Here is a 288358-nt window from a genome sequence, read left to right as displayed (position 1 = left end):
TATACACAGTGACACTGCACACAGACCTATACACAGTGACACTGCACACACAGACCTATACACAGTGACACTGCACACACAGACCTATACACAGTGACACCGCACACACACTGCACAAAGACCTATACACAGTGACACCGCACACACACTGCACACAGACCTATACACAGTGACACCACACACTACACACAGACCTATACACAGTGAAACCACACACTGCAAACACAGAACTATACACAGTGACACTGCACACACAGACCTATACACAGTGACGCTGCACACAGACCTATACACAGTCACACCACACACTGCACACAGCCCTGTACACAGTGATACTGCACACACAGACCTATACACAGTGATACTACACACACAGACCTATACACAGTGACACCGCACACACGCTGCACACAGACCTATACACAGTGAAACCGCACACACTGCACACAGACCTATACACAGTGACACCACATACTGCACACAGCCCTATACACAGTGACACCGCACACAGCCCTGTACACACAGTGACACCGCACACACGCTGCACACAGACCTATACACAGTGACACCACACACAGCCCTATACACAGTGACAACGCACACAGCCCTGTACAAAGTGACACCACACACACTGCACACACACCTATACACAGTGACACCGCACACAGCCCTGTACACACAGTGACACCACACGCACACCTATACACAGTGACACCACACACAGCCCTATACACAGTGACACTGCACACAGACCTATACACAGTGCCACCGCGCACACACTCCTATACACAGTGCCACCGCGCACACACTCCTATACACAGTGCCACCGCGCACACACCTATACACAGTGCCACCGCGCACACACCTATACACAGTGACACTGCACACACACCTATACACAGTGACACTGCACACACACCTATACACAGTGACACTGCACACACACCTATACACAGTGACACCGCACACAGACCTATACACAGTGACACCGCACACAGACCTATACACAGTGACACTGCACACAGACCTATACACAGTGACACTGCACACAGACCTATACACAGTGACACTGAACACTGCACACAGTCCTATACACAGTGACACAGCACACAGCCCCATACACAGTGACACCAAACACAGCCCTGTACACACAGTGACACCACACACACACCTATACACAGTGACACCACACACAGCCCTATACACAGTGACACAGCACACAGCCCCATACACAGTGACACCACACACAGCCCTATACACAGTGACACTGCACACAGCCCTATACACAGTGACACTGCACACAGACCTATACACAGTGACACCGCACACAGCCCTATACACAGTGACACTGCACACAGACCTATAAACAGTGACACCGCACACTGCAAACAGCCCTATACACAGTGAAACCGCACACACTGCACACAGACCTATACACAGTGACACCACACACTGCACACAGCCCTATACACAGTGACACCGCACACAGCCCTATACACAGTGACACCGCACACACACTGCACACAGCCCTATACACAGTGACACCACACACAGCCCTATACACAGTGACACTGCACACTGCACACAGCCCTATACACAGTGACACCGCACACAGCCCCATACACATTGACACCACACACAGTGACACCACACACAGCCCTGTACACACAGTGACACCACACACAGCCCTGTACACACAGTGACACCACACACAGCCCTATACACAGTGACACTGCACACAGACCTATACACAGTGACACTGCACACAGACCTATACACAGTGCCACCGTGCACACACCTATACACAGTGACACTGCACACAGACCTTTAAACAGTGACACCGCACACAGCCCTATACACAGTGACACCACACACTGCACACAGCCCTATACACAGTGACACCGCACCCAGCCCTGTACACACAGTGACACCACACACAGCCCTATACACAGTGACAACGCACACAGCCCTGTACACAGTGACACTGCACACAGCCCTGTACACAGTGACACTGCACACAGCCCTGTACACAGTGACACTGCACACAGCCCTGTACACAGTGACACTGCACACAGCCCTATACACAGTGACAACGCACACAGCCCTGTTCAAAGTGACACCACACACACCTATACACAGTGACACCGCACACAGCCCTGTACACACAGTGACACCACACGCACACCTATACACAGTGACACCACACACAGCCCTATACACAGTGACACCACACACAGCCCTATACACAGTGACACTGCACACAGCCCTATACACAGTGACACTGCACACAGCCCTATACACAGTGACACTGCACACAGCCCTATACACAGTGACACTGCACACAGACCTATACAGTGACACTGCACACACACCTATACACAGTGACACTGCACACACACCTATACACAGTGACACCGCACACAGACCTATACACAGTGACACTGCACACAGACCTATACACAGTGACACTGCACACAGACCTATACACAGTGACACTGAACACTGCACACAGCCCTATACACAGTGACACAGCACACAGCCCCATACACAGTGACACCACACACACACCTATACACAGTGACACCGCACACAGCCCTATACACAGTGACACTGCACACAGCCCTATACACAGTGACACTGCACACAGACCTATACACAGTGACACTGCACACAGACCTATACACAGTGACACTGCACACACTCCTATACACAGTGACACTGCACACACTCCTATACACAGTGCCACCGTGCACACACCTATACACAGTGACACTGCACACAGACCTATAAACAGTGACACCGCACACTGCAAACAGCCCTATACACAGTGAAACCGCACACACTGCACACAGACCTATACACAGTGACACCACACACTGCACACAGCCCTATACACAGTGACACCGCACACAGCCCTATACACACAGTGACACCGCACACACACTGCACACAGACCTATACACAGTGACACCACACACAGCCCTATACACAGTGACAACGCACACAGCCCTGTACAAAGTGACACCACACACACTGCACACACACCTATACACAGTGACACCGCACACAGCCCTGTACACACAGTGACACCACACGCACACCTATACACAGTGACACCACACACAGCCCTATACACAGTGACACTGCACACAGCCCTATACACAGTGACACTGCACACAGCCCTATACACAGTGACACTGCACACAGCCCTATACACAGTGACACTGTACACAGCCCTATACACAGTGACACTGTACACAGCCCTATACACAGTGACACTGCACACCGCCCTATACACAGTGACACTGCACACCGCCCTATACACAGTGACACTGCACACACACCTATACACAGTGACACTGCACACACACCTATACACAGTGACACTGCACACAGACCTATACACAGTGACACTGCACACAGACCTATACACAGTGACACTGCACACAGACCTATACACAGTGACACTGCACACACCTATACACAGTGACACTGCACACACACCTATACACAGTGACACTGAACACAGCCCTATACACAGTGACACTGCACACAGCCCTGTACACAGTGACACTGCACACAGCCCTGTACACAGTGACACTGCACACAGCCCTGTACACAGTGACACTGCACACACACCTATACACAGTGACACTGCACACACACCTATACACAGTGACACCGCACACACACTGCACACAGACCTATACACAGTGACACTGCACACAGACCTATACACAGTGACACTGAACACTGCACACAGTCCTATACACAGTGACACAGCACACAGCCCCATACACAGTGACACCAAACACAGCCCTGTACACACAGTGACAGCACACACACACCTATACACAGTGACACCACACACAGCCCTATACACAGTGACACCGCACACAGCCCTATACACAGTGACACTGCACACAGACCTATAAACAGTGACACCGCACACTGCAAACAGCCCTATACACAGTGAAACCGCACACACTGCACACAGACCTATACACAGTGACACCACACACTGCACACAGCCCTATACACAGTGACACCGCACACAGCCCTATACACAGTGACACCGCACACACACTGCACACAGCCCTATACACAGTGACACCACACACAGCCCTATACACAGTGACACCACACACAGCCCTATACACAGTGACACTGCACACTGCACACAGCCCTATACACAGTGACACCGCACACAGCCCCATACACAGTGACACCACACACAGCCCTGTACACACAGTGACACCACACACAGCCCTGTACACACAGTGACACCACACACAGCCCTGTACACACAGTGACACCACACACAGCCCTATACACAGTGACACTGCACACAGACCTATACACAGTGACACTGCACACAGACCTATACACAGTGCCACCGTGCACACACCTATACACAGTGACACTGCACACAGACCTATAAACAGTGACACCGCACACAGCCCTATTCACAGTGAAACCGCACACACTGCACACAGACCTATACACAGTGACACCACACACTGCACACAGCCCTATACACAGTGACACCGCACACAGCCCTGTACACACAGTGACACCGCACACAGACCTATACACAGTGACACCACACACAGCCCTATACACAGTGACAACGCACACAGCCCTGTTCAAAGTGACACCACACACACCTATACACAGTGACACCGCACACAGCCCTGTACACACAGTGACACCACACGCACACCTATACACAGTGACACCACACACAGCCCTATACACAGTGACACTGCACACAGACCTATACACAGTGACACTGCACACAGCCCTATACACAGTGACACTGCACACAGACCTATACAGTGACACTGCACACACACCTATACACAGTGACACCGCACACAGACCTATACACAGTGACACTGCACACACACTGCACACAGACCTATACACAGTGACACCGCACACACACTGCACAAAGACCTATACACAGTGACACCGCACACACACTGCACAAAGACCTATACACAGTGACACCGCACACACACTGCACACAGACCTATACACAGTGACACCACACACTACACACAGACCTATACACAGTGACACCACACACTGCACACACAGACCTATACACAGTGACACTGCACACACAGACCTATACACAGTGACACTGCACACAGACCTATACACAGTCACACCACACACTGCACACAGCCCTGTACACAGTGATACTGCACACACAGACCTATACACAGTGATACTGCACACACAGACCTATACACAGTGACACCGCACACACGCTGCACACAGACCTATACACAGTGACACTGCACACACAGACCTATACACAGTGACACTGCACACAGACCTATACACAGTGACACTGCACACACAGACCTATACACAGTGACACTGCACACACAGACCTATACACAGTGACACCGCACACACACTGCACAAAGACCTATACACAGTGACACCGCACACACACTGCACACAGACCTATACACAGTGACACCACACACTACACACAGACCTATACACAGTGAAACCACACACTGCAAACACAGAACTATACACAGTGACACTGCACACACAGACCTATACACAGTGACGCTGCACACAGACCTATACACAGTCACACCACACACTGCACACAGCCCTGTACACAGTGATACTGCACACACAGACCTATACACAGTGATACTGCACACACAGACCTATACACAGTGACACCGCACACACGCTGCACACAGACCTATACACAGTGACACTGCACACACAGACCTATACACAGTGACACTGCACACAGACCTATACACAGTGACACTGCACACACAGACCTATACACAGTGACACTGCACACACAGACCTATACACAGTGACACCGCACACACACTGCACAAAGACCTATACACAGTGACACCGCACACACACTGCACACAGACCTATACACAGTGACACCACACACTACACACAGACCTATACACAGTGAAACCACACACTGCAAACACAGAACTATACACAGTGACACTGCACACACAGACCTATACACAGTGACGCTGCACACAGACCTATACACAGTCACACCACACACTGCACACAGCCCTGTACACAGTGATACTGCACACACAGACCTATACACAGTGATACTACACACACAGACCTATACACAGTGACACCGCACACACGCTGCACACAGACCTATACACAGTGAAACCGCACACACTGCACACAGACCTATACACAGTGACACCACATACTGCACACAGCCCTATACACAGTGACACCGCACACAGCCCTGTACACACAGTGACACCGCACACACGCTGCACACAGACCTATACACAGTGACACCACACACAGCCCTATACACAGTGACAACGCACACAGCCCTGTACAAAGTGACACCACACACACTGCACACACACCTATACACAGTGACACCGCACACAGCCCTGTACACACAGTGACACCACACGCACACCTATACACAGTGACACCACACACAGCCCTATACACAGTGACACTGCACACAGACCTATACACAGTGCCACCGCGCACACACTCCTATACACAGTGCCACCGCGCACACACTCCTATACACAGTGCCACCGCGCACACACCTATACACAGTGCCACCGCGCACACACCTATACACAGTGACACTGCACACACACCTATACACAGTGACACTGCACACACACCTATACACAGTGACACTGCACACACACCTATACACAGTGACACCGCACACAGACCTATACACAGTGACACCGCACACAGACCTATACACAGTGACACTGCACACAGACCTATACACAGTGACACTGCACACAGACCTATACACAGTGACACTGAACACTGCACACAGTCCTATACACAGTGACACAGCACACAGCCCCATACACAGTGACACCAAACACAGCCCTGTACACACAGTGACACCACACACACACCTATACACAGTGACACCACACACAGCCCTATACACAGTGACACAGCACACAGCCCCATACACAGTGACACCACACACAGCCCTATACACAGTGACACTGCACACAGCCCTATACACAGTGACACTGCACACAGACCTATACACAGTGACACCGCACACAGCCCTATACACAGTGACACTGCACACAGACCTATAAACAGTGACACCGCACACTGCAAACAGCCCTATACACAGTGAAACCGCACACACTGCACACAGACCTATACACAGTGACACCACACACTGCACACAGCCCTATACACAGTGACACCGCACACAGCCCTATACACAGTGACACCGCACACACACTGCACACAGCCCTATACACAGTGACACCACACACAGCCCTATACACAGTGACACTGCACACTGCACACAGCCCTATACACAGTGACACCGCACACAGCCCCATACACATTGACACCACACACAGTGACACCACACACAGCCCTGTACACACAGTGACACCACACACAGCCCTGTACACACAGTGACACCACACACAGCCCTATACACAGTGACACTGCACACAGACCTATACACAGTGACACTGCACACAGACCTATACACAGTGCCACCGTGCACACACCTATACACAGTGACACTGCACACAGACCTTTAAACAGTGACACCGCACACAGCCCTATACACAGTGACACCACACACTGCACACAGCCCTATACACAGTGACACCGCACCCAGCCCTGTACACACAGTGACACCACACACAGCCCTATACACAGTGACAACGCACACAGCCCTGTACACAGTGACACTGCACACAGCCCTGTACACAGTGACACTGCACACAGCCCTGTACACAGTGACACTGCACACAGCCCTATACACAGTGACAACGCACACAGCCCTGTTCAAAGTGACACCACACACACCTATACACAGTGACACCGCACACAGCCCTGTACACACAGTGACACCACACGCACACCTATACACAGTGACACCACACACAGCCCTATACACAGTGACACCACACACAGCCCTATACACAGTGACACTGCACACAGCCCTATACACAGTGACACTGCACACAGCCCTATACACAGTGACACTGCACACAGCCCTATACACAGTGACACTGCACACAGACCTATACAGTGACACTGCACACACACCTATACACAGTGACACCGCACACAGACCTATACACAGTGACACTGCACACAGACCTATACACAGTGACACTGCACACAGACCTATACACAGTGACACTGAACACTGCACACAGCCCTATACACAGTGACACAGCACACAGCCCCATACACAGTGACACCACACACACACCTATACACAGTGACACCGCACACAGCCCTATACACAGTGACACTGCACACAGCCCTATACACAGTGACACTGCACACAGACCTATACACAGTGACACTGCACACACTCCTATACACAGTGACACTGCACACACTCCTATACACAGTGCCACCGTGCACACACCTATACACAGTGACACTGCACACAGACCTATAAACAGTGACACCGCACACTGCAAACAGCCCTATACACAGTGAAACCGCACACACTGCACACAGACCTATACACAGTGACACCACACACTGCACACAGCCCTATACACAGTGACACCGCACACAGCCCTATACACACAGTGACACCGCACACACACTGCACACAGACCTATACACAGTGACACCACACACAGCCCTATACACAGTGACAACGCACACAGCCCTGTACAAAGTGACACCACACACACTGCACACACACCTATACACAGTGACACCGCACACAGCCCTGTACACACAGTGACACCACACGCACACCTATACACAGTGACACCACACACAGCCCTATACACAGTGACACTGCACACAGCCCTATACACAGTGACACTGCACACAGCCCTATACACAGTGACACTGCACACAGCCCTATACACAGTGACACTGCACACAGCCCTATACACAGTGACACTGTACACAGCCCTATACACAGTGACACTGCACACCGCCCTATACACAGTGACACTGCACACCGCCCTATACACAGTGACACTGCACACACACCTATACACAGTGACACTGCACACACACCTATACACAGTGACACTGCACACACACCTATACACAGTGACACTGCACACAGACCTATACACAGTGACACTGCACACAGACCTATACACAGTGACACTGCACACACCTATACACAGTGACACTGAACACAGCCCTATACACAGTGACACTGCACACAGCCCTGTACACAGTGACACTGCACACAGCCCTGTACACAGTGACACTGCACACAGCCCTGTACACAGTGACACTGCACACACACCTATACACAGTGACACTGCACACACACCTATACACAGTGACACCGCACACACACTGCACACAGACCTATACACAGTGACACTGCACACAGACCTATACACAGTGACACTGAACACTGCACACAGTCCTATACACAGTGACACAGCACACAGCCCCATACACAGTGACACCAAACACAGCCCTGTACACACAGTGACAGCACACACACACCTATACACAGTGACACCACACACAGCCCTATACACAGTGACACCGCACACAGCCCTATACACAGTGACACTGCACACAGACCTATAAACAGTGACACCGCACACTGCAAACAGCCCTATACACAGTGAAACCGCACACACTGCACACAGACCTATACACAGTGACACCACACACTGCACACAGCCCTATACACAGTGACACCGCACACAGCCCTATACACAGTGACACCGCACACACACTGCACACAGCCCTATACACAGTGACACCACACACAGCCCTATACACAGTGACACCACACACAGCCCTATACACAGTGACACTGCACACTGCACACAGCCCTATACACAGTGACACCGCACACAGCCCCATACACAGTGACACCACACACAGCCCTGTACACACAGTGACACCACACACAGCCCTGTACACACAGTGACACCACACACAGCCCTGTACACACAGTGACACCACACACAGCCCTGTACACACAGTGACACCACACACAGCCCTATACACAGTGACACTGCACACAGACCTATACACAGTGACACTGCACACAGACCTATACACAGTGCCACCGTGCACACACCTATACACAGTGACACTGCACACAGACCTATAAACAGTGACACCGCACACAGCCCTATTCACAGTGAAACCGCACACACTGCACACAGACCTATACACAGTGACACCACACACTGCACACAGCCCTATACACAGTGACACCGCACACAGCCCTGTACACACAGTGACACCGCACACAGACCTATACACAGTGACACCACACACAGCCCTATACACAGTGACAACACACACAGCCCTGTTCAAAGTGACACCACACACACCTATACACAGTGACACCGCACACAGCCCTGTACACACAGTGACACCACACGCACACCTATACACAGTGACACCACACACAGCCCTATACACAGTGACACTGCACACAGACCTATACACAGTGACACTGCACACAGCCCTATACACAGTGACACTGCACACAGACCTATACAGTGACACTGCACACACACCTATACACAGTGACACCGCACACAGACCTATACACAGTGACACTGCACACACACTGCACACAGACCTATACACAGTGACACCACACACTGCACACAGCCCTATACACAGTGACACCGCACACAGCCCTATACACACAGTGACACCGCACACACACTGCACACAGACCTATACACAGTGACACCACACACAGCCCTATACACAGTGACAACGCACACAGCCCTGTACAAAGTGACACCACACACACTGCACACACACCTATACACAGTGACACCGCACACAGCCCTGTACACACAGTGACACCACACGCACACCTATACACAGTGACACCACACACAGCCCTATACACAGTGACACTGCACACAGCCCTATACACAGTGACACTGCACACAGCCCTATACACAGTGACACTGCACACAGCCCTATACACAGTGACACTGCACACAGCCCTATACACAGTGACACTGTACACAGCCCTATACACAGTGACACTGTACACAGCCCTATACACAGTGACACTGCACACCGCCCTATACACAGTGACACTGCACACCGCCCTATACACAGTGACACTGCACACACACCTATACACAGTGACACTGCACACACACCTATACACAGTGACACTGCACACACACCTATACACAGTGACACTGCACACACACCTATACACAGTGACACTGCACACAGACCTATACACAGTGACACTGCACACAGACCTATACACAGTGACACTGCACACAGACCTATACACAGTGACACTGCACACACCTATACACAGTGACACTGAACACAGCCCTATACACAGTGACACTGCACACAGCCCTGTACACAGTGACACTGCACACAGCCCTGTACACAGTGACACTGCACACAGCCCTGTACACAGTGACACTGCACACAGACCTATAAACAGTGACACCGCACACAGCCCTATACACACAGTGACACCGCACACACACTGCACACAGACCTATACACAGTGACACCACACACAGCCCTATACACAGTGACAACGCACACAGCCCTGTACAAAGTGACACCACACACACTGCACACACACCTATACACAGTGACACCGCACACAGCCCTGTACACACAGTGACACCACACGCACACCTATACACAGTGACACCACACACAGCCCTATACACAGTGACACTGCACACAGCCCTATACACAGTGACACTGCACACAGCCCTATACACAGTGACACTGCACACAGCCCTATACACAGTGACACTGCACACAGCCCTATACACAGTGACACTGCACACAGCCCTATACACAGTGACACTGTACACAGCCCTATACACAGTGACACTGTACACAGCCCTATACACAGTGACACTGCACACCGCCCTATACACAGTGACACTGCACACCGCCCTATACACAGTGACACTGCACACACACCTATACACAGTGACACTGCACACACACCTATACACAGTGACACTGCACACACACCTATACACAGTGACACTGCACACAGACCTATACACAGTGACACTGCACACAGACCTATACACAGTGACACTGCACACAGACCTATACACAGTGACACTGCACACACCTATACACAGTGACACTGAACACAGCCCTATACACAGTGACACTGAACACAGCCCTATACACAGTGACACTGCACACAGCCCTGTACACAGTGACACTGCACACAGCCCTGTACACAGTGACACTGCACACAGCCCTGTACACAGTGACACTGCACACACACCTATACACAGTGACACTGCACACACACCTATACACAGTGACACCGCACACACACTGCACACAGACCTATACACAGTGACACTGCACACAGACCTATACACAGTGACACTGAACACTGCACACAGTCCTATACACAGTGACACAGCACACAGCCCCATACACAGTGACACCAAACACAGCCCTGTACACACAGTGACAGCACACACACACCTATACACAGTGACACCACACACAGCCCTATACACAGTGACACCGCACACAGCCCTATACACAGTGACACTGCACACAGACCTATAAACAGTGACACCGCACACTGCAAACAGCCCTATACACAGTGAAACCGCACACACTGCACACAGACCTATACACAGTGACACCACACACTGCACACAGCCCTATACACAGTGACACCGCACACAGCCCTATACACAGTGACACCGCACACACACTGCACACAGCCCTATACACAGTGACACCACACACAGCCCTATACACAGTGACACCACACACAGCCCTATACACAGTGACACTGCACACTGCACACAGCCCTATACACAGTGACACCGCACACAGCCCCATACACAGTGACACCACACACAGCCCTGTACACACAGTGACACCACACACAGCCCTGTACACACAGTGACACCACACACAGCCCTGTACACACAGTGACACCACACACAGCCCTATACACAGTGACACTGCACACAGACCTATACACAGTGACACTGCACACAGACCTATACACAGTGCCACCGTGCACACACCTATACACAGTGACACTGCACACAGACCTATAAACAGTGACACCGCACACAGCCCTATTCACAGTGAAACCGCACACACTGCACACAGACCTATACACAGTGACACCACACACTGCACACAGCCCTATACACAGTGACACCGCACACAGCCCTGTACACACAGTGACACCGCACACAGACCTATACACAGTGACACCACACACAGCCCTATACACAGTGACAACGCACACAGCCCTGTTCAAAGTGACACCACACACACCTATACACAGTGACACCGCACACAGCCCTGTACACACAGTGACACCACACGCACACCTATACACAGTGACACCACACACAGCCCTATACACAGTGACACTGCACACAGACCTATACACAGTGACACTGCACACAGCCCTATACACAGTGACACTGCACACAGACCTATACAGTGACACTGCACACACACCTATACACAGTGACACCGCACACAGACCTATACACAGTGACACTGCACACACACTGCACACAGACCTATACACAGTGACACTGCACACAGACCTATACACAGTGACACTGAACACTGCACACAGCCCTATACACAGTGACACAGCACACAGCCCCATACACAGTGACACCACACACAGCCCTGTACACACAGTGACACCACACACACACCTATACACAGTGACACCGCACACTGCAGACAGCCCTATACACAGTGAAACCGCACACACTGCAGACAGCCCTATACACAGTGAAACCGCACACACTGCACACAGCCCTATACACAGTGACACCGCACACAGCCCTATACACACAGTGACACCGCACACACACTGCACACAGACCTATACACAGTGACACCACACACAGCCCTATACACAGTGACAACGCACACAGCCCTGTACAAAGTGACACCACACACACTGCACACACACCTATACACAGTGACACCGCACACAGCCCTGTACACACAGTGACACCACACGCACACCTATACACAGTGACACCACACACAGCCCTATACACAGTGACACTGCACACAGCCCTATACACAGTGACACTGCACACAGCCCTATACACAGTGACACTGCACACAGCCCTATACACAGTGACACTGTACACAGCCCTATACACAGTGACACTGTACACAGCCCTATACACAGTGACACTGCACACAGACCTATACAGTGACACTGCACACCGCCCTATACACAGTGACACTGCACACCGCCCTATACACAGTGACACTGCACACCGCCCTATACACAGTGACACTGCACACACACCTATACACAGTGACACCGCACACAGACCTATACACAGTGACACTGCACACACACCTATACACAGTGACACTGCACACACACCTATACACAGTGACACCGAACACAGCCCTGTACACAGTGACACCGCACACAGCCCTGTACACAGTGACACTGCACACAGCCCTGTACACAGTGACACTGCACACAGCCCTGTACACAGTGACACTGCACACAGCCCTGTACACAGTGACACTGCACACAGCCCTGTACACAGTGACACTGCACACAGCCCTGTACACAGTGACACTGCACACAGCCCTGTACACAGTGACACTGCACACAGCCCTGTACACAGTGACACTGCACACAGCCCTGTACACAGTGACACTGCACACAGCCCTGTACACAGTGACACTGCACACAGCCCTGTACACAGTGACACTGCACACAGCCCTGTACACAGTGACACTGCACACAGCCCTGTACACAGTGACACTGCACACAGCCCTGTACACAGTGACACTGCACACAGCCCTGTACACAGTGACACTGCACACAGCCCTGTACACAGTGACACTGCACACAGCCCTGTACACAGTGACACTGCACACAGCCCTGTACACAGTGACACTGCACACAGCCCTGTACACAGTGACACTGCACACAGCCCTGTACACAGTGACACTGCACACAGCCCTGTACACAGTGACACTGCACACAGCCCTGTACACAGTGACACTGCACACAGCCCTGTACACAGTGACACTGCACACAGCCCTGTACACAGTGACACTGCACACAGCCCTGTACACAGTGACACTGCACACAGCCCTATACACAGTGACACTGCACACACACCTATACACAGTGACACTGCACACACACCTATACACAGTGACACCGCACACAGACCTATACACAGTGACACTGCACACACACTGCACACAGCCCTATACACAGTGACACTGCACACAGCCCTGTACACACAGTGACACCACACGCACACCTATACACAGTGACACCGCACACAGCCCTATACACAGTGACACCGCACACACTGCACACAGACCTATACACAGACACCACACACAGCCCTATACACACAGTGACACTGCACACACACTGCACACAGACCTATAGTGACACCACACACAGCCCTATACACAGTGACAACGCACACAGCCCTGTACACACAGTGACACCACACACACACCTATACACAGTGACACCACACACACTGCACACAGCCCTATACACAGTGACACTGCACACAGCCCTGTACACAGTGACACCACACGCACACCTATACACAGTGACACCGCACACAGCCCTATACACAGTGACACCGCACACACTGCACACAGACCTATACACAGTGACACCACACACAGCCCTATACACACAGTGACACTGCACACACACTGCACACAGACCTATACAGTGACACCATACACAGCCCTATACACAGTGACAACGCACACAGCCCTGTACACACAGTGACACCACACACACTGCACACACACCTATACACAGTGACACCACACACACACACCTATACACAGTGACACCACACACACACACCTATACACAGTGACACCACACACACACCTATACACAGTGACACCACACACACACCTATACACAGTGACACCACACACACACACCAATACCATACCCTCCAACTATACCGTTTTAGCCGGGACAGTACCGTTTTCTAATGGTCTGTACTGGCAAATGGAGCTGTACCATTTTGTACTGGGTTGGTACTCTCACCAGATTTGTTAAGCAGCGCTGCTGGGTGACAGCCGACCTCCATGCTTCTCTGCCCTGACCGCCAGCGCTGGTATACAGGACATGCAGTATATTACTGCAAGAACTAAACTTGCCAGCGCCCGATGCCTCCAGCCCCCATGGACACGCCCCTTTATGCATGACCACGCCCTTTTATAATGCGGCCACCCCCCCAGGTTCTTACTGGGAAATGTTGTAGGGAATGCTATACACAGTGACACTGCGTACACAGACCTATACACAGTGACACCGCACACAGCCCTGTACACACAGTGGCACAGCACACAGCCCTGTACACAGTGACACCGCACACAAGGCCTGATTCAGACCCGCTCGCGAGCGCTGGGCGTTCGCAAGCGGGTCGATGTTGGCCAAGTGCGCATGCGCACGAGGGAGCAGGCTCCGTTGTGCGCATGCGCGAGACCCGCATAGTGACTGGCAAGTCGTCGCTATGGGTCTCGTTACAAAGGGGGCGTGCTGTCGATGTTGAGTGACAGCACGCCCCCTTTGGTGGGTGTGCCGGGGGCGTTGCTGCCCAGACAGAGGCGTTCCCATGGGAACGCCTAACGTCTGGGGCCGGCTCCACTGACATCACAAATGATGTCAGTGGGAGTGCTTTCGGCTCTGATAGAGCCAAAAGCACACGAGGGCTTGCGGCAACGAGACCCTACCGCAAGGGTCTCGTCGCAAGCCCGATGGTCGCCATTGTCTTGACCATCGTGACCATCTCTTTGGCCGCTCGCTATAGCTGTGGGCTGCTCTAAAAAAAGAGAGGGACGGCCCTGATTCAGAGCGAGCGCTCTGAAAGAGCGTCTGGCTCTGAATCAGGCCCACAGCCCTATACACAGTGACACTGCACACACACTGCACACAGCCCTATACACACAGTGACATGGCACACACCCCTATACACAGTGACACCGCACACACCCCTATACACATATACACTATATGCCTGATCTCTGACGCGTGCTCTGCATCACCATCAGTGCCTGATCTCAGAGGTCGCAGGCTGGGATCACCATCGTGACCACTGGTGGTCAATGGTCGCAATGGTGGGTGGGGCCGGGCACCCGGCCAGCTGAGTACGCCTCAGCTTACTGAGGCTGGCCAGCTTGCGAACCCAGGACACTGAATTGATCAATGTTACATCCTGGCTGGCCGCTCCTGGAAAATGGGGTGGACCACGCCCCTGTTTCCGGGAACGCCGGCCAACCAAGCCCCGTTCCTTAAATGCCTCTGCCTGTCAACCAGGGAGAGGCATTCAAGGGTCTGCATGCATCTAAGCAGAAGCCAAGTTAGAACATTGGGCCAACCATCGATACTTTTACATAGACGACTAACTATAGAAACCGAAGATTTACTAACAAATGGTTTTGAAATCAACCTCAAATAATATTTTTAACTGACAAGGTGTGCTTAACTTCTAAACCAGCCTCTATTGGGCCAAACTTCATTATGATGCCTATAAAAAGCGACACAACCTTGTGGTGCACTGTGACTGTAGGAAAAATGCAATTACAAGGCTCTGGTCTGCACTCTCCTGCGCTATACACATCACCACCTGACGGAGAGGACCCAGGAGCTTAAATCAGAGGAACAACAGCATCTTATTGTGGTACTGCAGAGCCTACGCAGGCCTAGGTTTCTACATGCACAGTAACATCTCAATGTATTGTCTCCTGTCGGTCATGCAGATGTTCTGCCTCAATTGCTCCAACATTATGATGCTGTATGACCTCATCAAGACTCATCTTGAGCCAGATACTACAAGGTAACGTGCTGTATCAGGCCTGCACAAGTTGCTGTGTGCTCTGCATTATTTTGCTACTCTCACCTTTCATTTAGTTTCTGGGAAAGTGGTAGGAATATTGCAGGCTACTTTTAGCAGGCACCTCACACAGGTTATGGAGGCACTCCTCCCGGTCTGTAAAACCTACATCTGCTTTACAGCCAGGAGTCACAGTTGCGTGAACTATCAGTAGCCTTCTATAGTATTGCAGGCATGCTTGATACCTGGGAGCTGTAGCCTGCACACACATAGGGCTGAGACCACCTAGGAATAATGCATTTATTTACATCAATAGGCACCACATCTATTCTATGAATGTTCAGGTGGTGGATGCAAATAAAAAAATTGAGAGAAATATTTGGGTATCCTGGTTCTTCTCACGATGCCTACATCCTCAGTACATTATCCCTCTATGTAAAGTTTGAGGCAGACCAAATACACAGGAAGTGGCTGCTGGGAAAGTAAAGTATATAATCTTGTAAATACATATTTATTGAAATTATATTTGTTAATGGTATGTTTGTATGTGTTTTATGTCTATACAGGGGATTCAGGCTATGGCTGTTCCTTCTGGCTTCTGACTCCATTGTTGCAACCACAGACTCCTGCTGAGGAGGCACATATAGCCACCAGAGCAGTGATAGAATGTACATTTGGGCTATAAAAATACTAGGATCTGTTGTCTTGATAAGTCTGGAGGAATTTTGCTTTATTCATCATCTAAAGTGTCCAATATTGTGCTATGCTGCTATCTATTGCAAAATCTGGCGTTCCATCAACTACCACCATCTGAATACGCCATAGGCAGTGAGCAGGCAAAGGGTCTTTTACCATCAAGCGACTCTGTGACCACAGACAGGGGAAGGCAGGTTAGGCAAACACTGATAAACATTTTCTTTACATGTAAGTATTCACCTTAATGAGCCACATATAGGACTGTAGTTTTCTGTATATGTGTAATAACAAGTGACTAACATTATTTTACTGCGGTTGGTATACGTTATAAAGTTGGTACAGTCTGCTTGTGTAACTTGTTTTCATAAGCAACTGTCAAATTTAATGTATCAGCTAGGATTCCTCACCCTTCCCTTTACCGTCATGATATTTTCTTAGTTCTGGGATGTAAATATAACATGTGGTAGGTTTTGGCCAAAAGGAATGCAAAATCCGGTTTGAGGTTGATTTTAGGGCAAAATGTACTAACAAAATTAACCAACTGTTATGGATCACCCCTGTATATGTATAAGACCCCTAGAGCAGAGGTGGCCAACCAGTGAACAGCAAAGAGCCCAAAAATATCTGCAGGTATATAAAAGAGCTGAGATCATGCCCAAACCAAAGGCACCCTTGCAAAGAGGGGCGTGGTCAGCGAGGCTGATGTTATGATGTTTGCAGGAGCATGTAAAAGTGCATTCACAGTCACTGTGGAGGTGATTGAGAAAGAAAAAGCCGGAACAATATAAAAAACATTGACAAAAACAGATCCACATAAAATACACTAAAACAAGCTAGATCCACAGCCACAAATAATACACTGAAAAAAAAAACAGGTTTGCATAATACAATCCAACCCCCCTGGTGTCACTCCAGTCCCCCTCATGTGTCACTCCAGTCCCCCTCATGTGTCACTCCAGTCCCCCTCATGTGTCACTCCAGTCCCCCTCATGTGTCACTCCAGCCCTCCATGTGTCACTCCAGTCCCCCTCATATGTCACATCAATAGCTCATTTGTCACTTTAGCAGCCCCTTGTGTCACAACAGCAGCTCCTCATGTGCCACTCCAGCCCCCCCAGTTCAGCCACCTTCCCCCACACTCCATGGGCCATTCCAGCCCCCCCCCCCACATGTGACAAATAAAATGAAAAAAACCCAACAAGCCACAGCTCTTATCTTGTTGCAACTGTCTGTGTCACGTAGGTAGGCTCCAGCATCTGTGACGAGTCACAAGTTGAGCGCCGCCTTTTGTTTGCAGCATGACACCACCACATCGCCCATACATGGCTCCGGAGCAGAGACTGCTGCAACAAAGGACGAGCCTCCTCTGAACAGCTGCGCGCCTATCAGAGGAGGCAGTCAGTGTCAGTCAGGGGAGGCGCATCCGAACAACGGAAGTGCTGCATGTGACTCAAGAGCCACAGATTGGACTCTGCTGTCCTAGAGCCTCCTACTGAGATCTTCTGCCTATAACAACCCATTGTTCCCATAGAATTGAATACACTCATCGGTACTTAGGCTGTCGCAAGGTCTTAAGCTCAGGCAGTAAGTGCTTATACAATACAATGGCAGGATATTGGCTGGAGTAGATACAGATACATTAAAGGGTCAGGGTAATTGCAGAACCAGCATCAACAGGGTTAATTATCCACAATAGCAAGACTTGTAGGTGTAATGCTCCATACACACGGATCGATGCCTCCGATCAGAGGATCATTGTCTAATCGTCCTGCATGGGCTGCATGTTCGATGTTGAACATCCAGCGCATGCAGCAACCCCCACAATGACTATAATGACCCGCGATTAACGACCGCGGGTCCCTATAGTAACCAGGCCAACCTGGTCGATATCAATCAGGTTGGCCTGCATGCACAGGCGCCGGTTGATATCGATCATCCATGCCCGCGCATCGACCATCGTTTGAAGGGGCCAAAAACTGGACGATTTGAATGCTAATGAGGTGAACAATATCGTTATAGTACAAATCGACTATCTGACCATGTGTATGCACCATTACGGTAACACAGAATCCAACACAGTATATATTGAATAGCAGAGGTACTATAGCTCATAGTTGGTAATTAGGTTTATAGCATTCACTGAGGCTTTGTATTTGCAGAGAGAAACAGTGTGGAAATATATACATTTGTGCAAGGCAGATAGTTGTATTTCCAGAAACAACAGCGGAGATTTAAGTCACTATGTAGGTCTGGTGGTACTTGCAGAGATTATAGTCACTGTGTAGGTTTGGTGGTACTTGCAGAGATTATAGTCACTATGTAGGTTTGGTAGTACATGCAGAGATTATAGTCACTATGTAGGTTTGGTGGTACTTGCAGAGATTATAGTCACTATGAAGGTTTGGTGGTACTTGCAGAGATTATAGTCACTGTGTAGGTTTGGTGGTACTTGCAGAGATTATAGTCACTGTGTAGGTTTGGTGGTACTTGCAGAGATTATAGTCACTGTGTAGGTTTGGTGATACTTGCAGAGATTATAGTCACTGTGTGGGTTTGGTGATACTTGCAGAGATTATAGTCACTGTGTGGGTTTGGTGGTACTTGCAGAGATTATAGTCACTGTGTAGGTTTGGTGGTACTTGCAGAGATTATAGTCACCGTGCAGGTTTAGTGGTACTTGCAGAGATTATAGTTACTGTGTAGGTTTGGTGGTACTTGCAGAGATTATAGTTACTGTGTAGGTTTGGTGGTATTTGCAGTTGGTAGAAACAATAATTGAAGTTCCACAAGAATATAGTAAACTGGACACAGACATGGCTGGTCATATGCAGAGCAGGAGACCGGATCAGCGATACACATGGAATGGACCCGGTATCAGCACTGAGGTATAAGCTATCACCGGCGTGGAAGTGCAGCACTGCTGGGTAATACCAAGAGTATGAACCAATCACCAGCTGAGGAGAGGACCAGCCCCTCTAATGATATATCAATAGCAGCTGTGCGAAGGCACATACAGCCAGGCCCTGCCTGTCACGTTAATTCAGACCCAGAGATCTCTGTGGCCACCTGGTGTCTCAGTGACTCAGCAACTGGCGGTACCAGCCGACAGCCCCCTGTAGTGGTGCCCATATGCAGTGGCCCTTGTGCCCCAGGAGAGGTCCCCCTTATGCAGGCCCCCAGTAGTGATCCCCCCCTATGCAGTGCCCCTTATACAGTTCCCCCAGTAGTGGTCCCCCCCTGTGCAGTGCCCCCAGTAGTAAGCCCCTTATATTGTGCCCCGAGTAGTGGTACCCCCTATGCAGTGCCCCTTATATAGTGCCCCCTATGCAGTGCCCCCAATAGTGGTAACCCTTATGCAATGGCCTTTAAATAGTAGTCCCCCCAGTATTGCCTTTTATATAGAGCCCTCAGTATTGGTCCCCCGATGCAGTGCCCCCAGTGGTAGTTCCCCTCCCCTTGTAGTGACCCCAGCAGGGATCCCCCCAGCAGTGACCCCCCCTTGTAGTGCCCCCAGCAGTGATCCCCCTTGTAGTGACCCCAGTAGTGATCCCCTCCTTGTAGTACCCCCAGTAGTGATCCCCTCCTTGTAGTGCCCCTAGTGGTAGTGCCCCAAGTAGTGGTCCCCCCCTTGTAGTGGCCCTAGTAGTTGCCCCCTCTTGTGGTCCCCCCTAGTAGTAGCCCCCTCTTGTGGTCCCCCCTAGTAGTAGCCCCCTCTTGTAGTGCCCCTAGTAGTAGCCCCCTCTTGTAGAGCCCCCAGTAGTGGTCCCCCTTGTAGTGATCCACCCCTTGTAGTGCCCCTAGTAGTAGCCCCCTCTTGTAGTGCCCCCAGTAGTGGTCCCCCCTTGTAGTGGTCCACCCCTTGTAGTGCCCCTAGTAGTAGCCCCCCTTGTAGTGGTCCACCCCTTGTAGTGCCCCTAGTAGTAGCCCCCTCTTGTAGTGCCTCCAGTAGTGGCCCCCCTTGTAGTGGTCCACCCCTAGTAGTAGCCCCCTCTTGTAGTGGCCCCCCCTTGTAGTGGTCCACCCCTTGTAGTGCCCCTAGTAGTAGCCCCCTCTTGTAGTGCCTCCAGTAGTGGCCCCCCCTTGTAGTGGTCCACCCCTAGTAGTAGCCCCCTCTTGTAGTGGCCCCCCCTTGTAGTGGTCCACCCCTTGTAGTGCCCCTAGTAGTAGCCCCCTCTTGTAGTGCCCCTAGTAGTAGCCCCCCTTGTAGTGGTCCACCCCTTGTAGTGCCCCTAGTAGTAGCCCCCTCTTGTAGTGCCCCCAGTAGTGGTCCCCCCTTGTAGTGGTCCACCCCTTGTAGTGCCCCTAGTAGTAGCCCCCTCTTGTAGTGCCTCCAGTAGTGGTCCACCCCTTGTAGTGCCCCTAGTTGTAGCCCCCTCTTGTAGTGCCCCCAGTAGTGGCCCCCCCTTGTAGTGGCCCCCCCTTGTAGTGGTCCACCCCTTGTAGTGCCCCTAGTAGTAGCCCCCTCTTGTAGTGCCCCTAGTAGTAGCCCCCTCTTGTAGTGCCCCCAGTAGTGGTCCACCCCTTGTAGTGCCCCTAGTAGTAGCCCCCTCTTGTAGTGCCCCCAGTAGTGGTCCCCCCTTGTAGTGGTCCACCCCTTGTAGTGCCCCTAGTAGTAGCCCCCTCTTGTAGTGCCTCCAGTAGTGGTCCCCCCTTGTAGTGGTCCACCCCTTGTAGTGCCCCTAGTAGTAGCCCCCTCTTGTAGTGCCTAGAGTAGTGGTCCCCCCCTGTAGTGGCCACCCCTTGTAGTGCCCCTAGTAGTAGCCCCCCTTGTAGTGGTCCACCCCTTGTAGTGCCCCTAGTAGTAGCCCCCTCTTGTAGTGCCTCCAGTAGTGGCCCCCCTTGTAGTGGTCCACCCCTTGTAGTGCCCCTAGTAGTAGCCCCCTCTTGTAGTGCCCCCAGTAGTGGCCCCCCTTGTAGTGGTCCACCCCTTGTAGTGCCCCTAGTAGTAGCCCCCTCTTGTAGTGCCCCTAGTAGTAGCCCCCCTTGTAGTGGTCCACCCCTTGTAGTGCCCCTAGTAGTAGCCCCCTCTTGTAGTGCCCCCAGTAGTGGTCCCCCCTTGTAGTGGTCCACCCCTTGTAGTGCCCCTAGTAGTAGCCCCCTCTTGTAGTGCCTCCAGTAGTGGTCCACCCCTTGTAGTGCCCCTAGTAGTAGCCCCCTCTTGTAGTGCCCCCAGTAGTGGTCCACCCCTTGTAGTGCCCCTAGTAGTAGCCCCCTCTTGTAGTGCCCCCAGTAGTGGTCCACCCCTTGTAGTGCCCCTAGTAGTAGCCCCCTCTTGTAGTGCCTCCAGTAGTGGTCCCCCCTTGTAGTGGTCCACCCCTTGTAGTGCCCCTAGTAGTAGCCCCCTCTTGTAGTGCCTCCAGTAGTGGTCCCCCCTTGTAGTGGTCCACCCCCAGTAACACACGTAATAATTAAACAAAAAACACACTTGCCTGAATCCCCGCCGCCGCCATCCGCTCTTCCTTCCGTCTGTCCTCTCGGGCCGGTCCGCTCTCCATTATAGGGGAGACATCATAACATCTCTCCCATTACCCAGTGCAGGAGCCGGAAGATGGAGCTCATGAGTGAGCTCCAGCTCAGCTTCGGCAGTGGGCGCAGCAGCCAATGAGAGTCTGACAGACTCTCATTGGCTGCTAATTAAAACACACAGCTGCCGGCGTCGGCGGCTGTGTGTTTGTCACTGTGTAGTGCTGAGCGAACTCCGTCCGGTCAGCACTATACGCGCGGTGCAGCTGTGTCACAGAGACACAGTCTGCCCGCGGCCCGTGTGTCGCTGCGGCCCGGGGGGCACATGGCACCCTGCCCCCCAGCCCGCCTCTGCCCAGCAGACTTTCAGCTTAGACAGCTGCCGGGTGCACAGTGGGCGGTGCCTTCAGTGCCTGGAGCTTGCGCTCCACTGGAACCGCCCTCCCTATGCCCCGGCATACACCCCTGTACAGACAGTGACACTGCATACACACCCCTGTACACACAGTGACACTGCATACACCCCTGTACACACAGTGACACTGCATACATGCCTACACACCCCTGTACACACAGTGACACTGCATACACCCCTGTACACAGTGACACTGCGCACACCCCTGTACACACAGTGACACTGCACACACCCCTGTACACAGTGACACTGCACACACCCCTGTACACACAGTGACACTGCACACACCCCTGTACACACAGTGACACTGCATACACCCCTGTGCACACACCCCTGTACAAACAGTGACACTGTACACACAGTGACACTGCATACACGCCTACACACAGTGACACTGTATACACCCCTGTATACAGTGACACTACATACACCCCTGTACACACAGTGACACTGCACACACCCCTGTACACAGTGACACTACATACACCCCTGTACACACAGTGACACTGTATACACCCCTGTATACAGTGACACTACATACACAGCTATACGCATACAGGAAAGTGTGTGGACTTTTCTTAAGTTCATCAATACCATAAACCAGCCTGGTGTAAAGTCACAAAGTACTGTAATGAGGGGTACATGAGGCAATAAACTGGGGTCTCTGGTGTCACTGTCATCGCAGATGGCACCTAATAAATCAGATACTTTCTATAAGGGGGGGAGCGGCGGCAACACTTTTCACAATGTCGCCAATATCGTAAACCAGCCTGGTCCAAAAATGATGCATCATTGGGGGTTCAAGCCGAGCGGTTACACATGGCGCTTCTATATTTTTGGTCACTGAGGGGTATATTTACTAAAGTGCATGTTTTCAGAAGTGGAGATGTTGCCCATAGCAACCAATCAGATTCTAGCTATTATCTTCTAGAAGGTGCTAGATACATATGGTAAGTAGAATCTGGTTGCTATGGGCAACATCTCCACTTCTGAAAACATGCACTATAGTAAATTTACCCCTAAGACTCTAGAGAAGAGACTTTGCTTCTAACAATGGATAAACATTAGGTGATATGTCGCCCAATCCGGGCGACATATCATCAACATCAGCAATAGTGTGCCCACTATGGACCACCATGCTCGCTCCCGCAGGTCGTCCATTCTGAACAACCCAGCTGCTGACGCCAGGCAGGAGAATGGAGCCGGTGCCCGACCGCTCGATATGTCGTGTAATGTGCATCGGCTTCCTGACATGTCAGTCTGTTGGGCGTAGATGTGTTTCCAGCTTTAGAATTAGAAGCTGGGTCCCAATAATCTCAGCCAGGGCTCCTGATGATGTCACCACCAAACAGTTCATACTCAGCGAGAGCGGGGACGTCACCATTTTCACAAACCGCGACTGCATAGAAGCCTGTGTAGTGTTTTTCTTTTACCAGGACTATTTCTAGATCCAGCTCATAATTTTCAAAAGGGTAAAATATCTATTTTTCAATGTCATTAATATCATAAATACACCTGGGGCAACATCATAAGTTAGTAACAGGAGGTCTATGCAGGGATTCCAGCCACGGCGCACACCGGGTCTCCCAGTAGATATTTTCACCATTAGTGCACGGAGCTGGCTCATATATTTACCAAGAGGAGAAATGTTTTGTGATGTGTCATCAGTAAGGTACTAAGAGGAAGCATGCATGGGGCTTCTCACACAGGAAACCATCACAGCCCGGGACGCTCCTGACCACTCTCCTCATCAATGTTATAAGCCAGCCTGTTACATGGCAGGGTACTAAAGTCATGGGCACATGGACAACTACACACGATGACGACATACAGTATGAGGCTACAGGTCTGGCACACGCCTCGAGTCCAGTGCGAGAATTTTCTTAATGCCATCAACATGGTAAAGCCGACTTGTTACATCCCAAATAACTGAAGCTTGTACAGGTAACAAGAACCAGGCTTCTCCGGTCATTGCCAGTGGGGGAACGAACTACTGCACTTACATGCATACTTTACTTTAAGGGAAGTTTTTATGTTTCTACCCTGCCAAGAAGATAGAAACATCTTTACTAAGTTTGTCTTTGTTAAGAAATAAAGTCTGGGTCTTGTAATCAGATGTAAGCGCTGCTGCTGATGGGTCTTGTAATCAGGTGTAAGCGCTGCTGCTGATGGGTCTTGTAATCAGGTGTAAGCGCTGCTGCTGATGGGTCTTGGAATCAGGTGTAAGCGCTGCTGCTGATGGGTCTTGTAATCGGGTGTAAGCGCTGCTGCTGATGGGTCTTGTAATCGGGTGTAAGCGCTGCTGCTGATGGGTCGTGTAAGCGCTGCTGCTGATGGGTCTTGTAATCGGGTGTAAGCGCTGCTGCTGATGGGTCTTGTAATCGGGTGTAAGCGCTGCTGCTGATGGGTCGTGTAAGCGCTGCTGCTGATGGGTCTTGTAATCGGGTGTAAGCGCTGCTGCTGATGGGTCTTGTAATCGGGTGTAAGCGCTGCTGATGGGTCTTGTAATCAGGTGTAAGTGCTGCTGATGGGTCTTGTAATCAGGTGTAAGTGCTGCTGATGGGTCTTGTAATCAGGTGTAAGTGCTGCTGCTGATGGGTCTTGTAATCAGGTGTAAGTGCTGCTGCTGATGGGTCTTGTAATCAGGTGTAAGCGCTGCTGCTGATGGGTCTTGTAATCAGGTGTAAGTGCTGATGGGTCTTGTAATCAGGTGTAAGCGCTGCTGCTGATGGGTCTTGTAATCAGGTGTAAGCGCTGCTGCTGATGGGTCTTGTAATCAGGTGTAAGCGCTGCTGCTGATGGGTCTTGTAATCAGGTGTAAGCGCTGCTGCTGATGGGTCTTGTAATCAGGTGTAAGCGCTGCTGCTGATGGGTCTTGTAATCAGGTGTAAGCGCTGCTGCTGATGGGTCTTGTAATCAGGTGTAAGCGCTGCTGCTGATGGGTCTTGTAATCAGGTGTAAGCGCTGCTGCTGATGGGTCTTGTAATCAGGTGTAAGCGCTGCTGCTGATGGGTCTTGGAATCAGGTGTAAGCGCTGCTGCTGATGGGTCTTGGAATCAGGTGTAAGGACTGCTGCTGATGGGTCTTGGAATCAGGTGTAAGCGCTGCTGCTGATGGGTCTTGGAATCAGGTGTAAGCGCTGCTGCTGATGGGTCTTGTAATCAGGTGTAAGTGCTGCTGCTGGGTCTTGTAATCGGGTGTAAGCGCTGCTGCTGATGGGTCTTGTAATCGGGTGTAAGCGCTGCTGCTGATGGGTCTTGTAATCGGGTGTAAGCGCTGCTGCTGATGGGTCTTGTAATCGGGTGTAAGTGCTGCTGCTGATGGGTCTTGTAATCAGATGTAAGTGCTGCTGCTGATGGGTCTTGTAATCAGGTGTAAGTGCTGCTGCTGATGGGTCTTGTAATCAGATGTAAGTGCTGCTGCTGATGGGTCTTGTAATCGGGTGTAAGTGCTGCTGCTGATGGGTCTTGTAATCGGGTGTAAGTGCTGCTGCTGATGGGTCTTGTAATCGGGTGTAAGTGCTGCTGCTGATGGGTCTTGTAATCGGGTGTAAGTGCTGCTGCTGATGGGTCTTGTAATCGGGTGTAAGTGCTGCTGCTGATGGGTCTTGTAATCAGATGTAAGTGCTGCTGCTGATGGGTCTTGATAATGGCCATTGGCCGAAGCACATTGAAGATACATAACAGACTACCTCCACCCGACCACCCACATCTACTGCATTAACCTCACAGCAACAGTAACTCATCTCAACAACATAGACTGTTGCTTGTGAGATGCATCTGTTGTGATCTTCACCTTTGAGAATCAATCACCAAACGTCAGCAAGTAGCACAGGATTACACTGAGATCCACCAGCTGTGCCCTCCTACCGCAGGGTCACCAGTAAGCAGGGTCACACAGGACACTCAGAGCATAACTGCTCCAGGTTCTATGAACTGTGGACAACCTACCACCGGCACCAGTCAGTAAGTACTTTACACTGCACCATCCCTCCCACACTGTGTATCCTTCACAAAAGGAGCCCTCACCTAAACTACATAGTAACATTCACAGGAGGACTTATGGCAGACTTCATGCTCCATAAAGGAGACATCTACCCTCCTACGTGACATAAAACAGTGGGCAGCCCTAAGCACCCTGACTCACCTATACAATGAGGTACCATATCACCTCCAATTCCAGTGACATCGGGATACACCATCTGCTTTAGAGGTGACTCTACAGCAATTATTAATTCTCACTAAATTTGAATTCACCAGTTATGTATCATTGGTTCCATTCACAACGCACAGTCACCATACATACCATGGGGATGTCGTTATGAGATCGGCGGCCGCGATGCCGCTGGTTTGAATCCCGACTCTGAAAGTCCGACACAGAACTTGAGATAGGTGTCAAAATACCGACGCCTATCTTAATCCCGACGCGGGTACACAGAAGGACGCCAACCCAAATGAGGTAAGTCCAGGGATCCCTTAGTGTTAGCTGTGGGGGGGAGGGTTAGGTTTAGATAGCATAGCGGGGCGTTAGGTTTTGGGGAGGTTTGGATGAGGCACCCTTAGGGGGGAGGGTTAGGCACCACTGGGTGGGGAGTTAGGTTTAGGCATGAAGGGGGAGGGTTAGGCTACCAGAAGGGTGGGTTAGGGGGAGAAGGGGGGAGGGTAAGTATATTTACCCAACCTGTCTGGTTAGCAACCATCGGGAATGCCGCTGTCAGTATTTTGACAAGAGGCCCCCCGACAGCCGGCATTACATACCCATTCCATACCATGCTACTTACATGACACACACAGGTGTAGTGCTCAAGCTCAGGACACCTCCAGCACGAGCATCTTTCGACAAGACACCCCCTGTCACCTGTGACCGGATAACCTCACCCAGCTATCACAGGTACCTTTCCATCACACTGGATCTTGGGGTATTAAAGGGTTCCCTCTTACCGTCAGTAACTGCCCATTACTGATTTCATCCACTGCGCCGTGGACGGGTAACACACTGCCACCACCAAACTCCTACCATCGGCACTTAGAACTACTTACTCCCACCCAGGCTCCTACAATGGCACCTGGACAGACCTCTCAGGCTCCTACGTCAGTACCTGGAACCACTTACTTCTGGGTGTGGGCACGGTGTTGCAACACTTCCTGGATAGTGTTGGCTAACTGCCACTGGTCCATAGTGAGACCAGGCCCTGCAGGGTAGCTGACAGAGGGCTTTAGCTCAGAGACACTGGGCTCAATCCAGAACAGCTGGAGAATGGAGTAGCGGGTTGTCCTATTCTGGAGGTCACAGGAAACAGGCGTCTTAAAGGCAAGATGTTTATTGCTCAATGTCTTGGAAAAGACAATTCCTTCACAGCATACAGGTGATCGTAAGAAGTACTGACCTCTCTGAGGGGTAAATTTACTAAGATGGGAGTTCTATTTAAGAAGTGATGTTGCCCATAGCAACCAATCAGATTCTACATTTCATTTATCTAGCACCTTCTAGAACAGGGGTAGCCAACCTCGGTCCTCGTGAGCTACCAACAGTTCATGTTTTCAACACGACCTAGCAGGTGCACAGATGTATTCATTACTAACTAACACATTTGAAAAGATCCACAGGTGGAGCTAATTATATCACTTGTGATTCTGGGAGGAGACCTGCAAAACATGCACCGTTGGTAGCTCTTGAGGACCAGGGATGGCTACCACTGTTCTAGAAGATAATACCTAGAATCTGATTGGTTGCTATGGGCAACATCACTTCTTATTAGAACTCCCATCTTAGTATATTTACCCCTGAGAGTCAGAGGATATCTAGTTTTAGAGCAAGCAGGCCTGTCTTTCATCTGGGTCAACTACACAATACCACAGGGGCTAAGACCTCCGAGAGTCCCTCAACCAATCATACTCTCACAAAAATAATTATATCTTGCATTTCAAAGGAGCTAACAAATTTCCTCCTTTTTAATATCTACCACTCAAAACCAGTTGGCTTTCCTAAAACACAAACTTAATTAGCATATAGTATAACTGTCTGTTAAAATGTAAATATACAGTAGCTCACATTTCACAGGGACTGGTAAATTACATTCATCCTTTCAAATATATATGAATCAAACCAGTGTGGCTTTCCCAGTCTTATCACCTTCAATTCTTAGGAAGTTCCACAATAAGGAAATTCAAACAAACAAATTATTTACATAGAGATACACAGGAGATTTCCTAGTGCGTATTTTAAAGAAAAAGCTTGTTCAGGTCGGGTTGGGTACAGGATGCCGGTGTTCAGAACCCCAACGCCGGCATCCAACCCTCTCCCTATCCACTGCCTAAACCTAACCTCCCCTCCCGCACCCTAACCCTCCCCTTAGTGCCCAACCCTCCCCCTAGTGCCTAAACCAACCCGACTCTAACCCTCCCCTAGTGCCTAAACCAACCCGACTCTAACCCTCCCCTAGTGCCTAAACCAACCCCTGACTCTAACCCTCCCCCTAGTGCCTAAACCAACCCCTGACTCTAACCCTCCCCCTAGTGCCTAAACCAACCCGACTCTAACCCTCCCCCTAGTGCCTAAACCAACCCCTGACTCTAACCCTCCCCCTAGTTTCTAAACCAACCCCTGACTCTAACCCTCCCCCTAGTGTCTAAACCAACCCGACTCTAACCCTTCCCCTAGTGCCTAAACCAACCCGACTATAACCCTCCCCCTAGTGTCTAAACCAACCCGACTCTAACCCTCCCCTTAGTGCCTAAACCAACTCCTGACTCTAACCCTCCCCTTAGTGCCTAAACCAACTCCTGACTCTAACCCTCCCCCTAGTGTCTAAATCAACCCCTGACTCTAACCCTCCCCCTATCCCCAGTACATACCATTGGGAAGCCAGCACCGTGATTCTGAAAGGAGTCAGGATTTTGCCGCTGGCATCCCGCCTGTCAGTATAACTACATCCCGTCCAGTCACCACAAAACGCCCACTGCTAGGCTTAGGCCAATTACCACATCACTTCCTATATGACAAATGTCCTATGAACAATTGGTTTCCAAATGTCAATGCTTTGTACAACAAAGTCGATTTTAAACCTTCCTATAAGGGCATAGTGCCTGCATTAAAACATGCGTTTCCACAAATGCGCATAGCGCATTCAATATAACATGTCAAATACATCATTACATATACATTTACAGTACATGGCGCCGAGCTCCAATAGTTCATATGAGAATGGCGCTGCAGTACAAGGAATTAACCCTCAGTGCCACAGCCGCCATCTTGGCCATGTAGGCATGTCTCCGGCCACATCCCCATCGCTTCTCCTTTCATTCCTACTCGATACCCTCTATTCATTCACCACAATGCACCACTTTGGGCGCAGAACCCCAAACCGGTCTAACCTCTCTAGATGTGGAGAAGGGTATGAAACCAGCCAATTGAAGTACACTTAAACCTGGGATTATCTGGGATAATTAAAGTTATGGTATAAACATACCTCAGTTAACTTTTTCTTCGAGGTCCATAGGGTCTACCTTGGGGTATGTAGTTGGAGAGATCCATTGCACCAAACAGCTTTGAAGCTCCCAGCATGCACTGGTCCTCCCTATTATTGATACCCCTTAATCGCTATACCTAAATGTCGCTATTTAGCGCTACAAGTCACATAAGAAGTAATTGCTTTCCAATCCATTTGTGGTTCCAAAGCACAAAGTTATATTATTCAATGAAAAGTATAACGCGCTGTGATCTAGACAATTAGTGCAAAAAGCAAGTAAATACAAAGGTACAAGCCGATACATACGCGTGCGCACTGGTCCAGTATGCAGTATTTCAATACTGAATCTGCGGTCACCGTCACCCAAAGATATGGAGAAATGACTGACTACTGCCCCAGCTCACAAGCTTATATTCGGTACAGGTTTCAGAGACCACAAAGGCACAGAATAACAGATGCTCATTGGTTCTTTCTTCAGGTCACGCCATTCATTGGTTAGTTCATATGGTGTCATCAGAGGTATGGATCAGCTTTCCAACAGCTTCTTTGTGTAGGTTTCCCGCCGAATAACTGGTTTAAAACAGCCAAAAGACACTACATACAGAGGTATACATTCTAATCCCTAATTCCCTATAATTCATAACTTGCAGACGCATGATGCGATCTCCTTGCCGATAGAACCAGAGATCTGCAAATAGACAGGGATTTAGAATGGTACCAAATATGACATGTCTACTAGTGTCTGTACCTTAAATATCATATACATACATTTCACAACATAATTATTAGCTAATAAAACCTCTAATATTAAGCTTAATGTGAGGGAAAATTTTTATAAGTGCGTGCATGTTTGAGATAGTTGTGTAAATTCACTGGTATGCATTGTGCATATTTTTATTTATGTATATCTTGTGTATAACGCAAATGTGCGTAGTGCGTGTGTATGTTTGTGAATACACATACGAGCGTCTATGTGTGAGCATATAAGTCTATGTATGTGCATTATGTGAATCAGTGTATGTGTAATATATATATTTAATATTTGGTTTGCCTAAACCAAATTCCAAGGTGTAAGGGTGTTCTTCTTAGAAGTGACCAGCAGACCTTTGCTGGGGTCTTGAGGTCTGCTAGCTCATCAAAGGCTTTACCATGCTTGTTTAAAGTGCAAATATCAGTTCCTTTAACTACAGTAGCATTGAACAAAAGGCATGCAATTGCTGTAGATATGCAGGTTTCTGACAATGGCTTTTAACTCTGCATTCAGAACACTTCCTCTGAGCATATCAGTCTCTGTGTTACACTTCAATTGCCACAGACATATTGTATCTCTATGCGGAGTTTCTCAATATATATATGCAAATACACACAAACATACGCGTGGAACCTGTTTCTCACACACTTGACTAAACCTTGAATGTTATATATATATACGCTTCTGTGCGCATCGGACTGCGCTGACGCAAAGCATGCAAAGAGGGAATCAGTGATACAAAAAGGCCAAGAACAGATTCCAACTAAGGCCATCTGCGTCAGGGGTGGGTGTCCTGTGGACTCTATGGATCTCGAAGAAAAAGAGTTAACTGAGGTATGTTATACCATAGGGTCCACAGGATCTACCTTGTAGACATCCTAAAGCAGTTCCCTTAAGGGTGGGGACGCTCCTGAGCAGAGAGCAGCATCCACCGCCCAAAGGAAGCATCCTGGGAGGTAAAAGTATCAAATGCATAGAATTTGATAAAGGTATGGACGGAAGACCAAGTGGCTGCCTTGCACAGCTGTTCAGCCAAGGCGCCATGTCTAACCGCCCACAACGGTCCGACAGACCGAGTAGAATGTGCTGTCACCTTGTTAGGAACAGGGAGATCAGCCTGTATATAGACCTGAGAAATAGTCGTACGCAGCCAGCGAGCCAAAGTCTGTTTGTTTGCTGGCCAGCCTTGTTTGTGAAACCCATATAACACAAAGAGCAAATCTGATTTCCTGATGGAGCAGGTACAATCCACATAGATATGAAGGGCTCTAACCACATCCAGGGAAGCTTCACCTGTAGACAGGTTTGAAGACTGAAAGGCCGGGACTACAATTTCCTCATTCATATGGAAACGGCATACCACTTTGGAAGGTAACCCGCCTTAGTACGAAGGACCGCTCTATTTTGATGAAAAAAAACAAATATGGAGAGCAACATGACAGCGCTTCCAAGTCAGAAACTCTACGAGCTGAGGAGATAACGAGGAGAAAAAGTGTCTTTGCTATCAACCATCTTAAGTCCACCTTATCCAAGAGTTCAAAGGGGGGAGTTTGCAGCGCCCTGAGAACCAAGGATAAATCCCATGGTGCCACCGGAGGGACAAACAGAGGTTGCAGTCATAGGACCCCCTGCAAAAATGTTCTTACATCTGCCAGGGGCGCAATTCTGCGCAGAAACAAAAAACTGACAAAGCAGAAACCTGAACCCTCAAGGTAGCAAGTACTCTTGAAACCTTGAAAACCTTAGGTTCATATATTGTTTGGGAACACTAACGAAAATATGAATGACAAATCCTGTGATAGCTGCGGACTGAAGCAGGCTTCCTTGCTATCATCATCGATATCGATCATCCAGCACACCACCTACTCACCGACAACTTGATCTTGGATCCCTATAGTAACTTGCTCGATATCGAGCAAGTTGACCTGCATGCACGGGCGATGGATGATATCACTATCGTCCATACGTGGCCGCTCATCACTAGTTGGTGAGTTTGTAGGGACCTAAAAAATATGAGATATGGTTAGAACTTACCCTTGTTATATCTATTTCTACGAAGTCTATAGGGTTCCACAGGATACCTTGGGTATAGGTGATGACGTCAGGCATCGGGCACCACAGAATTAAGTTTTTCATCCTCCCAGGATGCACTGGGGTCCCTCTCCTATACCCCGCCCCGGAGCCTCAGGCACTCAGTTACATCACAAGCCATCGGCCGGAGGAGAAAAGAGAGAGAAGAAAGTCTGGAACACACAAGAAATCACATTTTCAACAGAAGGAGACGGAAAAAACGGTGACCAGATCAAAGCCCATCTGCAGTACAGGTGCGACAGGGCGGGAGTCCTGTGGAACCCTATGGACTTCATAGAAATAGAGATAACAAGGGTAAGTTCTTACCATATCTCATATTTTCTACTTCAGGGTCCATAGGGTATCCACAGGATACCTTGGGGATGTCCCAAAGCAGTATCCTTTAAGGGTGGGGACGCTCCTGTGCTGTAGGGAGAATCCGCCGCCTGAAGGAAGCATTCTGAGAGGCGAAGGTATCAAAAGCATAGTACCTTACGGAAGTATGGACATATGACCACGTGGCTGCCTTGCACAGCTGAACTGCTGAGGCACCACATCGAGCTGCCCACAAAGGACCCACAGACCTAGTGGAATGAGCCGTAACTGAAGATGGAACAGGAAGACCTTCATGAACATAAGCTTCAGAAATAGCCATGCGAATCTATCCTGCCAATGCTTGCTTAGTGGCAGGCCAACCCTTCTTCCGGAAGCCATAAAGGACAAACAAAGAGCCCGACTTCCTAAAAGAAATGATGCGGTCAACATAAATCTTCAAGGCCCGCACCACATCCAAAGTGGCTTCACCAACCGAAAGGTCTGGTGAATTAAAGACCGGCACAATAATTTCCTCGTTGATGTGGAAACTAGATACCACCTTTCGGGAGAAAACTAGGGCGAGTACGAAGCACCGCCCTGTCCCTATGAAAGATGAGATAGGGAGGCCGACATGAGAGAGCCCCCAATTCTGAAACCCTTCTGGCCGAAGCAATGGCCAGAAGGAAAACTGTTTTAGATGTAAGCCATTTCAAATCCACTGAGCCCAGTGGTTCAAATGGCGGTCCTTGGAGAGCCCTAAGGACCACAGCCAAATCCCAAGGAGCTACAGGTGGAACAAAGGGAGGTTGAATACAAAGCACACCTTACATAAAGGTGCGGACACCAGGAAGCGTAGCAATTCTACGATGAAACCACACTGACAGGGCAGAGACCTGCACCCTCAGAGAAGCAAGGCGAAGACTGTGATGCAAGCCAACCTGTAGGAAAGCCAACACTCTAGAAATCCGGAACACCCGAGGAGCATAGTCTCTAGGGCGATACCACTGAAAGAAAGTATGCCATACTCGATGGCAAATTCTTGCAGACGACGGCTTCCGAGCTCTTAACATGGTGTTAACCACAGAGGTGGAAAAACCCCTGGACCTCAAGAAGGCAGTCTCAACAGTCACACCGTCAAAGACAGACGACCCAGGTCCGGGTGATGGCAAGGACCTTGAAACAACAGGTCCGGACGTTGAGGCAACAGCATCGGAGAGTCTACGGAGAGACTCCGAAGGTCTGAGTACCAGTGCCAGTATCGGGGCCACACTGGAGCTACCAGCAGGAGTGTGCCGCCTTCTTGCTTGAACTTGCGTATCATTCAAGGAAGGGAGAACGGAGGGAAGAGGTACGCAAACTGGAAGGTCCACCTGACCGACAGTGCTTCCACCAGAAGTGTCTCTGCATCTCTTGTTCTTGACCCATACACAGGTAGCTTGTTGTTGTGTCGGGAGGCCATGAGGTCTATCTCTAGAAGGCCCCACTTTTTCACCAGTCGCTGAAATGCCTCCTGTTGAAGAGACCACTCTCCTGGATGCACGTCTTGATGGCTGAGAAAGTCTGCTTCCCAGTTGAGGACTCCTGGTATGAACACTGCCGATATTGCAGGGAGATTGCCTTCCGTCCAAACTAGAACGCGGGACACCTCTGTCAGAGCTGCCTGACTGCAGGTCTCTCCTTGGCGGTTTATGTAGGCCACTGTGGTGGCGTTGTCTGACTGTACCTGCATGGGTTTTCCGTGCAGGACATGTCTTGCTTGCTGGAGAGCTTTGAATACTGCCTGAAGTTCCAAAATGTTTATTGGAAGAGCATATTCTGCTGGCGTCCACCATCCTTGGAAGAAGTGTGGACCCGTCACTGCTCACCAGCCCCAGAGACTGGCGTCCGTTGTTAGAAGGACCCAGTCCGCAATCCAAAACGGGTGCCCCTTGTTTAGGTGAGCAGTCTGCAGCCACCAGGTCAGAGCCAGACGAACCTCCGGGGAAAGCACCATTGTCTATGTCTTTATCTGATGGGGCAACCCATTCCATCTGGAGAGGATCAACTTCTGCAGAAGCCTGGAGTGAAGCTGGGCATATTCCACCATGTCGAACATCGACACCATGGAACCCAGTAACCTCATCGCCGAGTGAATAGACACCCGACGACTCCGTAGGCAATTGCGTACTTTTGCCTGCAATACAGAGATCTTTCCCTCTGTCACAAAGATCCTCTGATGTTGGGAGTCCAACAGGGCTCCAAGATGGATCATCCTCTGTGAAGGAACCAGGGAGGATTTCTTCCAATTTATCAGCCAGCCGTGATTCTGCAACACAGAGACTGTCAGTTGCAGATGGCGCTGAAGTTTCTCTGGAGACACTGCCAACAACAGAAGGCCATCCAGATAGGGTAACAAGCGAACCCCCTGCATCCGCAGGTGAGCTGCCATAACTTTGGTAAACACTCGAGGTGCTGTGGCCAGACCAAAAGGCAGTGCCTGAAACTGGAAGTGGTCATTGACCACTGCAAACTTGAGGAAAAGCTGGTGCGCTTAGACAATAGGGATATGCAGGTAAGCATCCTGAATATCTAATGACACCATGAAATCCCCAGGTTCCATCGCCAAAATGATGGTATGCAGGGTCTCCATCCTGCACTGAGGAACCCTCAAAAATGTGTTGAGGGATTTGAGGTTGAGGATTGGCCGATAGGACCCATTGGGTTTCCATACCAGAAAAAGATTGGAGTAATACCCCAATCCCCTCTGAGACAAAGGAACTGGCACTATGACCCCAGCTTGGATCATAGAGTGTAATACCTTGTGGAACTCCAGGGCCTTGTCCTGATTGGACTGAAGACCTGTGGTGAAAAACCGTCTGGGAGGCCTCCGCCGGAAAGAGAGGGCGTACCCCTGAGAGACTACTTCTCTTACCCAAGTGTCCGAGGTGGTCAGACACCAACACTGGGCAAATTGAAGAAGTCGGCCTCCCACTTTGGGGTCCCCCAAAGAGAGGCCCGTCCCGTCAGGCTGAAGGCTTGTTGTCCAACTTCGGAGCAGGATGTCTAGTACTCCAAGCCTGCTTCTTGGGCTTCGCAGATTTCTTGGCTCCTGCCTGTCTCGGAAAGGACTGTACCTTGGACTTACCCTGGGTTCTGTAAGGCCGAAAGGACGATGAACCCGACTGTAGCTGATGGCAGGCACGCAGACTTAGCAGCTGCCAAAGTAGCCACAATTTTGTCCAGATCAGGACCAAAGAGGACTTGTCCATTAAAAAGCAAGCATTCCAAACCCTTCTTGAAATCTGCGTCCCCTTTCCAAAAGCGTAACCATAAGGTGCGGCCACTGCTGCCGAAGAGATTCTGGAAGTGAGGAGACCTATATCCAAGGCTGCAAAGGGGTATGCAACAGCCAAACGTTTTTGAGGCTGGTACCGCTTACCCGTTTTTTTTCACGCCTACTCTAAATGATCCACTAACTGACCAGATAGAGGAAATACAGTGGCATCACCCTTAACATCCTTAAAGAAGGCGTATTCGGATATAGTCATGGGGGGATCCTCATCTTCAATAACCAACGCCGTACGGACTGCCCGTATATATACCTTAACTTGGACTCTGCCTCCTTTTGTACGAGGGGCTCTTGGTCCGAATAGTCAAAAATCTCCCGTCATCAGACGACACATCATCCTCATCATACTGAGGCGTCTGAGACACCAATGACCGCTTAGGTGGCCGTAAGGAGGATTCTCCTTGCAATACGGTCGTCAGGTGCTGTACCATATTGGACAATGAATTAACCCACGAAGGCTCCTGAGAGACCTGGGGGGGGTGACAGCGGGAGACACTGGGGTATCATTAACTGCCGTGGAAACCCCTGAAGTTGGGATGAACCCACCGACTGCTGCGTTAACCCCATCTGGGGGAACGCAGGGGGAGGAGTTAACTGGCCAACAAGGGTTGTAAGTGCCTTAGCAAAACAAGCCCAGGGAGGTTCCTGCACAGGCATAGTTAAAGAGATAGGGCGTGATATCAAATAACAGGCCCTACACATTCCCTCAGCATTCCCATCTCCCTCCGTAAATGGTACATTACATTTAGTACACTTTAGCAGGAGAGGAAAATCACTCTCAGACATAATGAGTGACAGAGTGTATGTGACTCCCCACACAGAAAAACAATAATGTTCACTGTGAGGTAATAAACACCTGCAACACCGCACCGCAAGGGCTTTAGCAGAGGATGAATAGGGATAGTAAAATGGCTGACAGTAGAAAGTGAAAGTACAGGCAGCAGCGCTAGCATGAAGTCACATACAATGCAGAAGTAAACCCTGCACTATCAGCGCTGAGCTCAACTACGCAGACACAGTCTGGTAGGAAACAGCGCTGCATACACTGACCTTCATACCGGAGGAGAGGTATGCAGGGGGGACCCGGACCACGATGCCACCGTTTCATGGTCCAGCAGCACTTGCCCTTGAGAAGATGGCCGCCGAGGAGCAGGAGGCGGGCCCGGGGAAGGAGCGACTACAGACAGGCACAGACCGCTGTGGAGAGGCCGTGTGCAGCGGGGGAGGCGCGCTCCCCTGGCCTGCATTTAACCCCAGGACGCCGGACGTGTCCGCACCGCCGCGGCCCGCTGTCCCAGGGGGGTAGTAGAAGCGCAGGTTAGTAACTGGCTCCACGCTGCAGCCCCTGCCTGGGAACTTAGGACTGTGTTCCCGGCGGGGACCCGCCACTTACCTGCTCCCCGTACATCCGGCCACAGTCCATGGTAACCGGGGTCACCGCTAGCTGTGACCCCAGTTACCCACCAGCCTCCCCGGATCGTTATCGGTGTTCTGGTACCGGCGGGGTGAAGGAGTGACAGCATGGATGTCACTACCGACTGTCCATGCTGTACACTCAGATGTGCAGCCACAGCTGCCAAAAGCAACTTCAGGGGCCATAACAGCCCCCCTTCTGTTACAGGTGCTATCGACTCCGAGCCGGGCACTGACTAAAGCTGAGTGCCTGAGGTTTGGGGGCGGGGTATAGGAGAGGGACCCCAGTGCAGCCTGGGAGGATGAAAAACTTAACTCTGTGGTGCCCGATGCCTGACATCGCCTATACCCAAGGTATCCTGTGGATACCCTATGGACCCTGAAGTAGAAATGAATGATTTAAACGATAACGTTATCGTTCAACTCGCTCATTTAAACCGCTACGTGTACGAACCATTTAAAACTCATCTCCTCCCAATACTCCAACCCATGGCATCTCTTCACCACATCTAACTCCTTTCTCTCCCTTACCTGTCTACTCCTGTACTTATCCCTCTCCGCACTTAATTATTCCACCCACTTTTCCTCCAAAATCAATTAGACATCTCCTCCTTGTAGACTCCCCCCCCCCCCCCACAAACATACACACACCCAGTGCCAAACTTGTCTCCCCCCTCCCCCCCGTCAAGTGCTGAAGTCCATGACCTGCTCCTTTCTTCTTCTTACTCCACTCCCACTGGAGCCTCTTCCTGACTCCTGCTCCCTCACGCCAACCTACTCAACCTATCCCTCTCCTCAGGTCCCTTCCCTTCTTCTGATGTGCAGTGGTCTCCCTGATTCTTAATGAACCAACACCTAACTTATTCCCTCTCCAACAACCTCCCCATCTCTCTTCATCCCTAGGGATTCCAAACGTCTTGAGCAGGTTGTTTACAACAGACTCCTCTAATTCCTCCACACCCAAGCTCTCCTTGACCCACTCCAATCTGTTCTTAGACCTCTCCCTTCTACCCAAAGTGAGTATTGACAGCCTATCTGCTAAATCCAAGGGTCACTTTTCTATACTGATCCTGTCCACCCCCTCCTCCATTAAATCCTCTATTCTGTTGGTTTCCATGACATGGCTCTCATCCTGGGTGGGATGTATTAATGCTTACCGCTGCGGTCTAGGCTCTCAATTTGCAGCGGCGACTTCATCGGGCTTCTTTAAATAAAAACGTGAAAAAAAAAAAATTTGAATAGCGTCATTGAACTCCCGCGATGCTACATGCACAGCTGATGGGACAAGCGGCTGCGCGTATGTAACAAGGGAGGTATCGGGAGTGCGGAGGAACTTTTCTCCCCCGATGAGGTCACCGCTGCAAATTCAGAGCCTAGACCGCGGCGGTAAGCATTAATACATCCCGCCCCCCTGTCTGTCCAAGAACCATTCCTCACACCGTATCCCCTCCTTTCCACTTAACTACGAATGGCCCTTAAAGCTCTGTCCTTGGCCCACTCTCTTCTCTCTACACCTCTGCCCTTTGTGGGCATCAGCTCCTTCATCATGCAATTTCATCTGTACGCCAGTGACACCAAAATGTACCTCTTCCCCTGACCACTTCCCTCCTATCCTCTCCCGTAACACTCGTTCCTCTTCGATGTCGCACCACTTCTTAATTACTCATCCTCTTTAAAACGTGTTATTGTATCACTCCCCCCTTTCATCTCCATTTACAATATCTCCCTTTCCTCTGTTCCAAGTCTGATGTATAGGTGTCATACTTCTCTCCATGCAGTCACTCCCTCTTCCAATCAGGCCATTTCTTTCTCTGCATATTTCCAGGATCACGTACCTTCTTACTCTGGAAGCCACTAAAACCTTCATCATTGCCCCCATCATCTCTCTCCTTGATAACTAATATGTACTCACCCACTGCCTACATATCTATTCCCCTTCAGTGTCTTTTTACCTCTGCTGTCCGACTTATTTTCCTCTCACTGATCCACCTGCTTTTTCAAATACTTCTGAAATACTGGTTAAGGTGGTCAGTGCCCCATTCCGCCACCTGGAGCGGCTGGCTAGGGAGGTCAATGCCCCCATTCCGGAACAGCTGGATAAGGTGGTAAGAGCAACATTCCCGTGCCTGGAACGGCAATGTAAGGTGGTCTGCACCACGTTCCGGCACCCTGGATGGCTATCTAAGCTGGTCAGCTCCACATTCCGGCACCCTGGATGGCTGGCTAAGCTGGTCAGCTCCACATTCCGGCACCCTGGATGGCTATCTAAGCTGGTCAGCTCCACATTCCGGCACCCTGGATGGCTATCTAAGCTGGTCAGCTCCACATTCCGGCACCCTGGATGGCTGGCTAAGCTGGTCAGCTCCACATTCCGGCACCCTGGATGGCTATCTAAGCTGGTCAGCTCCACATTCCGGCACCCTGGATGGCTGGCTAAGCTGGTCAGCTCCACATACCGGTACCCTGAACACTTGGTAAGGTGGTCTGCATGCCATTACAGCTCCTGGAACGGCTGGCTAGCGTAGTCTGTGCCCTGTTCCAACACCCGAAACAGCTAAGGTGACCAACACCCCATTCCAGCACCCAGAATACAGTATACTATTGTTAGTGCCGATAGCAAAAGTTTTTCTGTTTTGTATACATTTATGGCAATAATATTGCCACGCTGCTGGTACCATGTATGATATGGGTAAAACCGAGCGCGGGCATATTTATTTTCTGTTGTTTCGAAATTTTGCCCCGTTGTGGCTCCGGGGGCGGCTATCTGAGGAGGTCTGTGCCCCGTTGTGGCTCCTGGGGCAGCTATCTAAGGAGGTCTGTACCCCATTCTGGCTCCTGGGGCGACTATCTGAGGAGGTCTGTGCCCCGTTCTGGCTCCTGGGGCAGCTGAGGTCTGTGCCCCGTTCTGGCTCCTGGGGCAGCTATCTAAGGAGGTCTGTGCCCCGTTGTGGCTCCTGGGGCGGCTATCTGAGGAGGTCTGGGCCCAGTTCTGGCTCCTGGGGCGGCTATCTGAGGAGATCTGGGCCCAGTTCTGGCTCCTGGGGCGGCTATCTGAGGAGGTCTGTGCCCCGTTGTGGCTCCTGGGGCGGCTATCTGAGGTCTGTGCCCCGTTCTGCCTCCTGGGGCAGCTATCTGAGGTCTGTGCCCCGTTGTGGCTCCTGGGGCGGCTATCTGAGGAGGTCTGCGCCCCGTTGTGGCTCCTGGGGCGGCTATCTGAGGTCTGTGCCCTGTTCTGGCTCCTGGGGCGGCTATCTGAGGTCTGTGCCCCGTTCTGGCTCCTGGGGCAGCTATCTGAGGAGGTCTGTGCCCTGTTCTGGCTCCTGGGGCGGCTATCTGAGGAGGTCTGTGCCCCGTTCTGGCTCCTGGGGCAGCTATTTGAGGTCTGTGCCCCATTCTGGCTCCTGGGCCGGCTATCTGAGGTCTGTGCCCCGTTCTGGCTCCTGGGGCGGCTATCTGAGGAGGTCTGGGCCCAGTTCAGGCTCCTGGGGCGGCTATCTGAGGAGGTCTGGCTCCTGGGGCAGCTGAGGTCTGTGCCCCATTGTGGCTCCTGGGCCAGCTATCTGAGGTCTGTGCCCCGTTGTGGCTCCTGAGGTCTGTGCCCCGTTCTAACTCCTGGGGCGGCTATCTGAGGTCTGTGCCCCGTTGTGGCTCCTGGGGCGGCTATCTGAGGAGGTCTGCGCCCCGTTCTGGCTCCTGGGGCGGCTATCTGAGGTCTGTGCCCTGTTCTGGCTCCTGGGGCGGCTATCTGAGGTCTGTGCCCCGTTCTGGCTCCTGGGGCAGCTATCTGAGGAGGTCTGTGCCCTGTTCTGGCTCCTGGGGCGGCTATCTGAGGAGGTCTGTGCCCCGTTCTGGCTCCTGGGGCAGCTATTTGAGGTCTGTGCCCCATTCTGGCTCCTGGGCCGGCTATCTGAGGTCTGTGCCCCGTTCTGGCTCCTGGGGCGGCTATCTGAGGAGGTCTGGGCCCAGTTCAGGCTCCTGGGGCGGCTATCTGAGGAGGTCTGGCTCCTGGGGCAGCTGAGGTCTGTGCCCCATTGTGGCTCCTGGGCCAGCTATCTGAGGTCTGTGCCCCGTTGTGGCGCCTGAGGTCTGTGCCCCGTTCTAACTCCTGGGGCGGCTATCTGAGGTCTGTGCCCCGTTCTGGCTCCTGGGGCGGCTGTCTGAGGTCTGTGCCCCGTTCTGGCTCCTGGGGCGGCTGTCTGAGGTCTGTGCCCCGTTGTGGCTCCTGGGGCAGCTATCTGAGGAGGTCTGGGCCCAGTTCTGGCTCCTGGGGCGGCTATCTGAGGAGGTCTGTGCCCCGTTGTGGCTCCTGGGGCGGCTATCTGAGGAGGTCTGTGCCCCGTTCTGCCTCCTGGGGCAGCTATCTGAGGTCTGTGCCCCGTTCTGGCTCCTGGGGCGGCTATCTGAGGTCTGTGCCCCGTTCTGGCTCCTGGGGCGGCTATCTGAGGTCTGTGCCCCGTTCTGGCTCCCGGGGCGGCTGAGGTCTGTGCCCCGTTCTGGCTCCCGGGGCGGCTGAGGTCTGTGCCCCGTTCTGGCTCCCGGGGCGGCTGAGGTCTGTGCCCCGTTCTGGCTCCCGGGACGGCTGAGGTCTGTGCCCCGTTCTGGCTCCCGGGGCGGCTGAGGTCTGTGCCCCGTTCTGGCTCCCGGGGCGGCTGAGGTCTGTGCCCCGTTCTGGCTCCCGGGGCGGCTGAGGTCTGTGCCCCGTTCTGGCTCCTGGGGCGGCTGTCTGAGGTCTGTGCCCCGTTGTGGCTCCTGGGGCGGCTATCTGAGGAGGTCTGCCCCCCGTTCTGGCTCCTGGGGCGGCTATCTGAGGTCTGTGCCCCGTTCTAGCTCCCGGGGCGGCTGAGGTCTGTGCCCCGTTCTGGCTCCTGGGGCGGCTATCTGAGGAGGTCTGTGCCCCGTTCTGGCTCCCGGGGCGGCTGAGGTCTGTGCCCCGTTCTGGCTCCCGGGGCGGCTGAGGTCTGTGCCCCGTTCTGGCTCCCGGGGCGGCTGAGGTCTGTGCCCCGTTCTGGCTCCCGGGGCGGCTGAGGTCTGTGCCCTGTTCTGGCTCCTGGGGCGGCTATCTGAGGAGGTCTGTACCCCATTCTGGCTCCCGGGGCGGCTATTCGGTGGTAAGAGCACCGTTCAGGAACCCAGACTGGCTATGTAAGGTACCTGCACCCGTTCCGGCTATTCCCAGTCACTCAGGGTTACACCACCTACCAGCCCAGCAATAACAATGGGCAAGTGGTAATGTATTATATATAATATTATATACAGAGCACCTGCCCCTCTCTCCCCCCTGTGTGCAGCATTAGCTGTAGCCCCAGCAGCCGGCACGGTGCCCGGGGGCAGAGGGTGGGCAGCGGGTGTGTCCGGGGTTACTGTGCGGGTCTCCGGTCACTCCGGCAGCAGCTTGCCGCCTGTGGTCCCCCCGGTGCCAGCGCATTACACAGCGGGGAGCCGGCACCTCATCCCTATTATTAGGAGGTGTAGAGGGCGGGGGAGGCATGAGGTGCCGGAGGCCGCCATCTTCCCGGACCCGCCCCGGCTGCCCGTAGTTTCGGTTTCGGTCTGTGCGGCCTCTGTGACACCCGGAGGTCTCTCAGCCTGGGCGGCGCCGCTGCTGCCGGGACATCCGAGCACTTCCCCCGCCCGGAGACACGATGCGGAGCCCTGGCCTCATCTTCTGCCTCCTGAGCCGCTGTGTCCTGTGCTGGGGTGAGTCCGGGTCACAGCGACCCCCGGGGGGAGGGGAGGAGGGGGCTCTGCTGCTGCTGGACCCTGCACTACACTATTATATATCTTATTACCTTACACCCATACCATCCATATATACTTATATTATATACACTACCAGACCCTCCACCAGCTACACACAGTGCTCTGCTCCTGCCCCCTCCCCATGTGTGACTGCAGCCCCCTCCCCATGTGTGACTGCAGCCCCCTGTGTAGCACTAGGCACATGATGAGACGGGTGTTTCCCCCCAGGTGGCTGCAGGCATACATGGTGGGGGGGGGGGGGGGGACACACTGTGTACCTGATGGGAGGGGTCATGTTAGAGGGTCCGCACGTTATATACATCTGTTATATACACTGTACACCAGGAGTTCCCAAACTTATTAGAACCATGGCGCCCTAGTGTATCAGCATCGTTATCACGGCCAGGGCCGTAGCTAGGGTAGTGCGGCCGGTGCCATCGCACAGGGCACCACAGGGCAGGGGGCGCTGTTTGGGCCTGTCACATTTCTGTTTATTATCATTCTTGCTTGTAGCTTCCTCTTATTTCATCCCCAGCATCTCCTGGCCTCCACTATCTCTCCCCTGGCCCTTCCCCATGAGGCCATGGCCCTCTCTCAGGTGCACTATATTATGTCCCTATTTGTCCCCAGCATCCCCTGGCCTCCCCTATCTCTTCCCTGGCCCTTCCCCATGAGGCCAGGACCCTCTCTCAGGTGCACTATATTATGTCCCTATTTGTCCCCAGCATCCCCTGGCCTCCCCTATCTCTTCCCTGGCCCTTCCCCATGAGGCCAGGACCCTCTCTCAGGTGCACTATATTATGTCCCTATTTATCCCCAGCATCTCCTGGCCTCCCCTATCTCTTCCCTGGCCCTTCCCCATGAGGCCATGGCCCTCTCTCAGGTGCAGTATATTATGTCCCTATTTATCCCCAGCATCTCCTGGCCTCCCTATCTCTTCCCTGGTCCATCCCCATGAGGCCAGGACCCTCTCTCAGGTGCACTATATTATGTCCTTATTTATCCACAGCATCTCCTGGCCTCCCCTATCTCTTCCCTGGCCCTTCCCCATGAGGCCATTGCCCTCTCTCAGGTGCACTATATTATGTCCCTATTTATCCCCAGCATCTCCTGGCCTCCCCTATCTCTTCCCTGGCCCTTCCCCATGAGGCCATGGCCCTCTCTCAGGTGCACTATATTATGTCCCTATTTATCCCCGGCATCTCCTGGCCTCCCCTATCTCTTCCCTGCCCCTTCCCCATGAGGCCATGGCCCTCTCTCAGGTGCACTATATTATCTCCCTATTTATCCCCAGCATCTCCTGGCCTCCCCTATCTCTTCCCTGGTCCATCCCCATGAGGCCATGGCCCTCTCTCAGGTGCACTATATTATGTCCCTATTTATCCCCAGCATCTCCTGGCCTCCCCTATCTCTTCCCTGGCCCTTCCCCATGAGGCCATGGCCCTCTCTCAGGTGCACTATATTATGTCCCTATTTGTCCCCAGCATCCCCTGGCCTCCCCTATCTCTTCCCTGGCCCTTCCCCATGAGGCCAGGACCCTCTCTCAGGTGCACTATATTATGTCCCTATTTATCCCCAGCATCTCCTGGCCTCCCCTATCTCTTCCCTGGCCCTTCCCCATGAGGCCATGGCCCTCTCTCAGGTGCAGTATATTATGTCCCTATTTATCCCCAGCATCTCCTGGCCTCCCTATCTCTTCCCTGGTCCATCCCCATGAGGCCAGGACCCTCTCTCAGGTGCACTATATTATGTCCTTATTTATCCACAGCATCTCCTGGCCTCCCCTATCTCTTCCCTGGCCTCCCCCATGAGGCCATTGCCCTCTCTCAGGTGCACTATATTATGTCCCTATTTATCCCCAGCATCTCCTGGCCTCCCCTATCTCTTCCCTGGCCCTTCCCCATGAGGCCATGGCCCTCTCTCAGGTGCACTATATTATATCCCTATTTATCCCCAGCATCTCCTGGCCTCCCCTATCTCTTCCCTGCCCCTTCCCCATGAGGCCATGGCCCTCTCTCAGGTGCACTATATTATCTCCCTATTTATCCCCAGCATCTCCTGGCCTCCCCTATCTCTTCCCTGGTCCATCCCCATGAGGCCATGGCCCTCTCTCAGGTGCACTATATTATGTCCCTATTTATCCCCAGCATCTCCTGGCCTCCCCTATCTCTTCCCTGGCCCTTCCCCATGAGGCCATGGCCCTCTCTCAGGTGCACTATATTATGTCCCTATTTGTCCCCAGCATCCCCTGGCCTCCCCTATCTCTTCCCTGGCCCTTCCCCATGAGGCCAGGACCCTCTCTCAGGTGCACTATATTATGTCCCTATTTATCCCCAGCATCTCCTGGCCTCCCCTATCTCTTCCCTGGCCCTTCCCCATGAGGCCATGGCCCTCTCTCAGGTGCAGTATATTATGTCCCTATTTATCCCCAGCATCTCCTGGCCTCCCTATCTCTTCCCTGGTCCATCCCCATGAGGCCAGGACCCTCTCTCAGGTGCACTATATTATGTCCTTATTTATCCACAGCATCTCCTGGCCTCCCCTATCTCTTCCCTGGCCCTTCCCCATGAGGCCATGGCCCTCTCTCAGGTGCAGTATATTATGTCCCTATTTGTCCCCAGCATCCCCTGGCCTCCCCTATCTCTTCCCTGGCCCTTCCCCATGAGGCCAGGACCCTCTCTCAGGTGCACTATATTATGTCCCTATTTATCCCCAGCATCTCCTGGCCTCCCCTATCTCTTCCCTGGCCCTTCCCCATGAGGCCATGGCCCTCTCTCAGGTGCAGTATATTATGTCCCTATTTATCCCCAGCATCTCCTGGCCTCCCTATCTCTTCCCTGGTCCATCCCCATGAGGCCAGGACCCTCTCTCAGGTGCACTATATTATGTCCTTATTTATCCACAGCATCTCCTGGCCTCCCCTATCTCTTCCCTGGCCCTTCCCCATGAGGCCATTGCCCTCTCTCAGGTGCACTATATTATGTCCCTATTTATCCCCAGCATCTCCTGGCCTCCCCTATCTCTTCCCTGGCCCTTCCCCATGAGGCCATGGCCCTCTCTCAGGTGCACTATATTATGTCCCTATTTATCCCCGGCATCTCCTGGCCTCCCCTATCTCTTCCCTGCCCCTTCCCCATGAGGCCATGGCCCTCTCTCAGGTGCACTATATTATCTCCCTATTTATCCCCAGCATCTCCTGGCCTCCCCTATCTCTTCCCTGGTCCATCCCCATGAGGCCATGGCCCTCTCTCAGGTGCACTATATTATGTCCCTATTTATCCCCAGCATCTCCTGGCCTCCCCTATCTCTTCCCTGGCCCTTCCCCATGAGGCCATGGCCCTCTCTCAGGTGCACTATATTATGTCCCTATTTGTCCCCAGCATCCCCTGGCCTCCCCTATCTCTTCCCTGGCCCTTCCCCATGAGGCCAGGACCCTCTCTCAGGTGCACTATATTATGTCCCTATTTATCCCCAGCATCTCCTGGCCTCCCCTATCTCTTCCCTGGCCCTTCCCCATGAGGCCATGGCCCTCTCTCAGGTGCAGTATATTATGTCCCTATTTATCCCCAGCATCTCCTGGCCTCCCTATCTCTTCCCTGGTCCATCCCCATGAGGCCAGGACCCTCTCTCAGGTGCACTATATTATGTCCTTATTTATCCACAGCATCTCCTGGCCTCCCCTATCTCTTCCCTGGCCTCCCCCATGAGGCCATTGCCCTCTCTCAGGTGCACTATATTATGTCCCTATTTATCCCCAGCATCTCCTGGCCTCCCCTATCTCTTCCCTGGCCCTTCCCCATGAGGCCATGGCCCTCTCTCAGGTGCACTATATTATATCCCTATTTATCCCCAGCATCTCCTGGCCTCCCCTATCTCTTCCCTGCCCCTTCCCCATGAGGCCATGGCCCTCTCTCAGGTGCACTATATTATCTCCCTATTTATCCCCAGCATCTCCTGGCCTCCCCTATCTCTTCCCTGGTCCATCCCCATGAGGCCATGGCCCTCTCTCAGGTGCACTATATTATGTCCCTATTTATCCCCAGCATCTCCTGGCCTCCCCTATCTCTTCCCTGGCCCTTCCCCATGAGGCCATGGCCCTCTCTCAGGTGCACTATATTATGTCCCTATTTGTCCCCAGCATCCCCTGGCCTCCCCTATCTCTTCCCTGGCCCTTCCCCATGAGGCCAGGACCCTCTCTCAGGTGCACTATATTATGTCCCTATTTATCCCCAGCATCTCCTGGCCTCCCCTATCTCTTCCCTGGCCCTTCCCCATGAGGCCATGGCCCTCTCTCAGGTGCAGTATATTATGTCCCTATTTATCCCCAGCATCTCCTGGCCTCCCTATCTCTTCCCTGGTCCATCCCCATGAGGCCAGGACCCTCTCTCAGGTGCACTATATTATGTCCTTATTTATCCACAGCATCTCCTGGCCTCCCCTATCTCTTCCCTGGCCTCCCCCATGAGGCCATGGCCCTCTCTCAGGTGCACTATATTATGTCCCTATTTATCCCCAGCATCTCCTGGCCTCCCCTATCTCTTCCCTGGCCCTTCCCCATGAGGCCATGGCCCTCTCTCAGGTGCACTATATTATATCCCTATTTATCCCCAGCATCTCCTGGCCTCCCCTATCTCTTCCCTGCCCCTTCCCCATGAGGCCATGGCCCTCTCTCAGGTGCACTATATTATGTCCCTATTTATCCCCAGCATCTCCTGGCCTCCCCTATCTCTTCCCCGGCCCTTCCCCATGAGGCCATGGCCCTCTCTCAGGTGCACTATATTATGTCCCTATTTATCCCCAGCATCTCCTGGCCTCCCCTATCTCTTCCCTGGTCCATCCCCATGAGGCCATGGCCCTCTCTCAGGTGCACTATATTATGTCCCTATTTATCCCCAGCATCTCCTGGCCTCCCCTATCTCTTCCCTGGCCCTTCCCCATGAGGCCATGGCCCTCTCTCAGGTGCACTATATTATGTCCCTATTTATCCCCAGCATCTCCTGGCCTCCCCTATCTCTTCCCTGGTCCATCCCCATGAGGCCATGGCCCTCTCTCAGGTGCACTATATTATGTCCCTATTTATCCCCAGCATCTCCTGGCCTCCCCTATCTCTTCCCTGGCCCTTCCCCATGAGGCCATGGCCCTCTCTCAGGTGCACTATATTATGTCCCTATTTATCCCCAGCATCTCCTGGCCTCCCCTATCTCTTCCCTGGCCCTTCCCCATGAGGCCATGGCCCTCTCTCAGGTGCACTATATTATGTCCCTATTTATCCCCAGCATCTCCTGGCCTCCCCTATCTCTTCCCCGGCCCTTCCCCATGAGGCCATGGCCCTCTCTCAGGTGCACTATATTATGTCCCTATTTATCCCCAGCATCTCCTGGCCTCCCCTATCTCTTCCCTGGTCCATCCCCATGAGGCCATGGCCCTCTCTCAGGTGCACTATATTATGTCCCTATTTATCCCCAGCATCTCCTGGCCTCCCCTATCTCTCCCCTGGCCCTTCCCCATGAGGCCATGGCCCTCTCTCAGGTGCACTATATTATGTCCCTATTTGTCCCCAGCATCCCCTGGCCTCCCCTATCTCTTCCCTGGCCCTTCCCCATGAGGCCAGGACCCTCTCTCAGGTGCACTATATTATGTCCCTATTTATCCCCAGCATCTCCTGGCCTCCCCTATCTCTTCCCTGGCCCTTCCCCATGAGGCCATGGCCCTCTCTCAGGTGCACTATATTATGTCCCTATTTATCCCCAGCATCTCCTGGCCTCCCCTATCTCTTCCCTGGCCCTTCCCCATGAGGCCATGGCCCTCTCTCAGGTGCAGTATATTATGTCCCTATTTATCCCCAGCATCTCCTGGCCTCCCTATCTCTTCCCTGGTCCATCCCCATGAGGCCAGGACCCTCTCTCAGGTGCACTATATTATGTCCTTATTTATCCACAGCATCTCCTGGCCTCCCCTATCTCTTCCCTGGCCTCCCCCATGAGGCCATTGCCCTCTCTCAGGTGCACTATATTATGTCCCTATTTATCCCCAGCATCTCCTGGCCTCCCCTATCTCTTCCCTGGCCCTTCCCCATGAGGCCATGGCCCTCTCTCAGGTGCACTATATTATATCCCTATTTATCCCCAGCATCTCCTGGCCTCCCCTATCTCTTCCCTGCCCCTTCCCCATGAGGCCATGGCCCTCTCTCAGGTGCACTATATTATCTCCCTATTTATCCCCAGCATCTCCTGGCCTCCCCTATCTCTTCCCTGGTCCATCCCCATGAGGCCATGGCCCTCTCTCAGGTGCACTATATTATGTCCCTATTTATCCCCAGCATCTCCTGGCCTCCCCTATCTCTTCCCTGGCCCTTCCCCATGAGGCCATGGCCCTCTCTCAGGTGCACTATATTATGTCCCTATTTGTCCCCAGCATCCCCTGGCCTCCCCTATCTCTTCCCTGGCCCTTCCCCATGAGGCCAGGACCCTCTCTCAGGTGCACTATATTATGTCCCTATTTATCCCCAGCATCTCCTGGCCTCCCCTATCTCTTCCCTGGCCCTTCCCCATGAGGCCATGGCCCTCTCTCAGGTGCAGTATATTATGTCCCTATTTATCCCCAGCATCTCCTGGCCTCCCTATCTCTTCCCTGGTCCATCCCCATGAGGCCAGGACCCTCTCTCAGGTGCACTATATTATGTCCTTATTTATCCACAGCATCTCCTGGCCTCCCCTATCTCTTCCCTGGCCTCCCCCATGAGGCCATGGCCCTCTCTCAGGTGCACTATATTATGTCCCTATTTATCCCCAGCATCTCCTGGCCTCCCCTATCTCTTCCCTGGCCCTTCCCCATGAGGCCATGGCCCTCTCTCAGGTGCACTATATTATATCCCTATTTATCCCCAGCATCTCCTGGCCTCCCCTATCTCTTCCCTGCCCCTTCCCCATGAGGCCATGGCCCTCTCTCAGGTGCACTATATTATGTCCCTATTTATCCCCAGCATCTCCTGGCCTCCCCTATCTCTTCCCCGGCCCTTCCCCATGAGGCCATGGCCCTCTCTCAGGTGCACTATATTATGTCCCTATTTATCCCCAGCATCTCCTGGCCTCCCCTATCTCTTCCCTGGTCCATCCCCATGAGGCCATGGCCCTCTCTCAGGTGCACTATATTATGTCCCTATTTATCCCCAGCATCTCCTGGCCTCCCCTATCTCTTCCCTGGCCCTTCCCCATGAGGCCATGGCCCTCTCTCAGGTGCACTATATTATGTCCCTATTTATCCCCAGCATCTCCTGGCCTCCCCTATCTCTTCCCTGGTCCATCCCCATGAGGCCATGGCCCTCTCTCAGGTGCACTATATTATGTCCCTATTTATCCCCAGCATCTCCTGGCCTCCCCTATCTCTTCCCTGGCCCTTCCCCATGAGGCCATGGCCCTCTCTCAGGTGCACTATATTATGTCCCTATTTATCCCCAGCATCTCCTGGCCTCCCCTATCTCTTCCCTGGCCCTTCCCCATGAGGCCATGGCCCTCTCTCAGGTGCACTATATTATGTCCCTATTTATCCCCAGCATCTCCTGGCCTCCCCTATCTCTTCCCCGGCCCTTCCCCATGAGGCCATGGCCCTCTCTCAGGTGCAGTATATTATGTCCCTATTTATCCCCAGCATCTCCTGGCCTCCCCTATCTCTTCCCTGGTCCATCCCCATGAGGCCATGGCCCTCTCTCAGGTGCACTATATTATGTCCCTATTTATCCCCAGCATCTCCTGGCCTCCCCTATCTCTCCCCTGGCCCTTCCCCATGAGGCCATGGCCCTCTCTCAGGTGCACTATATTATGTCCCTATTTGTCCCAGCATCCCCTGGCCTCCCCTATCTCTTCCCTGGCCCTTCCCCATGAGGCCAGGACCCTCTCTCAGGTGCACTATATTATGTCCCTATTTATCCCCAGCATCTCCTGGCCTCCCCTATCTCTTCCCTGGCCCTTCCCCATGAGGCCATGGCCCTCTCTCAGGTGCAGTATATTATGTCCCTATTTATCCCCAGCATCTCCTGGCCTCCCTATCTCTTCCCTGGTCCATCCCCATGAGGCCAGGACCCTCTCTCAGGTGCACTATATTATGTCCCTATTTATCCACAGCATCTCCTGGCCTCCCCTATCTCTTCCCTGGCCTCCCCCATGAGGCCATTGCCCTCTCTCAGGTGCACTATATTATGTCCCTATTTATCCCCAGCATCTCCTGGCCTCCCCTATCTCTTCCCTGGCCCTTCCCCATGAGGCCATGGCCCTCTCTCAGGTGCACTATATTATGTCCCTATTTATCCCCAGCATCTCCTGGCCTCCCCTATCTCTTCCCCGGCCCTTCCCCATGAGGCCATGGCCCTCTCTCAGGTGCACTATATTATGTCCCTATTTATCCCCAGCATCTCCTGGCCTCCCCTATCTCTTCCCTGGTCCATCCCCATGAGGCCATGGCCCTCTCTCAGGTGCACTATATTATGTCCCTATTTATCCCCAGCATCTCCTGGCCTCCCTATCTCTTCCCTGGTCCATCCCCATGAGGCCAGGACCCTCTCTCAGGTGCACTATATTATGTCCCTATTTATCCACAGCATCTCCTGGCCTCCCCTATCTCTTCCTTGGCCTCCCCCATGAGGCCATTGCCCTCTCTCAGGTGCACTATATTATGTCCCTATTTATCCCCAGCATCTCCTGGCCTCCCCTATCTCTTCCCTGGCCCTTCCCCATGAGGCCATTCCCCTTTTTCGGGTGCATTATGTCCCTTTGAATAATGAGGGGGGCACCAATGCTCTTTCTGGCAGAGGGCACCAAAAAGTCTAGTTACGGCTCTGATCACGGCATCCCTAAGCCAAACGTTTGTTTTTGAGAAACTCAGGAAAAATGTAGTGAAGTAGTATAGTAATGTAGTATATTGTGCTGACCGGTCATCCTTAGGTTTGGTGATATAGTGGTGGGGACAGGTTTGGCGCTTCTGTTTGTGCACATATTAACATTACAATGGAACCACCAACCTGAGGCTCCCCTGCAAGTGTCCCGGGGCACCCCAGGGTGCCGTGGCGCACAGTTAGGGACCCACTGCTGTACACCATATATACACCTTTTACCGCCAAAGTTTTATATATAATCGGACTGTGTACTGGCACCAGCACCACACCTGCTGATGGCACAGGGGCAGGTGAGAGAGGCTGCTGGGCAGACACAGAGATCCCAAACAGAGGGCAGGTAAGTACTCTATTCCTCCCCTCTCCCACCCTAACCCTCCCTTAGTGATGCCTAACCTCCCCCCCGGCGGTGCCTAACCCTAGCCTGCTGTTCTCGCACCCTACACCTAACTCTCCCGAGGGGGGGGGGGGGGGGGGGGGGGGGGGTGGGGGGGGGAGGGGGGGGGCTGGCTAACGCTCCCTCCACGCAGCCTAACCCTCCATGGGGGTGACTAAGCCTAAGTTGTATGGTTGCCATGGTGACCTGAGCTGTTGGCAAAGCTTCCCATGTAATCTCCGGGCACACATGTGGGTTCCATCCATGTTATTATTATACGTAAATATATATACACAGTCAGATGCATAAATATTGGGACATTGACAGAATTTTCCTATTTTGGCCTCTAGTCACCACCACAATGGCTGTGAAATAAAACAAACAAGATGTGATTTACCTGCAGACTTTCAGATTTAATTTGAGGGTAATTACTTCCAATCAGGTGAACGGTGTAGGAATTACAACGGTTTCTATATGTGCACCTGACTGTATACACACCATATACTATATTCTGTATATACACTGTACTATTACATATATACACACACACCATATACTATACTCTGTATATACACTGTACTATAATTACATATATACACACCATATACTATATTCTGTATATACACTGTACTATAATTACATATATACACACACCATATACTATACTCTGTATATACACTGTACTATAATTACACATATACACACACCATATACTATATTCTGTATATACACTGTACTATAATTACATATACACACCATACTATACTCTGTATATACACTGTACTATAATTACATATATACACACACCATATACTATACTCTGTATATACACTGTACTATAATTACATATCTACACACACCATATACTATATTCTGTATATACACTGTACTATAATTACACATATACACACACCATATACTATATTCCGTATATACACTGTACTATAATTACATATATACACACACCATATACTATACTCTGTATATACACTGTACTATAATTACATATATACACACACCATATACTATATTCTGTATATACACTGTACTATCATTACATATATACACACCATATACTATACTCTGTATATACACTGTACTATAATTACATATATACACACACCATATACTATACTCTGTATATACACTGTACTATAATTACATATCTACACCACACCATATACTATATTCTGTATATACACTGTACTATAATTACATATATACACACACACCATATACTATATTCTGTATATACACTGTACTATAATTACATCTATACACACACACCATAGTACTATACTCTGTATATACACTGTACTATAATTACATATATACACACACACCATATACTATATTCTGTATATACACTGTACTATAATTACATATATACACACACCATATACTATACTCTGTATATACTCTGTACTATAATTACATCTATACACACACCATATACTATATTCTGTATATACACTGTACTATAATTACATATATACACACACCATATACTATACTCTGTATATACTCTGTACTATAATTACATCTATACACACACCATATACTATATTCTGTATATACACTGTACTAGTATATACATATACACACACACCATATACTATACTCTGTATATACACTGTACTATAATTACATATATACACACACACCATATACTATATTCTGTATATACACTGTACTATAATTACATATATACACACACCCATATACTATACTCTGTATATACTCTGTACTATAATTACATATACACACACACACACCATATACTATACTCTGTATATACACTGTACTATAATTACATATATACACACACCATATACTATATTCTGTATATACACTGTACTATAATTACATATATACACACACCATATACTATACTCTGTATATACTCTGTACTATAATTACATCTATACACACACCATATACTATATTCTGTATATATACACTGTACTATATATACATATACACACACACCATATACTATACTCTGTATATACACTGTACTATAATTACATATATACACACACACCATATACTATATTCTGTATATACACTGTACTATAATTACATATATACACACACCATATACTATACTCTGTATATACTCTGTACTATAATTACATATACACACACACACCGATATACTATACTCTGTATATACACTGTACTATAATTACATATATACACACACCATATACTATACTCTGTATATACTCTGTACTATAATTACATCTATACACACACACCATATACTATACTCTGTATATACACTGTACTATAATTACATATATACACACACCATATACTATACTCTGTATATACACTGTACTATAATTACATATATACACACACCATATACTATACCCTGTATATACACTGTACTATAATTACATATATATACACCACACACCATATACTATACTCTGTATATACACTGTACTTTAATTACATATACACACACACCATATACTATACGCTGTATATACACTGTACTATAATTACATATATACACACACCATATACTATACTCTGTACTATAATTACATATATACACACACACCATATACTATACTCTGTATATACACTGTACTGTAATTACATATATACACACACCATATACTATACTCTGTATATACACTGTACTATAATTACATATATACACACACCATAATCTATACTCTGTATATACACTGTACTATAATTACATACACACACACACCATATACTATACTCTGTATATACACTGTACTATAATTACATATAGTACACACACCATAGTCCGTATACTCTGTATATACACTGTACTATAATTACATATAGCACACACCATATACTATACCCTGTATATACACTGTACTATAATTACATATATACACACACCATATACTATACTCTGTATATACACTGTACTATAATTACATATACACACACACACACCATATACTATACTCTGTATATACACTGTACTATAATTACATATATACACACACCATATACTATACTCTGTATATACACTGTACTATAATTACATATCTACACACCATATACTATACACTGTATATACACTGTACTATTAATTACTTATATACACACCATATACTATACTCTGTATATACACTGTACTATAATTACTTATATACACACCATATACTATACTCTGTATATACACTGTACTATATTTACATTGACACACACCCCATATACTACTACTCTGTATATACACTGTACTATAATTACATATATACACACCATATACTATACTCTGTATATACACTGTACTATAATTACATATATACACACCATATACTATACTCTGTATATACACTGTACTATAATTACATATACACACACACCATATACTATACTCTGTATATACACTGTACTATAATTACATATATACACACACCAGTATACTATACTCTGTATGATACACTGTTCTATAATTACATACGACACACACCATATACTATACTCTGTATATACACTGTACTATAATTAGCATACACACACACCATATACTGATACTCTGTATATACACTGTACTATAATTACATATACACACACACCATATACTATACTCTGTATATACACTGTACTATAATTACATATATACACACACACCATATACTATACGTCTGTATAGTACACTGTACTATATTGAAATATATACACACACATATACTATACTCTGTATATACACTGTACTATAATTACATATACACACACCCTACACTTGTACTATAATTACATATAAACACACACCATATACTATACTCTGTATATACACTGTACTATAATTACATATATACACACACACCATATACTATATTCTGTATATACACTGTACTATAATTACATATATACACACCATATACTATACCCTGTATATACACTGTACTATAATTACATACACACCACACCATATCCTATACTCTGTATATACACTGTACTATAATTACAATATATCACACACACCATATCCTATACTCTGTATATACACTGTACTATAATTACATATCTACACACACCATATCCTATACTCTGTAGTATACACTGTACTATAATTACATATACACACACACCATATACTATACTCTGTATATACACTGTACTATAATTACATATATACACACACCATATACTATACCCTGTATATACACTGTACTATAATTACATATACACACACACCATATACTATACTCTGTATATACACTGTACTATAATTACATATATACACACACCATATACTATACTCTGTATATACACTGTACTATAATTACATATATACACACACCATATACTATACCCTGTATATACACTGTACTATAATTACATATATACACACACACCATATACTATATTCTGTATATACACTGTACTATAATTACATATCTACACACACACCATATACTATACTCTGTATATACACTGTACTATAATTACATATACACACACCATATACTATACCCTGTATATACACTGTACTATAATTACATATATACACACACACCATATACTATACTCTGTATATACACTGTACTATAATTACATATACACACACCATATACTATACTCTGTATATACACTGTACTATAATTACATATATACACACACCATATACTATACTCTGTATATACACTGTACTATGATTACATCTATATACACACACCATATACTATACTCTGTATATACACTGTACTATAATTACATATACACACCATATACTATACTCTGTATATACACTGTACTATAATTACATATCTACACACACACCATATACTATACTCTGTATATACACTGTACTATAATTACATATACACACACCATATACTATACCCTGTATATACACTGTACTATAATTACATATATACACACACACCATATACTATACTCTGTATATACACTGTACTATAATTACATATACACACACCATATACTATACTCTGTATATACACTGTACTATAATTACATATATACACACACCATATACTATACTCTGTATATACACTGTACTATGATTACATCTATATACACACACCATATACTATACTCTGTATATACACTGTACTATAATTACATATATACACACACCATATACTATACTCTGTATATACACTGTACTATAATTACATATATACACACACCATGTACTATACACTGTATATACACTGTACTTAATTACATATATACACACCATATACTATACTCTGTATATACACTGTACTATAATTACATACACACACACCATATACTATACTCTGTATATACACTGTACTATAATTACATATACACACACACCATATACTATACTCTGTATATACACTGTACTATAATTACATATATACACACACCATATACTATACTCTGTATATACACTGTACTATAATTACATATCTACACACCATATACTATATTCTGTATATACACTGTACTATAATTACATATATACACACACCATATACTATAATCTGTATATACACTGTACTATAATTACATATACACACACCATATACTATATTCTGTATATACACTGTACTATAATTACATATACACACACCATATACTATACCCTATATATACACTGTACTATAATTACATATATACACACCATATACTATATTCTGTATATACACTGTACTATAATTACATATACACACACCATATACTATATTCTGTATATACACTGTACTATAATTACATATATACACACACACCATATATTATACTCTGTATATACACTGTACTATAATTACATATATACACACCATATACTATACTCTGTATATACACTGTACTATAATTACATATCTACACACACCATATACTATACTCTGTATATACACTGTACTATAATTACATCTATACACACACACACCATATACTATACTCTGTATATACACTGTACTATAATTACATATACACACACACCATATACTATATTCTGTATATACACTGTACTATAATTACATATATACACACACACCATATACTATACTCTGTATATACACTGTACTATAATTACATACACACACACACACCATATACTATACTCTGTATATACACTGTACTATAATTACATATACACACACACACCATATACTATACTCTGTATATACACTGTACTATAATTACATATACACACACACACCATATACTATACTCTGTATATACACTGTACTATAATTACATATATACACACCATATACTATACTCTGTATATACACTGTACTATAATTACATATACACACACCATATACTATACTCTGTATATACACTGTACTATAATTACATATATACACACCATATACTATACTCTGTATATACACTGTACTATAATTACATATATACACACACCATATACTGTACTCTGTATATACACTGTACTATGATTACATCTATAGACACACACCATATACTATATTCTGTATATACACTGTACTATAATTACATACACACACACACCATATACTATATTCTGTATATACACTGTACTATAATGACGTATATACACACACACCATATACTATACTCTGTATATACACTGTACTATAATTACATATACACACCATATACTATATTCTGTATATACACTGTACTATAATTACATATATACACACACACCATATACTATATTCTGTATATACACTGTACTATATATACATATACACACACACCATATATTATACTCTGTATATACACTGTACTATAATTACATATACACACACCATATACTATACTCTGTATATACACTGTACTATAATTACATATATACACACACCATATACTATACTCTGTATATACACTGTACTATAATTACATATATACACACACACCATATACTATATTCTGTATATACACTGTACTATAATTACATCTATACACACACACCATATACTATATTCTGTATATACACTGTACTATAATTACATATATACACACACACATATACTATACTCTGTATATACACTGTACTATAATTACATATATACACACACCATATACTATACTCTGTATATACACTGTACTATAATTACATATATACACACACACCATATACTATACTCTGTATATACACTGTACTATAATTACATATATACACCATATACTATACTCTGTATATACACTGTACTATAATTACATATATACACACACCATATACTATACTCTGTATATACACTGTACTATAATTACATATACACACACACCATATACTATATTCTGTATATACACTGTACTATACTTACATATATACACACACCATATACTATACTCTGTATATACACTGTACTATAATTACATATATACACACACCATATACTATACTCTGTATATACACTGTACTATAATTACATATATACACACACACCATATACTATACTCTGTATATACACTGTACTATAGTTACATATATACACACACACCATATACTATATTCTGTATATACACTGTACTATAATTACATATATACACACACACCATATACTATACTCTGTATATACACTGTACTATAATTACATATATACACACACCATATACTATACTCTGTATATACACTGTACTATAATTACATATATACACACACCATATACTATATTCTGTATATACACTGTACTATGATTACATCTATATACACACACCATATACTATACTCTGTATATACACTGTACTATCATTACATATATACACACACCATATACTATACTCTGTATATACACTGTACTATAATTACATATATACACACACCATATACTATACTCTGTATATACACTGTACTATAATTACATATACACACACACCATATACTATATTCTGTATATACACTGTACTATAATTACATATATACACACACCATATCCTATACTCTGTATATACACTGTACTATAATTACATATATACACACACCATATACTATACCCTGTATATACACTGTACTATAATTACATATATACACACACACCATATACTATATTCTGTATATACACTGTACTATAATTACATACACACACACCATATACTATACCCTGTATATACACTGTACTATAATTACATACACACACACCATATACTATACTCTGTATATACACTGTACTATAATTACATATATACACACACCATATACTATACTCTGTATATACACTGTACTATAATTACATATATACACACACCATATACTATACTCTGTATATACACTGTACTATCATTACATATATACACACCATATACTATACTCTGTATATACACTGTACTATCATTACATATATACACACACCATATACTATACTCTGTATATACACTGTACTATAATTACATCTATACACACACACCATATACTATACTCTGTATATACACTGTACTATAATTACATCTATACACACACCATATACTATACTCTGTATATACACTGTACTATAATTACATATATACACACACACCATATACTATACTCTGTATATACACTGTACTATAATTACATATACACACACCATATACTATACCCTGTATATACACTGTACTATAATTACATATCTACACACCATATACTATACTCTGTATATACACTGTACTATAATTACATATACACACACACACCATATACTATACTCTGTATATACACTGTACTATAATTACATATCTACACACCATATACTATACTCTGTATATACACTGTACTATAATTACATATATACACACACCATATACTATACTCTGTATATACACTGTTCTATAATTACATATATACACACACACCATATACTATATTCTGTATATACACTGTACTATAATTACATATACACACACACCATATCCTATACTCTGTATATACACTGTACTATAATTACATATCTACACACACCATATACTATACTCTGTATATACACTGTACTATAATTACATATATACACACACCATATACTATACTCTGTATATACACTGTTCTATAATTACATATATACACACACACCATATACTATATTCTGTATATACACTGTACTATAATTACATATACACACACACCATATACTATACTCTGTATATACACTGTACTATAATTACATATATACACACACCATATACTATACTCTGTATATACACTGTACTATAATTACATCTATACACACACACACACCATATACTATATTCTGTATATACACTGTACTATAATTACATATATACACACACCATATACTATACTCTGTATATACACTGTACTATAATTACATATATACACACACCATATACTATACTCTGTATATACACTGTACTATAATTACATATATACACACACACCATATACTATACTCTGTATATACACTGTACTATAATTACATATATACACACACACCATATACTATACTCTGTATATACACTGTACTATAATTACATATATACACACACCATATACTATACTCTGTATATACACTGTACTATAATTACATATATACACACCATATACTATACTCTGTATATACACTGTACTATAATTACATATATACACACACACCATATATTATACTCTGTATATACACTGTACTATAATTACATATATACACACACCATATACTATACTCTGTATATACACTGTACTATAATTACATATATACACACCATATACTATACTCTGTATATACACTGTACTATAATTACATATATACACACACACCATATATTATATTCTGTATATACACTGTACTATATTTACATACACACACACCATATCCTATATTCTGTATATACACTGTACTATAATTACATATATACACACCATATACTATACTCTGTATATATACTGTACTATAATTACATATCTACACACACCATATACTATACTCTGTATATACACTGTACTATAATTACATATATACACACCATATACTATACCCTGTATATACACTGTACTATAATTACATATCTACACACCATATACTATACTCTGTATATACACTGTACTATAATTACATATCTACACACCATATACTATACCCTGTATATACACTGTACTATAATTACATATATACACACACCATATACTATACTCTGTATATACACTGTTCTATAATTACATATATACACACACACCATATACTATACTCTGTATATACACTGTACTATAATTACATATATACACACACCATATACTATACCCTGTATATACACTGTACTATAATTACATATATACACACACCATATACTATATTCTGTATATACACTGTTCTATAATTACATATACACACACCATATACTATATTCTGTATATACACTGTACTATAATTACATATATACACACACACCATATCCTATACTCTGTATATACACTGTACTATAATTACATATACACACACCATATACTATACTCTGTATATACACTGTACTATAATTACATATATACACACCATATACTATACCCTGTATATACACTGTACTATAATTACATATATACACACACCATATACTATATTCTGTATATACACTGTTCTATAATTACATATACACACACCATATACTATATTCTGTATATACACTGTACTATAATTACATATATACACACACCATATACTATACCCTGTATATACACTGTACTATAATTACATATACACACACACCATATACTATACTCTGTATATACACTGTACTATAATTACATATATACACACACCATATACTATACTCTGTACTATAATTACATATATATACACACACACACCAAATACTATACTCTGTATATACACTGTACTTTAATTACATATACACACACACCATATACTATACGCTGTATATACACTGTACTATAATTACATATATACACACACCATATACTATACTCTGTACTATAATTACATATATACACACACACACCATATACTATACTCTGTATATACACTGTACTATAATTACATATATACACACACCATAATCTATACTCTGTATATACACTGTACTATAATTACATATATACACACACCATATACTATACTCTGTATATACACTGTACTATAATTACATATATACACACACCATATCCTATACTCTGTATATACACTGTACTATAATTACATATACACACACCATATACTATACCCTGTATATACACTGTACTATAATTACATATATACACACACACCATATACTATATTCTGTATATACACTGTACTATAATGACATATATACACACACACCATATACTATACTCTGTATATACACTGTACTATAATTACATATATACACACACACCATATACTATACTCTGTATATACACTGTACTATAATTACATATATACACACCATATACTATATTCTGTATATACACTGTACTATAATTACATATATACACACCATATACTATATTCTGTATATACACTGTACTATAATTACATATACACACACACCATATACTATACTCTGTATATACACTGTACTATAATTACATATACATACACACACCATATACTATACTCTGTATATACACTGTACTATAATTACTTATATACACACCATATACTATACTCTGTATATACACTGTACTATATTTACATACACACACCCCCCATATACTATACTCTGTATATACACTGTACTATAATTACATATCTACACACCATATACTATACTCTGTATATACACTGTACTATAATTACATATATACACACCATATACTATATTCTGTATATACACTGTACTATAATTACATATACACACACCATATACTATATTCTGTATATACACTGTACTATAATTACATATATACACACACACCATATATTATACTCTGTATATACACTGTACTATAATTACATATATACACACCATATACTATACTCTGTATATACACTGTACTATAATTACATATACACACACACACCATATACTATACTCTGTATATACACTGTACTATAATTACATATATACACACACACCATATACTATACTCTGTATATACACTGTACTATAATTACATATATACACACCATATACTATACTCTGTATATACACTGTACTATAATTACATATATACACACCATATACTATACTCTGTATATACACTGTACTATAATTACATATACACACACCATATACTTTATTCTGTATATACACTGTACTTAAATTACATATATACACACCATATACTATACTCTGTATATACACTGTACTATAATTATATACACACACCATATACTATATTCTGTATATACACTGTACTATAATTACATACACACACACCATATACTATACTCTGTATATACACTGTACTATAATTACATATATACACACACACCATATACTATACTCTGTATATACACTGTACTATAATTACATATATACACACACACCATATACTATACTCTGTATATACACTGTACTATAATTACATATATACACACCATATACTATATTCTGTATATACACTGTACTATAATTACATATATACACACACACCATATACTATACTCTGTATATACACTGTACTATAATTACATATATACACACACACCATATACTATACTCTGTATATACACTGTACTATAGTTACATATATACACACACACCATATACTATATTCTGTATATACACTGTACTATAATTACATATATACACACACACCATATACTATACTCTGTATATACACTGTACTATAATTACATATATACACACACCATATACTATACTCTGTATATACACTGTACTATAATTACATATATACACACACCATATACTATATTCTGTATATACACTGTACTATGATTACATCTATATACACACACCATATACTATACTCTGTATATACACTGTACTATAATTACATATATACACACACCATATACTATATTCTGTATATACACTGTACTATGATTACATCTATATACACACACCATATACTATACTCTGTATATACACTGTACTATAATTACATATATACACACACCATATACTATACTCTGTATATACACTGTACTATAATTACATATACACACACACCATATACTATATTCTGTATATACACTGTACTATAATTACATATATACACACACCATATCCTATACTCTGTATATACACTGTACTATAATTACATATATACACACACCATATACTATACCCTGTATATACACTGTACTATAATTACATATATACACACACACCATATACTATATTCTGTATATACACTGTACTATAATTACATATACACACACACCATATACTATACTCTGTATATACACTGTACTATAATTACATATATACACACACACCATATACTATACTCTGTATATACACTGTACTATAATTACATATATACACACACACCATATACTATACTCTGTATATACACTGTACTATAATTACATATATACACACCATATACTATATTCTGTATATACACTGTACTATAATTACATATATACACACACACCATATACTATACTCTGTATATACACTGTACTATAATTACATATATACACACACCATATACTATACTCTGTATATACACTGTACTATAATTACATATATACACACACCATATACTATATTCTGTATATACACTGTACTATGATTACATCTATATACACACACCATATACTATACTCTGTATATACACTGTACTATAATTACATATATACACACACCATATACTATACTCTGTATATACACTGTACTATAATTACATATATACACACACCATATACTATACTCTGTATATACACTGTACTATAATTACATATATACACACACCATATACTATACTCTGTATATACACTGTACTATAATTACATATATACACACACCATATACTATATTCTGTATATACACTGTACTATGATTACATCTATATACACACACCATATACTATACTCTGTATATACACTGTACTATAATTACATATATACACACACCATATACTATACTCTGTATATACACTGTACTATAATTACATATACACACACACCATATACTATACTCTGTATATACACTGTACTATAATTACATATATACACACACCATATACTATACTCTGTATATACACTGTACTATAATTACATATACACACACACCATATACTATACTCTGTATATACACTGTACTATAATTACATATATACACACACACCATATACTATACTCTGTATATACACTGTACTATAATTACATATCTACACACCATACACTATACCCTGTATATACACTGTACTATAATTACATATTTCTACTTCAGGGTCCATAGGGGGTCCACAGGGTTGACCTTGGGGTATAGGTTGGGAACCAAATCCGGGCACCACGCAGTTAAAGCTTTTAGCTCCCAGGATGCACTGGGTCCACTCTCCCTATAACCCCACCCCCAAGCCAGAGGCACCTCAGTTTCAGTTGGTGCCCGGCCGGAGTCGGGTCACCGTTAGCGCAGGGGGAGCTGATTAGCAGCCCCTAAGCTTATTTTATTTTTTTAGGGACAAAGTTTTTTCCATGGACTTTGGACTCTTCAGAGCGGCAGCGTCGGACTGTCCATAGGACGTCTAAGCTGCCGCTCCGTCACCCCGCTGGCGCTGAGACGCCAGTACAGATCTGGGGATCTCAGCGGGACCCCAGAGTCTGTACTAGCCGGACTCTGTGGGCGCCCAGGACTGCTGCCGGATCCACGGGGAGCAGGTAAGGTCGCGGATCACCGCTTGCGGTGATCCGCGCATTTCAAATGCAGTCCTGTGCCTCCGGTCTCAGGGGACAGACCGGAGGCGCCGGCAGTGGTGGCGGGCCCCCCATACCCCGTGTGTCCACTAGACCACCAGGGACTTAACGATCGGTGCAGGGAGCCGGCGTCCCGGGGGTTAATAGCCGGCCAGGGGAGGCAGCCTTCCCTGTTACAGCGGCTCCTCCCCTCAGCTCAGCGCGCCTTTCAGTATCCATAGTCTGGCGTCGCTGAGCTGCTTCCTCCGCGGGCCACGCTTCCTCTGAGGTCTCCAGCGGCCATTTTATCTCTGTGGTGCAGCAGAAATCTCTCAGGATGGCAGTGAGTCCAGTCCCCCTGCGTACCTCACCATCAGGTCAGTGTACACAGCACTGTAGCCTTCCCAGACACTGAATCTGGGCAGTTGAATGCAGTGTAATAGTGCAGTATATTATATGACATGTTTATGTATATATGTATATATCTGCATTGTATGTGACTTATGCTAGTGCTGACTGTACTTTATTCTCTCACCTGTCAGTGTATATCTATCCCTTTTCTTTATCTGCCCTAATACAGCTGTACTTAGGGTGGTTCTGAGACCTCACATTTATATACTTGTTAATATTTGTGTGGTTTGTCACATACTGTTGCGTGCTGCACGTTGCCATATTTTAGATGGAACTGTGTGTTGCATACGCTGAAAATGGGTCCCTGCAGCTAATTTTTGGCATCAGTCAGGACCAGTATAGCGCTGCTTAATATTTCCGCCAAGATTGGTCAGATATGTCTGACCAGGAGATAGAGCGTTATACTGCACCCATTTTTACTATCCTGCAAGTCATGTGCTGCAGGTGTTAGTGCGGAGGATTTGACTCATAAAGGGTTCTGTATGTGGCGTCATCTGGTGCCGGCCTCTTTCACGACCCCCTTGGGCGGTTTGTTTTCTCGGGATCCTCTCAATTGCGGATCGCCGGGCGGGCCCCATTGTTGTACCTCACTTGGGGTTACTTCACCATACTGCCCTTTTCATCTCAGGGTATCTCGCAGCTTCTTGCTCTCTTCCCCTGTGACACAGACTACCGCTCCCTGCAGGGGTTTTTCGCAGTATATGAATTCCCCCTGGTGCCACAATAGTCTGTCATTCCCCTTGCAGGGATTACCACAACAGCCACCCTGGGTGGATGTCGTTTTCTACGAAACGCTAATTGGCGTGGTTGACGCCCTGTGGTTACTTCCCAGTTGGCTCTGCCGTGAACTGGGTACTGTTCGGGGCTCTTTCCCTCTTACACGGGGGGAAGCCTATTTCAGGTATTATTATCCCTGCTTTAGGGCTGGTAGCAGGTCCATTCTGGTTAGAGTGAATGTTGACCTGCACCTGTATCATACACCCTCAGTATTGCGTGCCTTCGGGTTCCCTGTTGCTGACTAGCGGGTGGATCGCATAGCGGGACTCTGGCTGTTGCCAGATAGGAGGTGTTACAACAGTGTTTGGCCTCCTGTCCCAAATTCCCTGAGGGTCATCACGAGCCCCTCCTGGGGGGGATGGGCGTGTTACTCGTCTGATTACAGACGTTACTACGCCTCCCATTCCTGCGTGGTCGGATTCTTCGGATCCGTAGGTGGTAACTCTGCCTGAAATCAGTATACTTGCTTTCAGGAGTTGTTATCCATCCTACCATGGCTATAGCATGGTTGGTTAATACTATTGCATATTGGGTTGATGCATTTGTAACGTTTTTTCCCCTCCAACACGTCGGGGGTTCAAATGTATTTGGTCGCTCACGTAATATATGCTGTTGTCATAGGTGGAAATGCCTATATTGGATACCAGTCTCCTAACTTTCAGAGTTCCGGCTGCGACTGTATCCTCCGTAATACCCTATGGCTGCGCTCTGGGAATGCAGAGGTGCAGATACCATCTTTAGGGTTGATATTGTTTGGTCCTGACCTTGACAAGATTGTAGTAACATTGGCAGTATTACTAACGACAAGTTTACCGCTTTCAGCTATGCCCACTACAAGGCCTCAGACTAAGTCTGTTAAGTCTTTTTTGTCCTCTGGGTCAGCCTAAAGGTCTGTTTCTTCGTAGACTGTCGGCATCTACAAGGGCCGACATATCCAGTACCGAGCAGGCCTGGACTGCCAGCCGATCCTGCTTCTGAACCTACGGATATCTCTTCAGCCTGACGGGACAGGCCTACAACTGGGAGATACCGATTTTCTCAGTTCGCCCGGTATTAGTGTCAAGTTGCCGCGGCTACGTGGGTAGGAGGGTACGCCCTCTTTACAAGGGCCTTACAGATCCAGAAAGCTATGCAGTTGTTGCGGTAAGCGGAGCTAATTAGGCCATCCCCACTATCTCAGTGAGGGACTGGTTGTTCTGCTTTCTTTCTGGTGCGGTGGCTGAATGGTCCTCTTTGGCCTATTCTCTGTCTCAATTCCCTGAACCAGTTCCTAAAGCTACCTGGGCTCAGGAGGAAATCCCTATGCTCCATCATACGATGTTTGGAACCTGGGGACTTTATGGTATCACTGGATATACAGGACGCGTGCCTACGGGTACTTACAGAGACCTTTCCTCAGCATGGGCTGAGGTTTGCTGTATCACAGCAACACTTACAATTTTTCGGGCTCTGCCTGTTGGGACTGTTTTGGATTTTCTGACAGTTCTTCTGTTCAGTATATCCCAATGCTCCTGTACCTGGACGGCCTCCTGCTCTTAGCGGGATCACCGGGGTACTTTACGGCCAGGTCAGGATGACTGTGGCTTCTTCAGGGTGCAGACGTTTAATCAACGGGGAAAAAGTCCTCCCTGCATCCCTCTCTGGGTATTCTTCATCTAGGATCCCTGCTGGATTCTCAGAATCTGAGAATTCTTCTGGCGTAAGACGGAATCTCCTCTCTTCCATTAGGAGTACATGGTTGTCTGCGCAGTCGACAGATGTCTTTACACTCTGGGATGCATGGTGGAATGGGCTCAGTTCCATTCCAGGCCTTTCCATAATTGGCTCATCTCCAGATGGAATGAGTTTTTTCTGTCGGATAACTGTTCAAACGATGATGCTCTCTCCGGAGGCAAGTCGGTCCCTGTCCGGGTGGCTATGGCCATCTCGTCCAGGGTTTTCTTTGCTATGGACAGTGTCTGGATCGAATCCTTTTCAGTGCAGTTGGACGTCTGTCGATTCCACCCTGTCAATTAACTTACTCTGGCATAACTCTTGTTTCCCGGTGAACCTGAAAAGGTTCAGTCCGACAGGGTCAGGACAGTGGCTTCCTTTTTAGCAACACTGTTCGTTGGGTGGCAATGACAGGTATGTCACATATTCGGACATAGTCCGAGGGTCTCCTCCCGACCATCTCGGCAGCGTTCATTTCAGGAGCTCTCCATTGGGAAGCGGGAGTCCTCAGCCGTCACGACGTGCATCCCGGGGACTAGTCTCTTCCCCAAGAGAGGTTTCATCTCCTGGTGAGCAGGGGGGGCCCCCCTGAGGTGACCCTCATGGCCTTCTGACTTTATCACACTATGGTGTTACAGTTCAGCTTTGGGGATTCTGAAGCAACCTTCAGCGACTCTTTGTCGGTGAAGTGGTCCTTCCACTTTGTGTACCTGTGTTCTCCGGTCTCCCTTCTTCCTCAAGGTCTTTGGAAGTGTTTTCAATCGAGACGGAGATGCTTTCCTGCTGGTGGCTCCTGATTGCCCCAGATGTCAGGGGTACTTGGATCTTCGGAGTCTCTACATCGATACTCCATCCCTGATGCTTCACTGCCCGGACCTGTTGTCTCAGGGTCTTTGGTTTTGCCTTGGACCTGGGTCGTTTGTCTTTGACTGTGTCCTTACAGTGGTCTTACGGCTTCCCTGGCTTTGTCATCGTTGGAATGATTAGAGCACATGGATCAGCTTTTGCTGGGACCTACCACAAACTGTGGCAGCCATAAATCTTATGGTATTGTACCTGTCGATACAATCCTCCGGTGTCCAGGATTTCCAGATATTCTGGCATTCCTTCCGGCTGGCTTGGGTTTCACACTTGGCCTGGTCTTCCTGACAGTGCGGATCTCTACACTGTCAGTATGGTTAAGATATGGAATTGCTCCACTCTGGTATCCAGTTCATCCTTTGGAGTGTTTTCTTGATTATGCCTCCATTTGTCCTCCCTAGGGACTCCTGGGGAGTAAGTAGTGGTTCTTCGTTACCTCCGGGGACAGTCAATGGAACCGCTGGTTGTGATAGCCATTACATGGTCTATTGCTTAGGCTCTCTCTTTCTCTCAGGGTGTTTATATCAACCAGGAGAGTGTCTGAATTGGGAGCGTTCTCATGTGGCTCCCTCTTCTGGAGGGCATCATGTCAGGGTGGGAGTTGCTCTCGCCCTGTGTTGCTTCTTAGTGGTTTTCAGGTTCCATATTGTTCTGGAACTTATGGTACGGCCATTCTGTCCCCAGTCCTCTCGGCTGGTGTGGCCTCATTGACTGTGGTCTGGCCTCTTTGGATTTTTGTGATCCGTTCAGGTTCCTTACGGAAATCGGACTCCTTATTGGTGGTCTGAGATTTCTGGTTTTCACAGGAAAGGATGGCCGGCCTATAACCAAATGTTGGCTGGATGGCCTCGTAGGTCTTCCTCAGGGGCCTACCCATGGGTAGGCCTTCCTGTTGTTGATGCTTGTTTTTTCTCGGGCCATGTGTGCGGCTCGCTGTGGCGCCTCGGCTGTTTTACCTTACTAGGTGGCCACGTGGTCTTCTGTCCACACCTTTTTAAGGTTCTAGGCATTGGTTTCCTTTGCCTCTCAGGATGCTTCCTTTTTGGCGACGGATTCTCCTCTCAGCACAGGAGCGTCCCCACCCTTGGTTGAACTGCTTTGGGACATCCCCAAGGTCAACCCTGTGGACCCCCTATGGACCCTGAAGTAGAAAACAAGAGATATGGTAAGAACTTACCTTTGTTATCTCTGTTTCTACGAAGTCCATAGGGTCCACAGGGCGCCCGCCCTGACGCACCTGGCTTCATATGGGCTGTGTGGCTGGTCACCGGTTTTCCGTCTCCCATTTCGGTGAGTATGGTTATTGAGTGTTCCAGTTTTCTCTCTCGTTTTCTCTCCTCCTCCGGCCTTTGGCTACTTACAAACTGAGGTGCCTCTGGCTTGGGGGTGGGGTTATAGGGAGAGTGGACCCAGTGCATCCTGGGAGCTAAAAGCTTTAACTGCGTGGTGCCCGGATTTGGTTCCCAACCTATACCCCAAGGTCAACCCTGTGGACCCTATGGACTTCGTAGAAACAGAGATAACAAAGGTAAGTTCTTACCATATCTCTTGTTATACACACACCATATACTATACTCTGTATATACACTGTTCTATAATTACATATATACACACACACCATATACTATATTCTGTATATACACTGTACTATAATTACATATACACACACACCATATCCTATACTCTGTATATACACTGTACTATAATTACATATCTACACACACCATATACTATACTCTGTATATACACTGTACTATAATTACATATATACACACACCATATACTATACTCTGTATATACACTGTTCTATAATTACATATATACACACACACCATATACTATATTCTGTATATACACTGTACTATAATTACATATACACACACACCATATACTATACTCTGTATATACACTGTACTATAATTACATATATACACACACCATATACTATACTCTGTATATACACTGTACTATAATTACATCTATACACACACACACACCATATACTATATTCTGTATATACACTGTACTATAATTACATATATACACACCATATACTATACTCTGTATATACACTGTACTATAATTACATATATACACACACCATATACTATACTCTGTATATACACTGTACTATAATTACATATATACACACACACCATATACTATACTCTGTATATACACTGTACTATAATTACATATATACACACACACCATATACTATACTCTGTATATACACTGTACTATAATTACATATATACACACACCATATACTATACTCTGTATATACACTGTACTATAATTACATATATACACACCATATACTATACTCTGTATATACACTGTACTATAATTACATATATACACACACACCATATATTATACTCTGTATATACACTGTACTATAATTACATATATACACACACCATATACTATACTCTGTATATACACTGTACTATAATTACATATATACACACCATATACTATACTCTGTATATACACTGTACTATAATTACATATATACACACCATATATTATATTCTGTATATACACTGTACTATATTTACATACACACACACCATATCCTATATTCTGTATATACACTGTACTATAATTACATATATACACACCATATACTATACTCTGTATATATACTGTACTATAATTACATATCTACACACACCATATACTATACTCTGTATATACACTGTACTATAATTACCTATATACACACCATATACTATACCCTGTATATACACTGTACTATAATTACATATACACACACCATATACTATACTCTGTATATACACTGTACTATAATTACATATATATACACACCATATACTATACTCTGTATATACACTGTACTATAATTACATATAAACACACACCATATACTATACTCTGTATATACACTGTACTATAATTACATATACACACACCATATACTATACCCTGTATATACACTGTACTATAATTACATATATACACACCATATACTATACCCTGTATATACACTGTACTATAATTACATACACACACACACCATATCCTATACTCTGTATATACACTGTACTATAATTACATATAAACACACACCATATACTATACTCTGTATATACACTGTACTATAATTACATATACACACACCATATACTATACCCTGTATATACACTGTACTATAATTACATATACACACACCATATACTATACCCTGTATATACACTGTACTATAATTACATATCTACACACCATATACTATACCCTGTATATACACTGTACTATAATTACATATATACACACACCATATACTATACTCTGTATATACACTGTTCTATAATTACATATATACACACACACCATATACTATACTCTGTATATACACTGTACTATAATTACATATATACACACACCATATACTATACCCTGTATATACACTGTACTATAATTACATATACACACACACCATATACTATATTCTGTATATACACTGTTCTATAATTACATATATATACACACACACACCAAATACTATACTCTGTATATACACTGTACTTTAATTACATATACACACACACCATATACTATACGCTGTATATACACTGTACTATAATTACATATATACACACACCATATACTATACTCTGTACTATAATTACATATATACACACACACACCATATACTATACTCTGTATATACACTGTACTATAATTACATATATACACACACCATAATCTATACTCTGTATATACACTGTACTATAATTACATATATACACACACCATATACTATACTCTGTATATACACTGTACTATAATTACATATATACACACACCATATCCTATACTCTGTATATACACTGTACTATAATTACATATACACACACCATATACTATACCCTGTATATACACTGTACTATAATTACATATATACACACACACCATATACTATATTCTGTATATACACTGTACTATAATGACATATATACACACACACCATATACTATACTCTGTATATACACTGTACTATAATTACATATACACACACACCATATACTATACTCTGTATATACACTGTACTATAATTACATATACATACACACACCATATACTATACTCTGTATATACACTGTACTATAATTACTTATATACACACCATATACTATACTCTGTATATACACTGTAGTATATTTACATATACACACCCCCCATATACTATACTCTGTATATACACTGTACTATAATTACATATCTACACACCATATACTATACTCTGTATATACACTGTACTATAATTACATATATACACACCATATACTATATTCTGTATATACACTGTACTATAATTACATATACACACACCATATACTATATTCTGTATATACACTGTACTATAATTACATATATACACACACACCATATATTATACTCTGTATATACACTGTACTATAATTACATATATACACACCATATACTATACTCTGTATATACACTGTACTATAATTACATATACACACACACACCATATACTATACTCTGTATATACACTGTACTATAATTACATATATACACACACACCATATACTATACTCTGTATATACACTGTACTATAATTACATATATACACACCATATACTATACTCTGTATATACACTGTACTATAATTACATATATACACACCATATACTATACTCTGTATATACACTGTACTATAATTACATATACACACACCATATACTTTATTCTGTATATACACTGTACTTAAATTACATATATACACACCATATACTATACTCTGTATATACACTGTACTATAATTATATACACACACCATATACTATATTCTGTATATACACTGTACTATAATTACATACACACACACCATATACTATACTCTGTATATACACTGTACTATAATTACATATATACACACACACCATATACTATACTCTGTATATACACTGTACTATAATTACATATATACACACACACCATATACTATATTCTGTATATACACTGTACTATAATTACATACACACACACCATATACTATACTCTGTATATACACTGTACTATAATTACATATATACACACACACCATATACTATACTCTGTATATACACTGTACTATAATTACATATATACACACCATATACTATATTCTGTATATACACTGTACTATAATTACATATATACACACACACCATATACTATACTCTGTATATACACTGTACTATAATTACATATATACACACACACCATATACTATACTCTGTATATACACTGTACTATAGTTACATATATACACACACACCATATACTATATTCTGTATATACACTGTACTATAATTACATATATACACACCATATACTATACCCTGTATATACACTGTACTATAATTACATATATACACACACACCATATACTATACTCTGTATATACACTGTACTATAATTACATATACACACACACCATATACTATACTCTCTATATACACTGTACTATAATTACATATACACACACACCATATACTATACTCTGTATATACACTGTACTATAATTACATATACATACACACACCATATACTATACTCTGTATATACACTGTACTATAATTACTTATATACACACCATATACTATACTCTGTATATACACTGTACTATATTTACATACACACACCCCCCATATACTATACTCTGTATATACACTGTACTATAATTACATATCTACACACCATATACTATACTCTGTATATACACTGTACTATAATTACATATATACACACCATATACTATATTCTGTATATACACTGTACTATAATTACATATACACACACCATATACTATATTCTGTATATACACTGTACTATAATTACATATATACACACACACCATATATTATACTCTGTATATACACTGTACTATAATTACATATATACACACCATATACTATACTCTGTATATACACTGTACTATAATTACATATACACACACACACCATATACTATACTCTGTATATACACTGTACTATAATTACATATATACACACACACCATATACTATACTCTGTATATACACTGTACTATAATTACATATATACACACCATATACTATACTCTGTATATACACTGTACTATAATTACATATATACACACCATATACTATACTCTGTATATACACTGTACTATAATTACATATACACACACCATATACTTTATTCTGTATATACACTGTACTTAAATTACATATATACACACCATATACTATACTCTGTATATACACTGTACTATAATTATATACACACACCATATACTATATTCTGTATATACACTGTACTATAATTACATACACACACACCATATACTATACTCTGTATATACACTGTACTATAATTACATATATACACACACACCATATACTATACTCTGTATATACACTGTACTATAATTACATATATACACACACACCATATACTATATTCTGTATATACACTGTACTATAATTACATACACACACACCATATACTATACTCTGTATATACACTGTACTATAATTACATATATACACACACACCATATACTATACTCTGTATATACACTGTACTATAATTACATATATACACACCATATACTATATTCTGTATATACACTGTACTATAATTACATATATACACACACACCATATACTATACTCTGTATATACACTGTACTATAATTACATATATACACCATATACTATACTCTGTATATACACTGTACTATAATGACATATTTACACACACCATATACTATACTCTGTATATACACTGTACTATAATTACATATATACACACCATATACTATACTCTGTATATACACTGTACTATAATTACATATATACACACACACCATATACTATACTCTGTATATACACTGTACTATAATTACATATATACACACCATATCCTATACTCTGTATATACACTGTACTATAATTACATATCTACACACACCATATACTATATTCTGTATATACACTGTACTATAATTACATATATACACACACACCATATACTATATTCTGTATATACACTGTACTATAATTACATCTATACACACACCATATACTATACCCTGTATATATACTGTACTATAATTACATATCTACACACACCATATCCTATACTCTGTATATACACTGTACTATAATTACATATATACACACACCATATCCTATACTCTGTATATACACTGTACTATAATTACATATATACACACCATATCCTATACTCTGTATATACACTGTACTATAATTACATATCTACACACACCATATACTATACTCTGTATATACACTGTACTATAATTACATATATACACACACCATATCCTATACTCTGTATATACACTGTACTATAATTACATATATACACACACCATATCCTATACTCTGTATATACACTGTACTATAATTACATATATACACACCATATACTATACTCTGTATATACACTGTACTATGATTACATCTATACACACACACCATATACTATATTCTGTATATACACTGTACTATAATTACATATATACACACCATATACTATACTCTGTATATACACTGTACTATAATTACATATCTACACACACCATATACTATACTCTGTATATACACTGTACTATAATTACATATATACACACACCATATACTATACTCTGTATATACACTGTACTATAATTACATATATACACACCATATACTATACTCTGTATATACACTGTACTATAATTACATATATACACACACCATATACTATACTCTGTATATACACTGTACTATAATTACATATATACACACCATATACTATACTCTGTATATACACTGTACTATAATTACATATATACACACACCATATACTATACTCTGTATATACACTGTACTATAATTACACACACACACCATATACTATACTCTGTATATACACTGTACTATAATTACATATACACACACACCATATAATACACTCTGTATATATAGAATTGTATAGACACAAATGACAATATTAATCACACCGGCCAGTAATTAAAAAAATAATAAGAAAATATAAAAATGAATCTATGGATTAATAACTTCAGAGAGTTTCTCTGTAATGATATAAATTATGATAGATATATCTGGCAGTCTATAGGGCGCACAATCGCAGTCACAGCGCTAGTAGCGGTCTATAGCAGTTTTTATATTTTGCTTTATTATCTTGTTCTCCCGTCATATATAAGCTGTTATTAGGCCGTCTTTACATAAATATTGTGTACATTCAGATTTCTGCCGACTGGGCGAGATGGTATATTTATCTTCACTGACTCCCATACCTGGCCAGCAATACATCTCCAGTAACGGTATATAAGCCTGCAGAGCAGTCACAGCTCATACACCGCTTACTGCTAGCCCACTGACTCCCATACCTGGCCAGCAATACATCTCCAGTAACTGTATATAAGCCCGCAGAGCAGTCACAGCTCATACACCGCTTACTGCTAGCCCACTGACTCCCATACCTGGCCAGCAATACATCTCCAGTAACGGTATATAAGCCTGCAGAGCAGTCACAGCTCGTACACCGCTTACTGCTAGCCCACTGACTCCCATACCTGGCCAGCAATACATCTCCAGTAACGGTATATAAGCCTGCAGAGCAGTCACAGCTCATACACCGCTTACTGCTAGCCCACTGACTCCCATACCTGGCCAGCAATACATCTCCAGTAACGGTATATAAGCCTGCAGAGCAGTCACAGCTCATACACTGCTTACTGCTAGCCCACTGACTCCCATACCTGGCCAGCAATACTTCTCCAGTAACGGTATATAAGCCCGCAGAGCAGTCACAGCTTGTACACCGCTTACTGCTAGCCCACTGACTCCCATACCTGGCCAGCAATACATCTCCAGTAACTGTATATAAGCCCGCAGAGCAGTCACAGCTTGTACACCGCTTACTGCTAGCCCACTGACTCCCATACCTGGCCAGCAATACATCTCCAGTAACGGTATATAAGCCTGCAGAGCAGTCACAGCTCATACACCGCTTACTGCTAGCCCACTGACTCCCATACCTGGCCAGCAATACATCTCCAGTAACGGTATATAAGGCTGCAGAGCAGTCACAGCTCGTACACCGCTAGCTGCTAGCCCACTGACTCCCATACCTGGCCAGCAATACATCTCCAGTAACGGTATATAAGGCTGCAGAGCAGTCACAGCTCGTACACCGCTTACTGCTAGCCCACTGACTCCCATACCTGGCCAGCAATACATCTCCAGTAACTATATAAGCCCGCAGAGCAGTCACAGCTCATACACCGCTTACTGCTAGCCCACTGACTCCCATACCTGGCCAGCAATACATCTCCAGTAATGGTATATAAGCCTGCAGAGCAGTCACAGCTCATACACCGCTTACTGCTAGCCCACTGACTCCCATACCTGGCCAGCAATACATCTCCAGTAACGGTATATAAGCCTGCAGACCAGTCACAGCTCGTACACCGCTAGCTGCTAGCCCACTGACTCCCATACCTGGCCAGCAATACATCTCCAGTAACGGTATATAAGGCTGCAGAGCAGTCACAGCTCGTACACCGCTTACTGCTAGCCCACTGACTCCCATACCTGGCCAGCAATACATCTCCAGTAACTATATAAGCCCGCAGAGCAGTCACAGCTCATACACCGCTTACTGCTAGCCCACTGACTCCCATACCTGGCCAGCAATACATCTCCAGTAATGGTATATAAGCCTGCAGAGCAGTCACAGCTCATACACCGCTTACTGCTAGCCCACTGACTCCCATACCTGGCCAGCAATACATCTCCAGTAACGGTATATAAGCCTGCAGACCAGTCACAGCTCGTACACCGCTTACTGCTAGCCCACTGACTCCCATACCTGGCCAGCAATACATCTCCAGTAACGGTATATAAGCCTGCAGAGCAGTCACAGCTAATACACCGCTTACTGCTAGCCCACTGACTCCCATACCTGGCCAGCAATACATCTCCAGTAACGGTATATAAGGCTGCAGAGCAGTCACAGCTCATACACCGCTTACTGCTAGCCCACTGACTCCCATTCCTGGCCAGCAATACATCTCCAGTAACGGTATATAAGCCTGCAGACCAGTCACAGCTCGTACACCGCTTACTGCTAGCCCACTGACTCCCATACCTGGCCAGCAATACATCTCCAGTAACGGTATATAAGCCTGCAGTGCAGTCACAGCTCGTACACCGCTTACTGCTAGCCCACTGACTCCCATACCTGGCCAGCAATACATCCCCAGTAACGGTATATAAGCCTGCAGAGCAGTCACAGCTCATACACCGCTTACTGCTAGCCCACTGACTCCCATACCTGGCCAGCAATACATCTCCAGTAACGGTATATAAGCCTGCAGAGCAGTCACAGCTCATACACCGCTTACTGCTAGCCCACTGACTCCCATACCTGGCCAGCAATACATCTCCAGTAACGGTATATAAGCCTGCAGACCAGTCACAGCTCGTACACCGCTTACTGCTAGCCCACTGACTCCCATACCTGGCCAGCAATACATCTCCAGTAACGGTATATAAGCCTGCAGACCAGTCACAGCTCGTACACCGCTTACTGCTAGCCCACTGACTCCCATACCTGGCCAGCAATACATCTCCAGTAACGGTATATAAGCCTGCAGAGCAGTCACAGCACGTACACCGCTTACTGCTAGCCCACTGACTCCCATACCTGGCCAGCAATACATCCCCAGTTACGGTATATAAGCCTGCAGAGCAGTCACAGCTCATACACCGCTTACTGCTAGCCCACTGACTCCCATACCTGGCCAGCAATACATCTCCAGTAACGGTATATAAGCCTGCAGAGCAGTCACAGCTCATACACCGCTCACTGCTAGCCCACTGACTCCCATACCTGGCCAGCAATACATCTCCAGTAACGGTATATAAGACTGCAGAGCAGTCACAGCTCGTACACCGCTTACTGCTAGCCCACTGACTCCCATACCTGTCCAGCAATACATCTCCAGTAACGGTATATAAGCCTGCAGAGCAGTCACAGCTCGTACACCGCTTACTGCTAGCCCACTGACTCCCATACCTGGCCAGCAATACATCTCCAGTAATGGTATATAAGCCTGCAGAGCAGTCACAGCTCGTACACCGCTTACTGCTAGCCCACTGACTCCCATACCTGGCCAGCAATACATCTCCAGTAACGGTATATAAGCCTGCAGTGCAGTCACAGCTCGTACACCGCTTACTGCTAGCCCACTGACTCCCATACCTGGCCAGCAATACATCCCCAGTAACGGTATATAAGCCTGCAGAGCAGTCACAGCTCATACACCGCTTACTGCTAGCCCACTGACTCCCATACCTGGCCAGCAATACATCTCCAGTAACGGTATATAAGCCTGCAGAGCAGTCACAGCTCATACACCGCTTACTGCTAGCCCACTGACTCCCATACCTGGCCAGCAATACATCTCCAGTAACGGTATATAAGCCTGCAGACCAGTCACAGCTCGTACACCGCTTACTGCTAGCCCACTGACTCCCATACCTGGCCAGCAATACATCTCCAGTAACGGTATATAAGCCCTGCAGACCAGTCACAGCTCGTACACCGCTTACTGCTAGCCCACTGACTCCCATACCTGGCCAGCAATACATCTCCAGTAACGGTATATAAGCCTGCAGAGCAGTCACAGCACGTACACCGCTTACTGCTAGCCCACTGACTCCCATACCTGGCCAGCAATACATCCCCAGTTACGGTATATAAGCCTGCAGAGCAGTCACAGCTCATACACCGCTTACTGCTAGCCCACTGACTCCCATACCTGGCCAGCAATACATCTCCAGTAACGGTATATAAGCCTGCAGAGCAGTCACAGCTCATACACCGCTCACTGCTAGCCCACTGACTCCCATACCTGGCCAGCAATACATCTCCAGTAACGGTATATAAGACTGCAGAGCAGTCACAGCTCGTACACCGCTTACTGCTAGCCCACTGACTCCCATACCTGGCCAGCAATACATCTCCAGTAACGGTATATAAGCCTGCAGAGCAGTCACAGCTCGTACACCGCTTACTGCTAGCCCACTGACTCCCATACCTGGCCAGCAATACATCTCCAGTAATGGTATATAAGCCTGCAGAGCAGTCACAGCTCGTACACCGCTTACTGCTAGCCCACTGACTCCCATACCTGGCCAGCAATACATCTCCAGTAACGGTATATAAGCCTGCAGAGCAGTCACAGCTCATACACCGCTTACTGCTAGCCCACTGACTCCCATACCTGGCCAGCAATACATCTCCAGTAACGGTATATAAGCCTGCAGAGCAGTCACAGCTCATACACCGCTTACTGCTAGCCCACTGACTCCCATACCTGGCCAGCAATACATCTCCAGTAACGGTATATAAGCCCGCAGAGCAGTCACAGCTCATACACCGCTTACTGCTAGCCCACTGACTCCCATACCTGGCCAGCAATACATCTCCAGTAACGGTATATAAGCCCGCAGAGCAGTCACAGCTCATACACCGCTTACTGCTAGCCCACTGACTCCCATACCTGGGCTGCAATACATCTCCAGTAACGGTATATAAGCCTGCAGAGCAGTCACAGCTCATACACCGCTTACTGCTAGCCCACTGACTCCCATACCTGGCCAGCAATACATCTCCAGTAACGGTATATAAGCCCGCAGAGCAGTCACAGCTCATACACCGCTTACTGCTAGCCCACTGACTCCCATACCTGGGCTGCAATACATCTCCAGTAACGGTATATAAGCCTGCAGAGCAGTCACAGCTCGTACACCGCTTACTGCTAGCCCACTGACTCCCATACCTGGCCAGCAATACATCTCCAGTAACGGTATATAAGCCTGCAGAGCAGTCACAGCTCGTACACCGCTTACTGCTAGCCCACTGACTCCCATACCTGGCCAGCAATACATCTCCAGTAACGGTATATAAGCCTGCAGAGCAGTCACAGCTCGTACACCGCTTACTGCTAGCCCACTGACTCCCATACCTGGCCAGCAATACATCTCCAGTAACGGTATATAAGCCTGCAGAGCAGTCACAGCTCATACACCGCTTACTGCTAGCCCACTGACTCCCATACCTGGCCAGCAATACATCTCCAGTAACGGTATATAAGCCTGCAGAGCAGTCACAGCTAATACACCGCTTGGCTTCTGGCACCTCACTTAGTTGTGCAGTTGTTATCCCAGTTGTCTGTGCGCTGCATAGCGAGGAACGAGTGGTGCTCCAGATGGTGGGTAGTAACCACTATCTGCTGGCATGGGATTTACCAAGAAGCTCCTGTACATTCCCACATATTGCCATCTGTGTGCAAGGTCAGATCTACCTAGGGGTAAATGTACTAAAGGCCGATTTGGCATTTTGAGTCATTTGAGGTGCGTTTTTCATTCGATTTGGCTTCGATTTTGTTTTTGGGTATTTCCTAAACGCCAAATCGAATGTAAAATCTGACTTCAAATCGAATTTGGACTCTAATCGCCATCAAATCGACCATCGGAAAAACATTGGTACTTTTACATAGCCCAACACACATTATTTACTATCATTCGATTTGAAATCGACCTCAAAATTGGACTTCAAATCGAACTTCAAATCCCTAATACAATAGACCTGCTTCATGCTTTCGATTTGAGCATGAGCAAGTCGGATTGACATAGATACATGCAGACATCAGTGAGATACCTCCATGTATCTGGCTGCAAAAAGCAAAGAAAGAGTTAAAATTAGAAAAAAATTGACATGTGGTTTTCCCCCCCAATTCAGAACCAGCCCCGGAATTTGCCAACTCTGTTCTGGTTGACTAAGTACAGGGAAAAAATGACGTAGGGTCTCCTTGTACTTAGTACAACCAGCACAGGGCTATCAGCCCATGCTAGACTTTTTTTTGAAGGGGTCTCCAACTCCCCAGGCCTGGGCTGACTAACGGTCAGGGCTGATGCTGCGGCTGGGGGGCCCGGTGATGGGGCTCCTCTGGCTTTGGCTTCAGTCCCCCATTAGAAAGTGTCCAGGGCTGGTTCTCAATCTTACAGGGAAACCCTACGCAATTTTTTCCCTGTAAATCCAGGACCAGCCCTGCTTCCCATAGCCCAGTGCTGGTTGTACTGAGTACAGGGAGACCCTACATAATTTTTTCCCTGTACTTAGTCAACCAGAACTGGGTTTCAGCAGTGTGGGGCTGGTTCTGATTTAGGGGGTGACCTCACATTTTTATTTATTTTTAATGTGAACTACACACTTTTTACAGCCAGATACATGCAGGCATCTCACTGATGTCTGCATGTATCTGTGTGAGAACGACCTGCTCGTGTGTCGGGGATTTGCAGTTCGATTTGAACATGAACATGTTATATAGAACTGCAAATCACTCTTCAAAACCCACTCAAATCGAATTTTTTTGCCAAATCGACCTTCAAAACGAATATTAGTAAATTTGCCAAAATCACTGGTTTTCAAACCTTCGATTTGAGTCTATTTGAGAAATGCTAAAATCACTCCTCAAATCGACCTGCAAATCGACCAATAGTAAATTTACCCCCAAGTCTGGGAACTAGGGAGAGAGTGAGAGAGAGAGTACACACACTCAGGGTTAGCCTAGTGATTGAGTGCAGCTTCCAATTAAAAAGAGAGCGCCGATTCTCCTAATTATATATCAAAGAAGAATTAGCTGCGCGATAAATACACTTTTAGTCCCACAGAAATAAGATTTTATATTTTCTGAAAATTTGACAATAATAAATTGAATTATACATTTAACCTTCCAAATATACAATTGAATAAATGTTACAATATCTCAGCTGAATAGACAATACTGTATCCAATGCACAATAATAAAAACAGATTGTGGCCGGAGGCAGGCCACACGGGGTTAATGGCTGCCACAGCACTGAAGGGGTTAACCCCCGTGCTGTGCCGCCATTTTTAAAAGGACAAAAAGGCGCCAAGCGCCCATTGTAAATGTATACTCTGCGCTACGCGCTGAGTGTTAAGTGTTTTTAATGTTCTATATGCCGCGGCCTGGACTTGTTGCACTGGGGGAGTGTAGGTAGAGTGTGTCATGGCCGCTGCAGGATAGGGAGAGCCAGCTCCCACTGCGACCAGCGCTGAAACCGTTAAAGTAGACAGTGTAAAAGCACAGATGTACATGGTTCATAGTAACTGTATTAATATACCCATTTTGCGGTAGAGCACTGCATCTGCAATGCATTGGTGTAGAAAGTAAAGTAGTATAGTCTATGACATGTGTGAATATATTTTTGTATGTAATATGGGTTTAAATGCACTTATAGAAATGTAAAATGTCTTGATCTCTGGAGACAAACTGCTGGTTAGACGTCCTCACCTGGTAATTACCCTATAGCCTGGCAGCCTCACCTAGGGATGGATATGGTAATTACCCTATAGCCTGGCAGCCTCACCTAGGGATGGATATGGTAATTACCCTATAGCCTGGCTGCCTCACCTAGCGATGGATATGGTAATTACCCTATAGCCTGGCAGCCTCACCTAGGGATGGATATGGTAATTACTCTATAGCCTGGCAGCCTCACCTAGGGATGGATATGGTAATTACCCTAGCCTGGCAACCTCACCTAGGGATGGATATGGTAATTACCCTAGCCTGGCAGTAGGGATGGATATGGTAATTACCCTAGCCTGACAGTGGGGATGGATATGGTAATTACACTGTAGCCTGGCAGTGGGGATGGATATGGTAATTACCCTAGCCTGGCAGTGGGGATGGATATGGTAATTACCCTATAGCCTGGCAGTGGGGATGGATATGGTAATTACCCTGTAGCGTGGCAGTGGGGAGGGATATGGTAATTACCCTATAGCCTGGCAGTGGGGAGGGATATGGTAATTACCCTATAGCCTGGCAGTGGGGAGGGATATGGTAATTACCCTATAGCCTGGCAGTGGGGAGGGATATGGTAATTACCCTATAGCCTGGCAGTGGGGAGGGATATGGTAATTACCCTATAGCCTGGCAGTGGGGATGGATATGGTAATTACTATAGCCTGGCAGTAGGGATGGATATGGTAATTACCCCAGCCTGGCAGTGGGGATGGATATGGTAATTACCCTATAGCCTGGCAGTGGGGATGGATATGGTAATTACCCTAGCCTGGCAGTGGGGATGGATATGGTAATTACCCTAGCCTGGCAGTGGGGATGGATATGGTAATTACCCCAGCCTGGCAGTAGGGATGGATATGGTAATTACCCCAGCCTGGCAGTGGGGATGGATATGGTAATTACCCTAACCTGGCAGTGGGGATGGATATGGTAATTACCCTAGCCTGGCAGTGGGGATGGATATGGTAATTACCCTAGCCTGGCAGTGGGGATGGATATGGTAATTACCCTAGCCTGGCAGTGGGGATGGATATGGTAATTACCCTATAGCCTGGCAGTGGGGATGGATATGGTAATTACCCTATAGCCTGGCAGTGGGGATGGATATGGTAATTACCCTATAGCCTGGCAGTGGGGATGGATATGGTAATTACCCTATAGCCTGGCAGTGGGGATGGATATGGTAATTACCCTATAGCCTGGCAGTGGGGATGGATATGGTAATTACCCTATAGCCTGGCAGTGGGGATGGATATGGTAATTACCCTATAGCCTGGCAGTGGGGATGGATATGGTAATTACCCTATAGCCTGGCAGTGGGGATGGATATGGTAATTACCCTATAGCCTGGCAGTGGGGATGGATATGGTAATTACCCTATAGCCTGGCAGTGGGGGGTTAGGTGGTGACTGAAGAAGCCTTTCCTATGCTTGGTATCGTACACACAGGAGTCTCCCTAGCCCACATTACAAAGTGTAAAAGACAAGCAGTTTGTGGTTAGGAAGCTTCTATGTTGTGTAAGACTCAGAAAGCCCAAACTGGTTTAGTCATAGACGTGTGAAGAGATGAATGTAATAGGAATTTGCATTATATTTACCTTTTCAGAAACAGTATATGTAGCTCCGTCTGTGCTGAGGAAACCAAATGTTTTTGGGTGGTATCAAGGAAATTGATTTCATTTCTGTGAAATGTAAGACGTATTTATTTATGTTTTGTGAGAGAGCCTGATTGGCTAGAAGGAACACAGGGTGGATTTGCCCCCCTGTGATGATGTGTGTAAGAATGACATAAAAAGAGGGACTGTGAGCCCTGTATGTGGTACATCCTTGTAAATCCAGTGTGGAGAAGAATTGCTGTAACATCTTGTATGCTGATATTCCCTTTCAGGCGGAAGGGAAGGTCTTTTTTAAGACTTTGAGCAATAAACACCGTTTGCCTTTTACTTCAATTTGCCTCAATCCTGCGACCAACAGAATTGCGCCAAAACGCTATTCCGTTCTCCTGCTGTTCTGGGTAAGAGCTCCGTGTCTCCAAGTTCAAGCCCTCTGCCAAGCTACCGTGCAGACCTGGTCCATTGCGAGGGATCAGGTGGGAACAGCCGACACCAAACAGGAGGTGTGTCCGCAGTTAGTCAAACGCATACGCAGCAGAAGCGTTTCCAGGTGCCTCGGCAGGAGCCTGAGTGTACCTAGTAAGCGGTTCCAAACGCCGATGGTAGAGTTTGGTGGTGGCAGCATCGTTACACGCCCACGGCGCAGTGGGCGGAGTCAGTGACAGGCGGTCACTGACGGTGAGTGGGAGTCCAAAAGCGCTAACCCGTAATCAGGGACGGCCTAGGCGAAAGGCGTCCGGTCACACAGATGATCACTAAATTGCAATCTGAGAGACTGCGACAAATATAAACAAGGTCTTCACTATAGCATCAGCAATTGGTAAACCGGGAATTTTTATGTGTGTGGTCGTTAAGATGTTGGTGTAATTTGCACATCTAACGGCTATGTCAGGCTTCTCTATAGGCCTCCGACGTAAACGGTAGCGAATGTGAATCACTACGACCGTAGTCTCTCTCTGCCCTCAGAGAGCCCCCGGGGGTGTGTGCTATAGATCTGTGTATGGACCAATAGTGAAACATGGAGACACAATCTCGGATCTTAATGACCGGCAGGATAGTGGCACCGCGCTCCCGGGCTCACAAAAAAACACAGATGGTGGCGGCAGTAATCGGTGCTATATATATATATATATAAGAGAAGCCAGTAAAGTTCTGTGTCGGCTGTATTACCGTGTCTAAAGATGCACTTCTCCACGGTTTGCACTAGTGCTAATGTTGCTCAGCGCGTTTCCGGGCCTGTAGGTCCCTTCATCAGGAGAATATAGTGCATGTACAGTCCTGATGAAAAGGCTTTAGAGCCTTGAAACGTTGATTATCTGTACACATCCCGTGATTTATTTAAACACCTTTACTTGAACTTTACTACTGGGAGTGCCGCCTCTTTTTTCCTACCTTAGGAAATTCCTATTTGTGTTAACCCTTTTAGGAAGGCATCCTGCATTATCTCCCTTATCCAGAGTGCCGAATCTGTGTAATATATATATATATATATATATATATATATATATATATATATATAAAATCTATTATCTATATCTATTACAAATCAGACATTGATCATTGAATTGGGTAGAGGAGGAAAGGATTAGACAACCTTTATACGCGCTCAGCGGATACCTAGGGACCATTGGTATGACCGCAAACAGCGAATGGTTCATTTGAATAGCCACCCCTATTTTCTGGACTCATCTAACCTATAAAGGATGCTTGGGGAATTTAGGGCAACATTTTCTATGATGTCTGGTGTAACCTTCACTATGCATATAATTATGTATGGCTAAATCTATCCACATGTCTTTCCTTAATAGAACCAATTTCAATATTTCAAAATATACATACATTTCTTTACCCTCCATCAATAAATACTAATCCTCTAAAGCACAGGTTCTCAAACTCGGTCCTCAGGACCCCACACAGTGCATGTTTTCCAGGTCTCTTCACAAAGTGAAATAATTATAACCACCTGTGCACCTTTTAAAATGTGTCAGCGAGTAATGAACACACCTGTGCGCCTGCTGAGTGACCTGGAAAACGTGACCTGTGTGGGGTCCTGAGGACCGAGTTTGAGAACCACTGCTCTAAAGGATGTTTGCCTATTTCAAATCACTATTATGCGTACACAGACCTTTTTCTTCAATTATGGGCTCATAGGCCCTGATTCAGAGCCGGACGCTCTGAGCAGAGCGCACGCTCTGAATGAGGGCCGTCCTCCTGGACGCTCGTATAGCTGTGGGTCACCACCCACAGCCTATACGAGCGTGCAGGTTGATGGCCTCGATGGTCTTGACCATCGCCACTGCGAGCCGGAGCCTGCGGTTGAGTTTCTCAACCGCAAGGCCCGGAGTGATTTTGGCTCTATCAGAGCCAAAATCACTCCCACTGACATCACTAGTGATGTCAGTGGGCCGGCTTCTGATGGTAGGCGTTCCTTTGGGAACGCCCCCGTCTGGGAGACACGCCCCTGGCACGCCCACCAAAGGGGGCGTGCTGTCAATCAACATCGACAGCACGCCCCCTTTGATCAGACACAACGAGCGAAGGAAAGTCCTTCGCTCGTCGCGTCTGGCGCATGCGCACGACGGAGCTCCCGCCGTCGTGCGCATGCGCAGTGCACACCATCGACCCACTTGCGAGCGGACAGCCGCTTGCGAGTGGGTCTGAATCAGGGCCATAATTTTTACAAACCCTCCATAGCGTTTCAAAATCCCAAAGTTTCATCAGATCTATTTATTATACTAAAATTGAACAATGCGTTAGGTTGGACCGAATTTTCTATCAATTTCTCCTCTGATTCCTCACCTTCAGCACCACCACCAAACCCATTCTCCATCACCTGATTACCTTTGCAAAAATGGATTGTCCAGTTCTGTGTTGTAATACTTTATTGGAACCCTGACATCCATTTCTATACCAAGGTGATTGATTTGGTGGTTGGTCCTTTTGAACATATTCCTAACACATTTTATAGAGAGATATCAGTTTTATAAAATATATATCACTAGTATGGTTGACCGTATTATCAGCAGAAGTTTTCCCGACGCAAACATCATCCCATTAACGAATTTTGAAAACGTTCTCACTGTCTAACCATAAGAACCACGCTGCTTAATATTCTCTTGCTCAATAGAGAATTATGGGCCTGATTCAGAGCCACTCGTAAGCGGCAGCTCATTCGCTCTGAGCGATGTTTGCCCAACTGCGCATGCGTACGGATCGTTATACGCATGCGCGAACCAGTCAGTGCGGCCGAAATTCATGTGCTCACAATATAGCGAGTGCCTGCTAATTTGAGTGACAGAAAGAGGCGTATGTGGGTGGTAACAGGGGAAGGTGCTTGAAAACGGGGAGTGGAGATCAGAACGCAGGCGTGCTTAAAAGGTCAAAACGGGCGTTTTATGGGTGTGCATAATTAATACAGCAGCGTCATTGACCACGTCACTGGGTTTTTTTTAAGCCAGAACAGCTCGCAAAATTGTGGTAGCAAAAACCAACCACAAGAATAGCGAGCAGCTCATACCCTGTTCGATGTACTCGATTAATCTAATAAATAGCGGACATGACGTAGGAGGCGAGCGGCCAGGGGGCGTAGTTTCCCAAAAAACGACCGCAAGTTTTGTACGCTCGTTCAGACCTAGAGGCGTGAACAGACCGAAAACAGCGAACGGTTCATTTGAATAGCCACCCCTATTTTCTGGACGAGCGAGCGCTAATTGCGTCCGGCTCTGAATCAGGCCCTATATGTTTACGGTACATAAAATCTCATTTTTCTTTAAAATATTTCATGTGGGTGCAACAAGTTACATCAGATTTTTTCTCTAAAATTATATATCGTATACCCTCGTTACCAAGTTTTGACAATTTAATACCATCTTGTTGGATTGATTTCATGTTTTGAATTTCAGTAATAATGTATCTTTGTCATTTGTTTATTGGAAATGTGTCACCACAGTCAGTATTACCTTCTTTTAAAACACTCTCATTCAAAGTTTGGGAGAAAGGACAACCATTCATCCTATTGGTTGCTAGCACCCCCATCTGCTGAAAGCATGTTCCCTTCTGCATCAGTACTAACATTATACCTGTCCTTCTTGTAACCGTAATATGTCCCATACTCCCAAAACCAAACATGTTGTACACTTTAAAAAACAAACAAAAATGGCAGCTGCTCAATCAATCTAGCAGTACTAATCAGGTGCATGAAAGGGAGGGGTCATACTAAGTAGAGAAAGGAGGGGGATTTAACCCCCTATTGTACCTCAGCACACTGAATAATACATGCAACAATATATGAAGACTATATGGTCATAGAAATTCTGAGATATTAGTTGCATGCATTTGCAAATAAATGGGAGGCTGCTGGGCCACGTCACGGCTTCTCTGTTACCAGCAGTCCCTAACACTAAGGGGTTCACGTCCGGGGCGCAGTGCACCCCAAAAAAAATCCCTTTAGTGTTAGGGACTGCTGGTAACAGAGATGCCGTGACGTGGCCCAGCAGCCTCCCATGTATTTGCAAATGCATGCAACTAATATCTCTGAATTTCTATGACCATATAGTCTTCATATATTGTTGCAGGTATTATTCAGTGTGCTGAGGTACAATAGTGGGTTAAATCCCCCTCCTTTCTCTATGTTGTACACTTTGTTTACTAATTATTCCCCTGATTTATGAACCTTTTCCTTAGTTATAAGTTGAGTTAGGTCATAGCCTGATCTTGGGTAGCTCCCCATGTATATCCCATAACATCATTATCAGACCCACCTCCAGAGCGTTCCACTTTGGTGTCAGATCAAAAATAGTTCCAGCTAAAAAGAACAAAAACAAAAGATAGTACACAGAAGAGACAGGAAACGTTCATGCTGTAATGGTCATCAATATCAGGATCTGTACCCGGCATGTCCGGTGAGAGAAACTTTAAACTCTGTATGTAGCACACAGGTGTGACCTAAACTGTCTAACTGGCTGTATGTAGCACACAGGTGTGACCTAAGCAGTCTAACTGGCTGTATGTAGCACACAGGTGTGACCTAAACAGTCTAACTGGCTGTATGTAGCACACAGGTGTGACCTAAGCAGTCTAACTGGCTGTATGTAGCTCACAGGTGTGACCTAAACAGTCTAACTGGCTGTATGTAGCACACAGGTGTGACCTAAGCAGTCTAACTGGCTGTATGTAGCACAGAGGTGTGACCTAAACTGTCTAACTGGCTGTATGTAGCACACAGGTGTGACCTAAGCAGTCTAACTGGCTGTATGTAGCACACAGGTGTGACCTAAACTTCAAGAGTTATCGACATGCTCACATGTAGCATTTGTGCTTGTCTCTGGTATGTAGCATCAGGTACTTAGGTATTCTCTGAATAATTCCTATATTCTGTGCCTCTTTCTAATCCTTGATCCATCCTAGGCCACTTTCCCTGTTCCTGATTATGTGTAGGGTAATTTCTCCCATGTACCTGAGAATAACCTAAAGGGGAACATCCACCAGACGATCTACTCCCTGTCCGATCTCTAAACGATTTTCCCTTGAAATTTTATCTTTCAGCCTGACCGATTTGCAAACGACCTTTAATAGATGAAGTGAAATTGACCTGCATGTTCCGTCGACTGACGAGACGATCAAACGACCAGCGGGAGCGCGCATCGTTGATCGGGAACGACCAAACACTACACGATTTATAAACGATTTTTAAATGATTGAACGATAATGATGTCGTTATCGTTCAATTGCCTGCTAAAATCGTGTAGTGGATGCCCCCCCTAAGTCTGTATTTCCCTTATTATACTGTCCCAATTTATATTTCCTGGCCATATGTCCTATTTGTCCACATGTGTAACACTTACCTGACCTTGGCTGTCTTTCCTTACCATATCGCCCACTGTACCTTTGCTGCTGTTCCTGTAGAGCCTGTGTACTCTGGGCCTGATTCAGACCCGGTCGCAAGCGCTGAGCGCTTGCAACCGGGTCGATGGTGGCCCAGAGCGCATGCGCACAACGGGGCCAGCTCCGTCCTGCGCATGCGCGAGACCCAGATTGCGACGGGCAAACCGTCGCTCTGGGTCTCGCACCAAAGGGGGCGTGCTGTCGATGTTGAGTGACAGCACGCCCCCTTTGGTGGGCGGGCCGGGGGGGTGGCTGCCCAAACGGAGGCGTTCCCATGTGAACGCCTAGCGTTTGGGGGCCGGCCCCACTGACATTACAAGTGATGTCAGTGGAGAGATTCCAGCTCTGTTAGAGCCGAAATCTCTCTGGGGCTTGCGGCAACGATACCCTACCACAAGGGTCTCGTCGCAAGCCCGATGGTCACGATGGTCTTGACCATCGCGACCATCTTCCTGGCCGCTCGCTATAGCTGTGGGTGGTCACCCACAGCTATGCGAGTGGCCAGGAGGCCGTTCTGGAAAAAAAAAAAACGTCCGGCCCTGATTCAGAGCGAGCGCTCTGTCAGAGCGTCCGGCTCTGAATCAGGGCCTCTGTCATTAATTTCTCACGTTGCATTTCCTTTCTCTTGGTTATATTTTTATCATGGTCAATAACTGATTCCCTAAGGACATCTACCTTGATTCCTCTCCAATGTTTTTTATTTGTGGGTTCATGGGCATTACCCAAATCCTTAATACATTTTTGACAATTTCCCGATCATTCCTAGGATCGGGAAATTCAGTAATAATTCACCTTAATTCAGATTTACTCCAAGGACAGTGCATAGCTACATTTCTAGCTGGGATCACACCATCCTTATCAGGCTTACCATTAGGAACAGCTATTGAGCGTACAGGGTGTAATCCTGCAGGTTCTCTATTGTTTAGGCTAATTGCATGGACTATTGTCTCGGTAGTATGGATGCTCCTGGTCTATATAGCATCTGAGAGCACCTCATGATCCTCAACAATGGCCACTGGAGCAGAAACTACCCCTCGCCCTTCTACGGGGGCTCTCCTGTAACTGGATGACACGAGAAACAGCAGAGATTAAAGCGGGTTCATTGTCTTCATCATAATCATCATCATTTTTCTTTTTCCGACACTGGATACAAATTACATTTAACGTTCTTATCAGCTGTACTTAAGCCATCATCTGCATATGGCGGAGGTGGTGCGCTTGCGACTTTTGTAACCAACTGCATCTCTTTCTTCATACCAGTATGTTCGATTTTTTTTTTCGCACCATATACTGCCCTCACGTAGCCACAAATTCAAACACGTATTATGTATAAGTCGCCACTTCAGCGATCTTCACGTACAAATCTTATCTTTAACTGAGCTCAATATTTCTGGGTCAAAGCTGCCAACACTAGGTAATGGTCTCACACATTTTGCAGTCACTTATCACAGTACAGTGTTGCCTTCACACCATACTTTTTGTGCATAATATACGTTGCCGACCCTACTGGTCCTAATTTGACTTGCACATCGGTCACAATTTGCCCCTGCCGGGTCTGCTTTGCTCCCATAGCGGAAAGTATTATTCCTGCCATATGCAAACAGACTGCGGTGCGCGTCCACGAGCTCACGTCACTATAACGACGTGTCCTCCACTTTACACAACTGGGAGCAAACCTCAAGGTGCTTTCCAGTATTAAAGACTTGTACAGTCACTCAGTTACAATTTCTTATCTCTGAGCTGGGCCAATCTCCTGTCGTTGGTACTATTTAACGCAAGCTTTCATGGTTGTTGTAAACAATTCAAGTAGAGTAAAACTCTTGCTTTAACCAATTGCGTTTCTAAAATATACATTTAAGCTAATCTGACATCACAACACAACAAAAAAACTCCTAATCCCTACAGTATCTTGTATATTTCAAAAACCTGAATGCCTCTTACCTGGGCATTCAGCTCGATACCTCACATGGGTAACCCATGTTTCTAAAGCAACGTGACCTCCACTTTTAAACAATATTTCCAACACACAATTCACATACACTCTTTTTTCCTGTACAGGAATTTTCTATTGTTGGTAGTTTATTCCCAGAAACTTCTAACAATTTACTCCAGTATACTATAGCAAGACAAATATAAACGTTTGAATTTAGTGGCAAACAGTAAATGCAGTATATACTTAACTTAAAGACTCAGCCGCTTATGCATGAACATAACCACCAATTTAAGTACATAATCTCTTTACATAATAAAAAAACAAAAAAAATCACAATAGGACTTTTGTAGGAATCGGGCTTGCCAGCACCAGGGCCCTGATTCAGAGCCGGACGCTCTGACCAGAGCATATACGAGCGTCCAACAAGATGGTCGCGATGGTCTTGACCATCGCGACCATCGGACTTGCGAGTGAAACCCTGTGGTCGGGTTTCTCAACCGCAAGACCAGGAGTGATTTTGGCTCTATCAGAGCCAAAATCACTCCCACTGACATCACTAGTGATGTCAGTGGGGCCGGCTTGAGACGGTAGGCGTTCCCATAGGAACGCCTCCGTCTGGCAGGCACGCCCCCGGAACGCCCACCAAAGGGGGCGTGCTGTCAATCAACATCGACAGCACGCCCCCTTTGGTGCGAGACCCGGAGCGATGGAAAGTCCTTCACTCGCCGGGTCTCGCGCATGCGCACGACGGAGCTCCCTCCGTCGTGCGCATGCTCAGTGGGGAACATCGACCCACTTGCGAGCGGACTGCCGCTCGCGAGTGGGTCTGAATGACCCCCAAGATGCACTGTAAGAGAACGATTTGCGTTCTTACCTTCAAGATGCAACCACCCTTGTGCTGAAACAAAAACAAATTCTGGGGCGGTACTCTTTAACTTTAAATATCTTTTCTATTTAATTATATATATATATATATACTGACTGAGATGAAAACTAAACTATGAGTCAGTCTCTAGTCACAGATTCTGTTATCAGTGTGACTGGCTCAGAGCTTTTCATGTGCTAATTTGCCTTTTCAGTAAACAAGCGCAGGAACAGTAAATGGTGAATTGTACACAGAACAATACAATGTTGACTAAAATGGCTAAAAGCTTATGGCAACGTAACTACGAGGCAGAAAGTTGTTTTAAAACACAGCCAATATCTACGCAGATTAAGCAATTTATTTTACCTTGTCCCGAATTCTTCTCTGCACCTTCTCAACTCATAAAGCAGAAATTCGGTGTATCAAATACATGTGGTATTAAGATATAGAACAAATTGGCCCTCATTCAGAGCCGTTCGCTATTTGCGGTCGTTCGTTTAAAAACAAGGGGTGGCTATTCAAATGATCCGTACGCACATTGCAGTCTGTTCACACCTCTAAGTCTGAACGAACGAGCAAAACATACGCTCGTTTATTTGTTAAAAACGCCCCCTGGCCGCACGCATCCTACTTCATGTCCGCTATTTATTAGATTAATCGAGTACATCGACCAGCGTATGAACTGCTCGCTATTCTTGTGGTTGGTGTTTGCTACCACAAATTTGCGAGCAGTTCTGGCTATAAAATAACCCAGTGACGTGGTCAATGACGCTGCTGTTTTAAATATACACACCCATAAAACGCCCGTTTTGACCTTTAAGCACGCCTGCGTTCGGATCTCCACTCCCCATTTTCAAGCACCTTCCCCTGTTACCACCCACATACGCCTCATTCTGTCACTCAAAATAGCAGGCACTCGCTATATAGCGTACAAAGGATTTTCGGCCGCACTGACTGGTTCGCGCATGCGTACTAAAAAGCGTACGCATGCGCAGATGTGCAAACATCGCTCGGAACGAGCGTACTGCCGCTAACGAGCGGCTCTGAATGAGGGCCATTGTTCTTACCTTTTTGTGACGCGTCTTCCACCCTTTTTGATACTGTGAATTCTGTGTATTACGAATAGAGTGATGAGAGATCTGCTCACGAGCCCCCAATTATTAAAGATAAAATAATTGTGAAGTCCGCTCAGCTTCTTGGAGTTCCAAAGTCCAAAAGATTTATTTGCATAAATGAATACAAAGAGTACCGCCCCTTACACTGCGCATGCGCGGTTGGCACAACCCAAGGCTTCAATTCTGAATGCACTGACTTGCAGGGTCAGTGTGGTACAATTTATACACAGACACAATACAGAAGTAACCTTAGTAACACATATTACAGTTCAGATAAACTGGTCGCTACACAATAGATTACAGGTGAAACAATGGAACTGGTCAGGCTTTATACTGTCTTCCTGAGTGGTGGTAACCTCTTGCTTGTCATCATTGTCGCATCCATGTGCGCTCATGTCCTCAGGGGCTCGCCACTCAGACGGGGAAAGTCCAGGCAACAGCTTACAGTTAAAAACAGGTTCTTATGGAAAGCCTATACATCTACCAAACACGCTGTAACTACGAGCAATGGTGGATAAACAAAATCAAATATATTTTCATACATAGATTTGCAGTGCTATATTTACATATACTGTTATTTTGGAAATTGTGCAACGTTCGTAAAGAATATAAACACTAATATATAACAATACATGATGTTGAAAAGCAATATTTAAGTATATGAAATATGATTTAAATGTACAGAAAGTTGTTTATTGTTCTTCATTCAATTTTGGTCTTTGACTTTGAGAGATTGAGGTTAGACCTTGCACTGGCAATATGGTAGAGCCAGCAGCTGGGTGATATACCCCTGGGTTACCCGGGATAGGCTGAGCAGAGTCAGGTGGTACGGGAAGGCTCAGGCGGTCACTCGATTGGCTGCTACAGTCAGGTATACTCTAGAGCAGGCTCTGATGTTGTCTGCGGCCTAGCAGGCCGGGAAATACTGAAGCCTACGGGTCTAGGACGTGACAGAGAATGCTGGCAGAATCGGTAAGTGACCCGACGGCAGGGGAAACAGACCCGGGTTGGGACAGCTCCTCTCTGTTCCCCTCTGTAATGTCCCTTGGAGATGATGCTTAGATTTGGGGAACTCTTTGGCCTGGTCTCTATCTGAGGAGAAGACTGCACCAGGCACATGGTGGCGGGGTGGGTGGGTGAGACAGGTTATAGACCTATTCTGTACATATACACTCTCTGTTGGGCCGATTCAGTTACTGAGCGATGAAAGCGATTCGCCGTCAGAACAGTGTGGTAACGCTATTAATGGCGGCACATGGAGACCCCAACCATGCTCATTTATTCCCATAGGATTGTGCAGTAAAATGAAGGACGTGGCTTTACCATAATTCTGAACGACATTCGCAGATGCACATAACTTACATTGAATTTGATACCTACAGCTACCAGTGTGTGTGTTTATGTGTGTGTGTGTATGTATATGTATATATATATATATATATATATATATATATATATATATACAAATATTTATACAACATCACAACATCACACCCTGCTCTGGAAAGTATATACACTGCTCTGCAGGAAGGAGTCTGTGCGAGGCCGTGCGCAGTGCCGCAGTTACTCGCTATATGTTATTCTGTAAGTCTGGTCTGTCGGGAGTCCCCGCTCTCCTCCCCTTTTGCCTATGGATGAGCAGGAGGAAAGATGGAGAATGACGCCCAGACTTGGGGGTGACGCTGAGAGAGATTGCGCAGTGAGTGAGGTGGGGGCGCACGGTATATTTATGATTACATCACGTACTGTATGTTGCCGTCTTTATGGATAATATGCTCTGTATGTCCCCTGTCCTGTTTATATCCTGCTATATTGTCACTATGTTATTCTTATATTTCCCCAGCTCAATCTCAGACAAGAAATGCAGTCACTGGAAGCGTTGTAATGTTTCATGCACAATTCACCGGAGACCCCAGGGAAATCAGCTGGACATTCAATGACAATAAGATTGTGGACTTAACCAAGACCGATGCACCAGATTATTATGGGAACTGGAAAGAGAGAGTGGAAGCGGATCTGGCATCCGGACATCTGACTATAAGAAACGTGTCTGTCAGTGACTCTGGGACGTACAAAGCAGAGGTCATCGTTACAGGGACTCAGATTGTATTCACAACGTTCTCTCTCCGTGTGTACGGTAAGTATGTGAATAACACATTCAGATCAGGGCCGATTCCACGGAGTACGAAACCCGGATCTGGGTAACCGGGAGAGGGAGGGGGTGTAGCTGTTATCCCTTACAGTAACCGGGAGAGGGAAGGGGTGTAGCTGTTATCCCTTACAGTAACCGGGAGAGGGAGGGGGTGTAGCTGTTATCCCTTACAGTAACCGGGAGAGGGAGGGGGCGTAGCTGTTATCCCTTACAGTTACCGGGAGAGGGAGGGGGTGTAGCTGTTATCCCTTACAGTTACCGGGAGAGGGAGGGGGTGTAGCTGTTATCCCTTACAGTAACCGGGAGAGGGAGGGGGCGTAGCTGTTATCCCTTACAGTAATCGGGAGAGGGAGGGGATGTAGCTGTTATCCCTTACAGTAACCGGGAGAGGGAGGGGGGTGTAGCTGTTATCCCTTACAGTAACCGGGGGAAGGAGGGGGTGTAGCTGTTAACCCTTACAGTTACCGGGAGAGGGAGGGGGCGTAGCTGTTATCCCTTACAGTAACCGGGAGAGGGAGGGGGCGTTGCTGTTATCCCTTACAGTAATCGGGAGAGGGAGGGGGCGTAGCTGTTATCCCTTACAGTAACCGGGAGAGGGAGGGGGTGTAGCTGTTTTCCCTTAGAGTAACAGTGGGAAGGAGGGGGCGTAGCTGTCATCCCTTACAGTAACCGGGAGAAGGAGGAGGCGTAGCTGTTATCCCTTACAGTAATCGGGAGAGGGAGGGGGCGTAGCTGTTATCCCTTACAGTAACCGGGAGAGGGAGGGGGTGTAGCTGTTATCCCTTACAGTAACCGGGAGAGGGAGGGGGCGTAGCTGTTATCCCTTACAGTAATCGGGAGAGGGAGGGGGCGTAGCTGTTATCCCTTACAGTAATCGGGAGAGGGAGGGGGCGTAGCTGTTATCCCTTACAGTAACCGGGAGAGGGAGGGGGTGTAGCTGTTATCCCTTACAGTAACCGGGAGATGGAGGGGGCGTAGCTGTTATCCCTTACAGTAACCGGGAGATGGAGGGGGCGTAGCTGTTATCCCTTACAGTAGCCGTGAGAGGGATGGGGGTGTAGCTGTTATCCTTTACAGTAATCGGGAGAGGGTGGGGGCGTAGCTGTTATCCCTTACAGTAACCGGGAGAGGGAGGGGGTGTAGCTGTTATCCCTTACAGTAACCGTGGGAAGGAGGGGACGTAGCTGTTATCCCTTACAGTTACCGGGAGAAGGAGGAGGCGTAGCTGTTATCCCTTACAGTAACCGGGAGAAGGAGGAGGCGTAGCTGTTATCCCTTATAGTAACCGGGAGAGCGAGGGGGTGTAGCTGTTATACGTTACAGTAACCAGCAGAGGGAGGGGACATAGCTCTTATCCCTTACAGTACCCGGGAGTGGAAGGGGGTGTAGCTGTTATCCCTTACAGTAACCGGCAGAGGGAGGGGGGTTGTAGCTGTTATCCCTTACAGTAACCGGCAGAGCGAGGGGGTGTAGCTGTTATCCCTTACAGTAAAAGGGAGAGGGAGGGGGCGTATCTGTTATCCCTTACAGTAACCGGGAGAGGGAGGGGGTGTAGCTGTTATCCCTTACAGTAACCGGGAGAGGGAGGCGGCGTAGCTGTTATCCCTTACAGTAACCGGGAGAGGGAGGTGACATAGCTGTTATCCCTTACAGTAACCGGGAGAGGGAGGGGGCATAGCTGTTATCCCTTACAGTAACCGGGAGAGGGATGGGGGTGTAGCTGTTATCCCTTACAGTAATCGGGAGAGGGAGGGGGCGTAGCTGTTATCCCTTACAGTAACCGTGGGAAGGAGGGGGCGTAGCTGTCATCCCTTACAGTTACCGGGAGAGGGAGGGGGTGTAGCTGTTATTCCTTACAGTAACCGGGAGAAGGAGGAGGCGTAGCTGTTATCCCTTATAGTAACCGGGAGAGCGAGGGGGTGTAGCTGTTATCCGTTACAGTAACCGGCAGAGGGAGGGGACATAGCTCTTATCCCTTACAGTACCCGGGAGTGGAAGGGGGTGTAGCTGTTATCCCTTACAGTAACCGGGAGAGGGGGTGTAGCTGTTATCCCTTACAGTAACCGGGAGAGGGAGGTTACATAGCTCTTATCCCTTACAGTAACCGGGAGAGGGAGGGGGCGTAGCTGTTATCCCTTACAGTAACCGGGAGAGGGAGGGGGCGTATCTCTTATCCCTTACAGTAACCGGGAGAGGGAGGGGGCGTTGCTGTTATCCCTTACAGTAACCGGGGGAGGGAGGGGGAGTAGCTGTTATCCCTTACAGTAACCGGGAGAGGAGGGGGCGTAGCTATTATTTCTTACAGTAACCGGGAGAGGGATGGGGCGTAGCTGTTATCCCTTACAGTAACTGGGAGAGGGAGGGGGCGTAGCTGTTATCCCTTAGAGTAACCGGGAGAGGGAGGGGGCGTAGCTCTTATCCCTTACAGTAATCGGGAAAGGGAGGGGGCGTAGCTCTTATCCCTTACAGTAACCGGGAGAGGGAGGGGGCGTTGCTGTTATCCCTTACAGTAACCGGGGGAGGGAGGGGGAGCAGCTGTTATCCCTTACAGTAATCGGGAGAGGGAGGAGGCATAGCTATTATTTCTTACAGTCACCGGGAGAGGGATGGGGCGTAGCTGTTATCCCTTACAGTAACCGGGAGAGGGAGGGGGGTGTAGCTGTTATCCCTTACAGTAACTGGTAGAGGGAGGGGGCGTATCTGTTATCCCTTACAGTAATCGGGAGAGGGAGGGGGTTTAGCTGTTATCCCTTACAGTAACCGGGAGAGGGAGGTGACATAGCTCTTATGCCTTACAGTAACCGGGAGAGGGAGGGGGCGTAGCTGTTATCCCTTACAGTTACCGGGAGAGGGAGGTGACATAGCTCTTATGCCTTACAGTAACCGGGAGAGGGAGGCGGCGTAGCTGTTATCCCTTACAGTAACCGGGAGAATGATGGGAGTGTAGCTGTTATCCCTTACAGTAATCGGGAGAGGGAGGGGGCGTAGCTGTTATCCCTTACAGTAACCGGGAGAGGGAGGGGGTGTAGCTGTTATCCCTTACAGTAACCGTGGGAAGTAGGCGGCGTAGCTGTCATCCCTTACAGTAACCGGGAGAAGGAGGAGGCGTAGCTGTTATCCCTTATAGTAACCGGGATAGAGAGGGGTTGTAGCTGTTATCCGTTACAGTAAGTGGGAGAGCGTGGGGGTGTAGCTGTTATCCCTTACAGTAACCGGCAGAGGGAGGGGACATAGCTCTTATCCCTTACAGTACCCCGGAGTGGAAGGGGGTGTAGCTGTTATCCCTTACAGTAACTGGCAGTGGGAGGGGGGTGTAGCTGTTATCCCTTACAGTAACCGGGAGAGGGAGGGGGCGTAGCTGTTATCCCTTACAGTAACCGGGAGAGGGAGGGGGCGTAGCTGTTATCCCTTACAGTAACCGGGAGAGGGAGGTGACATAGCTCTTATCCCTTACAGTAACCGGGAGAGGGAGGGGGCGTAGCTGTTATCCCTTACAGTAACCTGGAGAGGGATGGGGGTGTAGCTGTTATCCCTTACAGTAATCGGGAGAGGGAGGGGGCGTAGCTGTTTTCCCTTACAGTAATCGGGAGCGGGAGGGGGTGTAGCTGTTATCCCTTACAGTAACCGGGAGAGGGAGGGGGGTGTAGCTGTTATCCCTTACAGTAACCGGGAGAGGGTGGGGGTGTAGCTGTTATCCCTTACAGTAACCGGGAGAGGGAGGTGGGTGTAGCTGTTATCCCTTACAGTAACCGGGGGAAGGAGTGGATGTAGCTGTTATCCCTTACAGTAACCGGGAGAGGGAGGGGGCGTTGCTGTTATCCCTTACAGTAACCGGGAGAGGGAGGGGGCGTAGCTGTTATCCCTTGCAGTAATCGGTAGAGGGAGGGGGTGTAGCTGGTATCCCTTACAGTAACCGGGGGAAGGAGGGGGGCGTAGCTGTTATCCCTTACAGTAACCGGGAGAGGAAGGGGGCGTAGCTGTTATTTCTTACAGTAACCGGGAGAGGGAGGGGGCGTAGCTGTTATCCCTTACAGTAATCGGGAGAAGGAGGGGGCGTAGGTGTTATCCCTTACAGTAACCGGGAGATTGAGGGGGCGTAGCTGTTATCCCATACAGTAATCGGGAGAGAGAGGGGGCGTAGCTGTTATCCCTTTCAGTAATCGGGAGAGGGAGGGGGCTTAGCTGTTATCCCTTACAGTAATCGGGAGAGGGAGGGGGTGTAGCTGTTATCCCTTACAGTAATCGGGAGAGGGAGGGGGTGTAGCTGTTATCCCTTAATGTAACCGGGAGAGGGAGGGGGCGTATCTGTTATCCCTTACAGTAATCGGGAGAGGGAGGGGGTGTAGCTGTTATCCCTTACAGTAACTTGGGGAAGGAGGGAATGTAGCTGTTATCCCTTACAGTAACCTGGAGATTGAGGGGGCGTAGCCGTTATCCCTTACAGTAAAAGGGAGAGGGAGGGGGTGTAGCTGTTATCCCTTACAGTAACCGGGAGAGGGAGGGGGCGTAGCTGTTATCCCTTACAGTAACCGGGGGAAGGAGGGGGTGTAGCTGTTATCCCTTACAGTTACTGGGAGAGGGAGGGGGTGTAGCTGTTATCCCTTACAGTTACCGGGAGAGGGAGGGGGTGTAGCTGTTATCCCTTACAGTTACCGGGAGAGGGAGGGGGTGTAGCTGTTATCCCTTACAGTAACCGGGAGAGGGAGGGGGCGTAGCTGTTATCCCTTACAGTAATCGGGAGAGGGAGGGGATGTAGCTGTTATCCCTTACAGTAACCGGGAGAGGGAGGGGGTGTAGCTGTTATCCCTTACAGTAACCGGGAGAGGGAGGGGGCGTAGCTCTTTTCCCTTACAGTAATCGGGAAAGGGAGGGGGCGTAGCTCTTATCCCTTACAGTAACCGGGAGAAGGAAGGGGGTATAGCTGTTATCCCTTACAGTTACCGGGAGAGGGAGGGGGTGTAGCTGTTATCCCTTACAGTAACCGGGAGAGGGAGGGGATGTAGCTGTTATCCCTTACAGTAACCGTGGGAAGGAGGGGACGTAGCTGTTATCCCTTACAGTTACCGGGAGAAGGAGGAGGCGTAGCTGTTATCCCTTACAGTAACCGGGAGAAGGAGGAGGCGTAGCTGTTATCCCTTATAGTAACCGGGAGAGCGAGGGGGTGTAGCTGTTATACGTTACAGTAACCAGCAGAGGGAGGGGACATAGCTCTTATCCCTTACAGTACCCGGGAGTGGAAGGGGGTGTAGCTGTTATCCCTTACAGTAACCGGCAGAGGGAGGGGGGTTGTAGCTGTTATCCCTTACAGTAACCGGCAGAGCGAGGGGGTGTAGCTGTTATCCCTTACAGTAAAAGGGAGAGGGAGGGGGCGTATCTGTTATCCCTTACAGTAACCGGGAGAGGGAGGGGGTGTAGCTGTTATCCCTTACAGTAACCGGGAGAGGGAGGCGGCGTAGCTGTTATCCCTTACAGTAACCGGGAGAGGGAGGTGACATAGCTGTTATCCCTTACAGTAACCGGGAGAGGGAGGGGGCATAGCTGTTATCCCTTACAGTAACCGGGAGAGGGATGGGGGTGTAGCTGTTATCCCTTACAGTAATCGGGAGAGGGAGGGGGCGTAGCTGTTATCCCTTACAGTAACCGGGAGAGGGAGGGGGCGTTGCTGTTATCCCTTACAGTAACCGGGGGAGGGAGGGGGAGTAGCTGTTATCCCTTACAGTAACCGGGAGAGGAGGGGGCGTAGCTATTATTTCTTACAGTAACCGGGAGAGGGAGGGGGCGTAGCTGTTATCCCTTACAGTAACTGGGAGAGGGAGGGGGCGTAGCTGTTATCCCTTAGAGTAACCGGGAGAGGGAGGGGGCGTAGCTCTTATCCCTTACAGTAATCGGGAAAGGGAGGGGGCGTAGCTCTTATCCCTTACAGTAACCGGGAGAGGGAGGGGGCGTTGCTGTTATCCCTTACAGTAACCGGGGGAGGGAGGGGGAGCAGCTGTTATCCCTTACAGTAATCGGGAGAGGGAGGAGGCATAGCTATTATTTCTTACAGTCACCGGGAGAGGGATGGGGCGTAGCTGTTATCCCTTACAGTAACCGGGAGAGGGAGGGGGGTGTAGCTGTTATCCCTTACAGTAACTGGTAGAGGGAGGGGGCGTATCTGTTATCCCTTACAGTAATCGGGAGAGGGAGGGGGTTTAGCTGTTATCCCTTACAGTAACCGGGAGAGGGAGGTGACATAGCTCTTATGCCTTACAGTAACCGGGAGAGGGAGGGGGCGTAGCTGTTATCCCTTACAGTTACCGGGAGAGGGAGGTGACATAGCTCTTATGCCTTACAGTAACCGGGAGAGGGAGGCGGCGTAGCTGTTATCCCTTACAGTAACCGGGAGAATGATGGGAGTGTAGCTGTTATCCCTTACAGTAATCGGGAGAGGGAGGGGGCGTAGCTGTTATCCCTTACAGTAACCGGGAGAGGGAGGGGGTGTAGCTGTTATCCCTTACAGTAACCGTGGGAAGTAGGCGGCGTAGCTGTCATCCCTTACAGTAACCGGGAGAAGGAGGAGGCGTAGCTGTTATCCCTTATAGTAACCGGGATAGAGAGGGGTTGTAGCTGTTATCCGTTACAGTAAGTGGGAGAGCGTGGGGGTGTAGCTGTTATCCCTTACAGTAACCGGCAGAGGGAGGGGACATAGCTCTTATCCCTTACAGTACCCCGGAGTGGAAGGGGGTGTAGCTGTTATCCCTTACAGTAACTGGCAGTGGGAGGGGGGTGTAGCTGTTATCCCTTACAGTAACCGGGAGAGGGAGGGGGCGTAGCTGTTATCCCTTACAGTAACCGGGAGAGGGAGGGGGCGTAGCTGTTATCCCTTACAGTAACCGGGAGAGGGAGGTGACATAGCTCTTATCCCTTACAGTAACCGGGAGAGGGAGGGGACGTAGCTGTTATCCCTTACAGTAACCTGGAGAGGGATGGGGGTGTAGCTGTTATCCCTTACAGTAATCGGGAGAGGGAGGGGGCGTAGCTGTTTTCCCTTACAGTAATCGGGAGCGGGAGGGGGTGTAGCTGTTATCCCTTACAGTAACCGGGAGAGGGAGGGGGGTGTAGCTGTTATCCCTTACAGTAACCGGGAGAGGGTGGGGGTGTAGCTGTTATCCCTTACAGTAACCGGGAGAGGGAGGTGGGTGTAGCTGTTATCCCTTACAGTAACCGGGGGAAGGAGTGGATGTAGCTGTTATCCCTTACAGTAACCGGGAGAGGGAGGGGGCGTTGCTGTTATCCCTTACAGTAACCGGGAGAGGGAGGGGGCGTAGCTGTTATCCCTTGCAGTAATCGGTAGAGGGAGGGGGTGTAGCTGGTATCCCTTACAGTAACCGGGGGAAGGAGGGGGGCGTAGCTGTTATCCCTTACAGTAACCGGGAGAGGAAGGGGGCGTAGCTGTTATTTCTTACAGTAACCGGGAGAGGGAGGGGGCGTAGCTGTTATCCCTTACAGTAATCGGGAGAAGGAGGGGGCGTAGGTGTTATCCCTTACAGTAACCGGGAGATTGAGGGGGCGTAGCTGTTATCCCATACAGTAATCGGGAGAGAGAGGGGGCGTAGCTGTTATCCCTTTCAGTAATCGGGAGAGGGAGGGGGCTTAGCTGTTATCCCTTACAGTAATCGGGAGAGGGAGGGGGTGTAGCTGTTATCCCTTACAGTAATCGGGAGAGGGAGGGGGTGTAGCTGTTATCCCTTAATGTAACCGGGAGAGGGAGGGGGCGTATCTGTTATCCCTTACAGTAATCGGGAGAGGGAGGGGGTGTAGCTGTTATCCCTTACAGTAACTTGGGGAAGGAGGGAATGTAGCTGTTATCCCTTACAGTAACCTGGAGATTGAGGGGGCGTAGCCGTTATCCCTTACAGTAAAAGGGAGAGGGAGGGGGTGTAGCTGTTATCCCTTACAGTAACCGGGAGAGGGAGGGGGCGTAGCTGTTATCCCTTACAGTAACCGGGGGAAGGAGGGGGTGTAGCTGTTATCCCTTACAGTTACTGGGAGAGGGAGGGGGTGTAGCTGTTATCCCTTACAGTTACCGGGAGAGGGAGGGGGTGTAGCTGTTATCCCTTACAGTTACCGGGAGAGGGAGGGGGTGTAGCTGTTATCCCTTACAGTAACCGGGAGAGGGAGGGGGCGTAGCTGTTATCCCTTACAGTAATCGGGAGAGGGAGGGGATGTAGCTGTTATCCCTTACAGTAACCGGGAGAGGGAGGGGGTGTAGCTGTTATCCCTTACAGTAACCGGGAGAGGGAGGGGGCGTAGCTCTTTTCCCTTACAGTAATCGGGAAAGGGAGGGGGCGTAGCTCTTATCCCTTACAGTAACCGGGAGAGGGAAGGGGGTATAGCTGTTATCCCTTACAGTTACCGGGAGAGGGAGGGGGGTGTAGCTGTTATCCCTTACAGTAACCGGGGGAAGGAGGGGGTGTAGCTGTTAACCCTTACAGTTACCGGGAGAGGGAGGGGGCGTAGCTGTTATCCCTTACAGTAACCGGGAGAGGGAGGGGGCGTTGCTGTTATCCCTTACAGTAATCGGGAGAGGGAGGGGGCGTTGCTGTTATCCCTTACAGTAACCGGGAGAGGGAGGGGGTGTAGCTGTTTTCCCTTAGAGTAACAGTGGGAAGGAGGGGGCGTAGCTGTCATCCCTTACAGTAACCGGGAGAAGGAGGAGGCGTAGCTGTTATCCCTTACAGTTACCGGGAGAGGGAGGGGGTGTAGCTGTTATCCCTTACAGTAACCGGGAGAGGGAGGGGGCGTAGCTGTTATCCCTTACAGTAATCGGGAGAGGGAGGGGGCGTAGCTGTTATCCCTTACAGTAACCGGGAGATGGAGGGGGCGTAGCTGTTATCCCTTACAGTAGCCGTGAGAGGGATGGGGGTGTAGCTGTTATCCTTTACAGTAATCGGGAGAGGGAGGGGGTGTAGCTGTTATCCCTTACAGTAACCGTGGGAAGGAGGGGACGTAGCTGTCATCCCTTACAGTTACCGGGAGAAGGAGGAGGCGTAGCTGTTATCCCTTACAGTAACCGGGAGAAGGAGGAGGCGTAGCTGTTATCCCTTATAGTAACCGGGAGAGCGAGGGGGTGTAGCTGTTATACGTTACAGTAAGCGGGAGAGCGAGGGGGTGTAGCTGTTATCCCTTACAGTAACCAGCAGAGGGAGGGGACATAGCTCTTATCCCTTACAGTACCCGGGAGTGGAAGGGGGTGTAGCTGTTATCCCTTACAGTAACCGGCAGAGGGATGGGGGTTGTAGCTGTTATCCCTTACAGTAACCGGGAGAGGGAGGGGGCGTAGCTGTTATCCCTTACAGTAACCGGGAGAGGGAGGGGGCGTAGCTGTTATCCCTTATAGTAACCGGGAGAAGGAGGTGGCATAGCTCTTATCCCTTACAGTATCCGGGAGTGGAAGGGGGTGTAGCTGTTATCCCTTACAGTAACCGGCAGAGGGAGGGGGGTTGTAGCTGTTATCCCTTACAGTAACCGGGAGAGGGAGGGGGCGTAGCTGTTATCCCTTATAGTAACCGGGAGAAGGAGGTGGCATAGCTCTTATCCCTTACAGTAACCAGGAGAGGGAGGGGGTGTAGCTGTTGTCCTTTACAGTAACTGGGAGAGGGAGGGGGTGTAGCTGTTATCCCTTACAGTAACCGGCAGAGGGAGGGGACGTAGCTCTTATCCCTTACAGTACGCGGTAGAGGGAGGGGGGTTGTAGCTGTTATCCCTTATAGTAACCGGGAGAGCGAAGGGGTGTTGCTGTTATCCGTTACAGTAAGGGGGAAAGCGAGGGGGTGTAGCTGTTATCCCGTACAGTAACCGGCAGAGGGAGGGGACATAGCTCTTATCCCTTACAGTAACCGTGAGAGGGAGGGGGTGTAGCTGTTATCCCTTACAGTAACCTGGAGAGGGAGGGGGCGTAGCTGTTATCCCTTACAGTAACCGGGAGAGGGAGGCGGCGTAGCTGTTATCCCTTACAGTAACCGGGAGAGGGAGGGGGCATAGCTGTTATCCCTTACAGTAACCGGGAGAGGGATGGGGGTGTAGCTGTTATCCCTTACAGTAATCGGGATAGGGAGGGGGCGTAGCTGTTATCCCTTACAGTAACCGTGGGAAGGAGGGGGCGTAGCTGTCATCCCTTACAGTTACCGGGAGAGGGAGGGGGTGTAGCTGTTATTCCTTACAGTAACCGGGAGAAGGAGGAGGCGTAGCTGTTATCCCTTATAGTAACCGGGAGAGCGAGGGGGTGTAGCTGTTATCCGTTACAGTAAGTGGGAGAGCGAGGGGGTGTAGCTGTTATCCCTTACAGTAACCGGCAGAGGGAGGGGACATAGCTCTTATCCCTTACAGTACCCGGGAATGGAAGGGGGTGTAGCTGTTATCCCTTACAGTAACCGGCAGAGGGAGGGGGGTGTAGCTGTTATCCCTTACAGTAACCGGGAGAGGGGGTGTAGCTGTTATCCCTTACAGTAACCGGGAGAGGGAGGTTACATAGCTCTTATCCCTTACAGTAACCGGCAGAGGGAGGGGACATAGCTCTTATCCCTTACAGTAACCGTGAGAGGGAGGGGGTGTAGCTGTTATCCCTTACAGTAACCTGGAGAGGGAGGGGGCGTAGCTGTTATCCCTTACAGTAACCGGGAGAGGGAGGCGGCGTAGCTGTTATCCCTTACAGTAACCGGGAGAGGGAGGGGGCATAGCTGTTATCCCTTACAGTAACCGGGAGAGGGATGGGGGTGTAGCTGTTATCCCTTACAGTAATCGGGAGAGGGAGGGGGCGTAGCTGTTATCCCTTACAGTAACCGTGGGAAGGAGGGGGCGTAGCTGTCATCCCTTACAGTTACCGGGAGAGGGAGGGGGTGTAGCTGTTATTCCTTACAGTAACCGGGAGAAGGAGGAGGCGTAGCTGTTATCCCTCATAGTAACCGGGAGAGCGAGGGGGTGTAGCTGTTATCCGTTACAGTAAGTGGGAGAGCGAGGGGGTGTAGCTGTTATCCCTTACAGTAACCGGCAGAGGGAGGGGACATAGCTCTTATCCCTTACAGTACCCGGGAGTGGAAGGGGGTGTAGCTGTTATCCCTTACAGTAACCGGCAGAGGGAGGGGGGTGTAGCTGTTATCCCTTACAGTAACCGGGAGAGGGGGTGTAGCTGTTATCCCTTACAGTAACCGGGAGAGGGAGGTTACATAGCTCTTATCCCTTACAGTAACCGGGAGAGGGAGGGGGCGTAGCTGTTATCCCTTACAGTAACCGAGAGAGGGAGGGGGCGTATCTCTTATCCCTTACAGTAACCGGGAGAGGGAGGGGGCGTTGCTGTTATCCCTTACAGTAACCGGGGGAGGGAGGGGGAGTAGCTGTTATCCCTTACAGTAACCGGGAGAGGAGGGGGCGTAGCTATTATTTCTTACAGTAACCGGGAGAGGGAGGGGGCGTAGCTGTTATCCCTTACAGTAACCGGGAGAGGGAGGGGGCGTAGCTGTTATCCCTTACAGTAACCGGGAGAGGGAGGGGGCGTATCTCTTATCCCTTACAGTAACCGGGAGAGGGAGGGGGCGTAGCTCTTATCCCTTACAGTAACCGGGAGAGGAGGGGGCGTAGCTATTATTTCTTACAGTAACCGGGAGAGGGAGGGGGCGTAGCTCTTATCCCTTACAGTAATCGGGAAAGGGAGGGGGCGTAGCTGTTATCCCTTACAGTAACCGGGGGAGGGAGGGGGAGCAGCTGTTATCCCTTACAGTAATCGGGAGAGGGAGGAGGCATAGCTATTATTTCTTACAGTCACCGGGAGAGGGATGGGGCGTAGCTGTTATCCCTTACAGTAACCGGGAGAGGGAGGGGGGTGTAGGTGTTATCCCTTACAGTAACTGGTAGAGGGAGGGGGCGTATCTGTTATCCCTTACAGTAATCGGGAGAGGGAGGGGGTTTAGCTGTTATCCCTTACAGTAACCGGGAGAGGGAGGTGACATAGCTCTTATGCCTTACAGTAACCGGGAGAGGGAGGGGGCGTAGCTGTTATCCCTTACAGTTACCGGGAGAGGGAGGTGACATAGCTCTTATGCCTTACAGTAACCGGGAGAGGGAGGGGGCGTAGCTGTTATCCCTTACAGTAACCGGGAGAGGGAGGCGGCGTAGCTGTTATCCCTTACAGTAACCGGGAGAGGGATGGGAGTGTAGCTGTTATCCCTTACAGTAACCGGGAGAGGGAGGGGGTGTAGCTGTTATCCCTTACAGTAACCGTGGGAAGTAGGCGGCGTAGCTGTCATCCCTTACAGTAACCGGGAGAAGGAGGAGGCGTAGCTGTTATCCCTTATAGTAACCGGGATAGCGAGGGGTTGTAGCTGTTATCCGTTACAGTAAGTGGGAGAGCGTGGGGGTGTAGCTGTTATCCCTTACAGTAACCGGCAGAGGGAGGGGACATAGCCCTTATCCCTTACAGTACCCCGGAGTGGAAGGGTGTGTAGCTGTTATCCCTTACAGTAACCGGGAGAGGGAGGGGGCGTAGCTGTTATCCCTTACAGTAACCGGGAGAGGGAGGTGACATAGCTCTTATCCCTTACAGTAACCGGGAGAGGGAGGGGGCGTAGCTGTTATCCCTTACAGTAACCTGGAGAGGGATGGGGGTGTAGCTGTTATCCCTTACAGTAATCGGGAGAGGGAGGGGGCGTAGCTGTTTTCCCTTACAGTAATCGGGAGCGGGAGGGGGTGTAGCTGTTATCCCTTACAGTAACCGGGAGAGGGAGGGGGGTGTAGCTGGTATCCCTTACAGTAACCGGGAGAGGGTGGGGGTGTAGCTGTTATCCCTTACAGTAACCGGGAGAGGGAGGTGGGTGTAGCTGTTATCCCTTACAGTAACCGGGAGAGGGAGGGGGGTGTAGCTGTTATCACTTACAGTAACGGGGAGAGGGAGGGGGCGTAGCTGTTATCCCTTACAGTAACCGGGAGAGGGAGGGGGCGTTGCTGTTATCCCTTACAGTAACCGGGAGAGGGAGGGGGCGTAACTGTTATCCCTTGCAGTAATCGGTAGAGGGAGGGGGTGTAGCTGTTATCCCTTACAGTAACCGGGAGAGGAAGGGGGCGTAGCTGTTATTTCTTACAGTAACCGGGAGAGGGAGGGGGCGTAGCTGTTATCCCTTACAGTAATCGGGAGAAGGAGGGGGCGTAGGTGTTATCCCTTACAGTAACCGGGAGATTGAGGGGGCGTAGCTGTTATCCCATACAGTAATCGGGAGAGAGAGGGGGCGTAGCTGTTATCCCTTTCAGTAATCGGGAGAGGGAGGGGGCTTAGCTGTTATCCCTTACAGTAATCGGGAGAGGGAGGGGGTGTAGCTGTTATCCCTTACAGTAATCGGGAGAGGGAGGGGGTGTAGCTGTTATCCCTTAATGTAACCGGGAGAGGGAGGGGGCGTATCTGTTATCCCTTACAGTAATAGGGAGAGGGAGGGGGTGTAGCTGTTATCCCCTACAGTAACTTGGGGAAGGAGGGAATGTAGCTGTTATCCCTTACAGTAACCTGGAGATTGAGGGGGCGTAGCTGTTATCCCTTACAGTAACCGGGAGATTGAGGGGGCGTAGCTGTTATCCCTTGCTGTAATCGGGAGAGGGACTGGGTGTAGCTGTTATCCCTTACAGTTACCGGGGGAAGGAGGGGGGCGCAGCTATTATCCCTTACAGTACCCGGGAGTGGGAGGTGGCGTAGCTGTTATTGTTTACAGCAACCGGGAGAGGAAGGGGGCGTTGTTGTTATCCCTTACAGTAATCGGGAGAGGGAGGGGGCGTAGCTGTTATCCCTTACAGTAACCGGGGGAAGGAGGGAATGTAGCTGTTATCCCTTACAGTAACCGGGAGATTGAAGGGGCGTAGCTGTTATCCCTTACAGTTACCGGGAGATTGAGGGGGCGTAGCTGTTATCCCTTACAGTTACCGGGAGAGGGAGGGGGTGTAGCTGTTATCCCTTACAGTAATCGGGAGAGGGAGGGGGAGTAGCTGTTATCCCTTACAGTAATTGGGAGAGGGAGGGGGCGTAGCTGTTATCCCTTAAGTAACCGGGAGAGGGAGGGTGCTTATCTGTTATCCCTTACAGTAATCGGGAGAGGGAGGGGGTGTAGCTGTTATCCCTTACAGTAACCGGGAGAGTGAGGGGGCGTTGCTGTTATCCCTTACAGTAAGCGGGAGATGGAGGGGGCGTAGCTGTTATCCCTTACAGTAAGCAGGAGAGGGAGAGGGCATAGCTCTTATCCCTTACAGTAACCGGGAGAGGGAGGGGGTGTAGCTGTTATCCCTTACAGTAACCGGAGAAGGAGGGGGCGTTGCTGTTATCCCTTACAGTAACCGTGGAAGGAGGGGACGTGGCAGTTATCCCTTACAGTAACCGTGGAAGGAGGGGACGTGGCAGTTATCCCTTACAGTAACCGGGAGAGGGAGGGGGTGTAGCTGTTATCCCTTACAGTAACCGGGAGAGGGAGGGGGCGTTGCTGTTATCCCTTACAGTAAACGGGAGAGGGAGGGGGCGTAGCTGTTATCCCTTACAGTAATCGGGAGAGGGAGGGGGGTAGCTGTTTTCCCTTACAGTAACCGGGAGATGGAGTGGGCGTAGCTGTTATCCCTTACAGTAACCGGGAGAGTGAGGGGGAGTTGCTGTTATCCCTTACAGTAACCGGGAGAGGGAGGGGGCGTAGCTGTTATCCCTTACAGTAACCGGGAGAGTGAGGGGGAGTTGCTGTTATCCCTTACAGTAACCGGGAGAGGGAGGGGGCGTAGCTGTTATCCCATACAGTAACCGGTAGAGGGTGTAGCTGTTATCCCTTAAAGTAACCTTGGAAGGAGGGGGCGTTGCTGTTATCCCTTACAATAAGCAGGAGAGGGAGGAGGCATAGCTGTTATCCCTTCCAGTAAGCGGGAGAGGGAGGGGGCGTAGCTATTATCCCTTACAGTAACCGGGAGAGGTAGGGGGTGTAGCTATCCCTTACAGTAACCGGGAGAGGGAGGGGGCTTAGCTGTTATCCCTTACACTATCCGGGAGAGGGAGGAGGCGTAGCTGTTATCCCTTATCGTAACCTGGAGAGGGAGGGGGCGTAGCTGTTATTTCTTACAGTAGCCGGGAGAGGGAGGGGGCGTAGCTGTTATCCCTTACAGTAATCGGGAGAGGGAGGGGGCGTAGCTGTTATCCCTTACAGTAACCGGGGGAAGGAGGGAATGTAGCTGTTATCCCTTACAGTAACTGGGAGATTGAGGGGGCGTAGCTGTTATCCCTTACAGTAATCGGGAGAGGGAGGGGGTGTAGCTGTTATCCCTTACAGTAATCGGGAGAGGGAGGGGTGTAGCTGTTATCCCTTACAGTAATCGGGAGAGGGAGGGGGCGTAGCTCTTATCCCTTACAGTAAAAGGGAGAGGGAGGGGGCGTATCTGTTATCCCTTACAGTAAAAGGGAGAGGGAGGGGGCGTATCTGTTATCCCTTACAGTAATCGGGAGAGGGAGGGGGTGTAGCTGTTATCCCTTACAGTAACCGGGAGAGGGAGGGGGCGTTGCTGTTATCCCTTACAGTAACCGGGAGAGTGAGGGGGAGTTGCTGTTATCCCTTACAGTAAGCGGGAGATGGAGGGGGCGTAGCTGTTATCCCTTACAATAACCGGGAGAGGGAGGTGACATAGCTGTTATCCCTTACAGTAACCGGGAGAGGGAGGGGGCATAGCTGTTATCCCTTACAGTAACTGGGAGAGGGATGGGGGTGTAGCTGTTATCCCTTACAGTAATCGGGAGAGGGAGGGGGCGTAGCTGTTATCCCTTACAGTAACCGTGGGAAGGAGGGGGCGTAGCTGTCATCCCTTACAGTAACCGGGAGAAGGAGGAGGCGTAGCTGTTATCCCTTATAGTAACCGGGAGAGCGAGGGGGTGTAGCTGTTATCCGTTACAGTAAGTGGGAGAGCGAGGGGGTGTAGCTGTTATCCCTTACAGTAACCGGCAGAGGGAGGGACATAGCTCTTATCCCTTACAGTACCCGGGAGTGGAAGGGGGTGTAGCTGTTATCCCTTACAGTAACCGGCAGAGGGAGGGGGGTGTAGCTGTTATCCCTTACAGTAACCGGGAGAGGGGGTGTAGCTGTTATCCCTTACAGTAACCGGGAGAGGGAGGTTACATAGCTCTTATCCCTTACAGTAACCGGGAGAGGGAGGGGGCGTAGCTGTTATCCCTTACAGTAACCGGGAGAGGGAGGGGGCGTATCTCTTATCCCTTACAGTAACCGGGAGAGGGAGGGGGCGTTGCTGTTATCCCTTACAGTAACCGGGGGAGGGAGGGGGAGTAGCTGTTATCCCTTACAGTAACCGGGAGAGGAGGGGGCGTAGCTATTATTTCTTACAGTAACCGGGAGAGGGAGGGGGCGTAGCTGTTATCCCTTACAGTAACTGGGAGATGGAGGGGGCGTAGCTGTTATCCCTTAGAGTAACCGGGAGAGGGAGGGGGCGTAGCTCTTATCCCTTACAGTAATCGGGAAAGGGAGGGGGCGTAGCTCTTATCCCTTACAGTAACCGGGAGAGGGAGGGGGCGTTGCTGTTATCCCTTACAGTAACCGGGGGAGGGAGGGGGAGCAGCTGTTATCCCTTACAGTAATCGGGAGAGGGAGGAGGCATAGCTATTATTTCTTACAGTAACCGGGAGAGGGAGGGGGCGTAGCTGTTATCCCTTACAGTAACCGGGAGAGGGAGGGGGGTGTAGCTGTTATCCCTTACAGTAACTGGTAGAGGGAGGGGGCGTATCTGTTATCCCTTACAGTAATCGGGAGAGGGAGGGGGTTTAGCTGTTATCCGTTACAGTAACCGGGAGAGGGAGGTGACATAGCTCTTATGCCTTACAGTAACCGGGAGAGGGAGGGGGCGTAGCTGTTATCCCTTACAGTTACCGGGAGAGGGAGGTGACATAGCTCTTATCCCTTACAGTAATCGGGAGAGGGAGGGGGCGTAGCTGTTATCCCTTACAGTAACCGGGAGAGGGAGGGGGTGTAGCTGTTATCCCTTACAGTAACCGTGGGAAGTAGGCGGCGTAGCTGTCATCCCTTACAGTAACCGGGAGAAGGAGGAGGCGTAGCTGTTATCCCTTATAGTAACCGGGATAGCGAGGGGTTGTAGCTGTTATCCGTTACAGTAAGTGGGAGAGCGTGGGGGTGTAGCTGTTATCCCTTACAGTAACCGGCAGAGGGAGGGGACATAGCTCTTATCCCTTACAGTACCCCGGAGTGGAAGGGGGTGTAGCTGTTATCCCTTACAGTAACTGGCAGTGGGAGGGGGGTGTAGCTGTTATCCCTTACAGTAACCGGGAGAGGGAGGGGGCGTAGCTGTTATCCCTTACAGTAACCGGGAGAGGGAGGGGGCGTAGCTGTTATCCCTTACAGTAACCGGGAGAGGGAGGTGACATAGCTCTTATCCCTTACAGTAACCGGGAGAGGGAGGGGGCGTAGCTGTTATCCCTTACAGTAACCTGGAGAGGGATGGGGGTGTAGCTGTTATCCCTTACAGTAATCGGGAGAGGGAGGGGGCGTAGCTGTTTTCCCTTACAGTAATCGGGAGCGGGAGGGGGTGTAGCTGTTATCCCTTACAGTAACCGGGAGAGGGAGGGGGGTGTAGCTGTTATCCCTTACAGTAACCGGGAGAGGGTGGGGGTGTAGCTGTTATCCCTTACAGTAACCGGGAGAGGGAGGTGGGTGTAGCTGTTATCCCTTACAGTAACCGGGGGAAGGAGTGGATGTAGCTGTTATCACTTACAGTAACGGGGAGAGGGAGGGGGCGTAGCTGTTATCCCTTACAGTAACCGGGAGAGGGAGGGGGCGTTGCTGTTATCCCTTACAGTAACCGGGAGAGGGAGGGGGCGTAGCTGTTATCCCTTGCAGTAATCGGTAGAGGGAGGGGGTGTAGCTGGTATCCCTTACAGTAACCGGGAGAGGGAGGTGACATAGCTCTTATGCCTTACAGTAACCGGGAGAGGGAGGGGGCGTAGCTGTTATCCCTTACAGTTACCGGGAGAGGGAGGTGACATAGCTCTTATGCCTTACAGTAACCGGGAGAGGGAGGGGGCGTAGCTGTTATCCCTTACAGTAACCGGGAGAGGGAGGCGGCGTAGCTGTTATCCCTTACAGTAACCGGGAGAGGGATCGGAGTGTAGCTGTTATCCCTTACAGTAACCGGGAGAGGGAGGGGGTGTAGCTGTTATCCCTTACAGTAACCGTGGGAAGTAGGCGGCGTAGCTGTCATCCCTTACAGTAACCGGGAGAAGGAGGAGGCGTAGCTGTTATCCCTTATAGTAACCGGGATAGCGAGGGGTTGTAGCTGTTATCCGTTACAGTAAGTGGGAGAGCGTGGGGGTGTAGCTGTTATCCCTTACAGTAACCGGCAGAGGGAGGGGACATAGCCCTTATCCCTTACAGTACCCCGGAGTGGAAGGGTGTGTAGCTGTTATCCCTTACAGTAACCGGGAGAGGGAGGGGGCGTAGCTGTTATCCCTTACAGTAACCGGGAGAGGGAGGTGACATAGCTCTTATCCCTTACAGTAACCGGGAGAGGGAGGGGGCGTAGCTGTTATCCCTTACAGTAACCTGGAGAGGGATGGGGGTGTAGCTGTTATCCCTTACAGTAATCGGGAGAGGGAGGGGGCGTAGCTGTTTTCCCTTACAGTAATCGGGAGCGGGAGGGGGTGTAGCTGTTATCCCTTACAGTAACCGGGAGAGGGAGGGGGGTGTAGCTGGTATCCCTTACAGTAACCGGGAGAGGGTGGGGGTGTAGCTGTTATCCCTTACAGTAACCGGGAGAGGGAGGTGGGTGTAGCTGTTATCCCTTACAGTAACCGGGAGAGGGAGGGGGGTGTAGCTGTTATCACTTACAGTAACGGGGAGAGGGAGGGGGCGTAGCTGTTATCCCTTACAGTAACCGGGAGAGGGAGGGGGCGTTGCTGTTATCCCTTACAGTAACCGGGAGAGGGAGGGGGCGTAACTGTTATCCCTTGCAGTAATCGGTAGAGGGAGGGGGTGTAGCTGTTATCCCTTACAGTAACCGGGAGAGGAAGGGGGCGTAGCTGTTATTTCTTACAGTAACCGGGAGAGGGAGGGGGCGTAGCTGTTATCCCTTACAGTAATCGGGAGAAGGAGGGGGCGTAGGTGTTATCCCTTACAGTAACCGGGAGATTGAGGGGGCGTAGCTGTTATCCCATACAGTAATCGGGAGAGAGAGGGGGCGTAGCTGTTATCCCTTTCAGTAATCGGGAGAGGGAGGGGGCTTAGCTGTTATCCCTTACAGTAATCGGGAGAGGGAGGGGGTGTAGCTGTTATCCCTTACAGTAATCGGGAGAGGGAGGGGGTGTAGCTGTTATCCCTTAATGTAACCGGGAGAGGGAGGGGGCGTATCTGTTATCCCTTACAGTAATAGGGAGAGGGAGGGGGTGTAGCTGTTATCCCCTACAGTAACTTGGGGAAGGATGGAATGTAGCTGTTATCCCTTACAGTAACCTGGAGATTGAGGGGGCGTAGCTGTTATCCCTTACAGTAACCGGGAGAGGGAGGGGGCGTAGCTGTTATCCCTTGCTGTAATCGGGAGAGGGACTGGGTGTAGCTGTTATCCCTTACAGTTACCGGGGGAAGGAGGGGGGCGCAGCTATTATCCCTTACAGTACCCGGGAGTGGGAGGTGGCGTAGCTGTTATTGTTTACAGCAACCGGGAGAGGAAGGGGGCGTTGTTGTTATCCCTTACAGTAATCGGGAGAGGGAGGGGGCGTAGCTGTTATCCCTTACAGTAACCGGGGGAAGGAGGGAATGTAGCTGTTATCCCTTACAGTAACCGGGAGATTGAAGGGGCGTAGCTGTTATCCCTTACAGTTACCGGGAGATTGAGGGGGCGTAGCTGTTATCCCTTACAGTTACCGGGAGAGGGAGGGGGTGTAGCTGTTATCCCTTACAGTAATCGGGAGAGGGAGGGGGAGTAGCTGTTATCCCTTACAGTAATTGGGAGAGGGAGGGGGCGTAGCTGTTATCCCTTAAGTAACCGGGAGAGGGAGGGTGCTTATCTGTTATCCCTTACAGTAATCGGGAGAGGGAGGGGGTGTAGCTGTTATCCCTTACAGTAACCGGGAGAGTGAGGGGGCGTTGCTGTTATCCCTTACAGTAAGCGGGAGATGGAGGGGGCGTAGCTGTTATCCCTTACAGTAAGCAGGAGAGGGAGAGGGCATAGCTCTTATCCCTTACAGTAACCGGGAGAGGGAGGGGGTGTAGCTGTTATCCCTTACAGTAACCGGAGAAGGAGGGGGCGTTGCTGTTATCCCTTACAGTAACCGTGGAAGGAGGGGACGTGGCAGTTATCCCTTACAGTAACCGTGGAAGGAGGGGACGTGGCAGTTATCCCTTACAGTAACCGGGAGAGGGAGGGGGTGTAGCTGTTATCCCTTACAGTAACCGGGAGAGGGAGGGGGCGTTGCTGTTATCCCTTACAGTAAACGGGAGAGGGAGGGGGCGTAGCTGTTATCCCTTACAGTAATCGGGAGAGGGAGGGGGGTAGCTGTTTTCCCTTACAGTAACCGGGAGATGGAGTGGGCGTAGCTGTTATCCCTTACAGTAACCGGGAGAGTGAGGGGGAGTTGCTGTTATCCCTTACAGTAACCGGGAGAGGGAGGGGGCGTAGCTGTTATCCCTTACAGTAACCGGGAGAGTGAGGGGGAGTTGCTGTTATCCCTTACAGTAACCGGGAGAGGGAGGGGGCGTAGCTGTTATCCCATACAGTAACCGGTAGAGGGTGTAGCTGTTATCCCTTAAAGTAACCTTGGAAGGAGGGGGCGTTGCTGTTATCCCTTACAATAAGCAGGAGAGGGAGGAGGCATAGCTGTTATCCCTTCCAGTAAGCGGGAGAGGGAGGGGGCGTAGCTATTATCCCTTACAGTAACCGGGAGAGGTAGGGGGTGTAGCTATCCCTTACAGTAACCGGGAGAGGGAGGGGGCTTAGCTGTTATCCCTTACACTATCCGGGAGAGGGAGGAGGCGTAGCTGTTATCCCTTATCGTAACCTGGAGAGGGAGGGGGCGTAGCTGTTATTTCTTACAGTAGCCGGGAGAGGGAGGGGGCGTAGCTGTTATCCCTTACAGTAATCGGGAGAGGGAGGGGGCGTAGCTGTTATCCCTTACAGTAACCGGGGGAAGGAGGGAATGTAGCTGTTATCCCTTACAGTAACTGGGAGATTGAGGGGGCGTAGCTGTTATCCCTTACAGTAATCGGGAGAGGGAGGGGGTGTAGCTGTTATCCCTTACAGTAATCGGGAGAGGGAGGGGTGTAGCTGTTATCCCTTACAGTAATCGGGAGAGGGAGGGGGCGTAGCTCTTATCCCTTACAGTAAAAGGGAGAGGGAGGGGGCGTATCTGTTATCCCTTACAGTAAAAGGGAGAGGGAGGGGGCGTATCTGTTATCCCTTACAGTAATCGGGAGAGGGAGGGGGTGTAGCTGTTATCCCTTACAGTAACCGGGAGAGGGAGGGGGCGTTGCTGTTATCCCTTACAGTAACCGGGAGAGTGAGGGGGAGTTGCTGTTATCCCTTACAGTAAGCGGGAGATGGAGGGGGCGTAGCTGTTATCCCTTACAATAACCGGGAGAGGGAGGTGACATAGCTGTTATCCCTTACAGTAACCGGGAGAGGGAGGGGGCATAGCTGTTATCCCTTACAGTAACTGGGAGAGGGATGGGGGTGTAGCTGTTATCCCTTACAGTAATCGGGAGAGGGAGGGGGCGTAGCTGTTATCCCTTACAGTAACCGTGGGAAGGAGGGGGCGTAGCTGTCATCCCTTACAGTAACCGGGAGAAGGAGGAGGCGTAGCTGTTATCCCTTATAGTAACCGGGAGAGCGAGGGGGTGTAGCTGTTATCCGTTACAGTAAGTGGGAGAGCGAGGGGGTGTAGCTGTTATCCCTTACAGTAACCGGCAGAGGGAGGGACATAGCTCTTATCCCTTACAGTACCCGGGAGTGGAAGGGGGTGTAGCTGTTATCCCTTACAGTAACCGGCAGAGGGAGGGGGGTGTAGCTGTTATCCCTTACAGTAACCGGGAGAGGGGGTGTAGCTGTTATCCCTTACAGTAACCGGGAGAGGGAGGTTACATAGCTCTTATCCCTTACAGTAACCGGGAGAGGGAGGGGGCGTAGCTGTTATCCCTTACAGTAACCGGGAGAGGGAGGGGGCGTATCTCTTATCCCTTACAGTAACCGGGAGAGGGAGGGGGCGTTGCTGTTATCCCTTACAGTAACCGGGGGAGGGAGGGGGAGTAGCTGTTATCCCTTACAGTAACCGGGAGAGGAGGGGGCGTAGCTATTATTTCTTACAGTAACCGGGAGAGGGAGGGGGCGTAGCTGTTATCCCTTACAGTAACTGGGAGATGGAGGGGGCGTAGCTGTTATCCCTTAGAGTAACCGGGAGAGGGAGGGGGCGTAGCTCTTATCCCTTACAGTAATCGGGAAAGGGAGGGGGCGTAGCTCTTATCCCTTACAGTAACCGGGAGAGGGAGGGGGCGTTGCTGTTATCCCTTACAGTAACCGGGGGAGGGAGGGGGAGCAGCTGTTATCCCTTACAGTAATCGGGAGAGGGAGGAGGCATAGCTATTATTTCTTACAGTAACCGGGAGAGGGAGGGGGCGTAGCTGTTATCCCTTACAGTAACCGGGAGAGGGAGGGGGGTGTAGCTGTTATCCCTTACAGTAACTGGTAGAGGGAGGGGGCGTATCTGTTATCCCTTACAGTAATCGGGAGAGGGAGGGGGTTTAGCTGTTATCCGTTACAGTAACCGGGAGAGGGAGGTGACATAGCTCTTATGCCTTACAGTAACCGGGAGAGGGAGGGGGCGTAGCTGTTATCCCTTACAGTTACCGGGAGAGGGAGGTGACATAGCTCTTATCCCTTACAGTAATCGGGAGAGGGAGGGGGCGTAGCTGTTATCCCTTACAGTAACCGGGAGAGGGAGGGGGCGTAGCTGTCATCCCTTACAGTAACCGGGAGAAGGAGGAGGCGTAGCTGTTATCCCTTATAGTAACCGGGATAGCGAGGGGTTGTAGCTGTTATCCGTTACAGTAAGTGTGAGAGCGTGGGGGTGTAGCTGTTATCCCTTACAGTAACCGGCAGAGGGAGGGGACATAGCTCTTATCCCTTACAGTACCCCGGAGTGGAAGGGGGTGTAGCTGTTATCCCTTACAGTAACTGGCAGTGGGAGGGGGGTGTAGCTGTTATCCCTTACAGTAACCGGGAGAGGGAGGGGGCGTAGCTGTTATCCCTTACAGTAACCGGGAGAGGGAGGGGGCGTAGCTGTTATCCCTTACAGTAACCGGGAGAGGGAGGTGACATAGCTCTTATCCCTTACAGTAACCGGGAGAGGGAGGGGGCGTAGCTGTTATCCCTTACAGTAACCTGGAGAGGGATGGGGGTGTAGCTGTTATCCCTTACAGTAATCGGGAGAGGGAGGGGGCGTAGCTGTTTTCCCTTACAGTAATCGGGAGCGGGAGGGGGTGTAGCTGTTATCCCTTACAGTAACCGGGAGAGGGAGGGGGGTGTAGCTGTTATCCCTTACAGTAACCGGGAGAGGGTGGGGGTGTAGCTGTTATCCCTTACAGTAACCGGGAGAGGGAGGTGGGTGTAGCTGTTATCCCTTACAGTAACCGGGGGAAGGAGTGGATGTAGCTGTTATCACTTACAGTAACGGGGAGAGGGAGGGGGCGTAGCTGTTATCCCTTACAGTAACCGGGAGAGGGAGGGGGCGTTGCTGTTATCCCTTACAGTAACCGGGAGAGGGAGGGGGCGTAGCTGTTATCCCTTGCAGTAATCGGTAGAGGGAGGGGGTGTAGCTGGTATCCCTTACAGTAACCGGGGGAAGGAGGGGGGCGTAGCTGTTATCCCTTACAGTAACCGGGAGAGGAAGGGGGCGTAGCTGTTATTTCTTACAGTAACCGGGAGAGGGAGGGGGCGTAGCTGTTATCCCTTACAGTAATCGGGAGAAGGAGGGGGCGTAGGTGTTATCCCTTACAGTAACCGGGAGATTGTGGGGGCGTAGCTGTTATCCCATACAGTAATCGGGAGAGAGAGGGGGCGTAGCTGTTATCCCTTTCAGTAATCGGGAGAGGGAGGGGGCTTAGCTGTTATCCCTTACAGTAATCGGGAGAGGGAGGGGGTGTAGCTGTTATCCCTTACAGTAATCGGGAGAGGGAGGGGGTGTAGCTGTTATCCCTTAATGTAACCGGGAGAGGGAGGGGGCGTAGCTGTTATTTCTTACAGTAACCGGGAGAGGGAGGGGGTGTAGCTGTTATCCCTTACAGTAACCGGGAGAGGGAGGGGGTGTAGCTGTTATCCCTTACAGTAACCAGGGGAAGGAGGGAATGTAGCTGTTATCCCTTACAGTAACCGGGAGAGGGAGTGGGTGTAGCTGTTATCCCTTATAGTAACCGGGAGAGGGAGGGGGCGTTGTTGTTATCCCTTACAGTAATCGGGATAGGGAGGGGGCGTAGCTGTTATCCCTTACAGTAACCGGGGGAAGGAGGGAATGTAGCTGTTATCCCTTACAGTAACCGGGAGATTGAAGGGGCGTAGCTGTTATCCCTTACAGTTACCGGGAGATTGAGGGGGCGTAGCTGTTATCCCTTACAGTTACCGGGAGAGGGAGGGGGTGTAGCTGTTATCCCTTACAGTAATCGGGAGAGGGAGGGGGAGTAGCTGTTATCCCTTACAGTAATTGGGAGAGGGAGGGGGCGTAGCTGTTATCCCTTAAGTAACCGGGAGAGGGAGGGTGCTTATCTGTTATCCCTTACAGTAATCGGGAGAGGGAGGGGGTGTAGCTGTTTTCCCTTACAGTAACCGGGAGATGGAGAGGGTGTAGCTGTTATCCCTTACAGTAACCGGGAGAGTGAGGGGGCGTTGCTGTTATCCCTTACAGTAAGCGGGAGATGGAGGGGGCGTAGCTGTTATCCCTTACAGTAACCGGGGGAAGGAGGGAATGTAGCTGTTATCCTTTACAGTAACTGGGAGATTGAGGGGGCGTAGCTGTTATCCCTTACAGTAATCGGGAGAGGGAGGGGGTGTAGCTGTTATCCCTTACAGTAATCGGGAGAGGGAGGGGTGTAGCTGTTATCCCTTACAGTAATCGGGAGAGGGAGGGGGCGTAGCTGTTATCCCTTACAGTAATCGGGAGAGGGAGGGGGCGTAGCTGTTATCCCTTACAGTAAAAGGGAGAGGGAGGGGGCGTATCTGTTATCCCTTACAGTAAAAGGGAGAGGGAGGGGGCGTATCTGTTATCCCTTACAGTAATCGGGAGAGGGAGGGGGTGTAGCTGTTATCCCTTACAGTAACCGGGAGAGGGAGGGGGCGTTGCTGTTATCCCTTACAGTAACCGGGAGAGTGAGGGGGAGTTGCTGTTATCCCTTACAGTAAGCGGGAGATGGAGGGGGCGTAGCTGTTATCCCTTACAGTAAGCAGGAGAGGGTGTAACTGATATCCCTTACAGTAACCGGGAGAGGGAGGGGGCGTAGCTGTTATCCCTTACAGTAAAAGGGAGAGGGAGGGGGCGTATCTGTTATCCCTTACAGTAATCGGGAGAGGGAGGGGGTGTAGCTGTTATCCCTTACAGTAACCGGGAGAGGGAGGGGGCGTTGCTGTTATCCCTTACAGTAACCGGGAGAGGGAGGGGGCGTTGCTGTTATCCCTTACAGTAAACGGGAGAGGGAGGGGGCGTAGCTGTTATCCCTTACAGTAATCGGGAGAGGGAGGGGGGGTAGCTGTTTTCCCTTACAGTAACCGAGAGATGGAGGGGGCGTAGCTGTTATCCCTTACAGTAACCGGGAGAGTGAGGGGGAGTTGCTGTTATCCCTTACAGTAACCGGGAGAGGGAGGGGGCGTAGCTGTTATCCCGTACAGTAACCGGTAGAGGGTGTAGCTGTTATCCCTTAAATTAACCTTGGAAGGAGGGGGCGTTGCTGTTATCCCTTACAATAAGCGGGAGAGGGAGGAGGCATAGCTGTTATCCCTTCCAGTAAGCGGGAGAGGGAAGGGGCGTAGCTATTATCCCTTACAGTAACCGTGAGAGGGAAGGGGTGTAGCTGTTATCCCTTACAGTAACCGGGAGAGGGATGGGGCTTAGCTGTTATCCTTTACACTATCCGGGAGAGGGAGGAGGCGTAGCTGTTATCCCTTACAGTAATCGGGAGAGGGAGGGGGTGTAGCTGTTATCCCTTACAGTATCCGGGGGAAGGAGGGGGCGTAGCTGTTATCCCGTACAGTTACCGGGAGAGGGAGGGGGTGTAGCTGTTATCCCTTATAGTAACCTGGAGAGGGAGGGGGCGTAGCTGTTATTTTTTACAGTAGCCGGGAGAGGGAGGGGGCGTAGCTGTTATCCCTTACAGTAACAGGGAGAGGGAGGGGGCGTAGCTGTTATCCCTTACAGTACCCGGGGGAAGGAGGGAATGTAGCTGTTATCCCTTACAGTAACCGGGAGATTGAGGGGGCTTAGCTGTTATCCCTTTCAGTAACCGGGAGATTGAGGGGGCGTAGCTGTTATCCCTTACAGTAATCGGGAGAGGGAGGGGGTGTAGCTGTTATCCCTTACAGTAATCGGGAGAGGGAGGGGTGTAGCTGTTATCCCTTACAGTAATCGGAAGAGGGAGGGGGCGTAGCTGTTATCCCTTACAGTAAAAGGGAGAGGGAGGGGGCGTATCTGTTATCCCTTACAGTAATCGGGAGAGGGAGGGGGTGTAGCTGTTATCCCTTACAGTAACCGTGAGAGGGAGGGGGCGTTGCTGTTATCCCTTACATTAACCTGGGGAAGGAGGGAATGTAGCTGTTATCCCTTACAGTAACCGGGAGATTGAGGGGGTGTAGCTGTTATCCCTTACAGTAACCGGGAGAGGGAGGGGGCGTTGCTGTTATCCCTTACAGTAACCGGGGGAAGGAGGGGGGCGCAGGTATTATCCCTTACAGTACCCGGGAGTGGGAGGGGGTGTAGCTGTTGTCACTTATAGTAACCGGGGAGGGAGGAGGCGTAGCTGTTATCCCTTACAGTAACCGGGAGAGGGATGGGGCTTAGCTGTTATCCTTTACACTATCCGGGAGAGGGAGGAGGCGTAGCTGTTATCCCTTACAGTAATCGGGAGAGGGAGGGGGTGTAGCTGTTATCCCTTACAGTATCCGGGGGAAGGAGGGGGCGTAGCTGTTATCCCGTACAGTTACCGGGAGAGGGAGGGGGTGTAGCTGTTATCCCTTATAGTAACCTGGAGAGGGAGGGGGCGTAGCTGTTATTTTTTACAGTAGCCGGGAGAGGGAGGGGGCGTAGCTGTTATCCCTTACAGTATTCGGGAGAGGGAGGGGGCGTAGCTGTTATCCCTTACAGTAACAGGGAGAGGGAGGGGGCGTAGCTGTTATCCCTTACAGTACCCGGGGGAAGGAGGGAATGTAGCTGTTATCCCTTACAGTAACCGGGAGATTGAGGGGGCTTAGCTGTTATCCCTTTCAGTAACCGGGAGATTGAGGGGGCGTAGCTGTTATCCCTTACAGTAATCGGGAGAGGGAGGGGGTGTAGCTGTTATCCCTTACAGTAATCGGGAGAGGGAGGGGTGTAGCTGTTATCCCTTACAGTAATCGGGAGAGGGAGGGGGCGTAGCTGTTATCCCTTACAGTAAAAGGGAGAGGGAGGGGGCGTATCTGTTATCCCTTACAGTAATCGGGAGAGGGAGGGGGTGTAGCTGTTATCCCTTACAGTAACCGGGAGAGGGAGGGGGCGTTGCTGTTATCCCTTACATTAACCTGGGGAAGGAGGGAATGTAGCTGTTATCCCTTACAGTAACCGGGAGATTGAGGGGGTGTAGCTGTTATCCCTTACAGTAACCGGGAGAGGGAGGGGGCGTTGCTGTTATCCCTTACAGTAACCCGGGGAAGGAGGGGGGCGCAGCTATTATCCCTTACAGTACCCGGGAGTGGGAGGGGGTGTAGCTGTTGTCACTTATAGTAACCGGGGAGGGAGGAGGCGTAGCTGTTATCCTTTACAGTAACCGGGAGAGGAAGGGGGTGTAGCTGTTATCCCTTACAGTAACCGGGAGAGGGAACGGGTGTAGCTCTTATCCCTTAAAGTAACCGGGGGAAGGAGGGGATGTAGCTGTTATCCCTTACAGTAACCTGGAGATTGAGGGGGAGTAGCTGTTATCCCTTACAGTAACCGGGAGAGGGAGAGGGCGTAGCTGTTATCCCTTACAGTAACCGGGAGAGGGAGGGGGCGTAGCTGTCTTCCCTTACAGTAACCGGGAGAGGGAGGGGGCGTAGCTGTTATCCCTTACAGTAACCGGGAGAGGGAGGGGGCGTAGCTGTTATCCCTTACAGTTATCGGGAGACGGAGGGGACGTAGCTGTTATCCCTTACAGTAACCGGGAGAGGAAGGGGGCGTAGCTCTTTTCCCTTAAAGTAACCGGGGGAAGGAGGGGATGTAGCGGTTATCCCTTACAGTAATCGGGAGAGGGAGGGGGCGTTGCTTTTGTCCTTTACAGTAATCGGGAGAGGGAAGGGACGTAGCTGTTATCCCTTACAGTAATCGGGAGAGGGAGGGGGCGTAGCTGTTATCTCTTACAGTAATCGGGAGCGGAGGGAGCGTAGCTGTTATTTCCTTACTGTAATCGGCAACGGAGGGGGTGTAGCTGTTAACCCTTACAGTAATCGGGAGCGGAGGGGGCGTAGCTGTTATCCCTTACAGCAGGGGTGGCCAACCAGTCAGAGCCAAAGAGCCAAAAATTTCTGTAGTGAAGTTAAATAGCTGATAACATGGTGGTACTTACAGGTGAACTACAGGTACCTGCTGGCCCCTAAAGCCCCACATGCTGGTACTTGCGGTTCTCTAAGTATCAGCATGGGGGGAGGCTTGCTGGGACCTGTAATTCTCCAGCAAAAAACAATATTAGTTCATCTATTTTATACACGCGCTATACACAATCAACCTGGCACCCACCGGGCAGGGGTGCCGAGTATAAGCCCGGGCTATCAGCCCAGGCCTTGGGTGCCCTGGAGAGGGGGACCCCTCTATTGGGGGTTCCCCACCTCTCCAGGGATCCCCGGCCTGGGCTGGGTCAGGGGTAATGCTTTGGTCAGGGGTCCTGGTGAAAGGGTTCCCCTGGCTGTGACATTACACCCCAGTCTGGTGCTGGTTATGGAAAATACAGGGGACCCCAAGTCATTTGTCCAAAGCCAGGACTGGCTCGCTGAGCCCAGTGCTGGTTGTGCTAAATACAGGGGACTCCTACGTCTCTTACCCCCATATTTTCACAACCAGAACTGGCTCTGAAAAGTCTGGGGCCGGTTGTGCTTTTAAGGGGGGATCCCAAATAATTGTTTTTTTTTGTTACACTTCACAAGCTTTTTACACTTTTCTCACTGATCTGTGCATGCATCCGTGTCTGAAGCAGGTATGGGAGGGGAGTGGGAATGCCTGCCCAGTGACAGACGCATCGTGGAGGTCTGAACGACATATCCTTTGTCGTTCGGTAGTGCGTACACACTGCACGATAAAAGGGGAATCGTTATCAAGATTGACAGATCTTTTTGCATGCGTACACACTGGTCACCACAGGGTGACAGGTGAGATCTGCATTGTAGCGGCTGTCACCGCCGATGCGGGAAACCACCGTTGATGCTAACTGCAGGCGTCCGCGTCGCCTGTACCCCCGCTAGACCACCAGGGCAGCAGGCAATGGCATACTTCTATAAAGAAGGCCATTTGACCTGGATGTCCTTGTCATGCCCTCCCCGTTAGCTCCTCCCTCACCCCTTGGCACGTCCCCTCACAGTAGGCATCCCCCATGGAGTGACCCCTCCCTCACAGAGACAGTGAGCGGTCATTTTCCCCAGTGCCTGCTTCAGCTAGTCTCCAGATAGTACCACGGGCTCCTGGTCTCCCTGTTTACCTCCTCCTCAGCGGTCAGGTTGTACAGAAATCTCCTTGCTAAGTGGAGTTTGGATGTTGAGCTTGTTTACCGGCTTTGAGTGTTTCTGTGTACATGGTAACATGTTTAGGAGAGCTTTGTTTCTCGCTGTTTCATGTTCTTTTCACTGTTCTACCTGACTTTATTCTGTTCTGTCATTTTCTGTGCAGATAGCTAAAGGGGGGTATCCACTAGACGATAAAGTTGAACGATTGAACGATAATGATAAAATCGTTTGATAATTGTTTGAACATCGTTTGCAAATCGCGCAGTAATTGTTTCTAACGAAGTACGATGCGCGCTCCCGCTGGTCGTTTGATCGTCTCCTCCATCGACTGAACATGCAGGTCAATTTCACTTGATTGCTTACAAATCGTTTACACATCGTTTACACATCGTTCACGCTGAACGATCAAACGATGAACCACTGCCCACTATAGCTGAAAGCTCTCAATCACAGATTAAAACAACATAGTTTATTGTTAGATCTTTTGCAAATTGTTCAGAGTGGAAGATCATATTTCAAGGGAAAATCGTTCAGAGGTTGGACAGGGATAAAATCGTCTAGTGGATGCCCCCCATTAGAGTGCTCATTGTTGCAAGGTTCGGGTAATACCCCCTTCTCCAAAACCCCACTTATTGTGGTGAGGTCACATCCATTGTTTTTATTGCTTACGATAGTTGATTTAGCTTTGTGTGGGGACTGCCTTGGATTGCTGTACCATATCTTCCAAGGGCAAGGCACCCAAGGTTGGGTGCTCTCCTGTGTTTTGTAACTGCAGGACTTGTACCACTGTACTTTCTCCTCAGGCTCCGGACCATGATGGTCTCTGTTTCCAGTGTTTTGTAGCTACACAGCAAGAGAGACTGTCAGTCACAAGTACCAGCCAGGAACCCGCTTGGGCTGACTCTCTCTCACAGGTAATGTTGCAGTTGGTTAATAAACTTGCAACCCCCAGGCCCGCTCCTCCTGCTAGTATCTCTACACAGCCCCAGCTGCCCCCAGCTATACCATCTCAGGGTACTTTACGCCGACTGCCATAGAACCGCCATGGTTGCAGTCCTTCACACTGTCTGTCCAGCATCTGTTGGAAAGACCCCTGCACTGTGATCGTACTTCCAAGAGCAGATCCTCCAGGCGAGATAGTTCTACGCCTCTGTTTGTAAGGTTTCCTCAGTCCATGAAAATATGTCCAATACGTCATATTTTGAGACCTCTTCTATTCCTGAAGACTCCCTATATCAGGTAGATGTAGAGGCCCTGATTTAGGCGGTTAAAGCTGGTCCTCCACATAAAGGATGCTGAGCAGGCCCCAAAGGCTAGCTCTCTGGTGTTCAAGCATCACAAGAAGGTTTCGTCAGAATTCCCTTCTTCTGGGCAGCAAGAGGACCTTCTAGAGGAGGGATGTGCTCATCCAGGTTTCTAAGCGCATTTCCTCCTTTTATCTGCTACATGCTGCAGATCGGGCAAAATGGGAGTCTTCTCCTTGGGTGGATGCTCACATTGCCTGCTTAGTTAAGAACCCTACCCTTCCTATACCTAATATGGCATCCCTTAAGCATCCAACAGATAGGAAGCTGGAATCGTTCCTGAAGGGGTTTATTTTCATGCAGGTGCCATCGCTCGTCCAGCCATAACGTCCGATGGGGTGGCTAAAGCCATCGCGGGTTGGACAAACACCCTTGAAGATGGCTTCAACTTGGGTACCCATAGGAACGAACTATGGTGTTTCATGGTGCACATCAGGGAGGTGGACTCTGGTCACTGGTATCCTAACCTGCAAGGTGTCAGCATCCTCCGTGTCTGCTTGGAAGTGCTCTGGCTTTGTTCCTGTAGTGCTGACACAGGGCCTGATAGCGTACACCGCTGAATGCAGATTCCGGATGTTTGGGAATCTGCGCAGCCGCCAGACCCGTTCTGCACATGTGCAATTTTTACGGTTTGCTGTCCTTCAGCAACACTACCAATTTCAGGCTCTACCCTTTGGCCTATCTACGGCTCCCAGGGTATTTTACCAAAATTATGGCAGTAATGACGGCCTATCTCAGGCGTCAGGGAGTCAATATTCTGCCATATCTGGACGACCTTCTGATATTGACTTTTAGAAAACCATCTTCAACTGACCATAGCTATAAAAGCACGGCTGGATAATCAATTGCAAGAAATCATCACTTTCTCCAACACCACAGATGGTACATCTGGAAGCTCTTCTGGATTCTCGGGTACAAACGGTGTTTCTGCCAGAGGACAAGATTGTATCCCTTTCATTGCGAATACACAAGCTGCTACGCAAACAAAAGGTATCCATTCTGTTAGCAATGCAGGTCCTGGGATCAATGGTATTCATCTTTGACATGGTGGGATATGCTCAGTTCCATTCCAGGCCTCTGCAAAAATTGATTCTCTCCAAGTGGAACGGACAGTGTCATCTAATAAGGTCCAGGAGGATCCTTCTCACTCCAGAGGTTCGTCTCTGCCTCCTTTGGTGGCTGAGAAAGGATCATCTGAACAAAGGACATCCATTTTGGATTCCAAGTTAAGTGCTTCTCACCACTGACGCCAGTCTTCGCGGATGGAGGGGCAGTGACAGATCATCGCACCTATCAGGGAAGATGGACAATTCAGGAAAGTCATCTGCCAATAAACATTCTGGAGCTGCGAGCAGTATACATAGCAATTATCATAGCATAGGACCTGCTCTAGGGCAGGCCGGTCCAGATCCAGTCCAACAATACGACTACAGTGGCCTACCTCAATCATCAGGGAGGCACGAGAAGTTACACAGCCATGAAAGAAGTGACAAAGGTTCTGATTTAGGCAGAATGTCATCTTCCGGCCATCTCGGCAATATTCATACCGGAAGTACTCAATTGGGAAGCAGACTTTCTAAGTAGCCAGGACATACTACTGTTAATACTGTTGTTATCTCTATTTCTACTTCAGGGTCCATAGGGGTCCACAGGGTGACCTTGGGGTATAGCTGGATCCTGGATCCTCGGGCACCACGGAGTTAAAGCTTTCAGCTGCTCCCAGGATGCACTTGGGTCCAACCTCCCCTATACCCCGCCCCCGAGCCACAGGCACCTCAGTTTTAGATGGTGCCCGGCCGGAGTCGGGTCACCCTGCGGGGGGGGTCTGCAGGAGCAGCCCCCTAAAGCTTTTTTTAACTTAGTTAAATTTATTTATTTTTTTACTACAGTTTTTCTACAGAGCGGCAGCGCTGGGCTGTCTGTACAGACGCCCACGCTGCCGCTCCTTCTCCCTGCTGGCGCCGCGACGCCAGCACTGAACTGGGGATCGCGGCGGGGGAAGCCAGAGTCTGTACTAGCCGGACTCTGGCTTCCCCCGGGACTGCTGCCGGAAGACGCCGGGGAGATCAGGTAAGCCGCGCACCGCTGATTAGCGGCGGTGCGCGGGTTCCTTTCAAATGCAGTCCCATGCCCCCGGTCTAGGGGACAGACCGGGGGCGCTAGCGGTGGCGGCGGGCCCCCCCTCCAGCGGAGGCATACCCCGCCATACCACTAGACCACCAGGGTTAATATCGCGGCAAGCGGGATGCCGGCAACCTGGGGGTTAATATGCTAGCCAGGGGAGGAAGCCTTCCCTGTCAGCGGCTCCTCCCCTCAGCTCAGCGCGCCTTTCAGCTCGGAGTCTGGCGTCGCTGAGCTGCAGCTACTCGGGCCACTCCTCCTCTGAGGTCTCCAGCGGCCATTTTCTCTGTGGCAGCGTGGATACTCTCAGGGAGCACGCGGACCGGTCCCCCTGTGTACCTCTCCCCTGCAGAAGGACAGTGTACACAGCGCTATAGCCCTCCCAGACACTGAATCTGGGAGGTTGATTGTAGTGGAAATGTGCAGTGAGTATATCTTCCTGCATGGTATGTGACTTTTGCTAGTGCTGCCTGTCTGTGTCTTTTTTCTACTTACTGTCAGCCTGTACCTATCCCTTTCCTTCTCCTACAAGCCCTACAGGTGTGCGGGGGAAGGGTGTTTCTACTGACCTCACCTATATAGATCACGTATTTGTGAGGTCCGTCACATACAGTTGTGTGCTACACGGTGCCATATTGTGGGCTGTTGTTCAGCACACTGGTGAGTGCGCACGTTTTCTTCCTAAGTCATGTCTGAGGAGGAGATTGAGCACTCCGGGGCTCCAGCATTGTTCTCCTGCAGGCGCTGTTCTGCAGGAGTGGATAGGGAGGATTTGTCACAGGACGGCCTGTGCGGACGGTGCCAGGCGGTTCCTGGTACGTCTAAACCTCCCATTTCGCAGGAGCCACCATGGGCGATGTTTTCCCAGGTGCTGGTGTCCATCGCGGACCGTCTGTCGGTCCCGACTGCCGCCCCTACTAGGGCGTTGCCCCAGCCTGCCATCCCCCATTCCCCGGGTGTCCCACAATTATTGCAGACTCCCCCGGGGTCTCAGCCTGTTGGTCCCTATGCGGGGTTGCCAATGTATATTCAGTCCACCCCTGTGGCACAGCCGGCTGTGGTGCCGTTTCAGGCTCCTGTGACAGCTCCTCCACCCTGGGTGGATGCGCTTTCCCACACTGTCCAAGATTTGGCGGCAGCATCTTCGGCTTTTCAGTCTATGTTGCGCAGGGACGTGCCCTCCAGGGCGTCTAAACGCTCAGTCATGGCACAGGCTGCGCATCTTTCGGATTCTGAGGGGTTCTCGGATGATGGTGAGGTACAGGATGACTCAGCCTCAGATGCCTCAGTCCAGGAGGTAGACACTAAGTCTTCCATCAATGAGATTGAGCACTCCGGGGCTCCAGCATTGTTCTCCTGCAGGCGCTGTTCTGCAGGAGTGGATAGGGAGGATTTGTCACAGGACGGCCTGTGCGGACGGTGCCAGGCGGTTCCTGGTACGTCTAAACCTCCCATTTCGCAGGAGCCACCATGGGCGATGTTTTCCCAGGTGCTGGTGTCCATCGCGGACCGTCTGTCGGTCCCGACTGCCGCCCCTACTAGGGCGTTGCCCCAGCCTGCCATCCCCCATTCCCCGGGTGTCCCACAATTATTGCAGACTCCCCCGGGGTCTCAGCCTGTTGGTCCCTATGCGGGGTTGCCAATGTATATTCAGTCCACCCCTGTGGCACAGCCGGCTGTGGTGCCGTTTCAGGCTCCTGTGACAGCTCCTCCACCCTGGGTGGATGCGCTTTCCCACACTGTCCAAGATTTGGCGGCAGCATCTTCGGCTTTTCAGTCTATGTTGCGCAGGGACGTGCCCTCCAGGGCGTCTAAACGCTCAGTCATGGCACAGGCTGCGCATCTTTCGGATTCTGAGGGGTTCTCGGATGATGGTGAGGTACAGGATGACTCAGCCTCAGATGCCTCAGTCCAGGAGGTAGACACTAAGTCTTCCATCAATGTGCGGGCTCTGGTTAAGGCGGTGCGGGCTATTCTTCTGATTGAGGATGAGGCACCCGCTCCCAAGTCAAGGTATCCTAGTTTTAAAAAAGCTAAGGTTACTTCTGCAGCGTTCCCCTTGTCTGATCAGTTGACTGATCACATGGCGGTGGCCTGGCAGACGCCCAGTAAGCGTTTCCTGCCACAGAAACGCTTGGCGTCCAATTATCCATTCCCGGAAGCGCATTGTAAGAAATGGGAAACTCCGCCTGCAGTCGATTCCCATGTAACACGCCTCATCAGGAGTGCTACTTTGCCACTGCCGTCTATATCCTCGCTGAAGGATCCTACGGACAGGAAGGTGGAGACTTGTCTAAAGTCTATTTATTCTCTCTCAGGGGCTGTAGCCCGGCCGTCCATGGCCGTCTCCTGGGTGGCCAAGGCCATTGAGGGGTGGGCCAACGCCTTGGAGGACACGTTTACGGATGAATCTCCGGACGTCCAGGGGGCGTTGTTAGGACAGATGAGAGATGCCGCCTCCTACATTGGAGAAGCATCTTTGGATGCTAGCCTGTTGACCTCTAGGGTTTCGGCGGCAGCAGTGTCTGCTCGTAGATCCTTGTGGTTGCGGTCTTGGAGAGCAGACGCGGATTCAAAGAAAGGCTTGGAGGCCTTACCTTTTAATGGGGAATTACTATTTGGTCCGGACCTGGACAAAATAGTAGATACCCTGGCAAAATCCAAGTCAGCCTTCCTCCCTTCAGCTACTACACCTGCTAAGGTCCGGAGCTCGGCGTTTCGTTCCTTTCGGGTTCAGGGCAAGGCAAAGGGTCAGTCCTTCCCGAGGCAGTCCGCACCCAAGACCGCCTCAAAGCCAAAGAAGCAAGCCTGGAGTGCTAGGCGCCCTTCTTCCAAGCCAGAAGATAAGCCTTCTGCGTGATGGGACGGGCCTCCCTCTGGGGGACCCCAGAGTGGGAGGCCGACTTCTTCAATTCGCCCAGTGCTGGCACAATACCACCACGGATGCCTGGGTGCGAGAAGTGGTCTCCCAGGGGTACGCCCTGTCTTTTCGGCACAGGCCGCCTTGCCAGTTTTTTTGCACAAGTCCTTCTCAGGACAAAACCAAGGCCTTGCAGGTTCAGGAAGCCATAGAGGCCTTGCTGACGGCGGGGGTCATTATACCCGTACCACAGTCTCAACGTGGGATGGGGTATTACTCTACGCTGTTTCTGGTGCAGAAACCCAATGGCTCTCATCGCCCCATCCTCAATTTGAAGTCCCTGAACAGGTTTCTCAGGGTTCCCAAATTCAGGATGGAAACTTTGCGTTCCATCATACTGGCGATGGAACCGGGGGATTATATGGTCTCCCTGGATATCCAGGACGCCTACCTCCATGTGCCTATAGCAACATCGCACCAACGGTTTCTGCGGTTTGCTATTCTCCACAACCACTACCAATTCAGGGCTCTACCCTTTGGTCTCTCCACGGCACCAAGGGTATTTACCAAGGTGATGGCGGTCATGGCGGCTCACCTTCGGAGCCAGGGGATACGGTTGCTACCGTATCTAGACGACCTCCTCTTGCTGGCAAGCTCCCCGGAGGTACTGATCCAGCATCTCCACCTGACGGTCGCTTGTCTACAGGCGCACGGCTGGTTGATCAACTGGAAGAAATCCTCCCTCATCCCATCACAACGGATGGTTCATTTGGGGGCCCTGCTGGACTCTCGTCAGCAACGGATTTTTCTGACTCCAGAGAAGGTCTCCTCCTTACAGCTGCGGATTCACAGTTGTCTGAGCAGTGGCAGAGTGTCGGTGCACTCAGCGATGAGAGTTTTGGGGTCCATGGTGTCGGCATTCGACATGGTGGAGTTTGCCCAGTTCCATTCCAGGCCCCTGCAGGGGCTGATTCTTTCAGAATGGAACGGATTGCCACACAGGATCCGCTCTCAGATGCTGGTGTTGTCCTCGGAGGTGCGTCTGTCCCTAGCCTGGTGGCTGCAGACAGCGCATCTCCTGGAGGGGCGCCCCTTTTGGATCCCGGAATGGGTTCTGCTCACGACAGATGCCAGTCTTCGGGGTTGGGGGGCGGTGACAGGCTCCTTGTCACTTCAGGGTCGTTGGTCGGCGGAGGAAGCGATTCTTCCCATCAACATCCTGGAACTGCGGGCAGTATACAGAGCCCTGCAGTCGTCCGGCACCGCTCTTCACGGAACGGCCGTTCAGGTGCAGTCGGACAACGCCACCACGGTGGCGTACATCAATCACCAGGGAGGGACTCGCAGTCGAGCTGCGATGTCGGAGGTGTCCCGCGTCCTGGCTTGGGCGGAGCGCTATCTTCCAGCTCTCTCGGCAGTTTTCATCCCAGGAGTCCTCAATTGGGAGGCAGACTTCCTCAGCCGTTACGATGTGCATCCCGGGGAATGGTCGCTTCATCCAGAGGTATTCCAACTACTCGTGGACAAGTGGGGGCTGCCAGAGCTGGACCTGATGGCGTCCCGTTACAATCACAAGCTGCCTGTGTACGGGTCAAGGACAAGGGACGCAGGCGCAAGTGTGATAGACGCGCTGTCGGTGAAATGGCTGTTTCAACTGGCTTACTTGTTCCCTCCGATATCTCTGCTGCCTCGGGTCCTGCGCAAGTTCAAACAGGACGGAGGCACACTGATCCTGGTGGCCCCAGCGTGGCCCAGAAGGCCGTGGTACTCCGATCTGCGGAGCCTGTCCATCGACGCTCCGTACCTCCTACCTCAACGGCGGGACCTGTTGTCTCAGGGGCCCTGTCTTCACCCGGATCTGGGTCGACTATCTTTGACGGCGTGGCTCTTGAGACAGCCGTCCTGAGGTCTCGGGGCTTTTCTAGCTCCGTTATTACCACCATGCTGAGGGCCCGCAAGCCTGCTTCCGCGAGGATCTATCACAGAGTGTGGCACACTTACTTTCAGTGGTGCGAGGCCAGAAACTATGATCCCCAGGTGTTCCGAGTTTCGCGTATTCTGGCTTTCCTTCAGTCCGGTTTGGATTTAGGATTACGTCTTTCTTCACTGAAGGTACACGTGTCTGGTCTGTCGGTGTGGTTCCAGCGCAGGATCGCTGCTATGCCGGACGTACACACCTTTTTCCAGGGTGTTTTGAGAATCCAGCCTCCCTTTGTGCCACCTGTGGCCCCGTGGGATTTGGCGGTGGTTCTTAGGGCCTTACAGGGTCCTCCTTTTGAGCCCTTGGAGTCAGTGGAGCTCAAGTGGCTAACTTTTAAAACTGTTTTCCTCTTGGCAATTGCTTCTGCCAGGAGGGTTTCAGATTTGGGGGCGCTTTCTTGTCGTCCCCCTTTTCTGATTTTTCATCAGGACAGAGCGGTGCTTCGCACTCGTCCTGATTTCCTACCTAAGGTGGTTTCCAGGTTCCACATTAATCAGGAAATTGTTGTACCAGCCTTTCAGTCACCTGATCTTTCGGCTGGGGAGACTTCCTTAGACGTTGTAAGGGCACTCCAGGTTTATGTGGACCGGACTAGTTCTGTGAGGAAGTCGGATTCTTTGTTTATCCTCTTTGGTTTTCACAAGAGGGGTTGGCCTGCCAACAAACAGACTCTAGCCCGTTGGCTTCGTTCTGTTATTATTGAGGCTTATATGCAGGAGGGTTTACCTGTTCCAGCCTCTGTTAAGGCTCATTCCACTCGGTCCGTGGGCCCTTCTTGGGCTGCTAGCCGTGGCGCCTCTGCTGTTCAGCTCTGGAAGGCGGCCACCTGGTCTTCCATTCAGACCTTTTTGAGGTTCTATGCGTTTGACACCTTTGCCTCTCAGGATGCATCCTTTGGGCGCCGGGTTCTGCTATCAGCACAGGAGCGTCCCCGCCCTTAGTTGGACTGCTTTGGGACATCCCCAAGGTCAACCCTGTGGACCCCTATGGACCCTGAAGTAGAAAACAAGAGATATGGTAAGAACTTACCTTTGTTATCTCTGTTTTTACGAAGTCCATAGGGTCCACAGGGCACCCGCCCTGACGCACCTGGCTTCATATGGGCTCTGTGACTGGTCACCGGTTTTCCGTCTCCCATTTCTGTGAGTATGGTTCTTGTGTGTTCCAGTCTTCCTTCTCTCTGTTTCGTCTCCTCCTCCGGCCTGGGCTGCTTACCAACTGAGGTGCCTGTGGCTCGGGGGCGGGGTATAGGGGAGGTTGGACCCAAGTGCATCCTGGGAGCAGCTGAAAGCTTTAACTCCGTGGTGCCCGAGGATCCAGGATCCAGCTATACCCCAAGGTCACCCTGTGGACACTATGGACTTCGTAGAAACAGAGATAACAAAGGTAAGTTCTTACCATATCTCTTGTTTTTTACGAAGTCCATAGGGTTCCACAGGACTCCCGCCCTGTCGCACCTGTGCTGCAGATGGGCTTTGCTCTGGTCACCGTTTTTTCCGTCTCCCTCTGGTGAGAATGTGATTCTTGTGTGTGTCCAGATCTTTCTTCTCTCTCTTCCTTCTCCTCCTCCGGCCTATGGCTTGGTACGTAACTGAGATGCCTTGGCTCGGGGGCGGGGTATAGGAGGGGGACCCTAGTGCATCCTGGGAGGCTGAAAACTTAACTCAATGGTGCCCGATGCCTGACGTCATCACCCATACCCCAAGGTATCCTGTGGAACCCTATGGACTTCGTAGAAATAGAGATAACAAAGGTAAGTTCTTACCATATCTCATATTTTTTAATATCTTCAGAGCGGCAGCATCAGACTGTCCATCTGGACGTCCACGCTGCTGCTCCAACAACCACTCTGACGCTGCGACGCCAGTACTGATCTGGGGATCGCAGCGGGACCCCGGAGTCAGTACTAGCGTGGCTCCGGGACCTCCCACTGACTGCTGACGGATGCACGGGGCAAGGTAAGCCGTGTGCAGCGCTTTGCGCTGCGCGCGGGGAGATTCAAATGCAGTCTTCAGCTGCCGGTCTCTGGGGACAGACCGGAGGCACTAGTAGCGGCAGCAGGCTCCCCCTTCACAGGCATACCCCGCGTGACCGCTGGACCACCAGGGAGTAATTGCTGGTAGGGATCCAGCGTCCCTGGGGTTAATTGCTAGCCAGGGGAGGCAGCCTTCCCTGGTTTAGCGGCTCCTCCCCTCATCCCAGCGCGCCTTCTCTCATGCGTGCTGGCGTCGCTGGGCTATTCCTGCTTCGGCCACTACTCCTCAGAGCTCTCCGGCGGCCATCTTCTCAGTGGCAGTGCAGATCTCCCAAGCGGTGCGTGGACCGGTCCCCCTGCGTACCTCTCCCCTACAAAGGACAGTGTACGCAGCGCTATAGCCCTCCCAGACACTGAATCTGGGAGGTTGATTGTAGCTGAAGGTGCAGTGAGTATAACTTCTCTGCATGGTATGTGACTTTTTGCTAGTGTTGCTGTCTGTGCTAATTTCTACTTACTGTCAGCTTTTTACCTATCCCTTTCCTTCTCCTACGGCCCGCAGGTGCGTGGGGGAGGGGTGTTCTTTCTGTGTACCTCACTTATATAAATCTACGTATTTGTGAGGTCCGTCACATACAGTGGTGTGCTACACAGTACCATATTGTGGGCTGTTTGTGTTGCATACTTGGGAGTGCGCAGGTGTTATACGCCTCACCTCTTTTTGGTGATACACTTTTATTGCAAAGTTATTGTGTCATGTCTGATGAGGAGAATGAGCGCTCTGTGGCTCCTGTGTTGATTTCCTGCCGGCGCTGTTCGGCAGGGGTTGATGGGGTGGATTTGTCTCAGGACGGTGGGTGCGGGCGGTGCCAGCTGGTACCTGGTCCCTCTAAACCCCCGGTGGCGCAGGATCCTCCTTGGGTGATGTTTACACAAGTGCTGGCGTCGATCGCGGACCAGCTTGCGGTCCCGGCTGCGGTCCCATCTAGGGTGTTGCCCCAGCCTACCATCCCCCGTTCTCCGGGTGTTACGCATTTGGTGCAGTCTCCTCCCGGGTCTCAGACTATGGGTCCTTATGCGGGATTGCCTGTGTACGTGCAGTCTCCCACGGTAACGCAGCAGTCAATGGTACCCTTTCAGGGGTATCCTCAGGCGGTACCCCCTCCCTGGGTGGATGTCCTCTCCAGCTCTGTTCAGAGCCTGGCGGCCTCGTCATCAGCTTTTCAGTCGATGTTACACAGTGATTTGCCTCCAAAGGCGTCCAAGCGACCCGTTCCGGCTTCACTTGCGGCGCAGTTCACAGACACGGACGTGTCTTCGGATGACGGAGAGGTCCATGAGGACTCTGACTCAGATGCCGGGGCCAAGGAGGTGGAGACTAAGTCCTCCATTAATGTGCCGGCATTGGTTAGGGCGGTGCGGGCCATCCTTCATATAGAGGAGGATGCACCGGCTGCCAGGTCGAAGTATCCTAATTTTAAAAAGGCCAAAGTAGCTTCGACTGTTTTTCCCCTGTCCGACCAGTTGACGGATCATATGGCGGGGGCCTTGCAGTCTCCCAGTAAGAGATTCCAGCCGCAGAAACGGTTGGCATCCAACTATCCTTTTCCTGAGGCTCATTGCAGGAAATGGGAAACTCCGCCTGCGGTGGATTCCCATGTCACCCGCTAAATTAAAAGCGCTACGTTGCCTTTACCGTCTATCTCCTCCCTGAAGGATCCCATGGACAGGAAAGTGGTGACTTGTTTAAAGTCTATCTACTCTCTCTCTCTGGGGCAGTGGCCCGTCCGTCCATGGCCATCTCTTGGGTGGCTAAGGCCACCGAGAGCTGGGCCAACGCTTTGGAGGATACCTTTCCGGATAATGCTCCGGATATCCAGAGAGCATTGATAGGACAAATGAGAGATGCGGCTTCCTACATTGGGGAAGCATCGTTGGATGCAAGCCTGCTGACCTCTAGGGTGTCGGCGCGTCGGCCTTGTGGCTGCGGTCCTGGAGAGCTGACGCAGACTCCAAAAAGGGCCTTGAGGCCTTACCTGTTAATGGAGAGTTGCTTTTTGGTCCAGACTTGGACAAAATAGTGGATACTCTGGCTAAGTCTAAATCAGCCTTCCTCCCTTCGGCTTCTGCACCTACCAAAGTACGGAGCTCTGCCTTTTGGTCCTTTCCGGTTCAGGGCAAGGCCAAAGGTCAGTCCTTTAGTGTTCACTCTAGCTCCGGCGGCAGACAGGGCGCCGGAGCTAGAGAGGGCAATCTTGTGCGCGTCCAAAAAGGGGGCGTGGTCATGAAAAGTGGGCATGTCTATAAGAGGCGTCCCCTTTTCGTCATACTTGGGGGCGTGCCCGGCACTTATGGACACGCCGGGCAGCCCCCAAGCGCTGCAGACAGGGAGAATAGATGCCGGGCGCATCTGGAGGGCAGGGTGCTTTTTGCCCTCCAGAAGGAGGGCAGGGCGCCGCGCCCCGCTAAAACAGCCTAGCAGGAACGCTAGTCCTTCTCAAGGCAGTCGGCGACCAAGACCGCCTCTAAGCCCAAGAAGCAGGCCTGGAGTGCCAGGCGCCCTTCTTCCAAGCAGGAGGATAAACCTTCTGCCTGATGGGACGGGCCTCCCTCTGGGGGACCCCAGAGTGGGAGGCCGACTTCTTCAATTTGCCCAGTGCTGGCACAATACCACCACGGATGCCTGGATTCGAGAAGTGGTCTCCCAGGTGTATGCCCTGTCTTTTCGGCACAGACCGCCCCACCCATTTTTCTGCACGAGTCCTTCTCAGGACAAAACCAAGGCTTTACAGATTCAGGAGGCTATAGAGTCCTTGCTGAAAGCAGGGGTCATTGTTCCCGTTCCTCAACCGCAACGAGGTACGGGGTACTACTCTACTTTGTTTCTGGTGCAGAAACCCAATGGTTCTCATCCCCCTATCCTCAATTTGAAGTCTCTGAACAAATTCCTCAGAGTTCCCAAATTCAGGATGGAAACGTTACGTTCCATCATTCTGGCGATGGAACCTGGGGATTACATGGTGTCCCTGGATATCCAGGACGCCTACCTCCATGTTCCGATAGCACCTTCGCACCAGCGGTATCTGAGGTTCGCTATCCTTCAGCATCATTATTAGTTCCATGCGCTACCCTTTGGCCTCTCCACGGCTCCGAGGGTATTCACAAAAGTTATGGCAGTCATGGCTGCACATCTTTGGAACCAGAATGTATGGCTGCTGCCGTATCTGGACGACCTCCTTTTTTTTGGCGAGCTCCCCGGAGGTACTGCTTCAACATCTCCACCTGACGATCGTTTGCCTGCAAGCGCACGGGTGGTTCATAAGTTGGAGAAAGTCCTCCCTGATTCCATCACAGCGGATGGTTCATTTGGGAACCCTGCTGGATTCTCGTCAGCAAAGGATCTTCCTGACTCCGGAGAAGGTCTCCTCCCTACAGCTGCGGATACACAGTTGCCTGAGCAGTTGCCGCCTGTCGGCCCATTCGGCTATGAGAGTTCTGGGGTCCATGGTGTCGACATTCGACATGGTGGAATTTGCCCAGTTCCATTCACGGCCCCTGCAGTGGCTGATTCTATCGGAATGGAACGGGTTACCTCACCGGATCCGCTCTCAGATGCTGGTGTTGTCCCCGGAGGTTCGGCAGTCTTTGGCTTGGTGGCTTCAGACAGCTCATCTGGTCGAGGGGCGCCCCTTTTGGATCCCGGACTGGGTCCTGATCACGACGGATGCCAGTTGGGGGGCAGTGACCGGCTCGTTGTCACTTCAGGGTCGTTGGTCTGTGGAAGAAGCACTTCTCCCCATCAACGTCCTGGAACTGCGGGCGGTATACAGGGCCCTGCAGTCGTCCGGCCCCGCTCTTCACGGAAGGGCGGTTCAGGTGCAGTCCGACAACACCACCACGGTGGCGTATATCAACCACCAGGGTGGAACTCGCAGTCGGGCTGCGATGTCGGAGGTGTCTCGCATCCTTGCTTGGGTGGAGTGCCACATTCCAGCAATCTCAGCGGCCTTCATCCCCAGAGACCTCAATTGGGAGGCGGACTTCCTCAGCCATCACGACGTGCATCCCGGGGAATGGTCGCTTCACCCAGAGGTGTTTCAGCTCTGGGGCAGATGGGGGCTCCCGGAGCTGGACTTGATGGCCTCCCGTCACAATCACAAGTTGCCCGTTTACGAGTCAAGGACAAGAGACGCAGGCGCATGTCTGGTGGATGCGCTGTCGGTGAAATGGACGTTTCACCTGGCGTATCTGTTTCCTTCGATATCTCTGCTACCTCGGGTCCTGCGGAAATTCAAGCAGGATGGCGGCACGCTCGTGCTGGTGGCTCCGGCGTGGCCCAGACGTCCTTGGTACTCCGATCTGAGGAGCCTCTCCATCGACGCTCCGTACCTTCTTCCTCAGCGTCGGGACCTGTTGTCTCAACGGCCCTGCCTTTACCCAGATCTGGGTCGGCTATCTTTGACGGCGTGGCTCTTTAGACAGCCGTTTTAAGGTCTCGGGGCTTCTTGGGTTCGGTTATTAGAACCATGCTCAGGGCACGCAAGCTTGCTTCCGCACGGATTTACCATTGGGTGTGGCGCACTTACTTTCAGTGGTGTGAGTCCAGAAACTATGATCCTCAGGTGTTCCGAGTTTCTAGGATCTTGGAATTTCTTCATTCAGGTTTGGACCTCGGCTTACGCCTTGCCTCTCTGAAGGTTCATGTGTCCGCTTTGTCTGTGTGGTTCCAACGACGGATTGCTACACTGCCAGATGTTCACACCTTTTTCCAAGGTGTTCTCCGAATCCGACCTCCCTTCGTGCCTCCTGTGGCTCCTTGGGACTTGGCGGTGGTTCTACGGGTCCTGCAGGGTCCTCCTCTTGAGCCTCTTGAGTCGGTGGAGCTCAAGTGGTTGACGTTTAAGACAGTTTTTCTCCTGGCAATTGCTTCTGCCAGGAGGGTGTCAGAGTTGGGGGCGCTTTCCTGTCGCCCCCCTTTTCTGATTTTTCACCAGGACAGAGCGGTGCTCCGCACTCGTCCTGAGTTTTTACCTAAAGTGGTTTTGAAGTTCCACATCAATCAGGAACTTGTTGTGCCAGCTTTCAGTCTCCTGATCTTTCCGCTGGTGAGGCTTCCTTGGATGTAGTCCGTGCACTTAGAATCCATGTGGACCGGACTGCTTCTGTTAGGAAGTCTGATTCATTGTTTGTCCTATTTGGTTTTCACAGGAGGGGTTGGCCTGCCAACAAACAAACGTTAGCCCGTTGGCTTTGTTCCGTTATTTGTGAGGCTTATGCACAGGAGGGTTTACCTGTGCCAACCTCGGTTACGGCTCATTCCACTTGTTCTGTGGGTCCCTCTTGGGCTGCTAGACGTGGCGCCTCTGCTGTTCAGCTGTGTAAGGCGGCCACCTGGTCTTCCATTCAAACGTTTTTGAGGTTCTATGCGTTTGACACCTTCGCCTCTCAGGATGCATCCTTTGAGCGCCGGGTTCTCCTTTCTGCACAGGAGCGTCCCCGCCCTTAGTTGAACTGCTTTGGGACATCCCCAAGGTCAACCCTGTGGACCCCCTATGGACCCTGAAGTAGAAAACAAGAGATATGGTAAGAAATTGCCTTTGTTATCTCTGTTTCTACGAAGTCCATAGGGTCCACAGGGCACCCACCTGACGCACCTGGCTTCATATGGGCTGTGTGGCTGGTCACCGGTTTTCCGTCTCCCATTTCTGTGAGTATGGTTTCTTGAGTGTTCCAGTCTTCCTTCTCTCTGTTTAGTCTCCTCCTCCGGCCTTGACTGCTTACCAAGTGAGGTGCCTGTGGCTCGGGGGCGGGGTATAGAGGAGGATGGACCCAAGTGCATCCTGGGAGCTGCAAAGCTTTAACTGCGTGGTGCCCGTGGATCCAGATCCAGCTATACCCCAAGGTCAACCATGTGGACCCTATGGACTTCGTAGAAACAGAGATAACAAAGGTAACTTCTTACCATATCTCTTGTTATATGAGTACGCCGCTGTAACACTTCCAGGGTATATATGAGCACGCCGCTGTAACACTTCCTGGGTATATAATATGAGCACGCCGCTGTAACACTTCCCGGGTGTATATGAGCACGCCGCTGTAACACTTCCCGGGTGTATATGAGCACGCCGCTGTAACACTTCCCGGGTGTATATGAGCACGCCGCTGTAACACTTCTCGGGTGTATATGAGCACGCCGCTGTAACACTTCCTGTGTATATATGAGCACGCCGCTGTAACACTTCCCGGGTGTATATGAGCACGCCGCTGTAACACTTCCCGAGTGTATATGAGCACGCCGCTGTAACACTTCCCGGGTGTATATGAGCACGCCGCTGTAACACTTCCCGGGTGTATATGAGCACGCCGCTGTAACACTTCCCGGGTGTATATGAGCACGCCGCTGTAACACTTCCCGGGTGTATATGAGCACGCCGCTGTAACACTTCCCGGGTGTATATGAGCACGCCGCTGTAACACTTCCCGGGTGTATATGAGCACGCCGCTGTAACACTTCCCGGGTGTATATGAGCACGCCGCTGTAACACTTGCCGGGTGTGTATGAGCACGCCGCTGTAACACTTCCCGGGTGTGTATGAGCACGCCGCTGTAACACTTCCCGGGTGTAAATGAGCATATACCTACCCTGTGACCGGACGCTTTTCGCCTAGGCCGTCACTGGTCACGGGTTAGCGCTTTTGGACTCCCACTCACCGCCTGTCACTGACTCCGCCCACTGCGCCGTGGGCGTTTACCGATGCTGCCACCACCAAACTCTACCATCGGCGTTTGGAACCGCTTATTACGTACAATCAGGCTCCTACGTCGGCACCTGGAACCGCTTCTGCTGCGTATGCGTTTGACTATCTGCGGACACACCTCCTGTATGGTGTTGGCTGTTCCCACCTGATCCCTCGCAATGGACCAGGTCTGCACGGTAGCTTGGCAGATGGCTTGAACTTGTAGACACGGAGCTCTTTACCCAGAACAGCAGGAGAACGGAATAGCGTGTGGGCGCAATTCTGTTGGTCGCAGGATTGAGTCAATTGAAGTAAAGGCAAACGGTGTTTATTTGCTCAAAGTCTTAAAGAATACCTACCCTTCCGTCTGAAGGGGAATATCATACAGAAATGAAACAGCAATTCTCCACAAAGGATTTTCAAAGATGTACCACATACAGGAATCTTATCAGCAGCTCTTCTCCTCAAAGAAGTTACAGGGTTGTACACATACAGGGCTCACAGGCCCTCTTTTTATGTCATTCTTACACACAACATCACAGGGGGGCAAATCCACCCTATGTCCCTTCTAGCCAATCAGGCTATCTCAGAAAACATAAATTAACAACATATTACATTTCAAAGGAGTCTCTCAATATCCTCCTTCCTAATCCACCAACACAAACTGATTTATCAATCAGTTTGGCATTTCCAACCTTAATACATACATTCAAAAGGTTCTTAAAAACAGATTGTCTTTTCAAAGGAAGTTCTGTACATGAAGGGTTTGGCTATATGACACCATTCACACCTTTACACAGAGAACTTCCAGTCACCCTATTTATCAGACCTCCTGCTAAGGGAATGACAATTAGCATCTTGTTTCTGCAACAATCATGAAAAAACAAACTTTTCCCCCAGAAATGCACACACAGGAGATAGTCTCAGGCCTTCTAAAACAAAACAACTTATACATTCCTTATAAGTGCATTTTCTCTACAAAATATACATTTAAACCATATAGTGCATAGCCTATTAAATATACGTTGCTTCATGCACTAATGCATTGCAGATCAGCTGCAGTGCATTACAGCAAAACATATATACTTTAATACAGTTTATTATAAACCATGTGCAGTGTGCTTTGATTTCAGTTCTGTGGCCAAATCCCTGACTGACTTGACTAAGAAGAAACTCCCCAAGGTAGTTGACTGGACACCCGCTTGTGAGTTGGCATTCCAGACCTTGAAAACGGCTCTGGTACAAGCTCCAGTACTGCTGGCACCGGACTACAGTAAAAACTTTGTTGTACAGACTGATGCGTCACAGTACGGACTGGGCGCAGTACTGAACCAGGAGGCGCCAGATGGGCAGGAGCACCCTGTGGTCTATTTGAGCAGAAAACTGCTACAGCGGAAGGTGGGGTATGCCACAATTGAGAAGGAGTGTTTGGCCATTGTTTGGGCTGTGAAGAAGCTCCAGCCCTATTTGTATGGCCGGCATTTCACTGTGGTGACTGATCACAATCCTTTAAAGTGGCTGCAACACACCACGGGGGAAAATGGCAGACTGTTGCGGTGGAGCCTTGCACTTCAAATCTATGACTTTCATATTATCCACAAGCAAGGCAAGGCTCACAGCAACGCGGATGGACTGTCTCGTCAGGAGGAGCCTGAACCCCCTGGACACTCCAGATAAACCCAAAGGACAGCGGAACCAGGAGCCAAATCGTGGGACATGGCCCCTCGTGGTCTGCATGAATAGGGGGGGGAGGAGTGTGGCCGGGTCCCTGTCCCGCTGCCAGCGCCTCCCGTCCTCCCCACGTGGTAATGGCCGCCGCGGTACTGAAGGGGTTAACCCCCGTGCCCGGCGGCATCTTGTTTTGTTGTAGGCGCTAGGCGCCATGTGGTTAATGCTGCCGGCGCTACCGCCGGATAGGTCTGTGTAGCTGCCGCGGTCCAGGGACCACGGCAGCCAAGTGCCCGCTGGGGGCCGGCTCGTAGCGCCGCTGCTGCCGGACACTGACTCCGGCGGCTGTGGCGCTTAGCGTTAACCCCCAGTGTGCCACACCGGGGGGAGAACAAGGGAGCCGCTCAGCGCTTCCAGCCGGAGGCGGGGAGCTCTGCTCCCGGCGCTCCGGTTAAACACTGGCCACTGATTGCTGGGGATGGGAGCAGGGCTCCCAGCCTGCCAGCACTCCAGAGTGGCAAGATGCCTTTGCAGCCGGGAGAAGCTCATCCCGGACTGCAAAGACACAAGCCGCTGTGGCGGCACAGGGATTTAACCCCTGGTGTGCCACACCAGGGAAGGGCAGGGGCAAGGGAGACGCTCTGCGGCTCCAAGCTGGAGACCAGGAGCGGAGGCTCCTGGTGCTCCAGCGACCCAGCCTCCCAGATGGATGCGGCGCGCTGACCCCTGGAGGCAGGGAGTCTAGCTCCCGGCTCTCCAGTCTCATCGGGCAGCGTGGTCAGCGGTTTAACCCTCGGTGCACTGCACCGAGGGGGAGACTGAGGTAGCCGTACACTGGGGGTCAGGAGCGCTGGCTCCTGGTGCCCCAAGGCGGCAAGAAGGGAGCAGCAGCTGAGCGCTGCTGAAATAGGTACAGCTGCTGCAGCCAGGGCATGGTCCCAGGCTGCAGAGCTAAGAGCCCGGTACTGGGGACTGAGAGCTCAGCTCCCAGGATCCCAGCACTGCAGGGCCGGTATAGTAAAGCCCAGCGCTGAGTGCTGGACATAATGGTTAAAAGCACACACTACACAGACTTAAATAAAAATGTTTCAGTGTACATAAATGTATTATAACATGCAATGTATTTTAAAATGTATAATGCCCATACCTGTGATTTCCCTGGATGGCCAGGGAGATCCAGAGTCCTCAGTGGGCTGCTGGATCTTCCAGCCCATCCAGGGAAATAAAGTGTCCTCCTATGCGACCTCATGCCTGGAAGTGGGATGAGGAGGTGCATAGGGAGCTGGCTAATGCAGCCAGCTAAGAATTTTCAGCGAGCTCCAAACGGACTTTCCTCCGTGGCCAGGAAACCGTGCCCAGGGACCCTGCTTGCCCACCTCTGGAGCTCAGATTCAGGCAAGGCTAGCAAGCTTGGTCCCTTAGCAGATTCCTGGAAGTCCGATTTTGGAGGGAAATCCTTATCTTCCCAGGCTGTATCCAGACGGAGTGGAGCCGTGGGCATTGTCCAGCTCCGAGGTTGAGCCCAGGCACAGAGGAGTCACCACTCCCCCTCGCCATAAGGGACAATGTTAAATGTGCATGTGGCTAGCACATGCACAGCTCATGCACTTAAATTGATTGGTTAGGGACCACAGGGCGGACTTACCCCCTGTGGCACTGTGCCCTGAGGGAGCATAAAAGAAGGGCTTGTAGGCTCTGAAATGTATATATTCCTTGTGGATCCTTTGTGGATGTCTGCTGTCTGTATCATCTGTATGCTGTAATCCCTTACATTTTGTCAGGCATCTGCATCCTGTGCCTGACAGAATTGCGCCAAACGCTATTCCGTTCTCCGGCTGTTCTGGAGTGAGCCCAAGTGTCTCCAAGCTCAAGCCCTCGGTCAGCTACTGTGCAGAGCTTGGTCCATTGTGAGGGGCCAGGGAGAAACCAGCCGACATCAACCAGGAGGTGTGGCCGCAGTGCGTCCAGCATACGCAGCGGAAGCGTTTCCCGGCGCCGCTGAAAGGAGCTTGGTGGTGGCAGCTTCGTTAAATGTTGCCACGGCGCAGTGGGCGGAGTCAGTGACAGGCGGTCACTGACAGTGAGTGGGAGTCCAAAAGCGCTAACCCGTGACCAGGGACGGCCTAGGCGAAAGGCGTCCGGTCACATCTGGTACCCCCAATACCTGCTGAACATGTTACACACAGCAGACCCCCATGCATTTCCACAAATCAACAACTGCGCAGACACATTCCTTCTCCTTTTATATATGCCGCCCCCAGCTCTCAGCCCTGGATCTTGCGTATGCCGTGTCCCAGCGCCATGCAGTGAACAGCTTTACACTGCAGCTTGGTACTAAGGGCCTCATTCAGACCCGCTTGCAAGCGGGTCGATGTTGAGGCCCTGCGCACTCGCTCCGGGGCTCACTACAAAAGGGGCGGCTGTCGATGGTGATCGACAGCTCGCACCGTTTTGTAGGCGGGGTGGCTGGCCAAACGGAGGCGTTCCTTGGGGGCGGCCCCACTGACATCACTCGTGATGTCAGTGGTGAGCTTCCGGCTCTACTAGAGCTGAAAGCTCCCTGGGCTTGCGGCAGACGAGACCCTACCACAAGGGTCTCGTCGCAAGCCTCGATGGTCGCGATGGTCTTGACCATCAACCTGGCCGCTCGCTAAAGCTGTGGGTGGTCACCCACAGCATAGCGAACGGCCAGGAGGCCGGCGCTTTACAAAGAAGCGGCCGCCCTCATTCAGAGCGAGCGCTCGCATTTTGCGAGTGGCTCTGAATGAGGTTCTAAGTGCTCCCAAGTGCAGTGATGTGCCCTGACCTATGCCAATACATTTACATTCCCCAGACTCAGCTAGCACCTTGGCTGCCGGACTTGGGGCCTGATTCAGAGCTGGACGCACTGAAAGAGCGTTCGCTCTGAATCAGGGCTTTTTTTGTTTTGTATTTTGTGCGGCCTCCTGGCCGCTCGCATAGCTGTGTGTGACCACCCACAGCTATTGCGAGCGGCCAGGTGATGGTCGCGATGGTCAAGCCCCAGTGGACTTCCTGCTCTAATAGAGCAGGAAGTCCACCTACTGACATAAAGAGTGATGTCAGTAGGGCCGCCCACAAACGGCAGGCGTTCCTGCAGGAAAGCCTCTGTTTGCCCAGCCACCCCCCCTCCCCGCCTTCCAGATGGGGCGAGCTGTCGATCACCATCGACAGCCGCCCCTTTTGGATGCGAGCGCCGGAGCGAGTGCTTTTTGCGCTCGCCCCGGGGCGTGCGCGGCATGCGCACTGACCCACCATCGACCCGCTTGCGAGCGGGTTTGAATCAGGCCCTTAGTTCAGTGTTTTGGCGCACGCTTGACCAAACATTATTAAATATACATATACATGGCGTCTAGCGCTGATAGTTTAAACAAAAATGTTGCTGGCGCCGTCTTGGCAATTTGGGCCCGGACTCTGGCCACAGGGGAAGTCAGACAATGAGGGTTTGGGGGACAGATGGGGTAACACAGGGACAGGGCAGAATGTGGGAAACCTGCATCTAATGAGTATTTCTCTCCCTTACAGAGCCTGTCTCTCAGCCCAGTATCAGTACCACCACAAATGGGAACTATATTACTCTACATTGTCACTGCTCCTCTACCGGTGTGACATATAAATGGCGGAACGGAACCAACAATATTGTGTCTACAGATCAGAACTACAAAGTAACCAGGAACCCTGGGGCTACGGAGGAGACCTTCACCTGTATTGTAAGGATCCTGGACTCTGAGAAGAACCAGGCTGTCACATTGCCCCATGTACCACGTGAGTGCCCCCATATCATGTCACTTATCATATATCACGTCATTTATTTATTATATATCACGTCTCTTATTTATTATACACCACGCTGATTATTTATTATATAGAACGTCACTTCTTATAGAGAATGTCACTTATTTATTACATATCACGTCACTTATTATATATCACGTCACTTATTATATAGCATGTCACTTATTTATTATATAGCACGTCACTTATTTATTATATATCACATTGATTATTGCATAGCACGCCGCTTATTATATAGCATGTCACTTATTTATTTTATACCACATCGATTATTATATAGCACGCTACTTAATATATAGCATGTCACTTATTTATAATACATCACATTGATTATTGTATAGCACGCCACTTATTATATAGCATGTCACTTATTTATTATATATTGCATCAATTATTGTATAGCACGTCACTTATTACATAGCATGTCACTTATTATATATTACATCAATTATTATATAGCACGTCACTTAGTTATTATATATCACATCACTTATATATCACGTCTGGGGCATAGCTATACCAGGATATACTTTGTATAGAAAGTACAGAGTGGGAAGAGGGGGGTAGCAGTGTATATGAAATAAAAATCATAAAGACTAATACAAAATATTCAAGATATCACTGAAGCCCTTTGGGTGACCACAGAATCAGGGGAGAAGGATGTTATTTGCACTGGGGTGATCTATAGACCACCAGGCCAGGGGGAGGAGCTGGGCAGGAACCCATTGCAGGACATCACTAAAATGGCTATAAAATGAGAGGTAATAATCATAGGAGACATTAATCTACCTGATGTAAGCTGGGAGGGGGCTGCTGCAAGTTCCACTAGAAGTGGGGACATTATGAAACCCATGCAGGCAACTGGTGAGGGAGCGCACTGGCAAAGACGCTATACTAAACATCATTCTCACAGATGTAAGGAGAAAACCTAGGATCCAGTGACCATCAGGCAATATGGTTTAGTATAAAGACAGGGTCCAACCCATGCCACACAGACACACAGGTGTTAGATTTTAGGAAGGCTGACTTTGCAGAGATGGGGAGATGTGTAAGTGACTCATTAGCAGATTGGAGGAACGTATAGTGTATGCCCAGCATTACTGATAGACAGACAGATCTTTGTATAGTGTATGCCCAGCATTAGTGATAGAGAGATCAGTGTATAGTGTATGCCCAGCATTAGTGATAGAGAGATCAGTGTATAGTGTATGCCCAGCATTAGTGATAGACAGACAGATCTTTGCATAGTGTATGCCCAGCATTAGTGATAGAGAGATCAGTGTATAGTGTATGCCCAGCATTAGTGATAGACAGATCAGTGTATAGTGTATGCCCAGCATTACTGATAGACAGACAGATAAGTGTATAGTGTATGCCCAGCATTAGTGATAGACAGATCAGTGTATAGTGTATGCCCAGCATTAGTGATAGAGAGATCAGTGTATAGTGTTTTCCCAGCATTAGTGATAGAGAGATCAGTGTATAGTGTATGCCCAGCATTAGTGATAGAGAGATCAGTGTATAGTGTATGCCCAGCATTAGTGATAGATCAGTGTATAGTGTATGCCCAGCATTAGTGATAGACAGATAAGTGTATAGTGTATGCCCAGCATTAGTGATAGAGAGATCAGTGTATAGTGTATGCCCAGCATTACTGATAGACAGACAGATCTTTGTATAGTGTATGTCCAGCATTACTGATAGACAGATCTTTGTATAGTGTATGCCCAGCATTAGTGATAGAGAGATCAGTGTATAGTGTATGCCCAGCATTAGTGATAGAGAGATAAGTGTATAGTGTATGCCCAGCATTACTGATAGACAGACAGATAAGTGTATAGTGTATGCCCAGCATTAGTGATAGACAGATCATTGTATAGTGTATGCCCAGCATTAGTGATAGACAGATCTTTGTATAGTGTATGCCCAGCATTAGTGATAGACAGATAAGTGTATAGTGTATGCTCAGCATTAGTGATAGACAGATTAGTGTATAGTGTATACCCAGCATTAGTGACAGATCATTGTATAGTGTATGCCCAGCATTAGTGATAGACAGATAAGTGTATAGTGTATGCCCAGCATTAGTGATAGACAGATCAGTGTATAGTGTATGCCCAGCATTAGTGATAGACAGATAAGTGTATAGTGTATGCCCAGCATTAGTGATAGACAGATCTTTGTATAGTGTATGCCCAGCATTAGTGATAGACAGATAAGTGTATAGTGTGTGCCCAGCATTAGTTATAGACAGATCAGTGTATAGTGTATGCCCAGCATTAGTGATAGACAGATCAGTGTATAGTGTATGCCCAGCATTAGTGATAGACAGATCAGTGTATAGTGTATGCCCAGCATTAGTGATAGAGAGATCAGTGTATAGTGTATGCCCAGCATTAGTGATAGACAGATAAGTGTATAGTGTGTGCCCAGCATTAGTTATAGACAGATCAGTGTATAGTGTGTGCCCAGCATTAGTTATAGACAGATCAGTGTATAGTGTATGCCCAGCATTAGTGATAGATAATTGTATAGTGTATGCCCAGCATTAGTGATAGACAGATCATTGTATAGTGTATGCCCAGCATTAGTGATAGACAGATCAGTGTATAGTGTATGCCCAGCATTAGTGATAGAGAGATCAGTGTATAGTGTATGCCCAGCATTAGTGATAGACAGATCAGTGTATAGTGTGTGCCCAGCATTAGTTATAGACAGATCAGTGTATAGTGTGTGCCCAGCATTAGTTATAGACAGATCAGTGTATAGTGTGTGCCCAGCATTAGTTATAGACAGATCAGTGTATAGTGTATGCCCAGCATTAGTGATAGATAATTGTATAGTGTATGCCCAGCATTAGTGATAGAGAGATCAGTGTATAGTGTATGCTCAGCATTAGTGATAGACAGATCAGTGTATAGTGTATGCCCGGCATTAGTGATAGACAGATAAGTGTATGGTGTATGCCCAGCATTAGTGATAGAGAGATCAGTGTATAGTGTATGCCCAGCATTAGTGATAGACAGATTATTGTATAGTGTATGCCCAGCATTAGTGATAGACAGATCAGTGTATAGAGTATACCCAGCATTAGTGATAGACAGATCATTGTATAGTGTATGCCCAGCATTAGTGATAGACAGATCTTTGTATAGTGTATGCTCAGCATTAGTGATAGACAGATAACTGTATAGTGTATGCCCAGTATTAGTGATAGACAGATAAGTGTATATAGCGTTCCCGCTAGGCTGTTTTAGCAGGGTGCGGCACCCTGCCCTCCTTCTGGAGGGCAAAAAGCACCCTGCCCTCCAGAAGGAGGGCAAAAAGCACCCTGCCCTCACAGGCTGCGGGTGTAGTCTTCACCCACGGGATGCAGTGTCCCGCGGGTGTAGAAATGTGCGGTGACCCGGTCACCGCAGTAGAATAGACGCCGGGCGCATGCGCCCGGCATCTGTTCTCCCTGTCTGCAGCGCTTGGGGGCTGCCCGGCATGTCCGTAAGTGCCGGGCATGCCCCCAAGTATGATGAAAAAGGGGACGCGTCTTATAGACACACCCCCTTTTGTGGCCACGCCCCCTTTTCGCCCGCGCGCACAAAGTTGCCCTCTCTAGCTCCGGCACCCTGCCTGCCGCCGGAGCTAGAGTGAACACTATGTATAGTGTATGCCCAGCATTAGTGATAGACAGATCATTGTATAGTGTATGCCCGACATTAGTGATAGACAGATAAGTGTATAGTGTATGCCCAGCGTTAGTGATAGACAGATCTTTGTATAGTGTATGCCCAGCATTAGTGATAGACAGATAAGTGTAAAGTGTGTGCCCAGCATTAGTGATAGACAGATCATTGTATAGTGTATGCCCAGCATTAGTGATAGACAGATCAGTGTATAGTGTATGCCCAGCATTAGTGATAGAGAGATCAGTTTATAGTGTATGCCCAGCATTAGTGATAGACAGATAAGTGTATAGTGTATGCCCAGTATTAGTGATAGAGAGATAACTGTATAGTGTACGCCCAGCATTAGTGATAGACAGATAAGTGTATAGTGTACGCCCAGTATTAGTGATAGAGAGATAACTGTATAGTGTACGCCCAGCATTAGTGATAGACAGATAATTGTATAGTGTACGCCCGGCATTAGTGACAGACAGATTATTGTATAGTGTATGCCCAGCATTAGTGATAGACAGATCTTTGTATAGTGTATGCTCAGCATTAGTGATAGAAAGATAATTGTATAGTGTATGCTCAGCATTAGTGATAGACAGATCAGTGTATAGCGTATACCCAGCATTAGTGACAGATCATTGTATAGTGTATGCCCAGCATTAGTGATAGACAGATTATTGTATAGTGTATGCCCAGCATTAGTGATAGACAGATTATTGTATAGTGCATGCCCTGCATTAGTGATAGACAGACAGATCAGTGTATAGTGTATGCCCAGCATTAGTGATAGACAGATCATTGTATAGTGTGTGCCCAGCATTAGTGATAGACAGATCAGTGTACAGTGTATGCCCAGTATTAATGATAGACAGATCAGTGTATAGTGTATGCCCAGCATTAGTGATAGACAGATAAGTGTATAGTGTATGCCCAGCATTAGTGATAGACATATCTTTGTATAGTTTATGCCCAGCATTAATGATAGACAGATCTTTGTATAATGTATGCTCAGCATTAGTGATAGACAGATCATTGTATAGTGTATGCCCAGCATTAGTGATAGACAGATCAGTGTATAGTGTATGCCCAGCATTAGTGATAGACAGATCTTTGTATAGTGTGTGCCCAGCATTAGTGATAGACAGATCATTGTATAGTGTATTCTCAGCATTAGTGATAGACAGATCTTTGTATAGTGTTTGCCCAGCATTAGTTAGACAGATTATTGTATAGTGCATGCCCAGCATTAGTGATAGACAGACAGATCATTGTATAGTGTATGCCCAGCATTAGTGATAGAGAGATCAGTGTATAGTGTATGCCCAGCATTAGTGATAGAGAGATCAGTTTATAGTGTGTGCCCAGCATTAGTGATAGACAGATAAGTGTATAGTGTATGCCCAGTATTAGTGATAGAGAGATAACTGTATAGTGTACGCCCAGCATTAGTGATAGACAGATAAGTGTATAGTGTACGCCCAGTATTAGTGATAGAGAGATAACTGTATAGTGTACGCCCAGCATTAGTGATAGACAGATAATTGTATAGTGTACGCCCGGCATTAGTGACAGACAGATTATTGTATAGTGTATGCCCAGCATTAGTGATAGAGAGATCAGTGTATAGTGTATGCCCAGCATTAGTGATAGACAGATCAGTGTATAGTGTATGCCCAGCATTAGTTATAGAGAGATCAGTGTATAGTGTATGCCCAGCATTAGTGATAGAGAGATCAGTTTATAGTGTATGCCCAGCATTAGTGATAGACAGATAAGTGTATAGTGTATGCCCAGTATTAGTAATAGAGAGATAACTGTATAGTGTACGCCCAGCATTAGTGATAGACAGATAAGTGTATAGTGTACGCCCAGTATTAGTGATAGACAGATAACTGTATAGTGTATGCCCAGCATTAGTGATAGACAGATAATTGTATAGTGTACGCCCGGCATTAGTGATAGACAGATTATTGTATAGTGTATGCCCAGCATTAGTGATAGACAGATTATTGTATAGTGCATGCCCTGCATTAGTGATAGACAGATCAGTGTATAGTGTATGCCCAGCATTAGTGATAGACAGATCATTGTATAGTGTGTGCCCAGCATTAGTGATAGACAGATCAGTGTACAGTGTATGCCCAGTATTAATGATAGACAGATCAGTGTATAGTGTATGCCCAGCATTAGTGATAGACAGATAAGTGTATAGTGTATGCCCAGCATTAGTGATAGACAGATCTTTGTATAGTTTATGCCCAGCATTAATGATAGACAGATCTTTGTATAATGTATGCTCAGCATTAGTGATAGACAGATCATTGTATAGTGTATGTCCAGCATTAGTGATATACAGATCATTGTATAGTGTATGCCCAGCATTAGTGATAGACAGATCAGTGTATAGTGTATGCCCAGCATTAGTGATAGACAGATCTTTGTATAGTGTGTGCCCAGCATTAGTGATAGACAGATCATTGTATAGTGTATGCTCAGCATTAGTGATAGACAGATCTTTGTATAGTGTTTGCCCAGCATTAGTGATAGACAGATTATTGTATAGTGCATGCCCAGCATTAGTGATAGACAGACAGATCATTGTATAGTGTATGCCCAGCATTAGTGATAGACAGATCTTTGTATAGTATTTGCCCAGCATTAGTTAGACAGATTATTGTATAGTGCATGCCCAGCATTAGTGATAGACAGACAGATCATTGTATAGTGTATGCCCAGCATTAGTGATAGAGAGATCAGTGTATAGTGTATGCCCAGCATTAGTGATAGAGAGATCAGTTTATAGTGTGTGCCCAGCATTAGTGATAGACAGATAAGTGTATAGTGTATGCCCAGTATTAGTGATAGAGAGATAACTGTATAGTGTACGCCCAGCATTAGTGATAGACAGATAAGTGTATAGTGTACGCCCAGTATTAGTGATAGAGAGATAACTGTATAGTGTACGCCCAGCATTAGTGATAGACAGATTATTGTATAGTGTACGCCCGGCATTAGTGACAGACAGATTATTGTATAGTGTATGCCCAGCATTAGTGATAGAGAGATCAGTGTATAGTGTATGCCCAGCATTAGTGATAGACAGATCAGTGTATAGTGTATGCCCAGCATTAGTTATAGAGAGATCAGTGTATAGTGTATGCCCAGCATTAGTGATAGAGAGATCAGTTTATAGTGTATGCCCAGCATTAGTGATAGACAGATAAGTGTATAGTGTATGCCCAGTATTAGTAATAGAGAGATAACTGTATAGTGTACGCCCAGCATTAGTGATAGACAGATAAGTGTATAGTGTACGCCCAGTATTAGTGATAGACAGATAACTGTATAGTGTATGCCCAGCATTAGTGATAGACAGATAATTGTATAGTGTACGCCCGGCATTAGTGATAGACAGATTATTGTATAGTGTATGCCCAGCATTAGTGATAGACAGATTATTGTATAGTGCATGCCCTGCATTAGTGATAGACAGATCAGTGTATAGTGTATGCCCAGCATTAGTGATAGACAGATCATTGTATAGTGTGTGCCCAGCATTAGTGATAGACAGATCAGTGTACAGTGTATGCCCAGTATTAATGATAGACAGATCAGTGTATAGTGTATGCCCAGCATTAGTGATAGACAGATAAGTGTATAGTGTATGCCCAGCATTAGTGATAGACAGATCTTTGTATAGTTTATGCCCAGCATTAATGATAGACAGATCTTTGTATAATGTATGCTCAGCATTAGTGATAGACAGATCATTGTATAGTGTATGCCCAGCATTAGTGATATACAGATCATTGTATAGTGTATGCCCAGCATTAGTGATAGACAGATCAGTGTATAGTGTATGCCCAGCATTAGTGATAGACAGATCTTTGTATAGTGTGTGCCCAGCATTAGTGATAGACAGATCATTGTATAGTGTATGCTCAGCATTAGTGATAGACAGATCTTTGTATAGTGTTTGCCCAGCATTAGTGATAGACAGATTATTGTATAGTGCATGCCCAGCATTAGTGATAGACAGACAGATCATTGTATAGTGTATGCCCAGCATTAGTGATAGAGAGATCAGTGTATAGTGTATGCCCAGCATTAGTGATAGACAGCTAATTGTATAGTGTATGCCCGACATTAGTGATAGACAGATAAGTGTATAGTGTATGCCCAGCATTAGTGATAGACAGATCTTTGTATAGTGTATGCCCAGCATTAGTGATAGACAGATTATTGTATAGTGTATGCCCAGCATTAGTGATAGACAGATCTTTGTATAGTGTATGCTCAGCATTAGTGATAGACATATTATTGTATAGTGTATGCCCAGCATTAGTGATAGACAGATCATTGTATAGTGTATGCTCAGCATTAGTGATAGACAGATCAGTGTATAGCATATACCCAGCATTAGTGACAGATCATTGTATAGTGTATGCCCAGCATTAGTGATAGACAGATTATTGTATAGTGTATGCCCAGCATTAGTGATAGACAGATTATTGTATAGTGTATGCCCAGCATTAGTGATAGACAGATCATTGTATAGTGTGTGCCCAGCATTAGTGATAGACAGATCATTGTATAGTGTATGCTCAGCATTAGTGATAGACAGATCTTTGTATAGTGTATGCTCAGCATTAGTGATAGACAGATCATTGTATAGTTTATGCCCAGCATTAGTGATAGACAGATCATTGTATAGTGTATGCTCAGCATTAGTGATAGAGAGATCAGTGTATAGTGTATGCCCAGCATTAGTGATAGAGAGATCAGTGTATAGTGTATGCCCAGTATTAGTGATAGACAGATAACTGTATAGTGTATGCCCAGCATTAGTGATAGACAGATCATTGTATAGTGTATGCCCAGCATTAGTGACAGACAGATAAGTGTATAGTGTATGCCCGACATTAGTGATAGACAGCTAATTGTATAGTGTATGCCCGACATTAGTGATAGACAGATAAGTGTATAGTGTATGCCCAGCATTAGTGATAGACAGATCTTTGTATAGTGTATGCCCAGCATTAGTGATAGACAGATAAGTGTATAGTGTGTGCCCAGCATTAGTGATAGACAGATCATTGTATAGTGTATGCCCAGCATTAGTGATAGACAGATCATTGTATAGTTTATGCCCAGCATTAGTGATAGACAGATTATTGTATAGTGTATGCCCAGCATTAGTGATAGACAGATCATTGTATAGTTTATGCCCAGCATTAGTGATAGACAGATTATTGTATAGTGTATGCCCAGCATTAGTGATAGACAGATCTTTGTATAGTGTATGCTCAGCATTAGTGATAGACAGATCATTGTATAGTGTATGCTCAGCATTAGTGATAGACAGATCTTTGTATAGTGTTTGCCCAGCATTAGTGATAGACAGATTATTGTATAGTGCATGCCCAGCATTAGTGATAGACAGACAGATCATTGTATAGTGTATGCCCAGCATTAGTGATAGAGAGATCAGTGTATAGTGTATGCCCAGCATTAGTGATAGACAGCTAATTGTATAGTGTATGCCCGACATTAGTGATAGACAGATAAGTGTATAGTGTATGCCCAGCATTAGTGATAGACAGATCTTTGTATAGTGTATGCCCAGCATTAGTGATAGACAGATTATTGTATAGTGTATGCCCAGCATTAGTGATAGACAGATCTTTGTATAGTGTATGCTCAGCATTAGTGATAGACATATTATTGTATAGTGTATGCCCAGCATTAGTGATAGACAGATCATTGTATAGTGTATGCTCAGCATTAGTGATAGACAGATCAGTGTATAGCATATACCCAGCATTAGTGACAGATCATTGTATAGTGTATGCCCAGCATTAGTGATAGACAGATTATTGTATAGTGTATGCCCAGCATTAGTGATAGACAGATTATTGTATAGTGTATGCCCAGCATTAGTGATAGACAGATCATTGTATAGTGTGTGCCCAGCATTAGTGATAGACAGATCATTGTATAGTGTATGCTCAGCATTAGTGATAGACAGATCTTTGTATAGTGTATGCTCAGCATTAGTGATAGACAGATCATTGTATAGTTTATGCCCAGCATTAGTGATAGACAGATCATTGTATAGTGTATGCTCAGCATTAGTGATAGAGAGATCAGTGTATAGTGTATGCCCAGCATTAGTGATAGAGAGATCAGTGTATAGTGTATGCCCAGTATTAGTGATAGACAGATAACTGTATAGTGTATGCCCAGCATTAGTGATAGACAGATCATTGTATAGTGTATGCCCAGCATTAGTGACAGACAGATAAGTGTATAGTGTATGCCCGACATTAGTGATAGACAGCTAATTGTATAGTGTATGCCCGACATTAGTGATAGACAGATAAGTGTATAGTGTATGCCCAGCATTAGTGATAGACAGATCTTTGTATAGTGTATGCCCAGCATTAGTGATAGACAGATAAGTGTATAGTGTGTGCCCAGCATTAGTGATAGACAGATCATTGTATAGTGTATGCCCAGCATTAGTGATAGACAGATCATTGTATAGTTTATGCCCAGCATTAGTGATAGACAGATTATTGTATAGTGTATGCCCAGCATTAGTGATAGACAGATCATTGTATAGTTTATGCCCAGCATTAGTGATAGACAGATTATTGTATAGTGTATGCCCAGCATTAGTGATAGACAGATCTTTGTATAGTGTATGCTCAGCATTAGTGATAGACAGATAATTGTATAGTGTATGCCCAGCATTAGTGATAGACAGATCAGTGTATAGCGTATACCCAGCATTAGTGACAGATCATTGTATAGTGTGTGCTCAGCATTAGTGACAGACAGATAAGTGTATAGTGTATGCTCATCATTAGTGATAGACAGATCAGTGTATAGTGTATGCTCATCATTAGTGATAGACAGATCATTGTATAGTGTATGCCCAGCATTAGTGATAGACAGATCAGTGTATACCCAGCATTAGTGACAGACAGATCAGTGTATAGTGTATGCCCAGCATTAGTGATAGACAGATCAGTGTATAGTGGATACCCAGCATTAGTGATAGACAGGTCAGTGTATAGTGTATGCCCAGCATTAGTGATAGAGAGATCAGTGTATAGTGTATGCCCAGCATTAGTGATAGACAGATTATTGTATAGTGTATGCCCAGCATTAGTGATAGACAGATCAGTGTATAGTGTATGCCCAGCATTAGTGATAGACAGATCAGTGTATAGTGTATGCCCATTATTAGTGATAGACAGATAATTGTATAGTGGATGCCCAGCATTAGTGATAGACAGATCAGTGTATAGTGTATGCCCAGCATTAGTGATAGACAGATAATTGTATAGTGGATGCCCAGCATTAGTGATAGACAGATAAGTGTATAGTGGATGCCCAGCATTAGTGATAGACAGATCATTGTATAGTGTATGCCCAGCATTAGTGACAGACAGATCAGTGTATAGTATATGCCCAGCATTAGTGACAGACAGATCAGTGTATAGTGGATGCCCAGCATTAGTGATAGACAGATAATTGTATAGTGGATGCCCAGCATTAGTGATAGACAGATCAGTGTATAGTGTATGCCCAGCATTAGTGATAGACAGATCATTGTATAGTGTATGCCCAGCATTAGTGATAGACAGATCATTGTATAGTGTATGCCCAGCATTAGTGATAGACAGATAATTGTATAGTGTATGCCCAGCATTAGTGATAGACAGATCATTGTATAGTGTATGCCCAGCATTAGTGATAGACAGATCATTGTATAGTGTATGCCCAGCATTAGTGATAGACAGATCATTGTATAGTGTGTGCCCAGCATTAGTGATAGACAGATCAGTGTACAGTGTATGCCCAGTATTAATGATAGACAGATCAGTGTATAGTGTATGCCCAGCATTAGTGATAGACAGATAAGTGTATAGTGTATGCCCAGCATTAGTGATAGACAGATCTTTGTATAGTTTATGCCCAGCATTAATGATAGACAGATCTTTGTATAATGTATGCTCAGCATTAGTGATAGACAGATCATTGTATAGTGTATGCCCAGCATTAGTGATATACAGATCATTGTATAGTGTATGCCCAGCATTAGTGATAGACAGATCAGTGTATAGTGTATGCCCAGCATTAGTGATAGACAGATCTTTGTATAGTGTGTGCCCAGCATTAGTGATAGACAGATCATTGTATAGTGTATGCTCAGCATTAGTGATAGACAGATCTTTGTATAGTGTTTGCCCAGCATTAGTGATAGACAGATTATTGTATAGTGCATGCCCAGCATTAGTGATAGACAGACAGATCATTGTATAGTGTATGCCCAGCATTAGTGATAGAGAGATCAGTGTATAGTGTATGCCCAGCATTAGTGATAGACAGCTAATTGTATAGTGTATGCCCGACATTAGTGATAGACAGATAAGTGTATAGTGTATGCCCAGCATTAGTGATAGACAGATCTTTGTATAGTGTATGCCCAGCATTAGTGATAGACAGATTATTGTATAGTGTATGCCCAGCATTAGTGATAGACAGATCTTTGTATAGTGTATGCTCAGCATTAGTGATAGACATATTATTGTATAGTGTATGCCCAGCATTAGTGATAGACAGATCATTGTATAGTGTATGCTCAGCATTAGTGATAGACAGATCAGTGTATAGCATATACCCAGCATTAGTGACAGATCATTGTATAGTGTATGCCCAGCATTAGTGATAGACAGATTATTGTATAGTGTATGCCCAGCATTAGTGATAGACAGATTATTGTATAGTGTATGCCCAGCATTAGTGATAGACAGATCATTGTATAGTGTGTGCCCAGCATTAGTGATAGACAGATCATTGTATAGTTTATGCCCAGCATTAGTGATAGACAGATCTTTGTATAGTGTATGCCCAGCATTAGTGACAGACAGATCAGTGTATAGTGTATGCCCAGCATTAGTGATAGACAGATCAGTGTATAGTGTATGCCCAGCATTAGTGATAGAGAGATCAGTTTATAGTGTATGCCCAGCATTAGTGATAGACAGATAAGTGTATAGTGTATGCCCAGTATTAGTGATAGACAGATAACTGTATAGTGTATGCCCAGCATTAGTGATAGACAGATCATTGTATAGTGTATGCCCAGCATTAGTGACAGACAGATAAGTGTATAGTGTATGCCCGACATTAGTGATAGACAGCTAATTGTATAGTGTATGCCCGACATTAGTGATAGACAGATAAGTGTATAGTGTATGCCCAGCATTAGTGATAGACAGATCTTTGTATAGTGTATGCCCAGCATTAGTGATAGACAGATAAGTGTATAGTGTGTGCCCAGCATTAGTGATAGACAGATCATTGTATAGTGTATGCCCAGCATTAGTGATAGACAGATCATTGTATAGTTTATGCCCAGCATTAGTGATAGACAGATTATTGTATAGTGTATGCCCAGCATTAGTGATAGACAGATCTTTGTATAGTGTATGCTCAGCATTAGTGATAGACAGATAATTGTATAGTGTATGCCCAGCATTAGTGATAGACAGATCAGTGTATAGCGTATACCCAGCATTAGTGACAGATCATTGTATAGTGTGTGCTCAGCATTTGTGATAGACAGATAAGTGTATAGTGTATGCTCAGCATTAGTGATAGACAGATCAGTGTATAGCGTATACCCAGCATTAATGACAGATCATTGTATAGTGTATGCCCAGCATTAGTGACAGACAGATAAGTGTATAGTGTATGCTCATCATTAGTGATAGACAGATCAGTGTATAGTGTATGCTCATCATTAGTGATAGACAGATCATTGTATAGTGTATGCCCAGCAATAGTGATAGACAGATCAGTGTATACCCAGCATTAGTGACAGACAGATCAGTGTATAGTGTATGCCCAGCATTAGTGATAGACAGATCAGTGTATAGTGGATACCCAGCATTAGTGATAGACAGGTCAGTGTATAGTGTATGCCCAGCATTAGTGATAGAGAGATCAGTGTATAGTGTATGCCCAGCATTAGTGATAGACAGATTATTGTATAGTGTATGCCCAGCATTAGTGATAGACAGATCAGTGTATAGTGTATGCCCAGCATTAGTGATAGACAGATCAGTGTATAGTGTATGCCCATTATTAGTGATAGACAGATAATTGTATAGTGGATGCCCAGCATTAGTGATAGACAGATCAGTGTATAGTGTATGCCCAGCATTAGTGATAGACAGATAATTGTATAGTGGATGCCCAGCATTAGTGATAGACAGATAAGTGTATAGTGGATGCCCAGCATTAGTGATAGACAGATCATTGTATAGTGTATGCCCAGCATTAGTGACAGACAGATCAGTGTATAGTATATGCCCAGCATTAGTGACAGACAGATCAGTGTATAGTGGATGCCCAGCATTAGTGATAGACAGATAATTGTATAGTGGATGCCCAGCATTAGTGATAGACAGATCAGTGTATAGTGTATGCCCAGCATTAGTGATAGACAGATCATTGTATAGTGTATGCCCAGCATTAGTGATAGACAGATCATTGTATAGTGTATGCCCAGCATTAGTGATAGACAGATAATTGTATAGTGTATGCCCAGCATTAGTGATAGACAGATCATTGTATAGTGTATGCCCAGCATTAGTGATAGACAGATCATTGTATAGTGTATGCCCAGCATTAGTGATAGACAGATAATTGTATAGTGTATGCCCAGCATTAGTGATAGACAGATCATTGTATAGTGTATGCCCAGCATTAGTGATAGACAGATCATTGTATAGTGTATGCCCAGCATTAGTGATAGACAGATAATTGTATAGTGTATGCCCAGCATTAGTGATTTAGTGGCAGATTGGAGGAACGTGGAGGGAGAGCAGGACAGGTGGGAAGAATGTAAAGTGCAAAACTAACAGCTACAGATCTTTGTATAAAACGCGTTGGGGAAGTACAATGAAAAATGCAGCCAGTGTGGTTCACAAAAGAAGTATCAGCCAGTGTGACATCAAATAGAGGGCAATTAGGGAATATACAAGAAGAGATCGTTTTGCACTAATAGTGACTTGTAACTAATTATATATATATATTGGATATGGTAGAAAAGAATAAAGAGTAAGACACTGGTTATATTAACACATGATTTATATTGAATGAAAATATAGCAATAAATTAGTATCAGTAAAACAGCTCTTCACATAACTCAATGAAATCCTAATAGTTGCAATCTGATTTGATAGAGCTATATTGAGTGACATAAAAACTCCACATCTGACCATCAATGATAAAATAGTAAAAGCATAGTCTGTCCAATTTGGGATCTCACCAGAACCAAGCACAGAGAAAGTACAGGCGTCCGCGCCGTCACTCAGCGTTCTCCGGACCTGCAGCAGTGTGAGCCGTCCTGGGCTGCAATAACACTGTGTGCGACTAACAGCTGCCGCTCCACGGGCAATGATTACGTCAGCGTGTGACGGCCCCACGTAGTGGTGTTTAGTGGAGTACTCCACGTGCTTTACAGACCTCTGGTTAAGTCCATTGAAGGATATCACAGAAGGAGATGTATAATAGCAGCGGTCACTCCTCCGGTAAGGTAATAAGTGATAATAATTTTTATAGCTATATATATTTCTATCTAATCAGAGTGTTACTATTATGATATAATAGAGTTACTGTATGTGTTCATTTAGGGAATATAATCAGACTCAGAATAATGAAGACAGAGCGCTGTATCTGGTCAGGCGGAAGGAGGCCAAGAACGCGATCGGACGTGCAAAGGCACAAACTGATGAGAAATAGCCCAGTCAGTAGGTGAAAGGGGAAAAGGGGTACATTGCTAGGATATACATAATAATGAGGCAGATACTAGTATATACATAATAATGAGGCAGATACTAGTATATACATAATAATGAGGTAGATATACATAATAATGAGGTAGAAACTAGGATATACATAATAATGAGGCAGATACAAGGATATACATAATAATGAGGCAGATACTAGGATATACCTAATAATGAGGCAGATACAAGGATATACATAATAATGAGGCAGATACAAGGATATACCTAATAATGAGGCAGATACAAGGATATACATAATAATGAGGCAGATACAAGGATATACCTAATAATGAGGCAGATATTCGGATAAACATAATAATGAGGCAGATACAAGGATATACCTAATAATGAGGCAGATACAAGGATATACCTAATAATGAGGCAGATAGAAGGATATACCTAATAATGAGGCAGATAGAAGGATATACCTAATAATGAGGCAGATAGAAGGATATACCTAATAATGAGGCAGATACAAGGATATACATAATAATGAGGCAAATACACATAATAATGAGGCAGATACTAGGATATACATAATAATGAGGCAGATACTAGGATATACATAATAATGAGGCAGATACAAGGATATACCTAATAATGAGGCAGATAGAAGGATATACCTAATAATGAGGCAGATAGAAGGATATACCTAATAATGAGGCAGATACAAGGATATACCTAATAATGAGGCAGATACAAGGATATACATACTAATGAGGCAGATAAAAGGATATACATAATAATGAGGCAGATACTAGGATATACATAATAATGAGGCAGATACAAGGATATACATAATAATGAGGCAGATACAAGGATATACATAATAATGAGGCAGATACTAGGATATACATAATAATGAGGCAGATACTAGGATATACACAATAATGAGGCAGATGCAAGGATATACATAATAATGAGGCAGATACTAGGATATACATAATAATGAGGCAGATACAAGGATATACATAATAATGAGGCAGATACACATAATAATGAGGCAGATACAAGGATATACATAATAATGAGGCAGATACAAGGATATACATAATAATGAGGCAGATACACATAATAATGAGGCAGATACAAGGATATACATAATAATGAGGCAGATACAAGGATATACATAATAATGAGGCAGATACACATAATAATGAGGCAGATACAAGGATATACCTAATAATGAGGCAGATACTAGGATATACATAATAATGAGGCAAATACACATAATAATGAGGCAGATACTAGGATATACATAATAATGAGGCAGATACTAGGATATACATAATAATGAGGCAGATACAAGGATATACCTAATGAGGCAGATACAAGGATATACCTAATGAGGCAGATACAAGGATATACCTAATGAGGCAGATACAAGGATATACATAATAATGAGGCAGATACAAGGATATACATAATAATGAGGCAGATACACATAATAATGAGGCAGATACAAGGATATACATAATAATGAGGCAGATACACATAATAATGAGGCAGATACAAGGATATACCTAATAATGAGGCAGATACTAGGATATACATAATAATGAGGCAAATACACATAATAATGAGGCAGATACTAGGATATACATAATAATGAGGCAGATATTAGGATATACATAATAATGAGGCAGATACAAGGATATACCTAATGAGGCAGATACAAGGATATACCTAATGAGGCAGATACAAGGATATACCTAATGAGGCAGATACAAGGATATACCTAATGAGGCAGATACAAGGATATACATAATAATGAGGCAGATACAAGGATATACATAATAATGAGGCAGATACTAGGATATACATAATAATGAGGCAGATACAAGGATATACATAATAATGAGGCAGATACACGGATATACATAATAATGAGGCTGATACAAGGATATACCTAATAATGAGGCAGATACAAGGATATACCTAATAATGAGGCAGATACAAGGATATACATAATAATGAGGCAGATACTAGGTTATACATAATAATGAGGCCGATACAAGGATATACATAATAATGAGGCAGATGCAAGGATATACATAATAATGAGGCAGATACTAGGATATACATAATAATGAGGCAGATACTAGGATATACATAATAATGAGGCAGATACTAGGATATACATAATAATGAGGCAGATATACCTAATAATGAGGCAGATACTAGGATATACATAATAATGAGGCAGATACAAGGATATACATAATAATGAGGCAGATACAAGGATATACATAATAATGAGGCAGATACTAGGATATACATAATAATGAGGCAAATACTAGGATATACACAATAATGAGGCAGATGCAAGGATATACATAATAATGAGGCAGATACAAGGATATACATAATGAGGCAGATACAAGGATATACATAATAATGAGGCAGATACTAGGATATACATAATAATGAGGCAGATACAAGGATATACCTAATGAGGCAGATACAAGGATATACATAATAATGAGGCAGATACAAGGATATACATAATAATGAGGCAGATACACATAATAATGAGGCAGATACAAGGATATACATAATAATGAGATACAAGGATATACATACTAATGAGGCAGATACACATAATAATGAGGCAGATACTAGGATATACATAATAATGAGGCAGATACTAGGATATACATAATAATGAGGCAAATACACATAATAATGAGGCAGATACTAGGATATACATAATAATGAGGCAGATACTAGGATATACATAATAATGAGGCAGATACAAGTATATTTACAGAGGCAAAGAACTTAACAGAACTATCAAAGCTGAAAGTGGATAAATCAATGGGGCCGGATGGGATACATCCAAGGATGTAAAAAAAAAAGTGGTGCTGGTAACACAAATAACAGAATTATTCTACCACTCTCTAGCTAAAGGGGTAATTTCAGAGAACTGTAAAAGAGCTAATGTAGTCTCACTGCACTGGAAGCAAGGAAAAGGCCAGTAACTACCGACCAGTGACCTGACATAAGTAATAGGGAAAGTAATGGAAACACTATTAAAAGAAAGAGTTGTAGAACATTTCGAATCCAGCAATTTGAAGGATCCCAGACAGCATGGGTTTACTGGGGGGAGATGTTAAATAAATCTGATTGATTTATTTTTGACTGGGGGAAGTAATAGACCAAGGGAGCTTATCTGGACTTTAGTAAGATTTTTGACACTGTCCCACATCGCAGACTGTTAACTGAGCTCAAAAGCTTGGGATTGGATTCTAAAGCCGGGATCCAACTAGCCAGAATATATTTTTTGGGGGGGCGAAAAACGGGGATTTTTCAATGATAATCCGTTTTTCAAAAATTTTTTATATCACCCTATCCTTTTTGTTTGGGTGAAGAAATAGGATAATCCGGCCAAAAACACACAGGTCCGTGAATTTATCACCGATCCTAGGTGTTTTCGTCATTTTTGGGACACGTCAGGTCCCGAATAAAAATCCCTGATAAGTGCCGGCGTCGGGCTGGGCTTTGGGGCTAATTGGATAGCCATGGGGGATCCATTAGCACATGAATAATGTTCGGGATGAATTAGATACCGTTCTAAATTGGTTGAATGGATAAGAACTTGGTTGCAGGATAGGAAACAGAGAGTTGTAGTCAATGAAGTGTAGTTAATTGCCAAGAAATGCTAAATCATTTGGGTCACAAAAACCCAAAGGCTAAATGAGAGCGGATAACCTCGTTCCACCAGGTGATGACGGATTATTTCTCTTTCCTCAAGGCTGGGGGACGCTGGACCATGGCGTTGTAGATGGGACTGCAGGAGCTGGTACTTAAACTAAACCTGTAACTTTAACCCTAAGCTCCTCCACTCTACAGCCCCCTGACGTCAGTGTAGATTAAGTGCCTTGGGAGTTAGGCACGATTGGAAGGACTGCTCAGCATTGTAGTGAATACTGTATTTGGATTTCCTGTTTCTTCCCCATCTAAGTCTTCCCGGGACCGGGGCGATCTGGCTCTGTTGGACATCGTCCGAGCCGCTAGGGCACCTAACACTTGGTTTCTTATGCTGTTGCCATTTGAGTGTTATGGTCGCTAATTTAGCAATGTACAGTATATTATCCACGTCCTTGTCCTGCACTGTATGGTATTGTACCGTAAGCCACGGGTCACTTATTTGTTTATGTACTATGTAGGGCACTGTGGCACACCTCTGGCGCCATATGAAGAAATGATAATAATGTATTTGCTACTATTATTTTTATTTATTCTGTACTAATTGATTATTATGCTGATGTTTCACTTTGGCCGAATCTCACTCACACTCACATAGACCATCATATAGTATCTAAGGGGTTGGGTATGGGATCCCGACTGCCAGGACCCCGACACTAAAAGGTATGTCTCCTACCGCTAACCCTTACACTCCCTCCCCGGTGCCTAACCCAACCTCCCCCCCTAGTCCCTAACCTCCCCCTCTCTGCACCTTAAAGCTAACCCTCCCACATTAGTGCCTAACCCTAAACCTAACCCTCCCTAACCCCCGATATTTACCTTCGGGATGTCGGCAGTTGCTATATTGGAGCTGGGATTAGTGCTGTCGGGATTCCGCTGCCGGTATTTAGATCGTCGACGTCCAGTATAGTGGGATGCTGGCAACATCCCGTATTTAAGCTATAGGGTGCGTTACTCATTGTGTGATGTACATTGGCTAATGTTATCAGTTATGTTTGTTTTTTTGTTGTGTTTTTGCTCCTCTGCAGTTTTTACAAACTGGATAATTTACATGTTTTGGTTTATTCATATGCTAGAGCACCCCCAACATCTCCGCCCAGTATAGAGAATGTACGCTTCTTTATCATGTGCTGGGTACTATGGGAGTTGCTGTTCTCTTTTATATTTACTAATAATAAAACAAAGCTGTGAATATGAAAATACATATCTGATTACTGATACCCGTGTCATGTTGTGTTTAATCCCATAGACAACAGAGAGCGTTATGTTACTGGAATCATCATTGCGATCATCATCATTGCGATCATCATTGCGGTACTCTATGTAACTAAAAGAAAAAAAAGTGAGTACAGTGTGCAGCTCCGTTCTCTGCTTTCCGTGTGCAGCTCCGTTCTCTGCTTTCCGTGTGCAGCTCCGTTCTCTGCTTTCCGTGTGCAGCTCCGTTCTCTGCTTTCCGTGTGCAGCTCCGTTCTCTGCTTTCCGTGTACAGCTCCGTTCTCTGCTTTCCTTCTGCAGCTCCGTTCTCTGCTTTCCTTCTGCAGCTCCGTTCTCTGCTTTCCTTCTGCAGCTCCGTTCTCTGCTTTCCTTCTGCAGCTCCGTTCTCTGCTTTCCGTGTACAGCTCCGTTCTCTGCTTTCCATGTACAGCTCCGTTCTCTGCTTTCCGTGTAGAGCTCCGTTCTCTGCTTTCCGTGTACAGCTCCGTTCTCTGCTTTCCTTCTGCAGCTCCGTTCTCTGCTTTCCGTTTACAGCTCCGTTCTCTGCTTTCCGTGTACAGCTCCGTTCTCTGCTTTCTGTGTACAGCTCCGTTCTCTGCTTTCCGTGTACAGCTCCGTTCTCTGCTTTCCGTGTACAGCTCCGTTCTCTGCTTTCCGTGTACAGCTCCATTCTCTGCTTTCCGTGTGCAGCTCCATTCTCTGCTTTCCGTGTACAGCTCCGTTCTCTGCTTTCCTTCTGCAGCTCCGTTCTCTGCTTTCCGTGTACAGCTCCGTTCTCTGCTTTCCGTGTACAGCTCCGTTCTCTGCTTTCCTTCTGCAGCTCCGTTCTCTGCTTTCCTTCTGCAGCTCCGTTCTCTGCTTTCCATGTACAGCTCCGTTCTCTGCTTTCCATGTAGAGCTCCGTTCTCTGATTTCCGTGTACAGCTCCGTTCTCTGCTTTCCGTGTGCAGCTCCGTTCTCTGCTTTCTGTGTACAGCTCCGTTCTCTGCTTTCCGTGTACAGCTCCGTTCTCTGCTTTCCGTGTACAGCTCCGTTCTCTGCTTTCCGTGTGCAGCTCCGTTCTCTGCTTTCCGTGTACAGCTCCGTTCTCTGCTTTCCTTCTGCAGCTCCGTTCTCTGCTTTCCGTGTACAGCTCCGTTCTCTGCTTTCCGTGTACAGCTCCGTTCTCTGCTTTCCGTGTACAGCTCCGTTCTCTGCTTTCCGTGTACAGCTCCGTTCTCTGCTTTCCGTGTACAGCTCCGTTCTCTGCTTTCTGTGTACAGCTCCGTTCTCTGCTTTCTGTGTACAGCTCCGTTCTCTGCTTTCCGTGTGCAGCTCCGTTCTCTGCTTTCCGTGTGCAGCTCCGTTCTGTGCTTTCCGTGTGCAGCCCCGTTCTCTGCTTTCCGTGTGCAGCTCCGTTCTCTGCTTTCCGTGTGCAGCCCCGTTCTCTGCTTTCTGTGTGCAGCTCCTTTCTCTGCTTTCCGTGTACAGCTCCGTTCTCTGCTTTCCGTGTGCAGCTCCGTTCTCTGCTTCTCTCTCTCTGCTTCATACAGCGATACATAGCATAACATTTGCAAAAATTCAGCACAGAGAGACCACCAGCATCCTGTAACGTATTATATCACTAGTTGCTAGACACTTATTTAATTAGATTTGAAGACTATGAAAACAAAAGGATAGAAGGAATAAAGAGGGAAGGGAACTGAAGGGGGGGTCTCTATCCCAAAGTACACACTATGTATCAGGGTAACCTGCCAATCACTGTACAGTATAAGAGAACAGCAGAGTGAAAGGTCGGCAGCAATCACAGAGGTGTGTTGCAAAAATAACTACTATAATGGTCGGGACCGATACCATGTAGTAGCTTCAAAAACATTACATTTCTTCTTCAGGGTCCACAGGGATCCACAGGGATACCATGGGGATATTATGGTTGGAGATATCCAGGCACCAAACAGTTAAAGCTTTCAGCTCCCAGGATGCCTCGGGTCCTCCTCCATATATACCCCGCCCCTAGCCACAGGCCAGTTGTTTGTTTGGTGCGGCAGGATTAAGGCGCACCTTTGTAACGGGACTGCTCAGGCAGTCCTAAGCTTCTATTTTATGTTTCATTTTATGTTTTTTGGACAGTACTGAGCGTCTGAATTAATACGCATGTACTACAACTCCATACTTCCGCCGGGCCGCAACACCAGTAACTGGGCTGGTGATTCTGGCGGGTCAGGGCTGAGCTTGCTAGCAGCAATGTTGGGACCCGGACTGCAACCGGACGCACGGAGATGTCAGGTAAGGCAAATCCCAGCTTACAGGGAATCGTGCGCGGCATTCCTTGCTTCTGCAGTCAGGGCCCGGGATCGCTCCGCATCATTACTAGATCGCTGAGGCCTTATCGTCTGACGCCGGGGCTGCCATGAGGCCAGCGTACCCGGCCGGGTGACTCAGCTTAGGGGAGGTTAGCGATCCGACCCGGACGCAGACCCTGTAAAGGGTTTTGCACATCTGGGTTGCTCCGCCTACCCTCCACGTGTATAGAGACGCTCAGGGTCCACTATCAGTGCACTGCTGTAGCTGCTGGTCTCAGGAGGGTTTGGGTCAGTCTCCCTGTATACCTCTCCCTTGGTTAAGTTATATAGGCCCTCATTCAGAGGCGGTCGGAGGATGCAAGCGGTCGCTCAGAAACTGGGCGGCCACTTGCATCCTGACCGCCCGCCTCTGTTTCGGTCGTTAGGCTGTGGGTTTACACCCACAGCTCTAACGACCTCTAGGGTGATGGTCGCGATGGTCATAGACCATCGCGACCATCGGGGCTTACGACGAGACCCTAGGGTAGGGTCTCACTTGTCGTAAGCCCCGGAGAGCTTCTGGCTCTGTCAGAGCCGGAAGCTCTCCACTGACATCACTAGTGATGTCAGTGGGGCCTCCCCCAAACGGCTGGCGTTCCCATGGGAACGCCTCCGTTTGGGCTGCCACCCCCCCGTCCTGCCTTCCAAACGGGGCGAGCTGTCAACATCGACAGCTCGCCCCCTTTGGAAAGAGACCCGCTACGACCGGTGCTGTCGGTCGTAGTGGGTCTCACGCATGCGCACGAAGGAGCCGTCTCCCTCGTGCGCATGCGCACTGGACAAACATCGAGGCGGCCGTGCGGTCGTAGACCGTACGGCCGCCTCTGAATGAAGCCCATAGTGCTCTATATCCTACCAAGCATTGTGTTTGTGTAGTTGATCTATTGGTGGGTACACACCTGACAGATATATCTGCAGGTGATGGTCCTTCATACACACTGACCGGCCAATATCTGCTTCTGCCCCCGGGTCCCGCACCCTTCCATGCGTCTGCCGCTACGTGTGCAGCACAGCCAATGCGATATGTCTGTGAACATATCGCGGGTACGCACTGGCCGACGGGCAGCAGATATATTGGCCGATCAGTTCGGCCAATATATCTGTCAGTGTGTACCCAGCTTAAGAGTCAATTGTAATTTGAATACATATGCATTGTATGTGACTGTATTGACGCCAGTCTTTTATTTCTGTCTGGCAGTTATAACTATGACTGTTTCTTCTCTCCATCCTCTTAGGGTGGATGAGTACATCACATTCATTAAGCATTGTGTGAAGGCTGTAACATAACATTGCATTTATTACCTTTATTGAACATGTCAAAAGATAAAGGGAAACAGGAGGGGAGCAGCCTGTGCTGGTTCCATGTAAATCCTGTATGGCCTGTATGTCCCCCTCAGGACATTAAGGATGGTTTGTGTGTTGTCTGTTATAAAGAGTCACCTCACCAGTCCAGTTTACCTGGCTCTGGACAGGAGCCTTCTTGAGTCTCCTCTTTGTCCCTGGTAATGAAGCAGTTTGTGGATGGTATGGCTGCTCCCACACTGCCTCCTTGGATGGGGTGTACACAGCATGCCATGTTTGCACCTCCTATACATCCTTTATGGAAGGATGTTTATGGCCATTCTAGTCAGAGTATAGCAACATCTAATGTTGATAATAGACTGGTAGTTACTAAGGCGCCAAGCGCAAGTTATCTTTTTATCAGTCTGCTAAACAAATTGATTCAGATGCAACATCAGAGGAATCATATAATGCACATAGTTCCTCTCCAGGGTCTAGCTCGGGGGAGGAGGACCATCCGTCCACAGTGGATGTTCCTTCTTTTTGTGAGGACGGTTAAATCAATCCTAGATATTCAGGATGATGAGCCAGCTCATAGTAAGAAGACTCCAGTGTTTAATCACCACCAGAAGGTGTCCAAAATGTCCTCTCACAGAGCACCTGTGAGAGGACAATAAAGGTGTCAGCTTTGCTAGTCTCTCTCTCACTGCCTGGGGAGCAGGTTAGACGCCTGCTGAGAGACACTATTGCTGCTTAATGTCAGTGCTGTGCTAAGTGCAAGTGTGTCTTTGTGAGTTGGACAATAGGTTATTCCGCTCATAGAGAGGGAGAACTATGTTTAGAGTCAGACAGGCTACGATTTATTTTATGTTTTGTTTATTTTTTTATTTCCCCTCAAAAATAGCTGTGGATACTGGTACGGAGACCCTGGACTGGCGTGCTGGCTGCTGCATGCAAAGTGCTGCCATTTACCCCAGGACGCGGCACTCCTACACCTGATCTTGCCATAATTATATAAGCGGTTTGGTTTTGGTTGTTATGTGCGGACCCAAAAACCGAATCTTATTGGTTTTCAGATGTCACGTGTTTTGGATAGCCAATAAAATAAATCAGAACTTGACGAAAAGAGCCCAGTACAACCAAACCGCTCATCTTGTTACGCAACCGTATGTTGAAATTATTTATTTATTTCACAGCAAGTGCTGGAAGTGGCCGCCGTTCCGTGCTTCACACAAATGACCGCAGCTGCTCATTGCTCTTTGCAATGTGTCCTATGAAATGGTGTAGAAACCATTCTGAATGTCCGCTTGCAATTCTGGATTACTGTGCATGTGAGTTGCGTAGGCAGCATCCTTCAAGTACCCCTACAATAAAAAGTTAAGGGGTGTTAAATCCAGAGATCATGCTGGCCACAAACCCCATGAGAGCAGTCAGCCTTGAAAACACTCTTCCAAGTAAGACATAGGACCTCATTCAGACCCGCTGGCAAGCGCTATGCACTTGCAAGCGGGTCGAAGGTGAGGGCCTGTGCACGCGCAGCGCTTGCACTGCGCGTGTGCAAGCCCCGGAGTGAGTGACAAATGAACTCGCTCTGGGGCTCGCTATAAAAGGGGAAGCTCGCCTTGTTTTGTAGGCGGGGTGGCCGGACAAACGGAGGCTTTTCCTGAAGGAACGCCTGCCGTTTGTAGGCGGCCCTACTGACATCACCAGTGATGTCATTAGGGAGCTTCCTGCTCTGTTAGAGCAGGAACCTACCTGGGGCTTGCGGTAGACGAGACCCTACCGCAAGGGTCTCGACGCAAACCCCGATGGTCGCGATGGTCTCGACCATCGTCACCATCACCTAGTCAATCGCTAAAGCTGTGGGTGGTAACCCACAGCTTAACGAGCGGCCAGGAGGCCGCCTTTCAAAAGAAAAGTGGCCACCCTCATTCAGAGTGAGCTCTCGCTTTTTGCGAGCGGCTCTGGTTGAGGTCCATAGTGTTTCTGGCTGTATGGCCTGTGGCATTGTCCTGTTGAAACCATGTGTTCTGCAATCTCTCTGTTGACAAATTCTTGCACCACCGTTATGTGTCGGTCACTGTGTCTTGGAAGAATGTTGGGAAGATGCCACTACGTGACCTGGCACACCAAACCGCAACTTTCTGCGAGTGCAAAGGCGACTCATGTAGCTCATGTGGGTTTTCAGGATGGAGGATTTGTTTGAGCCATCCCCGAGGAAGAGTCTTTGATTCAAAACGCTTTGGCTGAATGGATACCTACCTGTGACATTAAAGAAGGACACCCGGTGGATGCTCCAGTGACTTTCTTGCAAAGGGAGAAGGAGGAATTCCAGACAACTCCCTACCCCTATGCTTATCTTGCTCCTCATTTTGGAGCTCCACGTGGTACGGTTCCTCATAACACCATCATTGTGAAACACCATTTGAACAGAAAGCTTGTTTGATTTTTAAAGTGAATTAATAGACATATAGGCCCTCATTCAGAGCCGTTCGCTATTTGCGGTCGTTCGTTCAAAAACAAGGGGTGGCTATTCAAATGATCCATTCGCAAATTACAGTCTGTTCCCACCTCTAAGTCTGAATGAGCGAGCAAAACATATGCTCGTTTATTTGATAAAAACGCCCCCTGGCCGCTCGCACCATACGTCATGTCCGCTATTTATTAGATTAATCGAGTACATCGTACAGCGTATGAACTGCTCGCTATTCTTGTGGTTGGTTTTTTCAACCACTATTTTGCGAGCAGTTCTGAGTTAAAAAAAAACAAGTGACGTGGTCAATGACGCTGCTGTATTAATTATGCACACCCTTAAAACGCCCGTTTTGACCTTTAAGCACGCCTGCGTTCGAATTCCACTCCCCGGTTTTCAAGCACCTTCCCGTTACCACCCACATACGCCTCATTCTGTCACTCAAAATAGCAGGCACTCGCTATATAGCGTACAAACGATTTTCGGCCGCACTGACTGGTTCGCGCATGCGTACTAAAAACCGTACGCATGCGCAGATGTGCGAACATCGCTCGGAACGAGCGTACGGCCGCTAGCGAGCGGCTCTGAATGAGGGCCATAGTTTTCAAATATACAGTACTTCACTGTATGAGCATTTTTTCTTCTTTTCCTATATGAAATTCCATGCGAGGTCCATCGATCTGCCTTGAGAGTACATATCACAACAAATAGAGGAACTCACGGAATGACTTTCTTTTTTAGAGACTTTATTGATTGAGATAACTGAGACTTGTTTCAACTTAAAAATCTAGCAGCGCCGGAAGTTTTTTCTTCTTTTTTTTTATATAACTTTTTGTGAAGGTCTCCTGCGTCCCGGCATAACTGCCACAGTAGATGTACAGCGCGACAATGAATAAACGCTGCTGCAATGTCAACCCTATGGGTCCTCCGTTCCGGTCTTCAATGTACTTCACCCCCTCAAAAAGAAAACAATTTCATGCATTTCCCTATACGATTGTGTAACTTTTTGAACACCCTGTATGTATATTTATATACACATACACACACAAACACACACACACACACACACACACACACTGTAGTGCCAAAAGTTATTGGATGGCAGTATGTAAAGGTAATGGTAGTCGGCGTTGCCATACAGTGAAATCTTGTAAATGCTCAGACCTGTATCGGTTGTAATCTGACATCTCATGAGTCAGTTGAACACTAGCTAGGCTGCTCATGGCAAGGGGACGTGAATTATCGGAATTCGACTGGGGCATGACAGTGGGTGTCCAATGGATGGGACATTCCATTTCTGAATTTGTGCGTGCATTCAACATTCTACAGTGTCATGTGTGCCGGGAATACCCCATGGAAGGCATTACCACCCACCATAGACAGCACAGTAGCCAACCACAGGTGCTTAATGGTTGTGACCAGCGGCATCTGGCTAGAATTGTCTGTGGTAACAGACAAGCGACACTGGCTCCAATAACATCCACAGGTACCAGATGCATATCCAACAGGTCAGTGCAGCGTTCTTTTGCCTTCATGGAATATGGGAGCAGACGACCCACCAGAGAGCCCCTGTTACTACTACAACACCAGACACAGTGCCTCACCTGGGCTTTAGATGTCACTAATTGGATCCTGTGGGACTGGCAACATGTGGCGTGGTCCAGTACGTCACGGTTCCAGTTTTTTCAGGCTGATGGTAGGTTTCAGGTGTGGCACAGACCCCATAAGGTCATGGACCCCAGTTGTCAACATGGCACCATACAGGCTGGTGGTGGTTCCATAATGATGTGAGGTGTGTTCACGTGGCATGGGTTGGGTTTGTTTGTCCGTCTGAACACGTCATTGACAAGTAACTGCTACGTTGCGTGGCTTGATGACCATTTGCAGCCCTTCATAGACTTCATGTACCCCCACAATGATGGAACATTCCAGCAGGATAATGCACAATATTATTGGTCCCAAGTTGTCCAGAATTGGTTTGAGGAGCATTCTGCAGAGTTCCGATGAATGGTTGGACCACCACATTCGCCTGACATAAACCCAGTCGAGCATTTATGAGACGTGGTGGAGAGGTCCATTCGCACGCAAAATCCTGCACCTACAAATGTCAAGGAGCTGTGGAAAGCTATCCAAACATCTCTCCAAAGGTCTCCCGTCCACTTGTGGAAGCTATGCCATGTCAAGTTGCTGCACTTGGCCAGGATAAAGGGGGTCCTTAACGATACTAGGCATTTATTCCATGATTTTTGGCTCTTCAGTGTATAAGCGCTGTGCACTGACCATACTGAGTGCATGTGAATGCCACATATACAACCATACTCTCCCACGACTGCTAAGCTTGTTATTCGGCAGTACGGGCTGGGTAGGGGAAGGGAAGAAGTTGCCTCAGCCCAGGTGCTTTCCTTCTTTCATGATTGTTTTGTATTAATGTTTCTTGTGGGGTATCCATGGGTGCTCAGGATAATGGGTACAGGGGCTCAGCATGAAAAGAAACTGCTGCAGCACTGGATAAGGGGTTCCTCAGCTCAGCTCACAGCTCTGGGATGCTGGCTAAGGGGACAGTGCTCTTGCGAGGATAGAGGCAATGGGGACAGGGATAGTCCCACACTCGGGTATATGGACAATCTGCTGCCACATTCAGGCGACTGGGACCAGCCACCAGAATGGATAATGGAGTGGGAGCGGTCAGGGGCCCCTGTGGGCGTCACACAGGCACCCACTAATCAGGGATTTTTCAAAATTCATCTCTTGAGGGGGTGAAAAGTGGCAAAATGTTTCCTCTCGGCTGAGGTAATTGGGTGACAAAGCAGCATGTCCTAATTGCCGTGGGACTGTAAGCTCATTGCCTGGGTCAAGTGGCGGTTTCAGAGGTGGGGCTGCAGCGCAGTCCAATATATTAATAGGGGAGCCACACCAACTGCCAGTGATGTTTGGCAGCATTTGGAGTGGCAGTTGGTGTGGCTCCCGTATTTGAATATTGGACTGCGCCGCAGCACAACCTCTGGAGCTGCCACTGCTAAGGACTTAACACTATGACTACGTTTTTTTTTTTCTATTTGGATACTTTATGTACTTCGTATTTAGATTTGTCATTCTCTCAAGAATGGCAATTGAGTTTTTTGAATTGTCCCCATCACAGGAACTGGAGCCTGCCTGTTCCGGTCCCTCTCCTATCTCATGTATGACACTTAGCTAATGGCTAGGGAGATGCATGAACTAATTGTGGTGGATTTCCAATTAATCATGTTAGAAAGAGGTCAGAGCACATGTGAGGACAGAGCAGCACTAAAATATAAAACGCCAATTGTTTGCAAGGTGATTTCTATGTTCTATACCACCTAAATATTATTTGGAAGCCAACACAGGATTGATACCCACAGTATCATTAATTCCAGGAAATTAGGAGATTTATTAAAAAGCAGATACTAGATAAATATACCCCTGAAGAAGTCATTTATATTGACTAAACGCGTTGGGTTTTACTGTAACGGCCTCAATTTGGAGGATTCGCTGCTGCCATAAAGAGGCGCCTACCCAGATCTGGGCTGTTGCAACAGCTGGAATTGAAACCATCCCAAAGTGAGGTCACATAAGCTCTGTTATATGTGTGATGGAAGAAAAACTTTTAATCTTTTTAATAAATACATAAAAGAAATTTTTTAAATAAAGAAGACTGATTGCATCTATTCTGGTGTGTTTGGTGAGAGGGTTTCTTTTCAGAGGAAAATAAGATGGATTTGTCTCCCACAAACCATCACCAGAAAAAGGAAAGAGGAACATTTTTTACTATTGTTTCCTCAAAGTGGAGTACAAATTAGCACATATTTAGGATTGTTTATCTATCTATCTCATATCTATCTATTTCATATCGATCTCATATCTTTATATCTATCTATCATCTATCTATCTCATATTGATGTCATATCTTTATATCTATCTATCTCATATCGCTATCTATCTATCTATCTATCTATCTATCTATCTATCTATCTATCTATCTATCTATCTATCTATCTATCTATCTATCTATCTCATATCTATCTATCTCATCTATTTATCTCATTTATCTATCTATCTCATATGTATCTCATTATCTATCTATCTATCTCTCTCATATCTATATCATATCTATCTATCTATCTGTCTCATATCTATCTCATCTATTTATCTCATATCTATATCTATCTATCAATCTATCTCTCATATCTATCTATCTCATCTATTTATCTCATATCTATCTATCTATCTCATATCTATCTCATCTATTTATCTCATATCTATCTATATCATAACTATATATATATATATATATATATATATATATATATAACCCCCCCCCTCCATTACCCTCTAAAAGGGCGCCAGGTTACTAACTCCTAAGTAATCTCTTTTTACCCACCATTAAACTCATGCTACTGTAAGTGGTGTACCTCCTATTACTATTCCAGTGCCTCCACCCAAGCTAAATTGTAGGGCTTGCTTGGGAAATCCTATTACCTATGAGTATAATGTATAGTGCTACGTCCTTATCACCCTGCACTGACCTATCGTATATGGTAATGTGCAGCAGCATCTCCCTGTGCCTGCTACGTCCTTATCACCCTGCACTGACCTATCGTATATGGTAATGTGCAGCAGCGTCTCCCTGTGCCTGCTACGTCCTCATCACCCTGCACTGACCTATCATATATGGTAGTGTGCAGCAGCGTCTCCCTGTGCCTGCTACGTCCTTATCACCCTGCACTGACCTATCATATATGGTAGTGTGCAGCAGTGTCTCCCTGTGCCTGCTACGTCCTTATTACCCTGCACTGACCTATCATATATGGTAGTGTGCAGCAGTGTCTCCCTGTGCCTGCTACGTCCTTATCACCCTGCACTGACCTATCATATATGGTAGTGTGCAGCAGTGTCTCCCTGTGCCTGCTACGTCCTTATCACACTGCACTGACCTATCATATATGGTAGTGTGCAGCAGTGTCTTCCTGTGCCTGCTACGTCCTTATCACCCTGCACTGACCTATCATATATGGTAGTGTGCAGCAGTGTCTCCCTGTGCCTGCTACGTCCTTATCACCCTGCACTAACCTATCATATATGGTAATGTGCAGCAGTGTCTCCCTGTGCCTGCTACGTCCTTATCACCCTGCACTGATCTATCATATATGGTAATGTGCAGCAGTGTCTCCCTGTGCCTGCTACGTTCTTATCACCCTGCACTAACCTATCATATATGGTAATGTGCAGCAGTGTCTTCCTGTGCCTGCTACGTCCTTATCACCCTGCACTGACCTATCATATATGGTAATGTGCAGCAGTGTCTCCCTGTGCCTGCTACGTCCTCATCACCCTGCACTGACCTATCATATATGGTAATGTGCAGCAGTGTCTCCCTGTGCCTGCTACGTCCTCATCACCCTGCACTGACCTATCATATATGGTAGTGTGCAGCAGCGTCTCCCTGTGCCTGCTACGTCCTTATCACCCTGCACTGACCTATCATATATGGTAGTGTGCAGCAGTGTCTCCCTGTGCCTGCTACGTCCTTATTACCCTGCACTGACCTATCATATATGGTAGTGTGCAGCAGTGTCTCCCTGTGCCTGCTACGTCCTTATCACCCTGCACTGACCTATCATATATGGTAGTGTGCAGCAGTGTCTCCCTGTGCCTGCTACGTCCTTATCACACTGCACTGACCTATCATATATGGTAGTGTGCAGCAGTGTCTTCCTGTGCCTGCTACGTCCTTATCACCCTGCACTGACCTATCATATATGGTAGTGTGCAGCAGTGTCTCCCTGTGCCTGCTACGTCCTTATCACCCTGCACTAACCTATCATATATGGTAATGTGCAGCAGTGTCTCCCTGTGCCTGCTACGTCCTTATCACCCTGCACTGATCTATCATATATGGTAATGTGCAGCAGTGTCTCCCTGTGCCTGCTACGTTCTTATCACCCTGCACTAACCTATCATATATGGTAATGTGCAGCAGTGTCTTCCTGTGCCTGCTACGTCCTTATCACCCTGCACTGACCTATCATATATGGTAGTGTGCAGCAGCGTCTCCCTGTGCCTGCTACGTCCTTATCACCCTGCACTGACCTATCATATATGGTAGTGTGCAGCAGTGTCTCCCTGTGCCTGCTACGTCCTTATTACCCTGCACTGACCTATCATATATGGTAGTGTGCAGCAGTGTCTCCCTGTGCCTGCTACGTCCTTATCACCCTGCACTGACCTATCATATATGGTAGTGTGCAGCAGTGTCTCCCTGTGCCTGCTACGTCCTTATCACACTGCACTGACCTATCATATATGGTAGTGTGCAGCAGTGTCTCCCTGTGCCTGCTACGTCCTCATCACCCTGCACTGACCTATCATATATGGTAGTGTGCAGCAGTGTCTCCCTGTGCCTGCTACGTCCTCATCACCCTGCACTGACCTATCATATATGGTAGTGTGCAGCAGTGTCTCCCTGTGCCTGCTACGTCCTTATCACCCTGCTCTGACCTATCATATATGGTAGTGTGCAGCAGTGTCTCCCTGTGCCTGCTACGTCCTTATCACCCTGCACTGATCTATCATATATGGTAATGTGCAGCAGTGTCTCCCTGTGCCTGCTACGTTCTTATCACCCTGCACTAACCTATCATATATGGTAATGTGCAGCAGTGTCTTCCTGTGCCTGCTACGTCCTTATCACCCTGCACTGACCTATCATATATGGTAGTGTGCAGCAGCGTCTCCCTGTGCCTGCTACGTCCTTATCACCCTGCACTGACCTATCATATATGGTAGTGTGCAGCAGTGTCTCCCTGTGCCTGCTACGTCCTTATTACCCTGCACTGACCTATCATATATGGTAGTGTGCAGCAGTGTCTCCCTGTGCCTGCTACGTCCTTATCACCCTGCACTGACCTATCATATATGGTAGTGTGCAGCAGTGTCTCCCTGTGCCTGCTACGTCCTTATCACACTGCACTGACCTATCATATATGGTAGTGTGCAGCAGTGTCTCCCTGTGCCTGCTACGTCCTCATCACCCTGCACTGACCTATCATATATGGTAGTGTGCAGCAGTGTCTCCCTGTGCCTGCTACGTCCTCATCACCCTGCACTGACCTATCATATATGGTAGTGTGCAGCAGTGTCTCCCTGTGCCTGCTACGTCCTTATCACACTGCACTGACCTATCATATATGGTAGTGTGCAGCAGTGTCTCCCTGTGCCTGCTACGTCCTCATCACCCTGCACTGACCTATCATATATGGTAGTGTGCAGCAGTGTCTCCCTGTGCCTGCTACGTCCTCATCACCCTGCACTGACCTATCATATATGGTAATGTGCAGCAGTGTCTCCCTGTGCCTGCTACGTCCTTATCACCCTGCACTGATCTATCATATATGGTAGTGTGCAGCAGTGTCTCCCTGTGCCTGCTACGTCCTTATCACACTGCACTGACCTATCATATATGGTAATGTGCAGCAGTGTCTCCCTGTGCCTGCTACGTTCTTATCACCCTGCACTGACCTATCATATATGGTAATGTGCAGCAGTGTCTCCCTGTGCCTGCTACGTCCTTATTACCCTGCACTGATCTATCATATATGGTAATGTGCAGCAGTGTCTCCCTGTGCCTGCTACGTCCTTATCACCCTGCACTGACCTATCATATATGGTAGTGTGCAGCAGCGTCTCCCTGTGCCTGCTACGTCCTTATCACCCTGCACTGACCTATCATATATGGTAATGTGCAGCAGTGTCTCCCTGTGCCTTTTACGTCCTTATCACCCTGCACTGACCTATCATATATGGTAATGTGCAGCAGTGTCTCCCTGTGCCTGCTACGTCCTTATCACCCTGCACTGACCTATCATATATGGTAGTGTGCAGCAGTGTCTCCCTGTGCCTGCTACGTCCTTATTACCCTGCACTGACCTATCATATATGGTAGTGTGCAGCAGTCTCTCCCTGTGCCTGCTACGTCCTTATCACCCTGCACTGACCTATCATATATGGTAATGTGCAGCAGTGTCTCCCTGTGCCTGCTACGTCCTTATCACCCTGCACTGACCTATCATATATGGTAATGTGCAGCAGCGTCTCCCTGTGCCTGCTACGTCCTCATCACCCTGCACTGACCTATCATATATGGTAGTATGCAGCAGCGTCTCCCTGTGCCTGCTACGTCCTTATCACCCTGCACTGACCTATCATATATGGTAATGTGCAGCAGCGTCTCCCTGTGCCTGCTACGTCCTCATCACCCTGCACTGACCTATCATATATGGTAGTGTGCAGCAGCGTCTCCCTGTGCCTGCTACGTCCTTATCACCCTGCACTGACCTATCATATATGGTAGTGTGCAGCAGTGTCTCCCTGTTCCTGCTACGTCCTTATTACCCTGCACTGACCTATCATATATGGTAGTGTGCAGCAGTGTCTCCCTGTGCCTGCTACGTCCTTATCACCCTGCACTGACCTATCATATATGGTAGTGTGCAGCAGTGTCTCCCTGTGCCTGCTACGTCCTTATCACACTGCACTGACCTATCATATATGGTAGTGTGCAGCAGTGTCTTCCTGTGCCTGCTACGTCCTTATCACCCTGCACTGACCTATCATATATGGTAGTGTGCAGCAGTGTCTCCCTGTGCCTGCTACGTCCTTATCACCCTGCACTAACCTATCATATATGGTAATGTGCAGCAGTGTCTCCCTGTGCCTGCTACGTCCTTATCACCCTGCACTGATCTATCATATATGGTAATGTGCAGCAGTGTCTCCCTGTGCCTGCTACGTTCTTATCACCCTGCACTAACCTATCATATATGGTAATGTGCAGCAGTGTCTTCCTGTGCCTGCTACGTCCTTATCACCCTGCACTGACCTATCATATATGGTAGTGTGCAGCAGCGTCTCCCTGTGCCTGCTACGTCCTTATCACCCTGCACTGACCTATCATATATGGTAGTGTGCAGCAGCGTCTCCCTGTGCCTGCTACGTCCTTATTACCCTGCACTGACCTATCATATATGGTAGTGTGCAGCAGCGTCTCCCTGTGCCTGCTACGTCCTTATCACCCTGCACTGACCTATCATATATGGTAGTGTGCAGCAGTGTCTCCCTGTGCCTGCTACGTCCTTATCACACTGCACTGACCTATCATATATGGTAGTGTGCAGCAGTGTCTCCCTGTGCCTGCTACGTCCTCATCACCCTGCACTGACCTATCATATATGGTAGTGTGCAGCAGTGTCTCCCTGTGCCTGCTACGTCCTCATCACCCTGCACTGACCTATCATATATGGTAGTGTGCAGCAGTGTCTCCCTGTGCCTGCTACGTCCTTATCACCCTGCTCTGACCTATCATATATGGTAGTGTGCAGCAGTGTCTCCCTGTGCCTGCTACGTCCTTATCACCCTGCACTGATCTATCATATATGGTAATGTGCAGCAGTGTCTCCCTGTGCCTGCTACGTTCTTATCACCCTGCACTAACCTATCATATATGGTAATGTGCAGCAGTGTCTTCCTGTGCCTGCTACGTCCTTATCACCCTGCACTGACCTATCATATATGGTAGTGTGCAGCAGCGTCTCCCTGTGCCTGCTACGTCCTTATCACCCTGCACTGACCTATCATATATGGTAGTGTGCAGCAGTGTCTCCCTGTGCCTGCTACGTCCTTATTACCCTGCACTGACCTATCATATATGGTAGTGTGCAGCAGTGTCTCCCTGTGCCTGCTACGTCCTTATCACCCTGCACTGACCTATCATATATGGTAGTGTGCAGCAGTGTCTCCCTGTGCCTGCTACGTCCTTATCACACTGCACTGACCTATCATATATGGTAGTGTGCAGCAGTGTCTCCCTGTGCCTGCTACGTCCTCATCACCCTGCACTGACCTATCATATATGGTAGTGTGCAGCAGTGTCTCCCTGTGCCTGCTACGTCCTCATCACCCTGCACTGACCTATCATATATGGTAGTGTGCAGCAGTGTCTCCCTGTGCCTGCTACGTCCTTATCACACTGCACTGACCTATCATATATGGTAGTGTGCAGCAGTGTCTCCCTGTGCCTGCTACGTCCTCATCACCCTGCACTGACCTATCATATATGGTAGTGTGCAGCAGTGTCTCCCTGTGCCTGCTACGTCCTCATCACCCTGCACTGACCTATCATATATGGTAATGTGCAGCAGTGTCTCCCTGTGCCTGCTACGTCCTTATCACCCTGCACTGATCTATCATATATGGTAGTGTGCAGCAGTGTCTCCCTGTGCCTGCTACGTCCTTATCACACTGCACTGACCTATCATATATGGTAGTGTGCAGCAGTGTCTCCCTGTGCCTGCTACGTCCTCATCACCCTGCACTGACCTATCATATATGGTAGTGTGCAGCAGTGTCTCCCTCTGCCTGCTACGTCCTCATCACCCTGCACTGACCTATCATATATGGTAGTGTGCAGCAGTGTCTCCCTGTGCCTGCTACGTCCTTATCACACTGCACTGACCTATCATATATGGTAGTGTGCAGCAGTGTCTCCCTGTGCCTGCTACGTCCTCATCACCCTGCACTGACCTATCATATATGGTAGTGTGCAGCAGTGTCTCCCTGTGCCTGCTACGTCCTCATCACCCTGCACTGACCTATCATATATGGTAGTGTGCAGCAGTGTCTCCCTGTGCCTGCTACGTCCTCATCACCCTGCACTGACCTATCATATATGGTAGTGTGCAGCAGTGTCTCCCTGTGCCTGCTACGTCCTTATCACACTGCACTGACCTATCATATATGGTAGTGTGCAGCAGTGTCTCCTTGTGCCTGCTACGTCCTCATCACCCTGCACTGACCTATCATATATGGTAGTGTGCAGCAGTGTCTCCCTGTGCCTGCTACGTCCTCATCACCCTGCACTGACCTATCATATATGGTAATGTGCAGCAGTGTCTCCCTGTGCCTGCTACGTCCTTATCACCCTGCACTGATCTATCATATATGGTAGTGTGCAGCAGTGTCTCCCTGTGCCTGCTACGTCCTTATCACACTGCACTGACCTATCATATATGGTAGTGTGCAGCAGTGTCTCCCTGTGCCTGCTACGTCCTCATCACCCTGCACTGACCTATCATATATGGTAGTGTGCAGCAGTGTCTCCCTCTGCCTGCTACGTCCTCATCACCCTGCACTGACCTATCATATATGGTAGTGTGCAGCAGTGTCTCCCTGTGCCTGCTACGTCCTTATCACACTGCACTGACCTATCATATATGGTAGTGTGCAGCAGTGTCTCCCTGTGCCTGCTACGTCCTCATCACCCTGCACTGACCTATCATATATGGTAGTGTGCAGCAGTGTCTCCCTGTGCCTGCTACGTCCTCATCACCCTGCACTGACCTATCATATATGGTAATGTGCAGCAGTGTCTCCCTGTGCCTGCTACGTCCTCATCACCCTGCACTGATCTATCATATATGGTAGTGTGCAGCAGTGTCTCCCTGTGCCTGCTACGTCCTTATCACACTGCACTGACCTATCATATATGGTAGTGTGCAGCAGTGTCTCCCTGTGCCTGCTACGTCCTCATCACCCTGCACTGACCTATCATATATGGTAGTGTGCAGCAGTGTCTCCCTGTGCCTGCTACGTCCTCATCACCCTGCACTGACCTATCATATATGGTAGTGAGCAGCAGTGTCTCCCTGTGCCTGCTACGTCCTTATCACACTGCACTGACCTATCATATATGGTAGTGTGCAGCAGTGTCTCCCTGTGCCTGCTACGTCCTCATCACCCTGCACTGACCTATCATATATGGTAGTGTGCAGCAGTGTCTCCCTGTGCCTGCTACGTCCTCATCACCCTGCACTGACCTATCATATATGGTAGTGTGCAGCAGTGTCTCCCTGTGCCTGCTACGTCCTCATCACCCTGCACTGACCTATCATATATGGTAGTGTGCAGCAGTGTCTCCCTGTGCCTGCTACGTCCTCATCACACTGCACTGACCTATCATATATGGTAGTGTGCAGCAGTGTCTCCCTGTGCCTGCTACGTCCTCATCACCCTGCACTGACCTATCATATATGGTAGTGTGCAGCAGTGTCTCCCTGTGCCTGCTACGTCCTCATCACCCTGCACTGACCTATCATATATGGTAATGTGCAGCAGTGTCTCCCTGTGCCTGCTACGTCCTTATCACCCTGCACTGATCTATCATATATGGTAGTGTGCAGCAGTGTCTCCCTGTGCCTGCTACGTCCTTATCACACTGCACTGACCTATCATATATGGTAGTGTGCAGCAGTGTCTCCCTGTGCCTGCTACGTCCTCATCACCCTGCACTGACCTATCATATATGGTAGTGTGCAGCAGTGTCTCCCTGTGCCTGCTACGTCCTCATCACCCTGCACTGACCTATCATATATGGTAGTGTGCAGCAGTGTCTCCCTGTGCCTGCTACGTCCTTATCACACTGCACTGACCTATCATATATGGTAGTGTGCAGCAGTGTCTCCCTGTGCCTGCTACGTCCTCATCACCCTGCACTGACCTATCATATATGGTAGTGTGCAACAGTGTCTCCCTGTGCCTGCTACGTCCTCATCACCCTGCACTGACCTATCATATATGGTAATGTGCAGCAGTGTCTCCCTGTGCCTGCTACGTCCTTATCACCCTGCACTGATCTATCATATATGGTAGTGTGCAGCAGTGTCTCCCTGTGCCTGCTACGTCCTTATCACACTGCACTGACCTATCATATATGGTAATGTGCAGCAGTGTCTCCCTCTGCCTGCTACGTCCTTATCACACTGCACTGACCTATCATATATGGTAATGTGCAGCAGTGTCTCCCTGTGCCTGCTACGTCCTTATCACCCTGCACTGATCTATCATATATGGTAGTGTGCAGCAGTGTCTCCCTGTGCCTGCTACGTCCTTATCACACTGCACTGACCTATCATATATGGTAATGTGCAGCAGTGTCTCCCTCTGCCTGCTACGTCCTCATCACCCTGCACTGACCTATCATATATGGTAGTGTGCAGCAGTGTCTCCCTGTGCCTGCTACGTCCTCATCACCCTGCACTGACCTATCATATATGGTAATGTGCAGCAGTGTCTCCCTGTGCCTGCTACGTCCTTATCACCCTGCACTGATCTATCATATATGGTAATGTGCAGCAGTGTCTCCCTGTGCCTGCTACGTCCTTATCCTTCCTCTGATTCAGCCATTTAGACTGACAGCCCAGACTCCGCCTCCACCGCATTGCCTTTAGTGCTGCTCTGCCCCGCTGCTGCAACAGCGCTCGGACCTCTGCCGCCATAATCTCTCTGCTGTCAGTGGTAAGCCTCATCCGCTGACAGCTGCTGCTAATGCCTCCTCATCGGCTCCACCCCCTGCGCCCAGCAGCCCACCGCGACTGCGCTGCCTGGGATACAGGGAGGTGGGGACTTAAGCAGGGGAACACCAGACTAACTGTCAGCAGTTGCTGACAGCTGTTATATCTCTGTCTCTGTACCTGCCCTTCTTTTTCTGACAGGAACCCAACCACTCCCAGCTATATCACTCCGCCCTTTCTTCCCCTGTGCACATCCTCACCACAGAGAAAAGAGTACCACATAAACTGTGATATAAATACATGTAACATATATATATATGCTTTCTTTCATAAATTGTACATTCATTTTACCTCAAAGTAACCATTTCATATATAGAAATCATGAATTGCTATACATATATATTTTTACTATAGACTATGAAATAAATTATTAATAGATTACCTCATATATGTATTTTTAATGATGCAACCTTTGTCTCTAACCCTTTAACCTGGTTACATACAATATATAATATATATAGAAATTCAACAATGATCTGACACTCACTGGTAAACAAATGCACAGTACTTGCTCAGGTTCCCTCCTTACAGGGAACAGCGTCCCCACAATATATGAACACCAGAGGCGGTACTCCATCTATACCGATTTAGCCAGTACAATACCGTTTTTTAACGGTCTGTACCATTTGTGCCGGGTTAGTACAAACACCTGATATCAATGGCAGCGCTGCTAAGTGACAGGCGGCTCCTACCTCCATGTTCTCTCAGTCAGCTCAGCGGTTACTTACAGCAGGCTGCCGAGGAGCTTCTCCAGTCATTATCCCGCGAGACAATGACCGTCACTGTGATAATCACAGGGGCTCTGCACTCACCATAATAACAACAATAATAATAATAACTAATGGGGTTTTGGTTCATGAATTGATCAATGCATTTAAGCTTGCAGCCCCCGAAAAGGTTCCCCACTTTACTGCAAGTCCCTACTGTATTGCTCAGAATTATAACATGGACATAGCCATCACATTAGTGTTACGCTCAGGGTATGCGATCATGGTTTAAAGCTCACAGCAACTTTGCTTTTAAATGTGAGACAGTCACCTAGGTGCTTTGCAGTCTGTGCGAGGCCGTGCGCAGTGCCGCAGTTACTCGCTATATGTTATTCTGTAAGTGGTCTGTAGGGGGCTCCCCGCTCTCATCCCTTCTTCCTATGGATGTGTGGGAGGAAAGATGCACAGATAGGGGGTGACGCAGAGAGATTGCGCAGTGAGTGAGGTGGGGGCACACGGTATAATTATGATTACATCACGTATTGTATACCCGGGTGTAAGCTGTGGATAATATGCTCTGTATGTCCCCTGTCATGTTTATATCCTGCAATATTGTCACTATGTTATTCTTATATTTCCCCAGCTCAACACAAGAACATATCTGCAGTTGCAGGCAGCGATGTAACGTTTCATGCAACATTACCTGGAAACCCCAGCGAAATCCGCTGGACATTAGATGGTAATAAGATCGTGGTCTTAACCAAGTCCGGCCCACCGACGTTTTATGGGAAGTGGAGAGAGCGAGTGAAAGAGGATCTGCCATTCGGACCTCTGACTATAAGAAACGTGTCTGTCAGTGACTCTGGGACGTATAAAGCAGAGGTCATTGATGCTAAAAGTCAGATTGTACCCACAGCGTTCTCTCTCCGTGTGACCGGTAAGTACGTGACTAACACATTCATTCAGTCACCGTCGTGACTTACTCTGATTTTATATTGTTTAACATCATGTTTCTTTATTGAGAAGATTTTATGAACTTGAAAAGCGCAGACACCAAAAAACGTTCCCCAGCTAAGAAGCAACTACAGCAGCCAGTATAGAAGAGCAGAAATCTTACATAGTAATGGTAGCGCCCTCACATGTCCGATCAGGGCCGATGCCACGGAGTACGGTGGGCGACACGGGAAGGCGTATGAGATCCCCTGATCTGCGTGACGCTCCCTGTACTGCGGCTTGTGCAGGATAGATTAATGTACTGGAATAGAAGGATTCCCTTATGCCTGCTGTGTACATTTGTATAGTAATATTGGGGAGATGTACTATAGCGCACTTATCGTGTTGCCATAGCTGCTTTACTTCTAATCGCGGTGACGCATGAAGCCATAGTGCTACTATGGTTATTCCTTGTCACACATAGTGGTCATAGTCTCCGTTACCAGGTGTCAGGTCATCGCAGTCCGTGCCACTCCTGGCCGTGTTTGGTGTCCCAGAGTCCTGGCTGGCACATCTCCATGTGGGCCTGGCATGCCCTGTCTGGTAGTACCTGCGGTGCCGGAGCATGGTCGCCGCCATCTTGGATGTTGATCTGGTAACTGCATTAGCCTACAAGATTCCTGGACTCACGCTCACATGATCTGGCTAACCAATAGGCAGTGGGAACGCCTTATTAATCCACCTCTGCTTGCAGAACCAAATCAGTCTGCTGACTCCTGGCTGTCCTGCATTCCCTGCCTCCAGCCATCTGCACTCCTGGCGTATACCTGTGTCTGTACCCGCCATGGGTGAATTGCACTTTCAAAGTGTATCTGCCATTTATTCTGCCCAAGCATCCAGTACCTTCCGTTATCTTACCGTTATTTGTGCCCATAAAGTGTTTCCTGCACCATGTATCCAGCACTTGCACCCACGGTTATTACCATGCCTAGGACTAATCTCCAGTTACCGTTATACAAAGTGTATCCTGCACCGTTCAGTCTGTAGTCATCTCCTGGGCTGCCCTGCACTACGCACACAATCCAGCAGGTGTCTTACCATCTCCTGGGCTGCCCTGCACTACGCACACAATCCAGCAGGTGTCTTACCATCTCCTGGGCTGCCCTGCACTACGCACACAATCCAGCAGGTGTCTTACCATTCCCTGGGCTGCCCTGCACTACGCACACAATCCAGCAGGTGTCTTACCATTCCCTGGGCTGCCCTGCACTACGCACACAATCCAGCAGGTGTCTTACCATCTCCTGGGCTGCCCTGCACTACGCACACAATCCAGCAGGTGTCTTACCATTCCCTGGGCTGCCCTGCACTACGCACACAATCCAGCAGGTGTCTTACCATTCCCTGGGCTGCCCTGCACTACGCACACAATCCAGCAGGTGTCTTACCATTCCCAGGGCTGCCCTGCACTACGCACACAATCCAGCAGGTGTCTTACCATCTCCTGGGCTGCCCTGCACTACGCACACAATCCAGCAGGTGTCTTACCATTCCCTGGGCTGCCCTGCACTACGCACACAATCCAGCAGGTGTCTTACCATCTCCTGGGCTGCCCTGCACTACGCACACAATCCAGCAGGTGTCTTACCATTCCCTGGGCTGCCCTGCACTACGCACACAATCCAGCAGGTGTCTTACCATCTCCTGGGCTGCCCTGCACTACGCACACAATCCAGCAGGTGTCTTACCATTCCCTGGGCTGCCCTGCACTACGCACACAATCCAGCAGGTGTCTTACCATTCCCAGGGCTGCCCTGCACTACGCACACAATCCAGCAGGTGTCTTACCATTCCCTGGGCTGCCCTGCACTACGCACACAATCCAGCAGGTGTCTTACCATTCCCTGGGCTGCCCTGCACTACGCACACAATCCAGCAGGTGTCTTACCATCTCCTGGGCTGCCCTGCACTACGCACACAATCCAGCAGGTGTCTTACCATTCCCTGGGCTGCCCTGCACTACGCACACAATCCAGCAGGTGTCTTACCATTCCCTGGGCTGCCCTGCACTACGCACACAATCCAGCAGGTGTCTTACCATTCCCAGGGCTGCCCTGCACTACGCACACAATCCAGCAGGTGTCTTACCATCTCCTGGGCTGCCCTGCACTACGCACACAATCCAGCAGGTGTCTTACCATTCCCTGGGCTGCCCTGCACTACGCACACAATCCAGCAGGTGTCTTACCATTCCCTGGACTTCCATATACAGCTGGCCTGGCCAAAACGTTGATCGTGATCTACCGGTAGCTCACGGAGCTCCCGCCGGTAGATCACGCCCAACTTGCCTACAGCAACTGGGAATGCTGCCCACTGAAGTGATCAGAGGCGCGGGTGACGTCACCCACGATGTGAGGAATCTGCGTCCCTGCTGACAGCGTGGAGCGGTGCCCAGCGTGAAGTTAGGTAAGTACTGCTCAGGGATGTGGGGGCTGTTCTGCACTGGGAGGGGGCACTACTTTAGGGGGCACTGCATAAGGGTCACTACTACAGGGGGCAGAGCATAAGGGGCACTACTACAGGGGGCACTGCATAAGGGGCACTACAGGGGGCACTGCATAAGGGGCATTACTACAGGGGGCACTGCATAAGGGGTACTACAGGGGGCACTGCATAAGGGGCACTACTTTAGGGGGCACTGCATAAGGGGCACTACTACAGGGGGCACTGCATAAGGGGCACTACTACAGGGGGCACTGCATAAGGGGCACTACTGCAGGGGGCACTGCATAAGGGGCATTACTACAGGGGGCACTGCATAAGGGGCACTACTACAGGGGGCATTGTATAAGGTGCGCTACTACTGGGGGCACTGCATAAGGGGCACTACTTTAGGGGGCACTGCATAAGGGGCACTACAGGGGGCACTGCATAAGGGGCACTACAGGGGGCACTGCATAAGGGGCACTACTACAGGGGGCACTGCATAAGGGGCACTACCACAGGGGACACTGCAAGGGATCAGGAACGACTGTACGATTACGATGTTGTAATCGTACTGTCGTTCCGCGGTCGCCTAGTGTATGTGCGCATTATGTCTGGTCTGTAGGGTCCCCGCTCTCCTCCTCCCTTCTTGCCTATTGATGGTCAGGAGGAAAGATGGAGAATGACGCACAGATTGGGGGTGACACTGAGTGAGTGAGGTGAAGGTCACGCAGTATAATTATTACATCACATACTGTATGTTGCCGTCTTTATACTCAGGTGTAAGATGTGTATAATATGCTCTGTATGTCCCCTGTCCTGCTATATTATTCGTATATCTCCCCAGCTCCATCTCAGACAATAAATGCTGTAACGGGAAGCGATGTCATTTTAAAAGTAACGTTAACCGGAGACCCCAGGGAAATCAGCTGGACATTCAATGAGAATAAGATTGTGGACTTAACCAAGACCGATGCACCAGATTATTATGGGAACTGGGAAGAGAGAGTGGAAGCGGATCTGGCATCCGGACATCTGACTATAAGAAACGTGTCTGTCAGGGACTCCGGGACGTACAAAGCAGAGGTCATCGTTACAGGGACTCAGATTGTATTCACAACGTTCTCTCTCCGTGTGACCGGTAAGTACTAACAGCTTCATTCAGTCACTGTCTGACTTACTCTGATCTTTTTTTGTTTTAAATCAAGTTTTCGCTATTAGAAAAATGTTATGAACTTAAAAAGTGCGCAGACACCAAACACAGTTCTCCAGCTAATAACTGACTACAGGAGCCAATACAGAAGAGCACAAATCTTACATAGTAATGGTAGCACCCTCACCTGTCCGATCAGGGCCGTTGCCACGGGGTACGGTGGGTGACACGGTAAGGCGCATGAGACCCCCTGATCTGCGTGATGCTCCTTGTAGCGCGGCTTGTGCAGGATAGATGAACAGAAGGATTCCCTTGTGCCTGCTGTGTTATGTTGGACACATGGCCCTCAGCACCATAGAGGTTACATTGCAGCCCCCAGGGGTCACTAACTGAGCACCTCTAACAGGACAGGCTGATCAAGTCACTGAGTGATCACCTTTAACAGGACAGGCTGATCCAGTCACTGACTGAGCACCTCTAACAGGACAGGCTGACCCAGTCACTGTGTGAGCACCTCCAACAGGACAGGCTGATCCAGTCACTGACTGAGCACCTCTAACAGGACAGGCTGACCCAGTCACTGTGTGAGCACCTCCAACAGGACAGGCTGATCCAGTCACTGACTGAGCACCTCTAACAGGACAGGCTGATCCAGTCACTAAGTGATCACCTCTAACAGGACAGGCTGATCCAGTCACTGAGTGAGCACCTCTAACAGGACAGGCTGACCCAGTCACTGAGTGAGCACCTCTAACAGGACAGGCTGATCCAGTCACTGACTGAGCACCTCTAACAGGACAGGCTGATCCAGTCACTGACTGAGCACCTCTAACAGGACAGGCTGATCCAGTCACTGGGTGATCACCTCTAACAGGACAGGCTGATCCAGTCACTGACTGAGCACCTCTAACAGGACAGGCTGACCCAGTCACTGAGTGATCACCTCTAACAGGACAGGCTGATCCAGTCACTGAGTGATCCCAGCACTTTATCTCATTCACAAGAGGGATCATCATTACCTACTTCCCTAGGGTGCAGAGATGTGGGAAGCGGTGACAAGTTACTGACCTTACAGAGATTGGGCAATTAGAGTCGTGTAACAGCAGCTCATCGTTCCATTGTATCAGATGGTTTATAACGCGGTATGACTGCCCGTATTATTTCTTAATATCAATTGACTCCAGTTGATGAAAATCAAAGCTGAAACCCAAGGAGCGTTTATACAGTGCTGGAACCTAGAGAGGGACAGTTAGTGGGACTGTCAGATGCGAGATCTAGGCGGATGACCGCAGTCAGATCCGCTAATATAACATATAATATAATGTAGACTGCGCGCCGGCTGCTGACAGAGGTGTATCGTAGTCTCCCTTCTTTGGGTGATCTCTTTCTTGGCCGTGCACTAGCTGGAACACCATACTGCGAGGTTGTGTCACATTAGCGCAGCGCTGTTGTAGTTACACCCATGACAACAAGGAATTGAATCCGCACTAGAAACAATATATTGGTCTATACAGATGAGCCATTAATTGGCACATAAATATTTACTACACAAAAACCAACTGAAAGTGTTCCATATACAGAAAACCTGTATTACATGAAGTGTAACGAGCGCCCGCTCTGAATCAGGGCGTTTTTTTTTGGTTGCGGCCTCTTGGCCGCTCACATAGCTGTAGGTGACCACCCACAGCTTATGCGAGCGGCCATGACGATGGTCGCGATGGTCAAGACCATCGCGACCATCGGGCTTGCGACGAGACCCTTGTGGTAGAGTATCGTTGCCGCAAGCCCTAGAGTGCTTTCGGCTCTAACAGAGCCGGAAGCACTCCCACTGACATCACTTGTGATGTCAGTGGGGCCAGACCCAGACGGTAGGCGTTCCCATGGGAACGCCTCCGTCTGGGCAGCCACGCCCCCGGCCCGCCCACCAAAGGGGCGTGCTGTCACTCAACATCAACAGCACGCCCCGTTTGTTACGAGACCCGGAACGACGGCTTAGCCGTCGCTATCCGGGTCTCGCGCATGCGCACGACGGAGCCGGCTGGGCCACCATCGACACGCTTGCGAGCGCATAGCGCCCGCGAGCGGTCTGAAGCAGGCCCAAAATTCGTACAAAGAGGAGAGGAAGCAGACTCTATTATATGGGGCACTCTTATTGATTTGTATGATTCAGCTAAAATATAACCTTTATTAATGTATTAGTTAAAATGAATGAGTCAACAAATTATTTAGACAAACTATGTTAATAATTACGCTCGGGGTATACACAGCTAAAGTTTTTGTTAAAAAAATGTCAGATCCGCAAATATCACTTGACATGAGTTTAGTTTCTCTCATAAATAATGTGTCTCCCCAATTCTGCCGCTCCTACTAATCATCAAGTATATACAGGTAGGACACGCAAGCAACAGCGACATAAATGCACCCACATGTAATAAATAGCATATTAATTACAAAATGAAAATACTCATGGGCAGTTACACCCATGCTCAGAACCTTGTGTGACATCGATGCAGTGGGGACGTATTCTGGATATGGACAATCATTATGTCGCCAAGCAGGAGATCGGCGGGAGTATGTTGGCGCACTAACAGCAGCGCATTTACACATGTACTGCCAACACCATTATTATCCTTTATGCAGCATTTTTATTTTGTCAGCATAATGGCGCCGACATACTCGAGCCAATCTCCTCATTGTCCACCTAGCACATGTAACCTGGAGGCTGGACCTGCAGTATGTGTTTGATATTAGCATGAAAGGAGTAAGATAGACACCTCACACCTCTTATTACAGTAACAAAGATACATTTCTTACAAGGGTATCTGAGTACAGGCTGTGTCTCCCATATCCGAAATGCTTGGGAGCAGGGGTATTTTGGCTATCAGAATATTCCGTATTTTGGAATATATGCATACTGGATTGGGAATGGGATTGAAATACCAGCGGCTGTTTCAAATCCCGACTACAGAAACCTGACAGGAGGATATCCCAACTGCGGCTGGTAAGTATTCTAACCCTTCCCTTTCTGCCCCTCCAAATCCTAATCCTACCCCCCCCAATCCTAATCCTCCCTTAGTAGTGCCTAACCCTAACAGCCCCCCTTAGTGCCTAACCCTGAGCTCCCCCCCTCCCACACAGCCTGCAGGTCATTATATACACCTTATACACACCCACAGCCTGCAGGTCATTATATACACCTTATACACACACACAGCCTGCAGCTCATTCTATACACCTTATACACACAGCCTGCAGGTCATTCTATACACCTTATACACACACACAGCCTGCAGGTCATTCTATACACCTTATACACACAGCCTGCAGCTCATTCTATACACCTTATACACACACAGCCTGCAGGTCATTATATACACCTTATACACACACAGCCTGCAGCTCATTCTATACACCTTACACACACACACAGCCTGCAGCTCATTCTATAAACCTTATACACACAGCCTGCAGCTCATTCTATACACCTTATACACACACACAGCCTGCAACTCATTCTATACACCTTATACACACCCACAGCCTGCAGGTCATTATATACACCTTATACACACACAAAGCCTGCAACTCATCCTATACACCTTATTCACACACAGCCTGCAGGTCATTCTATACACCTTATACACACACACAGCCTGCAGCTCATTCTATACACCTTATACACACACACAGCCTGCAGCTCATTCTATACACCTTATACACACACACAGCCTGCAGCTCATTCTATACAACTTATACACACACATAGCCTGCAGCTCATTCTATATACCTTATACACACACACAGCCTGCAGCTCATTCTATACACCTTATACACACACAGCCTGCAGGTCATTCTATACACCTTATACACACACAGCCAGCAGCTCATTCTATACACCTTATACACACACAGCCTGCAGCTCATTATATACACCTTATACACACAGCCTGCAGGTCATTCTATACACCTTATACACACACAGCCTGCAGCTCATTCTATACACCTTATACACACACACAGCCTGCAGCTCATTCTATACACCTTATACACACACACAGCCTGCAGCTCATTCTATACACCTTATACACACACACAGCCTGCAGCTCATTCTATACACCTTATACACACACACAGCCTGCCGCTCATTCTATACACCTTATACACACACACACAGCCTGCCGCTCATTCTATACACCTTATACACACACAGCCAGCAGCTCATTCTATACACCTTATACACACACAGCCAGCAGCTCATTCTATACACCTTATACACACACAGCCTGCAGCTCATTATATACACCTTATACACACAGCCTGCAGGTCATTCTATACACCTTATACACACACAGCCTGCAGCTCATTCTATACACCTTATACACACACACAGCCTGCAGCTCATTCTATACACCTTATACACACACACAGCCTGCAGCTCATTCTATACACCTTATACACACACACAGCCTGCAGCTCATTCTATACACCTTATACACACACACAGCCTGCAGGTCATTCTATACACCTTATACACACAGCCTGCAGCTCATTATATACACCTTATACACACAGCCTGCAGGTTATTATATACACCTTATACACACACACAGCCTGCAGCTCATTCTATACACCTTATACACACACACAGCCTGCAGCTCATTCTATACACCATATACACACACACAGCCTGCAGCTCATTCTATACACCATATACACACACAGCCTGCAGCTCATTCTATACACCTTATACACACACACAGCCTGCAGCTCATTCTATACACCTTATACACACACAGCCTGCAGCTCATTCTATACACCTTATACACACACAGCCTGCAGCTCATTCTATACACCTTATACACACACAGCCTGCAGCTCATTCTATACACCTTATACACACACACAGCCTGCAGCTCATTCTATACACCTTATACACACAGCCTGCAGCTCATTCTATACACCTTATATACACACACAGCCTGCAGGTCATTCTATACACCTTATACACACAGCCTGCAGCTCATTCTATACACCTTATACACACAGCCTGCAGGTCATTCTATACACCTTATACACACAGCCTGCAGGTCATTCTATACACCTTATACACACACAGCCTGCAGCTCATTATATACACCTTATACACACACAGCCTGCAGGTCAATATATACACCTTATACACACAGCCTGCAGGTCATTCTATACACCTTATACACACAGCCTGCAGCTCATTCTATACACCTTATACACACACACAGCCTGCAGGTCATTATATACACCTTATACACACACACAGCCTGCAGGTCATTATATACACCTTATACACACACACAGCCTGCAGGTCATTATATACACCTTATACACACAGCCTGCAGCTCATTATATACACCTTATACACACACACAGCCTGCAGGTCATTCTATACACCTTATACACACACAGCCTGCAGGTCATTCTATACACCTTATACACACAGCCTGCAGGTCATTCTATACACCTTATACACACAGCCTGCAGGTCATTCTATACACCTTATACACACACACAGCCTGCAGCTCATTCTATACACCTTATACACACACACAGCCTGCAGCTCATTCTATACACCTTATACACACACAGCCTGCAGCACATTCTATACACCTTATACACACACACAGCCTGCAGCTCATTCTATACACCTTATACACACACACACAGCCTGCAGCTCATTCTATACACCTTATACACACACACAGCCTTCAGCTCATTCTATACACCTTATACACACACACAGCCTGCAGCTCATTCTATACACCTTAAATACACACACACAGCCTGCAGCTCATTCTATACACCTTATACACACACACAGCCTGCAGCTCATTCTATACACCTTATACACACAGCCTGCAGCTCATTCTATATACCTTATACACACAGCCTGCAGCTCATTCTATACACCTTATACACACACACAGCCTGCAGCTCATTCTATACACCTTATACACACACAGCCTGCAGGTCATTCTATACACCTTATATACACACACACAGCCTGCAGCTCATTCTATACACCTTATACACAAACACACAGCCTGCAGCTCATTCTATACACCTTATACACACACACACACAGCCTGCAGCTCATTCTATACATATTATACACACAGCCTGCAGCTCATTCTATACATCTTATACACACACACAGCCTGCAGCTCATTCTATACACCTTATACACACACAGCCTTGCGGTCATTCTATACACCTTATACACACAGCCTGCAGGTCATTCTATACACCTTATACACACACACACAGCCTGCAGCTCAATCTATACACCTTATAAACACACAGCCTGCAGGTCATTCTATACACCTTATACACACAGCCTGCAGCTCATTCTATACACCTTATACACACACACAGCCTGCATCTCATTCTATACACCTTGTACACACACACAGCCTGCAGGTCATTCTATACACCTTATACACACACACAGCCTGCAGGTCATTCTATACACCTTATACACACACACACACAGCCTGCAGCTCAATCTATACACCTTATACACACACAGCCTGCAGCTCATTCTATACACCTTATACACACACAGCCTGCAGCTCATTCTATACACCTTATACACACACACACAGCCTGCAGCTCATTCTATACACCTTATACACACACACACACAGCCTGCATCTCATTCTATACACCTTGTACACACACACAGCCTGCAGGTCATTCTATACACCTTATACACACACACAGCCTGCAGCTCATTCTATACACCTTATACACATACACAGCCTGCAGCTCATTCTATACACCTTATACACACACAGCCTGCAGCTCATTCTATACACCTTATACACACACACAGCCTGCAGCTCATTCTATACACCTTATACACACACAGCCTGCAGCTCATTCTATACACCTTATACACACACACAGCCTGCAGCTCATTCTATACACCTTATACACACACACAGCCTGCAGCTCATTCTATACACCTTATACACACACACAGCCTGCAGCTCATCCTATACACCTTATATACACACACAGCCTGCAGCTCATTCTATACACCTTATACGCACACACACACAGCCTACAGCTCATTCTATACACCTTATACACACACAGCCTGCAGCTCATTCTATACACCTTATACACACACAGCCTACAGGTCATTCTATACACCTTATACACACACACACACAGCCTACAGGTCATTCTATACACCTTATACACACACACACAGCCTGCAGCTCATTCTATACACCTTATACACACACACACAGCCTGCAGGTCATTATATACACCTTATACACACAGCCTGCAGGTCATTATATACACCTTATACACACACACACAGCCTGCAGGTCATTATATACACCTTATACACACACAGAGCCTGCAGGTCATTATATACACCTTATACACACACACAGCCTGCAGCTCATTATATACACCTTATACACACACAGCCTGCAGGTCATTCTATACACCTTATACACACAGCCTGCAGCTCATTCTATACACCTTATACACACAGCCTGCAGCTCATTCTATACACCTTATACACACAGCCTGCAGGTCATTCTATACACCTTATACACACACAGCCTGCAGCTCATTATATACACCTTATACACACACACAGCCTGCAGGTCATTCTATACACCTTATACACACACAGCCTGCATCTCATTCTATACACCTTATACACACAGCCTGCAGCTCATTCTATACACCTTATACACACACACAGCCTGCAGCTCATTCTATACACCTTATACACACACACACACAGCCTGCAGCTCATTCTATACACCTTATACACACAGCCTGCAGCTCATTCTATACACCTTATACACACACACAGCCTGCAGCTCATTCTATACACCTTATACACACACACAGCCTGCAGCTCATTCTATACACCTTATACACACACAGCCTTGCGGTCATTCTATACACCTTATACACACAGCCTGCAGGTCATTCTATACACCTTATACACACACAGCCTGCAGGTCATTCTATACACCTTATACACACAGCCTGCAGCTCATTCTATACACCTTATACACACACACAGCCTGCATCTCATTCTATACACCTTGTACACACACACAGCCAGCAGGTCATTCTATACACCTTATACACACACAGCCTGCAGCTCATTCTATACACCTTATACACACACAGCCTGCAGCTCATTCTATACACCTTATACACACCCACAGCCTGCAGCTCATTCTATACACCTTATACACACACACAGCCTTCAGCTCATTCTATACACCTTATACACACACACAGCCTGCAGCTCATTCTATACACCTTAAATACACACACACAGCCTGCAGCTCATTCTATACACCTTATACACACACACAGCCTGCAGCTCATTCTATACACCTTATACACACAGCCTGCAGCTCATTCTATATACCTTATACACACAGCCTGCAGCTCATTCTATACACCTTATACACACACACAGCCTGCAGCTCATTCTATACACCTTATACACACACAGCCTGCAGGTCATTCTATACACCTTATATACACACACACACACAGCCTGCAGCTCATTCTATACACCTTATACACACACACACAGCCTGCAGCTCATTCTATACACCTTATACACACACACACACAGCCTGCAGCTCATTCTATACATATTATACACACAGCCTGCAGCTCATTCTATACATCTTATACACACATACAGCCTGCAGATCATTCTATACACCTTATACACACACACAGCCTGCAGCTCATTCTATACACCTTATACACACACACAGCCTGCAGCTCATTCTATACACCTTATACACACACACAGCCTGCAGGTCATTCTATACACCTTATACACACAGCCTGCAGCTCATTCTATACACCTTATACACACAGCCTGCAGCTCATTCTATACACCTTATACACACACACAGCCTGCAGCTCATTCTATACACCTTATACACACACACAGCCTGCAGCTCATTCTATACACCTTATACACACACACAGCCTGCAGCTCATTCTATACACCTTATACACACAAACAGCCTGCAGCTCATTCTATACACCTTATACACACACACAGCCTGCAGCTCATTCTATACACCTTATACATACAGCCTGCAGCTCATTCTATACATCTTATACACACACACAGCCTGCAGCTCATTCTATACACCTTATACACACACACAGCCTGCAGCTCATTCTATACACCTTATACACACACACAGCCTGCAGCTCATTCTATACACCTTATACACACACACAGCCTGCAGCTCATTCTATATACCTTATACACACACACAGCCTGCAGCTCATTCTATACACCTTATACACACACACAGCCTGCAGCTCATTCTATACACCTTATACACACACACACACACACAGCCTGCCGCTCATTCTATACACTTTATACACACACACACAGCCTGCAGCTCATTCTATACACCTTATACACACACACAGCCTGCAGCTCATTCTATACACCTTATACACACACAGCCTGCAGCTCATTCTATACATCTTATATTACACACACACAGCCTGCAGCTCATTCTGTACACCTTATACACACACACACAGCCTGCAGCTCATTCTATACACTTTATACACACAGCCTGCAGCTCATTCTATACACTTTATACACACACACAGCCTGCAGCTCATTCTATACACCTTATACACACACAGCCTGCAGCTCATTCTATACACCTTATACACACACACAGCCTGCAGCTCATTCTATACACCTTATACACACAGCCTGCTTCTCATTCTATACACCTTATACACACACACACAGCCTGCAGCTCATTCTATACACCTTATACACACACAGCCTGCAGCTCATTCTATACACCTTATACACACACACAGCCTGCAGCTCATTCTATACACCTTATACACACACAGCCTGCAGGTCATTCTATACACCTTATACACACACAGCCTGCAGCTCATTCTATACACCTTATACACACACACAGCCTGCAGCTCATTCTATACACCTTATACACACAGCCTGCATCTCATTCTATACACCTTATACACACACACAGCCTGCAGCTCATTCTATATACGTTATACACACAGCCTGCAGCTCATTCTATACCCCTTATACACACATAGCCTGCAGCTCATTCTATACACGTTATACACACACAGCCTGCAGCTCATTCTATACATCTTATACACACACACACACACACACAGCCTGCAGCTCATTCTATACACCTTATACACACACAGCCTGCAGCTCATTCTATACACCTTATACACACAGCCTGCAGCTCATTCTATACACCTTATACACACACACACACACAGGCTGCAGCTCATTCTATACACCTTATACACACACACAACCTGCAGCTCATTCTATACACCTTATACACACACACACACACACAGGCTGCAGCTCATTCTATACACCTTACACACACAGAGCCTGCAGGTCATTCTATACACCTTATACACACACAGCCTGCAGCTCATTCTATACACCTTATACACACACACAGCTTGCAGCTCATTCTATACACCTTATACACACACACAGCCTGCAGCTCATTCTATACACCTTATACACACACACAGCCTGCAGCTCATTCTATACACCTTATACACACACACAGCCTGCAGCTCATTCTATACACCTTATACACACACACAGCCTGCAGCTCATTCTATACACCTTATACACACACACAGCCTTCAGATCATTCTATACACCTTATACACACACACAGCCTGCAGCTCATTATATACACCTTATACACACACACAGCCTGCAGCTCATTCTGTACACCTTATACACACACACAGCCTGCAGCTCATTATATACACCTTATACACACAGCCTGCAACTCATTCTATACACCTTATACACACACAGCCTGCAGCTCATTCTATACACCTTATACACACACAGCCTCCAGCTCATTCTATACACCTTATACACACACACAGCCTCCAGCTCATTCTATACACCTTATACACACACACAGCCTCCAGCTCATTCTATACACCTTATACACACACACAGCCTGCAGGTCATTCTATACACCTTATACACACAGCCTGCAGCTTATTCTATACACCTTATACACACACACAGCCTGCAGCTCATTCTATACACCTTATACACACAGCCTGCAGCTCATTCTATACACCTTATACACAGCCTGCAGCTCATTCTATACACCTTATACACACAGCCTGCAACTCATTCTATACACCTTATACACACACACAGCCTGCCGCTCATTCTATACACCTTATACATACACAGCCTGCAGGTCATTCTATACACCTTATACACACATACAGCCTGCAGGTCATTATATACACCTTATACACAAACACAGCCTGCAGCTCATTCTATACACCTTATACACCTTATACACACACACAGCCTGCATCTCATTCTATACACCTTATACACACACACACACACACACACACACACACAGGCTGCAGCTCATTCTATACACCTTATACACACACACACAGCCTGCAGCTCATTCTATACACCTTATACACACACACACACACACACACACACACACACACACACACGCACAGCCTGCAGCTGATTCTATACACCTTATACACACAGCCTGCAGCTCATTCTATACACACACACAGCCTGCAGCTCATTCTATACACCTTATACACACACAGCCTCCAGCTCATTCTATACACCTTATACACACACACAGCCTGCCGCTCATTCTATACACCTTATACACACACACAGCCTGCAGCTCATTCTATACACCTTATACACACACACAGCCTGCAGCTCATTCTATACACCTTATACACACACACAGCCTGCAGCTCATTCTATACACCTTATACACACACACAGCCTGCAGCTCATTCTATACACCTTATACACACACACAGCCTTCAGATCATTCTATACACCTTATACACACACACAGCCTGCAGCTCATTATATACACCTTATACACACACACAGCCTGCAGCTCATTCTATACACCTTATACACACACACAGCATGCAGCTCATTCTATACACCTTATACACCTTATACACACACACAGCCTGCAGCTCATTCTATACACCTTATACACACACACAGCCTGCAGCTCATTCTATACACCTTATACACACACACAGCCTGCAGCTCATTCTATACACCTTATACACACACACAGCCTGCAGCTCATTCTATACACCTTATACACACACACAGCCTGCCGCTCATTCTATACACCTTATACACACACACAGCCTGCAGCTCATTCTATACACCTTATACACACACACAGCCTGCAGCTCATTCTATACACCTTATACACACACACAGCCTGCAGCTCATTCTATACACCTTATACACACACACAGCCTGCAGCTCATTCTATACACCTTATACACACACACAGCCTTCAGATCATTCTATACACCTTATACACACACACAGCCTGCAGCTCATTATATACACCTTATACACACACACAGCCTGCAGCTCATTCTATACACCTTATACACACACACAGCATGCAGCTCATTCTATACACCTTATACACCTTATACACACACACAGCCTGCAGCTCATTCTATACACCTTATACACACACACAGCCTGCAGCTCATTCTATACACCTTATACACACACACAGCCTGCAGCTCATTCTATACACCTTATACACACACACAGCCTGCAGCTCATTCTATACACCTTATACACCTTATACACACACACAGCCTGCAGCTCATTCTATACACCTTATACACACACACAGCCTGCAGCTCATTCTATACACCTTATACACACACACAGCCTGCAGCTCATTCTATACACCTTATACACACACACAGCCTGCAGCTCATTCTATACACCTTATACACACAGCCTTCAGATCATTCTATAGACCTTATACACACACACAGCCTGCAGGTCATTCTATAGACCTTATACACACACACAGCCTGCAGGTCATTCTATACACCTTATACACACACACAGCCTGCAGGTCATTCTATACACCTTATACACATAGCCTGCAGCTCATTCTATACACCTTATACACTCACAGCCTGCATCTCATTCTATACACCTTATACACACACATAGCCTGCAGCTCATTCTATACACCTTATACACACACACAGCCTGCAGCTCATTATATACACCTTATACACACAGCCTGCAACTCATTCTATACACCTTATACACACACAGCCTGCAGCTCATTCTATACACCTTATACACACACAGCCTCCAGCTCATTCTATACACCTTATACACACACACAGCCTCCAGCTCATTCTATACACCTTATACACACACACAGCCTGCAGCTCATTATATACACCTTATACACACAGCCTGCAACTCATTCTATACACCTTATACACAGCCTGCAGCTCATTCTATACACCTTATACACACAGCCTGCAGCTCATTCTATACACCTTATACACACAGCCTGCAACTCATTCTATACACCTTATACACACACACAGCCTGCCGCTCATTCTATACACCTTATACATACACAGCCTGCAGGTCATTCTATACACCTTATACACACATACAGCCTGCAGGTCATTATATACACCTTATACACACACACAGCCTGCATCTCATTCTATACACCTTATACACACACACACACACACACACACACACACACACACACACACAGGCTGCAGCTCATTCTATACACCTTATAGACACACACACAGCCTGCAGCTCATTCTATACACCTTATACACACACAGACACACACACACACACACACACACACACACAGCCTGCAGCTGATTCTATACACCTTATACACACAGCCTGCAGCTCATTCTATACACACAAACAGCCTGCAGCTCATTCTATACACCTTATACACACACACACAGCCTGCAGCTCATTCTATACACCTTATACACACACAGCCTGCAGCTCATTCTATACACCTTATACACACACACAGCCTGCAGCTCATTCTATACACCTTATACACACACACAGCCTGCAGCTCATTCTATACACCTTATACACACACACAGCCTGCAGCTCATTCTATACACCTTATACACACACACCGCCTGCAGCTCATTCTATACACCTTATACACACACACAGCCTGCAGCTCATTCTATACACCTTATACACACACACAGCCTGCCACTCATTCTATACACCTTATACACACACACAGCCTGCAGCTCATTCTATACACCTTATACACACACAGCCTGCAGGTCATTCTATACACCTTATACACACACACAGCCTGCAGCTCATTCTATACACCTTATACACACACACAGTCTGCAGCTCATTCTTTACACCTTATACACACACACAGCCTGCAGGTCATTCTATACACCTTATACACACAGCCTGCAGCTCATTCTATACACCTTATACACACAGCCTGCAGCTCATTCTATACACCTTATACACACAGCCTGCAACTCATTCTATACACCTTATACACACATACAGCCTGCAGGTCATTATATACACCTTATACACACACACAGCCTGCAGCTCATTCTATACACCTTATACACACACACACACACGGGCTGCAGCTCATTCTATACACCTTATACACACACACACACAGCCTGCAGCTCATTTTTTACACCTTATACACACACACACACACACACACACACAGCCTGCAGCTCATTCTATACACCTTATACACACACACAGCCTGCAGCTGATTCTATACACCTTATACACACAGCCTGCTGCTCATTCTATACACACACACAGCCTGCAGCTCATTCTATACACCTTATACACACACACACACACAGCCTGCAGCTCATTCTATACACCTTATACACACACAGCCTGCAGCTCATTCTATACACCTTATACACACACACAGCCTGCAGGTCATTCTATACACCTTATACACACACACAGCCTGCAGCTCATTCTATACACCTTATACACACACACAGCCTGCAGCTCATTCTATACACCTTATACACACACACAGCCTGCAGCTCATTCTATACACCTTATACACACACACAGCCTGCAGCTCATTCTATACACCTTATACACACACACAGCCTGCTGCTCATTCTATACACCTTATACACACACAGCCTGCAGGTCATTCTATACACCTTATACATACACACAGCCTGCAGCTCATTCTATACACCTTATACACACACACAGCCTTCAGATCATTCTATACACCTTATACACACACACAGCCTGCAGCTCATTATATACACCTTATACACACACACAGCCTGCAGCTCATTCTATACACCTTATACACACACACAGCATGCAGCTCATTCTATACACCTTATACACCTTATACACACACACAGCCTGCAGCTCATTCTATACACCTTATACACACACACAGCCTGCAGCTCATTCTATACACCTTATACACACACACAGCCTGCAGCTCATTCTATACACCTTATACACACACACAGCCTGCAGCTCATTCTATACACCTTATACACACACACAGCCTGCAGCTCATTCTATACACCTTATACACCTTATACACACACACAGCCTGCAGCTCATTCTATACACCTTATACACACACACAGCCTGCAGCTCATTCTATACACCTTATACACACACACAGCCTGCAGCTCATTCTATACACCTTATACACACACACAGCCTGCAGCTCATTCTATACACCTTATACACACAGCCTTCATATCATTCTATAGACCTTATACACACACACAGCCTGCAGGTCATTCTATAGACCTTATACACACACACAGCCTGCAGGTCATTCTATACACCTTATACACACACACAGCCTGCAGGTCATTCTATACACCTTATACACATAGCCTGCAGCTCATTCTATACACCTTATACACTCACAGCCTGCATCTCATTCTATACACCTTATACACACACACAGCCTGCAGCTCATTCTATACACCTTATACACACACACAGCCTGCAGCTCATTCTATACACCTTATACACACACACAGCCTGCAGCTCATTCTATACACCTTATACACACAGCCTGCAACTCATTCTATACACCTTATACACACACAGCCTGCAGCTCATTCTATACACCTTATACACACACAGCCTCCAGCTCATTCTATACACCTTATACACACACACAGCCTCCAGCTCATTCTATACACCTTATACACACACACAGCCTGCAGCTCATTATATACACCTTATACACACAGCCTGCAACTCATTCTATACACCTTATACACAGCCTGCAGCTCATTCTATACACCTTATACACACAGCCTGCAGCTCATTCTATACACCTTATACACACAGCCTGCAACTCATTCTATACACCTTATACACACACACAGCCTGCCGCTCATTCTATACACCTTATACATACACAGCCTGCAGGTCATTCTATACACCTTATACACACATACAGCCTGCAGGTCATTATATACACCTTATACACACACACAGCCTGCATCTCATTCTATACACCTTATACACACACACACACACACACACACACACAGGCTGCAGCTCATTCTATACACCTTATAGACACACACACAGCCTGCAGCTCATTCTATACACCTTATACACACACAGACACACACACACACACACACACACACACACAGCCTGCAGCTGATTCTATACACCTTATACACACAGCCTGCAGCTCATTCTATACACACAAACAGCCTGCAGCTCATTCTATACACCTTATACACACACACACAGCCTGCAGCTCATTCTATACACCTTATACACACACAGCCTGCAGCTCATTCTATACACCTTATACACACACACAGCCTGCAGCTCATTCTATACACCTTATACACACACACAGCCTGCAGCTCATTCTATACACCTTATACACACACACAGCCTGCAGCTCATTCTATACACCTTATACACACACACCGCCTGCAGCTCATTCTATACACCTTATACACACACACAGCCTGCAGCTCATTCTATACACCTTATACACACACACAGCCTGCCACTCATTCTATACACCTTATACACACACACAGCCTGCAGCTCATTCTATACACCTTATACACACACAGCCTGCAGGTCATTCTATACACCTTATACACACACACAGCCTGCAGCTCATTCTATACACCTTATACACACACACAGTCTGCAGCTCATTCTTTACACCTTATACACACACACAGCCTGCAGGTCATTCTATACACCTTATACACACAGCCTGCAGCTCATTCTATACACCTTATACACACAGCCTGCAGCTCATTCTATACACCTTATACACACAGCCTGCAACTCATTCTATACACCTTATACACACATACAGCCTGCAGGTCATTATATACACCTTATACACACACACAGCCTGCAGCTCATTCTATACACCTTATACACACACACACACACGGGCTGCAGCTCATTCTATACACCTTATACACACACACACACAGCCTGCAGCTCATTTTTTACACCTTATACACACACACACACACACACACAGCCTGCAGCTCATTCTATACACCTTATACACACACACAGCCTGCAGCTGATTCTATACACCTTATACACACAGCCTGCTGCTCATTCTATACACACACACAGCCTGCAGCTCATTCTATACACCTTATACACACACACACACACAGCCTGCAGCTCATTCTATACACCTTATACACACACAGCCTGCAGCTCATTCTATACACCTTATACACACACACAGCCTGCAGGTCATTCTATACACCTTATACACACACACAGCCTGCAGCTCATTCTATACACCTTATACACACACACAGCCTGCAGCTCATTCTATACACCTTATACACACACACAGCCTGCAGCTCATTCTATACACCTTATACACACACACAGCCTGCAGCTCATTCTATACACCTTATACACACACACAGCCTGCTGCTCATTCTATACACCTTATACACACACAGCCTGCAGGTCATTCTATACACCTTATACATACACACAGCCTGCTGCTCATTCTATACACCTTATACACACACAGCCTGCAGGTCATTCTATACACCTTATACACACACACAGCCTGCTGCTCATTCTATACACCTTATACACACACAGCCTGCAGCTCATTCTATACACCTTATACACACACACAGCCTGCAGCTCATTCTTTACACCTTATACACACAGCCTGCAGGTCATTCTTTACACCTTATACACACACACACAGCCTGCAGCTCATTCTTTACACTTTATACACACAGCCTGCAGCTCATTCTATACACCTTATACACACAGCCTGCAGCTCATTCTATACACCTTATACACACAGCCTGCAGCTCATTCTATACACCTTATACACACACAGCCTGCAGCTCATTCTATACACCTTATACACACACAGCCTGCAGCTCATTCTATACACCTTATACACACACACAGCCTGCAGCTCATTCTATACACCTTACACACACACACAGCCTGCAGCTCATTCTATACACCTTATACACACAGCCTGCAGCTCATTCTATACAGACACACAGCCTGCAGCTCATTCTATACACCTTATACACACACACACAGCCTGCAGCTCATTCTATACACCTTATACACACACTCAGCCTGCAGCTCATTCTATACACCTTATACACACACACAGCCTGCAGCTCATTCTATACACCTTATACACACACACACAGCCTGCAGGTCATTCTATACACCTTATACACACACACAGCCTGCAGCTCATTCTATACACCTTATACACACACAGCCTGCAGCTCATTCTATACACCTTATACACACACAGCCTGCAGGTCATTCTATACACCTTATACACACACACAGCCTGCAGCTCATTCTATACACCTTATACACACACACAGCCTGCAGGTCATTCTATACACCTTATACACACAGCCTGCAGCTCATTATATACACCTTATACACACAGCCTGCAACTCATTCTATACACCTTATACACACACAGCCTGCAGCTCATTCTATACACCTTATACACACAGCCTGCAGCTCATTCTATACACCTTATACACACAGCCTGCAACTCATTCTATACACCTTATACACACACACACACAGCCTGCAGCTCATTCTATACACCTTATACACACAGCCTGCAGGTCATTCTATACACCTTATACACACACACAGCCTGCAGCTCATTCTATACACCTTATACACACACAGCCTGCAGCTCATTCTATACACCTTATATACACACACACAGCCTGCAGCTCATTCTATACACCTTATACATACAGCCTGCAGGTCATTCTATACACCTTATACACACACACAGCCTGCAGCTCATTCTATACACCTTATACACACAGCCTGCAGCTCATTCTATACACCTTATACACACACAGCCTGCAGCTCATTCTATACACCTTATATACACTCACACACACAGCCTGCAGCTCATTCTATACACCTTATACACACACAGCCTGCAGCTCATTATATACACCTTATACACACACACAGCCTGCAGCTCATTCTATACACCTTATACACACACAGCCTGCAGTTCATTCTATACACACACACAGCCTGCAGCTCATTCTATACACCTTATACACATAGCCTGCAGGTCATTCTATACACCTTATACACACACACAGCCTGCAGCTCATTCTATACACCTTATACACACACAGCCTGCAGCTCATTCTATACACCTTATATACACACACACACAGCCTGCAGCTCATTCTATACACCTTATACACACACAGCCTGCAGCTCATTCTATACACCTTATACACACACAGCCTGCAGCTCATTCTATACACCTTATACACACACAGCCTGCAGCTCATTCTATACACCTTATACACATAGCCTGCAGGTCATTCTATACACCTTATACACACACACAGCCTGCAGCTCATTCTATACACCTTATACACACACAGCCTGCAGCTCATTCTATACACCTTATATACACACACACACAGCCTGCAGCTCATTCTATACACCTTATACACACACAGCCTGCAGCTCATTCTATACACCTTATACACACACAGCCTGCAGCTCATTCTATGCACCTTATACACACACACAGCCTGCAGCTCATTCTATACACCTTATACACACACACAGCCTACAGGTCATTCTATACACCTTATACACACACAGCCTGCAGGTCATTCTATACACCTTATACACACACAGCCTGCAGCTCATTCTATACACCTTATATACACACACACACAGCCTGCAGCTCATTCTATACACCTTATACACACACAGCCTGCAGCTCATTCTATACACCTTATACACACATAGCCTGCAGCTCATTCTATACACCTTATACACACACAGCCTACAGGTCATTCTATACACCTTATACACACACAGCCTGCAGGTCATTCTATACACCTTATACACACACACAGCCTGCAGCTCATTCTATACACCTTATACACACACACAGCCTGCAGCTCATTCTATACACCTTATACACACACAGCCTGCAGCTCATTCTATACACCTTATACACACACAGCCTGCAGCTCATTCTATACACCTTATACACACACAGCCTGCAGGTCATTCTATACACCTTATATACACACAGCCTGCAGCTCATTCTATACACCTTATACACACACAGCCTGCAGCTCATTCTATACACCTTATACACACACAGCCTGCAGCTCATTCTATACACCTTATACACACAGCCTGCAGCTCATTCTGTATACCTTATACACACACAGCCTGCAGCTCATTCTATACACCTTATACACACAGACAACCTGCAGCTCATTCTATACACCTTACACACACACACACAGCCTGCAGCTCATTCTATACACCTTACACACACACACAGCCTGCAGCTCATTCTATACACCTTATACACACACACAGCCTGCAGCTCATTATATACACCTTAAACACACACACACACAGCCTGCAGCTCATTCCATACACCTTATACACACACACACACAGCTTGCAGCTCATTCTATACACCTTATACACACACACAGCCTACAGCTCATTCTATACACCTTATACACACACAGCCTGCAGCTCATTCTATACACCTTATACACACACACAGCCTGCAGCTCATTAAATACACCTTATACACACACAGCCTGCAGCTCATTCTATACACCTTATTCACACACACACACAGCTTGCAGCTCATTCTATACACCTTATACACACACAGCCTGCAGCTCATTCTATACACCTTATACACACACACAGCCTGCAGCTCATTCTATACACCTTATACACACAGCCTGCAGCTCATTCTATACACCTTATACACACACACAGCCTGCAGCTCATTATATACACCTTATACACACAGCCTGCAGCTCATTCTATACACCATATACACACAGCCTGCAGCTCATTCTATACACCTTATACACACACAGCCTCCAGCTCATTCTATACACCTTATACACACACAGCCTGCAGCTCATTCTATACACCTTATACACACACACAGCCTGCAGCTCATTCTATACACCTTATACACACACACAGCCTGCAGCTCATTCTATACACCTTATACACAGACACAGCCTGCAGCTCATTCTATACACCTTATACACACACACAGCCTGCAGCTCATTCTATACACCTTATACACCTTATACACACACACAGCCTGCAGCTCATTCTATACACCTTATACACACACACAGCCTGCAGCTCATTCTATACACCTTATACACACAGCCTGCAGCTCATTCTATACACCTTATACACACACACAGCCTGCAGCTCATTCTATACACCTTATACACACAGCCTGCAGCTCATTCTATACACCTTATACACACACAGCCTGCAGCTCATTATATACACCTTATACACACAGCCTGCAGCTCATTCTATACACCTTATACACACACAGCCTGCAGCTCATTCTATACACCTTATACACACAAAGCCTGCAGCTCATTCTATACACCTTATACACACACAGCCTGCAGCTCATTCTATACACCTTATACACACACACACAGCCTGCAGCTCATTCTATACTCCTTATACACACAGCCTGCAGCTCATTCTATACACCTTATACACACACACAGCCTGCCGCTCATTCTATACACCTTATACACCTTATACACACACACAGCCTGCAGCTCATTCTATACACCTTATACACACGCACAGCCTGCAGCTCATTCTATACACCTTATACACACACACAGCCTGCAGCTCATTCTATACACCTTATACACACACACAGCCTGCAGCTCATTCTATACACCTTATACACACACACAGCCTGCAGCTCATTCTATACACCTTATACACACACACAGCCTGCAGCTCATTCTATACACCTTATACACACACAGCCTGCAGCTCATTCTATACACCTTATACACACACAGCCTGCAGCTCATTCTATACACCTTATACACACACACAGCCTGCAGCTCATTATATACACCTTATACACACAGCCTTCAGATCATTCTATAGACCTTATACACACACACAGCCTGCAGCTCATTCTATACACCTTATACACACACACAGCCTGCAGGTCATTCTATAGACCTTATACACACACACAGCCTGCAGGTCATTCTATACACCTTATACACACACACAGCCTGCAGGTCATTCTATACACCTTATACACATAGCCTGCAGCTCATTCTAAACACCTTATACACACACACAGCCTGCAGGTCATTCTATACACCTTATACACACACACAGCCTGCAGGTCATTCTATACACCTTATACACACACACAGCCTGCAGGTCATTCTATACACCTTATACACACACACAGCCTGCAGCTCATTCTATACACCTTATACACACAGCCTGCAACTCATTCTATACACCTTATACACACACAGCCTGCAGCTCATTCTATACACCTTATACACACACACAGCCTGCAGCTCATTCTATACACCTTATACACACAGCCTGCAGCTCATTCTATACACCTTATACACACACACACACACACAGGCTGCAGCTCATTCTATACACCTTATACACACACACAGCCTGCAGCTCATTCTATACACCTTATACACACACACACACACACAGGCTGCAGCTCATTCTATACACCTTATACACACACACATAGAGCCTGCAGGTCATTCTATACACCTTATACACACACAGCCTGCAGCTCATTCTATACACCTTATACACACACACAGCTTGCAGCTCATTCTATACACCTTATACACACACACAGCCTGCAGCTCATTCTATACACCTTATACACACACACAGCCTGCAGCTCATTCTATACACCTTATACACACAGCCTGCAGCTCATTCTATACACCTTATACACACACACACACACACAGGCTGCAGCTCATTCTATACACCTTATACACACACACAGCCTGCAGCTCATTCTATACACCTTATACACACACACACACACACAGGCTGCAGCTCATTCTATACACCTTATACACACACACATAGAGCCTGCAGGTCATTCTATACACCTTATACACACACAGCCTGCAGCTCATTCTATACACCTTATACACACACACAGCCTGCAGCTCATTCTATACACCTTATACACACACACAGCCTGCAGCTCATTCTATACACCTTATACACACACACAGCCTGCAGCTCATTCTATACACCTTATACACACACACAGCCTGCAGCTCATTCTATACACATTATACACACACACAGCCTGCAGCTCATTCTATACACCTTATACACACACACAGCCTGCAGCTCATTCTATACACCTTATACACACACACAGCCTGCAGTTAATTCTATACACCTTATACACACACACAGCCTGCAGGTCATTATATACACCTTATACACACACAGCCTGCAGCTCATTATATACACCTTATACACACACACACAGCCTGCAGGTCATTCTATACACCTTATACACACACACAGCCTGCAGCTCATTCTATACATCTTATACACACACACACAGCCTGCAGGTCATTCTATACACCTTATACACACACACAGCCTGCAGCTCATTCTATACACCTTATACACACACACAGCCTGCAGCTCATTCTATACACCTTATACACACAGCCTTCAGATCATTCTATAGACCTTATACACACACACAGCCTGCAGGTCATTCTATAGACCTTATACACACACACAGCCTGCAGGTCATTCTATACATCTTATACACACACACAGCCTGCAGGTCATTCTATACACCTTATACACACAGCCTGCAACTCATTCTATACACCTTATACACACACAGCCTGCAGCTCATTCTATACACCTTATACACACACAGCCTCCAGCTCATTCTATACACCTTATACACACACACAGCCTCCAGCTCATTCTATACACCTTATACACACACACAGCCTGCAGCTCATTATATACACCTTATACACACAGCCTGCAACTCATTCTATACACCTTATACACACAGCCTGCAGCTCATTCTATACACCTTATACACACACAGCCTGCAACTCATTCTATACACCTTATACACACACACAGCCTGCAGCTCATTCTATACACCTTATACACACACAGCCTGCAGGTCATTCTATACACCTTATACACACATACAGCCTGCAGGTCATTATATACACCTTATACACACACACAGCCTGTATCTCATTCTATACACCTTATACACACACACACACACACACACACACAGGCTGCAGCTCATTCTATACACCTTATACACACACACAGCCTGCAGGTCATTATATACACCTTATACACACACACAGCCTTCAGATCATTCTATAGACCTTATACACACACACAGCCTGCAGCTCATTCTATACACCTTATACACACACACAGCCTGCAGGTCATTCTATAGACCTTATACACACACACAGCCTGCAGGTCATTCTATACACCTTATACACACACACAGCCTGCAGCTCATTCTATACACCTTATACACACACACAGCCTGCAGCTGATTCTATACACCTTATACACACAACCTGCAGCTCATTCTATACACACACACAGCCTGCAGCTCATTCTATACACCTTATACACACACACACACAGCCTGCAGCTCATTCTATACACCTTATACACACACACAGCCTGCCACTCATTCTATACACCTTATACACACACACAGCCTGCAGCTCATTCTATACACCTTATACACACACACAGCCTGCCACTCATTCTATACACCTTATACACACACACAGCCTGCAGCTCATTCTATACACCTTATACACACACAGCCTGCAGGTCATTCTTTACACCTTATACACACACACAGCCTGCAGCTCATTCTATACACCTTATACACACACACAGCCTGCAGCTCATTCTTTACACCTTATACACACACACAGCCTGCAACTCATTCTATACACCTTATACACACACACAGCCTGCAGCTCATTCTATACACCTTATACACAGACACAGCCTGCAGCTCATTCTATACACCTTATACACACAGCCTGCAGCTCATTCTATACACCTTATACACACACACAGCCTGCAGCTCATTCTATACACCTTATACACACAGCCTGCAACTCATTCTATACACCTTATACACACACACAGCCTGCAGCTCATTCTATACACCTTATACACAGACACAGCCTGCAGCTCATTCTATACACCTTATACACACACACACAGCCTGCAGCTCATTCTATACACCTTATACACACACACACAGCCTGCAGCTCATTCTATACACCTTATACACAGACACAGCCTGCAGCTCATTCTATACACCTTATACACACACACAGCCTGCAGCTCATTCTATACACCTTATACACACACACAGCCTGCAGCTCATTCTATACACCTTATACACACACACAGCCTGCAGCTCATTCTATACACCTTATACACACAGCCTGCAGCTCATTCTATACACCTTATACACACACACAGCCTGCAGGTCATTCTATAGACCTTATACACACACACAGCCTGCAGCTCATTCTATACACCTTATACACACACACAGCCTGCAGCTCATTCTATACACCTTATACACACACACCGCCTGCAGCTCATTCTATACACCTTATACACACACACAGCCTGCAGCTCATTCTATACACCTTATACACACACACAGCCTGCCACTCATTCTATACACCTTATACACACACAGCCTGCAGCTCATTCTATACACCTTATACACACAAACAGCCTGCAGCTCATTCTATACACCTTATACACACACACAGCCTGCAGCTCATTCTATACACCTTATACACACACACAGCCTGCAGCTCATTCTATACACCTTATACACACACAGCCTGCAGGTCATTCTATACACCTTATACACACACACAGCCTGCAGCTCATTCTATACACCTTATACACACAGCCTGCAACTCATTCTATACACCTTATACACACACACAGCCTGCAGCTCATTCTATACACCTTATACACACAGCCTGCAGCTCATTCTATACACCTTATACACACACACAGCCTACAGCTCATTCTATACACCTTATACACACACACAGCCTGCCACTCATTCTATACACCTTATACACACACACAGCCTGCAGCTCATTCTATACACCTTATACACACACAGCCTGCAGGTCATTCTATACACCTTATACACACACACAGCCTGCAGCTCATTCTATACACCTTATACACACACACAGCCTGCAGCTCATTCTTTACACCTTATACACACACACAGCCTGCAACTCATTCTATACACCTTATATACACACACAGCCTGCAGCTCATTCTATACACCTTATACACACACACAGCCTGCAGCTCATTCTATACACCTTATACACACAGCCTGCAGCTCATTCTATACACCTTATACACACACACAGCCTGCAGCTCATTCTATACACCTTATACACACACACAGCCTGCAGCTCATTCTATACACCTTATACACACAGCCTGCAGCTCATTCTATACACCTTATACACACACACAGCCTACAGCTCATTCTATACACCTTATACACACACACAGCCTGCAGCTCATTCTATACACCTTATACACACAGCCTGCAACTCATTCTATACACCTTATACACACACACAGCCTGCAGCTCATTCTATACACCTTATACACACAGCCTGCAACTCATTCTATACACCTTATACACACACACAGCCTGCAGCTCATTCTATACACCTTATACACAGACACAGCCTGCAGCTCATTCTATACACCTTATACACACACACACAGCCTGCAGCTCATTCTATACACCTTATACACACACACACAGCCTGCAGCTCATTCTATACACCTTATACACAGACACAGCCTGCAGCTCATTCTATACACCTTATACACACACAGCCTACAGGTCATTCTATACACCTTATACACACACACAGCCTGCAGCTCATTCTATACACCTTATACACACACACAGCCTGCAGCTCATTCTATACACCTTATACACACACACAGCCTGCAGCTCATTCTATACACCTTATACACACACAGCCTTCAGATCATTCTATAGACCTTATACACACACACAGCCTGCAGCTCATTCTATACACCTTATACACACAGCCTGCAGCTCATTCTATACACCTTATACACACACACAGCCTGCAGGTCATTCTATAGACCTTATACACACACACAGCCTGCAGCTCATTCTATACACCTTATACACACACACAGCCTGCAGCTCATTCTATACACCTTATACACACACACAGCCTGCAGCTCATTCTATACACCTTATACACACACACAGCCTGCAGGTCATTATATACACCTTATACACACACACAGCCTTCAGATCATTCTATAGACCTTATACACACACACAGCCTGCAGGTCATTCTATAGACCTTATACACACACACAGCCTGCAGCTCATTCTATACACCTTATACACACACACAGCCTGCAGCTCATTCTATACACCTTATACACACACACAGCCTGCAGCTCATTCTATACACCTTATACACACACAGCCTTCAGATCATTCTATAGACCTTATACACACACACAGCCTGCAGCTCATTCTATACACCTTATACACACAGCCTGCAGCTCATTCTATACACCTTATACACACACACAGCCTGCAGGTCATTCTATAGACCTTATACACACACACAGCCTGCAGCTCATTCTATACACCTTATACACACACACAGCCTGCAGCTCATTCTATACACCTTATACACACACACAGCCTGCAGCTCATTCTATATACCTTATACACACACTCAGCCTGCAGGTCATTCTATACACCTTATACACACACACAGCCTGCAGCTCATTATATACACCTTATACACACACACAGCCTGCAGGTCATTCTATAGACCTTATACACACACACAGCCTGCAGGTCATTCTATACACCTTATACACACACACAGCCTGCAGGTCATTCTATACACCTTATACACACACACAGCCTGCAGCTCATTCTATACACCTTATACACACACACAGCCTGCAGCTCATTCTATACACCTTATACACACACAGCCTGCAGGTCATTCTATACACCTTATACACACAGCCTGCAACTCATTCTATACACCTTATACACACACACAGCCTGCAGCTCATTCTATACACCTTATACACACACACACACACACACAGCCTGCAGGTCATTCTATACACCTTATACACACACACAGCCTGCAGGTCATTCTATACACCTTATACACACACACAGCCTGCAGGTCATTCTATACACCTTATACACACACACACAGCCTGCAGCTCATTCTATACACCTTATACACACACACAGCCTGCAGCTCATTCTATACACCTTATACACACACAGCCTGCAGGTCATTCTATACACCTTATACACACAGCCTGCAACTCATTCTATACACCTTATACACACACAGCCTGCAGCTCATTCTATACACCTTATACACACACACAGCCTGCAGCTCATTCTATACACCTTATACACACACACAGCCTGCAGCTCATTCTATACACCTTATACACACACACAGCCTGCAGCTCATTCTATACACCTTATACACACACACAGCCTGCAGCTCATTCTATACACCTTATACACACACACAGCCTGCAGCTCATTCTATACACCTTATACACACACACAGCCTGCAGCTCATTCTATACACCTTATACACACAGCCTTCAGATCATTCTATACACCTTATACACACACAGCCTGCAGCTCATTCTATACACCTTATACACACACACAGCCTGCAGCTCATTCTATACACCTTACACACACACACAGCCTGCAGCTCATTCTATACACCTTATACACACACACAGCCTGCAGCTCATTCTATACACCTTATACACACACACAGCCTGCAGCTCATTCTATACACCTTATACACACAGCCTGCAACTCATTCTATACACCTTATACACACACACAGCCTGCAGCTCATTCTATACACCTTATACACACACACACACACACACAGCCTGCAGGTCATTCTATACACCTTATACACACACACAGCCTGCAGGTCATTCTATACACCTTATACACACACACAGCCTGCAGGTCATTCTATACACCTTATACACACACACACAGCCTGCAGCTCATTCTATACACCTTATACACACACACAGCCTGCAGCTCATTCTATACACCTTATACACACACAGCCTGCAGGTCATTCTATACACCTTATACACACAGCCTGCAACTCATTCTATACACCTTATACACACACAGCCTGCAGCTCATTCTATACACCTTATACACACACACAGCCTGCAGCTCATTCTATACACCTTATACACACACACAGCCTGCAGCTCATTCTATACACCTTATACACACACACAGCCTGCAGCTCATTCTATACACCTTATACACACACACAGCCTGCAGCTCATTCTATACACCTTATACACACACACAGCCTGCAGCTCATTCTATACACCTTATACACACACACAGCCTGCAGCTCATTCTATACACCTTATACACACAGCCTTCAGATCATTCTATACACCTTATACACACACACAGCCTGCAGGTCATTCTATAGACCTTATACACACACACAGCCTGCAGGTCATTCTATACACCTTATACACACACACAGCCTGCAGGTCATTCTATACACCTTATACACATAGCCTGCAGCTCATTCTATACACTTTATACACCCACAGCATGCATCTCATTCTATACACCTTATACACACACACAGCCTGCAGCTCATTCTATACACCTTATACACACACACAGCCTGCAGCTCATTATATACACCTTATACACACAGCCTGCAACTCATTCTATACACCTTATACACACACAGCCTGCAGCTCATTCTATACACCTTATACACACACAGCCTCCAGCTCATTCTATACACCTTATACACACACACAGCCTCCAGCTCATTCTATACACCTTATACACACACACAGCCTGCAGCTCATTATATACACCTTATACACACAGCCTGCAACTCATTCTATACACCTTATACACACAGCCTGCAGCTCATTCTATACACCTTATACACACAGCCTGCAGCTCATTCTATACACCTTATACACACAGCCTGCAACTCATTCTATACACCTTATACACACACACAGCCTGCCGCTCATTCTATACACCTTATACACCTTATACACACATACAGCCTGCAGGTCATTATATACACCTTATACACACACACAGCCTGCATCTCATTCTATACACCTTATACACACACACACACACACACACACACACATACACAGGCTGCAGCTCATTCTATACACCTTATACACACACACACAGCCTGCAGCTCATTCTATACACCTTATACACACACACACACACACACACACACACAGCCTGCAGCTCATTCTATACACCTTATACACACACACAGCCTGCAGCTCATTCTATACACCTTATACACACACACAGCCTGCCGCTCATTCTATACACCTTATACACGTACACACAGCCTGCCGCTCATTCTATACACCTTATACACACACACAGCCTGCAGCTCATTCTATACACCTTATACACACACACAGCCTGCAGCTCATTCTATACACCTTATACACACACACAGCCTGCAGCTCATTCTATACACCTTATACACACACACAGCCTGCAGCTCATTCTATACACCTTATACACCTTATACACACACACAGCCTGCAGCTCATTCTATACACCTTATACACACACACAGCCTGCAGCTCATTCTATACACCTTATACACACACACAGCCTGCAGCTCATTCTATACACCTTATACACACACACAGCCTGCAGCTCATTCTATACACCTTATACACACACACAGCCTGCAGCTCATTCTATACACCTTATACACACACACAACCTGCAGGTCATTCTATACACCTTATACACACACACAGCCTGCAGCTCATTCTATAGACCTTATACACACACACAGCCTGCAGCTCATTCTATACACCTTATACACACACAAAGCCTGCAGGTCATTCTATACACCTTATACACATAGCCTGCAGCTCATTCTATACACCTTATACACCCACAGCATGCATCTCATTCTATACACCTTATACACACACACAGCCTGCAGCTCATTCTATACACCTTATACACACACACAGCCTGCAGCTCATTATATACACCTTATACACACAGCCTGCAACTCATTCTATACACCTTATACACACACAGCCTGCAGCTCATTCTATACACCTTATACACACACAGCCTCCAGCTCATTCTATACACCTTATACACACACACAGCCTCCAGCTCATTCTATACACCTTATACACACACACAGCCTGCAGCTCATTCTATACACCTTATACACACACACAGCCTGCAGCTCATTATATACACCTTATACACACAGCCTGCAACTCATTCTATACACCTTATACACACAGCCTGCAGCTCATTCTATACACCTTATACACACAGCCTGCAGCTCATTCTATACACCTTATACACACAGCCTGCAACTCATTCTATACACCTTATACACACACACAGCCTGCCGCTCATTCTATACACCTTATACATACACAGCCTGCAGGTCATTCTATACACCTTATACACCTTATACACACATACAGCCTGCAGGTCATTATATACACCTTATACACCCACACAGCCTGCATCTCATTCTATACACCTTATACACACACACACACACACACATACACAGGCTGCAGCTCATTCTATACACCTTATACACACACACACACAGCCTGCAGCTCATTCTATACACCTTATACACACACACACACACACACACACAGCCTGCAGCTCATTCTATACACCTTATACACACACACAGCCTGCAGCTGATTCTATACACCTTATACACACAGCCTGCAGCTCATTCTATACACACACACAGCCTGCTGCTCATTCTATACACCTTATACACACACACACACAGCCTGCAGCTCATTCTATACACCTTATACACACACAGCCTGCAGCTCATTCTATACACCTTATACACACACACAGCCTGCAGCTCATTCTATACACCTTATACACACACAGCCTGCAGGTCATTCTATACACCTTATACACACACACAGCCTGCAGCTCATTCTATACACCTTATACACACACAGCCTGCAGGTCATTCTATACACCTTATACACACACACAGCCTGCCACTCATTCTATACACCTTATACACACACAGCCTGCAGGTCATTCTATACACCTTATACACACACACAGCCTGCAGCTCATTCTATACACCTTATACACACACACAGCCTGCAGCTCATTCTATACACCTTATACACACACAGCCTGCAGCTCATTATATACACCTTATACACACAGCCTGCAGGTCATTATATACACCTTATACACACACAGCCTGCAGGTCATTATATACACCTTATACACACACACAGCCTGCAACTCATTCTATACACCTTATACACACACACAGCCTGCAGCTCATTATATACACCTTATACACACACAGCCTGCAGCTCATTCTATACACCTTATACACACACTCAGCCTGCAGGTCATTCTATACACCTTATACACACACACAGCCTGCAGCTCATTATATACACCTTATACACACACACAGCCTGCAGCTCATTTTATACACCTTATACACACAGCCTGCAGGTCATTCTATACACCTTATACACACACACAGCCTGCAGCTCATTCTATACACCTTATACACACACACAGCCTGCAGCTCATTCTATACACCTTATACACACAGCCTGCAGCTCATTCTATACACCTTATACACACACACACAGCCTGCAGCTCATTCTATACACCTTATACACACACACAGCCTGCAGCTCATTCTATACACCTTATACACACACACAGCCTGCAGCTCATTCTATACACTTTATACACACACACAGCCTGCAGGTCATTCTATACACCTTATACACACAAACAGCCTGCAGCTCATTCTATACATCTTATACACACAGCCTGCAGGTCATTCTATACACCTTATACACACAGAGCCTGCAGCTCATTCTATACACCTTATACACACACAGCCTGCAGCTCATTCTATACACCTTATACACACACAGCCTGCAGCTCATTCTATACACCTTATACACACACAGCCTGCAGGTCATTCTATACACCTTATACACACAGCATGCAGGTCATTATATACACCTTATACACACACAGCCTGCATCTCATTCTATACACCTTATACACACACAGCCTGCAGCTCATTCTATACACCTTATACACACACACAGCCTGCAGCTCATTCTATACACCTTATACACACACAGCCTGCAGGTCATTATATACACCTTATACACACATCCTGCAGGTCATTATATACACCTTATATACACAGCCTGCAGCTCATTCTATACACCTTATACAATATCAGTAGGATACAAGCATCAGATAATACCTGTGTGACCTCAGATATCAGTAAGATACAAGCATCAGATAATACCTGTGTAATATCAGATATCAGTAGGATACAAGCATCAGATAATACCTGTGTGATGTCAGATATCAGTAGGATACAAGCATCAGATAATACCTGTGTGATGTCAGATATCAGTAGGATACAAGCATCAGATAATACCTGTGTAATATCAGATATCAGTAGGATACAAGCATCAGATAATACCTGTGTGACGTCAGATATCAGTAGGATACAAGCATCAGATAATACCTGTGTGACGTCAGATATCAGTAGGATACAAGCATCAGATAATACCTGTGTGACGTCAGATATCAGTAAGATACAAGCATCAGATAATACCTGTGTGACGTCAGATATCAGTAGGATACAAGCATCAGATAATACCTGTGAGACGTCAGATATCAGTAGGATACAAGCATCAGGTAATACCTGTGTGATGTCAGATATCAGTAGGATACAAGCATCAGGTAATACCTGTGTGATGTCAGATATCAGTAGGATACAAGCATCAGGTAATACCTGTGTGACCTCAGATATCAGTAGGATACAAGCATCAGATAATACCTGTGTGACCTCAGATATCAGTAGGATACAAGCATCAGATAATACCTGTGTGACCTCAGATATCAGTAAGATACAAGCATCAGATAATACCTGTGCGATGTCAGATATCAGTAAGATACAAGCATCAGATAATACCTGTGTGACGTCAGATATCAGTAAGATACAAGCATCAGATAATACCTGTGTGACGTCAGATATCAGTAGGATACAAGCATCAGATAATACCTGTGTGATGTCAGATATCAGTAGGATACAAGCATCAGATAATACCTGTGTGACGTCAGATATCAGTAGGATACAAGCATCAGATAATACCTGTGTGACGTCAGATATCAGTAGGATACAAGCATCAGATAATACCTGTGTGACGTCAGATATCAGTAGGATACAAGCATCAGATAATACCTGTGTGACGTCAGATATCAGTAGGATACAAGCATCAGATAATACCTGTGTGACGTCAGATATCAGTAGGATACAAGCATCAGATAATACCTGTGTGACGTCAGATATCAGTAGGATACAAGCATCAGATAATACCTGTAAGACGTCAGATATCAGTAGGATACAAGCATCAGATAATACCTGTGTGATGTCAGATATCAGTAGGATACAAGCATCAGATAATACCTGTGTGATGTCAGATATCAGTAGGATACAAGCATCAGATAATACCTGTGTGACCTCAGATATCAGTAGGATACAAGCATCAGATAATACCTGTGTGACGTCAGATATCAGTAGGATACAAGCATCAGATAATACCTGTGTGACGTCAGATATCAGTAGGATACAAGCATCAGATAATACCTGTGTGATGTCAGATATCAGTAGGATACAAGCATCAGATAATACCTGTGTGATGTCAGATATCAGTAGGATACAAGCATCAGATAATACCTGTGTGACGTCAGATATCAGTAGGATACAAGCATCAGATAATACCTGTGTAATATCAGATATCAGTAGGATACAAGCATCAGATAATACCTGTGTGATGTCAGATATCAGTAAGATACAAGCATCAGATAATACCTGTGTGATGTCAGATATCAGTAAGATACAAGCATCAGATAATACCTGTGTGATGTCAGATATCAGTAAGATACAAGCATCAGATAATACCTGTGTGATGTCAGATATCAGTAGGATACAAGAATCAGATAATACCTGTGTGATGTCAGATATCAGTAGGATACAAGCATCAGATAATACCTGTGTGATGTCAGATATCAGTAAGATACAAGCATCAGATAATACCTGTGTGATGTCAGATATCAGTAGGATACAAGAATCAGATAATACCTGTGTGATGTCAGATATCAGTAAGATACAAGCATCAGATAATACCTGTGTGATGTCAGATATCAGTAAGATACAAGCATCAGATAATACCTGTGTGACGTCAGATATCAGTAGGATACAAGCATCAGATAATACCTGTGTGACGTCAGATATCAGTAGGATACAAGCATCAGATAATACCTGTGTGACGTCAGATATCAGTAAGATACAAGCATCAGATAATACCTGTGTGACGTCAGATATCAGTAGGATACAAGCATCAGATAATACCTGTGAGACGTCAGATATCAGTAGGATACAAGCATCAGGTAATACCTGTGTGATGTCAGATATCAGTAGGATACAAGCATCAGGTAATACCTGTGTGATGTCAGATATCAGTAGGATACAAGCATCAGGTAATACCTGTGTGACCTCAGATATCAGTAGGATACAAGCATCAGATAATACCTGTGTGACCTCAGATATCAGTAGGATACAAGCATCAGATAATACCTGTGTGATGTCAGATATCAGTAAGATACAAGCATCAGATAATACCTGTGTGACGTCAGATATCAGTAGGATACAAGCATCAGATAATACCTGTGTGATGTCAGATATCAGTAGGATACAAGCATCAGATAATACCTGTGTGATGTCAGATATCAGTAGGATACAAGCATCAGATAATACCTGTGTGACGTCAGATATCAGTAGGATACAAGCATCAGATAATACCTGTGTGACGTCAGATATCAGTAGGATACAAGCATCAGATAATACCTGTGTGACGTCAGATATCAGTAGGATACAAGCATCAGATAATACCTGTAAGACGTCAGATATCAGTAGGATACAAGCATCAGATAATACCTGTGTGACGTCAGATATCAGTAGGATACAAGCATCAGATAATACCTGTGTGACGTCAGATATCAGTAGGATACAAGCATCAGATAATACCTGTAAGACGTCAGATATCAGTAGGATACAAGCATCAGATAATACCTGTAAGACGTCAGATATCAGTAGGATACAAGCATCAGATAATACCTGTGTGATGTCAGATATCAGTAGGATACAAGCATCAGATAATACCTGTGTGATGTCAGATATCAGTAGGATACAAGCATCAGATAATACCTGTGTGACCTCAGATATCAGTAGGATACAAGCATCAGATAATACCTGTGTGACGTCAGATATCAGTAGGATACAAGCATCAGATAATACCTGTGTGACGTCAGATATCAGTAGGATACAAGCATCAGATAATACCTGTGTGATGTCAGATATCAGTAGGATACAAGCATCAGATAATACCTGTGTGATGTCAGATATCAGTAGGATACAAGCATCAGATAATACCTGTGTGACGTCAGATATCAGTAGGATACAAGCATCAGATAATACCTGTGTAATATCAGATATCAGTAGGATACAAGCATCAGATAATACCTGTGTGATGTCAGATATCAGTAAGATACAAGCATCAGATAATACCTGTGTGATGTCAGATATCAGTAAGATACAAGCATCAGATAATACCTGTGTGATGTCAGATATCAGTAAGATACAAGCATCAGATAATACCTGTGTGATGTCAGATATCAGTAGGATACAAGAATCAGATAATACCTGTGTGATGTCAGATATCAGTAGGATACAAGCATCAGATAATACCTGTGTGATGTCAGATATCAGTAAGATACAAGCATCAGATAATACCTGTGTGATGTCAGATATCAGTAGGATACAAGAATCAGATAATACCTGTGTGATGTCAGATATCAGTAAGATACAAGCATCAGATAATACCTGTGTGATGTCAGATATCAGTAAGATACAAGCATCAGATAATACCTGTGTGACCTCAGATATCAGTAGGATACAAGCATCAGATAATACCTGTGTGACGTCAGATATCAGTAGGATACAAGCATCAGATAATACCTGTGTGATGTCAGATATCAGTAAGATACAAGCATCAGATAATACCTGTGTGATGTCAGATATCAGTAAGATACAAGCATCAGATAATACCTGTGTGATGTCAGATATCAGTAAGATACAAGCATCAGATAATACCTGTGTGATGTCAGATATCAGTAAGATACAAGCATCAGATAATACCTGTGTGATGTCAGATATCAGTAGGATACAAGCATCAGATAATACCTGTGTAATATCAGATATCAGTAGGATACAAGCATCAGATAATACCTGTGTGATGTCAGATATCAGTAAGATACAAGCATCAGATAATACCTGTGTGATGTCAGATATCAGTAGGATACAAGAATCAGATAATACCTGTGTGATGTCAGATATCAGTAAGATACAAGCATCAGATAATACCTGTGTGATGTCAGATATCAGTAGGATACAAGCATCAGATAATACCTGTGTGATGTCAGATATCAGTAGGATACAAGCATCAGATAATACCTGTGTGATGTCAGATATCAGTAGGATACAAGCATCAGATAATACCTGTGTGATGTCAGATATCAGTAAGATACAAGCATCAGATAATACCTGTGTGATGTCAGATATCAGTAGGATACAAGAATCAGATAATACCTGTGTGATGTCAGATATCAGTAAGATACAAGCATCAGATAATACCTGTGTGATGTCAGATATCAGTAAGATACAAGCATCAGATAATACCTGTGTGACCTCAGATATCAGTAGGATACAAGCATCAGATAATACTTAGGTGATAGATTACTGTGTATTAGAACTGCACAATCATTTCAACTGTTAACTTGACCTGGTTTTACTTTTATTAATCAGATGTTTCGGGAGCGGTTCCGCAGATCAACACTGATGAAGTATCAGGTGAGAAATAGGTGACTCTAGTTGTAACAATCCTCAGCCTGAGACAAGTAAGAAAAGTGTATCAGTAAAATGTAATTTCTCTTTCATCCACTAGGGGACACTGGAGGTGCTTACGCTGGGGTATGGAGGCGTGGATAGCTGGAGCTGGCACTCATTTATTCAAAAGTGTGAAGCTCCTCCCCCTCTATTCCCCACCAGCCCTCAGTTTAGAAAATGTGCCCTAGGAGCTGGTCACTACAGGCTCTGCTCCAGCAATATATTATCATTTTATTTATTTATTTATTTTTTATGCATCTTTTACACTACAGGTACCCTTCGCCACCTCTATCAAAGGTGGGGTCCGGGTACTGGGCGCCCTGGTTTTTTAATATGAAAATAAAAATCAGGAAGGGCTTATTCTAAAAGCACCTGACAGCTCCTTGTCGCCCCAGCAAGCCTTCACACAGCCTGAAGCTACAGAAGAGAAGGCTTTGCTGCATGGAGAGAGAGACTTCAGGGACACGCAGTGAGTAACAGCTGCGCATCCCCCGGCCCCCTACACGCTGCCCGGCGCTGACACAGCTTAATAAGCTGTGTCTGTTGTTATTAGAATAGCGCTTCCGCGCGGCTCCCGGCTCTAGCATTCCCCGCTTATGCCCAACAGTGTAGCGTGGAGGGGGAAGGTAATGCCGCTAATAGCAGCCATAATGGGAGCCCTTAGGGCATGTAGAAGGGGGCGGAGCCTAGCCAGCGCGCGCTCTCTCTCCTCTACACGCGGTAGACAGCTGTGTAAAACAGCGTGCCTGCCGTTTTCTTCAATGAATAGCTGCACCTCTCCCTGGTTCAGGAGGTGTGCAGCATATGTAACAGAAGGCTGGTTCTCTTGCTCCAGGCATCCCTAGACTACAGGATCCTTCACAAAGAGGGCTGTGAGTGCTACTGGGGTGCATGTAGTAAATAGCAGGGAATGTATTGCTATGAGAGGGTGTCTTCTCTCTTCATCAGCCTTCTCTCTGTATACTGTCTGCATCTGTACAAGTATACTGTCTCCTTATTTCTGCACTGTCTGTGTGGGTGATGTATAAATGTCTAAGGCTTCTCAAAAGACGTTTGTTTGTTCCAAGTGTAGCAACAAAAAGACCAAGCCACATTTTATGGGCTCCACGTTAGGTGATGCTTGTTTAGTTATGGACATTACTAACTCACCCACCCCTCCATGGGCTGCTGACATGGTAGGTGGTATGACAGAATTAAGGAGCTCTTAAGTCTCATCCCCCCTGGGTGGCAGGGTTAACCAAGTCTCTAGGCAGCCTGGTACAGGTTAGCCTATGGCCACACCACCCTGAAGACGCCCGATCTCGTCTGATCTTGGAAGCTAAGCAGGGTCAGGTCTGGTTAGTACTTGGATGGGAGACCGCCTGGGGATACCAGGTGCTGTAGACTTAAAATGGGTACCACTGCTACTATTCCCTTCACTTCCTACTCAGAAGCGTTTTTTTATAACTGTCCTCCAATCAGAGGATTCGTAAGAGGTACTCCTCGCACATGAGGATACAGAGGAAGGTGAATTACAGGGAGTTTTGAATGATGTCGGTCAAAACTTAGGATCTACATCCACAGGGGGTGGAACCTCTAATTCTGGCGGCATGCGGGTCCTTAATGTACCTGAGGATATTGTTCCTGCTTCCCAGGAGTGTGAGTTATTCACTGAACCACCAAAAAGGTCGTCACTTTTCCCGTTCTCAAAACAACTTCAACAGCAGTTTTCAGTGGCCTGGAAACATCAGGATAAGAGGTTCCAAAATTCCTCGTCGGTTCCCGTCCAGCTATTATCCGTCATCTATGATGGAAAAATGGGAAACCCCCTACCTTGTTGATGCGTCTGTTTCCCGTCTCTCAAAAAAGGCTACGCTTCCAGTATGGGGGGCTACATTGCTGAAGGACCCTTCTGATCATAAGTTGGAGTCAAAGCTAAGGTGTATTTATACTGCAGCAGGGGCTCAGTTTAGACCTACGCTTATTACCGCCTGGGTTAACCAGGCTGTGGTTTGCTGGACTGATCAGTTCATTTCGGGTTTGGATCTACTAGCAGGACACATCCGTGAGTCTGCAGTTTATCTAGGAGAAGCATCCAAGTATATCAGTCAGTTCAATATCCGCTTATACTATTTCTGGCTGCAGAGTCTTGGCAGGCCGACGTTACCTGGTTGCGTTCTTGGCAGGCCGACGCAGAATGCACACTGGTGACATGCTTTTTGGGCCGGCATTAGATGGATATCTTGGGCCACTGGGGGGTAAGTCTTCCTTCCTCCCTTCAACGGCTCTGGTTCCCAGGTGAACTTACAGAGGATGCTCGTTTCAGTCCTTTAGTGCGCCACAGACCTTTCGTGGTAGATCCCGAGGTGCTCCCACTCAGACAAGGGGTGGTAGAGGTCTACTACATACAGTTGCACGTAGATGGGAACCAATGCCAGCTGAGCAACAGGTGGCATGACGGTCTTCCGTCCCACCTGGGGTCTCCTGTGGTGGGAGCTCGCTTATAGAATTTTCAAAAAGTTTGAAACCAAACCTCTTCAGACCCATGGATTTGCAAACTGCTTTCCCTGAGGTACCAAATAAACTTTGAATTCTCCCCTCCAGCTCAGTTCATCACTACGAGTCTGCAAATACCTACGGAAGGTTCTACAAGAGACTAGCCAGTCTCTAATGGTATCGGCTGTGATAGTTCCGGTTCCAGTGAATCAAGATGGGGTTTTTACTCAAACCTTTTTGTAGTGCCCAAACCGGATGGTTCGGTCAGACCCATCTTAAACTTCAAGTCCTTAAACCGGTACCTGAAGATGTATCGTTTTAAAATGGAGTCTCTTCAGTCTGTCATAGCAAGCTTAGAACCAACGGAGTTCCTGATATCCCTAGATATCAAAGATGCCTATCTTCATGTTCCAATTTGGGAACCGCATCGGGCCTTCCTGCGCTTTGCCATATTGCAAATCACTATCAGTTTCGGGCCTTGCCATTCGGATTATCCTCTGTTCCACGCATTTTCACCAAGATTATGTCAGTTATGATTGCTCATCTTCGGTCATCAGGACTGAACATAATTCCTTATTTGGACGACCTATTAATCAAAGCTCCATCAGAATTCCTTCTCTTGGACCACACCTCACCTGACTTACTGTATCATACTCTAATCACAGCACGGTTGGACAAATCTCATTCCATCCCAGAGACGTCTGTTTCTGGGGATAATTCTGGATACGGCATCACAGAGGATTTTTCTTCCGGAAGACAGAGCCCGGGATATCCGGTTGCTAGTTCAGTTCATTCTCAGACCAAAGAAGGTGTTCATGCTTCTTGGCGTCTTTTGGGGAAGATGATAGCTGCCTTCGAGGCACTATAATTCGAATCGACTGATCCGTTTGAACCCGGCTATCAGGGTAGCTCTCCTCTGGTGAACGTAATCCGGCAATCTCTTAGCAGTGGTCCTCAACTATCAATTTCAGGGTCATTGGCCTCCTCTGGAACAACGGTGGCCCATAAAGGTGTTGGCACTCAGAGCGTTTTCCAATGCTCTCATAGAAGCAACACAGTTCTGACGTCTCTGCTGGTAAGAGTTCAGTCAGACAATGCGACAGCCGTTGCATACATCAACCGCCTGGGCGGGACTCGTAGTTGCATGGCCATGCGAGAAGTAACTCAGATTCTCAGGTGGTCTGAGAGTCAGTCGGCGATTCTGTTGCCAGTTTTCTTCCCGAGAGTAGACAACTGGGAAGCAGATTACCTGAGTCGTCAGGATATCCATCCCGGGGGATGGAAGCTTCACCTAGACGTGTTTCAGGCTCTAGTACGGTGCTGGGGGTCATTCTCGGGCGGATATAGCATCTCGATTAAATCATCAGCTCCCGGTATACGTGTCACGGACTCTGGATCCGCAGGCGGAGGTGGTCAACGCTCTGACAGTGCCGTGGACTTACAACTTTGTTACCGGTTTCCTCCGATTACTCTTCTTCCTCGTATACTAAGAATAAAACACGAGTCGGCCTCACTCATTCTCGTGGCTACGAAATGGCCTTAGTGTAGTTGGTTTTCGGACCTTCGGTCCCTCTTGGCAGACGAGCTGTGGCCCCTTCCTCTTCACCCGGACCTTCTGTTGCAGGGTCTTTTCGCACACCCCAACTTAGCACAGCTAAGTTGATGGGGTGGCTCTTGAGACCGATATTTTAAGACGCAGAGGTATCCCAGACTCTATTATTCCCACCATGCTTCGCGACAGAAAGCCTGTTTCGGCTGCGCATTATCATAGCATCTGGCGATCTTATATTTCATGGTGTTCCAGTCGGGGCCTTCCGTCTAGGACTTATCGATTATCCCTGTTTTTGTTTCTTCTCCAGACGGGATTAGATTCTGGCCTTCACCTTGGAACTCTAAAAGGGCAGGTTTCTGCTCTTTCCATTTTCTTTCAAGGAAAATTGGCTCTCATTCCTGTGTGCAGACGTTCCTTCAGGGGGTCTTGCGTGTGCAGCCTCCTTTTGTGCCTCCAATAGCACCCTGTTATTTGATCTTGGTACTCTGGTCTTTTCAGTCTTCCATGTTTGAACCCTTGGAGGAGGTTGATATTAAGTTTTTGTCTTGGAAGACGGTACTCCTCCTCACTTTGGGCTTCGGCTCACAGCCTCGGAATTGGGGGTTCTGTCCTATAAGCTTCCTTACCTTGTGTTTCATGAGGGTGGGGCGGAACTCAGGACAGTAGCCGCTTTCCTTCCTAAGGTGGTGTCGGCTTTCCACATAAACCAACCTATTGTGGTGCCTTCTTTCGTAGAGGATTCAGGTGTTCCTTCTACCCTGGTGGTTGTTCGAGCTTTTCACATTTGTTTCTTGGACGGCCTCCCTCCCCGCAGACCGGAGGCTCTTTCTGTCCTCTATGATGCTGTTCGGAGGGCTTGGCCAGCTTCCAAAACAGACGTTGGCTCGTTAGTTTATACTGACTATCCGTCAGGCTTATGTCAACAATGAGTCGGCCTCCTTGGTCTTTTTCGGCTCCTTCCACACGTTCTGTGGGTGCGTCACGGGCGGCCGGTAGAGGTGCCTCCACCTTGTAATTGTGCTGTGAGACCACTTGGTCTTCTGTTCACACGTTTGTGAAGTTTTACAGATTTGATACGTTTGCGGTTTCAGCATCAAGTTTTGGCCGCCTTGTTCTGCAGGTGTCCTCAGAGCGCTCCCGCCCGTAGGGAAAACTTTGGGACGTCCCCAGCGTAAGCACCTCCAGTGTCCCCTAGTGGATGAAAGAGAAAATGGGATTTTGGTACTTACCGGTAAATCCTTTTCTCTGATTCCACAGGGGACACTGGACGCCCACCTCAGCGCTCTTCGCCTGCCTGTTAGTTCCGTATGTTGTATGGTTTTGTTGTTGTCTGATATTTCTCCTTTTCACTCCTATTGTTCTCCATCTCCTCTCGGTCTTCATTTTCTAAACTGAGGGCTGGTGGGGAATAGAGGGGGAGGAGCTTCACACTTTTGAATAAATTAGTGCCATCTCCAGTTATCCACGCCTCTATACCCCAGCGTAAGCACCTCCAGTGTCCCCTGTGGAATCACAGAAAAGGATTTACCGGTAAGTACCAAAATCCCATTTTTTGAGATAGGAAAAACGTTTGTATGATTAGAATAAAAGTATCAGATTATGTCTCGGAGGCTGGTGAGAGATTTATATCAGTCGAATAAAAGGATGAGATTATTGCTCCGAGGAAAACGTTAACATTAGTTTATTAGCACCATCTGATAACTGTTACCTTACTGTGTTTGGTGGAATATTATTTTATGTTTCCTTCTTAGATCTATGATCTCAGACTACAGTATCTCCGGTTGTCCATCTACCGGAGGAGGATTCTTGGCTCCAATGTTCGCAGTCCGGTGATCTATTTCTGAGTCAGCTCCTGGCACCCGGCTGCGGAGTTCAGATGTTTTATGAAGATTTAGCTGATTCCTTATTCACGTACAGACAGATGGACCCTGCCTCTCTGTGGCGGCACAGTATTGTCCTCATAACCACGCATGCACTTACATGTGCCGCACGCCCAAAGCCTAAATGTGAAACTGTCTGCTAGGGTTTTTTTTAAGCTTTTCTTATATCACACAACTTTTTTATTTTCATATTTTGTACTCTATCACAACCATTCATAGGTTGTGTGTTAATAATCCTTGTACTGAAGATTAAACATCGAGCCTTTGGACCCCCAAAGAAGTGTCTCCTGCGGGCTGACTCTGTAGTCTAGACTATGGAGGAATTGTCACTTTGAAACCAGAAAGTTCCAGCAGCCCCCAGTTCAGAGCCTGCCACCGGCAGATGGAGCTGCTGACAGGATCACAGAACTACAGTGACTGCTGGAATATGCAGCCGGTGTCCTGTGGCTTCAGGAGATGGAGCAGTTCCCTGAGTGCCCTGATCCTGTAGCGTCAATCACCCTGGTGACACCCGGTGCAGACCCATGAGAAGAGAGTATTCCTGCGCATGGTAGGAAGGAGATGTGGCTTATGGGTAGGGGTCGTGGCCTTACGACCCGAACCCCAGTTCCCCGTTTTTATCACACCAGGGTTCCGGTTCCCCGTTTTTATCACACCGGGAGTCTGGAGATGCTGGCTGTCCCCGGGGACCAGCCTGTGTGACGTCCCGGCTCCCTCACTGTGCCAGGATCACCCGCTCCCATCACTGAGGAGGAGTCGGCGCTTTGGTGTCACCCCTGGGCGGGTGACAGCCGTGTGCGAGCCCTGAACCTGCTTTTGGCCATAGTAATGTAGCTACATGGGAGACATCAGTGTTATTCTAAGGCTCTGTTGTAAGAAGTATCTTCTGAGATGCGTTATTACCTGCGAGGGGCAACGCTCGCCTGTCCTGATAGTTTTGTTGCCATTTGCAGTAAGCAAATTTCAGTCCTGTCTTCTACTTATTTATTATCAGCAATACATGCTTGTATCTTGGCGTTTTTATTATACTATGAATGTAAATGTGTTCAGTCCATCAATCCATCCAAGACCATGACCTACAGAGCTCCTGTGCAGAGTACAAGTGATTTTATCAATAACCAAGAGTTACAATAAAGCGAATATATATATATATTGGAACGTGACAGATGTCATCTCCTGTATGTGGTTTTCTGTTTTTACATTATAACCCATCAAATATTTATCTAGAAATAAAAACAAAATTGTGAGACTGTTTCTGGCTGCAAATAAATCACTGGTAAGAGACTAAGGCCCTCATTCAGAGCCGCTCGTTAGCGGCAGTACGCTCGTTCCGAGCGATGTTTGCACATCTGCGCATGCGTACGGTTTTTAGTACGCATGCGCGAACCAGTCAGTGCGGCCGAAAATCGTTGGTACGCAATATAGCGAGGGCCTGCTATTTTGAGTGACAGAATGAGGCGTATGTGGGTGGTAACAGGGGAAGGAGCTTGAAAATGGGGAGTGGAGATCCGAACGCAGGCGTGCTTAAAGGTCAAAACGGGCGTTTTATGGGTGTGTATATTTAAAACAGCAGCGTCATTGACCACGTCACTGGGTTATTTTATAGCCAGAACTGCTCGCAAATTTGTGGTAGCAAACACCAACCACAAGAATAGCGAGCAGTTCATACGCTGGTCGATGTACTCGATTAATCTAATAAATAGCGGACATGACGTATGGTGCGAGCGGCCAGGGGGCGTTTTTAACAAATAAACGAGCGTATGTTTTGCACGCTCGTTCAGACTTAGAGGTGTGAACAGACTGCAATGTGCGTACGGATCATTTGAATAGCCACCCCTTGTTTTTAAACGAACGACCACAAATAGCGAACGGCTCTGAATCAGGCCCTATAATTCCACATACCCAGACATTCTCCATAAATAAAAAAGTAGAGTGTCAGCTCTTAAGTCTAGTGGCCAACCCTCAGTTATAGAGTAGAACTGTTTAACTCAGTGGTTCCCAATCTGTGTGTGCTATGGAAACCTGGGGTGCCGCAGGGCAATTACAGGGGTGCCACGAGTTGGTTAGTCCCAAATCAAATGGTTTATGGTCCGTGGGATAGGGCTGGTGGCTACCAAACATAATATACGTGGACAAACAGAAGTGCCGCCCTTTCCACCACCACATAACGTCACCGAAGCACAATTTAATTCATATACTTGATTTAATCATTTTTGCTGATTGTCGCAAGACATTTTTTGCTGGTGGGGTGCTCTGAATAGACATGCTAAGGCTCTAGGGCGCTGTCATTCCATATAGTTTGGGAACCTCGGATTTAATGGCTTTTATTAATTCTTCAAAGTGGCTTAAAAGAAGGTATTTATTGCCGGTTTATATTTTATTAAAGTGCAGTACATGATGCAGCTTGAAACCAGAGCACAGCGTGCCGCCGGGAGCAATCGGTATAAATAATGCTTGGCTGGCAGAGCAGGTGTACGGCGAGTCATCCAGCCGTCAGGTAACTGAAAAGCTCTTCCAAATGCAGCAGCGCGGCACGATACCCCGCTACAGCTTGAACTCCAGAAGTCTTTAGTGGAACCACGTGGGAATGTCGTCAAATAAACTTAAGCTTCACAAACCAGCTTTGCCACTAGTCCCGTGTCCTCTGTACCCTAAGTTACCTAACGACTGGATGACTCGCTGTACACCTGCTCTGTGAGCCGAGCGCTGGTTATACCGATTGCCTGGACACGGTGAGTGCTGTAGAGAGCTAGTGCTCCTGGTGGCTCCCTGTGCTCTTGTTTGAAGCCACAACATACTGCTACACACTTACCATTAAGACTTTTTATTGGATACTAAGTGACTCCTTTGGACATAGGGCCTGATTCAGAGCCGGACGCTATTTGCGGACGCTCGTTCTGAAAAAGGGGCTGGCTATTTAAATTGAGCGCTCGCTCTTTGCGGTCTGTGGATTCCTCTATGTCTGAGCGAGTGTCCAAAACATGCGCTCGCTATTTTGTAAAGACGCCCCCTGGCCGTTCGCATCACACGTCATCTCCGCTATTTATTAGATTAATCGGGAACATCAAAAGGCGTATGAACTGCTCGCAGTGCTTGTGGTAGGCATGCGCGGATATGTGAACATCGCTCGGAGTGAACGAGCGGCCACTTACGAGTGGCTCTGAATCAGGCCCAGAGTGGATACATCGATTACCAGTACATAATGGTGTGTCCGTGTATTACAGCTGAAAGGCTCTATGGGATCGTGACATCTTGTATTAATAGTCGTCTTGAATACTCTAATCCTTAGTGTATCGCTAATGTGTTTTATGTGATCATGTTTAGGATTTATTTTTATTCTATGTGATATTTATATTATTGTGACCACACTCCCAGGAGTTTTATAATGCTGATATTTTATTAATGATGTTTATATTTGCACTAATAAAGTGCTGATTAATTACCCTACTGTTGTGTGTAATCAGTGCCACCTGCTATTTTGCTTTTTGCATATAGGACCTGATTCAGCAAGGAACGCAAAGGAGAGAACGCACGCACTCGGCCGATGTTTCCGCAATGCACATGCGCGAACTACCAACTGCGATGGGAACTGCGTGAGCAGAGACTACGCAGACCCAAGGCAGAGTGATTGACAGGTGGTGACGGGGGGGTGGTCGGGTGAATGCAGGCGTGCCAGTGCGTTGGGACGCCGTTATAGGGGCGTGCATAATTAAGGCAGCGCGGCGGCATACGCAGCCAGAGCATAATCTCAACACAGGAAGCGGCCAAAATCCCGCGGCAGGTCAGATCAACCACTAATATGCTAATAGCCCGATGGTTCCCGATGTTATCGTTGGTTACGCTATCTTGCGTGCTGATCAGGCTGTGAGTAAAGGGAAATGGGCGGCTTAATATGGGGCTGGGCGTCTGCATCTTGTGCAGCGGTCTCCGTACGTATACACTGATTAGCATATTCCCGCAGCGGCCGCGTGCGTTCTCTCCTGTGCGTTCCTTGCTGAATCAGCCCCATAGTTTGCTGTGAGAGGGTTGGCAGAACCTCTCTGTGGATCAGCAGCCGTTATTACCAGCAGAGGATTGCTATGTACATACACCCCTGCCAGCACCTGGATCATTTATTGGTTATTTTATTTATTATTTTTCTCCTGTCACACAATGATTCATTTTCAGCCACTTAGGTCATACATGGGTATGTAACATAAACTTTGGCAATCCTACAGGCATATAGGTACCTGGAAAGAACGTCAGAAAATACGATAAAGATTAAGGGTTTTAATCTGAGTCACTGCTGTGTGGAGATCACGTTAGTAGGAATGGACCAATCAGCACAGACTTCTCCAAACGACTGAACAACCATTGCTGGCTGAGATCCTTCTCTATACTATGGAGGGATTGTCATAGCCCCCCCACCTGGGTAACTCTCTCAGGGCCAAATGTTAATGAATACTGTGACTCACACAACTTCTTCAGTCAGAATGGCACTGGGTGGTTTTTCCCATAGCTAAGGAGCTACTTGAAGTGTATTATAGCTGTCTGCACAGGAGATACGATGCTGTTGTATCAGCATACCACAAATCATTTATAATCTGGGGGGGGGGGCAGATAACCATAGATGGTTATCTGCCCTCATCTGGGCCTGGCTTTAAAGGGTTCAGCTGTTGTAAACCTCATTCTTCCCATCAGCCCCTCTGCAGTAGGACCAGGTCCTTTAAAGGGCATAGCATCCATTTTGATACAGGTCACATTTTACACACTGCACAATCACAGGTCAATAGAATCCAGCTTTATACATACAAAGTTCATGAAATCTAATTTCTGGTGATAATTTCTTACATGCACATATAAGGTAATGTCATGATCACCGTATAACCGGTACAGGGGAGAGAAGACCCTGGCCGCAGACTTGTGCCTAGAAGCCAGGTGACCTGTGTATATTACAAGGTTATGTCTACTCCAGCTGCAGTGGAACTACACATCCCAGCATGCACTGCCAGAGTTTAGCTATTAGGGCATGCTAAAACTGTGGCAGGGCATGCTGGGATATGTAGTCCCACAGCAGTTGGAGATCCCGAGTTTGACACCACTGGTCTTCTCCAAGGCCAGGAAAGAAATGGTGAGGAAGCCATAATTTGCCTGAATCGGTGCTGGACGCAGTGGTGATGTCATATGCAGACGGCCATGTCTTCAATCTACGCATGTGTGTCCGAGTCGCACTGTGCATACATCCCGGTGGTTACACAGGGCCTGATTCAGACTTGTATGTAAACCTGATCATGTGCATGTTCCTATTCATGTCTGGAGCGATGGCCGTGGTGTCTTCTACCCCGCAGTATGATTGACATGCTGTGGCCATTTGTGGGCGGGGAATGGGCGGCAATGGCCACTGCCGCAGAATACGGAGGCGGGTCAGCCTTACTTTCTGAGCGCGCTGAGGTCAGTTTGCAGCTTTAATGGCCCCGGCTGTATTAATATCACAGAGTAACCTGACCAGATGACAGATGTTTACACCAGTGATATAATGGCTGCACCCTCGGACACAGCACCTGATCACAGAAACCGTCTTTTTACACCGGACGCCTCCTGCGGCATTAGCATCATTTGGTAGTAGTGGTTATCGCAGCTGCTAACGCTCTATGTACTACTCTGAAGCCGGCCTATGGAATGAATTTGAATGGAAGAGTCCAGGATTTCAGACATGGGCGTGTCGTAGTAAGCGACTGCGTCTAAAGGTGCAGCTGCAGAAATCTTCGATGTTGTGCCGTGATGGAATAGCACGTTAGCCAATGGTATGAGAATTGGTTGTGTAATATCATCTCCCGGGCCATGGTTAGGGAGATGGGCATGAGTGGACCCTTCTGCAGCATTGAAGCCTTAGTACATTGCTATTGTGATAGAATCCATGGATGTGATTACACTTTGTGGCAGCACTGGGGTAACATGGGGGGAATCCTAGGATTGTAAGCACTGTTCGTACCTTTTGATTTTCATGGAAGCACCTTTGGATCTTATGGAGCCAGCGAAGGTATGGATGAAGCTCTCCCATATCTCAAAGAGGTTTTGGACCTGTTTTCAGAGCAATGTCTCCATCCAAGCCAATTTAAAATTGTGAAGCAGCTTCTGCTTCATGTGATGGTGGGAGCAGCTTCATCATGTGATGGCGGGAGCAGTTTTTTCATGTGATGGCGGAGCAGCTTCTCCTTTATGTGATGGCGGGAGCTGCTTCTCCTTCATGTGCTGGCGGGAACTGCTTCTCCTTCATGTGATGGTGGGAGCTGCTTCTCCTTCATGTGATGGTGGGAGCTGCTTCTCCTTCATGTGATGGTGGGAGCTGCTTCTCCTTCATGTGATGGTGGGAGCTGCTTCTTCATTTGATGGCGGGAGCAGCTTTTCCTTCATGTGATGACAGGAGCAGCTTTTCCTTCATGTGATGGCGGGAGCAGCTTCTCTTTCATGTGATGGCGGGAGCTGCTTCTCTTTCATGTGATGTCGGGAGCAGCTTCTCCTTCATGTAATGGCAGGAGCAGCTTCTTCATGTGATGGCGGGAGCAGCTTCTTCATGTGATGGCGGGAGCAGCTTCTTCATGTGATGGCGGGAGCAGCTTCTACTTTATATGATGGCGGGAGCAGCTTCTACTTCATATGATGGCGGGAGCAGCTTCATATGATGGCGGGAGCATCTTCATGTGATGGTGGGAGCAGCTTTTCCTTCATGTGATGACGGGAGCAGCTTTTCCTTCACTTGATGTCGGGAGCAGCTTCTCTTTCATGTGATGGCAGGAGCAGCTTCTCCTTCATGTGATGGCGGTAACAGCTTCTTCATGTGATGGCGGGAGCAGCTTCTCCTTCATGTGATGGCGGGAGCAGCTTCTCCTTCATGTGATGGCGGGAGCAGCTTCTCCTTCATGTGATGGCAGAGCAGCTTCTCCTTTATGTGATGCCAGGAGCAGCTTCTTCGTGTAATGGCGGGAGCTGCTTCACCTTCATGCGTTGGCGGGAGCAGCTTCTTCATGTGATGGCGGAGCAGCTTCTCCTTCATGTGATGGCAGGAGCAGCTTCTTCATGTCATGGCAGGAGCTGCTTCTCCTTCATGCGATGGCGGGAGCTGCTTCTCCTTCATGCGATGGCGGGAGCTGCTTCTCCTTCATGCGATGGCAGAGCTGCTTCTCCTTCATGCGATGGCGGGAGCTGCTTCTTCATGCGATGGTGTGAGCTGCTTCTCCTTCATGCGATGGCGGGAGCTGCTTCTTCATGTGATGGTGGGAGCAGCTTCTTCATGTGATGGCGGGAGCAGCTTCTCCTTCATGTGATGGCGGGAGCAGCTTCTCCTTCATGTGATGGCGGGAGCAGCTTCTCCTTCATGTGATGGCGGAGCAGCTTCTCCTTCATGTGATGGCAGGAGCAGCTTCTTCATGTCATGGCAGGAGCTGCTTCTCCTTCATGCGATGGCGGGAGCTGCTTCTCCTTCATGTGATGGCGGGAGCAGCTTCTCCTTCATGCGATGGCAGAGCTGCTTCTCCTTCATGCGATGGCGGGAGCTGCTTCTTCATGCGATGGTGTGAGCTGCTTCTCCTTCATGCGATGGCGGGAGCTGCTTCTTCATGTGATGGTGGGAGCAGCTTCTTCATGTGATGGCGGGAGCAGCTTCTCCTTCATGTGATGGCGGGAGCAGCTTCTCCTTCATGTGATGGCGGGAGCAGCTTCTTCATGTGATGGCGGAGCAGCTTCTCCTTCATGTGATGGCAGGAGCAGCTTCTTCATGTCATGGCAGGAGCTGCTTCTCCTTCATGCGATGGCGGGAGCTGCTTCTCCTTCATGTGATGGCGGGAGCAGCTTCTCCTTCATGCGATGGCCGGAGCTGCTTCTCCTTCGTGCGATGGCGGGAGCTGCTTCTCCTTCATGTGATGGCGGAGCAGCTTCTCCTTCATGCGATGGCGGGAGCTGCTTCTCCTTCATGCGATGGCGGGAGCTGCTTCTCCTTCATGTGATGGTGGGAGCAGCTTCTCCTTCGTGCGATGGCGGGAGCTGCTTCTCCTTCATGCGATGGCGGGAGCTGCTTCTCCTTCATGCGATGGCGGGAGCAGCTTCTCCTTCATGTGATGGCAGGAGCAGCTTCTCCTTCATGTGATGGCGGAGCAGCTTCTACTTCATGTGATGGCAGGAGCAGCTTCTTCATGTCATGGCAGGAGCTGCTTCTCCTTCATGCGATGGCGGGAGCAGCTTCTCCTTCATGCGATAGCGGGAGCAGCTTCTCCTTCATGCGATGGCGGGAGCAGCTTCTCCTTCATGTGATGGCGGGAGCAGCTTCTCCTTCATGTGATGGCGGGAGCAGTTTCTCTTTTAAGGATACTGAATTTAAACCTCTATACGCTACTGCCTATACCTTCTAAATCCTTAGGTACAGAAGACAAAGAGAGAAAGAGAGGGCTATTCGCTGGGGCACTCTTCATGACTAATGTCCACTTGTAATTATATAAATTAATTGATAACTGAAAATGATATCAAATACACCCTACATGGCCAAATATTACACCACCTTATATAAACTGCCAGTTTGAAAAAGGGTTGGTGTTGGAACACATTGACAATGAATAATCCAACCTATTTCCTAATGTTAAAAATTAACTTTTAATCAGAGTTATATTAAAAAATTGTAGATGAGTATCCCTTCAAACAAATTTTAAAGTTATTAGAAAAGGGAGAAAATATAATGTATTGAAAAATTAAAAATAATAAAATCTCCACATGCATTCACATATACATGTGGATAGGTAAATACCCTGGTAGTAAATAAGTAACCATTGCGATAAAAGTATCTTATCCTATGGATATATGTGGGTTGTTATAATGGTACTGAGTTGCCACTCTGCTGAGTTACCAATCGTCCCAATCCACCTCCAGTATTAATGACCTACAGCACCTGGTATTCCCAAGTGGTCTCCCATCCAGGTACTAACCAGGCCCATAACTGTATAGCTTCCAAGATCAGACGAGATTGGGCATATCCAGTATGGTATGATTGTAGATGATTTCCCAACTGGGGAGTGTGAATGCCCAGGTACACACAGCGTAAGAGTGTATGTAGGACTAACTCACCAGAGAAGTCCACTTTATTAAATAATACACAGTATCAATAATAGTATTGCATGAGCGTACTTTAATTGTATTATACAGTTAATCACATGGTTAAACATATGACGTAAAACAGTCAAGTGTAATTGTCTGACTGATTACTATTGTCCTGGAACAGTCAAATAAGATGTCCAAATAAGCTATTATAAATCATGCTGTTCATATGACAATGATGCTCATATACTGATCTAAAATAACATTGATACACTTATAACGGTCTGTATGATGTGTGATTAAATTCAATCCTATTAATAGGCAATTTACAAATAATACATTCTAGCAACTTAATCGTTCAATAGGTAACATAGCAGGTGATTCGATTCAATCCTGTCGGTAGGCAATTACTGATAACACGTTCCAACGACTTAGTCGTAAATAGTTAGCGTATCAGCCAGCATAAAGTGATGTGTGTCGGAATGTGTCTCAGACCCCACAGGGCTCATAAAGTACACAAATAAAATAAGCTGCCAGTATAATACTGATCCTCCCACACCGTTAACTCACTATAGATAGACAAGGTGTGTGCTGTTCTTATGAATAAGTAATGAGCACAGATATGTGCAATCATCCAAGTGGTTAGTTCATATGGTATTCAGCATTTACTAGAACACATCAAGGTCTATTTAGGCTGGCACCGTTGGATACAGTTCTCATCAACTAGGGACCCACAAAGTTCACAGATACAGGAATCTTCAGACGATAAACCTCCACACCATCCCCGAGTATCCGGAATAGCAGCTCTCTTAACAATTACAGTACTAAGATTGGTCAGACACTCCCCTGATTGGCATAGCACTCCTCCTCTTGACTCCACTCCATCAGCACTGCCATTAGCTCCCATCTCCTCTATCGGTCCCCCGTCACAGAAACCGGACATTCCCGAACCAACCAGAATGGTGAAAACTCTGAAAGAGAATATGAAAATGAACACAGCAGGCCAGTCCATTGCCACAACAAGGATCTGCAAATTTCTTTTAGCTCAGGTATCCCACTACAACTTTTTAATCCTCCCGGAACAAGCTCGCGATCGACAGGTCCAAGTTATCAGCCTTGTCTCCGACTTGTTTCCACCGGTTGGTAGACCGTTTAGCAGTGAGTGGAATGGACCCAGGTATCTCAGCCACCTTCAAAGATGTGGTATTCATCAGCAACACCTGGTACAGACCTTCCCACCGATCAGTCAAACAATCTGAATGCAAGAAATTTCTGATCATAACATATTCTCCAGGTTCAACATCATGACAGTTAGCTTCAGGCAAATTCATGTGATAACAAATTAAATTTCTGCTGTTGTTGTTTTAACTGTTTACTGATTGATATAAGATACCTTACAGTTACCTCGTTGTTACCCTTCAAGTCTTTCTTTGGGCTTATAATCAAATGAGGTTGTCTTCCAAACAGTGTTTCAAAAGGGGACAGATTTAGAGGGGGTTTAGGAGTGGTCCTTATACTATGTAGGACCAAAGGTAACGCTTCTGGCCATCCTAGTCCAGTCTCTGCCATGATTTTTCTTAACTTATTTTTAATAGTCCCGTTCATCCTCTCTACCTTGGCGCTGGCCTGCGGTTGGTAAGGGGTGTGAAGTCGACTATAAATACCCATCAGTTTACACATATTTTGAAAAACATCACCTGTGAAATGAGTAACCCTTGATAATTTTAGGGATACCGTATATGCATACAAACTCCTGTACAATTTTCTTGGCAGTACACGCAGCAGTATTAGTGGCCGCTGGGTAGGCCTCAACCCAATTGGAAAACATGTCGGTGCACACTAATACATACTTGAGATTCCTGCAGGGTGGTAATTGGATGAAATCAATTTGTATTACCTGGAAAGGTCTGTCAGTCGGTGGAATGTGGGATGGTTCGGTAGGGATCGCTTTCCCTATGTTCTTCCTCAAGCAGGTCAGACAGGAAATTGCTCTCTTTTCTGCTTGTGAAGAGAAACCCAGTGCACACCAGTAGGCTCTCACCAATTTGCACATACCTTGCTTTCCCAGATGAGTCAGACCGTGTGCTGCCTCAGCCAGACTGGGGTAATGTGCCTTGGGGGCTACTGGCTTACCTTGTCCGTCCCTCCAGAGCCCGGAGGACTCTTGCCCACATCCCTTGGACTTCCAGACTGACTTTTCCTGGATTGAACACAAATTTTGCATCTCAAATTATTTCAGCATATCAATTGTTTGGAAAGACATAATTTGTTCCGTTGGTAAAAATATTTTTAACCCTGCTGCCCATTTTGCAGCCTCATCTGCTCTATTGTTGCCCAGTGACACCGGATCATTTTCACATATATGGGCTTTACACTTAATTACTGCCACCTTTCTGGGCAGTTGAATTGCTTTTAGTAATTGTTTTATGTGTCTGGAATGTGCAACTGTTGTGCCTGCTGCTGTCATAAAATTTCTCAGACGCCATAGAGCTCCGAAATCATGTACCACTCCGAACGCATACCTAGAGTCAGTGTAAATGTTAGCAGATTTGCCTGCTGCCAATTCACACGCTCTTTTTAGTGTTACTAACTGCCACCTGGGCTGAGTGAGGAGGACCAAGGGGTTCAGCTTCTATGATATCTGTGTCATTTACAACAACATAACCTGTACATAATTCACCTGTGTCTGTTTGTCTATGACAACTCCCATCCGTGTAAAATGTCACATCCACATTCTCTAAAGGTCTGTCACGTATCTCAGGTCTAGCAGTAAAGGTCTGATTCAGATATTCCATACAATCGTGTGCATCATTATGTCTGCTGAACTCCCTTCCCGCCAGCAACTCATCTCCTTCCACCCTTTGTACATCATGTTGTACATATGGTAAATACGTTGCTGGATTCAGCGTATTGCATCGTTTAACAGTGATGTTTGCAGGTGCTATTAGAGCTAGTTCCCATTTGGTAAACCTAGCTGAAGAAACGTGTCTGGTTTGGGCAGAGTTCAGCAGAGCAGATACAGCGTGGGTAGTATAGACAATCATATCATGGCCCAATACTACGTCCTCACTTTTACTCACCAATAGAGCCATTGCTGCTACACTTCTTAAACACGTTGGGAGTGATCTTGCCACAGTGTCCAATTGGGCACTGTAGTATGCTACGGGCCTACTGGCATCACCATGTTTTTGTGTGAGGATACCTGCAGCACAACCATCGGCTTCCGTACAATACAAATCAAAAGGTTTTTCATAATCAGGTATTCCCAATGCAAGTGCTTTTATCAGACTATCTTTAAGATTAAGGAAAGCCTGCTCTGATTCCTCTGTGTGTATGACACGATCGGGCTTTGAGGAAGAGACTAAGGCCCTCATTCAGAGCCGGACGCTCTGAGCAGAGCGCTCGCTCTGAATGAGGGCCCACCTCCATAAAAATGGAGCGTCCTCCTGGACGCTCGTATAGCTGTGGGTCACCACCCACAGCTCATACGAGCGTGCAGGATGATGGTCGCGATGGTCTTGACCATCGCGACCATCGCCAGTGCGACCAGAAGCCTGTGGTCGGGGTTTTCGACCACAAGCCCTGGAGTGATTTTGGCTCTATCAGAGCCAAAATCACTCCCACTGACATCACTAGTGATGTCAGTGGGGCCGGCTTCTGACGGTAGGCGTTCCCTTGGGAACGCCTCCGTCTAGGAGGCACCCCACCAAAGGGGGCGTGCTGTCAATCAACATCGACAGCACGCCCCCTTTGATCAGACACAACGAGCGAAGGAAAGTCCTTCGCTCTTTGCGTCTGGCGCATGCGCACGACGGAGCTCCCTCCGTCATGCGCATGCGCAGTGCACACCATCGACCCACTTGTGAGTGGACAGCCGCTTGCGAGTGGGTCTGAATGAGGCCCTAAGTCCTGTAATGGCAAGGCCAAAATAGAAAAACCTGGGATCCACATTCTACAGTATCCACACGTTCCCAAGAAGGTACGAATTTGCTGTTGGTTCTGCGGCAGTGTCATGTTCTGTATGGCCTGGATTCTGTCATTTGTGAGATGTTGTAACCCCTGAGTTTGGCAGTGTCCCAAATATTTAACTCTGGATTGGCACGGCTGTAGTTTGTCCTTAGCAACCTTGTGTCCTGTGTGCGAGAGGTGAAGCAACTAAAGTTTAGTATCATTTAAACATGACATAAATGAATCAGAACATAGCAATAAATTGTCTACATAGTGAATTAGAACAGACCCATTGGCAGGTTGAAAAGATTGTAAACAGTCGTGCAAGGCCTGGGAGAAGATACTGGGGCTGTCTATGAAACCTTGGGGCAATTGTGTCCATGTGTATTGTACACCCCTGTATGTGAAAGCGAATAGGTACTGGCAGGATGAAGAGGCACAGAGAAGAAAGCAGAACAGAGGTCAATGACAGTGAAATGGGTTGCATTTGGTGGGATCTGCATGAGAATGACAGCTGGATTTGGCACTATGGGAAATTGGCTATCTACTACCTTATTAATACCTCTAAGGTCTTGTACAGCCTATAACCCCTCCCACCACTCTTCTTTACTGGAAAGATGGGACTGTTGGCTACACTAGCTGTACGAACTAATATTCCCTGTTGTAATAATCACTCAATTTTTGGGTAAACCCCTAATTCTACCTCCTGTTTTAGTGGGTACTGGGGAATTTTTGGAGCTTGCCTACCGCCTTTTAAATTTACCATTACGGGGCTTATGTTTGCCATTAATCCAGTGTCCTGTCCATCCTTGGTCCAAAGTGAATCTTGAATTTGGGATAACATTTGATCTACCTGAGATGGATTTTCACTTAAACTGGTAGAGTGATACATTATCCTTTGGGGAGTGTCCAACATATCCCTCACCTCGTGCACAACTCTCTCTGGGATATCTAAAAATACACCATCATGGGTACAGTATATGACACATCCCATTTTACATAACAAATCCGTTCCCAGTAGGTTAGTAGGAGCTGCTGCTGCCTGGAGGAAAGAATGCCTAGTATGCAATGGCCCAATAGTAATTTCTGTGGATTTTGTTAAAGGATAATTTTGCACTTTACCCGTTACACCCATTGTTGGTACTGTCTCGTTGGTTACCTGTAAATTAACGGGAGATTTTATCACTGACCTGGTCGCTCCTGTGTCTACAAGAAAAGGATATTTAGTACCAGCTACATCAACCATCATGACCGGTTCTTCCCTAGTACTTCCCGTTAACCTGACTATCTGTAGACTACAGGTGGTGCCTGTTGGACATTTGCTGGTCTCTGTATATATCCTTTATGGGGATATCCAGGTACTCCTTGGTTTGGGGGTCCTACCCTTTTTGCCGTACAGTTTTTACTTATATGTCCTAGCTGGTTGCAGTTATAACACTTTCGTGGATTGGATGAGGAAAAGGATTGTTGTGTAGGTTGAGCAGGAGAGAAAAGTGGTGGGTATGGGTAAGAATATTGTGGGAGATATGAGGTTTGTGGATAGTATGGGAATTGTGGCTGTGTGTGTTACGTGGGGTAGGGCTGTGTTTGCGGTGGTGTGGGATTAGTGAGGACGTGTAACTGTTCAGGTGCAGGTGTGGATGTGGGTGCAGGTGTGTCGGTTGGCTGTGATGTTACCGTCATTCCTTCTAGAGCTTTAATACTGACAGCCATTAGTTTCTCGCTCTGGGCCTCTCTCTTTTTAGAGATGTTTTTGTCATGTTCTATGGCGGATTCTATGAGGGTATCTATTGTGACTCCCCTCCAGCCAGGCTGTGAGGTCTGAACCCGGATTTTTAGGTTCTCTTTAAGACCATCCATGAGTATAATGACAATCATTCCCCTGTGGTGAGTGCTATCTTTAATATCTTCTAACCAAGTGTACTGGGTGATAGCCTGCAGAGCCCGGTCGCAATAAGCTTCTGCAGATTCACTCTCTTTTTGTTTTATGGTGAAGATTTTGTTCCAGTTAACTACTACTGGAAAATATACACCCAATTGAGTTATAATACAGGAAATGTTACCTTGATTTACTTCGTCTGTAAAGGGAACGTCACCATCCAAAACACAATCCGTGATAAATTTTGTCATGTCGATATTGCGTGGTAGACAGGCCCTTAACACTACTCGCCAATCTTTATTGGTTGGCTCATGAGAACTACCCAAATTTCTCAAAAATCTTTTTTGGGATCGGGGAAATCATTCATGATGGAATTTAGCTCCACTCTTGTCCAAGGACAATGCATTACTACTTCCCTTGTGGGCACTACTCCATTCGCATCTGCATTCCCATTCGGAACAGTTATTGTCCATATGGGATGCAGACCGGCCGCACTGCTACCTTTGACCTTATTACCTGGCTGGGGGTTTAATCTGTTGCTGCTACGTATAGGGTAAACAACTTCCTCTACGGGTGCAGAGGATGTTAACACTTCCTGTGCTGTTACTGATGGAGATGGTGGCACCACTTGTGATTGTCGTGGTGCAGCATCTAACATGTGTACAGCATGGGAAATGGCAGACATTACAATAGGCTCATCATCCACATCATAAACATTTTCCTTATGGTTACTTAAGAGAGGGTACAAATTACTTGTTACATTTTTATGGGTTTTTTCAATAACTACCTGCACCCCCATCCACATAAGGTGGCGGTGGTGCGCGTGAACTACAGGCAATACCTCCCGCAACGCTACCTTGCTGTACGTGCGCGCTGTTTTGTGGCTCGCACGCATTGCAATATAGCGCCGCGGGTGTATTTTCTGGCAATGCATTCGCAACGCTAGTTTGCGTTGCTTGCACATTTTTAAGCCACGCATCCCCTTCATGCTGCCACAATTTTAAACATTCGTAATATTTTACCTTTTTCCGTCGAGAACGCACCAGACTGATGTGATCTCGAACATTGTTCAATACATCCTTATCAAAACTACCAATTCTGGGAAACGGTCTAACACTCTTCATCGTTATCTTAAACCATATGTCACAATACCTTATTGCATAAGTACCGTACTTAGTATGCATAATATAGCAGGCCGATCCAAGCGGCGCTTCCATTAGCAGCACATCATCAACGTTTTCAATAAAGATTTAAACTGGTGAAAGACGGTCAAGATACTTTCACTTACCTGTGGACACCTCTGAAAAAGGGTGTATCCACAAACCCTATGGAGGACCTCTAGACGCCTCCACTCACCTATGGAAGAAAAGCTGCTCCCACGCAGAAATCCCTTTTTTGATTTCTTTCCAACTGCTAGGGGGCAATATATACCCTTTGTTTTCCAGTTGATTTCATCCACTCTCTCACCAGTTCACAATCACAGTTTATCCCAAAACTATGGGGTTCAATTATAGTGCTCAAATAAACAGATCACACACATTGATTACTGAATACTATAATCACACTAGGAGCCGAACCCTAACAAAAATAACAACCCATACACATGCCTTGTGTAAAGTAAACGGTAAGCTGCTACCGAGTCACTAGGCAGTTCGTTACGCCTAGCACTTAAGGGTCCTATGATACCCTTAACATTTAGGTCCCGTGTTACACCCTAAACAAATACTCACAGTTACACACTTTTTTCCTGCACAGAAGAATACACGTTAACCCAGTTATTGGCAACAGTTGATAATGTAAACTCAACGGTTTTGTTTAAACACGTGGCAGCACAACCGGAAATACGTATACGCTATTGTGCGACTAGTCGCATACACAATAATGCGACTACTACACAACCGTATGACTCTTACCCTTTAGCTGCATACGCAAATATGCGTCTCTGCTGTGTGCGCAGAAATGCGACTCAGCCGTGTGCGCAATACTGCGGCACCCTTTTTAGCGTGTAATTCTATCAACAAAGAAAAACAAACTTTTTCCTTTCTTGTCCCTGGATTCTAGTCAGCGTACCTTGACTCACACGATAACGGAGAGCGATTTCTCAGCATCAAGTGGTTGCAGATGAAGCCTGCGTGTGGCCACTATCCACCCTTTGGTGAGAGATCGATAACCGTATGTTTATCGTGTGAATTGGTAAGTGACCTCACTTGACGAGCCCCAACTAAGGATACTGAATTGAAACCTATATACGCTCCTGCCTATACCTTCTAAAACCTGCCTATACCTTCTAAATCCTGCTTATACCTTCTAGGATTTGACGCTACTTGCGTACGCAGTCATACAGTAAATAAATGCATTCAGACTTTGAGAAAATGTGTTTTCAACGCACAAAGGTTATTATTCAAGCAAAGTACAGATAGTTACACGCTATGATCTAAATACAATTTAGCGCCAAGAAATTATACAGACCCAAGATAGTTATACAGACGCACGCGCTCTGGGACCAGTTACCGGCATCAACAAGAAACCTCCGTCAATCAGCAATCAGCAAGAAGACTCCAGATTGGGGTCAGAACACACATATATATACCCTTACAGAAATAGGCAATACAATAGAGAGGTTTGTTGCGATCCCATTGGTTCTCCATCATGGTGCTTCTGTTACAGGACATTTAACAGGTCGATTCAAATGGACACAGACCAGCCTCCTACAGCCTTTTGTCTCCGTTTTCCCACCTCATGCAAATCTAAGCTGTTATTTTTACATAGTACATTTTGGTGTTTTAACTCTCTACGGTCCATAAGTTGAGAATGCATGTTGTGATCTTCACACCGATGATACCGGAAAGCTGCTGAGAAAGTGTAGATCAGCACAACACTAAACACGATTTACTTATCATGTATTAAACCTTAGATACCAAATGGTCTCTATATCACAGCAATAGTAATAGATTAATAAACTTTGAATATTACACTTTGAAGCTATGGAACCTTTTACGTGAATATGCAGTGTGTAAGTATTAGGGGTTTGGGAAAAGACGCTAGTTAACTTGGGGCAGATGCATGCACATGAAGCTAATAAACAGCGTTCTCATGCAGGACATTATGCACTCTCTAATGTGCGTTATGTTAACAGCGCAACTGTGTATTAATGTGTGTGTGGGGGATGGTAAAACATGCGATCGCATGATGCTAATAATAGCATCGCCATATGTATTTAAGTGTGAGTTTAGCTAAAATGGTGCTGGGCGGCCATTCGCAAAATGGCGTCTCGCAGATCTCATTTTCAAGATGGTGTCTTGCGGCCATTCGCAAGATGGCGTCGTTTTGATCTAATTTTAAACTGATCTTGTCTCAGCCAATTATCCAGCTTCGACACCTTCATGTGATGTCGGGAGCAGCTTCTCCTTAATGTGTTGGCGGTCACAGCTTCTTCATGTGATGGCGGGAGCAGCTTCTCCTTCATGTGATGGTGGGAGCAGCTTCTCCTTCATGTGATGGTGGGAGCAGCTTCTACTTCATGTGATGGCGGGAGCAGCTTCTACTTCATGTGATGGCGGGAGCAGTTTCTTCATGTGTTGGCAGAGCAGCTTCTCCTTCATGTGATGGCAGGAGCAGCTTCTTCATGTGATGGCGGGAGCAGCTTCTTCATGTGATGGCGGGAGCTGCTTCACCTTCATGTGATGGCGGGAGCAGCTTCTCCTTTATATGATGGCAGGAGCAGCTTCTTCATGTGATGGCGGGAGCCGCTTCTACATGCGATGGTGTGACCTGGTTCTCCTTCATGCGATGGTGTGAGCTGGTTCTCCTTTATGTGATGGCGGGAGCAACTTCTACTTCATGTGATGGCGGGAGCAACTTCTTCATGTGATGGCGGGAGCTGGTTCCATTTCATGTGATGGTGGGAGCTGCTTCACCTTCATGTGATGGCGGGAGCAACTTCTTCATGTGATGGCGGGAGCAACTTCTCCTTCATGTGATGGCGGGAGCAACTTCTCCTTCATGTGATGGCGGGAGCAACTTCTCCTTCATGTGATGGCGGGAGCAACTTCTCCTTCATGTGATGGCGGGAGCAACTTCTCCTTCATGTGATGGCGGGAGCAACTTCTCCTTTATGTGATGGCTACTCTCATCTTCGGATAAACATACATCTCTGATTCAGACCCAGAAGGTCTCTTACTTTATCCAGTACAACAATCCTCCCACCTTTATCTGCCGTATGATTGGGAAGAATATTAATTAAGGTGAAAAAATAAACATATATTTTTTTTCTCACCAGCGATAATACTTTGCCCCAGATATCCTTTGGGAACTGCCAGCAGTGTGATTCCTAAGGGGAAGTCTATATAACAATATTTGTAGCTGTGCTTCTATAATAACCTTTTCTGCTCTCACCATCCCTGGGCTGCTATAACATAGGAAAAAGACAGAATGCTTATTTAGGAGAGTAAAGCACATGTAAGGCAAGAGGGAAAGTGTCTTTATAGATGGCGCACTCACTTATATTTTCCATTGTTATTAGTCTGTATCCGATAGAATTAGTATTTCTCTTCCTTAGCAACAATGTTGCAGATTTCTCTCCACTACACTGTAGCTATAGTTAGTAAAGCTGTCACTGGTCTATATTAGTGGTCGGGGGAACAGGGATAAATTACCCCACATGAGGTAAAAATTAAATTCCTGGGGGTAATGGATGGACAGCTGGGCATGCATATGAATTCTATAATATAGAATCATTCATATGCATGCCCGGCTGTGCCGCAGGGAGGCTCTAAGCCGGACGCCCGCTGAGATGTTATTGCCAGCGGGCGCCCGGCTCCTTCCCTGCAGCGCCGCGTTAGCCGGAGGCTGGAGTTCTCTTCAGGGGCATTATATGGGGGCACTACTACAGGGTCATTATTTGGGAGCACTACTACAGGGTCATTATATGGGGGCACTACTACAGGGGCATAACTATGGGAACATTACTACAGGGGCATAACTATGGGGTCACTACTACAGGGTCATTATATGGGGGCATTACTACAGGGGCATAACTATGGAGTCACTACTACAGGGTCATTATGGGGGCACTACTACAGGGGCATTATATGGGGGCACTACTACAGGGGCATGACTATGGGGGCACTACTACAGGGACATTATATGGGGGCATTATGACAGGGGTATAACTATGGGGGCACTACTACAGGGGCATAACTATGGGGGCACTACTATATGATTTCCTTCCTTTCACATCAAGGGGGTAACGTCGGCATATCTAAATATATTTTTGGGTAAAAGGTAAAAAAGTTCCCTGGTCTATATGGTCAAATCACACTGCTGGAGTGGAGTAGTGGAGAGAAATCTGCAACATTGTTGCTAAGGAAGAGAAATACTAATTGCATCGGATACAGACTAATAACAATGGATACAGTATCATTTCTGTCTTCCCTTTGTTTGTAAGTCAGGACTCTTAAAGAGAATATCATTAAGATTAATACACACCGCATCTTGGATTTAAATGATATAAACGCATTTTCTATAATATCAATAAATAAAGATGACACAACGGGAATAAAATAATTTTTATTGCACATTTTACAATTTATCACATACTGTACTATTCACAATTTTTTAACCTCTATTTCGCTGGCCTTAAGGCCCCCACATACGGAGCAATATATTGGCTGATCAATCGGTTTTGAGCGATATCGCAGCTATATCAATCCATGTGTGGGCATGATATCGGCCAGTGCGCGCTCCCGTGGGGTCATCCGTTGCTTGTTCAATTGATCTGGGGGATTGACGAATGATCTCAAGCAGCGCTGTACGTGTGGGGGAGGGGGGTGCTGGCATATCAGGTGGTCAGCCACCAGATCACTCCGTGTGCGGGGACCGCCCGATATGTCGGCTGTCACATCGCAAGGTGCATATTGCACCGCGTATGGGGCCCTTCAGTCCTTAATAGGACATTTGTAATAGAAGTTACGTTTTGTAGTAAAACAGATTTAGGCCCTCATTCAGAGCCGTACGCTCTGAGCAGAGCGCACGCTCTGAATGAGGGCCGGGCTCCATTTTCATGGAGCGTCCTCCTGGACGCTCGTATAGCTGTGGGTCACCACCCACAGGCTATACGAGCGTGCATTGTGATGGCCGCGATGGTCGAGACCATCGCGACCATCGAAATTGCGAGCCGGAGCCTGCGGTTGAGGTTTTCAACCGCAAGCTCCGGAGTGATTTTGGCTCTATCAGAGCCAAAATCACTCCCACTGACATCACTAGTGATGTCAGTGGGCCGGCTTCTGACGGGAGGCGTTCCCGTGGGAACGCCCCCGTCAGGGAGGCACGCCCACAAAAGGGGGCGTGCTGTCAATCAACATTGACAGCACGCCCCCTTTGATCGGACACAACGAGCGAAGGACTTTCCTTCGCTCGTCGCGTCTGGCGCATGCGCACGACGGAGCTCCCTCCGTCGTGCGCATGCTCAGTCCATAACATCGACCCACTTGCGAGCGGACAACCGCTCGCGAGTGGGTCTGAATCAGGCCCTTAGTGTCCTTGATTTCTGAAATATAAGTGAGTGCGCCATCTGCTAGACAACACTTTCCCTCTTCCCTTACATGTAATTATCTTTTGTTGTAAATTGATAGCACGACCGGCATGACCGGCAGCTCGACTCCCGGCTGCAGCAGCCAGACAAAACAGCGGAAGCCCGACAGCGCTGGAAATCCTGATCGTTCCTAAGGTAAGTATAAACTAAACTAACCAACACCCCTAACCCTCCTTAGGGGTGCCTAACCCTAACCTCCCCCCCAAGTGCCTAACCCTAACCCCCCCTTCCCCGCTGCCTTACCCTGTCCCCCCGGGGGTGCCTAACCATAACCCTCCCTCCCCCTAGCCTAACCCTCCCAGGGGAGTGCCTAACCCTAATTCCCCCCCGGGTGCCCTAAACCTAACCCTCCCCCCCTGCGGCTGTCCGCTCGCGGCGCCCGGCTTACCTTTGATCGGGATGCCGGGCGCATGTCTCCCGGCGTCGGGAAAATGACAAGCGTCTAGATTTTAGACGCCTGTCATTTAACCCTAAGCGGGATAGAGGATTCGGGAAGCCGGTGGTCAGGATTGCGGCCGCCGGCTTCCTAAACGTATCCCGCACCCCCGATAGAGATTTACGGTGTACAGGACACAATATACGGGGTCTCTTTTTGACTACAAGTTTTTCTAGAGCTTGTAGATAACTAGATACAACATATCGTGTACAAGTGTATACTGTATATATCTGTTCTTCTTGGAGAGTAAAGCACATACAGCTTTTATAGTGAGGAGATTTCTGTACGTGTTAGACCCTGATTTCTCGCCCTCATGAAGATTATTACTAGGGTGAGAGTCCCAGGAGAGAGATCTGCAGATCTACAGTCAGGTCCATAAATATTGGGACATTGACAGAATTTTCATATTTTGGCCTCTATTCACCACCACAATGGCTTTGAAATGAAACAAACAAGATGTGATTTACCTGCAGACTTTCAGATTTAATTTGAGGGTAATTACATCCAAATCAGGTGAACGGTGTAGGAATTACAACGGTTTCTATATATGCCTCCCACTTTTTAAGGGGCCAAAAGTAATGGGACAAACTAAACAATCCTAAATCTAACTTTCACTTTTTAATACTTTGTTGCAAATCCTTTGCAGGCAATTACAGCCTGAAGTCTGGAACGCATAGACATCACCAGACGCTGGCTTTCATCCCTGGTGATGCTCTGCCAGGCCTCTACTGCAAATGTCTTCAGTTCCTGCTTGTTCTTGGGGCATTTTCCCTTCAGTTTTGTCTTCATCAAGTGAAATGCATGCTCAATCGGATTCAGGTCAGGGGATTGACTTGGCCATTGCATAACATTCCACTTTATAGCCTTAAAAAACTCTTTGGTTGCTTTTGCAGTATGCTTCGGGTCATTGTCCATCTGCACTGTGAAGCGTCGTCCAATGAGTTCTGAAGCATTTGACTGAATATGAGCATATAATATTGCCCGAAACACTTCAGAATTCATTCTGCTGCTTTTGTCAGCAGTCACATCATCAATAAATACAAGGGAACCAGTTCCATTGGCAGCCATACATGCCCACTCCATGACACTACCACCGCCATGCTTCACTGATGAGGTGGTATGTTTTGGATCATGAGCAGTTCCTTTCCTTCTCTTCTCTTCCCATCACTCAGGTACAAGTTGATCTTTGTCTCATCTGTCCATAGGATGTTGTTCCCGAACTGTAATGGCTTTTTTAGATGTTGTTTGGCAAACTCTAATCTGGTCTTCCTGCTTTTGTGGCTCACCAATGGTTTACATCTTGTGGTGAACCCTCTATATTCACTCTTGTGAAGTCTTCTCTTGATTGTTGACTTTGACACATATACTTCTACCTCCTGGAGAGTGTTCTAGATTTGGCCAACTGTTGTGAAGGGGTTTTTCTTCACCAGGGAAATAATTATTTTGAATCCACCACAGTTGTTTTCCGTGGTCTTCCGGGTCTTTTTGTGTTGCTGAGCTCTCCGGTGTGTTTTTTCTTTTTAAGAATGTTCCAAACAGTTGATTTGGCCACACCTAGGACCTCATTCAGAGTCGGTCGGCCGTACGGGAAAAGGGGCCGGATATTCAAATGATTTCCTCGCAAGTTGCGTCCCTAAGTTCGGATCGGTAGTTGGCCGACCAAGGGGAGGAAGCGGTCGGAAGACAAAAAAATACGCCCCCTTCTCGTACACATTGCACGTCATCTCCGGGCATATAAGGATTAATCGAGACCATCGGGAACTGGTCGTAGAGCTTAAGGTTGACCATACCCTCTCTTAAGCTCTACGATCATGTCAGTGTAAAAACCTCCCATGTCACATGTGCCATGACGCTACTTTGTTAATTATGCACTCCCATAATCCGTATGCACTCCCATAAAACGCCGTTCGCATAATGAGGCACGTCTGCGTTCGGATCTCCACACCCCCGTTTTCAAGCACCTTCCCCTGTTACCACCCACAAACGCCTCATCCTGTCACTCAAACTACCGACCTGGCTGTGTTCAAGGAGTAAGAAATTTCTGATCGTAGTGGCTAGTTTGCCTACGCGCATTGCGAACTTTACGCATGCGCAGTATAGCGAACATCGGTGGCGTACGACCGTGCGGCTGCTTCGACTGACTCTGAATGAGGTCCCTAATGTTTTTGCTATCTCTCTGATGGGTTTGTTTTGATGTCTCAGCCTAATGATGGCTTCACTGATAGTGACAGCTCTTTGGATCTCATATTGAGAGTTGACAGCTACTGATTCCAAATGCAAATGTCACACCTAGGATCAACTCCAGACCTTTTACCTGCTTATATGATAATGAAATAACGAGGGAATAGCCCACACCTGTCCATGAAATAGCTTCTGAGTTGATAGTCCCATTACTTTTGGCCCCTTAAAAAGTGGGAGGCACATATAGAAACCGTTGTAATTCCTACACCGTTCACCTGATTTGGATGTAATTACCCTCAAATTAAAGCTGAAAGTCTGCAGGTAAATCACATCTTGTTTGCTTCATTTCAAAGCCATTGTGGTGGTGAATAGAGGCCAAAATATGACAATTCTGTCAATGTCCCAATATTTATGGACCTGACTGTGTGTTGTGGTCTCATTGGTTTATCTCAGTGTGAAGGGCGGATTGTATAGATTAATAATAAGCTGTAGTATAGAGCACACGTCAGTGAGCTGTAACCGGCTGGAAGATAAAAACCTTTACAGAATTTATTGCTTCACTTTCATTTTTAGTTGAGCACTTTTCCCTCGTACAGTATGTTCCACCCCTGACTCAGTCTCCTTTCCCCTCTATGGGGGATTTCTCTGGTTTCCTTCTGAGATGAATAAATTCTAACAATGAGTCATATAAACTTTGGTGTTTTTAGTCACCTACAGTGTTGTCGTGTATACAGAGATTATACATTATTTGTCTGAATGAGACTGTGGTGCTGTTCATTGTGAGGACAGCAGGGGGCGCAGCGTATATCTTACATGAATTTTTTCTGTACAGAACAATGAGTTTATCGCACATCAAATAAATAGTTTAAAACATGGGTGGGTATAAGTGTGACGTGTCTGTGATGTGTGTCTGGCATAAGCCGGGTGCACATACTAATGTTGCCATTCAGAACACGTCTTGTCTGTGCATATGTAACGTAAATTCTCTCTCTATGTGCGACGGTCACAGACGGTAATGACGCTGATTTTGCGGCCAGCTCTACATCAGGACCCTCTGCGTCTGACTCCTTTGTAAAACTATATCTTATCAATATATACATACAGGTCTCTAATGTATATCTATATATTAGAAGCATAGTCAATTAAAATAATTCAATTTCTATATGATAACGGGCTCTGATAAAATCTGGGAAATCTTAAAAGATTCATTAAATAAAAAATCTAAAACTAGTTATAAAATAATAAAACATATAATAATGATACTATTCTGTAATTAGGGACATAGCATGTTGGTAGGACAATAACTTTGATTCTGATTAATGTCCCTCATTCCTTGTACAGTGATCGGTGCGTGTTACATTGTTGTTGGACTTGGTAACTATGTATCTGATTCATCACCTGATGCTTTGTCTGCTGCGCGTCATCAATTCTATGTAAGAAATTCCCTCTGAAGTTTGTTTCCTGGTTGAATTATTATCTTTATTATTATTACAGTTTTTCCTAAGGCTTTTAACCCCTTTGCTGTAGAGGACAAGTGGGGCTCATCCTCCAGATATACAGCAAGACTGCGGAGGACAAGCCCCACTCGTCACCCTCAGCTGGGGGCAGCATTAAAAGAAAAACATAGATGTAACCCCGGACCAACCGGTCCTAAGGACTGAAGCTGCCAGACTGCCCTGATCACCAGACAGCAACTGAAACAGACCAGAATGATCTAAAGCTCAGATCTCCCCCATCCAATAAAAACCTGATTCCTCTTTTGATGCAGTATGTTGTCTAGTTTATAAAATGTTCGGCTTTGTACGGCTGCCGCATTATTCCTGCGCATAGGAAGCGTTTAACTCCAGACAGTGAAAATTTTAAAAAAAAATAATAATTTTCGTTTCAATTGCAGAATTTTTTACTTTTCAGAGCCTGCACATAGGGGCATATACAATTGGGCGTGAGGTTTAGCGAGGAAAAAACCTAGCGCCCAATTTAGGAATTCCGTGGGTATGCGCGTTCCCGATACCCACGGTATTCAATTAAAAAAATAGCGGTCCCGGGGTTTTCAGCTCTGAAAACCCTGCGCCGCGTAAATAAAAAAAAATTAAAAAATCTTCACCTACCAGGCCGGTGGTCTCCGCGGCTCCCGGTGGCTTCCCCACTCTCTTCTTACTGGAGAGGGGGCTGCTGGGTCCTGGAGGCTTCAGGGGCTGGTGGGAGGGGCAAGGGCTGCTGGGAGATGTAGTTCTCCCAGTGCTCTTTCCGGGGGCCACACGGATATTGGGGGGGGGTCACACATACACACTCATACACACACACACACACAGTGACTCATACACACTTACAAACACCACACACACTGACATACTCACCTGCTGCAGAAGACCCGTCTCCCGACGCTGGATGCAGAAGACCCCGCTTCGGAAGGTGAGTAATTATGGACTAATTAAGCTAATTGGAAACTTCCAATTGCTTAATTAGTCCCAAGGGGGGGGGGGTGCCGCCGGGGTGCCAGAGCAAGTCCTGCTGATTTTTCCTAAAATTAAAGTTTTTAGGAAAGATCACGCTTGCTCTGGAGGTGCGTAGAAAAAAACCTCTCGGCGCTCACAAAAAAACCCCCGCACCTGCTGGAAACACCTCACAGGTTCGGGTTTTATCCTATTCTCGCACCCAATTGAATATGTCCCAAAGAATCCAGCTTTTTCCTATTTGTAAGGTGTATAATTATTATTTCTTTGTATTGATGATAAGATTAAACAAAATGACGTTTGCTTCTGGTCCCCTTTATATTTTAAATAAATAAAACACTTTGTTTGTGCATTTGGGTTAAAATGAATAAAAGACTAACGGTATTTTTGGATGCAAAGTCTGAAAAAATACACAATATATTTTGTGTGAGTTCCGCATTAAAATATCAATGAAAAATTAAATTAATATTTATATAACACTGATTGGAGGAGATGTACTAAGCTCCTAACTGTCATGTTACATTATAGGCTGTGTTTGAAAAATGAGTTAGGAGCTGATTGGTTGGTACTTTATCTCTCTCCAATTTATCACTTTCCAGAGTTTAGTACATCTGCCCCTAAGGGTTTGAACTTCTCTTGAGTATCTTCCATACATATAGTATTATCTATGTGTGTCCCAGATACACTCATTCTAACTAAACAGGTTTGTGTAGCTCTGAGTGGCCTTTGGGCCTGATTCATACCCTTTCGCACGCAGCCGTCCACATTCAAGGTATGCAAATCCCGTGATCACAAGCAAGACATTAGTATGCTCACTTTTGTTTTGCCGTGCGATCGCGGTATGTATTTAGATGCCCACCAGCCTGACACAAGACGCCCACTTTCCCTTAGTAACATACGTCATCTCCAGGAAGCGTATTCAACAATCGGTAACATCGGACCCATACGCAGCACTTGTGGCTGACCGTACCCTACCGTAACCACTGCGAGTGCTGCTGTGTGTATTTTAGCCATGTGACGTATATGCTGACGCTGCGTCTTAATTATGTACGCTCCTGAAATGGCGTGTAAATGTACAGACATGTCTGCGTTTGCACCACCACAATCCGTTACCATTGACCTCCCCGTCACCACCCACAAACGTCACGTCCTGTCACTCATGCTTGCGGAGCGTCTATGTACTGGCTGCGATCACTTCCCAATCACAGCGACTGGTTTGCGCTCGCACACTGCATCTTATATGCTTGCGCAGTTTGCGAACGCAGCCTTGCGACTGGGTCTGAATCAGGCCCTTTGCTCCCATAACCGTGGCCAGTCCAAGGTGTCTAGGCACCCTAGGCAAAGCTACACAATACCGCCCTTGCTCTTCAGAAGTTACAGGTGCACTGTGCTAGTGTGTCCCCTACTGCCTTTTGGATTGAGGTCCCACTTGGGATTCACGAACCTGGACCTACTATCCTTCTGTATGTCCTGCCTACTTTGGTCTGATCCATCTATTTGCTGCCGCCTACTATCAACTGCTGTATGGTCGGCCGGCCCCGGGTGAGACCCCCTTCATAGTGTGATCACTGCTGGAACTTCCATACGCCGCTGGCACTATTGCAGCAGGGCTGCTGCCCACTAACACAGAGCGGTAATATACCTGCATCGCTGGGTGCAGCTTCCCACTCTCCTAGTGTGACCACATTGGCACCGTGAGCCACTGGAGCAGATCCAGCTTACCGTCGGCCCACACTATTTATTCCTGCAATTCAGGACAGTACATTTATGGGGACACTGGTTATCCACATTCCACATTTGTGAGTACACTATCTAATACCTCTTTTCCACCAAAAACCCAGGTCCGTACTGGGTTTTTGGACATGGTTCCAACCCAGGTCAGACCCATTTACACTGCACCTTTCATCTGGGTTACTCCCAGGTCAGCCCTGTTCACACTGAACTCAGGTCTGCCCTGCTAAACCTGTGAGGTCATTAAAAGTGGGAGGTGACTGCTCCACAGCCACCAATCAGCTCATTTTAGGCATGATCCAGGTCAGATAACCCGGGTTGCACCGTTTACACTGCACCATTACCCGGGTCCATCCTGGGTCCATCCCTGGTAGCTACCTGGGTTGGATTGCAGGGTCACTTGACCCAGGTTATTTTTCAGGGACCCATTTACACTGAGCTGCGACCTGGGTAGACCCAGCAAAAACCCAGGTTTTTGCTCTGGTGTAAAAGGGGTATTAGTAACCAATGAAGCATACTTTAGTCCAGAGACTCACTAGAACACAACAACACGTGCATTATTGTTTTCTCTTACTATATTCAGCGCCTATGGAACAATAAGAAAGGCTGATATCTTAGATCTATGTTTCTGGACTGTCAACAAGCTATTTGGTACTTTCTTCACCTCAAGCTCTCCTACATAGTATCATTATACCCATTACTCAGACAGTGATACTATTACAGCTGAGAAAGATGTGATTGTTCTTATTTTTTATCTGCTATACGATGTGTACTGTTTAAATCTTATTATATTATATGTACTCCCGGGAGCCATTTTTATTGTGGATAAATGTATAAATTCTATATAGTTTTATTTTCACACAATTATTATTAAAAATTAATATTAATATTTTTTGGAATGTTTATTTCCTATATTTCTGAGCGCCTCTAAGCACTACACATTTCTTTCATTTCATTAGAGAATATTTCTCTAAGTAAACTACAAGCTGATGAGGAGACAATAATAGCAACAAAAAAATCCAAAATAATAATAAAAGACAAGATAGACAAAAATACACTCAATTGAATCCAAAAAGAAACAGAAAAATAATGGAAACTCTACTAAAAAAAGGTCATTCTTAATATAGGGACACCAAGGACAGACAGAAAGAACAACATCAAAACTGCCAGATCCACTTGCAATCAAATTCAAAAGACACCTATATATAAAAAATTACACATGACCTGTCAACAATTTATGACAAAGATACACTGCAATAGTACTGATATAATAAGAAAATGTAGCGTCAACGCTGCAGCTGAGGACTCCTTTTTAGAGACATCATTTTCAACATATAGGGCTCTATTTATTAACATTATTTTTACTAAAATAAAGTGAAACAGGGTGTTTTGTGTTTTCTCACCCTTTTCACATTATTTTAGTTTCACCTGTATTTATTACAGGGCAATTGGAGTAGAATTAGTAAAATTCTACTCCAACCCCTAAGTATCACTTATTTTTAGTAAAGCAGATCGCATTTCCCATAATTGTAATGGGAAATGTGATCCGACCAGAGTTAATAAAAATAAATTGTAAAAAAATACTGGGGGAAGCCCTGTGATAATAATTATCCAGGGTCTCCCCCGGTTACCGGGCTCCCACTCTGCTCTAACGGGGAGAGCAGAGGCGGGAGCCGGTACCAGTAATCAGCTGTGTGGTCTAAGCAGACCGCAAGCTGATTACTGTAAAAAAAAGAAAAAAAAAATGAAACATTTTTTTTTTACTTACCTGAATCCAGGGACCGGTGTTCGGGCCTCAGGTGATGGCTTCTCTCCGGTCAGCTGGTCTCCCATAGTACACTGGGGCCCGGTCATCAGGTGATCGGGCCCCAGTGCAGTATGGGAGATCACCTGATCGGGAAGCCCGGAGAAGATCACCGGAGGCCAGGAGGATGCAGGTTAGTGTAATGAAGGGAGGGGGGGTCACGGGGGTCGGGGCTTAGCGCCGGGGGGTGAGGCTTAGTGTCGGTGGGGGAGTAGTAGTGGTGGTCGGTCGGCGCATGCGCGGGCTCTTAGTCGCGGTATTTTTTCCGAAAATACCGCGACTAGAGTGCAGATGGGATCCGCAGGGACAGAGCTTTATTGCAAGCTCTGTCCCTGCAAGGGATTTATAGTAAATCCCTGTGATATTGCCTGAATTCACAATGCGAATTCACTCGGTAATATCACACTACAATCCGCATTCAATATGCGGATTGTAGTAAATAGAGCCGATAATAATGAATAGAGCATTAATGACTATGAAACAATAGCAAGACGATCCATCTTAGAAGGCTCCCAACAACATTACGGGACAGAAACACAGAAGCACCACTTGCTTCAACACATAATAAACCAGATGACAAGAAGGACATGATAGGAACGACCACTTTTTAGAGATAGGGGCAGGTCAGTCAGCCTGTCATCTGAATCAAATCACACCACTAAAACAGAAAATAGAAGAACTAGGAGAGGACGTAGAGGAGGGAAACACACTACCAAAAAGGAACCTCGCAACGCTAACGACAGTAAGACATCAGGAATATTCAGCCTAAGCAGTATGGCGCTGAATTCACATCATATGTCATTATTACAAAAAGGCTTAAAATACCGCCCCATAGACTAATATACTGTAAATACATTTTCTACATACCTAGCCCTGAATAGATTTACAAGAAAACTGACACTACAGAAATACCATCTCAGGAATAAAGTAACTCAACAAAAAGAACAGGAAGATAAAAAATTCAAACATACGGATTTAAGACCACGTTCTAAATTTTATCCACAACATTTTAGAGGACACCTGATAGAAACCTATGAAAGATTATATATAGGGAAAAAAAAAAAGAGAGGATGCTATTTTCAGGGCGCAAGAAGCAGCTGCCGGTAGTCTAATATCTTATTCTTGACAAGAATATCATCACAATTCAAAACAACAATCGATATCAAAGGAACAGAATATGACACAAGAGCTGTGGCGCTGTAAATGATATTACAAAAATGTAACTGTGCAAATAAAATATCTGCACAAATAAATGTATCTAAATAAAGTCCTGAGTAGTAAACACAGTATCTTTCATGTTGAGATTTTTCTTTGATGATTTGGCGTACCCCAACTCACTTCTAATCGATAAATATGCAAACATATAAAGGTATCTTTTCTTGTAAACAGCCTTTCAATGTGGACACTTTTTAATAGGTTGCGTACCAAAACTCCCACTGTATAATATGAGTATGATCATATAACGGTTTCTTTTAAATGATCATCTGGAAATTTCTTATAAAATAGAGGGGGACATACCCCAACTCACGTGGAATGATGAAATGGTGCTCCTATAAAGGTTTCTTTATTCTCCCCGACACTTTAAATCCTCCAAAAAATATGAACCCATGAAATCCATAATATAAAAAGGGGGTTTATTTTAATCAAAACTCCAAAACAAGTTTCCACAGTGAAAAGGAGGGAGTAATGAATAACAATAAAAAGCTAGAAGGTGCACATGGGGCACCATAGAAAATACATACAATCCAAAAATAAATTCAGAAAAATTTGAAAAATATAAAAAAAAAAATTATCCAAAAATAAAAATAAAAAAAAATAAAAAAATATAAAAATATAAAAAGTTCCTTTTGCTTGGGTTACTCACACCTTCAGTAATATGTCAACGCGTTTCAGTCCTTTGGGACCTTTTTCAAGACATACTGCTGGTGTGGGAAGCCAGATATTTATACAGAAATAGACTAATCAGTTATGCACAGGAAGTGGTCAATTGAATAATTGTTCATCGCTAACAGGTGAAGTAAGAAGAAAAAGTAAAAGGAAATAATCAACATTACATCAATATTGTGAAATCTCTAACAATAAAAACGATCATTCTCACCCTTTATGACAATATTTACGGATGTAATGCACAAGTGCCTAAACATACGATTGGTGCATCATGGGAAATGTAGTCCAAGCACAGTTAAAAGTTATCAAAAATACTGCCATAGATGGTATTAGGCAATGTATCTCAATCATAAAGTTTTTTTTGGTCTGAACCGTTCTTTGTCCTTGTTCTATATTTTATATTGTCCGACATCACGCTATTTAATTATAATCCAAGTATACTTCAGTATTGTTGTTTAGGTCCTAAACCGGAAATGACGTGACGCTATTCAACTCCAATGATATGACATTTGGAATTATGGGACATGTAGTCCGGAAGTGACGCGACGCCGTTCAACTCCAATGGTGTAACATTTGGAATTGTGGGATATGTAGTCCACATTTGTAGTCTCTAGATTATACAAATTAGATCTTTGAACTGCATTTGTGTGTCCACATAGCAGCCTTAGTTGTCGCTGGTATAAGATCCTCATAAATGCATCAAAGATAAGATTACAGACTAGTTAGACCAAGCTGTTGATTCACAGTCCAAAGGCGTTTCACTGCCGTTACTCCATCCGAAATCGGAAGTGACGTGACGCCATCTCGGACACAGGAGCACCACATTTGGACTTATGGGATATGTAGTTCACACTGGTAGTTCCTTAGTGATGTAAATAAATTCACTGAACAGCGTTATTGTGTCACCATAGCAACCGTGGCCACCACCGGTATACGATCCTCATAGGCACATCAAAGAGCAGGTACATATGGAAAAATTAAAAATTATTAGTAATCTATTGACAACAAATAATGGTACATTCTCATAAAAAATGGGAGGTACAATAAAGTATCTATTTATATAAACAGAAACCACTAAAAGAAACAAGGTATACAGATACAGAAATATTTATGTTTAAAGATATCCCATGATAGAGTCGAACTGGTTAACACACTAATTATATATATAGAACCAAAACAGGAATTATGAATTACTGTATATATCTTGATAAATCACACATAAAGACAAAGACTATTAGATGTAATCAAAGCAGGACATCTAAAGAGTACATATTGTATAAAAATCGAGCTCTAGATACTTTAACATTACAAGAACCATTTAAGCTCAAAGTCCTCATTTAGGCCCTGAGACAAAAGTGTCTTGTACTCATAGATGGCACTCATCTCTGCTTTGGCTAATTTCGTGGCCGTGTCTTTACATCTTAGATCTCCCTTAATGTGTCTGATTCCATAAAACGCTGAGATCTCCGAAACTGAGCATTTATGAGTATTATTGAAATATGCTGACAAAGACTGTGATGTTAAACCCTTCTTCACATTTCTTACGTGTTCTCCTATTCTAATTTTAAGCATTCTTGATGTGCGTCCAATGTAAAATAGGTTACATGAACATTTTATGGCATAGATTACATTTTTTGTGCTACATGTTAGAAAATCTCTGATTTCTATCTGATGATTATTGATCATAATTCTTTCAATCTTATTAGTACCTTCCCCTTTGATGTTTCTACATCCAAGGCAACTTCCGCATCTGAAAAAACTTTTAGATGTGACCGTAGACATAGTCATTTCCGATTTCAGAGAACTGGACACAAGCTTATTTTTTTAAATTCGGCGCTTTCCTATAAATATGGATAGGTCTTTCAGGTACGAGAGTCCCTATCACAGGATCTTTCTTAAGGAGTGTCCAGTGTTTCCTTATCACTTTTTCAATAGATTTGTATTGATCATTATATTTAGTGACAAAAGCCCACTGAAATCTGGTGTTATTTTCATTTTTGTTGTTAATAGACTGTAAAAGATCTTTCCGTTGAAGGTTATTTACTTTTTCCACAGATCTATTAATTTTTTCTGTCTTATATCCGCTACTTAAAAATTTGTCAGTCATTTCTTTAGCCTGAATTTGATATACACTTTCTACTGTACAATTACGTTTCAATCTTGTAAGTTGACCAACAGGAATAGAATTAAGCCAGGACTCGTGATGGCAACTGGTGGCTGAGATGAAAGTGCCTGAATCTGTAGGTTTTTTATACAAAATTCATCTAAGACATCCTTGGGCCCCTTCCAGACAAAAAATATGTAATCTATAAAGATGTTCGTGTAACTCGAGGCGAACATGGTGCCCATCACTGTCCCTTCAAGACCTAACAACAGAGGGGATTGAATTTATACTCAAAAACAACTTTTTTATATTTAAAGATCAATTCTATATACAGAAGACAGGGACAGCGATGGGCACCAGGTTAGCCCCGAGTTATGCGAACATCTTTATGGGGTTGTGGGAACTTGAGACCATCTGGTCCGGCAACCCTTTTGGGGCGAACCTGGTGTCCTACGCACGCTATATAGATGACATATTTTTTGTCTGGAAGGGGCCCAAGGATGTCTTAGAGGAATTTTGTTCATTCTTGAATAACAACAACAAGAATTTAGTCCTTACCTTCAACATTAGTAATAAAGAGATTAGTTTGCTGGATATAAAGGTTTATATTGAAGAAGGCAAAATTCAGACTATGAATTATAAAAAACCTACAGATTCTGGCACTTACATCTCAGCCACCAGTTGCCGTCACAAGTCCTGGCTTAATTCTATTCCTGTTGGTCAACTTACAAATTTGAAACGTAATTGTACAGTAGAAAGTGTATATCAAATTCAGGCTAAAGAAATGACTGACAAATTTTTAAGTAGCGGATATAAGACAGAAAAAATTAATAGATCTGTGGAAAAAGTAAATAACCTTCAACGGAAAGATCTTTTACAGTCTATTAACAACAAAAATGAAAATAACACCAGATTTCAGTGGGCTTTTGTCACTAAATATAATGATCAATACAAATCTATTGAAAAAGTGATAAGGAAACACTGGACACTCTTTAAGAAAGATCCTGTGATAGGGACTCTCGTACCTGAAAGACCTATCCATATTTATAGGAAAGCGCCGAATTTAAAAAAATAAGCTTGTGTCCAGTTCTCTGAAATCGGAAATGACTATGTCTACGGTCACATCTAAAGGTTTTTTCAGATGCGGAAGTTGCCTTGGATGTATAAACATCAAAGGGGAAGGTACTAATAAGATCGAAAGAATTATGATCAATAATCATCAGATAGAAATCAGAGATTTTCTAACATGTAGCACAAAAATGTAATCTATGCCATAAAATGTTCATGTAACCTATTTTACATTGGACGCACATCAAGAATGCTTAAAATTAGAATAGGAGAACACGTAAGAAATGTGAAGAAGGGTTTAACATCACAGTCTTTGTCAGCACATTTCAATAATACTCATAAATGCTCAGTTTCGGAGATCTCAGCGTTTTATGGAATCAGACACATTAAGGGAGATCTAAGATGTAAAGACACGGCCACGAAATTAGCCAAAGCAGAGATGAGTGCCATCTATGAGTACAAGACCCTTTTGTCTCAGGGCCTAAATGAGGACTTTGAGCTTAAATGGTTCTTGTAATGTTAAAGTATCTAGAGCTCGATTTTTATACAATATGTACTCTTTAGATGTCCTGCTTTGATTACATCTAATAGTCTTTGTCTTTATGTGTGATTTATCAAGATATATACAGTAATTCATAATTCCTGTTTTGGATCTATATATAATTAGTGTGTTAACCAGTTCGACTCTATCATGGGATATCTTTAAACATAAATATTTCTGTATCTGTATACCTTGTTTCTTTTAGTGGTTTCTGTTTATATAAATAGATACTTTATTGTACCTCCCATTTTTTATGAGAATGTACCATTATTTGTTGTCAATAGATTACTAATAATTTTTAATTTTTCCATATGTACCTGCTCTTTGATGTGCCTATGAGGATCGTATACCGGTGGTGGCCACGGTTGCTATGGTGACGCAATAATGCTGTTCAGTGAATTTATTTACATCACTAAGGAACTACCAGTGTGAACTACATATCCCATAAGTCCAAATGTGGTGCTCCTGTGTCCGAGATGGCGTCACGTCACTTCCGATTTCGGATGGAGTAACGGCAGTGAAACGCCTTTGGACTGTGAATCAACAGCTTGGTCTAACTAGTCTGTAATCTTATCTTTGATGCATTTATGAGGATCTTATACCAGCGACAACTAAGGCTGCTATGTGGACACACAAATGCAGTTCAAAGATCTAATTTGTATAATCTAGACACTACAAATGTGGACTACATATCCCACAATTCCAAATGTTACACCATTGGAGTTGAACGGCGTCGCGTCACTTCCGGACTACATGTCCCATAATTCCAAAAGTCATATCATTGGAGTTGAATAGCGTCACGTCATTTCCGGTTTAGGACCTAAACAACAATACTGAAGTATACTTGGATTATAATTAAATAGCGTGATGTCGGACAATATAAAATATAGAACAAGGACAAAGAACGGTTCAGACCAAAAAAAACTTTATGATTGAGATACATTGCCTATGGCAGTATTTTTGATAACTTTTAACTGTGTTTGGACTACATTTCCCATGATGCACCAATCGTATGTTTAGGCACTTGTGCATTACATCCGTAAATATTGTCATAAAGGGTGAGAATGATCATTTTTATTGTTAGAGATTTCACAATATTGATGTAATGTTGATTATTTCCTTTTACTTTTTCTTCTTACTTCACCTGTTAGCGATGAACAATTATTCAATTGACCACTTCCTGTGCATAACTGATTAGTCTATTTCTGTATAAATATCTGGCTTCCCACACCAGCAGTATGTCTTGAAAAAGGTCCCAAAGGACTGAAACGCGTTGACATATTACTGAAGGTGTGAGTAACCCAAGCAAAAGGAACTTTTTATATTTTTATATTTTTATTTTTATTTTTGGATAATTTTTTATTTTATATTTTTCTAATTTTTCTGAATTTATTTTTGGATTGTATGTATTTTCTATGGTGCCCCATGTGCACCTTCTAGCTTTTTATTGTTATTTATTACTCCCTCCTTTTCACTGTGGAAACTTGTTTTGGAGTTTTGATTAAAATAAACCCCCTTTTTATATTATGGATTTCATGGGTTCATATTTTTTGGAGGATTTAAAGTGTCGGGGAGAATAAAGAAACCTTTATAGGAGCACCATTTCATCATTCCACGTGAGTTGGGGTATGTCCCTCTCTATTTTATAAGAAATTTCCAGATGATCATTTAAAAGAAACCGTTATATGATCATACTCATATTATACAGTGGGAGTTTTGGTACGCAACCTATTAAAAAGTGTCCACATTGAAAGGCTGTTTACAAGAAAAGATACCTTTATATGTTTACATATTTATCGATTAGAAGTGAGTTGGGGTACGCCAATTCATTAAAGAAAAATCTCAACATGAGAGATACTGTGTTTACTACTCAGGACTTTATTTAGATACATTTATTTGTGCAGATATTTTATTTGCACAGTTACATTTTTGTAATATCATTTACAGCGCCACAGCTCTTGTGTCATATTCTGTTCCTTTGATATCGATTGTTGCTATGAAAGATTAGTCACCAATGATCTTGAGAAAATACCCGCAATTAAAAATAAAAAAAAGAAACATTAACATCAGCAGAGAAGAGAAACTGGCACTGAAAGAATGAAGCAGTACAGAAATCGGCTCCACTTAGGAGTTCTTGCTGTAACAGCCCCCCCCAGACGGCTAGCGTATCCTCCGGTGTACAGTGCAGGGGTAGTGGCTGTAACTTCAGACCTACCACCGGCACCTGTTCCCAGAGACTACACGCCGGTCTCTGAGACAAATCCTGCCTGTCATTAGTGCTGCCGTACTCCCTCCCCGGGAAGATCGTATCCCGGGCACCCTAAGTACTGCAACACTATAAACAACTGGTCCAACAGCAGGACTCCGCTGGTGACCTAATACAAGGACTAATCATATAGAATTCATATAAAGGATTTATCTTCATTTATATCCACAAGTCTGCAAACGGGTGGCTTATAGTTGACCCAGAATTTACTAATTCCTATTGAACTAAGGGACTAAGGGCCTGAATCAGGGCCGTCCTAGCTCAAATTGGAGCGGTCTCCTGGCCGCTTGCATAGCTGTGGGTGACCACCCACAGCTTATGCGAGCGTCCATGATGATGGTCAAGACCATCGCGACCATTGGGCTTGCGACGAGACCATGCGGTAGCGTCTCGTGGCCGCAAGCCCTGGAGTGATTTTGGCTCTATCAGAGCTAAAATCACTCCCACTGACATCACTAGTGATGTCAGTGGGGCCGGACCCAGACGGTAGGCGTTCCCATGGGAACGCCTCCGTCTGGGCAGCCACGCCCCTGGCACGCCCACCAAAGGGGGCGTGCTGTCACTCACCATCGACAGCACGCCCCCTTTGGTGCGAGACCTGGAGCGACGGCTTCCCCGTCGCTCGCCGGGTCTCGTGCTTGCGCACGACGGAGCACCCTCCATCGTGCGCATGTGCACTTGGGCACCATCGACCCGCTTGCGAGCGTACAGCACTCGCAAGCAGGTCTGAATGAGACCCTAAGTATTTGCTATATTGCTGGCGCTTCGTTCTCTATTATGCATATGACGATTATCTTAACATATCGTTAGAGATTGAGCTTGTATAATATTTTGCTAATTTGACCCTTTTCATAAGTAAACAATGGTTTCATTGTAACAGTATGTTTTGTTCTTTTTGATGCATCAATATTGCTACATACTGAACTAAGGGACTGATTATCTGTCATACTAATGACGCTTGGCTCACATCTATACACATGACTGGTATCCTTGTACCATTATAAGAGAATCAGCTTGTGTTCTACTCTGCCTTTACCCATTAGTAATTATTATTATGATTATACCTGTATAAATATATATTTATTTTTTTCAGCTTCAATATACACGGGTACTCCATGGGCAGAGCGCAGTAACGTTTATTGATTTATATGTACCCATACGAGACAGGATCATCTCGACTGTTACAGCAGCTAGCCACCCCAAACCATACATCACCCATATAGTGAGCGCAAATTCTAGTCTATATATCAAGATTCCACCTACTTCGCTTGTTTTGCAGGCGGAAAAGTATCGCGCGCGTGCCCGCATATCCCCGTATTCAATTTGAAAGTAGGCGAAAACGGGACCCGGCGAAACTGAAACAGGCAGAAAGTCCTGTCAGATTTGGGGAAATCAGCCTGACACTCCCCAAAAGATGCTCTGACATGGGGGTTCCCTATGGTACCCCCCGATTTGGCTTGCTGAAGGTATTTGGTGTTTTTAAACGGGCTCAATAGCTGCTAAATAGCATTTTTCTATACGTGGTGCAGAATAGTATTTTGGAGGGTTTTTTGGCAGAAAATAACTTATCCCAGCAAATTTAAGGGTACATGAAAATGGGGGTCAGCATATTTTAAAGTTGCTAATGTAAAGGTTAAAAAATCGTGAAAAATAGACCTGCCGCAAGCACCTATAAAGAAAAAAACACTTGGGGCATACTTGGGGACCCCCCTGGAGTCTAGTTCGCTAGTTTTTAACTTTGTCCCCCAATATTTTTTTTTTTGCCCCCAAAAATGAAAGTAATTTTTTGGGTTGTTCTTAAGACTTTTTAAAAAATATTTTGATACAGTTCACCTTTGGGGGACTGTCTGAAGGCTGCACGGGGGTTCCCGCAACGTTGCACCCCAAAACCCCAAATCTGCACTTTTATTCCTGCCTGCTATTCATAGGCGAAACTTTTTCGCCTATCACATTGCATTGACTTTCCGCCTAGGCGGACAGTCTTTCAAATTGAATACGGCGATACTTTTCCGCCTGACGAAATGACGTCATCAGCTAAACTTTTTCGCCGATATCGGCTTTTCGCTCCAAAGTGAATAAGGACCAAAGAGTTTATGCAATTCAGACACAGGATTAATATAGCTTTTTTTATTTATGGGTTTTTCAAGTCAGATACAGTTTTATAAATTATTGATGTGACTGGACCCTCTTTTAATATTTTCCCCTCAGCTCATTTTAAAATTGTAAAGGAGAAAAGTAGATAAAAGCAATTGCAGAGTAATAATAAGTCCATATTCCTAATTCTGTAAACTGCATAACTATATACTGTATGCAGTGATTATCCTGTTAGTCACTTTCCATTTTACCCTTGTACATTTTATTTTCATGTATTGCTAATCGCACATTGTAACCTATGTAGTGCTCCCAAGATGGCTGCCTCGTCTGGTATTCTCCTGTATAGAATAAACAATGCATGGTTCTGATGATTAGTAAGGATCTCTCCTAGTATTTTTTATCTTCCCAATTATGTGTCATCCATTCCAAGCATTGCCTATTCTGCCCAGTGTAATCCTATGTACTGTGCCTAAAATGGCTGCCTAGCCTGGATCCTATGTGGGTAGGATGAATGGCACATCCTTGGAATTGATGACCCAAAATGGCGGCTCTTTGTATTTTATTAATGGTTTCTGTATACTATGCGCATCTAAACCTCTGTATTTATGTTCATAGTATCTGTAAAGCGCCTTGAGTCTGGGATGTAAGCAGCATCTCGGCGTGCGGAATGCCGACAGGCAAAATACCGGCACTGAAACCCCGACAGCTTCGGGATCCTGCACCAGAATCCCGACCGAAGGTGTGTATCAGGGGTTAGGCATTAGGGGGAGGGTTAGGGTTAGGCACTAAGGGGGAGGGTTAGGATTAGGATGTGGGGAGGGGGAGGTTAGGTTTAGGCACTAGGGGGGAGGTTAGGTTTAGGCACTAGGGGGGGAGGTTAGGCACTAGGGGGGAGGTTAGGTTTAGGCACTAGGGGGGGAGGTTAGGCACTAGGGGGAGGTTAGGTTTAAGCACTAGGGGGGGAGGTTAGGCACTAGGGGGAGGTTAGGTTTAGGCACTAGGGGGAGGTTAGGTTTAGGCACTAGGGGGGGAGGTTAGGCACTAGGGGGGAGGTTAGGTTTAGGCACTAGGGAGGGGTAGGATTAGGGTGTGGGGAGGGGGAGGTTAGGATTAGGAACTAGGGGGGAGGTTAGGTTTAGGCACTAGGGGGGGTTAGGCACTAGGGGGGAGGTTAGGTTTAGGCACTAGGGGGGGAGGTTAGGCACTAGGGGGCAGGTTAGGTTTAGGCACTAGGGAGAGAGGGGGAGCTTTAGGCACTAGGGGGGAAGTTAGGTTTAGGCACTAGGGGGAGGTTAGGTTTAGGCACTAGGGGGGAGGTTAGGGTTAGGCACTAGGGGGGAGGTTAGGTTTAGGCACTAGGGGGGGAGGGGGAACTTTAGGCACTAGGGGGGAAGTTAGGTTTAGGCACTAGGGGGGAGGTTAGGTTTAGGCACTAGGGGGGAAGGTTAGGTTTAGGCACTAGGGGGAGGTTAGGTTTAGGCACTAGGGAGAGAGGGGGAGCTTTTGGCACTAGGGGGGAAGTTAGGTTTAGGCACTAGGGGGAGGTTAGGTTTAGGCACTAGGGGGGAGGTTAGGGTTAGGCACTAGGGAGGTTAGGGTTAGGCACTAGGGGGAGGTTAGGTTTAGGCACTAGGGGGGAGGGGGAGCTTTAGGCACTAGGGGGGAAGTTAGGTTTAGGCACTAGGGGGGAGGTTAGGTTTAGGCACTAGGGGGGAGGTTAGGGTTAGGCACTAGGGGGGAGGTTAGGTTTAGGCACTAGGGGGGGAGGAGGAGGTTTAGGCACTAGGGAGGGAGGGGGAGCTTTAGGCACTAGGGGGGAAGGTTAGGTTTAGGCACTAGGGGGAAGGTTAGGTTTAGGCACTAGGGGGGGAGGGGGAGGTTTAGGCACTAGGGAGGGAGGGGGAGCTTTAGGCACTAGGGGGGGAGTTAGGTTTAGGCACTAGGGGGGAGGTTAGGTTTAGGCACTAGGGAGGGAGGTTAGGGTTAGGCACTAGGGGGGAGGTTAGGTTTAGGCACTAGGGGGGGAGGGGGAGGTTTAGGCACTAGGGAGGGAGGGGGAGCTTTAGGCACTAGGGGGGAAGTTAGGTTTAGGCACTAGGGGGGAAGTTAGGTTTAGGTACTAGGGGGGAGGTTACGTTTAGGTACTAGGGGGGAGGTTAGGTTTAGGTACTAGGGGGGAGGTTAGGTTTAGGCACTAGGGGGGGTTTGGTTTAGGCACTAGGGAGGGAGGTTAGGTTTAGGCACTAGGGGGGAGGTTAGGTTTAGGCACTAGGGGGGGAGGTTAGGTTTAGGCACTAGGGGGGAGGTTAGGTTTAGGCACTAGGGGGGAGGTTAGGTTTAGGCACTAGGAGGGAGGTTAGGTTTAGGCTCTAGGATGGAGGTTAGGTTTAGGCACTAAGGTGGGAGGCTAGGGTTAGGCACTAGGGGGCAGGTTAGGTTTAGGCACTAGGGGGCAGGTTAGGTTTAGGCGAGGTTAGGTTTAGAAATTTGGGGGGGGAGGTTAGGTTTAGGCAACAGGGAGGGGGAGGTTAGGTTTAGGCACTATGGGGGAAGGTTGTGTTTGGGTTAGGGGGGAGGTTAGGTTTAGGCAATGGGGAGGGGGTGTTAGGGTTGGGCACTAGGAGGGAGGTTAGTGGTAGGCACTAGGGGGGAGGTTAGGGGTAGGCACTAGGGGGGAGGTTAGGGTTAGGCACTGGGGAGGGAGGGGGAGGGGTAAGGGTTTATGGGTGTCGGGATTATCACCAGTGACATCCCAACCGCCTGGATCTCATACACAACCCCTTGAGTCCTATTTGAAAAAAGTGCTATATAAATGTAATATTATTATTATTATTTAGTATTTTATAATTATTATTCTTACTACTTATCAGGAGTTTATCGCCCGTGTATGATATTATTGACTTGCACTAATCTCTTACATACAAAGATAATGTTTCCCTACCAATTCCTCATCACATGTTACTCAGAGGCATCGATCCATTATCATAATTTCTCCATAAACCCCTCTCATTTGTTTTGTCACCTCAGTCTTTAGGTTCTAAGCCTGCAGCTCTCACACCTTTACCTGTACTTTATCTGAGCTGCACTTTCATCCCCTCAGCCTCACCATAACCATATTACTCTCATTCACCTCGCCAGGCCTCACTGCCGACTCTTCACCTTTTCAGAGCATTTATTAATAAAAAAGACAACTTCAAGCACAATATATTTAAAAACATTAAGCTTTTATTTCAAGTAAAATGTCAACTTTTATTTATTCAGCATTATATAAAAGAAAATGATGTACCAAGATTGATCCAGAATTCTTACACACTTGTCCTATAAGAGGAACAAGATGGCGGAAGCCTCGTGAGTCATGAAGAATAATCCTTCAGCACTCAGGAGAGAAAAAAAACCCCTGTGGAAAGAACCTCTGGGGACTCATGGCTCAAGGACTGCCCATCCCTCTAGGCACTAAGAGGCTACTGTATGCGGGGTTGCCTTAACAGCTGTGTGGGCCCTATGCAAAGCAATGCACTGGGGCCCCTACCCACCCATTTAGGGGAAAAAATTGTAAATGGTCAATAAAATTAAACATTCCTGCATGCCCATCACACCTCCCACACATGCAAAGAGACTCTGGGCCTCATTCAGAGGCGGTCGGAGGATGCAAGCGGTCGCTCAGAAACTGGGCGGCCACTTGCATCCTGACCGCCCACCTCTGTTGCAGTCATTAGGCTGTGGGTTAACACCCACAGCTCTAACGACCGGGTGATGGTCGCGATGGTCAGAGACCATCGCGCCCATCGGGGCTTACGACGAGACCCTAGGGTAGGGTCTCACTTGTCGTAAGCCCCGGAGAGCTTCCGGCTCTGTCAGAGCCGGAAGCTCTCCACTGACATCACTAGTGATGTCAG

At 46.8% G+C, this 288358-nt stretch overlaps 1 protein-coding gene and 2 pseudogenes across 1 annotated transcript; 2 read left to right on the top strand and 1 right to left on the bottom strand.

The window, feature by feature from the left end:
• The first annotated feature begins 45238 nt into the window (after positions 1-45238).
• LOC148506421 (uncharacterized) lies at positions 45239-246004 on the top strand. Its single transcript, XM_088446795.1, has 8 exons — positions 45239-45477; positions 101906-102199; positions 154368-154607; positions 175136-175228; positions 195948-196241; positions 199569-199862; positions 238431-238475; positions 244290-246004. The coding sequence occupies exons 1-8, from the start codon at positions 45423-45425 to the stop codon at positions 244295-244297; spliced, it is 1323 nt and encodes a 440-aa protein (XP_088302921.1). The 5' UTR covers positions 45239-45422; the 3' UTR covers positions 244298-246004.
• On the top strand, positions 239779-239897 carry LOC148506422 (5S ribosomal RNA; annotated as a pseudogene).
• Positions 246005-253320: 7316 nt separating the features above from the next.
• Positions 253321-253439, bottom strand: LOC148506420 (5S ribosomal RNA; annotated as a pseudogene).
• Positions 253440-288358: the final 34919 nt, after the last annotated feature.

The sequence above is a fragment of the Taudactylus pleione genome, unplaced genomic scaffold (assembly GCF_031769625.1).
Source record: "Taudactylus pleione unplaced genomic scaffold, aTauple2 ptg000405l, whole genome shotgun sequence".
NCBI lineage: Eukaryota > Metazoa > Chordata > Amphibia > Anura > Myobatrachidae > Taudactylus > Taudactylus pleione.
This window is presented reverse-complemented; position numbering and strand designations above follow the sequence as displayed.

Coding starts and splice junctions, on each gene's coding strand:
- LOC148506421 (XM_088446795.1), top strand. CDS start 45,423: ATGCGGAGCCCTGGCCTCATCTTCTGCCTCCTGAGCCGCTGTGTCCTG. Junction 45,478..101,905: donor CCGCTGTGTCCTGTGCTGGG/GTGAGTCCGGGT, acceptor ATATTTCCCCAG/CTCAATCTCAGACAAGAAAT. Junction 175,229..195,947: donor TGTAACTAAAAGAAAAAAAA/GTGAGTACAGTG, acceptor ATATTTCCCCAG/CTCAACACAAGAACATATCT.